The sequence below is a fragment of the Eleutherodactylus coqui genome, chromosome 11 (genome assembly GCF_035609145.1).
Source record: "Eleutherodactylus coqui strain aEleCoq1 chromosome 11, aEleCoq1.hap1, whole genome shotgun sequence".
Classification (NCBI taxonomy): Eukaryota; Metazoa; Chordata; class Amphibia; order Anura; family Eleutherodactylidae; genus Eleutherodactylus; species Eleutherodactylus coqui.
In genome coordinates, this window is record NC_089847.1 from 118,994,599 (window position 1) to 119,246,219 (window position 251,621).

Here is a 251,621-nt window from a genome sequence, read left to right on the forward strand (position 1 = left end):
TCACACCAGAGGAGAATGCAGGATAGCAGAGAGATGTGAGGTGCTTACTGAGAAAGCTGAAGAGATAGGCGTAACGGTCTGCAGGGAGCTGCAGCCTAAGGCCTCCCTCACACAGGGCGTTTTATACAGCGTTTAGCGCTGCCTTTTCAGCCCAGCGCTAAACGCTGTACAACACTCCCATTCATTTCAATGGGGCTGCTCACACAAGGCTGAAAACGCAGTGCCTTCCAACACTGCGCTTTGACAGCGATGCATGTTCTATTTTGGGGCGTTTTCAGCCCTGTGTCGCCCATTGAAATGAATGGGCAGCGGTTTCAGCACTGCTGAAAACGTGGCAACACTTGGTGCTGCGTATTTGGCAGCGTTAACCGCTCACCGATTTTCGGGGGGAGGACTTGCAATAGAAACCCTACCCCGAAAATCAGTCCCAGCTAGCTAGATATAGAAAAAAAGAAAGTAATACTCACCTAGTCGCTGGGGTCCGAATCATGGCCGCTGGTCTCTGCCACTGATCCGGGCTTCCCCTGCACTCCCAAGTCTATTGCCGTAGGCCAGGTTTGAGAACCCCACCTCCAGCAATAGAGTGCTGTGATTGGTTGTCGGCCCTGGCTCGATGCCCAATCACAGCCCTTCATTGACTGTCTCAGCCAATTAGAACTTGCTGGCTGAGACAGTCAATGAAGGGCTGTGATTGGGCTTCGAGCGCGCCGACAACCAATCACAGCACTCTATTGCTGGAGGCGGGGTTCTCAAACCTGGCCTACGGCAATAGACTTGGGAGTGCAGGGGAAGCCCGGATCAGCGGCAGAGACCAGCGGCCGCGACCCGGACTGCAGAGGCTAGGTGAGTATTGCTTTCTTTTTTCCTTTTCAGCATCCTTGGCCGCGTTTACAGCTGAGCTGAAAACGCAGCCAAAACGCTGGCATGAAGTATGCCAGCGCTGCTGAAACCGGGTGGAATCTGCAGTAAACGCTGCGTTTCTGCAAACGCCCTGTGTGAGGGAGGCCTAAGAGTTTAAACAGATGGGCGTGTTTTAGTCCCATAACAGGCCAAAATAAAACATTGCCCTAAGAGAGAGAGAGAGAGGAGCAGCAGGAGCACTGACCCTGGCTGCAAAAGAACTGGGTGGAGAGCACCTGAGATGCTGTGTAAAGGAACCGAAGGCCATTATCTGCAAGGAGCAATAGTGCAAACAAATTAGGAGGATATCTGGACTACAGCATGTACTCCTGGGAAACTGTGGTCGAAAAACATTCCAAACTCCAGATTAGCCAGAGTCAATTGAAGTCAGTGCTCCCACGCAGCATATGTAAGTGAGGCTGACCTCAATTTGACTTTATGGTTCACAAGAATTTTATTTAAAAGAATTTTATTAAACAATTGGACTTTAGAGGTGCACACTGCTAGGAGCTAAATAGTTAGCCAGCAGGTCTGCTGCAACCAGTGATAGGGGAACTTTAGTGAACAGTTGGACTATTCTTAGGCCTCCTTCACACGGGCGACACCGCATCGCTGCGAGAAAATCGTAGAGATATCGCACCGCATTTTCTCGCAGCATTGCCGTGATTTTGTAGCGCTACAGATTCGCATGTGACACTACAAAATTGCGCAACTTTGTAGCATCATGTGCAAGGATTTTTTTTTGGGGGGGGGGGGGGGCTTGAAATATAAGCCCTACCCCGAAAATAAGCTGTAACTAAAGGAGAAAAAAAAAGTATACCTCACCTCTTCGGCGCTGTCCGGGGCACTGCGCAGCTTCTCCCCAGGTCCCGGCACTGATCTTTTTCTTCATCTTTCTGCTGGGGATTGAAAAATCCCCGGCTGCTGGAAGTGCTGGCTGTGATTGGCTGACACTTAGCCAATCCCAGCCAGTGCTCGAAGAATGGCTGTGATTGGCTAATTGTCAGCCAATCACAGCCAGCGCTTTCAGGAGGCGGGGATTTTTCAATCCCCAGCCAAAAGAGAAGAAGAAGATCAGTGCCGGGGACCTGGGGAGAAGCTGCGGCCGGGCTGACAGCTCGTCTAAGATGATGTAGTGTGGGTTTTTTTTCCGGCAGTAAGGGCTTAGATTATAGCTTTGACAGTAGCATTTCCTACTGTCAAAGTTGCATCGCATCGCATGCAAACCGCGTTTTCGTGCGATGCGATGTAACAGACAGGAAGGCTCCATAGGAAAACATGGGCTACAAAACCTCACGAGTCGCGGGCATATCGCCGGACCAGCGAGGTTTGTGTGTCGTTTTGTAGCATGCTACAAAACATCTCATGTGTGAAGGAACCTATAGGAAAGCATGGGCTTCACATACATGCGATTTGTAGCATTGTAGCAATGCTACAAAAGCGCACGACTTTGTCGCCCGTGTGAAGGAGGCCTTATTTGAAATGCAGCTACCAAGTCTGGACTCGAGTATTTGGGAGCGGACTGAAGTAGTGGCACTAAACAGAGCTGAGCCTGAAATCGCAGAGACATTGAGTTTATCTAAGTTGCATTCCAGAATTAGCGAACTGTGAAACGGGAAGTTTTGTTTCCTTAAATACGAACTGTACATTAAGCTACAGCAGTTGGCCATCTGTTCCACAGGATTACTCCTTGTATTGTATTATTAATATTGTTGTGACTGCATAATTCCATTTCGGGCATAGAGTGATATTGATCTTAGGATTTAGATATTGGCAGCTAGCAATAGTTGATTCTCCTGTTACCGTTCCATCTTTTATTTGTTATTACAACAGTACTCATTTTCATTCTTTTGCTCATTAACAAATATTGTGTATTTTTGTAACTCCTTCATCTGCATCCTATATGGAATCTGCATTTCGATACCACCTGCACATGGGCCCTGGAACCTTAAGGAGCACATGGGCCCTGGAACCTTAAGGAGCACATGGGCCCTGGAACCTTAAGGAGCCCATAAGACCTCTCTTCCTCAAGTGAGGAGACCAGTACTATTAATGAAGCATTATAGTTGGGGTAGGGGGGCTGTTACAGATTTTGTATGGGGACCCAGCAGCTTCGAGTTACGCCTCTGTTTGCAAGCTGCAGAATCTAATTCAAACCTTTTTGTTTTTCATCAGCTTCTTCTCGGAACTTTCATGCTTAGAACTTTTATATACATTATCGAGAAAAGGGTTGTAGGATCAGTGAACCCAAGCAAAGCTTGTGAGGGTCCTGTCAACTTGATGCAGGAACATTTGGCTGTCAGATGCATCTCCATATGAAATAACATTCATCCATTCAGTGTTAATTAACTGCAGCTCTCTTCATCTGGTTCTAATTGGGATCGGGGTGGGGGTAGAGACCTTGATCACATAGCATAGATGCCCATATCTAAAAACTGTAAATGCCATTGATGTTGTCCTGATATTGCCAAACCATTAGCATTTTTTGCAGCCATCAAGCTGGCTGAAATTCTCAACTCTGTGTTTCATTGCTACATATTGAACACTAAATCCCCCCTCATGGGATAAGAGAAATACTTGGATATGGAATTGGCTCTAGGAGCCAGAGATCACAAAATAATTACATTAATGCATAATCCAAGCTATCGTATGTAATGAATTATGGGCCTGAATTCAGTACAAATAATCCATTAGGAAGCACCTGCTGCTAGCATTGGTCCTTCAGTCAACAGGGTTGATGCAAATCAAGTAAAATTTGAATTAAAGGGGTTGTCCAGGAATGCTACAAAATGTCTGTACAGCCTGTTTAAACCTAACTGAGGTTTCATTCACATGAGTGTATTTTGGCCACGCTTTTAGGGTGCATTCACATGAACGTATATCGGCTCGGTTTTCACGCCGAGCCGATATACGTCCTCCTCATGTGCAGGGGGGGGAGGATGGAAGAGCCAGGAGCAGGAACTGAGCTCCCGCCCCCTCTCTGCCTCCTCTCCACCCCTCTGCACTATTTGCAATGGGGAGAGGCGGGACGGGGGCGGAGGTAATTCACGGACCTTAGCTCCGCCCATGTCCCGCTTCCTCTCATTGCAAATAGTGCAGAGGGGTGGAGACGAGGCAGAGAGGGGGCGGGAGCTCAGTTCCTGCTTCTGGCTCTTCCAGCCCCCCCTGCAGAGAGAGACAACATATATCGGCTCGGCGTGAAAACCGAGCCGATATATGTTCATGTGAATGCAGCCTTACGGCCGGCCAATCAACGCTGCCCATCTAATATATTGGTTTACAATGCATCAGTTCATATGTGCTTATTCCTGCAGCATAAAAGTGCCTGACCGGCCAAGATAGCGCATACAGTGCACATTTCAGCCGGGGGCTTTTATGCCGGCCAGGAAAGATAGTTCAGGAACTATCTTCCCGGCCGGAATATGGCTGTGACTCCCATAGACTCCTATGGGAGCCTATGGTAGCTGCCAGAGAAGGGAGGGAGTTTAGCAGTGTGACTGCTAAACTCCCACCCCCTCCCCTCCACCCCTTGCTGGCTGTTTTTAATAGGAGAGGGCAGGACAGGGCGGGAGCTAGTTGCTAAGCTGCTAAGCTCCCACCCCCTCCCATTGCTGGCAACCGACAAGGGGCGGAGAGGGGGCGGGAGCTTAGCACACTAGCTCCCACCCCATCCTGCCTCCTCCCCTTGCTGAGAGCTGGCAACGGGAGGGATAGGGGGAGGCAGTTTAGCAGAGCTGAACTGTCTCCCCCCACCCGATGGCATATATGCACCGGACCCAGGCCGTCTGAATAGGTACACAAATGGCAGATTTGTACACCCACTCACGCAATTTTCGGTCGCGCTATGTGAAAGAGCCTTGAGGGCAGGAGAATGTATATGCCAACCAGTATCCTATGAATAGGTGATAAAATAGGTGATAAAATTCTATTTTGATACAACCCCTTAAATAACTCTGCCTCATAGTCTTTTTGCAGTATTTTTATTGTGGTCTTGTTAAAAGACTCTTCGAATTTCATATGTTTTTGCAAGTGCCTCTTTGTGTGGCTTTTTTTTTATAGACACATGTATTTTTTTCCGTGTTTTTTTTTTTTTTTGGACTAAATAGAAACCTATGGAAAAACACCAGAAAAAAAACACCATACATGCTGAGATTTAAAAAAAAAAAAAATATGCCGAAAGTTCTAAAAAGACACCAGAAAAAAAAAAAACTGCACTGTAACAATTTCCATATACTCCTCTGGCAGTAAAAGGGTTAACAGAACCGTCTTGGATTACTGGTTGGACTTCTAAACCTTCATAGCTGCCTTACACAGTAATTAAAATAAAGGCCCAGAACATACACATAGGTTTCCTCAGCTTTCAACACGACTAACCGCGATGTGAAGCTGAAGCCCCACCACCATGTTACGAGACACCCCTTGTGGTATTGCTGGAGTATGTAAAGAGGAAAGACATCAGGGTGTTGTGCTGCATGTTAATGCTGCGGTCGTAATACTCTGTTTTTAATTTTAATGTGTAGATAACTTCAAATAGAGTCCATCGGCTCTCTGCAAATAGCAACGGTGGCCTATAATAAGCAGCTATGCCAGGAATGGAAAGGGTCTACTGCATGGAGAGGGTTACCAGCATCCCACAGTAGGCATACCCTATCTTCACGCCAGCTTTATGGTGTTAGGTATAGGGCCGGCTCCTCTAGGAAAACCACGGCACTCACAGAGCAAGAAACCACAAGCTTGTAATGATCTCCCTGCTAAGCCCTCTCGGAGCGATGCTGGATACCAGCTACCGCTTAGGTTGCTACTTGCTAAGGTGGGTCCTGTGTCAAGATTATTTGCTGCTTCTGTGATACTACATATGGATAACCTCATTTTGCTGTTAAATATAGAGTAATTATGAACACATCCCGTGAGGTTTTATTTCTTGTAGGACCACAGGAGTTGTAATAAAATAGAGACAGATTTAGACTATGTGAGATGGAGGTTCATTTGCCATCCAAGATGACGTCATTACCCGAAGGCCAGAGTAACAATAGGTCAGGGCTGGCTCCAGTTTTACATGGGCCCATGGGCCCCTTTCATTATTTATACGTCCCGCTGTACCCCCTTAGTCATTCATAAGCCTTGCTATGCCCCCTGAGTTATTTATAGGCCCACTGTGCCCCTGAGTCACTTATAGACCCTGCTGTGCCACCTACATTATTTATAAGCACCATTGTCCTTTATAAGCCATTTATAGGCCCCACTGTGCCCCCTGAGTTATTTATAGTCCCCGTTAAGCCATTTATAGGCCCCACTATGCTCACTGAGTCATTTATACGCCCTACTATGCCCCCTAAGTTATTTATATGATCCACTCTGCCCTTGCAATAAAAAAAAACGAATAAAGTCACTCCCTTTCATCACTCTTCCATGCCATGCTCTGCCTTGGCCTCCTCTGGCAAGGATCAATGACATCATCATGCGACCTATGTGACAGGGAAGGCGATAAAGCAGGAATCAGCTTCCTCCTGTGCCACTGTCATAGTCAATTGTATCTGCATCTTTAAAAGACGCACACAATTGATCTCAAAGAACGAGGAGATCACCCCCCCCCCCGACCCCCCCCCCCCACACACACACACACTCCCCCATTCTCAGGCGCAGTAGGCCTCGGCACCTGCCTAAGTTTGCTGGCAATAGATCACCCAGCAACAGATCAACGCCAGTTTTTTGGTGTCCAATTGGGTCGCACAAAGAAAATAAGTTGCCTCATACTTGCCTTTAACAAGTTCTTTATTTTTCTTGCTTTGCACAAAAGCAGTAGTATCAAAATTGCAGTTTAACTGTTCTAACATTCTGAACTGAATGGTGGACATTGAAATCTGACACTGTCAGCACTGACTGTATAGTGTCCAAGTCTGTTGTGACACTACCCTATGGATTAGGGGGATGCTAATATCCACTTGTTAATTACTTTATACATTTCCAGGAGGAATAACAGAGGGACAGTAGAATACAGAACTCGAAGAAAAGATGATCCAATATGGTTATTTTATGGGAAGGGCAAGTATTTAAATGGGTTCTCCATGACTTACTATTGATGACCTATCCTCAGTGTAGGTCACCAATGTCTGCCACTTGGGATCCCCAAAGATCAACTTAGTCAACTCATTTACTATTTAACTATGAGTTATCTGAGCACTGGATTTCCCATAGTGTGAACCATTGATAACCAGTGACTTACATATTTCCACTGATGCTTCTCTCCTGCTGCACTACCTGTTACAGCACTGCCATTACAGTCTTGAACCCAGAAACCAAGGATGAACACTACAATAGATCCTTCCCAGGATACTATGGATCATAGAACTATAGCATGGCTCAGCAATGATCTTGGGAAGGTGCTACTCATTGATAGGCAATGTTACCTCTTTCTATTGACTCTTCAGGAATAGTCCTTTCGGAGGTCACATTTATGTATAAAGAGTAGGGTTGTCACCTTTGTTACAAAAAATACCAGTGATGGTAAAAGGGGTGTGCTTAGGGGCGTGGCTTATCACAACATATGTTTTTACTTTAGCTATTCTAGTGGCTGCAACTAGTAACAGTGCCCCCTATAGTGGAACCAAAAGTAATAGGACCCCCAGTAATAACCCCAATAGTAATAGCGCCCCCAATATTGAAAGTGCTCCCAGCAGTGGTCCCAATTGAATAGTGCCCGAATAGTAATAGTTCCCCCAGTAGTGACCAGAATAGTAATAGAGCCCCAGTGGTGACCCCAATAGTGATAATGCTCCCAGTAGTGGCCTCAATTGTAATAGTGCCCACGATAGTAATAGTGCCCCCTGTAATGGCCCCAATAGGAATAATGCCCCCAGTAGTGGCTTCAACAGTAACAGTGACCCAGTAGGAATAATGCGCCTAGTTGTGGTCCCAATAGTAATAGTGCTATTAGTAGTGGCCCCAATAGTAATATTGCCCCCAGTAGTGGTCACATTATAGTAATAGTGGTCCCAATAGTAATTGTACACCCCTCAGTGGCCTCAATAGTAATAGTGTCTTCAGTAGTAACCCCAATATAGTAATAATGCCCCCAATTGTGACCCCAATAGTAATAGTGCCCCAGGAAGTAATAGGACTCCTTCTGTGCTCTCCACACCGTAAACCTGTATCTAGTGTTTCTCTCATTCTTCCTAATTAGCTCCCATCCGATTGCCTGCGATGCGTGAAGGACATGCAGGAGGAGAGGTCACAGCTCTGATAATGGTGGTCAGGTGGAAGCTAAAGAGAGAGAGAGGGTGAGTGAGACACTAGATGCAGGAAAGTTGCTGCCCGGTTGGGGATGCTCTCAGCTGACAATTATTTTTTACCGGTCATTAATATGGCCGGTAAATAATAAATACCCGGATCACCCTCTGGCCATAATTACCGGTGAGTAAGTGGCAACCCTAATAAAGGGGTGATGGCACTCTTGCTGTCCTGTCTGGGTGCACCTATTAATGCAGCCATAAGGGTATCTACATACACAAGGGTACCTTCACCCACAGTAAATACACTGGAAGTCCACGGTGGCCAGATCTGCACCTAAATAGTGTAGATTTGGTCCTGGATCTTTCTAGCAGATCTGCTGCGGCTTTTAACCATCGTATGTCAAGGGTTCAAATCTGCAGCATAAATCCAGAGCCTAAATAGACAACACATTTAGAATCCACTGCATTATCCAAGAACGTTGTGAACCAGCTGCATATAGTCTCCACACCTTGTGAAGGCAACTTTAGAAACCCCCTCCACGTGGCTTGTACTGCAAATGCTGCGGAATCTCCAGAGCAAAATCGGCTGCAGACATTCCACGCATTTACGGCCTTTGTGAAGGCGCCTTCAGGCTGTATTCACACGATACAAGATCCGACTTTGGTCAGTGAAAAACCGTTTTCCGTGTGATTTTAATGCAATCTTCATTCCTTTTTTAGGCCTTTTTGCGAAAAATCGTATATGCGAATGAACCCATTTAAATTAAGGGTTCTGCTTTTGTTCAAATTCTACCAGGCTTCTTCACACGACCGTGTTGACGTGGGTATTTGGGCTTGCAAAACCTGGGTACACTAACCACAAAGAATAGAGCCCACTGAATTCAATGGGTTCGTTCTCAGAAGCGCGTTTTGTGTGACCGTAAAAAGTCGAACCTGCTCTGTTTTACTGCAGTTTGCACAGCAAACGTCCCATAGAAGTCTATGGGAGGTGCAAAGGGGAAGGGTGAAACACTGTGAAAGCGCAGGGAAAAGAACACATCTGGACCTTATTAGGCTTAAATAGCCATTTAACCCTTTGCAATCCAATTTTGGATTCAGGGTTTCCTAGGGGGCTTTCTCTTTCTGCCATTATACAATGGCGCCATCTGCTGGCTAGAGCAACTACTGTGGTATGGGACGTGCTGGAGAGGCCCCCGGCAACAGAGCGGCCAGTAATCTACAGTAAGAATACCCTGCCGGACGTCCTCCGACATCGGAGCTGTACAGCCTTCAATCAGAATGTCTTTAGACGTCAGACAGTGGATTGGAAAGGGTTTAACTACGGAAAGGGGGTGTCTCGCGTACATGCGCCGAAAAATTACAGTATTATGCACAGACAGCCGTGCAAATCAACTTCTTGCGCAAATTTGCAGCCGTGAGCGTTTTTACGCATAGGCTGGTGGGAAGCGGCCATTAATCTTGCAGTCGGACAGAGCTCATGGGTTAAGAAGGGCTGTGTGAATACAACCTAAGAGAACATATCAGAGTATGCATTCCAATTCCATACAGTCACACACACCACTAAATACGAGACAAGCTAAAATACCTGACATAGCCGAGGGTATATTTCGCCAGAATAAACACTAACGGAGTAAAAAGTAAACATTGCAAGTCAATCAGGCTTATAAATCAAATCTCCACATTAAACTCATACGGCCTGGAGCTCCATATTTTCTTCTTTGATAGACGCTAAATATAATTTCCTGTGCTTCGAATCGGTTTGACGGTAACAGTCATAAAATAATGAAGGTTACTGGGATACTACTATGGTAGTTTTTACATAAACTGAAGTAGAGTCTCCTTTATGAATGGCTGGTATTCTGCAAAAATTAATGCCCAGTCTCTTGGTTCAGCCTAAATACCAATTTAAAACACTTTTCTTAAAGTATAACTAAACTTAAAAAAAAAAAACCTTTGACATGCCATAGTGATAAGTCAAAAGTTTTGCTTGGAGGGGATCCAGTTGCTGAGACCGCTACTGATTGATAAAATAAATGGGCAAAAGCACTCATCTGAGCAGCTTTTATGTTGCTGGCCAATCCTGATGGGTTATTTAAGGTGCCCTCTCCCATTGGAAGTTGCCTAATGCCTAAGCAATTGGTTCTGTTTGGTATGTAAAGATGTTTTCTGATTCTGATTGACTCCTGCGTGTTTCACTCAGCTTTCCCATCTTCTCCATTCCTGACCTCGGCTTGTATCTGAAGCCCGTTATACCTGCCTGCTCTGACCGTTGGCTAGTCTTATCATTATGCATGATTTCCTCCTGTACTGAACTCAGCTTTGTGTGCCAACAACGCCCCTGCCTGCAACTTCAGCACCACGCTACAGTCGCCTTGACCAGTTTCTGTCTGCTGCCACAGGACCAAAACTACTCCCGGAGTAATAGCCTGGAGCAGACACGTAACTTGAAGCTCCTGGGCCCCAATGCAAAACCTGTAACAGGGCCCCCAACTATAATGCTTTATTCATAGTACTGGGCCCCCTATATGGAGGGGAGAGGCCGTATGGGCCCCCTAAGGCTCCTTGGCCTGGGTGCAACCGCATCCCCTGCACCCGCTATAGTTACGCCAGTGGCCTGGAGGGCTCTGCAGCAAAGACCAGATTCTGACTGGTGGTGTTAAAGGGTGAAAATCAGGGTATCTCCGGTGCTAACCTCAGGAATAACCCTAAGCCAAATTGTGGCATGGTGGGTCTACACCCACTTTTCTGACTGTAACAGAACATATCCTAAAACTAGAGGCAGATAAAAAGGGTTACGCCATTGAGGACAGCTCAGTAGCTCCTCCCTCTCTCTGCATCTGACACAGAGCATGCCCACAACACCCTCCCATAGAAGTCAACGCATTTTTAGACTTAAATATGGTAATACTGTCACTTTAAGCTCATGCATCACCACAGCTGCCTGCAACTTCAACTTTTATGTTGGCTGGTAAAGGGTTCCAAGTAAGTTTAAGGTTCCATGTGTTACAATAGGCTTCCAGGCTCATATATATTCATAGACTGGCCGTAAGTGATTCTATTTCTAATATTATACTATTCCAGCTCTTTACACAATAGGTGTACTGGATGAATTGTGTGAATATATTTGTGATTATTATTCCCTTACTGTTGATTTAACGTCTGTTTTAACATGCATGAGTGATTCTGGAGCAATACAAAGCAGTAGAGCAAGCACCAGCGAGGTCAGAACAAACACTGGTTTCAGTGTCTGGCACAAGCCCCACAGGATCTGTCCTGACCATTATTTGTCTTTCTGTCCTTAATTACACGTATTAGCAGCTACAGGAGTCAGAAAGGGGTTGGTTGCTGGTATATTTAGGTTTCTTTTATGCACATCCTTATACTTCACATCCTGTAGAAATAACTTAGAACTATTGGCATAGAATAAGAGAAAGTTAAGTTTCACATTTCCATTAACATCCATATTGCCTTCAATAGAATTTGTAGTGACAGCACTTGGCATCAGAAAGGTGCATACAGGTTATGTATGTAGTTTGAAGATCCAGACCACATCATCATCTACATACTAATTGTATTTGATTATTGGGACACATATAGGCGGACATTGTTGACTTTACTGCAGGTAAGGCATATGTCCCAACTCTTCCCACCAAGCAGATGTCTGGGGAAAGAATCAGGTAGTTAGATTTCAACATGCCCAAGCCTCGGTTCCCACAGGCGATGATCTGCCACGGGTGGTGGTATCACAACGAATTTTCAGAATACGATGCAACAGAAGGAGTACCAAAAATATGCAGTATTTATGTAGAAACAGAGAAATGCAAAAAGATAACGGTATATGAACAAGGAAACAATTACCTTTTACCGTAGATTTACCTGTCAATAGGTAACTAAATCTTACAATTATTAATACCTTATGCACCATATAGAATAGTGTCGGGGTCACGGTATCAATGATGCTGTCTGAAAATGAATCCTGTAAATTAATCTCGCACTATAACGCACAGTTCGTCTTGCAAAGGGTTAACTCTTCACTTCCCATGGTGCGGTAAATTAGGAACGCAAATTGAATAAACTCCAATAACTATGAATATAAAGTTGCAGGCTCAACTTTACTTAATGAATCTGTCACAGTCCAGCGTTGAATGCTACAGCACAGAATCTGTAGTGACTGCACAGTTACCGACAAACGTCTCTGTTCTTGGTTGAAGCAGGCCTGCTGGCTTACTATTTTGTCTCTAGTGGTGTGTACACCTAGTAGTTGGGTCGAGGCCAGCCTCACTTACAATTCCATTGTTTTGGAGTCACCGTTACTACAGATCCAGGCTAGGCCAAGGTCTGGAATTCAAATCTACCTCAGTTCTCTTGAATCTCTGTCACAGTAGCACAGGATGCCTCTTCTCTTGCAGCTCCAAACAGTCCCTGGTATTCAACCCTGCGGCCCCAGTGTCCTCTAAGCAGCTCCTGCTGCTCCTCTCCTCTCTGCAGCCTATTGCACCTGAACTGCACAGCACTCCAACAGCACCTCAGCTCACTTGTCACAGTCCCTGCACTTTCACCTAATGGCACAGAAGAAACTGTCCTTTTAATTTAGGGAGCCTCATTCAATCAATAGGTATCCTTAAGGCATGCTCAGTTCTGCTACACCTGAATTTGGCTCAACCCATAGTCCATTGTCATGGCAACAATTTAACCCTTTTGGGTAGCCCCTTACAGAGCCATGACTAGAGGAGTCTGGCAGTGGCTAATTCCCCTCTCCCTATTGAGAAGAAATGCATGATTGAACGAATGTTTACGTATACGGGGGAGTCGGAAGAAATAGCTGTTGGCTAAGTAAGCATTCAGCCATCGGTTATTTAAGGAGTCTGGTCAGCTGTAACGATGCCAGCTGAACACTTGGCTATACACAAGTCTAGGCTAGGAACAGAATACTAGAAGCATACAAAAATACTGGATTTAAACACACATAGCTTATGCTATAACCAGCGACACAATGCAGAAGCCAGGAATAGTTAAAAGAAAAGAACTCTCCAAACGAAGCTAGGCTGCAGCAATGAGGTCAACTGACCCACTGTAATGGTTCAGATGTGGCAGAGTTGTATAACAATTGCTCCAACAACAAGCTAGCAGACAGGACATGGTGATACAGCAAGTGTATTCCTACTGATCGTAACAGCATCTTTAGTCTGCTGCTACTGGTTTTGTGAGGTTCCGGATTATTTGGCATTTCTGTGCTGGAGACCAGTACCAGGCTATCACTATTCCTAAGCTATTAGATGTCATATTGTACTTCTTTCAGACTCTGTTGATAGAAGTCCTGGAACTAAAATACTTTTCTGTGCATGAACTCTCAGTATTAGTCCCGTCATGGTCACAGCCAGCAATACCTACTGTATATGCCATAGCCTTCCCAATTTACTTTACACAAGAAATTCCAAACACATTGTAACACAGATAACTTTCAACCTGAGTTCTTGAATCACATTAATTATGCTCGTCTCGAGGGAATGTTTTCAGGAAATTCTCACCTTTGCTTGAATGAAATGCATGTTTCTGATAGACAAACATTTAATATACTTATGGACAGGTGAACAAAATTTTGCAATGCTGACTAAAAACTGGAACATGCTGAGACATTACATTCATGCCCTGGAGCTGGATTCTACTCGAGAGAAACCGATGTTTGGTTTTATATTTGTATAGATTCTATTTTATCGTAAAACTGCTATCTGAAGTAATAGCAAGTTAATATAAAAATCAGGAACATCATCTTACGGTAGGTAGTCCCACTCTTTCCCAACCCCCCAAATATTTAATCCAATCAGAAACACTTGGATAGGTAGAAAATAATGTCACATGTTTATTATACTACTAAACAATACTGTCATACGGTGAACAAATAATAACACTATATAGTTATCAAATATTACCATCATTCAGCAACCAAATAATACCGCCTAACAATGACCAAATAATATGACCATACATAGAGCTAGTAATACCACCATACAGCGACTAAATAATACCACCATAAAGAGACTAAATAATACCGCCATACAGCAACCAAATAATGCCGCCTAACACTGACCAAATAATATGACCATACTTAGAGCTGGAAATACCACCATACCACAACCAAATAATGCCACCATACAACGACTAAATAATGCTACCATACAGTGACCAAATAATATGACCCTATGTAGAACAAATAATACCACCATACACCAACCAAATAATACCACCTAACAATGACCAAATAATATGACCATACATAGAGCTAGTAATACCACCATACAGCGACTAAATAATACCACCATAAAGAGACTAAATAATACCGCCATACAGCAACCAAATAATGCTGCCTAACACTGACCAAATAATATGACCATACTTAGAGCTGGAAATACCATCATACCCCAACCAAATAATGCCACCATACAGCGACCAGATTATATCACCATACATAGAATAAATAATACCACTATACAGTGACCAAATAATACCATAATACAGCTGCCAAATAATGCCACCATACAATGACCAAATAATGCTACCGTACGGTGACCAAATAATATGACCATACATAGAACAAATAATATGACCATGCAGCAACTAATTAATACCGCTAACGTTAACCAAATAATACTATCACACAGTAACCAAATAATACTAGTATACACTGACCAAACAATACCACCAGAGATCAAATAATACTATCATATAGCAACCATATAATGCCACCATACTACGACCAATTAATACCACCATACAGTGACCAAATAAAGCTTCTATTTAGTGACTATTTCAGTCCTACTGTACAGTGAACACATGACAGAGCCATAGTCATGCAGATACAGACAGACAAATTTGTATGGTACTGATCAGGCTCACTGAAAGGCACAGTAAGCAACAAAGAAATGTAATCAAACACAGACACTGTTCTTCTCCATCTGGCTCAGACTTCTTCCAGCTGCACAGATTGATGCAAGAACATTTTTGGCTTCTCTTTTTTAGCACATCTTCACTTTCTCTTGTAACGTATACCCCCATTCTCCGCCACTTATGCCCGCAAGGTGCCTCCTAACCAGTGCTTTCAAGGTAAGCAGTATCTCACAGGTATCATCATTGGCTTCATACAAGTGCTTCCAGGTGCCCCTGAAATTAGTGCTTAGCCTGGTATAATTGTATTAGGTGGTGGTGGGTATCCATAGATCAAGTGCATTAGTCCTGGAGGCTCAAGCAATAACAACACCATTTGCCACACTGGAAATAACGAGTTTTTTCTCACAAAGAACTGCATGTATTAGAGCCGTGACCCCGGAGTGCAGCATAAAGTCACGTAACAAGTTTTCCGTGGATCATTTTTCAGTGGGAATCCACATTAGATGGGAAAATACAGCAATTTGAGAGGCTTCCAACGAGGACTGGTCATTGGTGCTAGACTAGCCGGGGCCAGGATTTCACTGCCAACCGCATGGGGTTTTCTTGTGTAACGGTGTGGAGGGTATACAGACAATGGTGTGATCGAGGAAAAAACATCCAGCGAAAGGGGATACTGTAGACATAAACAATTTATTATCTTAAGGAGTCAGACGAGAAAGTCAAGAATTGTTGAGACCAACGGGTGGGGCATAGTCAAGGACACTGCTGCTGCATACAACGCTGGTGCTCCTATAATGTGTCCGAATAGCACGGATGGGTTATAACAACTGGCGACCAGTTCTAACGTCATTACTGTCTAGGAGAAAGAGAAAGGCGAGATTCCAGTGAGCTATAGAGATCAAGCAGTGGAAAACATTCACCTGGTCAGATGGATCCAAATTTCTGTTGCACTGTGTTGATGGGAGGGTCAGAATTTGGTACAAGCAGCATGAATCAATGAGTCCTCCCTGGGTTCTCTGATACCTGTGGATGGACACCACGAAGAATTGCTACAGTTCTGAAAGCCAAGGAGGTCCAATGCACTACTAGATGCAAGTCTCTAATAAAGCAGCCACCCAGTGTAGTTAACAAATGACATAAGCCTTATAATATATAAGATAGGACAGTAGCAGATACTCACTATCTTTACAGGGCTACTATAGGGCTCTCATGTAGCCAACTACAGCAAGTTGGAGTATATCATCAAGATCAAAAATGGATAAATTTAGCTCCCTTCCTCGAAACCTTGATGAAGTTTTTTTTTGTACTTCAGATGTTCAGTTCCAACAGAGAGTAATAATCAGTCTGACTTTTTGAGGTGTTTATTAACTCTTTGCAATCCAATGTGTATCCTGGTTTTCCTAGGGGGCTTACTCTTTTTCTGCTGTTATACAACGGCGCTATATGCTGGCTAAAGCCAGTACTGCATGAGGTGACACGTTAGGCAGGCTCCAACAGTAGAAAGGCTGGCAACATACAGTAAGAGAACCCCGACGGATGTCTTCCAACATCGGAGCTGTACGGCCTTAAATCACAATGTCTTCAGAGGTCAGACAGTGGATTGGAAAAGGTTAAACTTGACCTGTTTATCCATTCGCAATGCAAAGTTGACCAGTGTGGAAGGCATTATCTTGTAGAACCCATTTGGTTTGATTGGTCATTGTAAGAAAATTCCTGAACTCCAAAAGCAACATCATAAATTTAGTTTTGCAGGAGCAACTCTCAAAAAGAACATTATCCTCAAGGCATGTGGATTTAGGATGGTGCTCATAGTAAATGACCCTCAATCAATGACTGATAGACAGGTTGGTACTTGACTCAACATACTTCATGGACATCTGTTACTTCATTCACCTCCTTTCCAGGCAGTTGCAGAAAATTCCTCCAACAGTGAAAGCTTATAGGTTTCCTACAAGAAGAGTGCGTACACATTGGTGGCCCATCAGTCATTCATGGTTTCTACCACTACAGTTTACCATCGATCCACAATTATTAACACATGTGATCTGGGCTTGTAAAAGACTTCTATTGTGGGTCCTGCTCAGAAACTGATCATGTAGAAGTTTCGGTGGAGCGCTAGTAATAATCCAGCCATGTTAGATTGTGCCTCCCTATTCCAGTTGGCTAACTGGGCAATGAGAAGTCAAAACATAACAATGGGCCACAATAAAATCAATGGGGTACAGTAACTATATTTGATTTTCTCGCTAGTCCCTCCTCTTCACCAATTTCTTTTTTCAGGCAGAGAAGACGGCCACTTCAATCTTTAGACTAGTTAATCACCTATAGTTGATAGTGTTAGGACTATTAATGCATTATTCCCGCTCTGTGATTGGCCAAAGCTGGTCATCTAATCAGTGTTGGCCAATCACAAAGTAGTGCACACAGTGTGAGTAGAAAATGATGCTGCCATCTTGGCCACCCAAAAATGGGGCCCAGAACTGGCAGAATGGCTGAGGAGATCAAGTACAGGCAATATAGCCCCTCCACCCTTCAGTCTTGGAGCCACACTTTGTCGAGAAACCGGAGGGTCGTTTTAAACCAAACGTTTCTTATAACATTTTAAATGGGTTGTTAAAAACTTTGGGAACTCTTTTATGATCCCTTTTATAATCCCTCTCGTAATAGTTTACAATCTTGGATACTGGCTCCCAGGTGTTCTGCTACCTTCAAATGTGGAGAAAACATCTGTTTCTGTTAATATAAATCAGATGACCCCAAGATGTTATCAGGAAGATGAGTGCAACACAGATAGACTATTTAACATAATACAGATGAATCACAGGATGCATAGGAGATGCAACCTCACTTCAAAGGACCGATAATTCCAAGAAATACACTAAAACACACCCACATCAGCATCGAGACTGCTTTGTATAGAGTAGAAGATCACATACAATGATGGCAGGTTGAGTATTGAAAATCTTGAAAGGATCTATAGTTTTAACTCAAAAATATAATGTGTCATACAATATTATAGGTTAATAGAAAGGGGTCACAAAGATTCCCTCTCAGTTGTAATAGCAAAAGATAAGAATAGGTCCATTATGAGTCTCATAAGCTCTGGGCGAGTTTGCCCCATTGTGTAGTTAGGTTGCAGTTCCTGAATAGGTTTACGATATCCAAGGGGAAGTGGTGGTGGGCCAACCTCAGCTGGTGCCCCATATCGGGCTAAGTTACCATGGATCACCTTAGACCTTCATGTAACACTTTAAACCATAACCATAGGATTGGACTGGTCGGCTAGAGCATCAGTGGGATCCCTGTTAGGTCAAGTTCTAATACAATAATGAGTCGTAAAAGTGCAACAGAAGACACCCCTGTTGAGAGATTGGGAACCTGAGCAGCAAGTGATCAGCTCTACTATCAGATTCACTCTCACATTATAGACTGTTTTGTAACTGGGCTCCATAATCAAGTGAGAACCTGGGCTCTCTGGAGGAAAGTCCAATCATACTGGCATTCCCCCTTCCATAACTTGCCTCATAGAAGCTACAGGGTATGTATGCCTTTGGCAATACACTGAATCTTGGATCTATTTTACAAATTGAGGCCAAGAGTTGGGTCCATAAGTCCTGATCATCTGGACGTAGAGAAGATGCCTGCCAAATGGTTCCCGAAATGTTTGTCAGCAGATCAATAGCATGCCCAAGTGCAAGCCTCCCAGGGAGTACTGCGCATTTTTGGTGACGATGCAAGAAATGTGCATTTTTATGTATGATCCTAGAATCATAGAATGGTAGAGTTGGAAGGGACCTCCAGGGTGATCTAATCCAACCCCCCTGCTCAGTACAGGATTTAGTAATCATCCCAGAGGGATATTTAGTTATCCCAGAGGGATATTTGTCCAGCGTTTGCTTAAACACTCCTATTGAAGGAGAACTCCCCACCTCCTGTGGCAACCTGTTCCACTCATTGATCACCCTCACTGTCAGAAAGTTTTTTGTAATATCTAATCTGTGTCTCCTCCCTTCCGGTTTCATCCCATTGCTTCTAGCCTTCCTTGTACAGATGAGAATAGGGCTGATCCCTCTGTACTGTGACAGCCCTTCAAATATTTGTAGACCGCTATTAAGTCTCCTCTCAGTCTTCTTTTTTGCAAGCTAAACATTCCCAGATCCTTTAACCGTTCCTCATAGGACATGACTTATAGGTCGGTCACCATTTGGTAACTCTTCTCTGAACTTGCTCCAGTTTGTCTATGTCTTTTTTGAATCCTGAGTCAAAACAGCAGTCAAAAGAATAGAGAGACACAGTGGTTCCCTGTGTCTAAAGAAGTTCAGAGTTCAATGGACATTTAAGATTAGTTCTGAGCGAACTGAAATAGTCAAACCCTGTTTTGGGTTGAGCTTTGCTAAAAAAAAGTGGTTCAGCACAAACCCGAACCTTGAGCATTTAGTCTCGGCCTAACCAACTAAAATGTATCATCTTTCTTCTCCTCCTCCTCTGGAGATAGGAGGAGGAAGAACAAGAAGCATGGAGGCTCAGTTCTTAGCACTATTGCTTTGCAACACTGGGATCCTAAGTTCAAATCTGACCAAGAACAGAGTTTGTATAAATGTTTGTAACCAACACAAACGTTCATGCAGATGTTGTCCTTAGGCAGCCTGTCCACGGACGTTGCGATATCCCGCAGCGGATCTCCGCCTCGGAAGCCGCCGCTGGGGAGCAGTAGCCAGCAGACGGATCTCTGCGGTGAGCCTATCTGACAGATAGGCTCACCCCGGAGAATCACAGCAATTTGCAGCGTGCTGCGATTTGATGGCTCGTGGACAGGGAGGCTGCCGGATTATCGCCGTGGGGAACACTGTAAAAATTCGCCCGTGGACAGCAGCCTTTAGTCAGAGTTGAACTTAGGACACCGGTGCTGCAAGGCAACAGTACTAACCACTTAGGTACTTTTATTATGGATGAGGAGGACTTTTATGGCATTTAGACAGTTTCATACACCAGTTTTAGGGGTATCGGTGAATTTTAGTTTGGTTCGAAGTCATTCAGTTCGAACTGAATTTTTTCAAAAGTTCGCACAACACTATTTCAGATGCTTTATTCAAAGTTTATGGGTCTGATGGAGACAGCCAAGTATAGCACCTGGCTGTTTCCTTCAGCCCCCTAGACTACAATTGTAGGGGAAGATAAACAGGGAGCTTGTGACCCATCTTCTGGTGATCAAAGGGGCTTCTATTTGTACGTCCTCCAGCGATTAGACACTTATCACCTACCCTGCAGATAGGGACATATGCCCATTGTGGGAAAAGACCCCAAAACTTAATTTTTCATTTTACATTACTCCAGCACCAGGGATGTACAGTAGCTGTAAGAGCTGCAGAGTTAACAGTTGCGCCAAGGCTCTGGTGCCTGAGGGAACCAAAGATCTCTCCATGGCATAAAAAGACCCAGGTATTATAAATGGCACATAGTAGGGGTGCCCCATTACAGATTTTTATTGGAGCACAGGAGCTTCATGCTGCACTTCTGTGCAGTAGAGATATTTCACAATGATAAAGATACTTACATCATCCCGTTGTATACCACAAAAGGCAAGAATTAATGTCGAGGCATATATAGTATAAGAGTACCTATTGTAAATGATCCAACACTTTCACGCTGGTGGCACAACACACCATCAATTAACGGTACATTACCCTAATGGACAATTATGTCATCAGATCCCTCAATCCAGGATATAAGGGTCTGTTATCTTTTTTTCCGTTCTCATTCTTTCTAGACTTGGGCGGTGAAACATAACTCTTCGGCGAGTACTCCCCATTGTTCAGTAAAGTTGCAGTTCCTCAATAGGTTTACGATATCCAGTGGTGGGAAGTGGTGGTGGGTCAACCTCAGCTGGTGTCCCATGAATCACCTTAGACCTTCACATAACACTTTATATTCCTAACTACAGGATTGGAATGGTCAACTAGAGTATCAGTGGGATTCCCGGTGGACCCAAGCTCTGATACAATAATGAGTCGTAAAAGTGCAACAGAAGACAACCCCGTTGAGAGATGGGGAGCCTGAGCAGCAAGTGATCAGTTCCACTATCAGATTGATCTTCTTATAAACTGTTTTGTAACTGGGCTCTCAGGAGGAGAGTCAAACCATTCTTTTCCACAATTTGCCTATGTGTGCACACCCTTGGTAATACGCTGCATTTTAGATCTTCCTTATACATTAGATACAGTTTTTTATTGCATTGCATGCGTGAACAATGATAACTAAGTAATTTGTACAAAGCTTTAGTACGAAGGACTGCTGATACCATAAGTCCTTGGCTTTTCAATCTTCATTTGTTGACACATCAATTAAAGTTATATCATTTGAAAGGTCAAGCTTTGTAATATGTGAGCAAATTTTGGCATTATCCCTGTGTCCAAAAAAGTTCAGCGTACAGAAGTAAAGTCTAAAAGCTGCAGAAAATTGACCTAAGGTGTCGTGTTCTTGAATGATCATGCCTCGTCCTACACAGTGGCCATCACCCAGAGCAAACTGGTCAGCCACTGGGCTTCCAGGTTCTAGATCATCCTACTTATTCACCTACCCGGCACCCTTGGACTACCATCTGTTTTGAAGAAACACCTCAAGGTAGCTAAATTTGCCTCAATTTCAGATGCAAGTGCAGCTGTTGACGCCTGGTTTACCACCAAACTAGAAAAACTATTTCCGGATGGGTTGAAGAAGTTGCAACACCGCAATTAGAAGTGCATTGATATTTTAGAGAACTATGTAGAATAACTGTGAAATGTTAATTTTGGTAGTTAAAGCCAAGGACCTATCAGCTCCCTGTCGTACATTATGGAAAGTGTCTGGTTAGTACAAGTACATGACCAGAAATAACATCATAATCCTAAATGAAACGAAACTGGAACTAAAAGCTGGGACCGGTCCATTAATCACAAATGCAATGGCAATTATTTATCAATATTGGCATACATTGCACCAATTCTTTTTAGAACTTGACTGTCCTAAATTGTGCCAAATTTACTAAAGTGGCGCACAAACTTGTAAATTTTGCACACAAAAAATAGGAAAAATGCACCAATTTTCGCATTGCAGTGCTGAGTGCGCCGAAAAGGCGCCATTTTGTATTCTGAAATATGCTTTACACCATAAATTAAATTCTGCTTTATGTACTATTGTGAAAAAAATGTCAGGATTCTAGTTACTGATTTTAGCACATAAAATGAGGCAAAAATGTGAAAAATCCAACCTATGCATGTAGTTTTATTTTGTGCCACAAAATGTGCCAATTTCCGCAAAATGCTACTACATGCGCCAAAATTGCATCGGTTCGATTCTGAAATATGCTTTGCTCCAAAATTCTGCATCATCTACTAATTTTGCATCATTTCTGCATCATATACTAATGATTAGTCAACAGTCAAAATCATGATAATAAAATAAAAAATGGGGACAAAATCAAGAAAAAAAAACTATCCGTGTAGTTGGATTGGCGCCAAAAGCCTCTTCATTTACACCAACATTCATTAGATTTTTATTAGCGCCACTTTTTGCCGACACTTTCTTGTAATAACTAGAGATGAGCGAACGTACTCTTTTCGGGTGTTTGTGCACTCGAGCACCGCTTTTTCCGAGTAACTGACTACTCGGATGAAAAGGTTCGGGGGGCGCCGGGGGTGAGCGGGGGGTTGCAGAGGGGAGTGGGGGGGGGGGAGAGAGAGAGCTCCCCCCTGTTCCCCACTGCTACCCCCCGCTCCACCACGCCGCCCCCCGAATCTTTTCGTCCGAGTAGTCAGTTACTCGGAAAAAGCGGTGCTCGAGTGCAAAAACACCCGAACCGAGTACGCTCGCTCATCTCTAGTAATAGCGCTTGAATAAATGTGTCGGAAACATAGACAGAAACTTTCGACACCCACTTTCAGGAAAGAAAAAAAATTGATGAGCTTGTCGTATCTTTTTCCTCTTTTTGGCGCAAAGTATTTGTAAATTTATCTAAAACTCTTAATTCTGGCCCAGTTTTAGACAGGAATCTGTTGTAAACACTTACATAAATAAGGGCGAATGTTCACAAGTAGTGACATTCAGGGTCAGTACAAATAAACACTAAAAATGTCAACATTTTTATACAACATACATCTGCATCAGATGACTATAGAAGACTCATCCACTGGGGTCATACATTAGGAGTGGCAGGATGCAAAGGCGTTGGTGCAGAATGACAGTAAAGTGAGTGAAACTAACCAGATTGATCAAATAGAACTTTTAACTCAAATTGTTACTTAGAATTGTTAATTAGTTAGTTGAAAACAAGGGATTGGCTTATAAAGGAGGGTCCAGAGCAGAGGATCTCCCTCTATGACACCCATATGTCCTAAAGGTGCCTTTACACAGGGCGATGATCTCCCAGATAATCACTGGACAATCTTCAGCGATAGTCGGCGTGTGTCCATACAGCCACTGACAGGGCACTGAGCGAGAACTGTTCACTTCTCAAAGTCATTCAGTTTTTGGCTCACCTAAAAACCAAGCGACTATTGGCCCGTGTAAACAGGCAGTCTTTCATCTATGGAGATCAATTGGAATGGGCATGCAACCAGCAGTGACGTAGCGACTGTATGTTGTTCGCTTGGCATGCATTTACACTGAACAGTAATTGGGTAGTTTCAATAGTTCTTTGAATCATAAGAGTGTTGTATGTGACTTCCTATTGGCTGCAGAGGTCAGGTGGGAGGTCTGGAAGACTTGAGAGCATAGAGAGCTGCAAGCTGGAGAGCAATTCCAGTGGAACTGAGCCTTAAGAGAGACTGCATTGCCGGGAAAGAGAGCTGCCAAAGGAGTCGGCTTGGAGAGCCGTGTGAGACGTGTCCTGGAAAATCTGCACCAGTGTGAGAGGGATAGTTGCACAAGAAAGGAGGCAGAACTGTCGTCACTGAGAGAACAAAGCTGCAGGGACTACAGCTAGAGGAACTGCTACAAAGGATTTGTATTGTCCTGCTGCTCTGCGAATCGGGGTCACCCCAGCAGACGTTCAAATGCATCACCTATATTACTGTACCGAACATGCTGGAGATATGTAAGTGAGGTCGGCCCTCAGGAAAAGGCCCGTGCACACAGGTAGTAACATGAAAACAGGTTTGCCAGTTAAAATACATGAGTTTGAACCAACACCAGAGAGACACATATTTATCCACCAGTTGCAGACAAGTTATTGGACAACACTTGCATTACTTTCGGACTGTGTGACTGCCATTGCTGGGTTGAAGCGTTAGGTTGTACTAGCACATTTTCTACAGGTAAAGAGTGTTGCTGGTATTTCTGATATATAACAGATTGTTCGTTCATCCCTGTATCTCCAACGGTGATAGCGATGTCCGATGCAGAGTAAGGAGAAGCGGCTGACGGAGGGGCAGAGACTCCACTAAGACGAATGCTGCTCAGCCAATTTAAAAATCCCGCCTACACAACGCGATGGCTGTGATTATTTCTTTGTGCGCTGCTCAGCCAATCACAGCCATCGCATTGTTTCATCAAGCACTGCATTGCTTGGTTGGCATGCTCGAGAACCAATCAGAGTCATCGCTTCCTGAAGGAGGGATTTATGAATCCCGGAACCAGGAAGTAATCCATCTGTCGGCAACTGAGAACTGCAAGCAAGCGCGCCGGAGAGCAGTAGGAGGACACAGACCGCGGCTGCTAGATAATGTATTGTTTTCTTTTTTTTTAATGTAATTCAGCTAGGGCTTATATTTGGGGTAGGGATTATATTTCAAGCCCCCTTCCTGAAAATCCCAAAAAAATCAGGGTAGGGCTTATTTTCAGAGTAAGGCTTATTTTCAGGGAAACAAGGTATTAACAGAAGCTTCATCCCCAAAAATTTTTGTAAGCCTGTTGTCCGCATTGTACCTGGATTCCTGTGTCACCTGCCCTTACCGCAACAGTATGATACCTGTTTATATCACACTATACAATGGCAGACTAATGATGGTTTTCAAGTCCGCATGAAAGATCTAATAATTTAATAATTTTTCGCTGATCGTTTGGTCGCTGCACACATTTACACCTCACAATTATCATGCAACCAACTCGATCTAACGATTATTTGCACAATAATGGCTATGTGTGAAAGGACCGCTGGAGGTTCATGATCCGCCGACCTAAGATTTAATGTTAGGGGGTGGGGATATTTGTATGTCATCTTGTGCCTATCGCCAACTTAGCTTTTCCCCACTATGGCTAACAGGTTTAGCAGCACTAGCTCGATGGATTACAGATCTAGCTTGGCCTTTCTTTTATAACGTGATGAAATGTGATACGGAGAACAGCGTGTTAGCATGAGGTTTTATTTGCTGTAAACTGTCACTTGGACTTTCTCCAGTAGTAAAAGAGGGAGATCAGGTCATTTACTTTTAGCACCCATATGGCTCGTATCTCTCACATCTTGTCAGGCACTTTATGTAAAAAGATGATCATTCCGACACCGTAGCATGTCGTATGTGTGATTGAAGACACTGGCTGCACTGGCAGATCTTCTAGAACTGCTTCATATTTTATGAATCTGCATTGCCTTATACAGACTAGGGCTATTAACAGAGGCATAAGGTCTCTATTAGTAGCCATGCTACTTGGTCTTACTAGTAACTTTAATTGCCCCGTTAATGGGGTTGTCGGGTGAGCGAGCATTGCCCTTAGCGAGTACCTGCCCGCTCGAGACAAAAGGTTCGGGTGCCGGCGGCGGGCAGGGAGCAGCTGGGGGAGAGCGGGGCGGAACGGAGGGGAGATCTCTCTCTCCCTCTCCCCCCCCCCCCCCCCCCGCTCCCTCCTGCTGACTGCCGCTACTCAACGCTTCCCCGCACCGGCACCTGAACCTTTCGTCTCGAGCGGGCAGGTACTCACTAAGTACAATGCTCGCTCGAGCAATTGCCTTTAGCGAGTATACTCGCTCATCTCTAATAATTACCCCTGCTTTTGTTATTTTAACACATTTTAGCCTATACCTAAAAAGTCATTTGGCAACCGGAAAATCCCTTTAAAATAAAGAGATAGCTATTGAGCGTTGTGGACGCACTCTCCCATAGCTCTATAATTAGCAATTAAATCCATGCTGATCCTGCTGCAGAATTACCCCCCTCCCCTCCAAGTGCCATCCGACAGCTCCTGCAGCCTCAGGACTATTTCCCGGTCAGTTTCCTATCTTTTGAAGCCTCCATTGCGCTCCTTGTCTGCCACGGATTCTGAGGCTTAGTTGCGGCCTACGGTCCTTTGACTTGTTTGCGGCACCGCTGGCCGTGAAGGACGTAGTGTCCACCGGACCATTTCACCCGCCAACTGGAAAGTCTCTCCGGTGGTGTTGGCCCACCCTTACCATGCCTATGCCCTGTTGAGGACACTGCTGGATACCAAGGCAGCCTGGCCCTGCTCGGGAGCTGCGCTTGTGTGCCTGCTAGTCCCCCCATCACCATGCTTCCACCAGTGCCGCCTAACCTTACTGGAGAGCACTCGGAAAGAACATAGGATCTGTCCCATCCATTTCGGGGAAGAACAGAGATTAGGGACAGCGCTTTGCAGAGCGTAAGGTGACAGTGATAAAATGAAGAATATGTGTATGTATAGGACTCACCTGGTGTTAGCCGCCAAACCCAAAAGGAATTCAGGGCAGCAGCAACACCTAAGAACGTCCCTGCAGGCGAATGTTGCTCTTAATCCTTATGTATAGCAACACATCCACGGGGTTTGGAGAGCATCTGGAATAACACCAGACAGATATCGCTGAGGAAATCCAGGGAATAAAGTAGATGAGCAAAAAAAAAAATTTCCAGCGCTCATAAGGATAAAAAGTTTAACAAATAAAAAAAATAGACTTTCTTAAAGGGGAAGTCTCATTGTCTTCGAGAATGGCTACCTACTCCTATTAAGGAGTAGGTAACCAGTCAGTATATTCAATGTTCATTAATGAATCCAAAATCATGTGAGTACAGGGTGATGAACATGCAGGTATACCAGGATATTGAAAGTGTATGAAACGCATTTCGGTGTACAGAGGACCTCTTTTTCAAATTTTTTTTACTCACCTTCTGCACTTTGGAAGCCTGAAACCTCAGGGGGGTGCCCCTGCTGTGGAAAACGGTGCTGAACCATCGGAGCCTCATCACAGTGCGCTGTGGCGGTGGGGCCCTGTGATCGGATCAGACATCACTGCCGCTGGAGACTCTAAGGTAAAATGAGAATTCTGAGCGCCCGCAGTGGAGCGAGAGCACTGCAAGTGATTTGTGGACTCGCTATTCCTAATTTCAGGATCACCTGTCTGTAGACTTCAGCTACCTCATACCTGTCCCACTGTTCGTCAAATCTTTGCCTTTCTCTCCACTCCACAGCTATAAGGCAGCTGCCGTTCTCCATGCTGACGCCCCTGGACCACAGGACAATCTTTCAGCCCTAGCAATCTTAAAAATATTTTGAGGCGCTACCTCAATTATTTCTTTGGTTTTCCGGAGAAGAATTATATTGTTATGGCTTTGATTACCCTGATGGATCCCATTTCTACATCCACTCCCACTACCTTTGAGAGAATATGCATACGGTCGCCCCTACAATCAGGAGTGATTTCCCTTTTGCATGGCTGCACGAATCAACCACCACTGGGGGTTAAACTTCCATTTATGCAAAGCTGGTAACTAGAGATGAGCGAGTATACTCGTTTCGAGTAATTACTCGATCGAGCACCGCGATTTTCGAGTACTTCAGTACTCGGGTGAAAAGATTCGGGGGGCGCCGGGGGGGGCGGGGGGAGGCATGGCAGCACGGGGGGTAGCAGCAGGGAACAGGGGGGAGCCCTCTCTCTCTCCCTCTCCCCCCCACTCCCCGCTGCAACCCCCCACTCACCCACGGCGCCCCCCGAATCTTTTCGCCCGAGTACGGAAGTACTCGAAAATCGCGGTGCTCGGGCGAAAAAGGGGCGTGGCCGAGTATGCTAGCTCATCTCTACTGGTAACTAGACCTGAATATCTCTCTTTCTTTACCTCAGTGGCATGATTGCTAAACGATCATATGAAAAGGTAGCCATCAAGTTAATTTACCTTAATCATCATTTAAGATACTACAAAGAACCTATATGGTCTCTACGAGAATCAACGAATTCTCACCAAGTATTTCACCAATTGGTTTTAGAGGCTATGATATATTGGGCTCAATGCTGCATGCTCGGTGGACATGCTCGGTGGACATGCTCGGTGGACATGCTCGTTGGGGAGTTTTTTTCTGGAGGTAAGTAACTAACTTTATTACTAGAGTTCTCGGCAAATCATTTTCTCTTTCCCCATTTACCTGTCTTTTGGTTGACAAACCGCTAAGCTTTAACAATCAATAGCATAAACTGTCACAAGTACATCTGTATGGCAGCTAGGATTGGCTCTCAACCACTCTTCCAATTGTCCCAGATCCTACTCGGGTCTCGAGAATCGTGCTTTATGAGAAATTGTCGGCTATAACAGAGGATAAGACGAAGCTCTGTCTTAAAACTTCGCAGCTCTGGTCTAATTTCTTAGAGAGTTCTAGTCTGCCTCAACTGTTTGAGAGGAACAAGTAAAGAATGGGAGGGGGAAAGGGGGGGGGTGTTATGTTTTTGTTACTCTCACCTATTCTCAATTGTATACAGTAAAAATGCCTACTTTCATTGCTTATATCTTGCACCTTGTGTGGATGTTCTTTGTTCTATTTTTTTTTTTACTTTATATTGGAATATCCCTGCGAGGGGAATCTATTGGCTTCATAGCCTGTTCAGTACCGCATAAATCTCCAATAAAGTTGTTCGAGGCAGTTCTCTCAGGCAGAGAGTTCCATAGTCTCACTGCTCTTACAGTAAAGAACTCCCTTCTATGTCGGAGTAGAAACCTTCTTTCCTCTAAATGTATAGAGTGCCTCCTTTTACAGTCCTGGGTATAACTAGATGATGGGAGAAATCCCTGTATTGTCCCCTGATATATTTATTCATAGTTATTAGGTCGCCCCTCAGATGTCTTTTTTCTAAGCTAAATAACCCTAATGTTCATCACCTCTCTGTATATTGTAGTCCACCCATCCCATTTATTACCTTAGTTGCCCACCTTTGTACCTGCTCAAGTTCTGGTATTTTTTTTCCTGAATATCGATGCCCAAAACTGTCTTCCATAGCCCTACCCTAACTCCATTGATGCAGGAATATCCATTCAGGTTTTCTCCACCAATTTTTCCTGCAATTACTTCTCCATCATGGCATCTGAAACCATTATTCACCAGCGCCATATTGGATAGGGCACAGTTTACTAATACAACCTGAGACACAATATTGGTCACTGGCACATGATATTGTGACATAGGGAATACATGTCAAAAAACATAAGACGTTTTCACTGGAACTCCACCTGTAAGGAAAGACTCATAAAACCCATTATAATTAGAACACCAGTCTTCAGCCCCTGAGGGCTTCACCACTCCTTACAGATGATACTAAGTGGCATCTGTTAAACATATACATCCAACGTTTCCGTTGGCAAATTCTCTCGACAGACGCACACTGGAGAACACAGTATTAAAAGAATCTAATTCATTCTGTATAGGGAGGGCTCTCTGATGGTGATTGACTCCCAAACCCTATTGAAACCTGAGGAGAGAGGAAAAGAGGGATATTCCGCGTGACCGAATGACCGAAAAATAGCCCCCCCCCCCCCCCCCCCCCTCCATGTGATTTAATATGGTTGGGAGTAGAAATGATCAAATATATATGTCCTGTTGCTAAAACTGAGATCAAAAGCTGCCTGGAGCACAAAGGGCTGAGCTTAGAAGAGAAAGACATCACACTGCTCATAAGTATGCAGGCGCACAGGCAAGACTGATTACTGGTCGGAGATATTAATGAAGCTATATCGCAATTAGTTTGCACTCAGTATGTATGTGAAGACTATAAATCATCCACAAGCCGTTCTCTTTGTATCACATCTTCAGATGTCTGCAGAGGCGTAACTTGAAGCTCCGGGGCCCCGATGCAAAACTTGTAACAGGGCCCCCAACTATAATGCTTTACTTATAGTAATCGGCTCCCTATATGGAGAAGAGAGGCCTTATGGGCCCCCTAAGGCTCCTGGGCCTGGGTGCAACCGCATCCCCTGCATCCTCTATAGTTACGCCCCTGGCTGTCTGGATAGTCATGGGGAGAATGTGGGGTTCTGGACATCATTTCTACATATGTAAGAGGGTGCTGTATAATCATAATGACTATTGTTGATCTGTTTTTACTGACTTTGGTTTTGCTATGCCAGTTTCACATCTGCTTCCGAAGCTCCGGTCTGACATTTCACTGCGGATGCGGCTCAAAACATCGGAAGAAAAAGTGGACATGTAGAGCTTTTTCTTCTGTCTAAATGCCAGGCAGCTGAGCGGTAAAGTCAATCGGGTCCATTATAGTCAATGAGGTCCATTCAGCGCTGTTCAGTTCCATCCTGACCTGGAGCCGTTCGGCCATGGGAATTCCCATTTTCTGCCCCCTGAACGAAGCAGGAAAGTGTAACCCCGGGTGTAGGTGTGAAACCACCGTAACACATATTGTTCAAGTCTGTGCCCCCTGAGCACTCATAAGGGTAACCCGTGTCTGGCGCAATGCACCATTTTATCCCCATCACCCATGTAACCACCATGTATTATAAATAGAGAGCAGTGCCCACCATGTGGTAGTGGCTGAGGGATCATGAAAGTGAATGCAGACTGTGAGGAAGTCTGGATCTGAGTTAAGCTACGTTTATACGGAATGATAAGCGCTCAAAAAATCGTTCAAACGAGCGAAAGTGAATGATAATCGTTCAGTCCAACAACTGGATGAGGAATAAGGATTGTTCACGTTTCACTCATCGATCATCGACCACCGTTGGCTCATTCACCTACCTTTCGGTTTAAACTGCGCTTGTTCAGTCCCTCTCATTCACTTAGATAGCGAATGGGAAAGACTAAACTATACTGAACGATCCTCGTCTGAATGAACCAGCGATGTATTTGCCTGTCTAAACAGAGTGCATGAGAACAAACGAGCTAGCGATGGCAAGCTCCGGAGCCAAAGCTGCAGGTAGCCCCAAAGACTACAGCATCCGCATGCCAATCCCGAATTTGGTGAGCTGAACCCTGCCCCACACCAGCAACTTCACATACACTTCTCAGAAAGAGTTAAGGAACATTTAAATAACACATTGGATCTCTAGACTCTTTCACGTCTGTCATATGTGCTCAGTGTGAACCCGCTCTTATCTGTTAAGAGAATGGGGCGCCAATGGCAGACCAGACAATTCTAGTGTTGTCTGGTGTATGCTAATCGAGCTGCAGGGTGTTGGGTTGTGAGCTGCACAGGTCCCACTATAGGACGTTGAGCCTCATGCTACCCTCATGGGGTCTGTGTATGACAATTTGTTATGTAGTCCGCTGGAGGTCATTCTGTAGGACTCTGGCAGGGCTTCTTCAGGTTCTCCAGTCCTGATGTTGGGTTGACGTCCTTCTACACTCCTATCTAGCTCTATTTGCCCATTTCCTGGTATCTGCTCCATGCTCTTCACACTGTGCTGGGAGACCCAGCAAACCTTCTTGTGATAGGACCTATGGATTTGCCATCCAGGAGGAGCAGGACTATCTGTGCAACCTGATGGAGCTTCAGATAGCGCCTCATGTCTTCTAGTAGTGAAAAGGACACCAGCAAAATGCAGAAATGAAGAAATGAAGAATCACTCAAGGGTAGGGAGAGAGGGATTGTTTCCGTTCTCTTTTTGAGGCTGTCTTGCTGTCCCCTCTCTGGTGCTCCTGCTGTCACTTTCAAAGCGCTGCGGAATAAGTTGGCGCTATACAAATAAAGATTATTATTATATTATTATTTGCACCACAGGAAGTGAAATTGATTCTCAATCGCTTCTGCTTCTTAAAGGGGTTGTCCCGCGCCGAAACGGGTTTTTTTTTTTTTCAATAGCCCCCCCCCCCGTTCGGCGCGAGACAAACCCGATGCAGGGGTTAAAAAAAAAAAAACGGATAGTGCTTACCTGAATCGCCGCGCTCCGGTGACTTCTTACTTACCTTGCAAAGATGGCCGCCGGGATCTTCACCCTCGGTGGACCGCAGGTCTTCTGTGCGGTCCATTGCCGATTCCAGCCTCCTGATTGGCTGGAATCGGCACGTGACGGGGCGGAGCTACGAGGAGCCGCTCTCCGGCACGAGCGGCCCCATTCAGAAAAGAAGAAGACCGGACTGCGCAAGCGCGTCTAATCGGGCGATTAGACGCTGAAAATTAGACGGCACCATGGAGACGAGGACGCCAGCAACGGAACAGGTAAGTGAATAACTTCTGTATGGCTCATAATTAATGCACAATGTACATTACAAAGTGCATTAATATGGCCATACAGAAGTGTATAACCCCACTTTGTTTCGCGGGACAACCCCTTTAACTGGGCAGATTGATATCCCTAAAGTGTAAGTGGCTTGGGGGTTGTATTGTGTGAATATTATCAGTAAGAGAAACCAAGTAATCTTGTAGATAGGATAGCTTTTAATGGCTAACAAAAATACATGATGTTATAGCAAGCTTTCGAACCTACTTAGGGTTCTTCCGCAGGCTTAGTAGTAATAAACCGTAATAGTGAACATTAGCCTGCCAACCTCATATATTTGCAAAGCAGAAACTAAGGGGAGGCTTCTGCAGGGACGACCAGCATGGTATATTAAGGGTTAATGAAAAATTGAACCGCGAACATTTAATCGCAGGCTTAATCTGGGGCCCAGATGAAATATGGAAAACATGCGCCTTCTCAGTTGGTGTTTTCCTTGCCTCTGCTTTTAGCTCTAGTCATATGACTACATTGCTCCATGGTCATGGCATTGCTTGCGCTTTCAGTACCGTGTCAGTAATGGTAGTCCATGAACTTTGTACAGTATAGTGTAACAAGTTAAGACACAATGAAATGAGCAGGTTCCTGCTTTTGACATTTCAGCATCAGGTACTGTTTCCCTCTCTCCTCTTGCTTTAGCCCACCTGCCTGACACTGTGCTCTCTCTCTCCATTTCTCCCTCTGTGCCTGTTCGCTGTCTCATTTCATTACGGCTGGCCTGGGCTTGCTTCTCCAGTGCTGGGAGAGGGAATCCCGCAGGGTGAGAAGGAGGGGAAAATAATGTGTGAGCCATGGGCTGACGGCTACTGTGGGAGTCACAGGATGCAATGGAGAGGAATAGAACTTGTTCAGCACTGCACTTCAAATGATTGATAAAGCAAAGCAGACAGACTGCAGTCAGGCCAAGTCCTACAAAGAGATTCACTATTATTTATTAACATCGCTTGTGACTTTGTTTGTTTCATGTCGAATGTGCATCATATTAATTAGAAGGGGATTTTTTTTTTTTGAGGATTCGATCAGGAATTTTAATCTTTTCCGTGCACATTTTGTGATAGAGCGAGGTGGTCCAGTGTTTTTATAGACTGTTAGATAATCCAAAGTCATTTCTATCCCATTAATTAAAGTGGGCAGATGTCTATATATGATCTTCAACTACTTGTTTGAGAAGGAAATGAGTTGAGGCTTTTCTTTGGCAAAGTCTGACTGGCAACCCGAGTATCAGAGGGTCATCAGTAGGCCAGGGATTTGATATAATCAAATGGTCCGAAGGTCAAGGAGAAGATGACCCCATTTGGAGGTGACTTTGCTGTAAGCCGTGCATACCCGGGTCATTCTGATTGTTACAGTGAATTCTTTATGTTGTTGGACTACCTTGAGTATCTGCCTTTGAGGGAGGAAGTTACCTGAAATCTGGAAGGAGCGGAAGTGAGGCTAGCAACTAGGTGGAAAGTGCAGACGCTGGTTTCCAGTGGCGAGTCTTCCCTGTACCAATGAGGTGGATGTTACAGCAACTTGATTCAGTTGGATGTTGAAGGAATAGGGGAAATGACACAGTGGGTACAACAAGGTACTAGAGCCTCCATGCCCGCCTGTATCACATTTTGTATCCAAGCTAGAAGCGGTACAACAGGGTACTAGAGTCTTCATGCTCGCCTGTATCACATCTTATATCCAAGCTAGAGGCGGTACAACAGGGTACTAGAGCCTCCATGCCCGCCTGTATCACATCCTATATCCAAGCTAGAAGCGGTACAACAGGGTACTAGAGCCCCATGCCCACCCGTATCACATCTTGTATCCAAGCTAGAGGCGGTACAACAGGGTACTAGAGCCTTCATGCTCGCCTGCATCACATCTTGTATCCAAGCTAGAGGCGGTACAATGGGGTACTAGAGCCTCCATGCCCACCATATCACATCTTAAATCCACGTTAGAGGCGGTACAACAGGGTACTAGAGCCACCGTGCCCACCTGTATCACATCTTATATCCAAGCTAGAAGCGGTACAACAGGGTACTAGAGCCCTCATGCCCACCCGTATCACATCTTGTATCCAAGCTAGAGGCGGTACAACAGGGTACTAGAGCCTCCATGCCTGCCTGTATCACATCTTATATCCAAGCTAGAGGCGGTACAACAGGGTATTTTAGCCCCCATGCCCGCTCGTATCACCATACATCCAAGCTAGAGGCGGTATAACAGGGTACTAGAGCCCCCATGCCTGCCCGTATCACATCTTAAATCCCAGCTAGAGGCGGTACAACAGTGTACTAGAGCCCCCATGCCCACCCATATCACATCTTATATCCAAGCTAGAGTCGGTACAACAGGGTACTAGAGCCTCAATGCCCTCCGTATTACATCTTGTATCCACGCTAGAGGTAGCCAAAAGGATACTAGAGCCTCTATGTCCACCCGTATCACATCTTGTATCCTAGCTAGAGGTGGTACAGCAGGGTATTAGAGCCTCTCTTTGTAGTGGCCCCCACAACACTTATGTGACTAATCTCCGGTGATATGTATTTGTCTATCTATGTGTATTGGTACATATTGTCATCTGTGTGTACTGGCTTATCCAGGTCATTGACTGGTGTTGGTATTGTCTAACCTATGTCTGTCTGTGTGTCAATCACCGTAACCCACTCGTTGGTCTGTCAGTCACTCCTTAGCTAGCCCTGGGATTCGGTGCGGTGACTTCTGTTAACTCAGGATTGTTGAGGGGGGAAGTTAATAAAAAGTTAGACATCATGGGAGGGGAGAGAGAGGTGGTAGAAGAAGAGGAGAGAACTTTGGGGAAGGCAAACCCCAGAGGCATCCAATTGATCCTGGGCTGAAACTCAGTAGGAGCTCATGACTGGTCCTACTCATCCAAAGCCAGACCTTGTCAAGCTGCGCCTAATTTAAAGCAAGTAGTGGACTCGGCTGCAGGAGGGTCTTTTCCCACCCTACTGGACAGTATCTGTGTAAGGGCAGACCCTGCGCAACCAGAAGGGAAAACGGTCCTTGGCATCATGAGTGATTTGCAACCCTGTTAGCCAGAAGTCCTTGTGCCCTCCGACAAGCCTCACCATTTCCTCCACAAGTAACCACTCAGTGCAAGGACCAGATAACTTAGACTGGCCACTTCAGCTATTTGAGGAGAAAGAGAGAAAGTAGACTGAGAGAGAGAGAGATGGTTAGAACATTAAGGACTATCGTTATATGACTGTATACAATACTGTTGGAATTTCTGCTGTTTGAAAGAACTTGTCATGTCCAACCTGGACGCACTGGATCTGTCACTCGAAGATCTACCAAAAATACAAAATAATAAAGACAAAACAAGAATGGAACCAAAATATGGTAAACACTTTACCTGTACAACAAAACACTGGGAAGGGCCCTGCCTGAAAGCAGGGCAATTGCCCCGATAAGGACGGCCCTGACCACGTGCCTCAGCCCCTAGTTGACCCTATGTGGGGAAAGAAAACAAAAAACAGAAAGCCAAAATCACTATGCAAATAAATGCAGTACTTAGCCTGAGCTGCAGCAAGTAACTAGACGATCGTAGAAAACTTTGGACTGCTAGCCCAGTCAGGGAGAGACTGAAAAATTAACCACAGTTCAGCTTAGTCTCAAGCCAAGCTTAAATATCCCAAGTAATTATCCACAGGTGAGATTAAACACATCACACCAAACACCACACCCACTAAGCTAGAAGATGTAGAAACATCTCCAAAACCAGCATCAGACTATCAGCAAAGCAGCAATCCAAGAACAGCCGCAGCAGAACGGTTTCGTGAATAATATTTTCAATAAACTATAATAAAACTGAGTGCCTCCGGTTTTGAAAAGAAATGATTGGCTTGGACTCTTTATTATCTGCTGACATTATTCTCAGAGGCACTGGCGTCACGTGACAACTGCTCTAACCATCTTTGTCGGGTAATCCGTCTGTTGCATGAGTCACCACTCAAGATAGGGGATCCACCACCATGACACAAGCTTGAGTTCCCACTTGGGCTACTCCTGCCACCTCCAGGCCACTCCACCGTCAGTTTTTCATAATAAATGATCCTTTTGCTCTGATATTGTAATCACTTACTTATAACAATGTTACAATCACACAGAGAAAGTTTTGTTATATTCCAACAACAACTTTTGGGGGATGGATGTTTTTTTCCAATGAGTGTATAATAAAGGCATAAACAATATGGCATCTAAACAAAATACTATTTCTTCTATCCTGTGATAACACATGGTGTCATCCCATATTATAAAGTGTTGTGCAGTAATTAAACTATAAACAATAATTAACAATTGTATAAACGATCAGCACATTTTTTAATCAAAAGATTGCTGGAAAAAGAAGAGCAGAACTTTGCCAGAAGATAGAAGTGAGAGCAAGAAAATGGAAGAAACACAGAAGAGAGGGGAGGGGGGAGGAAAGAAAACTGACGAGAATGTGACGAGACAAAACCGTTCATTTCAGTGGTTTCATTTTGACCAGCGGGATTCTCGTGCGTTAATACTACATGTAAGAAATCATAGGACTTGCTCTATCTTTCTCTCACGTGTTTTTACTACGTGCGAAAAAAAATAGGGCTGGATGTATCTTCTGAATTTTTTTTTTACTGCACGCAAAAGCGCAAAATTTAAATGGTAAACCAAAAAGGATTTTAACTTGTTCATGCGCAAATACGCTCGTATGCTCGGTAGCGGTGAGCGTATTTGTCTCGTCTGAAACTGCCCTTAGAACGCGAATTCTTGCCTGGTTTCCACACAAAACCGTCAATGGCTAGCCACACATGGAATTGCCCCATTGACTGGGGCTAAATCATGCATAGATCCGTATGAAGATCTATGGCAGAACACCAATGTTCATATTGGTGTTATGCCATGGATTAAACCGTCATATCCACGTTGGAATAATCTATTTATTTAACCTGTACTGATCCTGAATTGCATCCTGTATTATTCTCCAGAGCTGCACTCAGTATTCTGCTCGTAGAGTCACTGTGTACATACATTACTTATCCTGTACTGATCCTGAGTTACATGCTGTATTATACTCCAGAGCTGCACTCACTATTCTGCTGGTGGAGTCACTGTATACATACATTACGTATCCTGTACTGATCCTGAGTTACATCCTGTATTATACTCCAGAGCTGCACTCACTATTCTGCTGGTCGAGTCACCGTGTACATACATTATTGATCCTGTACTGATCCTGAGTTACAGCCTGTATTATACTCCAGAGCTGCACTCACTATTCTGCTGGTGGAGTCACTGTGTACATACATTACTTATCCTGTACTGATCCTGAGTTACATCCTGTATTATACTCCAGAGCTGCACTCACTATTCTGCTGGTGGAGTCACTGTATACATACATTACGTATCCTGTACTGATCCTGAGTTACAGCCTGTATTATACTCCAGAGCTGCACTCACTATTCTGCAAGTTGTTATTGAAGAACAAAAATAAAAAGTTTGTTGGCAGATGCACCACTAAGGGCTTGTTCACATTGCCGTTAGGCTCAGTTAAGCTTTTCCGTGTTCATTTTGCATTTAAAGAGCAGAGAAACGGAAAAAATGAATTAAACATTTCCGTTTTGTTCCGCATTAATTTTAATGTGTTTTCATTAATAACGGAAATATTTTCGGTTATTTCTGCTTAATTCTGCTCCATTTCATTTCCGTTTTTCAAATGGAACAAATAGCGCAGTCAGCTGGGTTTTTATTTCTGTTTTTCTGCTCCTTAAACAGATATACTTAAAGAGACGCTGTCACCTAATTTTAACACTATGAGCTAAGCTAATGGGCTCAGAGTAGGAGACCCGCTGAGTCCAGGGATGTAAGGCTTATACTTACCTCCCCCGTCGTTCCTCTGGTGTGCAGCTGCTGAATGCATTGAGCAGTGCAATGAATTGCATTTAACCTGTGGCTATTAGAACCAATGGTTTCCTATGGGAACGTATAGATTCCTTCATCTGAACAGTCCCATAGGAAACCATTGGTTCTAACAGCCGCAGGTTTTTACGCACGTAGCTCCCAGTGTGAATGAGCCCTTATTCTGGCAGTAGATCATTATCAAGGTCTTCAGACAGTTTATGATTAGTAATGAACGGTTATTGGAATAATCATTTTGTGTCGCATCAGGCTGATTTCACAAAAATTATTTTTGCCCCCCAGAAGGTCCCCAATGCAGTAAAAGCCCCCAACGTCCATGGGAATACAGCTGCACATCTGGGGAACACTGTGCTCCTCCCAAAAATTGGTTACAGTAGTGTACAGAAGTGTAGCAGCCAATTGTAGCACAGGGGTGCAGGGGCGTAACTATAGAGGGTGCAGGGGATGCAGTTGCACCCAGGCCCAGGAGCCATAGGGGGCACATAAGGCCTCTCCCCTCCATATAGGGAGCCCAGTACTATGAATAAAGCATTATAGTTGGGGGCCCTGTTACAGGTTTTGTATTGGGGCCCAGGAGCTTCAAGTTATGTCTCTGTGCAGAATGGTTTAGGTATGGGTACGGGTACAGATACAGATAGAGGGCGGGCCCCAGCTCACCTTTTGCATCAGGGCCCCTGAGCCTTTAGTTACGCCCCTGCAGGGGTGTCACTGTCACACGGGGCGGAATTGTCGTGCAGACGTTTTCCTGAGACTAAGGGCGCCCACCCACTGGCGATTTTTTTCCCTGCGAAATTCGCAGCATTTTTTTCTCTGCAGTGGTCTATGGGACTTGTAATGTTAAAATCGCGATCGCGCAAAATCGCAATTTACCGCAAAATCGCGATTTTGCGCGATCGCGATTTTAACATTACAAGTCCCATAGACCCCTGCAGAGAAAAAAATGCTGCGAATTTCGCAGGGAAAAAAATCGCCAGTGGGTGGGCGCCCTAAGGAGCAAAGTTGACGAGATTTGCAAAAATGCCATCCACACGCTGCAGACAGTCCGGTTTCGGCCAAGCAGCGCTCAAACTGACATACCACGTGGAATTCATAGCTGCGGCATGTCAATTCTATTGCCGTTTCTGCTGCCGGCTCTCTCCTCCCTATGGGGAGAGAAGGCCGCAGCAGAACAAGCCACTTTCAAAACCCACGCCAAGGCCCACGGGACGTCAGCTGTGAAAATCTTGCGGAATTTCCGTGCGGTCCTGCTGAAGACATTCCGCTGGATTTACGCCCTGTGTGAACCCAGCTATACCGTCTCCTAGATCAAACATTGTGACACGGAACACAGCAGGTGGGCTGCTTGTGTTTAAAGCAATGTCATAACATTTGCAATAGACACATTCTACCATTCTATGTTCATTTTGGGAATCATAGTTAGTGCATTGAGCTCCCGCCCCTCGCCACTGTTTCCAATGGAAGGGCCAGGACGGGGGCGGAGCTAAGCTCCGTCCCATCCCTCTCATTGCAAACAGTGGCGAGGGGTGGAGAGGGGGCGGGAACTCAATGCACTAGCTCCCGCCTCCTCCCCTTGCAAAGAAGGGCAGCGTATATCGGTCGGGCGTGAAAACCTGACCGATAAATGCTCATCTGGATAAGTCCTAAGGCCCAGAATGTATATTGTATAACAGATTGTAAGCTCTTAGGAGCAGGGCATATATTGTATATTAGATTGTAAGCTCTTATGCTCTCTATGAGATTGTTTAGGCCTCAGGCCCTTTCTTCTCTCCGGTTTCGGCCTGATGCTGGACAGAAGGAATGGCCTTAGGCCTGATGCCGTTGGGCAGGAAGGGCTGCAGGCCTGACACCGGAGGATAGGAAGAGCCTGAGACCTGACATTAAAGGGCAGGAAGGGCCTGAGGCCTGACGCCAGAGGGTGGGAAGAGCCTAAAGTCTGAGGCCAGAGGCCGGGAAGGGTCTGAGGCCGGAGAGCAAGAAGGGCCTGAGGCCGGAGAGCAAGAAGGGCCTGAGGCCTGACACCGGAGGACAAGAAGGGTCTGAGGCCTGACACTGCAGGGCAGTAAGGTCCTGAGACCTGATGCCGGAGGGAGGGAAGGGCCTGATGCCAAAGCCGGAGGGCGGGAAGAGTCTAGGCTTGACGCTCAGAGCATAAGGGTGGGAAAGACTCAAGCTATATATGAATGGGGGAGTTCAGCTCTAAGCTGAATAGGTGCTTGGCCAACAGCTATCTAAAAGTGTCTATATATCTTAATAGTAGAGTATCTATCACTCTATTAGATTGTACGCTTTTATGGGCAGTGTCTATTGTATATTAGATTGTAAGTTCTTAGGAGCAGGCTATATATGTGTGTTTAAATTATCAGCTCTCCTGAGCCTATAATTCCATCTATACAGCAATATGCAGCAGGACAGATTGGATCCAGGGTGATAGCTGATCGCCACATCTGGGGTCAGGAAGGAATTTTTTGCCCCCCTGAGGTAGAACTCTCCGGGGGAGTTTTTTCGCCTTCCTCTGGATCTTTGGGTCCGGCGGCTCTCATCTCAGGACACCTATGGACTGGTCAGAAGGTCTGTGGTCTCCAGCGGTCCTAATCTGAGAGTCACTGTGATCAATGTGTCATTTATTAAAGGGCCGGTAATATTTAATTACAATGCTGCTTATTGCTATTCTAATAAATAATACATATACATGTTTGTATTTTTTCTGATTTCTCCTTACACGGCGACCATGATGGTAGTGATCGCTGCAGCCCATTATTCCAGAAGTATCTAATAAAGACACGGCGGCAGCTGCTGCGGGACAGGGACTATAAGGGCTGCATATAGAGCAGAGAACATATATCTCCACCTATAGTGATGTCCTCTAACATCTTCTCCTGTCTCCAGTTACATTCTAAGTGTTATGGGGTTCAGTCTCTGATGGGGGCGCTAACATTGTCTGTGTCCTTACATCTACACAACATACTACTTGAAAAAGACTGTGACAAGAAGAACAACTGAGTACAGAAGACACGGGGGTCTCATATAAAAATTGGAACACACTAAAGAGGTGTTATTCACAGGGTGCAGCAAGAAGCGTGGCAACCAGATAACAGAACTTGGAAGGGAACGCCACTTAGCAATGACCAGTATTAGCAAACAATGGCGCACATTTACTAAGACAGGTATATCTAATACCAATCTAAGTAAAGGGGATAGTTGGAGTCATTTGCATCAAGTATGATGGATTTGGTCAGCTGTGGATTTTTGGAAGGGTTACGGACATAGTTGATACTGTGCTGGCCACACTGATGGCTATAACTATACACAATTACAATGGGGTCCCATTGTAATTGGGCCAAGGGCGTAACTATAGGGGGTGCAGGGGATGCGGTTGCACCCGGCCCAGGAGCCTTAGAGGGCCCCTAAGGCCTCCACTTTCCATATTGGGAGCCCAGTACTATGAATAAAGCATTATAGTTGGGGGCCCTGTTACAGATTTTGCATCAGGGCCCAGAAGCTTCAAGTTACGCCTCTGAATTGGGCCATATGCCATGTGAGGAACATCATCTATATTCCCGGCTTTTTGTGTCAAAGCGTTTAGCCATTCATCACCATGCCAGCTCTCTTGGCCATTGCCAGGCCAGAGAACATTGTCCCCAAGAACATGTCTTGTGATGGGGAGCCTCTGGGTACATTTGATGTAACTACAAGGAGTTTACCTGGCGCATACAGCAAGTGACTACTGCTGAATGTAGTGTGACAGAAGCATAAAGTAATTGCTGCTAATGATGACTATTAAAATGGAAATCATTGTTACAAAGTTTTGCCGATTTTAAGGAATATATTGAGACATAACCACCCCCAGGTTGTGCCATGTGATCTGGGCGCCACACCCACCATTCTCATATGCCCATTCCTGTATAATGCCAGCTGCCTCCTTACTATTTTTTCATTACCTACATGCGGCTTTACTGCGATTTGATGTGGTTGTCAATTTGGTTGAGATTTGTACTGTAACTGCATTGAAAACCATGGCAAATTTCTGAGATTGCGATGTGATTTAAACTACCCCTTGTGAATGCAACCTAGGGCTTCCTACACACAGGCGAGTGCGATATCGGGCCGTGAAACTCTGAGACTATGTGGACAGTGGGACCAGCTGGAGGACAAGCTTGGGCTTGAGAATGAAAGCCATCACCCTTAGGGACTTTGAGGCATATGAGTGCTTTTATGCTGCAGCGCTTGCAGAAGGACCGTTATATAGCCCACATCAAATCATCAGATCATTACAGGGTGTCCACCCTCCTTGATCCATACTATTAGGCTAAAATGAAAAATCTTATTCCAGCAGCAGTATGGGGACAGTTTGTTAAGCAGCTTGAGTAGAGCATTTCCCCATGCCCGCAGGGATGCATGGATCGCAGCTCTGTGGCTCATAGTGGATGAGCAGGAGGCAGGGGAAGTCTATTGGCCATCCCAATTCACGATGATTTTCATGAAATCGGCCCGATACTGATAGGAACCGGTTACTCCACTAATTGCTTATCACTACTTATGATTAGTTGCATGTGCATTGATGGATGCATGTCTGTCTATATTCTGTTATGTTACCAAACATGGATTGTTCACAGGAGACATATAATCTACAGCAGATTTTCCAGTTATTAAGAGGCCACATGAATTATAAACTGTCTGCATACCAGCTCTAACCGATTCTATTTGATTCATTATCCACCAGTGATTCAACCGCCAGTAAACACAAATATGGGAAACATTGGAAAAGTGCTAACCCATCTTTACTAGGCTCTACTATTACAACCATCACATAGATTTGCTGTCACCCATACTGTAGTTGCAGTATGTACAATATGTTGATTCTGACTGATCCAGTTGTGATATCATAGTCAAGATGAAATCACCCAAGAGTAAAGGCTCAATTACATGCAAAGATGGTCGCTCAAAATTCGTTTAAAAGATAGGGAGATTGACAGTTTTAGCAATCGTTTTGCATAAGCTGCTAATGGACACTAATGCCCATTAGCAGCTTATTACCTTTATTTGCATGTTAATGAGTCTCCGGAAGCTGTATGCAGAGAACAGCAGGTGGTCTGTTCTCTGCATACAGCTCCTTTCTTCTGCCACAGGGCTGCAAGCTGAATACAATCAGTGCTCCCGTGGAGAACACAGCGTGCGATCCCTGCTATCAGCTCTCCAGCCAAACGATGGATTTTATGCTCACCTAAAAATCATTGTTCGGCCAAAAAGTAAATGATGGCAGCATTTACACTCAACGATTATCGCTCAGAAGACATCGTTTGAGCAAATTTTGAGCGCTAATAATTGCGTGTAAAAGGGCCTTTACTTCTGGATCCAAATAATGATCACATTAAGCTACACAAATTGTATGACCTAAGGGAAAACTATTATGTAAGTAACTCACCCCTAAGGCGTTAGGCCCAATGTCCATGGGCATCTTTGACTTGCGGATTCCGTGCTGGGCACCCGCGCAGATGAGCCACAATTCAAGCCGCCCGTAGGCAAGTATGGGCATCCGCAAATTAATTAAAGCATGCAGATTTGTTTTGCGTACCTTTCGTTCCGGAAAACAAATCGCAGCATGCTCCATTTTTCACGGCTTCCATTGAAGTCAATGGAAGCCGTCCGATCCGCGGCACATCCGCAGCTGACACTGCGGACGTGCCGGGGATCTGCTGGAAAGCAGGAGATTTAAAAAAACAAACAAAAGTGGACTGCGCACGCCCCACGGCGAGCGGTGAGGACCGTGCACAGCACAGCGAACCCAAAAGTGGAGAGGTCTGCGCGGACACTGCTGCCGGGAAAATACAGGTACACAGAGTTTACTGGCCGCTGGCAGGGTTGGATTCCATGCAGGATTCCCCGCCCGTGGACATTGGTCCTTAATGTTGCCTCTGAAAGTACTGACGATGTGGCAAGGCCTAGGGTGTACGGAGCTTCACAATGCAGCACCAAAATGATCGCTCCAAACAGAACTGAGCGCTTCCTGGGATAATTTCTAGCCCCGTTTGTGCAAAGATTTTGTGACTTTTTTTCTTTCTGTACCGGCCTCGCCACTTTTCTGAAAAGTTTGCAGAAGTTATTGAGAGTAGGCATTGCCTCCCTAGACCAACAGATTTATGTATAATTTATGCCAGAAACGAACACCAGGTTGGAACATATTTTAAGCACACCGTGCGCTAGGGGAAATTTTAGAGATGAGCGAGTATACTCGCTAAAGGCAATTGCTCGAGCGAGCATTGCCTTTAGCGAGTATCTCCCCCGCTCGAGACAGAAGGTTCGGGTGCCGGCGCGGGGGAGCGGTGAGTAGCGGCAGTCAGCAGGAGGGAGCGGGGGGGGGGGGGGAGAGGGAGAGAGAGATCTCCCCTCCGTTCTGTCCCGCTCTCCCCCGCAGCTCCGTGCCCGCTGCTGTCACCCGAACCTTCCGTCTCGAGCGGGGAGATACTCGCTAAAGTCAATGCTCGCTCGAGCAATTGCCTTTAGCGAGTATACTCGCTCATCTATAGAAATGATACAAAGATTGCCATTGGAAATGCCGGTCTTACTAAATTTCCCACACATTGTACTTGGATATGGGAACCAACATTTCTAAAAGACTGACCACAGAAAGTGAAGTGTTAACTGTTTCATGGACAAACCCTGCACTGCGTTGTGCAATTTATATTTATATTCCACAGGACTGATCCGATTACAGCATTGGGACTCATATAAGGTGCATATTGCTTACGTGTATAATACAGAAACCCCATTGACTTGCATTGGAGTATTTAAACATACGTTTTTAACGCGCGTAAAAAAAAACGCAGCATGTCCTATTTTGGTCTATATTATGGACCAAAATAACCCATTAAAATCAATGGGATTTCGCAAAAACGCAGTGAATACTCATGATACATGCATTGTGTATTTACTGTGTATTTTCCATATGAAAGCAATGGGGTCTTCTTGTGTTTTTATTTGCATGCATAAAAACGCAGTGATCACTGCGCATTTACACACACGAAAAAATGCAGGAAGGTGAAAATATGCACAGTTTGGCCATGTAAATATGCAGCGTATTGACGCTACCAAATACGCTACGGCCCTGTGAGTGAGCCCCCACTGATACTGTTTCGCTGGCGCTGTTATTACTTAGTGCTAAATACAGTATTACTGTTGTATATAAGGTTATTAATCCTATAATTAAGGCTGCTTTCACACCTGCGCTGGGGGAGCAGAAAAAGGGAATCCCTGCGGCAGAACAGTTCTGTTTCTGGGCGGACCCCATTAACTGCCCGGATTTTGAACGGAAGAAAAACGCTGCATGCTCACTTTTCTTCCGCTATTTTCAGCCGCATCAGTGATGGAGCCTACCGGCTGGAGGTTCCGATGCAGATGTGAAGCTGACCTTAGTTAGCGATGGGTGAATCTATGGTAAGGCCAACTTCACACAGGTGGATTCCAATTGCGGAATCTGCAGCAAAACGCGGGTCTTGAAAAGCACATTAAATCGATTTTTCACTCCCACTCACGGATACGAATTGTGTATTCCGCAAGTGGAGGAAAAATCGCGGCATGCTCTATTTTGCTGCGGATTCCGCCCGGATGGCCTTAATTGAAGTCACTGACCCATAGCCCATAGGCAGTTAATATTGCATATGGGCTGCGGATAACCATGTTATCGCTAAGCGACAGCGCAGGAAATACAAACATTTAAAAAAAAAACGTACTGCGCATGACCGCCTGCAAGCCCTCGCGGTCATACGTCATAAAGAAAATTCAGGTACGTGGAGTTGCGTCCTGGGCTGATAGATGGAATCCGCTGCGGCCTCCCACATGTGTAATCCAGTCTGACCATGTGAAGACGGCCTAAAAGTTAGGCCTCGCACAGGCGCTTTTTTCCGTGATTAACGTGGCGTTTTCAGTGCTGCACTAATCGCGGTATAATGCTCCCATTGTTTTCCAGTGCCGCGATTTTTGAGCAGAGTCAGTTCTATTTTTGAGCTGCGGCCGAAAGTGAAATCGCGGCGCTTTGCCGAATGCCTGTGTGAGGGAGGCCTTAACCTGCTTGTTGTTATTATAACATTACCTATTTTCATTGCTTTGTTAACAAATAAATATTGTTTTGTGACTCCTTCTGCTGCATCGTATCCTGAATCTGCATCACATCTACCTGCCACAGTTATACCTAGTGCAGGGTGCAGTTTGACATGGATTCTATGTTTCAATCCATGTCATGCACCCCTCCCTGAGGCTCTAAGCGGGACATGACTCAGCGATCGGTTTTGTCTTCATTGTTCCTTTAATCAGTGTAGAAGAATTGGTTACAAAGATTGCAAAACATCTCCAGCCAAGTAAAGATGTGCGTCTGGAGTCCTCATGGGAATGATGTGCCGTGCTTAGTGCAAGCAAAAGACGGTTAGATCTGTCATGCAAGTTATGTAAAAAGTTTGGTCTAGAAATCCCATTGTCATTGGTCCAATTCTGTATTAAGAAGTAAAATGTGACTACAAAGAGTGTCTCTCTCCCTGGAGGACCCAAGACATCCATGCATTATGCAGATAGCTAGCTAATTTCAATGGACATCATGTAATGCTTAGTTTCCCCTCTGGTGGCGCTGCAGGAGGATCGAACACTTCCCTCACAGATTACAACTGACTGCAGCAGAAATTCTATCTTGGTATTCCTCTAATATAAGTTGGTTGGCCAAAGTGAACAACGGTTGTAACTGCCATCTTACTGAAAGTGGGGGTTATAGTCTGAGCAAGAACCAGGCGATATGGATACTTTAACCACTAGACAGAATGTGCTTCTGTGAGAGCTGGTGTGGGGGAGTGTCCAGCTCTCCAGGATCGGGAGATAGATGATGTCGTCTCTGGGGTGTCAGGGACCTACCTGCAGCCTGAGTCCTGCAAAGGGAACCTTGCGTCCACGTTCTTAGCCAATCAGACACTGCTTTAGCTCCGGCTGTCATCAACCAGTTCCCATTCCCATGATTCGGTCTCACCACTGCGTGAAGGAACAGAGCTCACATCTATTGTTCGATCAACCAGTTTAACTTTACTTTCTCCCTGAGTGCTGGGGATGGTGGACCTCAGTAGCACGTGCTCGCTTCTCTAGCCCTTAGGCTCGGCACTCCACAGTATACTCACTCACTCTTCCAGGGGGCCAGTACCTCCCTCCAAAATATACCACACCCTGGTTTCTGAGGACCATTTGGCGCAGTGCGCCAGGCACGGGTTGCCCCGATTAGCCCTCAGGGGGCACAGTTTTACACCCAATTGTACAACAAAACAATATTTAAAAGAAGAGTACACAGATATACCAAATTCAACATGACACCTTCTTACACTTCAACGGTTCTACTTCATCATAGTGCAATGAAAAATGTGCTCAGAGACAAAATTTCGGTAGGGTCTCAATTATTAACATTTTGCATATTTAAAGCAAACATGTCCTAAGATAAATGTAGAGAACATGGGTAGACAGGAGCGTAACTATAGAGGATGCAGGGGATGCGGTTGCACCCGGGCCCAGGAGCCTTAGGGGGCCCATAAGGCCTCTCTTCTCCATATAGGGAGCCCAGTACTATGAATAAAGCATTATAGTTGGGGGCCCTGTTCCAGGTTTTGCATTGGGGCCCAGGAGCTTCAAGTTATGCCTCTGTGGGTAGAAGAAATGACAATAAAAAAATCAGCTTTAGAGGGTCATTGACAAGAGGTTCTACAGTAATAAATGACACGACTAACGGCCTTCTTAAATACGCCAACAATCAGGCACAAACTTTTGTAGGAACGCTCATTTCCCCAATTTTTGGCCTGTCCGGAGCTGTATCCGATCAGTCAGCAAACAAGCAAACGCATTTTGTGCAGCTGAAAAAGTAATCGTTCTCGGCAGCACATCTCCCCATGTGAACGGGGGATGTGCTGCTGATGACAACACTTAGAAAAGCAGTCTGGACTTTGGGGGGGACGCTTGTATCCTCATTAAAGTCTGAGTAGTGCCATACACTGTCTTACTTGGCACTTTAAGACTAAACCGCCCCGATCCCGGCCACCAATGCATCACATGACCGCTGCATCGAACTCCAATTTCACAGCATCTGCATTCATCCCCCATATTAGTCTCTGTAAAACACAGTTACACCAGCGCTGATTTGATGATTGGCATTTGTTTAACACTGATATCAAGCTGTTTAAAATGGCCCTAAATAGGGTCAATTTAACAAAACTGAGGACAGTGGTGGAGTGGGTGAAGCTAGTGGAAGGAACAGTGAAGCTGCTGAAACTGGTGCAAGGGACAGGGAAGACAGTGGAACTGGTGCAAGGGACAGTGGAGCTGGTGTAGTGTTCCAAAGTAGGGACCCCTCAGCACTTTAATAGCCATCTCCTATGGTGTGTCTATATGTTTGTACCATTAAACGTGGTAGACTGTGTGTTATTATGTCTATTGGCTTTGTCTGGGTCAATATTAGTTCAATGTCTGGTGTCTGTGTAGCCTAACGGTGAGCGAATGTGCAGAACGCACCCTAATCCTGTGTGTTTTGTCAATCCCCTTAATCAGCCCTGGAATTGGGTAGACAGATCACCCCATAGTTTAGGTTTGGCTGTAGGCTAAGCTAGAAAAGAGTTAGAGCATGGGTGGAGAGAGAGAGTCTGCAGTCTGGGAATGGAGCCTAAGCAAGCTGGGTTCCAGTCAGGAGAAGTCGAGCTCATGGATTCTGGTGGAGATCAGTAAAGAAAAGTTAAGCTCTGGAGGGATGGGAGTCTTTTTCATTCCTGCTGTAGAAGAAAGCCCAGACAGGGTAGGCCCCTCGGAACTTGGAGGACAGAGGCCATTATCAATTGTGAGTCTAACTTATCTCGGGAGAGCAAAAGTCAGTGAGTATGGGAGAAACAGCCTTACTCCCTCCATTCTCCCCCAAGTAACCTCTCACTACCAGAGATGCTCACCGAAGTTTAATGATCTCATTCGTCAGAATAGAATCAGATGAGGAAGGGCTGTTATTGAAAGCTATACCTGAGAAGCCTGTGTTATATGCTGCATTGCAAAGTTGGAACTGTTGCGTTGTTGTGAAGATATTTAGTAAAATGCGTGCCTTCAATTTACTGAACCAAATCTGGTTTGGGCTCTTTATTTCATCGCTACTAAAAAAGTACTGGCATCACATAAACATTCGAATTACAGCATTCATTGCTACCGTTATTACTTTTGCCACTGTGTGCAGCCGGACTAGGCCGCCTCTTGGTATTCTGGGGAGGAACGGCAGAGCCACTGTTGACAACCATCCTATTTCCTGCTGTCTCCCCCCCACAAATAATTGCACTTGGTTGCTACACTGGTGGAACTGGTACAAGGGTCAGTGCAGACAGTGGAACTGGTGCAAGGGACAGTGGAGCCGGTGGAATTGGTGCAAGGGACAATAGAGTTGGTAGAACTGATGCAAGGCTCAGTGAAGCCAGTAGATTTAGTGCATGGGGCAATGAAGCCGGTGGAACTGGTGCAAGGGACAGTGGAGCCAGTGCAACTGGTGCAAGGGACAATAGAGTTGGTAGAACTGGTGCAAGGCTCAGTGAAGCCAGTAGATTTAGTGAATGGGGCAATGAAGCCGGTGGAACTGGTGCATGGAACAGTGCAGTTGGTGGAACTGGTGCAAGGGACAGTGGAACTGGTGCAAGGAACAGTGGACACCAATAGCCACCAATCAAATTGCTGACTCAATTTTCCTAATGGCGTCTGAAAAAAATGGGAGCTGGTATATGATCTGCGTGTGAGGAGTTACGTCCCCATTTTTCTTTTGCAGTTTTTGATAAACTTTCCCCAATAATTTGCTTTGAGTAGTTGTGATCCGTCGGTGGGCTGACTGGCTGTTGAATATCTACCGTATGTGCATTTTATGAAAATATGGTTGCAGACTTTGCAATGCAGAAATCAACCTGCGGACCTCTCCACATATTTTTGTGACATTGAATAATTAGATTTCTTGTCTGTGCCTAATATTCCCCTAGGAGGTGAAAGCTGCAAAACTGAAGCTTCTGGAAATTCACTTTCTTACTATATCTTCAGGTTAAATGAGTGAGTTACAGGCCCCCCTGGATTTGCAGGGAAGCCCAGAGATACCATAAAGAGTTCTCCTGGTGTCGATGCAGCATTAGTCTGACTTGGAAGATGTCAGCATACAAGGCCCAACAGATCAGTCACCTCATAGTCATGCCTGGAAGGTCCGCGGGTCTCCAGGTTGCAGTTGAAGTCTTTGTTAGCAATCCTCAGGGCCAAGCAGAGCATATACATAACTTGGGATAAAAGATGACTAAAAGCTTCCACTGCACATGGCACAGACAATGTTCACATGTTTCCAGCTAGAAAAAATTATTTCCACACAAATCCAAGACTTCAAAACTGCATCAAAGGACTGCGTATAAATAAAAAAGGCGTGCAACACCGTGGAGGCCAGATGGGTCAACTCAGTATATTAACAAGGCATGTTGGCATTGTTTGTTGGCATCTTACCAGTTTATGTTACACAAATAGAAAAAAAAATGAGTCTGAGCTGCAATACCAGATGTAGCCTGTAGACAAGAGGGGTGCTGTTTCTGGAAAAAAGCAGATCAAACTTTTTTTTTGCCATCTTGTAAAGTGGATCTACTTACGGTGTAAACTTGGAACATCTCTGCATTTGCATTACTTTATCATGGTCAACTCTTGTTGTGTAAGGCCTGTGTCACATGGGTGTATTTGAATTGCGGAATCTGCGATCGGCACCTGCGCTGATGATCTACGGTAATGCGCGCCCGTAGGAAAACATGGGCTTCATGCACACACGCGGATTTGAATTGCGGTTTCCGCAAGTGGAAATAAAATTGCAGCACGCTCCATTTTAGTGCGGATTCCGTGCAGGCCGGCTCAGTTGATCTCTATGGAAGCCTTTGATCCGCAATGACATTGTGGATTTTTAGGCGGATACTTCTCAGGTTGCTTGGAGACCAAGCAGGGAGGTGGAGAAAGGCAGTGCTTGGGCTCGTGATTTTTCCGCGCAGGCGATCCGCTGTGCAAAACTCTCAAATCCGCTATCATCTGCAAGCATTTTGAATTCATTTCCGTGTTGAATCGCAGGTCTTCCGTGGGGGAAATCCACTTGCGGAATCCACCTCTGCCAGGTGGCCTAAAACACACACACGCTCATAGAAAAACGCGTTGTCCATTGCGCAAGTACGAATGCAAATTCGCATGTAAATGTGCTTATGCCCGTGTGACACCGACCAAAAGCTGGCTTCACGCAGCCGCAGTGCACCCAATATGCAGTAAATAGAAGCCGTTGAATTCAATTGGTTTGTTCAAATGCGAATATTTTGCTGCGCAAAGAAAAATAGAACGTGCTATCCTTCTGCATATTGGCGCAGCAAAGGTCCCTACAGAAGTCAATGGAGGGTGAACAGGTGCACGCACAATACGCAAGGAGATGTGTGGAGCACTGTGCAATTGCAGCGGTAATTCTATGGGGATCTATTGGGTGCAAATTGGCACAAATGTAGAGCAAGCTGCGTTTTTTTTCCGTGCGCGCAAAATGTACACTACCGTTCAAAAGTTTGGGGTCACCCAAACAATTTTGTGTTTTCCATGAAAAGTCACCCTTATTCACCACCATGCGTTGTGAAATGAATAGAAAATAGAGTCAAGACATTGACAAGGTTAGAAATAATGATTTGTATCTGAAATAACATTGTTTTTACATCAAACTTTGCTTTCGTCAAAGAATCCTCCTTTTGCAGCAATTACAGCATTGCACACCTTTGACATTCTAGCTATTAATTTGTTTAGGTAAGCTTGTGAAATTGCACCCCACGCTTCTAGAAGCATCTCCCACAAGTTGGATTGGTTGGATGGGCACTTCTGGCGTACCATACGGTCAAGCTGCTCCCACAACAGCTCAATGGGGTTCAGATCTGGTGACTGCGCTGGCCACTCCATTACCGATAGAATACCAGCTGCCTGCTTCTGCTGTAAATAGTTCTTGCACAATTTGGAGGTGTGTTTAGGGTCATTGTCCTGTTGTAGGATGAAATTGGTTCCAATCAAGCGCTGTCCACTGGGTATGGCATGGCATTGCAAAATGGAGTGATAGCCTTCCTTATTCAGAATCCCTTTTACCCTGTACAAATCTCCCACCTTACCAGCACCAAAGCAACCCCAGACCATCACATTACCTCCACCATGCTTAACAGATGGCGTCAGGCATTCTTCCAGCATCTTTTCATTTGTTCTGCGTCTCACAAACGTTCTTCTTTGTGATCCAAACACCTCAAACTTGGATTCATCCGTCCACAACACTTTTTTCCAGTCTTCCTCTGTCCAATGTCTGTGTTCTTTTGCCCATCTTAATGTTTTTCTTTTATTGGCCAGTCTCAGATATGGCTTTTTCTTTGCCACTCTGCCCTGAAGCCCAAAATCCCGCAGCCGCCTCTTCACTGTAGATGTTGACACTGGTGTTTTGCGGGTACTATTTAATGAAGATGCCAGTTGGGTACCTGTGAGGCATCTGTTTCTCAAACTAGAGACTCTAATGTGCTTATCTTCTTGCTTAGTTGTACAATGCGGCCTCCCACTTCTTTTTCTACTCTGGTTAGAGCCTGTTTGTGCTGTCCTCTGAAGGGAGTAGTACACACCGTTGTAGGAAATCTTCAATTTCTTAGCAATTTCTCGCATGGAATAGCCTTCATTTCTAAGAACAAGAATAGACTGTCGAGTTTCAGATGAAAGTTCTCTTTTTCTGGCCATTTTGAGTGTTTAATTGACCCCACAAATGTGATGCTCCAGAAACTCAATCTGCTCACAGGAAGGTCAGTTTTGTAGCTTCTGTAACGAGCTAGACTGTTTTCAGATGTGTGAACATGATTGCACAAGGGTTTTCTAATCATCAATTAGCCTTCTGAGCCAATGAGCAAACACATTGTACCATTAGAACACTGGAGTGATAGTTGCTGGAAATGGGCCTCTATTCACCTTTGTAGATATTGCACAAAAAACCAGGCATTTGCAGCTAGAATAGTCATTTACCACATTAGCAATGTATAGAGTGCATTTGTTTAAAGTTAGGACTAGTTTAAAGTTATCTTCATTGAAAAGTACAGTGCTTTTCCTTCAAAAATAAGGACATTTCAATGTGACCCCAAACTTTTGAACGGTAGTGTATGTTCAAAATAAGGCTGGATTCAGACGAACATATATCGGCTCGGTTTTCACGCCGAGCCGATATACGGTGTCCTCATCTGCAGGGGGGGAGGATGGAAGAGCCAGGAGCAGGAACTGAGCTCCCGCCCCCTCTCTGCCTCCTCTCCGCCCCTCTGCACTATTTGCAATGAAAGGGGGCGGGGCTAAATTATGAGAATTAGCCCCGCCCCATCCCGCCTCTTCTCATTGCAAATAGTGCAGAGGGGCGGAGAGGAGGCAGAGAGGGGGCGGGAGCTCAGAGCACTGCTCCTGGCTCTTCCAGGCTCCCCCCCTGCAGAGAGAGACGCCGTATATCGGCTGGGCGTGAAACCCCAGCCGATATACGTTCGTCTGAATCCAGCCTAAGGAAGTATGAGCGAACCAATTGAAATTAATGGGTTCTATTTTCTGCGTATTGCGCCCACAAATTTTGCTGGTGTGAATCCACACTTAATGGTAATTTGTGCTGTTATTTACATGGGGCAGATTTTTTCCGCATGTGGACTTGAACCAGGCTTTTTTGCACAGGCATTGGCGTATTTTACTGTACTTTTTGCGCCCACAAGATGTGTCCATTTCCATGCAGCAGACAAAAACGAACCGATTGAAATGGCTAATTAGCCTTAATGAACTCCAGATGTGTCATTTTTCCTGCACAATTACAAAGCGTTTCACACATCTCCTTTGGTACTGCAAGTGCATTCTCACACCCACTATTGACTCTTATGGGGACTTTTAATGTGCAAATACACAGAAAAATAGAGAATAGTGTTTTGGGGTTTTTTTTGCATGACCGAAATGCGTGCGCAAAATATGGAAATGTGAACAAACCCATTGAAATTAATGGGTTCTATTCTCTTCGAATAGCACATTGCAAATTTTTGTGCATGCGAATATACCTATGTGAAGCCAACCACAGAGGAGAGCTACAGAGCTGCATGGCCCTTCCTAAATTTCCTCCCCGATCTCCATATACCTCCTTACACGTACCCTTCTCTCAGAGCAACATGAGGCTCATCACCTCCTCACAGGATCATATCCAGGACTTCTGTTATGTTTCTCCTCGCTGGACCTCTCATTATACGAGGTTTTGGAAGCCTACTTCCCAATGAACAACATGGATTTTATGTAGATTATGTCATTTGGCAAAAAGAGGTCCTACAACAAAGCAAAAAAAGGCAATAAAACTCTCACTTGACAGCCAAATGTTTAGCCATTAAAAACAAATCTGCTCTTTAAGATTTTATCAGATACACCAGTTCATAAAATGTACTGAACCTGCCAAAGAGATGGGCCTGGAGGCTACACATAGATCACTGAGCCGAACACTGATGAGGAATCATGGCCTACAGTCCTAGCAAACCAGCAGGGCACAACTGTATATCACTTTTCGAAAGAGAATTAAAGGGGTTGCCTCAGGAAGACAATCCCTTTTTAAATTTCACCTGACCCAAGTGAAAAATAACTGTGGGTCTGCCTGTGCAATTAGTCATTCAGACACAGTAGCACTGCTTGACTCTACTCCAATCAGTTGGATCTCTGAAGGTCTCTGAAAAACTGGTGGTGCTAGATGATCCCGTGTCCGGAGCGGGTAGTAGCACTGAAGTTGAAAGGTCCAACATCTCATCCAGTGAAAAAGCTAAAACCAAAGCTTTATATAATAGGCTTAAATAATAGTAAAATCAGGACATCTGGGTTAGCCTACTAGTTTCAAACTAGAGTAGGAACCTTGTGTGGTTTGAAACTAGTAGGCTAACCAGGATGTCCTGATGTTACTATTTTTTTAAGCCTATTATATAAAACTTTGGTTTTAGCTTTTTTACTGGGCCGAGTGTTGGGCTTTTCTTATTTCCCAGCGACCAGCTGAGTCTGTATTCCACGACAATGTGAAGATATACCATATAAATATGACAAGAATGTTCTGTTTTGATGTATCATAATAACTCCTAAGGAAGGGGGTTTGAGAGTACCCCCAAAACACAAAGAGGTATCTGAGCTATCTTTGCACCAATGAAGAATCTTGCACCATTACAGTATTGGAAGAACTGAGGTGTTTATAAAGTGGTCTATATAGGGGGAGAAGGGTCGATAGTACCTCCCTTCCCCTCAAAAAATTTAAGTGTTCCCTAAATATGCCTATTTTGGGTGGAGTATTGAGGTGCCTGCTCTATTAATTTCTAGTAGTGGTTATGTCGCGGAAAATGGTTTTGTGACACAGATTCAGAATGCAATGCAGCTGAAGGAGTACCAAAAATATACAATACTTATTTAAAGGGGTTGTCCCGCGGCGAAATGCAAATTTTTTATTTCAACCTACCCCCGCATTCTGCCCCGTTAAAATCAATACCGTTTGTAATTTCAAAAAAAAAAAATCGCTTACCTCCTTCCCAGTTCGCGCAGCATCTTCTTTTCTTCTTTTAAAGTTGGCCGCCGGTCCTTTCCCAATGATGCACCGCGGTTTTCTCCCATGGTGCACCGCGGGTCTTCTCCCATGGTGCACCATGGGCTCTGTGCGGTCCATTGCCGATTCCAGCCTCCTGATTGGCTGGAATCGGCACACGTGATGGGGCGGAGCTACGCGATGACGCGTAGAAGGGGGCGGAGCCAGAACGCTGCTCGTGCCCAGACCGACCAGAAGGGAGAAGACCCTTCTGCGCAAGCGCGTCTAATCGGGCGATTAGACGCTGAAATTAGACGGAGCCATGGAGACGGGGTCGCCAGCAACGGAGTGGGTAAGTGAATAACTTCTGTATATTTAATGCAAGATGTATATTACAAAGTGCATTAATATGGCCATACAGAAGTGTATAACCCCACTTGCTGCCGCGGGACAACCCCTTTAAGAACACAGAAATATAAGTAAATACAAGTAAGGAACTAACCTTCCTTCTTCTGGAAAAACGAGATTCCAGCTACTAATAACTAAATCCTAGAATTGCTAGTATTTTGTGCACAATACAACATAACAGTAACATGGGAAAACAGTATCAATAAGGGCTTATTCACACGAGCGTATATAGGCTGCCGTTTTCACGGCCGGCCGATATTCGCTACCATCTGAGCTGTCTTCCCTCTTCCCTCCCCCTCTCTGCCTCTCTCCTCCCCTCCGGCTGTTTGCAATGGGAGAGGGTGGGGCAGAGACAGAGCTAAGCTCCGCCCCGCACTCACCCCTGTCCATTGCTGACTGTGGATAAGGAGCAGGGAGGGGGCGGGAGCTTAGCTCTGCCCCCTACCATTGCAAACAGCTGGAGGGGAGGAGAGAGGCAGACAGCCGGCCAGGGGGAGGGAAGGGGGAGAAAACTGGTCCCGTGTATCGGACAGCCGTGAAAATGGCGGACGATATATGCTCCTGTGAATAAGCCCTAAGGCAGTAAGAAGGTGAATCCTGTTGAATGGAACTTGGTTTGTCTTTAAAGAATAAGCACTCTATTTTTATTACCACAGTCTATTAGAACCCAGTTTCAACCCCCAGTCTATTATGTATACTCACGACTCTACAACTGACTCAGTTCATCCCTGCGAGCAATAGCAGTTTGTAAAATAGTCGAAGTCCTTTGGCACCTCACTATGCACCAAGTCAGTTGATTAACTATTTGCATCCCTAAGGGTGTGCTCACCTAAGGTTCGTGTTGAGGGCTGGCCTCACTTACAGTTTGTCACAGTTGTAGCTACTACTGGCCCAGGATTATGCAGGGCCAGGAGCACAACTCTACCACAGCTTCCTTGGCTCCTGACATTGCCAATACATAGCACAGTCTCTTTCTCAAGCAGCTTCTGCTAGTGCCAGTTTCTTGGAGCTATGTCTCAGGATCAGCGGATGTAGATCCACTGAGCCAAAGATTGATTTGGATTTGAGCCAAATCTTGAGGTGACACCTGAGATACTCTGGTCTTCGCCCTTTAACCCCAACAGTCAGGATGCGGGCTTCGCTGTGGGGTTCCTGGGCCATTACTCAGATAGTGGTTCCAGTACTGTGGCAACTACTTACAGTCTAGGCATGGTACCCGAGAAGAGGTCTACCAAGGTAGAGATCAAGTCATGAAGGTTCAGTATGGTAAATCAGGCCAGAAGACAATGCAGGCGGCAAACAGAAGCGTAGATAGTAGAACAAGCTGGAATGAGGAAATGGGAACATAGTCAGGGAGAGCCAATGTCAGGGAACCAGAGAACAAACTTGATAGGATCTTGAGCGAGACCAAAATGATGACAATAATTAGGCACCCTCCACTGATATAGCCAAGTGTCATATATGACTGGAGGGGGAACACTTTGTTTGGGTACACTGGCTCTTTAAGAGCGCAGCCAGATGCACATGCAACCTCCGTGCTGCTGGCACAGTCAATGGACACACCACAGCCCGGCGTCTACGAGTAAGGGTAACGGAGTACGCTGTGACCTTCGGGAGGGGTTAGTCAGCCACACACTGCAACACTACCTATCAGAAGAACATAGGTCTGCCTCTTAAAATGATAGCTTAAGTTATTAATCAGCACAGAATTTGGGGTGGATCCAGGGACCTTGTTCCAAGGAATTAGAGATATGGAAATTCTCAACGTCTAAGTAACATTCAGAACAGTTAGTTCATATCATGATGGATTCAGCAAAAGCTTTTGTCTCAAGACCGCTTAGGTGGTCATCTAAAGCAGTGTTTCTCAACTCCAGTCCTCAGGGACTCCCAACAGGTCATGTTTTCAGGATATTCTATAGTAAGAAGACCTGTGGTAATGTCTGAGGCACCGACAATAATTACATCACCTGTGCAGGACATCCTGAAAACATGACCTGTTGGGGTCCCTGAGGACTGGAGTTGAGAAACACTGATCGTTAACCAGTTTAATTAATGTCACAAAAGTAAAGAACGAATGATACACAAAGTCATTCTGAGTCGAAAGACTTCAGAATTGCTCTTTCTGGATAAAACATGGTGCTTATTATCAGTTACCGCTAATGCTTTTCACTGCGTACCACATCAGATAGTAATTTGAGTACACAATCACATGTGTCTGTTGGATTTGTGGCCTAAATGAAATCACTTGTACAAATTGGATGGCAATTTAATCCATGATAGCACAAAATACTTAAAGGGCCAGCCTATAGATTGGATACGGCGTACATTTCTGATGGCTCCCTATCCTGAGAATGGTGGTGCTTCCTCCTCCATTCCTAGTGGAGGGGTGATGTTACATGTTGCTCCAGGGACCTGTAGTTCTATGGATTTTGAGGAGCACACTTCCATAGGTATGGGATGATTGAGCTGGCTGGGTGTGTGGATTCCTCCAAGCGGCCAATCGCCACCGGTCTGTACAGATAAATTCCAGTTTTGCTAGAGGGTGCTGGACGTTTATCCTTTTACATCATTCCCTCTCGATACTTTGTTTTGTGTCATGCATGCTGCTTGGTTGAGTTGTTTCGCTCGCCTTCCCTGAAGATGGTCTGGACACCTGATTTCCCCTGTATGCATGTTCTGTGTGCCCCTGTTCCCTTCCCTCTTATCAGGTGCGGCCTCCAGGCATCTAATATCCTGTATGTTGTCAGGTGGGGGATGTCTGATGCTCTTGTCTTTTCATCAGTGTGTGGACAATTGAATTAGCTCCCATGTTTGCATATACGATGTTCTGAGTGGGGTTTCTTTCTATCTGTGAGGGCAGTAGAGTTCAAGTCTGAACAAGGACTTGTTCAGTGTATGTCTGAAGGTGCGGACTATACTTGGTGTGAACCATGTCTTGTTCTGTGTGGTGTTCGCTTTATGTTGCAGTCACTTGGTATGAACGGGGTCATGTTCTGTGTATGCCTGTACATGTTGACTACACTAGGAGTGGACTGTCCTGTTCAGTGTGTATTTTGTCGTATTTCCCTTGTCTGGTGCTCCTGCATCTGCGACCCCACTCCTTCAGGAAACTTGAACCAGGCTGGCCATTCGTGGGATCATAGGATTAGACCCTCACTGATCAGACATCTAGGCATATGTTAGAAGTACTAGTGATGGAAAACTGTTTTAAAGCAGTTCTATAATTTGGTTTTCTCTCTAAGCTGTTTCCGTATCTCTCGTAGACATTAAGAGACAATGCCACCTCTAACTTTCTAGAATAGAATAATCTAGCTTCTGTCCGCCATCCTAATTACAGAAATTGCAGTTTGCATGCCGTGGCCTGTTAACTGCATGTCCCATGATGCCCGGTCATCATAGGTGTGGTGAGCTCTCACCTACTGCATGAGAAACTGCAGTATAGTAATTGTAGATCAGTACCCCTTTCCAATCCACTGTCTGACCTCTGAAGACATTATGATTTAAGGCCGTACAGCTCCGATTTTGGATGACATCCTCTTAGTTCTCTTACTGTATATTGCCAGCCTCTCTGCTGTCGGAGCCTATGCAACGTGTCACCTCGTGCAGCACTGGCTTTAGCCAGCAGATAGCGCCGTTGTATAACGGCAGAAAAAGAGTAAGCCCCCTAGGAAAACCAGGATACAAATTGGATTGGAAAGGGTTAATAATTGTGAGCAGGATGCTGGAGAGTCACAGATGCATGTTGGAGAGACACAGGTGAGGCTGCACATGTTGGCACTGCAGCAGCATGCATGTCAAAAGCAGTGTGCCAATTTCAGCCGTCTGCAGAGATTGCAAAAGCCTAGATATGGCTTGTTGGTGTCACAGCGCTGTGACATCTGGTTTGTACGGACTGGTCCATGGTAATGTCAGCATGGCAGCCCCGAACCTTGTGATGCACTGGGCGGCGCATGAGCAGCATCATTCTGCGTTGGTTACTGAAGGAGTAACATCTCCCTCTGCTGCCAGCGCTGATAGGCTCGTTGGGTTGTCTTAAAGCCCAGTCAGCCTATCAGTTTATATATTAAGGCATTTAAGCCAGTCCCTTAGTACAAGGGTTGCTGGTTATACATCTTGTGTACTGGCCATCCTGCTGCGCTAGTGCGTCCTGTGAATTGGAAATCAGAGATTCTATGTTCAGTACCATAGTTACTAATAGCTCAGTATTTTGGGTTCTTAGGTCTCTATAGTCAGTATTTAATGTCAGGCATCACCAACACACTGTGTTCTGCTTCTCGGGCTCTCCCACAGTGGGGTTACCCTTTTCAGGGTGGGTGCTCTGCTTGAGGGACCAATCTGGTTTGAGTGTTTCTGGCAATGGAGCTTGCATAGTCTTTGTACAACACTGTGCTGTGCTATAGTCATCTTTTGTAGTTCAGAAAGGCTTGGATTACCTGCCCATCATTTAGATTCTGTTTTGGACCCAGAACTAGTCGCCTCCGGTCATGCTAACTAGTGATACCAGACATGACAGTTTGGTAATAGCCTTAAAGGGGTTGAACCAAGTTATAAATTTATCCCCTATCCACCAGATAGGGGATAACTTTAGATTGCTGGGGGTGCCATGACTGGGACTGCCTCTGATCCTGAGAATGGGGGTCCTGAAGGTCAAAGCATGAATGGAGTGGAAGACACACATGCATTTTGCCACTTCATTTCAATGGGAGTGCTCACTCTAGATGAATTAGGGTTGGTGCAAGATGGAGCACTTCTAGAGACCCTGCTTTCCTGCTGGCTCAGGGGGCCCAGGAAGCAGCTACAGGCTGGCTTCAGTGAGGGTCTTTTCATTACAGAAGACAGTATGGATGTTTATGGTGGAGGGGGTCATTATGAGGTGGCTGGGGTGTCATTTTTTTCTAATTTAAACATCCCCTCTGCATCTCAAAGCACAGATCCACCATCAGGCAATACTTGCGCTGGACCCACCTAGAACATGGGACTTTTAGATTTTTTTCCAGGGCCATTTTAAGTTCCCAATCCACCCCTGTGGTCCCAACACCTGGACCTCCACCTATCAAAACTTCTGACATGTCACTATGACATGTCAGAAGTTTAAAAAAAGTTTAGTTATACTTTAAAGGATCCTATGAGGCCCTGAGATGGTATCAAGGGTTACATACGAAGCCCCTATATTGTGGTGGGCCGACCAACACTCTTTTGAAGTTAGACAAAAACTTTATTTGCTGGCGGAAAAAAAATGTACATTTCCTTGCTGGGAATAATTTGCAGTCTCTGCTCCATTGCCAGTCCCAGTAATACAGAAGTATGTGTAATAAATTATAACAATAGTAGAGGAGGTGAAATATTTCTATACCAGGGCAGGGGATTTGCACAGTATATGGGACAAGTTCAGGATCGTGTTACTTTGTCTCCCCTTATCCTTCCTGTCTGGCGCGTTCCTTTCTCTCCTCTGCCTTCTATTCCTTCGCTGTAGAGATATTAAGATTACCTTTTATTTTTCCTTCGGGTTATTACTTGTCTTTTTCACTCTTTTCCAAATCAATTTTCCTAACAGCTCCTCTTCTCGCTCTCTCACTATCAGTCTTGATGAAGAAGAAACAACATATCCGTTGCGATCATTGTTAGGTCAATCAGTCACTGGCAGCCTGGGGAGCAGTGTAATTCAACTCAGATCTTAGCACACAGCTGCCAAGAAAATATAAAGAAACAGAGAAGAAAAAGAAAGAAAAAATGATCCCTCCACACTTTGCTCACACATCTGGAGGAAAGATTGTAGGGAGGTGGAGGAGGAGGAGGAGAGAGAGTGAAGCAACAGAGAGATTGGGGCTAGAAGCAGATAGGGGGAAGCAAGGGACAACCAAGTGTATGCAAGGGACAAGGAGCCAAAACTGTTGCATGCAGTCAATACAAATCGATGGCCAATGGTTGGTCTGAGGATGTTGAGTCCATAGGATTGCAAGGACCTGGCATATATAGCCTATGCTGGCGACAGCTCTGCATATTTTACAGGCTTTCCTCCTGTCCTGGCAACGCAGCCCAGCTCCCTCCACATGCCGCTGCAGAGCGCAACCACAGAAAATAAGTTGGTTGCTACAATGGACGATGCCAAGAGCGAAAGAATAATATATGGTTACTGTACAGTTGTTAAAAATGTCAAGAAATGGCTATAAATTTGCAACAGATAAAGGAAAATACGGTTTAAAAATAGATGTGGAAGGATTGTATTTTTCAGAGAAGTCACATAGGACTAATACGTAAATGGGCACTAGCTTTTCACGCATCTAACAGCTTAATTGTGTCTCATCAATATAGGCTTGTAGTAAAATAAATTTCTGTTTTACCACTGAAAATCAAGTTTGAAGTGGCTGCCACTAGAGGTCTCCCTTCCAGCATCTTTACAATCCACTGCCTCTGGTTAGGCATGTGGCTTCTCTAGTAACAGGGATGTTGCTAGTTACAGCATGCAACAAAGGGGTGGGTATTTAGATGCTATCTTGCAGCTGATTGGAGCAGGGCCATGCAAAGTAGCATGGGAAGTCCCAGCACTACAGTACTGGCAGAATGGCTGTTTGGGATATGCCGCAGCCTGAGAGTGACATATAATGTGTGCTGTACCGCTGTGCAATATCAGTTGCCTCCGAGAAACTCGGGGCCATAACTTACTCACAGCCATGTAAATATGGCGTGAGGGCGAAGTCAGACAAGCAGTTTTTTTTTTTGCGCGCACCTATGTGTGCAAAAAAGCGCGTCTGATAGAACCATTGGTTTTCTATGCAGTGTTCACATGTCCGTTTTTTACAGGCGCAAAATCTTTGCACCTGCAAAAGATAGGACATGTGTGCATCGACAAGGTCAGTGCTGCACGTATTGAATCCCTGCGGGGAGTCCCCTCATCAATGAACACTGTGACAGCACTGTCATATAGTTCAGTCATGATGGGACTCCCCGCAAAGGACGAAGAAAATCTCCTGTCACAGCTGTGGCAGAGGATCATGTGATGTTCTCCCATTGCTTTCAATAGGGCCGGCGTTGCAGCTGCCCCCTTGAAAACAATGGGATGCAGGCAATCCCGGCAGTGATTTTAGGGGAAGGGATTGAAATATAAGCCCTTCCATGAAAATCATCCCTAGGTGTAGAAAAAAAACCAAAAAACATTAATCACCTACCGTAGCAGCGCTGTCCGGGCTATAGCGCGTCTTCTCTCTTGCATGCCAGCACTGATCTAAAGCACTTTCTTCTGGCCGGGGATTTAAAAAACCCCGCCTCTTGAAAGTGCTGGTCTGTTTGGCTGAGCGCTCAACCAATCACATGCAGCGCTCAGCCATTCATTGAATGACAGCTGAGTGCTGCCTGTGATTGATCACAGCACTCAGCCAATCAGAGGCAGCACTCAGCCATTCATTAAATTCACCCGGACAGCGCTGCTAGGTGAGTAATGAGTTTTGTTTTTTTTTCTACACCTAGGGATGATTTTCTGGGAAGGGCTTATATTTCAAGCTCTTCCCACAAAATCATTGCGGGGGGTGCCTGCATCCCATTGCCTTCAATGGGCCCGGCAGCAGCAGCGCTGGCCCCATTGTAAAAAATGGGCACGGAGTTACGGTCACGCAAAAAAAAAAACACTCGCCTGATTGAGCCCTGATGGAGCAGGACAATTGAATCCCCAACACAGAGGTGAACATACCCTGAGGCTATATGCACACATCACAGAGCAAATCTGCTTGAAGATCCACACTAAAATCCATCTGCAGATTTCGATCTCGGAATTTACTCACCGTATTGCAAAGAACGAATTCCATCGTGGAAACCCGCGCCATTTCTGCAACAAAAAGAGCATGCTTTGGATGTCAAAATATACGCATGCACTGCACAGAGAATAGAATCCATGTCAATGGTTATTGTTCTCATGAGCGTGTTTTGCTCACACATTTCTTGCAATGGGCGTTTAATTTTTGTGTGCGTTTCGGCCAATTTTACTGTACTTTTTGCGTGTGGAAGTCGTGTGCAACCGCACATGCAAAACACGTAATGATGCCCTCAGCCATTGAGATGGCCAGTTAGTTTAAAGAGTGCAAAATGTTCTCTCTCCCTGCAAAATAGAGCCCGCTGCATATTTGGTTGCTGTTTTTGTGTTTTTTGTGTGTTGCGAATTTAATATTAGAAAGTTCCATTGACATCTTGAAAAAAAAAATGCAGCGAATTCGCATCAAAAAGAAAACACTAGTGGGTAGGCACCCTAACATAGGAGGGGAGGGTCCGGGAATATGGTTATCAGACGGTCATCCTTGTGTAGGGTATGGTGGAGTTTCTTTGCAGTTTTCCTTAGTACCTCTAGTTGCGGATTGTAGGTCACTACTAGAGGTACACGACCGTTTTCTTCCTTCTCTGTGTATCGGAGTGGTTGATTTCTGGGTATCCTGGTGGCTCTGCTGATTTGGTCATCAGTTGAGGTGGGATGGTAGCCCTGATTTATAAATGTCCTTTTAAGATGGTATAGATGTTCCTCTTTGTCTGTTGGGTTGGAGCAGATCCGGTTGTATCTGATGGCCTGGCTGTAGACAATGGGCTTTTTGATGTGTTTAGGATGGAAAGTGTTCCATCTCAGGTACGTGGTCTGACCAGGTGGCACCTATCTTCTGCACTCTGGCAGGTTCAGACAAGCGTAGGTGCGACTACATTCGCCGGCACGGAGTGTAGTTGCACCTGAATGGGGTAAATTTCTTCCCCTTCACCGACTTTTCAAACTCCGCAGCCGAGGGCAAAAGTTTGGAAAAATCCACAGGGAGATAGGTGCTGCCTGATCTTTCCTGCACATAGTATTGACTACATGTAGAGAAGATAGGGCAAGTCCTATCTTTTTTCGGCCGCACAATTAACAGACAAGAATCCTGCTAGTGAAATCGAAACCAATGAAATCCTATTGAAATCAGTGGTTTGGTTTTCTCCCACTATGTGGCCAGATGTGTTCTCCTGTTCACGGCATTGCGTCCATATGAAGCCGCCCTAAGCCCTTACATTTTGCTATTTCTGCTGAAACATATTTTATATATATATATATACAGGCGACAGGGTGTGAATACACAGAGCATCCATCACATTCTGACATTGTATTGTAGTTTTAGGTAAAAGCAGTCTTCGGCGTCGCTGACACATCCGGGTGCTCCACCCACATGACTGACTGCCTGCAATGACTGCAGATACCTAGTAAGTAAATACACTTGTTGATACTAAGTAATAGGAAAAGGGCACGAAGAACAAAGAGCAGGATGTGCAAAGTTTGGCTCCATTTACATTTATGTCAAATACATTTAAAGGTGCTAGAGCTTCAGACGTTCTTCGGTCACCTTTCACGCGGGACGGAATAGGCCGCAAGCCGCGGTAAATTCTGCATGATAATCCGCCGGCTACTGTGGATTTTGATTCAGAATTGAAAATGGCTTTAGGGCGGCATCACATGACCGTATTTGCACACAATATGTAGAGAATAGAACCCATTGATTTCTCTCATGCGCCAAAAAATAGGACCAGGTCTATTTTGTGCGAATTTGCGCACAAAAGATCCCCATAGAGGTCTATGGGGGGGTGTAAATGCGCACGTATATACGCGTGCGTATGCACAATATGCTGCGCAAGCTCGTTCGCACTGGCACCCTCCTTTGGCTTAATAGCCATTTAAATCAGGGCGGGGGTGTTTCCCCTGCTAATGTGAGCTAGTAATGTCTGCGCAAAAACTCACAGTATTGCGTGCAGGCACGCACGAAAAACACTCTTATTCACTGCGCAAAAAAGTTGAGCATGAGCGAGTGCATTTTGCAATATGATCATCTGAATCCGCCCTAAAACCTGCCTGCAATTCCGCATCAAAATCCATAGTTGGACCTGTGGATAATGTGTCACTCATGTCATGTGTTACTCATTAGAACCAGATATTTAAAGTGACCCTCCAGGTTCGGCACAGAATTCTGCCCTGGGACCCAAGGGGCAGCGGGTATACTATCTGCAGTTGTTCTCATCTGCCGTCCCTTCAATATGCTGGTCCCGGTTCCTGTTTTTGGCTGTTCCAAGATGGCCAATCTAATCCTCAAACTACCTAATCTCCACAGTGCATTGTCTACTAATGCACTATACCTGCTCTCTGATTGGCCAGAGCTCATGTGATCAGCACTGTCCAATTGGAGAGCAGTGCACAGTGTGCATTAGGTAGATAGAAAAGCCATCAAGATGGCTTTAAAAAGGGCTCAAAACCAGCAGATCGGAGGCACGGCAGAGAATAACAACTGCAAGCATCATACAACCACCCCCTCCTGTCCGGGGAGAGACTTTCATCCTCAAACCGGAGGTTCACTTTAAACATATTATTTTCTTGAATTGATTGGCGCAATCAGAAAGCAAGGGTATCCTCCAAAGTCTTATTCCTCCACCCCTCACAGGGAGGCCGGAGCTGCCCCTGTATAAAAAATGATTATTATGCAGCATTGCCCGACCAACTAAAAAACTGGTGGATAGATGACCCATCCAAACATTGGATCCAATATTCCTGGGTATTCTAAACTCTTGAACCTGTTATGGGTTTCCAGACTGACAAAGAAGTTCCCCACGTCTATCTCCCCCACAGTATCCGCCACAATGTATATCTTGGAGAAAAATATCCTGCCTTCCTGGCTTTCTCCCCCTTGGAAAACTCAAAATACCCATTGAGGGCATCCAACTCTTAATACCAGATATACATCTAGATGTATGGCGAGCCAAAGGCATCACCAAGGTTGAGGATTTATATGAAGGACCAATCACAGCCATTCAATGAATTGGTGCATCGAGCGTCAGCTCTGATTGGCAGAACCAGCTGACACTCAGTGGCCAATCAGAGCAATCTCTTGCTGTAGTAGGGGGATTTCAATCCCCGTCACTAGCAATAGATGCTTTATCGGCCATGACAAGTGGTCGGCAGCCTGCACGGAGCTCCGGAGAGTAGCGGCAGGGTTCCAGATAGCACCGGCTAGGTGAGTATTGATTTTTTTTTCTTTTTCAGCATCCTTGGCTGCAACAAAAATATTGTTCCCCAGTGAATTGATGGGACCAACACAACCTAATATACGCATACCGAGTGAAGGTATACTCTCCCACCCACTTGGACATGTGCAGGTTCGGATTCAAACAAGTTCGCCAGCCCCCACATACCCAAGACCCATTATATATTGGAATGTGAACCATATGTTGACTTACTTGATTGTCTATAGTAAAGGCTATAAGTTGTGTATTGTACCCCCTATGCACTGGGTGAGTTTTGCAATATGTAATTTACATGTTCTCTTATTTCATGTTAAAATTAAATAATATTATTTTTTTCTTCTAATCCATTTTTATTTACTGATTTCTGATTTTTTTATTCTATTCTCTATCTCATAATTATTGAGGTAGCCATCTTGCCGAAGCAGCTGTTCTGCGCTATAAACAGAAGTTCAGAGATTTGCTTTATGACAGTCACATGGATCAAAGGAACCAGTAGTCTGGAGATGACTCAATTATTTCTATGGTAGAGTGTTGTGGCATTCTGCGTGATCTATGCAGGCTGGAGGAGGAGGTAAGCTGTTGCCGTCATCTATTGTAAACGGCGGATTCTGTGTTATCTTTATTTAGGTGTCGTCTTTCACTGTAATTCTGCCTATGTTGGTAATGAGATGACTACTGAAAGGTGATATATTTAGGACCCATCCACCAGGACGTCCTATCGTGAACTGCTCTGCAAGAATTAGGGCACAAGGCAGTCAAGGGTTGGTGATGAAAATACTGTAGGAACTATGGAGGACAGGTTGGGTGGCTATGGCACAGCGCAGCAGAGGGCTAAATAATGGGGATAGGAGGGGGGAGAGGGAAAGGCTAGAAGAGGTGAATTGGGTGGAGAAGTTGTAAGACAGGGTAAGGGCATAAGCCATCCCACTACGGGAGTTGGCTGTGACTGATAGCCGGCCTCCCACTATAACAGCAGAGATCGATGAGAACATCGATCCCCAGTCATATCTCCTTACATGCCACGATCAATGTATATCATGACATGGGAAAGGTTCAAAGTGGGAGCGTGTTCCCTTTATGACATCATTGGCATTCTGTGCCATGCACTGAATCCGGGTCCTCGTAACCGGATGACATATACTGGTGTCAGGGCCTGCCATGGCCTACGATCGCTATCGTAAGTAGAGATGAGCAAGTATACTTGCTAAGGCACATTACTCGAGCGAGTAGTGCCTTAGCCGAGTATCTCCCCGCTCGTCTCTAAAGATTCGGGGGCCGGCGCGGGTGACAGGTGAGTTGCGGCGGGGAGCGGGGGGGGAGAGGGAGAGAGAGATCTCCCCTCCGTTTCTCCCCGCTCTCCCCCGCTGCTCCCCGCCCCCCGCCGGCCCCCGAATCTTTAGAGACGAGCGGGGAGATACTCGGCTAAGGCATTACTCGCTCGAGTAATGTGCCTTAGCGAGTATACTCGCTCATCTCTAATCGTGAGCGATAATTCATTGCAGTACAGAAATACCGTAATGTTTTATCATAGCAATCATTGCTTTTATGGTTCAAGTCCCCTACAGGGACCTAAAAAGAAATAGTGTAAAAAAAAAAACAATACAAAAAACTTTTTTTTGCAAACTTTCCTGCAAAATTTAAATGTTTAAAAACCCACAGATTTTGTATCATCACATCCATAACGACCTGTACAACAAATTCAACAGATTATTTATCCTGCATGGCAAAAAACGTAAAGGAAAACAAGACAGAACAAGAAAATGGAGGCAAAATGAACAAAGTAAGCAAAAAAAGCAACAAAAATGATCAAAAAAGCCAAGTCTACCCCAAAATGGTATCAATATAAACTACGGCTTGTCATGCAAAAAATAAGCCCTCACATAGCTCTGTCCATGGAAAAATAAAAACGTTATGGGACTTTGAACGCAGCATTGTAAAAAAAATTATTATTTTCAAAAAAAGTTTTCATTGTGCAAAAGTGGAAAAACCGAAAAAAAAAAAATTTATATTTTTGGTATCACTATAATCGTTGCAGCCGCATAAACAAATGATCATGTCAATCATACTGCATGATGAACGCTGTAAGAGAAAAATTATGGCAGAATTGATGTGTTTTCTCTCTCTGCCCTCCAAAAAAAATGTCTAAAAGTTTTACAACTTTTATGTACCCAAAAATAGTACCAATAAAAACTACAATTCAGCCCGCAAAAAACAAGCCCTCATACGGCCGCATCGACAGGAAAATAAAAAGTGCATGGCTTTTGAAAAGCGAGGATGAAGACCCACAAAAAATTGTTATATCCTTTGGGCCAAAATAGGTCGTGTCATTAAGGGGTTAAGGCAAAAAAACGGGCTCCTCACTAAGGGAATAAAAGAGGTTAAACTAAAGGGTGGTGGAAGGGTGAGCGATCAGAGTGGATCGAAATGGGTGCATTCTGGATTTAGGAGGTTGGGGCACACCTCTCCACCTTGCCTGACCCTAGTCAACCATACATAAGACCAAGATGAATTTCTGGATGGAAGCCTTCCGATAAGATGATGACTCTGCTGTTTTCTAGGAATTTTACATTAATTGAAGTGGAAATGCCCTCTAACCGCTACACAGATCCAAACCATAGTCACAGATAGGAGGCCGCCAGATCTGCCCGGTCTTGTTCGGTAGAGCTAGAGGCAGTCACTCTCATGGAGGATTACAAAGCCTGATGAAGAGCAGCAGAGTAAGGAGCATTGATCATCTGAGCCTCTTGTCTTCACCTCCAGCGTCATTGTTTATTCTACTGCAATATTGCTTATCAGCTGTCTGAGAATTTTCACCTTTAGTGCCCGGAGCCCTGGCTATATTTATTGCACCTCTTACCTATGGCTGCAGGGGACCGGCTGCACTTTGTGTTATAACAAGTCAGGCATGTACAAGGATGCTTCTCCTCAACACCTTATAAAAAATACATCCCGAGTACAAGAAAAAGACCTTTCACAGCAACATCAGCTGAAAAATCAAAAAATTATAGCTCTTAGATTGGGCTGAGGCACAAAAACTGCAGTGCTTCCTGAAGTCCACAATAATATGGTACTTAATCCCTTAAGGACGTGGGTTAATTTGGCCATAAGGGCGCAACAATTTTTGGGGGATCTCTAATTTTCAAGCTTGTTGAGTACCATGTGCCCAGGAAGTAACCGTATGTGCATTAAGGGGTTAAATACAAATATATCTTCCATTCACTTATTACACTATTCTATATTACCATCAGCACGGAAAGATATAAACAGAGATGGAAAGGCTTTATTTCTCACCAACCATAATACTGGGGAGGGGGTCATTTATACAGCATTTGCCCTTTAAAGTGAAAAAAGCTGTAAATACAAGTGCACAAATTATCCTCCTCTGTAAAGGAATAAAGGGGCTGTTTAAAAGGGGTCTCCTGACATTGCTGGCCTTGAGTTAGATGGGACCGTGTGTATTTTTTGGCACCCTCTGTCATAAGAATAAACAACATATATTACACTGATAGGCAGTCTACTTGTATTTTGCTTGTTTAGAAAATAGCAAGATAGCAGCATAACCCCACCAGAGCAGCTCAGTGAATAAATACATTACCAGAACCAAGCTAATAACATACATACAGCACCAGAACCAAGCTAATAACATAAATACAGCATTAGAACAGCTCAGTGAATAAATACAGCACCAGAACCAAGCTCCAAGCTAATAACATAAATACAGCACCAGAACCAAGCTAATAACATACATACAGCACCAGAACCAAGCTAATAACATAAATACAGCATTAGAACAGCTCAGTGAATAAATACAGCACCAGAACCAAGCTAATAACATAAATACAGCATTAGAACAGCTCAGTGAATAAATACAGCACCAGAACCAAGCTAATAACATAAATACAGCACCAGAACCAAGCTAATAACATACATACAGCACCAGAACCAAGCTAATAACATAAATACAGCATCAGAACAGCTCAGTGAATAAATACAGTGCCAGAACCAAGCTAATAACATACATACATCACCAGAACCAAGCTAATAACATAAATACAACACCAGAACCAAGCTCAGTGCATAAATACAGCACCAGAACAGCTCAGTAAATAAATACTGTACCAGAACCACCAGCCAACTCTGACTGGCTGGTGCTCGATCCAATCACAGCTTTCGCTTTGTTGGAGGCGGGGTATTCAAAGCCCCATCACCAGAAAGAAGAGGATTTCTCAGCGCAGTGGACACGGCAGCTTGCCGCAGCGCTGGGGACCATTGCGAAGGACTCAGATACTGCGGGCAAGGTGAGTATTGATGGTATGTTTTTTTCATGCAATTTAGTTAGGGCTTATTTTCAGGGGAGGGCTTATATATCAAGCCTCCCCCAAAAACCAGGGCAGGGCTTAATTTTGGGGGAAAACGGTCTTTGTGGGACAAAGATAAATAATAAAAAAATTGTTTAACAAATAATCAGTTATAAATCCATGGGAAAAAATAAACACAATTGATTAAAAAAAAACAAAAAAAACAAGTGTCATAAATCATGGAAAACAGTGAAAGGCAAAAAATGGATTTCATCTTTTTTAATTAAAAATTTCCATAAATTAAACATCGTTTTATATATTGAAAAATGATATAAAAAATACATCCCGAATACAATAAAAAGACCTTTCACAACAACATCAGCTAAAAAGTTATAGCTCCCAGGATGCACTGAGGCAAAAAAAACTGCAGTGCTTCCTGAAGTCCAAAATAAGTTGGTACTTAACCCCTTAAGGACATGAGCTAATTTTGCCATAAGGGCGCAATTTTGGGGGGATTTTCATCTCCGATTTTCCGTCTGTTAGGCCGCCTGCAGACGGGCGGAAATCCCGCCGTGGGATTTCCGCCACTAAAAGCCTGCATAGGAGCGCATTACAATACACACTCCTATGTAGACGGCCGTGGTTTGGCCGCGCGAAATGTCGCGCGGCAAACACACCGCGGCATGTCCTATTACTGTGCGGGGCTCGCAGAGCCTCGCACAGAAACGTCACTCACCTGGCCGGCGGCTCCGGTCTGCGCATACGCCGGCTGCCTGGCAGCCGGCACATGAAAGAGCTGAGGCCGCCGGGCGCGGGTGAGTATGCACTCCTCCCTGCAGGCACTCGGGTCTGGTCCCGCGGTGAGAATTCTCGCCACCGGATCCGACCCGCCCGTCTGCAGGCGGCCTTAGTCAGGTAAGTTTATGTCCTGCTTCGTTAAGTACCATATGCCCAGGATATAAACTTATGTCCGGTGGCATTAAGGGGTAAAATGGAGTTTTCCAAGGAAATACTATTGATGACCTATCCTTAAAATAGGTCATTAGTAGTTGATTGGCTGGGGTCTGTCGGTCAGGCTATACAAGGGTACAGAGCGGAAGCTGTAGCCTCAACCCCTGTGTAGTGGCTGGCGCTTGTAACTGTAGGTGTAGTCCCCATTGAATATACTGAGAGAAATTACAATTGATGGCCATTATGGAGGGGTCAGAACAGCAGCTTCCACCCTATACTCCTTTGTACTATGGCACTGATAGTGGGCGCTAAATCAGCTGATCAGAGGTGCAAGTCAGAGGCAGACTGCAGCCAATCAACTATTTATGGCCTATCCTGATGATAAATCTTCAATAGAATTTCCTTGGAAATCTCCTTTAAGGGGTTATTAGTACATGGTTGTACTAACATGAAATAGTAAAATTCTAATGTGTTAATAGCAGCATCTCCTCTGGAGGACCCAACATGCCCTTGCGTTACATGGACAATCCATTGACTTTAATCCAACCTATGTAATTCTTCTGTAATTCTATGTAATTCTAATTCAGGCCTTAGTCAGACGGGCGTTTTTAGCCGCGATTTGCGCATGCGTCCGGCGATTTTTTTAAAACCATTGCTTTGCAATGGTATCGGACACATGAGCGCTTTTTATGCGCTCGTCCGATAAATTATAGAACAAAAAATCGCAGATCGCACCTATCTGCGATCTGCGATTCCTGTTCTCTTCTCTATATGCTTAATGGGGCCGGCGGCAGCAGCGCCCATTGAGAACATATAGAAGACAAATCATTCTTCTCTGCCACAGCTGTAACAGCTGTGACAGAGAAGAACGATGTTTGCCCATTGATTTCAATGGAGCGGCAATACAGCCGCTCCATTGAAAGCAATGGGCTGCCGGCGTGCGCGGGGTGAATTGTCGGGAAGGGGTTAAATATATAAGCCCTTCCCTGCAATTCATCCTAAAATGTGTTAAAATAAAAAAAAAATTGTATACTCACCTTTCCGCTGCACCCGGAGTCCAGCCGTGGCCGCTGTCAGTTCTCCTGAACTGCTTCTTGGCACTATTCAGCCGGCGGGGCTTTAAAATCCCCGCCTGCTGAATGATCTGCCTCTGATTGGTCACAGCCCTGACCAATCAGAGGCTGAAAACACTCACACACCCATTCATGAATTCATGAATGGGTGAGTGACTGCTGCCTCTTAGCGCTGAGCCAATCAGGGGGCAGGTCTGACTCACACCCCCTTCACACCCACTGCAGGAAGGCCGCGCGGAACTCCGGCTGCCGGGAGAAGGTGAGTATACAATTTTTTTTTATTTTTACACATTTTAGGATGGATTGCAGGGAAGGGCTTATATATTTAAGCCCTTACCGACAATTCATCCCGGGCTCGCCCGCAGCGCATTGCTTTCAATGGAGACGGCTGTATTGCCATCTCCATTGAATGCAATGCGCTGGACAGCTCCGGCCCGTTTCTAATGAAACGCGGCTAGGAGCAGATTTTCGGGCGATTTGCGGGCGACTTGCGCGCACCGGTCACGCGATTTGCGGATGCGCATCCGTCATGCGATCAGCAAATCGCGCGAAAAATCGCCCGTCTGACTAAGGCCTCAGCCTGTGGTGGTGCTGTAGGGAAATTAAACACTTGCTGCCAGATTGCTTCCATGGAATTCAGATGATCGCTGGGATTCTAAGCAGTGGTCCTGCCTGTCATCAGCTTAACTTTGTGGACCCTTCTAAACGAAACAAATTAGGTACTGCAGTTGCAAAATTGCAACAATAACAGCCCAGGTGGATGCAGCTTGCCAGTCCGGCACCAGGATGCCCCTTGCAGTCTCCACATTGATCCAATAAATGTTATTGCTCCACACTCTGTGACCACAAACTAAGGAATACAATTATCCCGTGCTCAGACTGTTCGCTGCATGTGCTTATAATTTTTATATATGCTCTGGAGCTGAGTCAGAGAGTCGGAGGATCCAACTGGCGCACAGTTTAATCCGGCCAGGATTTACGTAGCGCTCGGCTCAGAGAAAACCTTCCGTGTTGTTATTTCTGTCATTTCCATTGAAAGCCAAGTGATAGACTATATTCACATCTGAAACGAAGAATTCATTCAGCTATTGTTAGTTTAAGGCACCTTGGAGGGCACTAAAAAGACAAGGTGTGAAAACTTATGCAACTCTATTACACTGACTCATTAAAGCTGGTGCAAAGGAAAAGGGACCAATCAGATCTGTTCTCTGAAAACGAATCTGTAGAAGTCCTGAGATGGTGCACACTATAATAGTAGGCGCAACCGAGTAGTGGATGCAAATGAATGCAAGTGCTGATAATAACTAACAGACCCAGAAATTCAATAGGATCATGATGTAATAACAAGTGTTCTGCACTGGAACCGGCCTCCATAGGAAGAAAGTCATGAAGGATGAAGAAAACGGGAACAGGGGAGAGTTTCAAACTTTCCATGCTATAATAAACGATCCTGACAGTATAATAGGCCATTGTCTGAACATCATCTGGCATGTGGGACGCTGCGGAGAACGTACAAGCCCAAAAAATAAAACATGATTGTCTATAAAATGTACAAATTCCAGTATAAAGTGAATGGAAGTTGTAGAATTGGGTAGCTGTGTAAGAGCTGAGCCTTCTCTGGTTCATATTACACATCCATGGGCACACCATGTACTGCCATACGGTGTCTATGTGAAGCACGGTGCATAGTCTTCATACAATATGAATCCATAATACACTGTCCTACCATGGGTAATTGGCCACCTGAGAAGGAACCAAAAGTAGTATTTATTTAGAGATGTTAATACTTAGTGGGGCTCCTGTGGCCCTAAAGACATCTGATACGTTCCGCGGTATACTATCTACTAATGTCGGGTACACTTCAGCTGGTATTTCCCTCCATTCATCCTGTAAATGTCTGGCGAGTTCTCTTTAAAAAATGCTTTGGCCCATCTGCAATGGTGCAAGGAGTGTCATCATTGGACATATGGAGTGATGAATCACACTACTCCATCTTCATATCAGATGGATGTACCTGGGGAACACCTCCTACCTGAGTGTGTTGTGCCAACAGTTAAGTACAGTAAAGGTTCTGTTATGGTCTGGGGATGGTTTACGTGACCTGGACTTGGTCCGTTGGTTGTAGTGACAAGAACCATGAACACAGAGGTAACCCTGACCTTCTAGACAATAATGTGCTGCCAACAATGTGGTAATGCTCTGAGAATGGTCGGCCATACTTCCAACAAGACAACGCATCTTGTCAGACATCCAATGCAGTTTTATGTTTCTTTGAGGACGTGGGTGTTCCGCAATTGGACTGGCCTGCACAGAGTCCCGACCCAAGCCCTACTGAACATCTTTGAGACGAATAGCATCCATCTTCTTTGAGAGAACTTTTCAGACATTTGCAGGATGAATGCCGGGAAATACCAGCTGAAGTGTATGAGACGTTAGTAGAAAGTATGCCACGAGTCAATCGACTTTGTAGAAATCGGAAACGCACAACTGTTTATGTATCACAAAAATATATCTGTAGGCACAAATACCAGGGTAACGAGCAAAGGAGCTGCTATGGAGCTCAGCATTTAAGGGGTGAGTCTTCTAGACTCCAGTGCACAATCTCTTACATGACCCCACCTCATCTACCATGTGACACTTGTAATACTGGTATACTGGTGTCTTCACACCAGGAACAAGGGCCCCCATCAGGCACCAAGACCCCTATTGTTAGTTTCCCTGGTGATAATAATAATAATCTTTATTTGTATAGCGCCAACATATTCCGCAGCGCTTACATAGACAGGGGGATACAGAAAGACAAAAGTACAAACATTACAGAACCACGGTTACATAGTAATCAGTTGATGGAAACAATAGGGGTGAGGGTCCTGCTCCAACGAGCTTACATACTACAAGTAATGGGGGGATACAGAAGGTAAAGGGGCTGGCGGTGTGCACAGTATGGCGAGGTGGAGGGTGAGGGATGTTATACACAGACAATGGTCAGACATTTAGCCGTGTGAGGGCAAAATCAGGGGCGGTTTATGATGGCTAGCAGGGATTGCAGTTAGAGATGAGCGAGCATACTCGTTAAGGGACAATACTCGAGCGAGTATCGTCCTTTTCGAGAACCTGCCTGCTCGTCAGAAAATATTCGGGTGCCGGCGGGGGGCAGGGGGCGGTGGGGGAGAGCGGGGGGAACGGGGGGAGATCTCTCTCCCCCCCCCTCCTTGCTCCCGCCTGCTCACCAACCCACCGCTCAACCCCGCCGGCACCAGAATCTTTTCTGACGAGCAGGCAGGTGCTCGAAAAGGACGATACTCGCTCGAGTATTGTCCCTTAACGAGTATGCTCGCTCGTCTCTGATTGGAGTCAATAAGTCAGGGAGGTGATCACTGTGGATTATATAAATGGCCATAGGGGACAGAGTTCTGAACTTACTGCTGATGGTGATCATGATGGATTGAGGCCACATTCCAACTTTTACTGCTTACTTGTAAACTGTTTACTGAGAAGCTGGTCTGGGGACTCCTTTCTCTATTATTGTGCTGCTTTAACTAATAGGCCCCATTCACACGGGCATACCCGAGATTCTTGGGCGCATCTACCATTAGACAGCACATCGACACACGTTTGTGTACTGTCTAATACCTGCAGACAGTGGGCATTGCTCGTCCAATTCTGGTCTGTAGGACATGCTAAGAACCTTTTTCGGTCTGCCTAAAAATACACCTGTGTGAATAGTCTGATTAGCTATCGGTCTGTACGCTGACTGCGAAATACACGGACAGCGCATGGACCGTAAATGCAACCATCTGAATGGGCCCCTAGGCATGAACCCGGGACAGATATGCCTATTGCCCCCGTGTATGTTTTATTCTGGAACACTGCAGAATTTTAGAATAAATGTACGTTGAAGTTTTGCTTGGATCCGAGCTACAGAAGCGGGCTGTGCCAACATCTCTTCGCCCGCGGCATACAGAGCGACAGCTCTTTCACTATACGCAAAAGGTTAGATAGCTGTCACTCTGCATGTGATGTCATAGAACAGGAATACTAAATTAAACAGTGATGTCACAGTACAGGCATATTAAACAGTGATGTCACAGTATAGGAATAATAAACAGTGATGTCACAGTACAGAAATAATAAACAGAGATGTCAAAGTATAGGATGAACACAGTGATGTCACAGTATAGGATGAACACAGTGATGTCACAGTATAGGAATAATAAACAGTGATGTAACAGTACAGGAATAATAAACAGTGATGTCACAGTATAGGATGAACACAGTGATGTCACAGTACAGGAATAATAAACAGTGATGTCACAGTATAGGAATACCCCACACAGTGATGTCACAGTACAGGCATAATAAACAGTGATGTCACAATATAGGAATAATAAACAGTGATGTCACAATATAGGAATAATAAACAGTGATGTCACAGTAAAAGAATAATAAACAGTGATGTCACAGTACAGGAATAAGAATCAGTGATGTCATAGTATAGGAATACTGAACATAGTGATGTCACAGTACAGGAATAATAAACAGTGATGTCATAGTATAATAATAATAATAATAATAATAATAAACAACGTGATGTTACAGTACAGGAATACTAAAGACAGTGGATCAAAATACAGGAATAACAATTGAAATGATGTCACATGCAATGGAGAAGGATATCTCTAACTTCTGAAACACACTGACATCAAGATAACTGTATTCACTAATCATGGAGGGCACAACTTTCTATTCTGAAGTCATATCACTGTGAACGGACGATAACAAACACTCATTTAAATACTATTTATAAACTTGCTCCATTTTTTTATTTGAGATGTTTCAGAGCAACAAAATGACTAATTACAAAGGTGTACATACCCTTTAGTAGAAATCCACCATAACGAGGGACATAATTACAATGTGCAAAGTGAATGCTGCCTTATTCTGAGCAGATTGATATAAAGTTTTATGGGGAAAGATTCGGTATAAGTTGTATTTTATTCATGTACATCTCTGCACATTCTGACCTGAACAGTCCAATGGGCGGAGCTATCAGTGATTGACAGCCATCAGTGTATGACTGGACATAAAGGGGCAGCTGTCAATCACTGATAGCTCCGCCCATCGGACTGCTCAGCCAGAATGTGCAGAGATATAAATGAATAAAACACAAGTTATATTGAATCTTTCCCCATTGGACTATATATCAGTCTATTCAGCACCTCCTTCTCTATAACATCATGCTTGTGACTTGGATAACATGTTTAATAGACTCCCTTTAAAGAGAACCTGTCTTGTCCAATAAACACCATAAACTAAATAACGTTGTTCATAGGACAGGATATGTGGAGTCCGGGGGTGTACTTCTTATACTTACCTGCCTCCTTGGAAGTCGCTGCGCGGCCTGTCAGTGTGACTCTTCTCCTCGGCCAACACATGCGCACACTGTTCTCTATGTGAATGTACATCCAATTGGCTGGGGTCTGCTGCTTGGGATACACAGTGGTACAGAGTGGAAGCTGATGCTTCAACCCCTCTGTAGTGGCTGGTGCTTGCAACTGCAGGTGTAGCTCCGATTAATTTTATTAAGATCTGTGCCTGCAGCTACAAGTGCCGGACATTATGGAGGGGTCAGAGTAGTAGCTTCCACTCCGTACCCCTGTGTATTATGGCATTGACAGTGGTCGCTCAATCAGCTGAGGTCCTGAGAGACAGACTCCAGCCAATCAACTATTTATGGCCTATCCTGAGGCTAAATCAATAGTATTTCCTTGGAAAACCCCTTTAAGGAGTTAATAGTACAAAGCTGTATGAAAATGAAATAAGGTGTGAATAGCAGCCTCATGCATCTGCTCTGGAGGACCCAACATGCCCTTGTGTTACATGAACAATCCATTGATTTCAATCGAACCTATGTAATTCTTCATTTTGCCTGTGGTGGCGCTGTAGGGAAATTAAACACTTGCTGCTAGATTCCCCCATGGAATTCAGATGATCGCTGGGATTCTAAGCAGCGATGCTGCCTTATGGGACGTGACAGGTTCCCATTAACACACAGACAAATAAAACAATTGAGAAAGGTACATGGAGTATAGAGGTTTTAGGATCTACTAATTAATAGAATATATCATTTTTAACTTATTTTTAACTTGCCCATGTAGCCATGAGATAGACAAACAGAAATGTGGAGTTAAAGCAAGGACTGAGTCTGCCCCTGTCTTACTTCTTCTCATCGTTAATGTCTTAAAGGGGTATTCCAATCCCGTAACCTATCATATTAAAGGAGATGTCCCGAGGCAGCAAGTGGGTCTATACACTTCTGTATGGCCATATTAATGCACTTTGTAATGTACATTGTGCATTAATTATGAGCCATACAGAAGTTATAAAAAGTTTTATACTTACCTGCTCCGTTGCTGGCGTCCTCGTCTCCATGGTGCCGACTAATTTTCGCCCTCCGATGGCCAAATTAGCCGCGCTTGCGCAGTCCGGGTCTTCTCCTCTTCTCTATGGGGCTCCGTGTAGCTCCGTGTAGCTCCGCCCCGTCACGTGCCGATTCCAGCCAATCAGGAGGCTGGAATCGGCAATGGACCGCACAGAAGCCCTGCGGTCCATGAAGACAGAGGATCCCGGCGGCCATCTTCAGCAGGTGAGTATGAAGACGCCGGACCGCCGGGATTCAGGTAAGCGCTGTGCGGGTGGTTTTTTTAACCCCTGCATCGGGGTTGTCTCGCGCCGAACGGGGGGGGGGTTTAAAAAAAAAAAAACCCGTTTCGGCGCGGGACATCTCCTTTAATATCCTATCCTCAGAATAGGTCATCAATATCACATCTGCAGGGGTCCGCCATCCAGGCCACCACTGATCAGCTCATGTGAATGGCTGTGGCCGGACAGAAGACTCAACACTCCACCCGTTTCGCAGAGGCCTAGGATGGTACTGAAGCTACCTACCATTCACTTTAATGAAGTGAATGGTGTGATTTCACGGACTATGACACAGGTTAGTCTACTGCTCCACTATCTTGAAAGCCACAACTGAGTCATTTGAAATGAAGCTAACACTATGAGTCTTACAGATAGTTGGAAGTTTTGTGACTTTTGACTCACTGTGTATTTTACAGTAATAGCTATTTGTGCTTTTTTTGGTTTATTCAGTCAGTTTTTATGTACTTTACTTATTTCCACTATCTTTCACATTTAAAGTATATGCTGCCCCCTGCTGGTAATACTGAAGAATAAGCTATATTGGAACATTACGAGAACATTCACAAGCACCTATAAATAAAAAATATAGCGCTAGCAATGCTTTTGTGATGGGGGGGGGTTCAGTTTTCCTGCTCCATTCCCCTGGCTGAACAGATCCGTCTTATGACAAAACCGAACAGCACCGAACGGACGCCATTGAATATAACAGGGTCGGTTCGGTTTCCTCTCAGCCTCCCGGAATTTTACTTGAAGAAAAGGCACTGCGCCATTTCTTCCGGTATTTAGTGCCGGATCTGCAACGGAGGTTCCAACGCAGATGTGATCCCGGCCTTAAACTACTATGTTGGTGTCATGTCTGATCCGTCATACTCAAGGACAACGGACCTACTGGCTCCAAAGACTGAGTGGACAGACAGACTGGGAGATGTACAGTACACCGGAGAATAATGGTGACCAGACCAAGCAATCCTGGCAGTACAGGTGTAAGAGGGGCTGGAAGGGGACAAAGATCTCGCCCTACACTGACCCTAACTGATTCTGCCTAAAAGTAGGGCCACTACTCTGAAAAGGGTAACCCCACGTCTGGAACCTTACTGGATTCCCCAGATGTCCTTAGGTGAAAATAGGACAAAGAAAAGATGGAAGACAAGGTAGACAAGACAAGACTAACTCAGGAATGAGGTATGGAAGAGGAAAAGGAGGAGAAAGAATGAACCACAAAAGGGTAGTGAAAAATGTAGGAGGATTAGGCAAAATAGACAAGACAATATCAGAAGCAGAGATGCCACAAAGAAGGATCCTGAAAGGGTCCGCAAGAAGTGGCCTTAGCTAGGCAAGGCAAAAGCTCTCCAAACTGTAACCAGGATACCAGAAGCGTTACTGGCGTCTTCAGTGACCCGGAGCCGGATTAAAAACTCTACAAGAGAATCTGATAGGCTGGCTAAGATGATACATAGCTCAACCAGCCTATCAGGACCACTGCAGATGGGGAGATGTTTCTCTTACAATGTCAGGAGCAAAATGCCACTGTGCAGGCACTGGCAGGCGCGTCATGTGGTCCAGTGGTGGCTTAGTGACATCCATCGGACCTGCGCCTAGACTGAGTTGGCACCTGTAGCGCCATGACAGTTGGATTTCAACATTCCTGATTTCTTTGTTCCTGCAGGAGATAGGATGCTGCAAAAGTTGTCAGGAGGCTTATTTTTCTCTGCCCAATGTAATAAATATGTATGCCCAGCTTAGCCGGGAGTTGGCCAAGTGAATTGACAGCAGTCAAGTTAATGCCACCTTAAAAAGACTCTGTCACTTACTTTTAGCCTAATAAACTAAGCTTATGGGCTGAAATTATGTGACCCGCTAAGTCTGGGGATGTAAGTTTTGTACTTACCTCACCCGTCGTTTACCCAGTGTGAGCATTGAAAACCACCGCTGAATGCATTGAACGGTTTTATTAAGTAGTCCGCCCGCTATAAAATGAGAACGGGCAAACTGCTTAGCAGCGACGCTCAGTGCACTATATGGCGGCTTTCAGCGCTCACACCAGGGGAACGATGGGGAAGGTGAGCCCATAAGCTTAGCTTACAGGGTTAAAAGTAGCTGACAGAGTCTCTTTAAGGGTGAACATATACTTCAACTAGCTGAGCTTATCTGTGTAAGCCATAACAGCATAATTATGTTATCACTAGTACATAAAGTGCTGCCAATCTTAGGCACTAAATAAGCCTGGGAATGTTAAACACTGACTGTCTAATTTAGAAAACCCATTTAAACATGTCCTATTAAAGAATTCGGAGTCAAATAAGTTATTCCAATATCCCATGTTTGCAGGTATCGAAAAATGCATATTAACTGTGCATTCACCCACCTCCTACATGTTTTACATTCCCAAATCAGCTCCCAGGGCAGCTTCCAAGTTTAAATGGACCGTTGGGCGACAGTCATAGTGGGCCCCTTTTAGTAATTTATAGGCCCCTCTGTGTCCCTTTAGTAATTCATACATCCCATTCTGCTATCTTAGTAATGTATAAGCCCCTCTGTACCCCCTTAGATATTTGTAGGCCCCACTGCACTTCCTGAGTCATTTATAAGCTGCACTATGCCCCCTGAGTCATTTATAGGGCACACTGTGTCATTTATAGGCTCTCTTGTTTCCCTGAGCCATTTATAGGCCCCACTATGTCCCCTGAGTCATTTATAGGCCCCTCTGTGCCAGAGTCATTTATAGACCCCACCCACTGTGCTGCTAACCAATTAATAAGGCCCCACTGTGCCCCGACAATAAAATAATAAGCTCTCTCACCTTCATCAGGCTTCCACAGCATCATCAATTCTCTGCCTTGGCCGCTTCTGTCCTGGATCAAGCAGAATGACACAGGTGGCATGACGACATGGCAGAAAGTAGCGGAACAAGGAGTGCTCAGCTTTCTGCCGTACCGCTGTCATAGCCATTTTTAGTAAAGATGCAGATACAATTGATCTAAAAAAATGAAGACAGTATTGATCCCACCTCTAGTGGACCCCACTAGGCTCAATGGGTCGCGCCCAGCCAGCACCCTCACTGCTCTGTGGCACTTGAAAATGAATAGTGGCAGAATGGGCGGTCTAGCAATTCCCTCTTGCATATTACATTTGCCAGCTGCCTACTGTAAGAAGAGGAGCTCAAGAGTTTGGGGAAGGGCGCCACCACACATGCTTGCCCTGTGTAGTAAGACTGGCGAAACCAAGAACATGCCAACTCAAGGCACTGGTGAGAAGAAAGAGGTCCACTATAGAAATATAGTAGATCTTATTGTGCATGCTCAACCGGAAAAAAAATCATAGGGAACTCCCACAAATCCCAATATTTCATCCCCAGCGTGTCCCAAAGTGCTGGCAATGGAGGCCACATATTTGGACCTCTGCTCCATTTACTTTAATGGGATCACTAGAGATAGTCGAGCAATTGGATTCAAATATCTCTGGCCGTCCCACTGAAGTGAATGGACTGGAGGCACAGATGCAAGGCCTCAGCAGCCAGAACTTTGGGAACGCACTGGGGCTGACATTTTTGGATTGATGGGGCTCCCAGCAAATGGACCCCTCGGATCAGCACGTTATTTCGTATCCTGTGGATAGGAGATAACTTGATGTGATGGAAATATCCTTTTCATACTGAGAGCAAGACACCCTCCAAAGTGGAGAACAGCCCATCAAGGGTTCCATCATCTAGTCCAACCTGCGGGCAGCCTGTTATGGAGTGCGAGGAGCTGAGAAGATTGAGATGCGAATGATTTGGCCCGACCCTTCTGAAATGTTTGCTATATCTGTCCTTGTTGTCTGGTCTTCTCTTTTATAGGCTTACCTGCCAGTTTTCAGGATATTAGCACTAATTCTTTTCAGATCATTACCGACGCTGAAGTGAGTCGGTGCTGAGTCCAGGAAAGTGTATGTCATCGCTCTTACCTCTGAAGAATGGTTGAGCGGCTTCACATGGGGAAGCGGGGAGCTGCCTAATATAAGCCTATGTAAGAAGCTACTTTGTAGCATTAAAGGACACCTCAGGGCAGGGGCGTAACTATAGAGGATGCAGGGGATGCGGTTGCACCCGGGCCCAGGAGCCTTAGGGGGCCCATAACGCCTCTCTTCTCCATATAGGGAGCCCAGTACTATGAATAAAGCATTATACTTGGGGGCCTCGTTCCAGGTTTTGCATTAGGGCCCAGGAGCTTCAAGTTACACCTCTGCCTCAGGGTGCTGTTCAGGGGGCAATATTCTGCTTTCTGATTCCGCATTATTGGAGCATCTGTAAGATGTTCATATAAAAAGGAATCGATCCACATGAAACGTTTCTTTAGACGTTTTCGGAGATATATGTAGACCCTTCAGCATCGGAGTTTGTATGGAGCAAGATTGGGGGGGGGTGATCCCTCTAAATACAGGGCGGGTGCTGGCTGTTCATGACTGCTGATACCCGCCAGTAACAGACGCGATCAGGGCTCATACTGATAGCAGCTGTTAAACTTTTAAATGCCCCAACGGGAACCGGGGAGGGGGGGTCCCAGACCCCCCGCACTACCACCACCACAATGAGATTGCGAGGTACTGTATGTTTGTCATGACAGCCGGGGACCTTTTGAAGACTCCCATGACTGCCAAGAATGAAAGCATATCAACTGCCAATAGACAGCCTGTCAAGATGAGGTATAATGTTAAACTATGTTATTACACTATACTGTATGAGTGATCAAACAAACGTAAGTTCAAGTCCCCTATGGGGACTAAAAAAAAAGTTAAAATAAATGTAAGAAAAAGTCTGAATTATTAGAAAAAATAAAAAGTTGCAAAAGTAAAAAAAAAAAAAACAGCAAAAAAACATCTTTCATGATTATAATAACGAAAATCATAATAATAATTTAAAAAAAAACATATTTGGTATTGCCGCACCTGTAAACTGCGATCTATCAAAGCAACACATTTTGTTTCTGGCAGGGTGAACGTCATTAAACAAAAACACAATGTCAGAAATGCACTTTTTTTGATCAGCCTGTCTCCAAGTAAAAAAAGGTGATAAAAAGCAAACAAAAAGTTGTATGTGCTTCATAACGATACCAAAAGACATCATGGGTCGCCCCGCAAAAAGACAGGACCTCACACAACCCTATCGACAGAGAGATAAAGGAGTTATGGTTGTCAGTATATATATATGATATTTAATCTTTCAGATTAAACAGAACAGAAAAAAACCTTCATAACTTTGGCATTGTCGTAGTCATAATGACCCACAAAATAAAGTTATCATTTTTGTCGCAGTCTGTACGCCGTAAAAACAAGACCCCTGCAAAGATAGCGAAATTGCTTTTTTTTCCCCCATTTCACTATACTTAGAAATTTTTAGAAAGTTTTTCCGCACATTATATGGTACATTAAATAGTAGTAGTACCATTAAAAAATACATCTCGGCCTGTAAAAAAAAACAAGCTCTAGGACAGCTGCATCAATGGCCGAAAAAAAGAGTTACTATGACTTGAAAGTGGGGGCAGAAACCAGAAATTAAGAAAAAAAAAAAGGGCTGTGACTTTAAAGGGTTAAAGTTACAATTTGCAGTACAACTGATCCACAAACTGATGGCAGGCTTACCATACAATGGCCACTGGAGGGCGCCAAATCTCCATACCGTAAACTGCAAATGTAATGAAGACCTGTGTAGTTTTAAGCTCCTGCAAGTCATAAACTAAATATCAGTGAATTTAATGAAATCCACAGTTTCCTATCGCGGGGTAGGGGGGTGTCTGTAGCAGCTGCTAAGGGGAACCTGCTCAGTGGATGAACTTTGTTCCTGTTTACGGACAGTTTTCAGCTATCTTACACCACTACGCGGATTCTCCATAGAATAGATGAGTTCGGTACTGCGTTAAGCATACGCTATACACCCTTGCGCTAACTCGCAGGCAATCAATTACATTGCCTTATGCACTTCCAATCCCATTAGCGTGTCAGAATTGCGCAATACGCAAGCGCAAGAAAAGAACACAGCATGTTGTTGATACATGAGATAGAGCTCATTGTTCTGTATGGTCGCATACATTCGCGCATCCATATGCAATTACCTACAGGAAATACAAACAGGAGATAAAACAGGTGTACTGCGCATGACGGCGTGCGTGAGATTCGCTGTCATACGCAGTACAATGTCGCCGCCATACACAGCAGTACGCCGGAACGACACCGGCTCCACAGCTGTAAAATGCGGTGTGACCCCTGCAGCGTTTTACGCTTACAGCCCCGTGAGCTTGGCTTAAAGCTACATGCACGAGGGCTAGCGCGATATTGCGTTTCACGTGCATCAGAGGATCGCAAATGTTTCCCATTGATGTCAATGGGAAACAACACATCGGACTCGGATGCACATCGTACGGCATGCGAGAAACATGCGATGTCTGCTGTAACTGAATGGTGTCTGTTAAAGTCCAATTCACGTACATTGCTGCGGAGTGTAGGCCCGCATTTCGCAGCCGAAACCTCTCAGCAGCTCCGCTGCATGTGAACTCCCCCATATAGGGTTGTTGGCTGGAGAAGCTGCAGCGCTGCAGACAGACCTGCGAAAGGAACAGAGAGGATGGAGGAACCAAGAAACAAGTAGGTGTTTGGTGAGCAGAGGCGTAACTTACAAGTTCTTAGGCCTAAATTACAGAGATAATCGCCGACACGTTCCGCAGCAATTAATATTTCTTATCGTAGACGTACAAACAACATCACACATTAAAGAGTAACTAATTACTAGCGCAAACAAGAGGAATGATGGGCATAGTGATGTTACCTTAACGGGAGAACACACCGTCTTGTTACACTACAGACTTAAAGGGGTTTTGTCATTAAAGCAAATGTCGTCCCCTAGCTAGGCCCTGCCTAAAATAAGAAATGAGCATGTTCTCACCTCTCCTAAAGACCCAGGATGTAGCGGAGAGCTGCTGCCAGTATCAGCAGTGACTTCCAGGTAGGCGGCCGGGTGGCAACATGTGACCAATGTGACTAATCTGAGGCAGTTGCAGCACTGTCAGCACTCCGGGCATCAGCACTCAGATCCTGATGCCAGGAATTTGTGCACATGATGCTATCAATGCCTCAGGGGGCACATAAATGCCTCAAGGGGCTCAACGGGGCCTATAAATGCCTCAGGGGCACAGCAGGGCCTATAAATGACTGAGGGGGCACAGCAGGGCCTATAAATGACTTAGAGGGCATAGTGAGGCCTATAAATGACACAGGGTCACAGAGGGGCATATAAATCACTCAGGGAGCATAATGGGGCTTATAAATAACTCAGGAGGCACAGTAGGGCCTACAAATAACTAAGGCAGTACAGGGGGTAGCTTATACTAAGAGGGCAGAATGGAGACTATGAATTACTAAAAGAACCACAGTGGAGCCTATGCATTTACTAAAGAGGCCCACTGTGACTGTTGCCCAAAGGTCCATGTAAACTTGGAACCTGCCCTGAGTGCTGAACAAACAATGCTTTACTGAATGTACAATAAAGAATAATATGGCATTAACTTACAATAGTGTTATTTGGATACAATGCAAACAGTTAATTAATGCTATAAATTGTTCCGTATCCTATGATAAATGGTTTAACCTGGGCAAAGGTAAATAGCGCCACAGATATGCAGCATCCGGGAACCAGACCTTCAGCCGGGAAGACAGTACAAGTTGGCAGCGGTTCACAGTGGCTCTACCATCATCTTTCCCAAAAGCGGAAGTATAGCCCAGTGTAGTGGCCCAGTACATGCTTTCCTGGCCCCCTCCATAATGTCATACATGTATGTCTTATGTTGATGTGCTGTGCAAAACCGTCTTGCCATTCTGTTATGTGTATTGCACAGCTGCAGCAATTGGGAGGTTAATGTCTGCAAAGTCTGAGCTGACTGTCTGTAAATGTATCAATTTATGTCCTGTCACAAGGTATGAGAAAGGCTATAAATGTGAGTGATTGAGAGCGGGAAAGAGATCCATCTAATGAAGCTGAGAGAAAGCAAAGTACAGAGACATATGAGGGCACCTTCAGCACTCATGTGTTGTAGATGGAAGAAGAGGAGAGATTCCACCAAGTGTGTTTTCCTGGAATGAGGAGAGAGTGAGGCCCCAAAGAGAGAGCGAGAGTGAGCAGCAAGTGAGTGCATCCTCCCAAGGCCTAGTGCAGAGGTACTCATCTATAATTCTTTTCACACCCGAGCATCCTGTAAGTCTGGGACTGCCGGGTGGAGGTACTCTATTCTCATTGTTCACACTCAAGCATCCTGAAGTCTAAGTTCTGTTGAGTGGAGGTGCGCGTCTTTAATTGATCACACACAGGCGTCCTGAAGTCTGGGTCTGCTGAGTGGAGGTAATCTAGCTTATCTATTGCCTGCACTTCCTCAGTCTGTAATTTGTGCCTTTTGTGTTGCAGACGTTTCCTTCAAGTAAAGTTATTCCAGGCCCTGATGTACTTTATCACTGTCTGTGGCTCATTTATTTTCCCGCCGACGTTCATGCTGGTGGGTACCGGGACGGTGGCGTCATCCGTGACAACTACAATCCCTGTTCGACCATCTATTGGGCATCCCTATCCTAGGGGTGTCTGGAATAGGCCCAGCGCTGCCCTGGCTTTGGCTGCGTGCGTCCCTCCAGGAAGGAGCATGGTGAGTGCCGCCGTGACAAGCCAACATCTTGCCCTCCCAGCTCCTCAGCGTATGCCATGTGTCCAGTGTCACCCTACGGGACACTGCACCAGCTCACTCACTTGCAAGGGAGGTAAGATTTTAGCGGACCTAATTACCACAGATCAGTCCTAGATTATTGTCATGACGCCAGTGTCCCTAGATAAGCAATAAATTACTCACGATGAATAAATGAATCCATGGCCTTTTAAATCACTCTTACTTTTAGCTGTTAGCTGTAGTGGGTTTTTGCGCTTCCCCTCTGGATGCAGTTCAGCGGGGGCGCGTGTGGCACTTGCACTCTCACTCCAACTCTTAGGCAGCATCTCCTGTGCTTCCATCCCCGGTGGAGACAAGCCTTCCAACAGCAGAGACATAACTGCGGCTTAGCCCCAGCAGGAGCATCGGGCCGTCTCTCCTGCGCGCACCTACTTCTCCGACCACCAACTACTCTCACTTCTTCTATCTCTCTCTCTCACCTCTTCCCCCAATCACATCACATTAATAGGATAGGGAGACAAACAGACTTACACAAGATTGACATGCCTTACTTAAAGACAAAAAGGCTTACAAATGATGGAGGGACCCTAACTCTCGGTCACTACAGATGCTGTTTAAAATAGGAGTCTCCTCTGAAGCAACTTAGTCTTCCAGGAACTTCGGTTAACCAAATAACTAAATCCGATAATTGAAATATGCAGTCACTCCCCTGAGCAGATTATTATGTAGCACCAGATGAAATCCACACACAGAGCAAAAAAAGCACGTAGTGTAAAAGTAAAATACTTTATTCCAAAACGCAAAGAGTTAAAACTACATACAAAAAGTTGGGATATATATCATAACTAATGGATAGAAAGGTAAATAACATATAAATCCAGTACAAATAAGCGGTGTCACCGCATTCAGCCAACGCAGAAACCATACCAAAGCCCTGACGTACATTTCGCTTGTTGCTTCTTCCATGTGTTTGACCCTGAACGTGGTGACAGGGCTTATTTGCACTGGATTTATATGTTATTTACCTTTCTATTCATTGATTAAGATATATAACTGGAATATATGTTTTGGTAGCCAGCCTTCAGACACACCTACATTGTGGACCTTGCATTCTTTATTCCAAATTTTTGTATATAGTTTTAACTCTTTGTGTTATTGAATCAAGTATTTTGCGTTTGCACTACATGTGTGGATTCTGTTTGGTGCTATACATGTATGTATACAGGCAAGTTATAACCATATACTGGCCGGTTTTTGTTGGTGATATGAACAGATTATTAGCACAGTGCCTTCGGAGAGGCTGTACAGTGAGGAAGTCAAAACAATCTGTTTTACCATGAAGGCTCTGCACTTATGGTCAGTAATTATAGCTGACATTTCCTTAGACAATCGGCAAATCTCCTTCTGGCTCGCAATGCAACACCTGGGCAGCACAGCTCCAGGAATTGAAATTGCGCTCTGCCTCAGGAACAGGAAAACCTAGCTGTCCTGTAGCACTGGGACAGCTCACTCCTCACAAGACTCTCTGCAAGAAGACTGTTCCACCCTGGCTGCAGAATTTCATAAGCCCAGCTGCACCTCAGCTCTGCTGCAGCTCTCTCTAGCAGAGTCTCTCTTCTCTGTATTCTCTGGAAAAGTGTTGAGTCACATCAGAGCCTACCCTTTATATCTAGTCCATCAGCCAATCAGCACGCAGCTCAGGTCCTGTTAGTCCACAGCAGAGAAGCTATAGGACAAAAACATAGTCAAGTGACTTTTCTCTGATGGTCCTGGCAGGAGCATAAATAAAGTACAGCAGTAATATTTATAGATATGTACATGAGCATTTTATTCCAGGCATGGCATTAGCACCTGGAAAACCTGAGTAGATGCTGGGTGTAGTGAGCCAGGGGGCCCACTCCACTTGGTGAGCAAATATTGTCACATGGTGGCCCGGGCTGCTGGGTCTGGCACAGTAGTGGGTTCCCATTATGTTAATATGAAGCAATTTTTAAAAAGGCCATACTAACCTCTCCTCTCATTCCCTGGAAGCTGGATTGGACGCCACTGCCCAGTGCTGACTTTCATGTTGTACAATCATGTCACAATCACATGATCACTATAGTCAGTTTCTGGACTGAGTGTTAGTGAGGCTGGAAATGTCCATAGCGATCATCTGTTTGTCGCATGATCATACAACGCAGAAGTAGCGGTGGACAACGCCGTCTATTACAGCTGCTGGGGAGCAACAGGGAAGGTGAGTATGGACTTTTTTTTTAATTACATACATGGGAAAGTTTGGGGGCATTAATAGCGAAAGAGGGCATTATTTCTGAAAAGGGGAAATAACTAAAAGGGGTCATTATGACTTAAAAAAGGGGCACTATTACTAAAAAGAGGCATTATTACTTGAATAGGGAACATTGTTACTCAAATGGGGCATTATTTTTGAAAAGGGGGCATTAGTTCTAAAAGGGGGCAAAATGAGATATTATTTCTGAAAGTGAGCAAACAGGAATATTGTTTTTGAAAGGGGGCAAATGTCATTATTTCTAATTAGGGCCTTATTAGTGAATGGGACAAAAGTGGAAGTTTTACTGAGGGAGGCCATTAGTTGTTGTTGCTACATGGGGGTACTTTTACTCTGTGAGGGTCAGTATACAACCTAAACTCTGGGTCCAACCCAGGTCCTAGGCTGAAGCACACATCAACCAGTAGTTTGAGCGCTAGAATTATGCCAAGTTTTCAATAACCTGCAGTCTGCAGCCTCTAGGAACCCACACCAGAGGAAGCACCAACTAGATCTCACCAACACCAGAGTCCATACCACCCAACCAGAGCCCCACAGACAACTTCGGTCACCTTTACACTCATCAGTTCGTCACGAGGGTCTGCCTATCCTCCAGAAGGGACAACACCAGCACCATTGATCTGCTAGCCCCTTTAACAGCACCGCAGCCTCCACACAGACTCCTCAGAGATTAACTTCTACTGAGGCCGGACACCAGGATAAGAGCTCTCAAAGGCTGCTCCCCTGCTCCACTTCATTCCATTTGCATCATCACCCGAAATGGCTGCATTTGCTCACCCTACCGCACTTCCCTCTTCATCTGCAAAGACTGCATCCATACTCCACTGCTTGTAGCCTATGCTCATGCTTGCTCTATTTTACTCATGCTTGCTCATCATATATAAGGACTGCATCTTCACTCCACCACTCATGCTCATGTTTATACCTGTGCTCCATTTTCTGTATTGACCGCTCCCTTACTACCTTTGCTTATGCCTCATAGCAAGTTTCTAGATATTGCAGCTCGGTGGGGCAGGTTAGACTACATTAACACTCACACAATGCACATCAAAAACCTCATCTATGCTATGGCCTCTATTACCTTCCTTACTGCTAGCCTTAACACTTGCTCCCTACACCCACCCCCAACACACTCCATTCACATCAGCCCCTCTGCTCTCCTATGCACAGCCCACACGCGCTACTCACCTTCCTCAAATCCCTCCATCCGCCTCACACTGCTAAGAAACACCATAGCCACCCTTATAAATCGCCTAAACATCTGCTCACCCTTGCTACCCTAGTACTCCTAGCTGCCGGGGACATATCCCCCAACCCTGGCCCACCCCGTACAGCTCCCTACCAAAACCTCCCACCAACCATACAAAGCCATCACCCAAGCACAACCGCTAGCCCACACGTGCCCCCTCCTTCTTTGCTTCAATTGGCCCTTTGGAACTCCTAGTACACTTGCAACAAACTCCCAACCATCTGCAACCTCTTCACCACCAAACACCTCAACCTGCTTGCCCTCACCGAAACATGGATACAGCAGTCCGGCTCCACCTCCCTCACTACATTGTCCTTTGATGGCCTGTAGTTCTCCAACACACCCCAGATCGGATAACAGATGCGGCGGTGGAGTAGGCGTTCTCCTCTCACTAAACTGTACCTTCCAGGTCATTCCCTCAGTCCCCTCAATCACCGTTCTGTCCTTCAAAGTCCACACCCTACGACTCTTCCATCCACTGTACTTGCAGTTATTTACCAGTCTCCAGGTCCCACCTGCCTGTTCCTTGATCACTTTGACACCTGGCTCCCCCACTTTCTATCCTGTTAAATCCCAACCCTCATCCTTGGAGATTTCAAAATCCCCACTAATGAACCCATCTGCCTCCCAGCTTTTAACGCTTACCTCCTCTCTCGGCCTGTTTCAACTCTCAGATTCCTCCACTCACAGAGATGGTAACAATCCCAATCTAATTTTCCTCCGCCTTTTGCTCCAACTCCCACTTTACTAACTCTCCCTTTCCACTCTTGGACCATAACCTTTTCTTCTTCCCCATTAGACACCCTAGCATCTCCTCAGACTCTCCTGTCTATCACCCCTCCAGGAACCTTCAGACGGTCCACACCCAACAGTTCACCGAGACCCTACAGTCTTCCCTGTCTCCTATCTCTCTTCTCTTATGCGTGAATTTGGCCGCTGAACACTACCACACCGCCCTCAGACGCACTCTGGATGAAGCGGCACCTCCTGTGACCTGAGCCGTCCACCACAGGCCATGGAAACCCTGGCACATGTCTCAAACGCGCTTCATCCAGGGGTGTTCTAGGTATGCTGAACGACTGTGGAGAAAATCTAAGCAGCGCCAAAAGAACAGGCCCCCATGATGGATCTCAGTGCTGGAGAGCTAGTCTCTCATTTCAAAGGTAAAATTGAAAACATCTAAAAACAAAACTGCACGGCTAGCCGCCATGTTCTCGGTCTCTTCAGCACTGCATCCATCACCCAATCACTCTCTATACTAGAACCAACAATAGAGGAAGAAGTCTCCAGACTGCTCTCCACTGCTCACCCCACCACCTACACCAGCGACCCTCTCCCCACACCTCCTCCAGTCCCTCTCTCCAGCTGTCATCATCCATCTCACCACCATCTTCAATATCTCCCTAACCTCTGGTATTCCCCCCCCCCATTCAAACATTCCATCATATCCCCTATGCTAAGAAAAAAAAAATGACCCTTGACCCGACCAATGCTGTAAATACCGACCCATCTCAAACCTCCCCTTCATCTCCAAACTTTTAGAATGCCTGGTCTACTCTTGCCTCACATGCTATCTCTCTGAAAACTCCCTCCTCAACCCCCTCCAGATTGGCTTCCGCCCTCTACACTCAACCAATACTGTCCTCACAAAAGTGTCAAATGACCTGATGATGGCGAAGTCCCTACTAGTCCTCCTACACTTCTCTGCTATGTTTAATACTGTTGGCCATGGCCTCCTCCTCACTATGCTTCTCTCCATCAAGCCTAAAGGACACTACTCTTTCCTGGTTATACTCCTATCTCTCTGACCACTCATTCAGCTTTGCTGGCTCTATCTCTCCTCCACTTCCTCTCACTGTTGGGTTCCCCCAGGGCTTGGTCCCTTTCTCTTCTCTATCTACACAGCCCCAATAGGACAAACAATCTAAAAATTTGGCCTCCAACATCTCTACGTTGATGACACCCAGCTATACACCTCTTCCCATGACATCTCAGTTCTTCCTCTAAAACATGACCAATTGTCTGTCTGCTGTCTCTAACACCATGATGTCTTCCCTTTTTCTCAAAGTTAACCTCTCAAAAACTGACCTACACATTTTCCCGACCTCCCCCCAATATCTCCATATCAGTATCTGGCACCATCATAACCCCCAGACAGCATGCCCGCTGCCTTGGTGTCAGACTGGACTCTGACCTCTCCTTCACCCCCCACATCCAATCTGTGGCTTGAATATGCCACATGCACCTCAGAAATATTGCCAAAATCTGGCCATTTCTCACCACACTAAAGACACTCGTCACCTCATCCACCCCCGACTCGACTATGGCAACTCCCTGCTCATCGGCCTTCCCTGCACCAGACTCTCCCCTCTCCGTTTCATACTAAATGTAGCAGCCAGGCTTAACTTCCTATCCAGCCGTTTCTCAGATGCCTCTGCACTATGCCAGTCACTGCACTGGCTGCCCATCCACTGCAAAACCAAATTGAAACTCATCATCCTCACCCATAAAGTTCTCCATGACGCTGTGCCACCGTACACCGCTTCTCTCCTGTCCATACATCACCCAGCCCACATCCTCTGTTCCGCTAACACACTCAGACTAAATGCCCCTCTAATAGACTGCCATATGGAGTCGGCAAAAAAAATTTTTCCTCCAAATGAGCAAAATTGGCTCGTTGGGTATTTTTTTGCCTTCCTCTGGACCAACAAGGAAGGGGGAGTTATAAACAGGCTGAACTAGATGGACATTGTCTTCATTCAGCCTAAGATACTATGTTACTATGTCACATGCTCGCCTCCAGAACCTCTCTAGAGCAGCACCGCTCCTCTGGAACACACTACCACAAAACATCCAGACAATCCCTGATACAGGAAGCTTCAGATGCGCCTTAAAAACGCACCTCTTCAGGGAGGCATACCAACTCTCCTGATCCAATCCCCTACCCCCTAATATGCCCCTATGGGTCCCCACACCTTCCACTTTGCCTAACGTATACATCCCTTGCCCCCGTACCTCTTTATCACCCCCACCCTGCTTGTTCCCTAATTACCATATACCACTTGTAATTATCTACTGTCTGTACCCCCTCATGCCTCATATCCTGCCCCTACACCTCCCACAGTACCCCCAATCAACTGTATACCATATGTAATTGTTCGCATTGTTTGTGCTGCTCTGAGCTTGAAAGTGCTGCGGAATATGTTAGTGCTATACAAATAAAAATTTATTATTATATTATATTATATTAGCAGCACTTACCATGTGGGGCCTATGGGGGCACAAAAATGTGGACAGTACTATGGTGTGGGGTTATAGCATTATAACTATCTAAAGTCTTTTAGAAGGGGGTATTGTGTAACCCTTTCCAATCCACTGTCTGACGTCTGAAGACATTATGATTTAAGGTTGTACAGATCTGATGTAGGAAGATGTCCATCGGGGTTCTCTTACTGTATATTGCCAGCCTCTCTGCCTGTCAGAGCCTATCCAATGAATCACCTCATGCAGTACTGGCTTTAGCCAACATATAGCGCCGTTGTATAACGGCAGAAAAAGAGTAAGCCCCCTAGGAAAACCAGGATACAAATTGGATTGGAAAGGGTTAAAGGTGTAGATAACATAGGGAGAGTGATGGAAAAGCAAGACACCATAGATGTCTGTGTGTCAAATTCCACAGAGACAAGTTGTGGCTGGGAGAAGTTGTCATGATGGCCTGAGCCAGATACAAAAAAAAGGGAAGTTGAGCAACTCTAGTCAGGGAAGATATCACCTGTGATCACTGGATATAGCAATATTGTAATCACTTATATGGTCTGCAAAACACCTGTGTAGAGCTGATACGTAGTGTTGTATCTTGATGCCACCGGAAGTGGTGGGTGTAGCCAAGTGATAGGCTGCTTGACAGGCAGGTGACGCCCCCAGTACCTGGTTGGCTACACTCACCACTCCGGGGCTGATTGGCTGCACTCACCCTTCCGCCGCAGTGTTTTGTGCTGGTCTCCTGAGAATGCTGTTGGCCAGCTGCGGTGAGTGATCCCAGGGCAGTGGCTTCTTGTCGCCTCCTTCTCTCTCTTCTCTGACGCGTGGAGTGCTGCCGTGAGTAACGCTGCGGCGTGTGGGCTCCCGAGTCGGCATCTGCAGCACTGTGGCTTGTCATAGTAACGCTGCGACGTGTGGGCTCCAGGGTCACATCTGCAGGGGCCGCAGCAGCGGCGGGTTCACGCTGCAGGGCAGAGTAGACACGGGAGGCAAAGACCTAGCGGCGGCATGTGGGCTCCTGGGTCGGCATGTGCCAGTTAGGCATACGTTATTAGCTGTAAATGCTTCCTACATTAACATGGAAGCATTTACCGATAAGTAATGTAGGCCTAACTGTTAAACTACCCCTAACCCTAATCCTCCATCCCAGCACAAACTCCTTCCACCCTCAGGCAATAAGGAGCTTTTCAGCCAATCAATCACGGGGGGCTTCACTTGGCTGTGAAACAGCCTAACACTTGACTACACCCACCACTTCCGGTGGCGTCAAGATACACCAGTACCGAGCTGATATCTTCCGCTATATGGTCACTATACACATTGCTGCAGATTTACTGCTGCCTGCATAGTAACACACTACAAAGGAGCCCACTGAGACTCTGACGCCCAAGGGCCCTCATAAACCTGGATCCGATCCCGTTTAATCCCTTGCAATAGCATTTGAGGCATACTCTTAAATCTGTGTGAGGAGGTTTTAGCAAATCCAAAACTTTTTGGCAAACTCAAGATTTGACAAAAACAAACAACTTTTTCTCAAACCTATGGGTTATACTCTTTGGTTAGTAGTATTTAGGAGGGTACTGTGTGGCTGGCTGGCACTGTGTTCTTGAACATTCAGAAGGTCATTAGCCAGTGAATGTTGCCCTACTGTCTACTGCCAGCGTTATCAGAAAGCCCAAAAGGGTCTGAATAAAAAATATAAGATGTTTTGCTACTACAAAATTTGGACAAACATTAGCCTGACATGTAGTGTCACTTTAAGAGATAATATATGATAGTCTCATTAAAGGCGATCTCCAGTAATTTGTTCTAAGTGTTTTATAAAGATGTGCCTTGGGGTGCACTATTAAAACACTATATTTTTTATTGAAAAATTACATGTCTTACAATATTTATATAATAATTATAGCCAATTTAATTCATTTTCTTTCAGGCTGTGTCTAAGAAGTCTAATGATATAGATATCCTAAAAGGAGGCACTTGCAGCGCTAGATCCCAGAATGCATAGGACCATGTAGGATAGATGTAAAAAGGAGGTAACTATGGGAATAACATACCTGAGCTGTTTTGGGGTGATTGCCCCTCATCAGTGTACAGTAGGTTTCTGGCTTGGCTGCCTTCCAATAGGTGGCGCTGCAGAGGTACTGTTCCATCTTCCCATTTACATCTTTTCCAGGGGAGCATGGATGGCCTTATAATTTTTTCACATTCCTTCTAAGTGCTCTCCTTAAGAAGAAATGACATCCTTCCTGGCCTATATCTATAGGACTCGCACTAGCCAAGCCAGAAACTTACAAATTGTAAGCCAAAGCTAAAACAACCATACACAGACTGCTGTGAGGGGCAATACCCCAACAGAGTTGTCTGTGTATGGCTGTTCTAGCTTTGGCTTACAATGCCCAGTCATTGTTACAGGACTTGCTTAAAAAGTCTAATATAGACTTGCAGGAATGCTGCCTCCAATAGGTGGCGCTGCAGAGGTATTGTTCCATCTTCCCATTTGCATATTTCCCAGAGGAGCTTGCATGGCCTTATAATTCTCCTCACACACCTTAAGGTATTCTCAATACGCTTGTGTGAGTCTGGCTAAAAGCGGGGCAGCTAAGCGGATAGGGAATGGATACCATTATAATCTGTTTGGTTCCGTTCTAAGACAGAGCCATTTGGCCACAGGGATTCCCCTTTCTTGCTCCACGAATGGAGCAGGAAAGCGGAACCCCCAATGCAGGTGTGAAACCACCCTAATAAAACTCTACATGTGCCCCACTAGCAGCACAAATAATATTTAGTCTGTTGTCTGTTGCCTCATTCTCTCCAACATGTCCACTTTTAGGGCGCCCACCCACTGGCGATTTTTTTCCCTGCGAAATTCGCAGCATTTTTTTCTCTGCAGGGGTCTATGGGACTTGTAATGTTAAAATCGCGATCGCGCAAAATCGCGATTTCGCGGTAAATTGCGATTTTGCGCGATCGCGATTTTAACATTACAAGTCCCATAGACCCCTGCAGAGAAAAAAATGCTGCGAATTTCGCAGGGAAAAAAATCGCCAGTGGGTGGGCGCCCTTACAATGACAATCGTATCGTGGATGTGGACTCACAAATCTGGGAGATCATTCAGTGTAGTCATGAGTACAGAGTTCTTCATACAGTATAACCCCAGGGGAAGAAATCCAGCGGACTAAGATCTGGTGAGCAGGGTGACCACCAAATTGGTCTGCCACGTCCAATTCAGCGATCTGGAAAGGTGTTATTGAGGGAACTCTGAACATCTATGCTTCCATGTTGAGGAGGCCTATCTTGTTGGAAGATGATGTTTAGTTGCAGATTGGCTACCTGGGGAGGCAGGAACTGCTCCAACATGTCAAGGTATATGGGACCAGTCAACGTCCGTTTACCAAAATAAAACAGGCTGAATATTCTGTCCTTCATTACACGCCACCAAACATTCAATCTCAGGCATGTTCTCTGTAGACATGTGGATTCTCAGTTCTCATATCTACACATTATGCCAATTGCCATATCCTGACGGATGAAATGTGGCCTCTTCTGAGAAGAAGATGTTTCTAAGAAGGGGGAAGAGACTTGTTATTTGTATAGCGCCAACTTATTCCGCAGCGCTTTCAGGTAATTTATTTACTACCCCCCACCAAGCTGGGTACTCATTTTACTGACCTCGAAGGGATGGAAGGTTGACTCAACCTTGAGCCGGCTACCTGAACCAAGCGGGGATTGAACTCACAACCTTCAGGTCATGCTGCCTTAACACTCTGTGCCATGCAATGCCTAGAAAGCAACGTTTGGTGTTGACACCATCTGCATTTTGGTAGAAAAATTCCTATCTACACGGCTAGTTGTATGGCTTCAGCTGTTGGACAATTTGCAGTATGCAATGCGCTGTCGTTGGTCCTACGTTGCATTGTCTTCATGCTTGGTGAATTGATTTCCACGGACTTCTCTGAAACCCCACTCAAAGTTCTTCCACTTTAGCATTGGAAACGCTTCAATGAGCTCCCCCAGACTCTTTTAGAACACTTCCAGTTGCGAGAAACTTCTGGAACCAGGCTGTTTTTCATTTCTTGGCACTAAAATTACTCCTCTTGATTCGGCTTACCACGCTACTGTTTGCGCACTCTGCTGCGGAGTCACCGTTTTGCTTGATGCAACCGTGACGATGCGTAGCGAGCGAGAGCTTCACAATGCGACACAATTAATGAGACAAAAGGTCTCCTTTATCAAAATGATCTAACAGTAAAATTGATTTGGTTTCCCATAACAACCAATCACAGCACAGCTTCTCTTTTCTTATATTGCTCTGGCAAAGCCCTGTAACTGCGCCATCGTTTTGTGTTCTGTTTTAAATAGCTTCCTGCCAACATATTCTAAGATCCATAACTTTTTTCTTTTCTGTCTATGTCGCAGTGAGTAATAATACGGTTTTGGGTTGGAGTCCCTTTGTCGTGACCGGTAGCGACGTCAGGGAAAGCCAGAAGTCAGTACACGGGTAGTATCAGTTGCGGTATACAAGGAGCAAACAGGTAGCGTAGTCCGGGAGAAGCCAGAGGTCGGTACACAGAAGCAGCAATTGTAGTGAGAGGAGCAGTTTGGAGAAGAGCTTGACTAAGGGCTGAGAGCACAATAATCTCGCAATGAAGAAGTGGAAGGGCCAGGCTTTTATAGAGCGTCCAATCAGAAACAGGGAGCTGGACCAGGAGCAAGGAAACATGGCCATGGTCGTGCAAGGGAACTATCCAACTCTCTGAATAGCTCAGCAGGAAGAGCTGCTGCCTAGAGCACAGGCGCTACGAGGTTCTACTCCTGATACAGTGTTTTAAGTCGGGCAAGGTGCAGTTTTTTTATCAGTACCATATTGGGGGTACGTATGTTTTTTTGAGGTGTTGATATTTTTTAATTTTTATATTTTCAAATTTTTTATTAAACTTTACTTTTCTTAGTCCTGATATGGAATTTGAACTTGCAATTGCTTCTAAAATCTACTGTAATACTTCTGTCTTGCAGTATATTATATTTTATAACATTAGCTATGGCGGGAATTCCAGGGATCAATTTAAAATTTAAAAAAAGCATCTCTTACCTGCCAGTCTATGTTTTCTGATGCTGCAGTGATGACTTCACTAACTACCCATGTGACCACAGAAGCAAGTGATTGGCTGCAGAGATCACGTGGTTAGTTGGTGATGCCTCCACTGCAAGCCAAAAAACAAACATTGGAGAGGAGCATTGACACTGCAGTGCTGGTATAGAGGCAAAATGAATAGACCAGTTAGGCTTCCTTCATTATTTTAAAACGATCCCTGGCTTTAATTACATTAGTGGGGGTCTCAAAAAAAATAACTTTAATCTTACAGGCTATTTTAGGCCTTCAGGACCACCCAAAATGTTGATTTTTTTTCATTTTGCAATTCCAAAACAAATAATTTTTTTTTTGCATCAAAGTAGAAATGTGGGGTCTTATTTTTTGTGGGACAAGTGATAGATCTCATACGCACCATTTTTACATATATATATATATATATATATATATATATGTAAACAGTTAAAAAGAAAGAACATCACCATGAGCTTTGTGTGGCGCAGAGTGTAAGCTCTCACTCACAACCTGAAGGCCTCATGTCCACGGGGAAAATCAGGCCCGCTACGGATTCTCCATGGAGAATCCGTAGCGGGTCCCTCCTGCCCCGCGGACATGAGGTATTAAAATAAGAATAAACTCACCTGCTGCAGACCGTGCAGGTCTTCCCTTCTTCGCGGCTGGATCTTCTTTCTTCGGCCCGGTGGATGTGCCCGGCACGTCGGCTGCGCGCCGGGCACACCCGCGGAGCCGAAGACAGAAAATCCTACCGCGAAGGAAGATCTGCATCGCCCGGAGCAGGTGAGTTTAATTCAGGTGCGGGTCTCCTGCGGATCCAGATGGCTTCCATAGGCTTCAATAGAAGCCTGCGGGAGCCGTCCCCACGGGAGACCCGCACCTAAATGGAGCATGTCCATTTTTTTTCATGCTCCAGAATTTTTTTAATTCACTTTTATTGACCATCTGCGGGTATTTATCTACCCACGGGTGGTCAATGCACCCCTATGGGGCGTGGATCCGCGTGCGGGTGATCCGCTGCGGATTTTAATTCTTCTTTTCCCCGTGGACATGAGGCCGAAGGTTGCAAGTTCAATCCCTGCATGGTTCAGGTAGCCGGCTCAAGGTCAACTCAGTCTTCCATCCTTCTGAGGTTGGTAAAATGAATATCCAGCTTGGTGGGGGGTAATAAATAAAAATTACCTGAAAGCGCTGTGGAATAAGTTGGTGCTATACAAATACCAAGATTTTTTATTTTTTTTTGTTTCAACATTCTGCATTGCTAACTTACAATAGATCTATATATTTATAGGAAATACTGGTGATGGTTGTGAAAATATAAAAAAACATTATTACTGTATTTGTGTTTTTTTAAAATAATTGTATTTTTATTAACAGACTTTTTCCATACATAAAAGCAAATTAATATTAAAACGAACAAAAAAACAGAAGGAGGTACATTTCCATATCCATTGCCGGGTATACAACTATTTTGAACAAATTACTTGCAGGGCGTACATCAGAAAAGAGAGGAGAGTTATGACAAGACATTCTAGTATCGGGGGAGGGGGAGGGGGGGGGGCTATGTGTACATCTCTACATCCTTGGCGAGGGTTATTTGGCGTTAAGAGCATTTCCATTCCCTCCCATATGCATCCTCTCCATCGCACATTCCCAGCCTCCACAGACCTCAGTCACAGAGGGTTGGCCACCGTGTAGTCCAGCCATGTTGCCCAAAAGGACATCTGTGGGGACTTGGTGACAAATCTGCGTGAATAGGCTTCCTCTAGGTAAAAAGTTTGATTCACCGAGTTTCTCATCTCAAGAATAGGGGGGATCTCTTGTGATCTCCAATGTCTAGCGATTGTCGTATTTGTGTGTTTTTAAACGGAACCTATCACCAGGTTCATGTTGCCCGGTTCCCCCGCAATGACATCACAGGGTACCGTTTGGGTGTCATGGCAGCCTCAGAGCTTGTGAAAGCCTCCAGGGCTGCCATTTATTTCTGCTTAGCAAGGGTTCATGCCCACTACCGTGTTTCCACTGCATATCATGTGTGCGTTGCACGGACGTACGATACACGGTGAATGGAGTCAATGAAAGTCAATGGACTTTCATTGATCCATGCATACTGGCATGTGGATACCGCGTATCCATACACAAGAGAAATAAATCGTAGTATGCTCTATTTCTCTGCGTAGCCCTATACACTTGTATGGGCAGCATATGTTACGCTGTCCATATGCAATACATTGCATATGGACAATGCTTCCATACGCATCCCTGCATACAGCATTTTATGCATACAGCCATGGAAATTAGCCCTTAGACATGTCTGAATCACATCTTAATAGAATGCCTGCGGAAATACATTTATACTGCAATACCGAAGTATTGCAGTATATCGTATAAAAGAATAGACAATTGCCTCAGGGGTCTAAAAAAAAGTAAAAATAAGTATTTTTAATTATTAGAGAAAAATCTAAACTATTAAAAGTTTAAAAACCCCTTTCTACATGTTTATAATAAAAAATCAGAGCAAAAAAAATAAACATATGTTGTATTACCGCATTCGTAAAAGTCTGATCCACCGATCTATTAAAATAAAATATTTTTTATCCTGCACAGTAAACGCAGTGAGAAAAGAGTACACATTGTCAGAATTGCACATTTTCGGCCACCTTGTCTCCAAGAAAATATTTAATTAAAAGAGATCAAAAAGTCGTATATGTACCCAAAATGGTACCAATAGAAACCATAAAGCCTCCTGCAATAAACCTTCACACAGCTCCATCAATGGAAAAATGTAAAAAGTGGCGGTCAGAAAATGGCGAAAGAAAATAGCCGAATAGCCGAATGCAGTGCTCAGCTATGTGTCTGCACCACTAAGAGGAATGGAACCGTTGCTACACATGTGCGACCAGCAGCTCCATTCAAACTAAACACACTACCGAATCTCCTGAGCCTCCCTACAAAGTCCTGGTAGGGCTGGCAAATCTGTCAGAAGTTTGTCATTGACCTCTCTAACTGAAGAATAAGTGACCCGTGAGTCTCCACTTGTTGTTTGCTCCTCACGTATCACATCCTGGCAGCCTGCAGACATTCAGGAACCATAAAAAAGTGTTTTAGTAGTAACTTAAACACAATAGCTGCGACTTGTACTGGGTAGAAAGGATTGAATTATATTTTATGCAGTAGTGTCGTGTGCATAATATTTATGCCATGTGCATAGCAAGAAGTACATGTGCAAAAGACACACATTGTAGGTGAAGTTCTACTAACGGGGTCTTAGACGCTAAGCATGCAGCTTTGTCATAATTAACCTTTGTAATGTTTTACTAAGAGAGAAGTATCACACATACTGTAGATTTTGAATTGTTGACTTTTTGGGAAACGCCACACTATATAACCACTTGCAACGCAACAGTAAAGCAGAAGAGCTTGAAAACATCACTGAGGGTTTCTCATTACTTTCTTACTCTGATGAATCGAATAATAATTAGATTTAATTCATTTAAATTCTATAATTAGTTTATAGAAATTAAAAACCAGGCAGATCAAAATGGCTTTCTTAAAGAAAACATACAACACTTTCTGAACTGCGTCATCCTCCTTCAATGTATTATGTACCAAAATTCATTTTAGGCATCTGGTTAGAGATGAGCGAATCTACTCGTTTCGAGTAATTACTCGATCGAGCACCGCGATTTTCGAGTACTTCCGTACTCGGGTGAAAAGATTTGGGGGGTGCCGGGGGGTGGGGGGAGGCGTGGCGGAGCGGGGGGTAGCAGTGAGGAACAGGGGGGAGCCCTCTCTCTCTCCCTTTCCCCCCCCCCCCCCACTCCCCGCTGCAACCCCCCACTCACCCACGGCGCCCCCTGAATCTTTTCGCCCGAGTACGGAAGTACTCGAAAATCGCGGTGCTCGGGCTAAAAAGGGGCGTGGCCAAGTAGGTTCGCTCATCTCTACATCTGATACATCACAAACAAAGTAATCAATCGAGGATTTTGAAAAGATTTTGGCATAAATGTAATTTTCTCATGTATATTTCTTGAGAAATCACAAACTTGGCACAGTGCAATATCATTACTAAATGTTATACAACGTTAACATTTCAGCTCAGACATACTCCTATTCCTGCTATTTCCCGTATACTTAGGAGATGATAAGCAAAAGACAAAATGCTCCTACTTCCAAGAATATCCCCCAGCTTTAGTCACATAGCACTTAACCACAAACTAGAGGAAAGGTCACCATGACCTGAGTTCATGGCATCTTAAAAAGTCCTCAGTATTCTTAAATGCTACCTAATTTTTCTATCATTAGTCAAACCCGATTGAAAGGGCTACTATACCCCTTGAGTATTACCTTAATTAAGTGATAACTTCAATAGGGGCCACTCTGACACCATTTCTGAGGGCACTGTTGGCTGACTGCGGCACTCTCTGCCTGCTTTGTTTATAGGGCATGCACTTAGGATGGCACTATTATGGGGCTGACTAGTACTGGTCAGGAAGCACGCTATTTGTTGGCACTATTATTGATCTTTCTCTGAATAGTACTGCAGGGTTATTACAAATGATCTTTCCGATGTGAACTCCTCATAACTCACGTTTAGTTACACTCAGATACATGCATTTGATATCAATGGAAACAGAAACTCAACAAGTTTTCTTGCACAAGATCAAAAATGATTTCCTCATTAGAGGTGATTAGTGCGGCCCCCTTTGTGACTTAACACACATGGAGCAAGGTCCTACCATACACATTGTAGCGGATCATGGTTGACTAATGCAATGACTTCTGGGATGCCGTTGATCATGGTTAACTGATGCAATGACTTCCGGGATGCCGTTGATCATGGTTGGGTGAAAAGGGGGACATGTAGACTTTAACACTGTTGGAAGATGAAACCTGGGATTTCCTGTTCTGGCGGCGACAGAAGTAATATCTGTAGCGTCCATGCCTGAAATCCCAGGGACTGTTTCCTAGTGGAATAGGAAGGGGCCGTAAAGTTTCCTACAGGTTATAGCGCAGAACACCTTCACTTTGGGGGAGTTGCGCATACGCTCCACATAGACAGGTGGGTTTCCATCCCCAGATTCTGACATTACGTTCCATTACAGTTTGCAGACTCCCGCAGGAAGAACGTTGCCGCGCTTCGTCGTCCAGTTTCAGGGCCGGTAACAATTGTGATCAGTCAGGAGAACACCACAAACATTTGCGCAGAATCTTCCACACAGTCGGCGGCGGAACGCCCAATCCCCTGCTCGCTCTAACAGTGGATTTCTGAGGACTTCGTGTGACACTTGCACGGACGCGCTCCGTTGCTTTCAAGCTTACGGGTGGAGGGCCGGGGGGGATTTTCACTTACAGATGCAACCTTTTTCCTTAAAATTGGAGCACCACTTACGAATTGTGCGCCCGCTCTGCGGAGGTTCATCCAACTTTGTTCGAAAATGACGTTGCACACTAATAACAGGCTGGTAGACGTGAAAATCGAGAACACAAGATGCTTTCTTGTCTACGTCGGCCGCCATTTTTTCTCATACCCTCCAGCGACGACAACTGCAGAATAAAACTTTTCGGGCCTCATTTAGCAAAACTGTCCAATAGTGAGACTGTCCTTGTAGCAACCAATCACAGCGCAGCTTTTATTTTATCTCAGCAGCTTGAGAAAGGGGGGAGGAGGTCAGGGGTCACATTCTGATTACAGCACCAGCCGCTGCAGACACCAGACAGCGCAAGTGAGTTAAATGCTTGTCGGGCTGCTACCCGCCGGCTCACAGGTGGCAAGTATTTTTCTTTACCGGCTATTAATATGGCCAGTAAAAAATCAATACCTGCTGCCCATCTGAGGTCCTGCAGGCTGCCTGGGGTGGCAGCCTCAGCTTACCTCATGGTACGGATATCCCTGATATGACAATCAAACACATTGAGGCTGGGGCGATATTGCCGCGGAGTTTCCGCACGGGAATTCCACCTGCATTTTTAAACCCAAGACTAAGCAGAAAAGTGGACGAGATTTACAAAAATTTCATCCACATGCTGCCGACAGTCCGCTGTGGACAAGCTGCGTGGAAACATGCGGAGCGGAATTCAAATCCGTGACCTGTCAATTGTATCGCCGTTTCCGCTGCGGGCTCTCTTCTCTCTATGGGGAGAGATTTCCGCAACGGAATGCAGGCTGAAAAGCCACTACAAACCTGCGCCAAATGGCGTGGCTTTTGACGCACCCTTTCCGAAGCGGATATCTCGCAGAATTTCTGTGTGGTCCTGCTGCGGACATTCCGTAGCCTTATTCCGGATTCTGGGAAATCTGGGTGACAAACTCCATAGCAGCTGCCTTTAGTGGCCATATTGGGTTTCATCCAAGTTCCCAGAAAAGGAATAAAATGAAAAAGCGGCTAAATATGTTTATTGATTTTCTCACATTTACATGTATAATAATTCCAATTATTAATTTATTTTCAGCTCTCTATTAAATTTGTGTCTTCAGAATAAGGAGCAAATTCCCCTGTAAGCCCCCGGAGCAGCGCTCATAACCCCTTGATTTTCTGTCCTGCATCTTATTTCACATTTCGGTATTTTTATATCATGTACTATTTGTATTCTCGCTCGGCTAATCTTCCTTCCTCCATCTTCCCCCCTTCTCCATTGTTTGCCTCCCCTTTTCTCTTCTCTGTACACTTCTCCCTCTTTACTTTACTTTTTCCTCACTTTACATCCGGGTTTTTTTCCCTAGGCAATGGGAGCCGCATCACACCCCGTTCCTTAGGCAAAGTGAAATAAATTCGCTGCACCGACAACGTCAAATAGTCCGTTCTTTTAGTCGCTCCTCTTTCTTTTCCCTCAACTCTGAGTCCGCACGTTCCGGCACCGATTGGGGGTTTTCCATCCCGGTGAACCTTACGGTCAACTTATTGAACGTATTTAAGGTGAAAAAAAAATCGCCTCGTCCAATCACACCCCCTTCTCTCTCCCTCCGCTCGCCGGCCGCTTTTCCTTCCTACGTCACAGGGGCCTGTGTGCTAGTGATGGGTCGTTCACGAACGAGCCGGCTCCTTCTGGTGAACAATGGGAGTCAGCTCTCATCTGAGAGCCGGAAACGGCTCCTGTAAGCTACAGGCTGTAACACTTTCACTGCTGGAAAGGTGACATGTGCTCCTGGCAGAGAGGTGAAGCAGTGAGGACAATCAGGAGTTTAAGGGGGGGCTTCATGCAAATAAGGGAGATGGAATAAATCCTCCACAGTGAGGTGCCACCTATTGAAAGGCAGCATTCCTTCAAGTCAAAGTCAGACTTTTTATACAAGCCTTGTTACAATACAGGGGGGCTTCACAAACGGCATTTTTTGGAAAATGCGCTTGCATTTCTTGATGCAGGTTTTTGAGCGAAGCCGGCTTCGGCCTCAAAAACTGCAAGTGCCGTTTTCCCCAAAAATGCTGTAATGTGAAGCCGCCCTATGGGTCAATGTAAACATTCCACTGAGTCCTGGAGCAGGTATAGCACATATAGCGGGGCCCTCTGAGGGGCATTACACATGGAGCCCACTAAGGGGGTCTCCAACAGACAACTGCTCAGGGGCCTTCTGCAGTGACAGGAAGAAGGCAGCACGTTGTCTGTCATTTGTAGGTCCGTCCGGGTCCTACATACAGAGAAGTGCAGTCTGTGGAAAGCTGATATGTCATTGTTTATTACATTCACTCCAAGTTGCAAAAGAGGATACAAAACGTGCGATATGTCTGGAGCGAGCGCAGAAATTCTAGGGAAAAAATATTAAAGGCAGAGGAGTAACTTGAAGCTTCTGGGCCCCGATGCAAAATCTGTAACAGGGCCCCCAACTAGGGCTTTCTTCATAATATCGGGCTGCCTATATGGAGAAGAAAGGCCTTATGGGCCCCCTAAGGCTCCTGGACCGGGGAGCAACCGCATCCCCTGCAACCCCTATAGTTACGCCCCTGATTAAAGGGGCTTCCAATTAGTAGATGCAGTTGGAGGGTGAAATGTATATTAGAAAAAAAAATACTACGGCTGACTTTCTCTGCAGATGTAACGTGGTTTTTTTAACCTCCATGACCGATGCAGCCAATAGGAAGTCACAACATCGAACGTCATCAGTAACGTCCCGTAAACCCACCAGGGACATCATCTGCATGGAGTTTGTATGTTCCCCTTGTGTCTACAGATAGATGACTGTAGATTGTGAGCCCTAATGGGGACAGAACCCAATATCACATGATGTAAAGTGCTGCGTAATATGCATGTGCTATATAAGTAGAGGTGATGATTATTATAAACAGGTTAAGGGTTATACATTAGAAGCCCATGTGACCTGTTAATAGGACGTCACCAAGCTAGAAGACATCATCGGTCAGATCCCATAGCTCTAGAGTGCTAAAACAGCTCTCCAGCATCAACTATATTGGTAAAATACAGTTTTGACTGAGAGGGGCTTATAGCTAAAAAAAAAAAAAGTTGGACATCCCCTTTAAGGGAGTTATTATGAGCATTTTAAAGGGGTTTTCTAAGAATCCTAAGCAATGGTGGTCCTGGGGGGGTCAGAGTATCTAATAAAATGAAAAATTAACATACTCACCTCCCCCACCGCCGCTGCTGTAGTCTACTATTTACATTTGCTGCAGCAGTGATGTGGGTTGTTTATCCACATGACCGCTGCAGCCAATGGGAGACGGGTAGTCCTGTAAACCTGCCTCGGGGCGTCTACATTAGAATTATTTGTATATACTGTAGTTTTGGGCACGGGGTGTTCAAAACGATATAAAAATCATAACTTGGAAAACCCTTTAATTCAATACAAAGTCTAGTTTATAGCAGAACCATCCTATGTAAGCTGGCACTATTCTGCTTGCTGACGTCACCAGATACAGAATAACGTGTTGCCATTAGTGACATCACAGTCTATATCTCAGTGATGGGAATTCTGACTCTATTTGGTGACCTCACTGAATACAGTCGTCTCTTTTGGTTCCCAAACTCATTTAATACTGATGTTGTTCTGCCCTCCTCTCTGCTGCCTGTCCCCCTCTGCTGATGGCCAAAAGCGACCCTCCAGGTAGGAATCCTTACCTTGTACACTCTATCGTTACTGCATGTTGTACAGTGATATAATCATAGGACCTACATCTATATATCTCTGTATAATCTAGCTGGAGCCGCAGACTGAGATGTCACCGATGAGAACATGTTATTCTGCATCTGGTGACAGCAGAGAGAGCGAGCAGAATAGCGTAATATAGGATGGTTCTGCTGTGAAGTAGATTTTGTAAGGAAGTAAGACGCTTACCGACAACTCCCTTAAAGGGGTTGTGCTGCTGTTTTTTTAGGTTCTCAGTCCCCCCCCTACTCAAAACTGTACTCTGACTGCTAGGACCCAAAGGTCTGCCCACATAGTAACTGTGCCGTCCCATATAAGCAGGACACGTTATCTCTCTTTGTGTGGATAAGAGCCAGCCACAGCTTTATTTTAACCATTTACTTAACTTTTTAACTTCCTCTTTAAAAACTCATAACTTCATAACTTTTTCACCTGGGCTGAAGTCGTATGTCCGCCAAGAAACACGAAAATGGCAATTATTCCCTACACTGGGCTCTGACCCGCACCCATTAGAAAGATGGCCTGCTCAACGCCATCCTTCAACATCAATAGGAATATGTTGAGGCCTATGTCCCCATCTTGTCTCATGAGCTGCTTATTGTCCTCTTCTTGTTGCTGATGTTTCACCACTACCCCAAACCGGGAGCAAACAAAATGGTGAGAATTTACCATGCGCCAGCCCATTCCACTACACTCGTGTACCCGGGCACCCTGCAATACCACTCTGGGAATTATCTCTGACCACACAATAATGAGTACAGTAAAAGAAGCCAGCAAACTTCCAAGATCAGAGTTAACAACTCTACCACCTTAAGAAAGCAAAGTTCATTTTCCTCGCGTGGATCACAAGAATGGTGGGACCCTGGACATTGTGGCTGATCCTCACAGCTTCTGAAAGAACCTTAGACCATAGAAGACCTCTAATGCCCCTCCCAAAAATCTCCATGCAACGGAAACCAAGGTTTCTTTCCCCAGGGTGGCCCAAAAATATACAAATGACCTAGCATCCAAACTGCTGGATGAGCCAAACCTGAAACAGAATCGGGTCTAACATAGATGACGAAGCAAGCTGATCACCAATGTCCAATGTGCTGCACCTAAGATTCTGGGAGCCCACTCCTTGCCGCGTCAGTCACTGTACCAATGCAAAGAGAGCAAGTCCCAAATTCCTTCGGATCAACCCCCAACAAAGTCAGAGCCTGGGAAACAGTGACAAGAACTAAAGTTTAGTTAAAAGTGCTCCATCACTGTGGGCCAAAAACACTGCCCATCACGCTTGACTGAAGAAAAATCAGCAACCAACTTGACCGGTCAAACCGGGCCCTGAATTGCATACAATCCAAGAACCCACCCTTGCCCAACTCATCTGTTTTGGACCTGCAGATACTCAGTTGGACCGAACGCTCCAGTAAACCACACATCAGTTTCCCATAGCACACCCTACTTGTACTTCGACAAGGTGACCAACTCATTAATACAGAAGGCACCAAAAAAATATAAATCAAACTCAGTATAAAGCAAGCTAGCCTCATACAATTACAAGCAAATCCAAGGGGGAACCTCTATCAGTTGGCATAATAGTGAATAAGAAATGGGCCATCTAGGAGCAAAGTACACCTGCTCCTACTTCCACTCCTTCAGGGCCTGCCAAACAATACACTCCTGCAAAACATCCACCCAACCCATTAACTTTAAACAAATGGAAACACCCGCCAACCACCGCTGCACAACAACGCCTTAAACCCTACTCCTTTTCATCTGAAGCAAGTACTGCACTGTGACCTCCAACCTCCCAACCATCACACCACACCTTATCATGTAAATGCCATGTAGATGGGGCCACCAATAACCGGACCACCTCCATCAGCTGACCTCCACCAGCTCCCATAAATAAGGAGGTCATATGTACCCTTCCGCCTCTTCTGATGGGAGATGTGCCGCAACTACTGCCCATTGAAACAAGAGTGGTTATTGCTAATGACATTGTCAACCCTCAGAACATGGCGAATGTTGAACCGGATATTATATCCTAAGCATTGCAAGAGCAGATTATGGAACAGGTTGAGAACCAGAAGAGAAGAAGACGACAACAACCTATTAATGCAGTTGTCGAAACTGAAGTTGCCTACCCAAAAACATACTCACCTATTGGAAATCCCACCTACTATTCTGCAGTATAGCCCCAAACCCAGCTGAATCAGAAAATTTAGTAAACAATGCTAGCTCCTGGTTAGACACCCCTAGTGTCCTGGCAACACGTGTAGCCATTATACGACAACTAGAAATCCTTTCACGCTCCCAAATCCAAACATAATGCCCCAGAGATCCTGTTCCGATATTCAGGGCATTTTTCACCCCTTGTCGAAAGTGACAAGCGATGAGAAAAAATTCTGCCCATGGCCTTCACCCTGCACGTTATGTTCAACAGACCCAGAAGAGACTACATCTATTTCAAAGTCACCTTGCGAATTGAGTGAAACCCATCGATCAGCTCCTGCAACTGCCTCATCTTGTCCTGGGGTAGAGCATAGATACGGTATTAATGTTGACCCCCAAAAATGAAAGGGTGGTAACAACAACGGGATTCCAAAATGATTTTTCAGGAATTTAAATGTATCAAACATGAAATTACATCTATCAGAATCTCCAGGGACCACCAAAAGGAAGTCATCCAGATTATGTATGTACTCCAAAAATGTGGGAACATCTGGAAGCAGCGATATGATACGGAACAACCCATAGGGAAGCAGTCCTCATATTAGTAACTGCCCTCAACATAGCAACCCAGCAGATGGTAACCATCTGGGTGCTCCGGCAAAAATCTGAAAACAGAGTCAATGTCTAACTTCACCACCAATGCCCCAGGGTCTGCCTCCCGAACCAGTCCTACCACCCTATCGAAGGAAACGTAAAACACTGAGGAGTCCTTCTCTGTAATCCTATAACAGAAATATTTTCCCTTGGGGTGAGACAGATGATGGATCAAGCAAAACTAATCAGGTTTTTTCCTAGAAAAGACCCTAAGGGAGGATGCATGCAGGTTGGGAAATGGAGAAGAAGCAAAATGGTCAACCATCCTTCTCAACTCAACCTCCTTCTGAATCTTCTCTCAGAGTTGGCCAGTAGCTTACTTATTGTGGTAACTGTCTAGCCACGGGCGCATTGCAGCTACGCTTACCGGGGTTCTTTTGTTTGGCTTGGATGCCATGCTTGCTCAGCAACTTTGCAGGGGTTCAGGAGCATCTAGCTGCTAAATGGGAGGTTGCCGTCTGTGGAACATTCATGTTTAAACTGCCCATAAACATGACATGGGCTTCTATGGGCTATTTACGGGACATTACTGATGACATCCATTGTCAAGGCCTTCTATTGAATAGCGCCAGGTTATGGTACATTTACACAGGACGAGTATCACTCCTGTGCTTTACACGAGGGAGCGATTTCTCGCTCAGTGCCCGGTCGGTGGCCGCATGTACATGGGACAATTATCGCCTGAATTCACTGTGTCCAGTGAGAATTTGGGCCATAATCGCCCTACGTAAAGATACCTTACCATAGATAATTCTGCTGTAAACTAGATTTTGTATTAAGATGCTTACCGACAACTTCCGTAAAGGGGTTGTCCAGTTTTTTTTTAAACCTTTAATCCACCTTAGGCCTCATGTCCAGGAGCAGGTAGGATTCCAAATGGAGAAGCCCAAAGCGGCATCCGACCCAGTCTGGGTCATCTTTTCTCTGTACTATGGATGTGTGCGGAAGTGTTTTTTTTTTTTTTCAAACTCCTGCTTTCCCCCGGAATCCGCAGACCATCCGCAGTGTCAAAGGAAGTCGACCGAGCGGGAACTACACTGAAATGAAGCATGCTGCGATTTGATTCCTGCATCCAAAGATCCACAAATCAAATCCGCTCGCTTTAATTCAGGTGCATACGCCCATGTTTCCCTATGGGTGGCTTGAAATGTGGATCATCTGTGCGGGTTCCCAGCGCAGATTCCGCAATTCAAATCCGCCCGGGCCTTACTCAAAACTGTATTTTACTAATATACTTACCAGGGCGCAGGAGGATCTTCTGGCTTGGTGACGTCCTATAAACAGGTCACATGGGCTTCTAGGGTAGAAGCCCCGGCCTGTTTACGGGACATTACTGATGACATGCAGTGTTGGGACTTCATATTGTCTGCAGCAGTCAGTTGGGTAAAGAATCACGTAATCGATGCAGAGAAAGTAGACAGATTGACCAAAGCGGAAGCAGGGTAGTAGCGCGTCAGCGAAGAGGTGTATTTTTTTTTAATACACGTTTCATCCTCCTCCCACTGTTACAAAAGTATCTACTTAGACTATGTTCACATCGGCGGAATGTCGGGCAGCTGAACAGAGACCTAACAGGCACCATTATAGTCAATAAGGTCCGTTTGGCGCCATTCGGTACCGTCATGAGACGGATCCATTCGGCCAGGGGATTCCCCTTTTCCGCTTCCATAACTGAGCAGGAAAATGGAACGACCGCCACAGATGTGAAAAAAACCTTTAATATTTCTTACCCTCTAATTTCTGCGCTCGCTCTAGATAGATCGCAGATTTTTTTTTGCAACTTATGACTTAGAGTGAATGTAATAAAGAATGACATCTAAGCTTTCCATAGACTGCACCTCCCTGTGTGGAAGACCCACAAGGTGCTGCTCTCTACCTGTCACTGCAGAAGACCCCTGAGAGGTCGTCTGTTATAAATCCCTTAGTGGGCTCCGTGTGTAATGCCCCTCAGAGGGCCCCGCTATATGTGCTATACCTGCTACAGGACTCTGGAATGTCCGCATTTGTACAGTATTAGGGCCCTTTTACACGAAACGATTAACGTTCAAAAAATCGTTTAAAGCAGTGACAATGATAATAATCGTTTCGTGTAAACCCAGCAGCGATCAAACGCTGAATGATAAATTCTTCGCTTTTCGTTCATCCTTAATTTTATGCAGGCAAAAAACCCCACCGTTGGCTCGTTCGCTATTCGTTCGGCTTAAATATCGATCGTTCAGTCGTTCTCATTCACTTGAACTGCGAACTCTGACATCATTCGCTTGTTCAAATGATATATTGTTTGGCGTAAACAGATCCTTACAAGCGCAAAATTTAGAACCTATCGACTTCAATGTGGTTATTAAGACAAGTGTATTTTTTCACGCCATGTGGGATTTGCGCAGCGTAAGAGCTCATTGAAATCTATGGGCTTGTTTAAGGGTGCCTGTCCACGGGCGTGATTTCGCTGGCGGTAAACCACCGACGAATCACGCCGGCCGGCGCCTTCCAAAGCATTGCTATGGAAAGCGCTGGCAGCTGTCCACGAGTGGGGAATGATTGCGATGCTCCGCTCGCGGCGGGCAATTTGCAGCATGCTGCGAATTCCCCCGATTCTCCGCGGCCAGCCTATCTATCAGATAGGGCTGACCGGCGGAAAATTCGGTGGCGGCACCTGCTTCCGGGCGGTGGCTCCCGCGGCGGGGATCTGCCGCGGGACTTTGCATCGCCCGTGGACAGCCAGCCTAAGGCGGATCAGATTCTGCATGTGGGAGCTCGCAGCGGAATCCGACCCTGCCCGCAGCTGGACACTGCTTACCCTTCAGGGGCTTCTGCAGACCTGTTTGGGTCTTCTATTTTCTTCACTGCGGATGTGTGCGAAAGCGCTGGCCGCCGCGCCGCCGCCCGTGCGCAGTGGTTTTTTTTTTTGTAAACTCTTGCTTTCCCGTAGCTTCAACTGCGGATGGGCCACGGATCGGACGGCTTCCATTGACTTCAGTGGAAGCCGTCCGTGCGGGAACCGCACTGAAATGAAGCATGCTGCGATTCGTTTTCCAGACCAAAGGGTCCACGAAACAAATCCGCGCGCTTTAATTCATTTGTGGACGCCCATGTTTCCCTATGAGTGGCTTGATTTGCGGATCTTCCCTGTGGGTGACTCACGCAGATTCCGCAAATCAGATCTGCCCATGGACATTGGCACTAAATTTGCATGACATACATAGAAAACCCGCGTATTCGCTGCGCATAAACACGATTTTGTGCATATGTATTCACGCACAAAAAAATGCACACCGGAGCGGACAAAATCCGCAGGCATAAGCACATATTGGCTGCGCAAACATGCCACATACAAACCAGTGCAGATAAAACATGGCGGCGTAAATGCATCTCAGCCATGGCGTATTTACGCAGCCTAAATGCGCTTACGACCGCGTGAATCCAGACTAAGGGCGGCTTCGCACGAGCGTATCTTACAGTCTGTCACAGAACTCCCACCGGAGGTAGGTGGGCCTCACACGACCATATGGTAAAACACTGCGTTACAAACGCGTTTCACAGGCATGCGGAGCTGCGTATCACCGCATTTGTGATCGCGTATACCAACATATTCCACGCACATATCGCCTCTTAAGGATCTTTTACACAGGACGACGGTCGCGTAAACGACTCCACGAGCGCCGACGTCACCGCTAAGGCCTTTAGCGCTCATGCGGAGTGTTTACACCAACAGACTTCCCCGCTGGATCGCGGGCTTCTCGCTCGACACTTCACCTTCTACGTAAAGTGCTGAGCGGGGAGCGTTTACACGGCGCGAGAAGCTCGCAATATTTTTCATGCCGACCATCGGTGATAACGACCTGCGAACAGTCAGCGTTTTTTTTGCATTTACACTGCGCAATTTTCGCTCATGAATTTGGAGCAATAATCGTCACGTGTAAACAGGCCACTGCGTAAATACGCGGCACATGCGTAACGTAACTGTGTGTGTAGTGTTTTCGCACTCTCCCGTAGAGAACAATAGGGCTCTATCGCACGGTAAAGCAGAACGTGCTGCGCTCTCTTTTACGCGTGTCATTATACGACAGTGTGAACGGGTCGACGTCCTTTCACGGCCGCCATTCACGGCGTATTATGTGGTCCTGTGATTGTAGTGGCAGTGTGTACATGACAAGGGGCGGCAGTCCTGCCTTGGAGGGTCGGCTTCGGCCCAGTGAGGAGGACAGAACTGCCTCATAAAAAGCCCGCTCATTTCTCTGAGGTAAACCAACAGATTTACCTCACGAAAAAGAGCCAGAAATCCCCTCACTACTGCGTGCGTGCGTGCGCGCCCCCGACACCCCTCCCTGCCTCAGCTGATAGGACCCTCACAGGAGCGCGCTTTGGTAGTGGAGAGGAGGGAGGGGGGGGGGTGAAAAAGAAGAAGAGTGCGGCGGAGGGATCCAGCTCCGGGTGCACTGCGGTTCGGGGAGGGAGAGAGTTCTTCTTCTTTGGCCATCACTTTCTCTTTATTTATTTATTTGCCCTAACGGGGGCAATTAATTCTTCCCGTTCCCCCGGTGCCGCCAGCTTTTACCCCCTTTCCTTTCTTTTTTTGGCTTTTCTACTTCATTTCTATTGACTCCCCCTTTTCTCCCTATTTACTGGGGGGTGTCCCCCCCCATGTTATTTACCCCCAGCCTGTGGTGGGCCGGGGGGGGCGTCGTGAGGAAAGATGTGGCGGTGACAGTCGGGGCTTCCCTCCCATGAAAGAAGAGGAGAAGAAAGAAAGAAGAAGAGAAGGAGGAGGAGGAGGAGGAGAGGGGAGCATCCTCGGCGGTCCCCCCCTCAGGAGAGGGGTCCTCCTGCAGCAGGTGTGGGCCGGTGGAGGGTGGCGGGGGCTCCGGGGGTCGCACGGGGGGGGGAGATGAGGGGGGTTGGGAGAAGTGCGGCGAGCAGGCCCGGAGCCGGGGAGTGTGGTGCTGAGGGGACAGCTGAGACTGCCTGCAACTCCTGCCAAAGTGTGCGCGGAGGAGGGGGGCACTCGGGAGGCAAAATGGGAGCCGGTCGGGAGCCCCCCTGCCGGGTGTGAGGGGCGCAGATTTACAGGCCAACTTCACTGCTTGGCAACATTGTATCCGCAGCGAGGAGCAACTTTACTGCTACTTTTCTTTAGTTACATTGTATCCACTTATTTTTAGGTTCTCTTTTTTTTTTCTTCTTTCTTTCTATGTTTACATTTTTTTTTAAAATCTATATAATTCTGGTCGCCCTTGGAAACAGAGGTTTTTAGCTCCGCCCCACCGGCAGACATGTGACCCAATAGTTCTCTTAAGGCCTTATGTACAAATGCGACCGACCGGCGAGTGTTAGTTTTTTCGGGGTGTTCGGAAATCGCTTGGCAAAAAAAAAAAAAAATGTATGAAGGTATCGCGCGTTTTCCGCGCGGGCATTGCGTCGACAATCGCCCTATGTGGGAGTGCATGCGTGTCGAGTAATGCGCCAAGGTGGCGCGTTGGGATTTTTTTTATTTCTTTGCACACCTTTTAAAGTTATGTGAAGTTTGTTAAACGCTGATTAGACGCTCAGATGCGCAATTCTGATGGTACGCGTTGAAAAAAAAAATCACAGCGCGTTCTTTTAGGGCACCTTTTCACACACCGAAATTGTAGAGTCAATGGGCACGTGGAAAAAAAAAAACGGAATGCGCTTTGGCGTCGCACGGGGGTGAGCCGCTGTTTTCACGCACCCATCGACTTCAGCGGGAGTTTAAAAATCACGTTTACGGTTTATTTACACGTCAGTGTGAGCCAAAACCAGGAGCGGGTCCAACATACGGAAGAGATGCGAATCTTATACTTTTCGCTGTTCGTTCCGCTCCTGGTTTTGGCTTATAAAATGCTGATTGGCGCGTGAATAAAGTGCTAAATTGGTTTTAAAGTCCCGTAGAAGTCAATGGATGCGTGAAAATAGCAGCCCACGCCTGCGATGCGAAAGTGCCTTTTTTTTAAATTTGACTCTAATTTTGGTGTGAAAATGCAGCATAATAGAACATGTGATTTTTTTTTTTCCATCAGTCCGTGAAAAAAAATCGCTTTAAAACAGCCCTCCAGTTTCAGGACGAAATATCATCCTGGGACTGGAGGGGGAGGGGTATATTACCTGCATGTGTCGTTCTCTGCTGGCCCTCGGATCCGTCCGTTCCTGGTCCGTTATAGCCGATGCGATCTTCAAACTACCTGATCCTCGCAGTGTTAGACTACTATGCACTATACCTGCTCTCTGATTGGTCAGGGCTGCTCATGTGGTCAGTGCTTGCCAATCAGAAAACAGTATGCATTAGGCATCCTGGTCATCTTAGACAACTGAAAAAAGGGCCGACGGATCGGAGGAGCAGGTAAGATATCTCCCTTCTTTAGTCCCGGGAATGGTTTTGGGACAAAATTCTGAGTTTTAGTGGGTCCAAGTTGTGTCCATCTTCAGTCATTTGTGAACTCCGATGCTAAACGTACTTTATGAATAGCTGCTAACTAGGGAATGGTCATGGCGCCGTTGAGCGCAGCGTAGGTCGCACGGCTGTAGATTGTAATGTAGCGCTGGGACATCACAAGTGATGGAAGTTAATGCGGTCATATTGCTGGTCGCAAGAAATCCGAGAACACTCGACTTTTCGCGATCATTGGATTGTGGCGACGGCAACGTGCGATCTGCCGTGGAGCGCATTGACTTCCATTACTTTGCGGTCTTGCATGGCTTTGCTGTGAACTTTTTGCCAGTGTTGTGGCCAAGGCCGCAGTGTAGCCCTTCTTTACTCCTGGTGACCCCACAGGCCTTCTAATACTTGGGAACCCATAGTGTACGCTGCGGGTTATACTTGGTGCGCTTCTAGTCAGTTGCTGTAGAGATGGGCAACCTAAAAAATATTATTTATGTTAGAGGGAATCTGTCCCCTCTAAACGCTACCAATAAACTAAGTTCTGGTCCTGTTTGGGGAGATGATGGGGAGCCGGGGATGTAATATTTTCTATATTTACCTGCTGCCTCATTTCCGTGGCCTTCACTGGTGAAGTCTATGAGCGGTCTGAATATCGGACTTCATTCATGCTTCTGTGTCCGCATAGACTTCCTCAGTAGTGCGAGCACATGGTGGTCTGAAAAGAGTCTGATTTTCAGGCCGCACTCGGACTTCTCTGGGGTCGCTGCGGGAACGGGGCAGCAGTTGAGTATAAGAAATGTATCCCTCAGCTTCCTGAAAAGCATCAGAACTTTAGTCATAGCACTTTTCGGAGGTGGCCGGTTCCTTTCAAAGGCGTTGTACCAAAAACAGCCTTCCACAGGAGAGGTGATAAAAGTTTGATCAGTGGGGGTCTCACTGATGAGAACCCTACCACTCATGAGAATGAGGGTCCCTGGTCCCACTTTTGTCATCACTGCAACCCCAACAGAGTTTAGTCTCCTCTTCGCTGCGGGGGTGTAGTGCGCCTGGACTGAGGAGGGGACGGATGTGCCCCCCCCCACGATCAGACTTCAATCACCATCCAATTAATAGGTGATTGATACAATCTGTTTAATACATAATAAGCCTGATGTTACCAATGTACTACAGTAAATGCTTTGCTAATTAGAATATATGAGCCGTTTATCTTGGAGTCGGAGTGTTGAAAAATAGGAAGTTGGAAGTTTGGCTTATCGGCTTCACAGCCCCAATGAAGTCCCCATCATGGACTGAGTTCTCTAGAAGCGAGCGGATGTCCAGTGTTGCTTCAAGTGTATTAGGGCCGCCATTTTAACACATAGTGAAGGCTGAAAAATGTGTTCATTGAGCTGTGGTTGAAACTCAGGACTGTCCCTTTAAATTTCGGAATGGATAATTCAATCTTGGGTGGGATTAGAGCGTCATAAACTATTTGGAAAGTTTTTTTTAACTATATCGAAGTTAAAAAAAAAAAATTAAAGAGGCTTTCCGGGACGTAAAAAAATGTCAGTGTCCCAGAAATGTATAAAATAAAGAAAAACACAAACTTACCTGCTCCATTGGCACCCCGTCCAGTGCTAGAGCCCCGATGCCCGCCACTCGAAAAAAAAGCCAGCAGGTAGTCATGTGCCGTTCATTGTACATGTGACCATGTAACCAATCACAGGCTCAATTGAAGATTTTTATATAGCCGCTTAAGCCTGTGATTGGCTGAGCAGTCATGTGCGCAGTGTCACCATCCACCAGCTTCTTCGGGGGCTGGTTGGGGCGCCGCTGGAGTCGGTAAGTAAGTGGTTTATCTCGAAGCTATTGAAACTTTTTTTGAGTCCCGGAAGACTTCTTTAAAACACCGATCATTGGAATGAAAAACCCTCTCCTCACATCATGGCTCCCCCCGTGATCCAGCGTTCATATCGTCCTCTTGGCCTTTTTTTTTTATCCAAGCAAGCTAGCATGTGACCACTGCAGCCAATCAGTGCCTGCAGCAGTCACATGCCATACTAGTGGCATCGCCACTCAGCGATGGGGGCAAAGATGCCAGGAGTACAGCACCCGCCAACCGCAGTCACTGATTGGCTGTAAAAGTTATATGGGAAATAAAGACCGCCGGAGCTTCAGCACTTTTTATAACAAAGGCAGACGTTTTTATTGAACTTTTTAAGTCGGAAGACCCCTTTAAGTTGTCCATACATAATGGTGGGCTGTCTCATTGCCTATGGCTAAACCTGCTGACCGTCTACAAATGCCGACAGACCCCATTGACCTGGGTGAAAAGTGAATTGACTGCTAGATATTTTTTGTTGACCCGTCCACTGTCCCCCCATTAGCTGTCTATAAGTATTAACCCCCCTTCATGTTAATGGGGGGATCTGATTTGGTAACTCGCAACTGATCGACGGTTTGACTAGCCGTTGTGAAACTGTTCCGCATGTGGAGTCTTGTCACATAATGCTACTTGTGTATCCTTAGTAGATTAGTAAGAACCATAGGGATTCGTTGACTTCGATGGGCCTAGGAAATCAAAAACTGTCTTGGAAGGAGGCGGCACCCGGGGTCTCTACGTCTCGATGCTGCAGAGCCGTGGGCGTTGTGTGCCGTGTAGCAGAGAGTTCTAGCCCGCGGTTCAGTTCTCCAGTCGCAGCTTTGACACGCTTCGCTCAGAGTTTTTTAATGATGCAACAGGTACAAAATGCAAAAAATTTGCATCTGAACGCTGCATGAGCCTGTATGCCGGCACTCAAGGCCCTGCGTGTCTGAGACAGTCCTGTAGGACCTCTGTGTGCTCCATGAGGCATGGGGACTCTCATCCATAGCGGGTAGTAACGCTGTAATACGCCCATGCAATGAAAGTTGTCATGGATGAATCTGTAAAGAAACTTCTGTGTGCCTCAATGTAAAACTGTAGGCATACACAAGTACAGTATTGCGGTGTAGCATGGACCGGTAATATCAGAGCGAGCTTGTGGCCTCAGGCGGCGGTAGCATTCTCTTGAAGGCAATTGCTTTTAGTAGGGCATGACAATTATGTTGATCTTGAAGTTATTGTGTACCTTATGGCATGTAGGTAGCGTGTGACTCGCAGAACTGCAGGCAGACATAGTATGTGAACCCTTACTATCTGTGTACTGCTTCGGGCTGCTTGTGTTTTGGGGACTCATCTGTTCTTAAGGTGCTTCTATACGGTGTATTAGGCCCGACGGCCGTATCAGCAACTATGCTTTTACACATGGTCGTTCTATGAATGGAGATGGAGCGCGCCGGGGATCGTTCCGACCGCTCGCCTCCGTTCACAGTGAACAGGAGTCGCCCAAAGACTGAGTGTCTCCAGTTCACACGGCCCGACAGTCGCTTGGTTATTAGTTGTGCTACAAATTAAGCGACTGCAAGAAGTGAGCGATTTTTTGCACGGTCCTCCGCCGCTTGTACACTATCGCCCAAATTAGTTGTCCCCAGCGATGATTTGGGCAATAATCGCCCCGTGTAAAGGTAACTTTATTTATTGTATCCCACAATGCCAGTCAGCGGGTTATGACCGCTCCTGTTATGAATCGCAGAAACTTCCCTACCGCTGTATGTACACGGGCGTGTGCGCTGTCAAAAACTGACCGTTCCGCCCGCGGTTTACCTGTGTGTACAAAGCATTTTTGAGATTACAACACATGATTTGCATCAGATTTGCGCACATGACAAAAAATTACGTGTGGTTACAATAATAAAATGCTGCTATGCGAGGGAAATACGGTTTTTCCCCAGGCTCCCATAAAAAACAATGGTCTATTTTTGAACCAGAATTGCCCAAAAAATAGGACATGCTGTGATTTTTCAAACTAGGGACTATCGGTACGCAGGTTTTGGTTTTTTTCCCCGTGCGAGTCCCGTCCATCTCGCAGTCAGACAGAACCCGCTCAGGAAGATTACCCGTGTGAATGCAGCCGAAGAAACGTGTAAAATGATGATTGACCGACGTAAATGCGCAAAATGATGAATGTTTAGTGCTGATGGAGACGGGATTTCATCGGCGTTTTGTTTTCCGTTTTTCTGTTCCTTTCTGAGAGCAAAAAATGGGCGTCTAAGCCCGGCCTTACACTAATCTGACCCTATGTCCAGCCGGTGACCTTCGCTTACCTGTCCGCAGTCTTCTTTATCCGTACTGCGGATGTGCCGGCCGGCGCACGGTGTGCAGTACAGACAACGCTGTGCCGCCGCCAGGCGAGGACGTGGAACCCGCGACCTTTTCTGCAATGATGATTGCGGAGGTGCCGTGGGCTGGACTGCTTCTATTGACTACAATGGAAGCCGTCTGCACGGAATCCGCCTCAAAATAGATCATGCTGCGTTTTCGAAAAATGCCTGTCCATGCGGGCCGCCCTATATTATGACTCCGCTCCGTATTACCGTCCCCTCAGCGTGGACCGAACACGAACGAAAAATACTCCAGTCTGAAAGCGGCCTTGCTCAGGAGTCTTGTGATGTATGACCGGGATAACATTACAGGTAGGTCCGGGGGGTGGGTGTGCGACCGGACCGCTGCCGTCTCATCCAGGGGTCACACAACAACTTAAAAAAAAACCATACAATTCCCCCAAATTAGTAAAAGTTCATTCTATATGCAGAAGCGTGTCCTTCGTCACCTCTAGTTCCGTGTTCTCTATTCCAGCTGCCCAAGCAGATCTCCAACGTGTTGTAGCCACCTACAAGAAATGCTGCTCCTCTGCAGTTTTTCTCATTAGAGGCAATATAAAAAAATGGGATTTCTATTATGTGCTTTGAAAGGAAAAAAAACACAAATTGTGATTATTACAGAGATTTCCAGCACTTTCGATTTTTTTTTTCTTTAGCGATTTTGCATCTAAAGGGGTTTTCTGAGTCCCCCTGACATTGGTGGTAGCCGGGGGATGCATAGTATACTAAATCCTCCCCTCGTATATGAGTCTGCTACCGTTACCTCGGTTAGTTCTGTCTGAATATTCTGGCCTCTTCTTCCTCAGATGGTCATGTGATCCCCGTTCTGACCATCTCAGATCAATTTGGGGTTATGGATTCATTTTCTAGTCAGATTCTCAGTGATGCTGTTACATGGGCCTACCACAGAAACAGCTTGTAGCTGGACCCAGACACTCCTGTCACAGTTACTGATGATGATCACACAGGTATAACAGAGGAGATCACAGCTCATCCTCCTGCCTGTATACTTATGGCCTGTAGCTTATATAGAAGGTAATGGTTATTAAACCGTCCTCTCAGCAGGCATAAATGGTATATCCTCAGCTAATGCTCTGCTGATGCATCATGGGATAGATGTAAAACTGGAAGGGAAAAAAATCTCAGTCTCAGGGTGCGTTCACACGAACGTATATCGGCTCGGTTTTCACGCCGAGCCTATATACGTTGTCCTCATGTGCAGGGGGGGGGAGGCTGGAAGAGCCCAGGAGCAGAAACTCAGCTCCTGCCCCCTCTCTGCCTCCTCTCCACCCCTCTGCACTATTTGCAATGGGGAGAGGCGGAACGGGGGCAGGGCTAATTCCCGTAACTTAGCCCCGCCCCCGTTCCGCCTCCTCTCATTGCAAATAGTGCAGAGGGGCGGAGAGGAGGCAGAGAGGGGGCGGGAGCTCAGTTCCTGCTCCTGGGCTCTTCCAGCCTCCCCCCCCCCCTGCACATGAGGACAACGTATATCGGCTCGGCGTGAAAACCGAGCCGATATACGTTCGTGTGAATGCACCCTCAAGATGGTGCCTGATAAGCATCAGACAGGGAGCTGCGCTTCATATAATACACAGAGGAGACCTCCAGAGTGTGATAGGCAATCAGGTGAGGGGGCAGAAATGTAAAAATGTGGTTTCACGGCCCTTTAACATAAGAGCTATACTGCAACAGTAGCGTGACCTTATACATGATGATCAAATACACGTCTCAGTGACAGTGAATACCCACGGCAGATCCGTGGAACTTGTGCAGCGGCGTATGGCGTCCCTGCATTGTGGTCCCATAGGCACTCCATGTATTGCTGCCTCCATGAGGCCCCGTATTGTCTTCTAGAGGAGAATAATGTCTCTGTAATAGATTATCCAATGGAACGTGAAATCTGGAAGAAATATGCCGTGTGCCGATGCAGACACTTCGAGAGATATCGGACTACAATATGGGCTCATGGCAGCGTATATGAAGGGTGCACACAGCACAGATCCGTAATAACTTCTCTATCAGGGTGCTCGGTTACCTGCTAGGTGGCGGGGGCTACGCAACTGGTTCGGCTTGATCTGAGTTAAGCTCCCTTCACATTGTTTCTGAGACCTATGTGTGGCGTGTATGCCGGGAACTACTAGGATAGTTTGTGCAATATATACGAAAAAATCTATGGCTGAGCTAAAGCGAACCGCCGATCCTGGACAAACAAAGATGGCCGCACAACTTCTCTGACTACCTGACATACACCGTGTATTAGTATGCATTATTAGTATAAGACACTACACCTGCTTTGATTGGCCAGTGCCGCCCGCATGAGCAGTGCCGCCCGCATGAGCAGTGCAGACCGCATGAGCAGTGCAGTCCACATGACCAGGGCCGGCTAGTCAGAGCAGCATATAGCGCAATGTGCATCAGGTAGTCAGAGAAGCGGTGTGGCCATCTTTGTTTGTCCCGGACTGAAGGGTCGCTTTAAGGCCGCCTTCACACGGTGGAAATGCTGCGGAGTTTCCACATCTGTAATCACAGTGGAAGTTCTGCCGCTTTTAAAGTACAAGCCATGCGGAGGAGATTTCTAAAATTGTCGGAAAATTTGCGCAACGAATCTGTAACGTTTTTGAAAAATGTTCAGATCCTAAATCCACGGTGTGTCTATGCTGCGGAATACAGCTCTGGGAATACAAGGGTTAAAGGGGTATCCCGGGCACAAATACTATTGAGGATCTGTCCTCAGGATAGGTCATCACTAGTTGATCGGCGGAACAGCTGAGCGGCTGTATGCTGTCAGCGTCACAATATACAGAGGTCGGAGCGGAAGCAGCTGCTCCGACCTGTGTGTAGTGGCTGGCACTGGTAATTACAAGTGCGGCTCCCATTGATTTCAATTCCGTCCCGTATGAAAGGCTCTTAATAATGTGCACAACTTTTTCTTCACTCTGCTCCTTTATGAAGTTGCGGTGATGCACAGACTTTTGCAACTGTTTCTATTTCACTGACCTCATGATCTGCGCCAAACATCCGTGTTGGAATCTCAGTGTTCACAAGGTCACCCCCCCCCCTCCGCCATAGAGATACGGTACATTGAATGCACGAAAGTGACAATTCAGCAATTTTACCGCAACTCATCGGTAACATAGCCCTCGTCTTGCAGCAGGACGCTCCATATGTGGTACTCCATGTGTTCCTCCCGACGGCCCTGTTCTTAATAGGCCTTTGCTCAGATGAGACGAGAAGCCTCGTGTCTGCACCTCCTAACGTAGACTCAGGCGCGATTCACACGAACGTATTTGAGCACGCACAATACGCAAAAAATAGAGCCCATTGGATTTTCAAACCATGCTGTTGCGGAGGGTATATTCAGACACGGACGGATTTACACGACAGTATTTGCGCGTGCAATACGCAGAAAATAGAGCCTACGGATTTCAGTGAGCTCGTTCGCACACGTGTACTTGGCGCGCGCAGTTTGGTTATGCGAAAAAAATACGCAGCATGTTGTACGGAAAGAGAATGTTTTAAACTCGTAAAGCTATTGGCCGCTTCAGTAGCGGAGAGCGTCAATGTGCTTTCTCTTTGTGCACGACTTGTGCGCAAAAAGAACAGTAAAACCCCCTTTCCGAAAAACGCACGCAAATACGCTTACACTCGGGTAAATCTGGCCTGCCGGTTGTGCCGCGGTCCTAGCAGCGCAGTCGAAAACTACACCGCAAAAAAGTACACGGTTTTGGGCGCGTCACACGGCAAAAATGTTTGCCGCAGCTTATTCGCGCATGAACGTGATTTGAAGAACAGAATCAGCGTATCGCGTGCGTATTCTCCTGCGCGGTGTCACACCCTTCCCCTTGTGTATTTTCGCATCTGCTATAAATAGCACTTTTGCTGAAACGCAGGAAAATCGGGCAGGACCTGCGGTAAAACCATGCGCAATTTCTTCGCTCGCTTTTTGGCCACGCCGCAGGAACTCCGTCCCAACCGCCACGGCCGTAAATCCCCCCCTATATCCTGAAGAGCTCTATGGAGATAAATGCACAACAGAACTGATTGCACGCTAGTAAATATAATTCCATTTTCTTGCCACCTTCTACAAATCAGGTATCGATTAGCAACTCGCTCGCCGCCGCCGCGCCATAATTGATTGATGCAATTGACGCGTACCGAAGTGGCTACGAGGGCCTGTTCTTTTTTTTTTTTTTCCATCAATTTCATGCTTGCACAAAATATTGCAAATCGTCTTCCAGGCTTCTCTCCGGACCTCGTCCCGACAATCAGAAAGCTGCTCGTTTCCCCCGTAGACCGCGTCCGCGCGGACTGCTTTGTGCGCTCGCTCCCTCGTCCCGCACGCCTCGGCTCTGTATTCAGAGGCTCGGATTGTGTTTTCTCTCCTGCAATCACAGCTGCCATTCTGACACGGAGGAATGTGCTCGCCGCTCCCGCCGCCCCCTTTGCACTTTACAGGGGTCTGCCGAGGACACGTGTGCGGCGCCGAATAACGGCTGCTGTTTTCAGGGGGCTTTGTTTAACGGGATCCTATTTCTATGCAATAAAATAGGAAGCGCGCCGTTCCGCGGATACTCGTTAGATACAAGTTGCTCGGTATTCGTGAGTCGTACCGGATTTTATATTTGCTCTTGATTGGTTAGGCTTCGCTCAACTCACAAACTACTGAGGAAGCCGCGCAACGGCGGCGGCGGCGAGGCTCACGCACTAAAATCCATCCGGCACGGACAGACAGGTGATAGAGAGGTCCGAGCTTCTCACGTACAAATACATGTGGTGGCCGCGGGGTTTTCGTCCAAGGCCGCTTTCGTACGAGCGTATTTTAGATCCGTATTCCAGCCATGTTTTGCCGACTGCAACACGGAGCGAATGTAACGCTATTCGTCGATTCGCACGGCCGTATTTTTCATGCAGCATGACTTATTTTTGACGTATTTGACTTCTTCTGTTTTGCATTGCGCAATTACTGATCATTATTTGCACGGTATAAAAAATACGGAGCCGAATACATGATCGTATGACGGATGCGTTTCCTTTCGGTGGTCCGACACCGGCTGTCGGTTACATTCTCACGTGCGAGCGCGATGTCGAGGTGAGATAACGCACTTGTCAACATGTGTTTTACCCACGGATGGGAGGCGTTTTTGCATGAAACACGCTTTTGATCACTTCAGTAAAATTGCGATATTCCGGCGCTTGTTTCACGCGCTTCAGAGGATCAACAAGCGTTTTCCGTTGATTTGAGAGGGAAGCGCCGCATCGCACTCGTGTGCGCATCGTACGGCGTGCGATGTGTTTGACTGTCCTGTTGAAAACAATGGCCGATGTGTTCCGCGGCACGCCAAAAAAATAAGTCACGCATATGCACAAAACTCGCACAAGATTCGCGCTCGTGTGTATTTACACTCACTCCACAGAGAATACACATTTCCGTATTTGGCGTGCACATTTCAGTCGCGCAAAAAAAGTAGCATGCTCTACTTTTCTGTGCATTTGCGCCCCAAAGGTCCCCATAGAAGTCAGGGGGGTGCAAAGGCGCGTTTAATACGGCGGGAGATGCGTGAAATGCTGCGTAATTCAGCTGGAAAAAGATCACATCTGGAACTCATTAGACTAATTAGCCATTTCAATCTGTTTGCCAATGAACCTGCATTCCGGGCGCAAAAAGTACAGTAAAATACGCCGATGTGCACGCAGAAAAGACGTGTTCGCTTCGTGATGACGCTACACTCATGCACACGCAAATACGCATCCGCTCGTGTGAAGGGCGCTTTAGGATGCATTTATACAAGACGCACAGAGCTCACGTGGAAGTAGAACCCGTGATTTACACGGGCGACCTTTCTCTCTGCGACACAGAAAACTCGCAGCAGGTCTTATTTTCGGGGGATATCGCCCATTATTTCCTAAGGGTAGCAAAAGTCGCATTGCCCTCATCTGCCACGTGTGATGGGATTTGTACCGTTATAGGTACTGAAGCTACATGCGCCCCCCCCCCCATGCATGTAAAGTGATGTGATGCGTGTTTCTCGCATGTTCAAATGCAACATATTGATAGCGCTGTCACCTGCTGGCATACAGCCTTGGGCCGGCTGCACACCGCTGAGCCCGCAGCGGACCCTGTGCCCACCCTGTCATTTCTGTATCTTCTCTGCACTACGGATGGTCCGCATAGCGAGCCGTCGGACGTACGCAGTACAGATTTTTTTTTTTTAAACCTCTGTTTTTCCCGCGTCGTTGCAGCAGGGCCGCGGATCGGACGGCTTCTGTTGACTTTACTGTACAAAGAATACAATGACACAGGCGTTTTCTCGGCCCGTTATCGCGCTCGCCTGCAGGACTTCGCCCTTACTATTGAAAAACATGCTAGGTTTACGAGCAGGAAAATCGCGAGTGATGCAATGTTTATTTCTTGCAAAACATATCTGACTTCCAGGCAAAACTTCCAGGTTTGCCCGTGTGATAGCGGTCCAACTCTCTGAGCGGTGACACGCTCGCCCGTGTGATGGCGGTCCAACCTTCTGAGCGGTAACATGTTCGCCCGTGTGATGGCGGTCCAACTGTCTGAGCAGTATCGCATACGCACGTGTGATAGGGGCCCAACTCTCAGAGCAGTATCACGTTCGCCCGTGCGATTGCAGTCCAACTCTCTGAGCAGTACCGCTCTCGCCCATGTGATAGAGGTCCGACTCTCTGAGTGGTATTGCGTTTTCCCGTGTGATAGCGGTCCAACTCTTTTGAGCAGTATCGCGTTCGCCCGTGTGATAGCAGCCCAACTCTCTGAGTGGTATCACGCTCTTCCGTGTGATAGCGGTTCAACTCTCTCTGAGCGGGATTGCTCTCGCTCGTGTGTCAGCGGTCCAACTCTCTGAGCAGAATCGCGCTTGTTTGTGTGATAGCGGTCCAACTCTCTAAGCGGTATCACGCTTGCCCGTGTGATGGCGGTCCAACTCTCGGTATCACGCTTGCCCGTGTGATGGCGGTCCAACTCTCGGTACTACGCTTGCCCGTGTGATGGCGGTCCAACTTTCTGAGCGGTATAACGCTCGCCCATGAGATAACGGTCCAACTTTCTGAGCGGTATCACGCTTGCCCATGTGATAGCGGTCCAACTTTCTGAGCGGTATCACGCTCGCCCATGTGATAGCGGTCCAACCCTCTGACGGTATCATGCTCGCCCGTATTATAGCGGTCCAACCCTCTGACGGTATCACGCTCGCCCGCATTATAGCGGTCCAACTCTCTGAGCGTAATGCGCTCGCCTGTGTGATAGCGGTCCAACCCTCGGTATCACGCTCGCCCATGAGAGCACCATGTTTGCTCCGTGCGGCGTTAGTACATATGCTGCAGCACGTGTAGAGCGCTGCGAGCGCACGCCAGGCTGCTGTACAGGACGTTCTCTGATCTTCGCAGACTCAGAGACTGTTTTGCTGTAAAGCTATTTTTCCCTCCTTCAGATGAGCGATTAATCATTTGTGGTTCATCCTCTGATCATGGAGCTGCAGCCCCCCTAATTCACATTTAACTCCTTCACACCAATGGAGTTTTAATGCAAACTACAGCATTGTGCCTGGAGTTTTGCTTTCCTTCATGGCTCTTGTATGCTCGTGTAGAGCTGACCGTATGACGGGACCACGCCGGGCGCCATTCTGGGGGTTTTACTTGTTAGAAAAAAGTTAGTACTTCATCTGTGAGTGAAGGGAATTCACCAATTTTTGCTTACACTCCATTGAATTGGATGCAGCAATTTTGAGTGCAGGAAGTTTTTTTTATTTTTACACACTATGTTGACACAAGTATTGCAGATATGGAACAATACCTCTGCAGCGCCACCTGCTGGAAGGCAGCATTCCTGCAAGTCAATGTTAGATTATTTATACAAGCCTTGTAACAAGGACTTGGAATTGAAAGTCAAGCCAGAATCCATACACAGACAGCTGTTTCGGGGGTGTTTGCCCCTCATTAGTGTGCAGCAGGTTTTTGACTTTGCTAGCGAGAGGCCTGTGACAAAAGTATTGGCGTCCCACGGATCCTGTGCTGTCAGGTGAAGGGGATAGGCAAGTCAGATGTAAGAGCATAAGGGATCGTGTCCACAGGCGTTTTTTCACCGCATATTACATGTTCGATGCACGGATGCGTGATACACGGTGAATGGAGTCAATGAAAGTCAATGGACATCTGCGTGTAGATATGCATTAGAAATAGATCGCAGCATGCTCTATTTCTCTGCATGCCACGCAGCGTGAGCCCCATGCTTTTGCGTATGGGTGGCGTCTAATACGCAACTCCGTTACGAAATAGCGGAGAATTTGAAAAAAAAAGCCACATGTCCGTGAGTGTGTGATACGCGGGCCTGCGCCGTATACTCGCACCCATATGCGGCCTCTGCTGGTATTTACAAGCAATGGTCACTCCACAGCGTTTTACCAAAACGGACGTGGACATGCGGCCTTCAGGTGGATTCTCACAGGCGTATGGTCGCCACATATTACACGTAATCTCCCATAGGCGGCCATATAGCCGCTCACAGGCATTGCGCGAAATATGCGAGCAAGAAAAATCACAGTATGTTCTATATTGTATGCACACATACACGCCAGGTAAGTACATGGTGATTGGCAGAACACGGCAAGTACGCGGTGTCATTGCATACCTGCTGCGTGTCTCTCACGAGAGGCACGTAGCGAGATACACTCATGTGAGCCCGGGCCTTTGGTAAAAGGCCTCTTTCACACGGGCGACAGCGATATCGCAGCTTTTTCTTGTGGAAAACCGCGCATCGCATCTGTCCACGATTAAATCGCGAGAAGGTTAAGCCCTAACCCGAAACTAAGTCCTAGCTGCACTCCAAAAAAAAACTAGCAGTCTCGGTCCGGGTTCCTTTGCCCACAGAAGATCACTTCTTGGTTGCGGGATTCATAAATCCGGCCTTTAGGAAGTGATGGCTCTGATTGGTTCATCCAGCGCTGCATTGATTGGCTGAGCAGTGCTGGATGAACCAATCAGTGCCATTGCTTCCTGGAGGCGGGATTTATGAATCCTGCAATCAGGAAGTGATCTTATGTGGATGAACGAGGGCTGCAGGACGCCCGGAGGACACAGCTGGAGGACTAGGACCGAGCCTTCTCCAACCCCAGCCAGTATGACCCCCCCCAACAGGTCATGTGCTCAGGATATCCTGTAGTAAGAGCCCCTTTGTGATACTGAGCATATCCTGAAAACCTGACCTGTCGGAGAGCCATGAGGACTGGAGTCAGGAAACGCTGCCTTCTCTTATCTTCTCTTGGCTTCGTCTCAAGAAGCTTCACCACAAAGTGTCACATCATACAATGCGGTCAGGTCGGGGTTTAATTTACACAAAATTATGGAAAAACGCAGAGATTTTACAAGAAATGTGTATTTTCTTGCCTTATTATAGTAATAGTTACAAAAGCTGAGGGATTGTCTGCACCATGTGCACGACGTGTGTGACCCCCGCCTGAGGAGGGCGCACTCCACGTCACAGACAGGCAGAAAGCTATACGCTGAAGCAGTACATACACGTACGAGGAGAGGAGGCCGGAATGACTGATCGTTGGGGGCGGCACGCTGCCGGTAAAGTTGGTAGAAACTACCCTTGTAACCGTAGCTCCGCTGAATGCAGACGGTGATTGACCAAGCCAAGTCTGTTAAACCCCACACGGGCCGAAACCGCAGCGGAAAACACGCCTCAAATATGTCGCAAAGCCGAATTGCCAAAATCCCAACCAAAATGGTGCCGATTTTGCCGTGGTTTTTATAGCGGATCTGCCGCGGATTTTTACTTTTGCACTTCAAGGGCTGAAATCGCCGGTAGTTCTTGCGAGACGCACAAAATCCGCACGGAAATACGACCCGCAGATTGCATCACGGTGTCCGTGTTTTACGGGTCGTCCATGAAACATCACAGAGTAGGGCTGTTGCAGTCTGAGGACGCCCTATTATAGATCCGTAATATGGCCAGGTTTGATCGAAACGTCCAGCCGTTTATCAGCTATCAAGCAGACCGTCTTAAAGCGGGTGTCAGTGCCGGGATACATCAGGGTCGGAGCAGAATCCACTACTCCGACCCCTGTGTAGTGGCCGGCGCCTGTAACTGTAGGCTGGGGTCCCATTGATTTCAATGATTTTGCCTCTGATATTCCGGGCACCCGGTGGCCTCTAGTGAGCGCAGCGCCGATGATCAGGTGATGCAGAAGTGGCTGCGCTCACTAGAGGCCGCCGGGTGCCGGGAATATTGGAGGTAAAATCATACATTGTGATAAGCCACGCCCCCTGGCCACACCCCCTTTCGCTAGGAGCACCTTCGAGAAATAGTTTTTTTTCCAAGGCTGAAAAGGTTGGGAAACACTGGACTAAAGTGACTTACTGCTTGTCAACCTGTTGGCGGCCATGTTTATACTGAATAGCCCTTTTGGGCGATTATTTGGCCTATAGCAATTCTCCGCTCGCCGGATTCAAATCGCGGCCGCGATTCTCCGCAGTCAGATGGGCTCACAGCGGAGGACTGACCGTTCTCTCCCCTGCTCCCGGGCAGCGGAATATCGCTAGCCATATTCCGCAACGCCTGCGGACAGGCAGCCATACGCTGCCTACACCCATGTACAGGGCTCACGCGGTGTGGCACGCAGGGAAATAGAGCGGGCTGCGGTCACGCATTGTCCACACACACATGCATGGATCAATGAAAGTCCGTTGACTCCATTCCCCACGCGTCACGCGGTGTTTTTGTAAGCACAATACAGCGTTCGATAGCGCTTTGTAACGTACCCTATCATTGATGAGGTGCGTTAAAAAACCCTGCAAAAACGCAAAAAAGAAAATAGACCGCGCTTGAAAATTGCGGCGTTAGAATGCATCTGTGTGAGGACCCATTGAAATCAATGCGAGCGTTGTACCGCGATTAGTGCGTCGCTTGGGACACCGCGCTAATCGTGGTAAAAAGTGTCCGTTGTGAGAGCGGCCTTAGGGGCCGTACACACGGGGGGATTCACTGCAGGGTTTTATGCTTCGAGTTCCGTCCAAAAAACACATCAAATTCCAGCGCGGAAAATTGTTTCAATGTCAAAAAGTGACATTTTTCACAGTTTTCGCGCCTGCAGTTTGCCCATTAACGGGAAAAATTCAGTATGCAGATCTGCGCCAAAAAACAGCGGATTTTGATTGCGGATTCCGCCTTTATTTCACACATTGCAGATTTTGGCGCGGATCCGCAGTACATTTTATCCCTTCAATTGAAGAGACAAAGCCTGTAGCAGATCCGCGCCAAAATTGGCATCAATGGCGGATTTTGGCATGAATTTGCCCTGGAATTTGTATGACATTTCCATACCATTTCCGCTACGTATGAAAGTACCCTACAACCGCCCTTACAAAACATCGCGTTCGAAATCGCGGAATTTTACAGCAATTTCAACCCACGTTTTTGAAGCACTGTACAACATTTGACGGTGATTTTTTACGCACCCCATCACTGCGATGGTCGAGGAAGTGCATTAAAAAGCACTAAACGTGCGAAAATCGAGCAGACGGCGATTAAAATTCGGAGGCGATAGAAACGCCGCGTCCGAGCGCAGTCCCATTGAAAGCAACGTAGGCGTTGTACCGCGATTAGCGCAGTGGTTAAAACGGCGCAGTAAAAAGGCTCCATTTACGCAGCCGAATGCGAGTTGCGCTCAAGATCATCGGACGCAACTCGCATTGCGCACGTCCGTGCGATATTCGAGACTCCGGACATTACAGATCCCGTTCTTACATAAAGTTAGGACCTTCTTCAGTTTTTCCGTCTCGTTCTATCCGTGCGAAAGCAAAACCGCCTGTGTAAATTAACCCCTTATAAAACGCAGTGTGTGCGTCGCGCAATTGCGCAGAACTCGTTCGTTTTTCTCATTCGTGCAACTAAGCCCTAATCCTACGCCGCACGGATCCGATCACAGCGCACGTCACTCTATGCGAATGATTTTTAACTCGTGGTCCCGGGAGTAACAACCCCCCAGCAGCTCGTGACGCCGGCGTCCCGCAACCCTGCGCCGTCAAGGACGTACCCGGGAAGCTGCAGGAAACCCAAACCTGTTGAATGGGGGTCACAGCTGTTCGGTGACATGGGAGGCATTGTCTTGGGGCTCTCCGTGTGACAAGTGCCACCTGCCGTCATTGGTTTTTTTTTTAACCCCGTCTTATAATAAACCTTCTCGGCTTAAAAAAAAATCGCCGTTCTTCCGGCCAGAAGTTTTGAGTTCGGAAATGGCAGCGCAGAATCCGGATGAGCGGAGCCGCAGCTGAAGCCCTGTGAATAAACCATTTGCTTGCGAGAGTTGAAAGGGTGTCGATGGCTTGTCTGGAGCGGATAGGTTGCCTCTCCACCAACCTTTCGCCAGCATTTCTGTGCACAGACAAACTTGATGGCTGTGCTCTAAGTGTGGAGTGAAACGTCAGGAGTTTTCTGCCTGTGTAAACATTCTCTTCTCCCAGGGTTTACTGATGGAAGCGAGGGGCTTCTGATGGAGCTTCTGCCTCGGCAGGGCTCACATTGTGCTTGCCGGCTCTTGTAGGATGACGCCGACAGCCTAATAGATCAGCACCGACTTGGAAGGGAAATGAGAGAAAAGATGGGCCTGATATCATGTGCTGCTCTCCAATCTCTTCTTGGGACTCAGGCTGTGGCCTGCAGGAACATCACCCAGACCCACAGATAATGCTGGAGGTGCTGCGCCTCTAATGGATCGGAGTCTTCGTACTGCTACTCTCAGGAACAAAGGTCTGTCGCTAGTTTGTTCTCTGCCAGGCCAACAATAGCGCCGCCGCTTTCATTTCTTGCTAAACTAACAGAAATCTACTTTTTACATTCGAGGCCTGGCAGGGAAAGCGTGCTTTTTGTTTTTTTCATGTTGTCTTTTTTGGGGGGGGGTTCCGAATATGGAGGGTGGGGGGTGCTGAATTACTTTTTAGTATTTGGCAACAGATGGCTGCTTGGGTCACGGGGATTAGTAGTTCCGCTCCTTCTAACTACCTTGGGACTGTGCAATAGTTTGGCTCATGGAAGGTGTTTTTTTTTTTTTTTTTAAAGTTGGTCTGCTATTGTTTTTAGGTTTTATGGGAAGTTTAAAATTTTTTTTTTTTTTAATTTTTGTATTTTTTGCTCTTGTTGACCGGAGGGTCCACCGTTCTTGATTCCTAATGCCGCTGACGGTGCGGATGGCAGTGATCGTAGTGCCGCGGCCCGGTGAGGGTAATGCAGGTGCGGCTCTGGAGGACAGGTCATCTGTAGAAATAATCCAAAAAGTCCCAAAATACAGACCCGTTAACCCTTGCCTTCCACTATTATTTCAGTTAGTTCTGGTGCTCCTACGGCAGTTCTGTGGAGTCCGGGGAGGTATGGCTAAGAGGGGCCTTCACGCTTGTGATGGCGATATCGCTGCGTTGTTTTAGCGCGAATGTCAATAAGACTTTTTTGTATTAAAAACACATCACACAAAAATTGTTTTTTTTTTGTTTTGTTTTTTTGCGATGCGTTTTTAACCTTAGAAAGTCCTACTGACATTAAGAAAACGGAACGATATCACGATCGCAAGTGTGAAGGCACCTTTATACTTACCCAACTCCCCGATCCAGCGCTGTCACTCCCGAAAGTCACCACGGGCCAGACCGCTATCTGCACTTCCACAGCAACCAGCAGGAGTGCGCGGCCGAGCGGTCCGGCTACACGGTCTATGCTGACTTTCATGAGTGATAGCGCTGGATCAGGGAGCCGGGTAAATATCGGACATATCTCACCGGACTCCAGGGAACCTGCCGGACCAGCACCGTAACTTAGTTTAACCCTTTAAGGGCTCCTTCACACGAATGTATAGTTACAGCTTGCATAATACGCTCGACCACTGCCATAGGCTGCCATGTTGCCGCTCAGACCAATAGCGCAAAAATACACATCCACCAAAATTAGCAGCATGCTTGATTTTTGGCGCATATAAACGCTAAGATGCGATTGGAAGCCCGCAGCAAGTGCGCAATGTCATTGTATATTGTGTCACATGCGGGCAACCGGCCGTGAATTACACAAGCCGCCCTAACTCCTCACACGTAGCAGGAAATGGTGTGGATTTTCCGAAAAATCGATACGAAAATCGGATTTTGATGCAGATCCACAGCAGAATTCACCCCGAGGCCGGCTTCACACGGCGTAAGCGTGTTTACGAGCACATGAGCGTTTTTGCGTCTGTGTGTGCGTATTTTACTGTATTTTTTGCTCGCACAGGCAGCATGCTTCCATTGATTTCAACGGGCAATTAAGTTTATTATGTGGTATTTTTGTGCGCAAGATGCATGAAAATAGGGAATACTGCGAATTTGGGGTTTTTTTTGTAGCTGATAAGCCAAAAAGTACAAATGTGAAATCAGTGGGTTCTATTCACGGCGTATTGCAGGCGCAAATGTTGCACTTCTAATTCGTCCATGTGAATAAGCCCGAAGGCGAGAAATTTGCGGACCTGCGTCAAATCTGCGTCAAAATCCATACCAGCGATGTGGATTTTGAAACCCTTTTGCCGCAGTTTTGCTGCAGATTTTCCGCTGTAGAAGAATCCGCAGTGTTTACGGTATTTTTGTTCCCAGCAGGTTGAAGCAGAACGACTCTTCCATCTCCTGGTCAGGCGCTTGTCCTCCATCTTTACGATTTTTACACCGACAATCCGGACTGTCCTGTCGTTTTATGCCGGACTTAGTTGGCCATAATTCGCTGCGTGCCGCGTGCAACGCCATTGTGTATTTGCTGCATGCCACCAATCGCCGCGCACTATCTTGGCGTATATGCCCGTGTAATACGCGCCAAGATTGAACATGCTGCTGATTTTTCTTGCGCGCTTATTTTGCGCAGCTCGTGTGAACAGCAATATGGGAGATCGGTACAGCGTATTTCGTGTGTGGACGCGGCCGGGGGCTACCTACACACAGGCAAGCGTGATACCGAGCGATAGAGGATCTGAACGCCTTGCGATGCGTTAAAGCTCCCATCTAAATCAACGGGCAATGCTTTCCGAAGAACGCGAAAAGTTACAACATGTATACGACGCCATTGAAAATAATGGGATTCACATTTGCGCATCTCCCAATGCAGAAACCTCCCGCCGGTTTCTGGGCCGTGTGAAAGCGTCCTAAGTCAGACTATCGGGCCGAGAGAAAAATCGCTTGCGTGAATTATCCCGTTCAAACAAATGGATTCTTTTCCCGTCTGAGTTCCGTCCATCTCCGAATCAGGCAGAACTCGTGTGGAAGAACCGCCCGTGTGATTGCCGCCGCCATAGCCATTTTTCCACGGCGCTTACATGCATTTTTGCAGACTACTACCCCGCACCACCGGAAAAAAGGCCAGATATTACGTTAAGCTTTGCGACAAATTATGTTCTGGAATCGGAGGACGGAGGGAGTTCATCACCTGCAATTAATTGCGTTGTCCGTCCGTCCGTTCAACCGCTTCCCGATGCCGTTTTCCAGCAGTCAAGATGGCCTCCATCTATTGACTGCCTAATGGTCTATGTTGCCTTGGTAGTGTTAAGACTATCAATGCGCCATACCTGCTCTGTGATTGGGCAGCGCCGATCACATGATCAGCCACGGCCAATCACAAAGCGTAATTCAAAAAGTCAGCTGCCAGTTTAGGCTGCCCACAAACAGCAGCGGGAATCGGCGAAACGAAGGAATGGCGAACGCAATCCACTGTACGTAAAGGCACCGAAAAAGTGCGACAAATGTATTACATGCATTATAAAGTGAGGAGGCCTAATGGCTTCACATGAGCGTAACTGCGCAATGGCATTGCGTAGTTGCTGCACGCCACCAATCGCCATGCACTATCTTGTCTGTGTGCGTAGTATGCGCCAAATGCTGCAAACCTTTTTGTGTGGGTATTTTCTGCAATATGCAGCAACATGGGAGCATGGTACACCCTATTAAGCACGCAAAACCTGCAAGCGTAATACACTGCGACCATACGTTCGTGTGACGGCGTCTTGCCCTGTCTTTTGACGGAAAACGTCGACAGCTCCCATAGGCTTCTATGGGAGCTGAAAAAAGGGAGGGGGAGGGAGGGGGAGGGAGCTCACCTGCGTCCGGCGCTTGGAATAGAAGACGGCTGCCGCTATGTAAGCATTAGAAGTCATTCCGAGGATTTCTGCCGACCAACGGAATTCTGCGCTGTAGCGAATTTTTCGCATTTGGACGGAGAAAACCCTAATTGATCCCTGGACTCGATTGCGGCTGTTTTTCACGGATGCAATTTTCGCCCGCGATGCGCCCATCGTACGAGCGCATCGCCCGTGTGAATGAGGCCTAAACTTGCCAGTCTTAGATAAATGTTGTTGCGAGCAAGAAGCGCCAAATGTCGTAAGAGATGCAAGCCTCCCGTTACATTTGTCGCACCTCGCGCCAGCCGTGCGCCAACGGCTGAAAATCAGGTAAAACCTGATGGAGATTTCTGCCATAATTTACACCAGTTTCCGGTCTTAATTATGGTTAACTTGCTAGGCCCCGCCCCTCCCGCTAAGCCACTCCCACTTGTAAAAGTTGCGGGAACAGCTGAAAATGCAGAAAAGTTTTTGTAGAAGTGGGACTTGAGCAGATTTGTGCTAATTCTCGGTACGAGATCTCTGGCGAGAACCGTTTTATGAATTCGCCCCTCCGTGTCGCGCCGGTATGTCTATGGGGAGTTCATGGCCATCTGATAACCTGAGACCTGCGAGGCGCCGCGCCGATTTTTATAAATGGGATTGAGAGAATTTGTGAAGCTAAAAAACATAGAAATAAAAGTATCATGTTGTGAACGTCGCGACGACTCGGAACAGATGTCACACTAATTTGATGTGCAGAACCAAAAATGATAGCGTCTCCGATTTGCTCATTTTATGACACCTGCTCGGAGCAGACAGGTTTTTTTTGGGCTGTTCATTTTTGCTCAGCTTGAATTGGAATGTACTTTATTTTAGGGTTTTATATCCGGATTTGCATTTTGCATATTTAGTTGTAGCCTCAACAATGTGCGCCGCCGCTAATAGGAACCTATGGGAATCTTACAGTGCCTCCTAGGAATACATGGGGGGCGGATGGGGCAGATCCCCCATCACTTGTCTACATTAGGCCTTGGAACCTCCGACCCGGCTCAAAATACTGGAAGAAACAGCGGTGCATGCAGGCCGGGCAGCTGAGTGGAAACCGAATGGACCCCATTATAGTCAGTGGGGTCGTTCGGTGAGTCCATCCTGAGACAGAGCCATTTGGCCACCGAGATTCCCGTGAAACCACCCTTAATCTTGACAACGGCGCGTGACGTCAGCCCGGCTGGGAGAGCGCCACAGCCTCCTTGTTTAGTGCGGTGCCGGTGGAACACATGACAACTCTAGCGGGCAGAGCACGGAATGGGCGTGTTTTTTTTCAATAGTGGGCAGAGAGGTGGACCGCCCATCGGACTACCCGACGCTAATTTGCATAGATCGCACAGCACACTTCAGGCCTCCTTCACACAGGCGTGTGGTGACGGCAAATTACACAAGTGAGTCTTGCGCGTGTACCAATCTGCCATAGGCTCCCACGCTGCCGACCACACGTATTGCACGAAAGGCGCACAGAATATAGATTGGAGCATGTTCTTTCTTGGGCGCGAATTACATGCGCATACACGCCAAGATAGAGCATGCAGCAGCATTTCGTATCTGCTGTGTGATGGCCGACTGTCCCAATGGGAGGTTGAATTTCGCTCACGTGCCTGGCGGCCTTAGTCTTGTAATATGTTGTTGATGACATAAGGCACATGCGTGGGACAGCAGTCCAGCTGGGAAAGAGTCGCAGCGCATGCACCTCTTCGCTCAATGCGGCGCAAGCGCGGTGATGGTGGAGCGCTGGACACCAGTGGGCAGAGCTGGAGACGTCACTAGGCATGGATCGGTCGTGTTTTTTTTTTTTAACGGGCAGGGAGGGGGCCGGACCACAGACGGAGGTGGACCGCCCATCGGACTATCCACCGCTAATTTGCATATAGCGCACAACATGCTTAACCAGCGATATCTGGAGACCGGAGACGCACTGAAACAAAGTAAAGGTGACAATACATTCCGCACATCGTATATTCTGCCGGTAGCCCAACAAGTACATGAGGGACTTCCTGTAATTTATTACACTCTTTGATATTGTAGCTTGCTTTTTTGTGTTTTTTTGATATCGGACATCAGTGTCTTTTAGGCTTTTGTGCACAAGTGCTTTGTAGGCTTCATCTGCCAGATTGGATGGCAAGAACACCAATACGTGTACAGCTGTATTCTTGCCATCAAAGCAATGGAAACCACAACAGAAGCCGATCCAGCATCGCAGTCCGGCCTCCATTGTGAGCACCAGCCATGTCTTTTAGGCACAGAGGCTCCTCCTCATGTAACAATCCCCAGTGATTTCCTATTCTGAGATCCGTGGGAATGAAAATCTTAATGTAGTGCCTTCATGTTTATATAAGTTCTGGCTAGAGATGAGCGAGTATACTCGCTAAGGCACATTACTGGAGCGAGTAGTGCCTTAGCCGAGTATCTGCCCGTTCGTCTCTAAAGATTCGGGGGCCGGCGCGGGTGACAGGTGAGTTGCGGGGGGGAGAGAGGGAGAGAGAGATTTCCCCTCCGTTCCTCCCCGCCGCTCCCCGGCCCCCGCCGGCCTCCGAATCTTTAGAGACGAGCGGGGAGATACTCGGCTAAGGCACTACTCGCTCGAGTAATGTGCCTTAGTGAGTATACTCGCTCATCTCTAGTTCTGGCCCTTTTACACAATGGCGAGAATTCCACCATTCTCACTTGCCTGACGGAACGAGCTGATGACATCATCACCAACTCATTCGCAATCAGGCAGCCCAGCTAGATTCGCTGAGAATGGCGCAGTCCTCGTTCACTAATCGTTCAATCCTATGTAAACGATCGCACCCAAACCTCATGATTCCGTCGTTTACCCGTCTTTAAACTGAGCGATCATCATTCCGTCTGACCGGTAAATTAGAGTCCCTCCTATTCAGCAATCGAATGGTCATTCATTCTCAAACAACTTGTGCTTATGTGATAGCCAACGTGATAACCAGCAAAAGTGCAAATCACTTTCTTTACCTAAAATGACTTTTTTGTGCTGAAAAAAAATCTCTCCAAAGTACTGGCCACCCGGGCGTCACCCCTCCTAACTACCTGTCGTCAAGTGAAATCCATCTCTAGTAAAAGGATTAACAAGTCGGTTACAGGAAGTGGAAGATGGGTGATGTATTATGCTGCCCATAGACATCCAAGGAGAGCGCAGGAGGGAGAGAGAAGTGGAGACTTAGAGAGAGGCTGTTGCTGCTAATAGTGAGTGTTTTACCCACAGTTACTGCAGTCACCTCTACACTGCTCATTACCGCTGTATAATGTTCTCCATGATGCTGTTACTTATGTGTGTACGTTACGGTGAGCAGAATACATAGTTTTCTCTGTGTGTAATATATGGAGCCACCAGCTCAGAAAGAACCGAAAATTAGAATTACAGCCAGAGGGGAAAATTGATCATAAATACAAGATGCAAATGCTATATAGTGTTATACCTCATATGTAAACATGGCAGCTGAAAAGGCACTTGAAAAGTTAGGTACGCTTTAAAGGCTATGCATACCATTTTGGGGGAAAACATTTTGTTTTTGTCATAAATTATCTGATAAGAAGGTGCAGCAGAGGAGAAAGCAGAGGGCTAATACTCTTCAGTCCAGCTTCACTATCAGCTCTCCTGCTGAGACTCATTCTGCAGTCTCTATATACAGTGATATGTAGAAGCTGCAGAAGACCAACGCTACACAATTTTTAATCAAACCCAATTGCATAAATGATTGTCAGCCCACAAGACATACATTGGAGTGAAAATAACTTTCCCCAGGGGCAGCTTTAAAGTATCTAGTCCAGATTTAAGTATTTTATTACTGACTGCCTCCTGGAAGCTTCAGAATATTAATCACTCTCACACTGACGACTTCTGTTGGATATTCTCTGTGTGACCCGGGGAATCACGAATGGATGTCGTTCCTGAACCCGTCCTCAAACCCAGCGGGGCTTATTTACTATTCCACATACGCCAGAAGAGTTGTCTTGCTCGCTTGCACCACAATTATCATGTGTTTTTTAAACTCTTTCAAACAGGTTTGTCCAAAAAAAAGAGGTGTGGCCTAAATCGCACCACAATTTTTGGGCGCAATTTTTGGCATAAACTAAGCCAACTAACAAGTGGTCCAAACTTAGACTAGACAGACTCAAAATGTGATAGATTTATGATTTCAGTGATAAACTAACGCATTTCAGTCCGCACTGTGTTAGTGAATAAGCCCCGGAGCTTCAGTTCAGGCCGCCGGTTCGAGCCGTTCTCAGTTTTTCCCTGAATCTATAATAACTCTTCCCGCTTCCATTACAGCGGCGGCACGTGTCATCTTTCGCTATTAAGCACTCCGTCCACGGGGGGCCGTGCGAAGACTCTTCATAGAAGCGGCGCTCCGTGCGGCGTTAGAAGTAACTCCTCTAGGCAAACGCAGAAATTGTTTGTGTTTTTTTTCATTTTTTCCCTTGTATTCGGGCAGTGACGGTACGATAATTATTGCTTTTGCTCGGCAAACTGTAATTATACATTAAAATGATACTTCTAATAGCGGCGGCGCTTCACGTTCGCGTCTTGTGTGTTTTTCTACGATTATCTTGTTGGGTTTGTGTGATGCCCTCGTCTCGCCTCCTCGGATAAACGGATGAAGGAAAGCGAAGTTCCAACTCGTGTCATCGCTGCCGCTGATCTCCTACCTGCCCTTCTCCACTTGTACTACAACTCCCAGCATGCCCTGACACCGGTAGACTTGGGAGTTCCAGAACACTGGGAGAGCCGCAGGTCAATTTAGGAGTGAGGCAATAGTTACGCAGAAGTCTATGCGTACACAGATGCAAAGTGTGCTGCGCGGTACCGTTCATTGCGGGGGGTGTTCGTCTTCTGCGCCTAAAACAATATGCCCAGCGTGCGCACAGAATACAGTAAAACTGCCGATACGTGTGCAAAAAAGTCTCATTCATACCGCCCATACGGAGCGCTGAGGCATGTGCAAAAACGCGTACGCTCGTGTGAAGGAGCCCTTACACGGTCCAGCGCCGTATCAGCCCAAACTCATAAAGATAGGATTTTGCGCAGAGCTGCGATGTATTTTGCATCGGGTTAACTTCCCACGGGCGAGTGTGAATTCCGTCCCTCCATATTGCGCTCCCCACCCTGTGAAATTTATCGCGCCCGTGTGACGTAAAAGAATATATATATTTTTTTAGCATTGCTGCGCTTCAAATCCCATCACTTTTTAAAATTTTCCACCGACTGAGCGCTGCGAGGGCCTGTTTTTTTTTTTGCGGGACGAGCTGTCGTTTTATCGGTACTGTTCTGGGGTACAGACGGCTTTCTTAATTAGTTTTATTGAGTTTTTTTAAGAGGCAAAATAAGCATTTTGGCTTTTTTCTTTAATGGATTTTGTTAAAACAAATAAATAGTGTGTTTCATTTATTGTAGCCGTCGTTACAGACGCAGCGATGCCAAATGTGCGCTTTTTTTTTTGTAATAGGCCAAAATGTTTTTTTTTCTTTTTACACTTTTTTGCAATTTTTTCATTTTACACATTTTCTGTCTCTATAGGGGACTTGAACCCACGATTGCATGATTGCTCTGATAACCTTGTAGTACATCTGTAAGGCATTGTACAATTGTTATTGCTTGTCATCCCGCGTCACGGCTGCCAGGCCATGGCCTCCAATTGCCATGGCAAACCATCAGTCCTCCGTGATGACATTTCGGCGTGCTGGTGACGTCGCAGAGCGCCAATATTGATTGCAGCATGTAAGGGGTTAACAGCTCAGGCCGCTCTCTCACAGCGTCCGCTAATCGGGGTACAACGCTCACATTAATTTCAATGGGACCTCGCAGACCTGCGCTCGATTGTGGTATTTCTAACGCCCCGATTTCCGAGTGCTGTCGATACTATTTTTGCACGTTTTATTGTTTTTTTAACGCACCTCCTCCCCCGTCACAATGGCGGGGTGGGTTAAGAAGCGCCGCCAAACGCTGCGACGTGTTCAAAAACGCCATTTGAAATCACGTTAAAAATTCAGCAATTTCGAGCGGCGTTTTCTGAGCGCACATGTGAGCGGCCTTAGCGTTAATAAACGTATTGTTTAGCATGCGTGCAGCAGAGCTGTGTGTGCTGTGCGCACGTACAGTGTGCAGGGCCGTCTGTGTATAACGTATGTCCTGGCGCCATTGTTTGAACGGACACACTAGGTTTAATAGGAGCCGACAGTTCGCTATACTAGAACACTGCAGTTACTGCCGGTAGCCCCCCACTTTGTTAGACCCCCAGAGACTTTTTAAATACTTTTTCCAGTTGCCTAAAACCCGGCGCCTCTTATGGTCCGCAGATCCGGTCATAATCTGTTACTTTGTAGCAACCGCTACTTCTTACTTACTAGCAGTTTGTAGGACTCCAAGGTGCTTGCAGAGAAGGTCTGCGGTGCGTAGAGGTGGGGGGCGGATTAGCCCCTTCCCCTCGTGTCCTTCTCATGTCGGAGGGCTTTCCTACGACTTGTTTCCATGGAGACGTTGTACATTCCATGCCATTTTGTTTAGAGGAAATCCTATATAGTGAGTGACATTCTCTCCGTCGGTGCGTTCTGCATCCTCTGCCACCGGAGCGAGTCTTATATATATATAGGACGAGTGTCTAGGAATAGTATATAGGTCTCCCGAATAAATAAGGGCAGCGGGAAACTCCTTCGTAAGGCCGGATGTACGCGGGGGCGTTACACACGCCGGTCCTGTGCATTGCGGGACGGACTTCGCACGTTTATAGAACCCATTGTATTCAATTAATTCTGCATGAACGATTTTTTTTTTCTCCACTCTGATATCACACTGATATTTTTTTTTTTTGTTTTTAATCTTTCACTATTTTTGGGCTGTTCTGCTGCAAGAATCGCCCATCAATTCCCATGGGAGCCAAAAAAAAACAGTATCAGACTTGTAAGACCTCATGTCAACGGGAAAAATATGTCCCGCGCCGATTTCTGCTGCAGATTTCCGCAGCGGACGCACTTCGAATTGTCTTTTTTTTGCATGCGGGAGATCCATTGAGATCCGCGTTAAAATGGAGCGTTTTTTTTTCCCGCGCATGAAATTCGAAAATCCCTTAAAATACCATCCGCAGCTATTTAAATAACAGCGGATGGTCACTGCTTTCCTATGGTATGCGGGTTTCATGCGCGGATTTGGTAAATATAATTTCCCTCAACTGGACTTGAAGATGCGATCGTTTGATCACTGGCATAGTACGCTGCATTATGTACTGCAGTGTACTATAATACTCAGGCCTCCGACTGTCATGGGAACCCATCAGAGGCACGAATGGGGGACAGGTGGAGCTCCCCCTGCCTGTCAACCACTCACATGCCGCGATCACTATTGACCCCAGCATGTAAGGGATTAAATGGCCGGGATCGGCCTGCAGCGCCATTGAAAAGGCCTATGTGAAGGTTTAAAGTCTTTTAGTGACTGCCGTAAAAAGGTGTATTGGTGGTCACAAAGGGGTTAAGGCCTTGTTGATACAGAGGGATAACAGGGAGTATTTAGACTCAAACCTGTGCCGCAGTCTGTACCGCGCCAATCTGTATTTCTCAGTTCAGGATTGATATATCTGCTCTTCACGCAGAAACGGCGCCTCAGGGAGGACCCAGCGTTACCTGTCCGGGTCTTCCGTGTCCTGTCTGAGTCTTTTCTTTTTTGGTGTGCGGATGCATGCGGGCATTCTGGCCAGCACGCATGCGCAGTACAATTTTTTTTCTTCCAACTACTGCTTTCCTGCGGAATCCACAGCCCATCTACAATTCAATTGCAGACGGGCCGCGATCAGATGGCTTCCATTGACTTCCAGTTCCAGTGGGAACCGCACTGAAATGGTGCATGCTGCGATTTGTTTTCCGGTCTGCAAATCGAATCTGCATGCCTTAATTCTAGTGCGGACGCCCATGTATCCCTATGGGCAGCTTGAACTGTGGCTCGTCCGCGTGAATCCCGCAATTCACTTCTGCCCGTGGACAATGGGCGTAGGGAGCCGTGTATCCCTGTGTATTGTGAGGTTTTTGCACGCGTATGCCTGTACGCATGAACAGCGTATTTTACGCACACTACCCTGCACCGGCTTCCCGAATTCCAATGCCATAGATACGCAATATAATTGTGTGTCTGCTGCATTCCGCATACACCTATAGAAAACTATAGGGCCGTACCCGCACAATACACGGTTAAAATAGAACACGCCGCGTTCTTTCTTGCATGCGTAAAATGAGCAGTTAATATATGCAAGTGTGAATGGAATAAAGAAAATCAATGTGCTTTCATGGACGCCATTCACCGCATATTAGGTGCGCGTAATGCGCAATTCACATACGTTGGTGCGAGCCCGGCCTCAGGCTAGATAGCTCCAGCTCTGTTATAATCCTCGGCGCCCGTGATGATAGAGGAGCCTCTTTTGTTTCTTTTATTTGTGTTTTTATTACGGACGGCGAACGGCGAGATGCGATTGGAGGACGGAGTTTTGCTATTTGAAGTGATTCAAATTACTGTGATGTGTCTGGAGAGAAAGCAATCTCAGCTAGGAGTCAAGGAAGTAAGGAGAATTGAAGTATATGATGTGATGCGGCTGCGGCGCCGTGTCACGGGAGTCACCCGCGGAGAATAAACTATTTTCGGAGAAAGTAAATTAGTCTCCTATTTAAGATGTATTGAATATTTATTAGAATTGTATCTGTACTTGGAATAAGCAAAGCAAAAACGTAGAAAGTATTACGAATCACAAGGGAGTCAATGACTGAAGACTGTGGGGACGCTTTTTTAACTTATATGCATACATTTTGGGCTGAAAATATTTGTTTCAGTAGGGCTTAATTAAAGGGCCACTCCGGTGAAAACACTTTTGACCATGCCTGCTCTCCTCACCTGATAGCCTATCACGCTCTGGAGGTCTCCTCTGTGTATTCTATGAAGTGCAGCCCCCTGTCTGATGCTTATCAGGCACCATCTTGAGGCTGAGATTTTTTTACTTCCAGTTTCACATCTATCCCATGATGCATCAGCACAACATTAGCTAGAGGCCATACTATTTTCGCCTGCTGGGAGGACAGTTTAGTTACCATTACCGTCTATATTCATAGGTATACAGTTAGGAAGATGAGCTGTGATCTCCTCTAATATATCTGTGTAACTGTGAAAGGAGTGCCTGTGTCCCGCTAATACCAGTTTCCTCGAAAATAAGACCTGCTCTGATAATAAGCCCTGCTGTGATTATTAGGGGTCTTGAAATATTAGCCCTACCCTGAAAATAAGCCCTAGCTACCCCAAAAAGCAGCAATGTTAACCTAACAGGGACTGGGTCCCTCCTTCTGGTCTCTGACGCTTCGGCAGGCTTCCGTATAGTCCTCAGCACTGACAAAGCATCACTTGCTGGTAACGGGGTTTGAAAACACCGCCTCCAAAAAGCGATTGCTCTGATTGGCTGAGCCGTGGCGCTCGAGAACCAATCAGAGCCGACACTTGCTGAACCAGTCACGGCATCGCTTTAGAATTTAGCCTTTGAAAGATATACTTTGTTGTGGTCTTAAAGGGGTTGTCCCGCGAAACAAAGTGGGGTTATACACTTCTGTATGGCCATATTAATGCACTTTGTAATGTACATTGTGCATTAATTATGAGCCATACAGAAGTTATTTACTTACCTGTTCCGTTGCTGGCGTCCTCGTCTCCATGGTGCCGTCTAATTTCAGCGTCTAATCGCCCGATTAGACGCGCTTGCGCAGTCCGGTCTTCTCCCTTCTGAATGGGGCCGCTCGTGGCAGAGAGCTGCTCCTCGTAGCTCCGCCCCATCACGTGTGCCGATTCCAGCCAATCAGGAGGCTGGAATCGGCAATGGACCGCACAGAAGACCTGCGGTCCACCGAGGGTGAAGATCCCGGCGGCCATCTTCGCAAGGTAAGTAAGAAGTCACCGGAGCGCGGGGATTCGGGTAAGTACTATCAGTTTTTTTTTTTTAAACCCCTGCATCGGGTTTGTCTCGCGCCGAACGGGGGGGCTATTGAAAAAAAAAAAAACCCGTTTCGGCGCGGGACAACCCCTTTAAATCAGTCAGTAAGAACATTCAGGAGAAGAGAAACTAAACCCTGTGTTGTATTTCCTCTTGCATCTGGTTTTTATCTGATTCATTTTTACCCGTTTCTATTAACCGCATCTAAATCCTTCTTTGTCTCCACAACCTTGTTATTCTTGACCCTTTTTGCCGCCCTCAGCGACTCAATGTCTTACCATACATCACATTGTTTATTTTTGCTAATTAATATTATGCATGATCTTTCCCACTGAACCCTTTTTTTTTTTGCTGATACTCTTATGCCATATTTGCCTGCACTTTCATGCCGCTTCTTCTTTTTCCTCATGTACTTGATGACTCACATAACAAACTTTGGAGAGCCGGGGCGTCCTTGTCAGCCGTTGTTCATTTGCGCAAACTGTTTTAAAGTGGGGTTTTTTGCAGTTTTTTGTAGTGATTCTTTCCCTTACACGCCCTCATGTCGGCTCTCCGCGGCGTCGCGTACGTGCAGGATGCCTTTTTTTTGAGAGACTGCGGCCGGAGTTCTAGCGATCTTGTGTCGAGTTCTACTAAAAGTAAAATATAGCGCTCCGCTGTTGCTTCTGGCCTTTCCAATGTTTATAAAAGCGAGGTGGTAATTGAATGTTGAAGTTTTCCAATCTGCTACTTTGGTGCGACCGGTGAGCGCACCAATTACTGTAACTTGATGCTATATTGACTCATACATTAAATGGCGCGCACACATAATAAATACTCGGAACGACTCAGGATTGCTCGCAACAAGGTGGGCTTTTTCTTAAGAATAAAAATGTTTTAGTGGTCGCGCACGAATGGATTTCAAGTGCGGAATCGGTGATCGCCATCCGCAATAAGACGCAGTCATTGAAAGGCATGCATTCGCGGGTATGAATGGCGTATTCCACATACGGAAGAAAAATCGCAGCGTGCTGTATTTTAACATGGATTCTACGCAGACTGCTTAAATAGAAGTCAATGGATGCGAGCGACCCGCAGTCCACGCACAATTGGCATTGCGTATGAAAGTCTCACCACTCCATAGAAAATCAGATAGAAAAGCCAGAATGCCGGCTGGAGAGGAGATAGAGCTCTTTCTTCCACATGGGCAATACGCTGTGCATACACCCGCATCCGCACAGAAGAGCGTTCGCATCCGCAAGCTTCCGTTACCATTCTCAATTACGTTCCGCAAATGATCGCAGGTCTTCCTTTGTGGAAAACCGCATGCGGAATCCAAACTGGTTGATCAGCAGGCTTTTAAGCCAGCTGAAGGGGCAAGGTGCGCAAGTGAGCGCTGCAACCCCTTCATTTAGCAATCATTGGGGGTCACGGCACCTGGACCCCCCCTGACCAAAACCTTTAATGTGGGCATGTCAAAAGTTTTTGAAAAATGCAGTTACTCTTTAAAGGCTCGTCCAGTTGTAAACTGTTGATGTCTATCCTTAGGAATATCCCTCAATAGTAGACGGGAGGGAGTCTGTCGCTTGGGACCCCTGCCGAGCAGTAGCTCACCATCCAGGATCCCTATCGGATCAGTTGTTTGGTGTGCTGATTTCTGCAGGAAGCAGACAACTCTGTTCCCACTGTAATGGCCAGGCCTGGTATTACAGGCATGATTACCATTGAAGTGAATGGGAACTCTACCTGTAATACCAATTCTGGCCATCACAGTGGGAACGGAGCTGTCTGCTTCCTGCAAAAATCAGTGCACACTTGTACCAGCCCAACAAACAGCAGACCAGAGGAGGCCCCGGCAGTATGATTTATAAATTATTTTTAATTGGTAACCTATTGACAATATATGCTCCTTTATGTCTGTAAAGCGGTATACATCCTTCTGCTAGAGCTATAAATCAGGTCATGGGTGGCTTTACACAGAACAACTGTTGTCTGAATGAATGATCGCTCAATCGAGCGAATGTAAGCGATAGTTGTTCCATGTAAACGCAGCCACCAGCCGGGCGAGGAGCGATAATTACACTAATTCACTAGTCGTTTATTTACAGATCAATTAAAAGCACAGTAGTTGCTGGCTGACTAATTAGCATCTGATATAAACGGGTAATTGTTTGTCTTTCAACAAGTAGCCAATAAACTTTGGAGGGAGGAGTGCGCTTCAGCGACCGCCAACACCAACAATCGCTCTACGTAAAAGCACCTGAATAACAGTCGTGCACGTGCTATCAGCTCGCCGTAGTGACTGTCAGCTCGCCGTAGTGACGCTCAGCTCGCCGTAGTGACGGTCAGCTCGCCGCAGTGACGATCAGCTCGCCGTAGTGACTGTCAGCTCGCCGTAGTGACGGTCAGCTCGCCGCAGTGACGATCAGCTCACCATAGTGACTGTCAGCTCGCCGTAGTGACTGTCAGCTCGCCATAGTGACTGTCAGCTCGCCATAGTGACTGTCAACTCGCCGTAGTGACTGTCAGCTCGCTGTAGTGACGCTCAGCTCGCCGTAGTGACTGTCAGCTCGGCGTAGTGACGATCAGCTCGCCGTAGTGACGGTCAGCTCGCCGCAGTGACGATCAGCTCGCCGTAGTGACTGTCAGCCCGCCGTAGTGACGGTCAGCTCGCCGTAGTGACGGTCAGCTCGCCGTAGTGACTATCAGCTCGCCGTAGTGACTGTCAGCTCGGCGTAGTGACGATCAGCTCACCGTAGTGACGGTCAGCTTGCCGCAGTGACGATCAGCTCGCCGTAGTGACTGTCAGCCCGCCGTAGTGACGGTCAGCTCGCTGTAGTGACGGTCAGCTCGCCGTAGTGACGGGTCAGCTCGCCGTAGTGACTATCAGCTCACCGTAGTGACTGTCAGCTCGCCGTAGTGACGCTCAGCTCGCTGTAGTGACGCTCAGCTCGCCGTAGTAACGATCAGCTCGCCGTAGTGACTGTCCGCTCGCCGTAGTGACTGTCCGCTCGCCATAGTGATGCTCAGCTCGCCGTAGTGACAGTCAGCTCGCCGTAGTGACTGTCAACTCGCCATAGTGACGCTCAGCTCACCATAGTGACTGTCAGCTCGCCATAGTGACTGTCAGCTCGCCGTAGTGACTGTCAGCTCGCCGTAGTGACGATCAGCTCGCCGTAGTGACTGTCAGCTCGCCGCAGTGACGATCAGCTCACCATAGTGACTGTCAGCTCGCCGTAGTGACTGTCAGCTCGCCGTAGTGACTATCAGCTCGCCGTAGTGACTGTCAGCTCGCCATAGTGAGGATCAGCTCGCCATAGTGACTGTCAGCTCGCCGTAGTGACTGTCAGCTCACCGTAGTGACTGTCAGCTCGCCGCAGTGACGATCAGCTCACCATAGTGACTGTCAGCTCGCGTAGTGACTGTCAGCTCGCCGTAGTGACTGTCAGCTCGCCGTAGTGACTGTCAGCTCGCCGCAGTGACGATCAGCTCACCATAGTGACTGTCAGCTCACCATAGTGACTGTCAGCTCGCCGCAGTGACGATCAGCTCACCATAGTGACTGTCAGCTCACCATAGTGACTGTCAGCTCGCCGCAGTGACGATCAGCTCCCATAGTGACTGTCAGCTCGCCGTAGTGACTGTCAGCTCGCCATAGTGACTGTCAGCTCGCCGTAGGGACGATCAGCTCGCCGTAGGGACGATCAGCTCGCGTAGTGACTGTCAGCTCGCCTTAGTAACTGTCAGCTCGCGTAGTGACTGTCAGCTCACCGTAGTGACTGTCAGCTCGCGTAGTGACTGTCAGCTTGCCGTAGTGACTGTCAGCTCGCCGTAGTGACTGTCAGCTCGCCGTAGTGACTGTCAGCTCACCATAGTGACGATCAGCTCGCCATAGTGACTGTCAGCTCGCCGTAGTGACGATCAGCTCGCCGTAGTGACTGTCAGCTCGCCGTAGTGACTGTCAGCTCGCCGTAGTGACGCTCAGCTCGCCGTAGTGACGCTCAGCGTAGTGACTGTCAGCTCGCCGTAGTGACTGTCAGCTCGCCGTAGTGACTGTCAGCTTGCCTTAGTAACTGTCAGCTCGCGTAGTGACTGTCAGCTCACCGTAGTGACTGTCAGCTCGCCGTAGTGACTGTCAGCTTGCCTTAGTAACTGTCAGCTCGCGTAGTGACTGTCAGCTTGCCGTAGTGACTGTCAGCTCGCCGTAGTGACTGTCAGCTCGCCGTAGTGACTGTCAGCTCACCATAGTGACGGTCAGCTCGCCATAGTGACTGTCAGCTCGCCGTAGTGACGGTCAGCTCGCCGTAGTGACTGTCAGCTCGCCGTAGTGACGATCAGCTCGCCGTAGTGACTGTCAGCTCGCCGTAGTGACTGTCAGCTCGCCATAGTGACTGTCAGCTCGCCGTAGTGACTGTCAGCTCACCGTAGTGACTGTCAGCTCGCCGCAGTGACGATCAGCTCACCATAGTGACTGTCAGCTCGCGTAGTGACTGTCAGCTCGCCGTAGTGACTGTCAGCTCGCCGCAGTGACGATCAGCTCACCACAGTGACTGTCAGCTCGCCGTAGTGACTGTCAGCTCGCCGTAGTGACTGTCAGCTCGCCGCAGTGACGATCAGCTCACCATAGTGACTGTCAGCTCACCATAGTGACTGTCAGCTCGCCGCAGTGACGATCAGCTCACCATAGTGACTGTCAGCTCACCATAGTGACTGTCAGCTCGCCGCAGTGACGATCAGCTCCCATAGTGACTGTCAGCTCGCCGTAGTGACTGTCAGCTCGCCATAGTGACTGTCAGCTCGCCGTAGGGACGATCAGCTCGCCGTAGGGACGATCAGCTCGCCGTAGGGACGATCAGCTCGCCGTAGTGACTGTCAGCTTGCCATAGTGACGATCTCCAACAATTTGTCCTGTGTAAACCCACCTTAACGGCACAACGGGGGGCTGAGCCTCACGAAATTACAAGGTACTGGAAATTCTCTTTGGATGATATTGATGTCTTCTAATTGCTGCCTTCAGTCGCAGAATCTTCTCCCGTCGTCTCAGAGGGCTTCTATTCCAGCCACGTAACGCCATTGTAATAATATATATATATATTTTTTTTGCATCCTAAAGCCACCCTCCAGCCCCGGACAAACAAAGATGGACGACCCGCTTCTCTGACTACCTGCTGCACACTGCCCATTAGTATGCATTTGTTAGGACGGCTTCACGGATGAATTTGCGCACGCACAATACACAGAGAATAGAACCCATTGATGTCAGTGGGTTCGCTCACATTTCCGTATTTTGGCTCGCAAATTTCGGTCGCGCAGAAAAAGCTACAACATGTTCTTTCTGCATATGGGGTGTGCGCAAATACGTGTGCCTTACCAAAGGAGATGCGGAATCGCGCTGCAAAAAGAGCACATCTGGAGCTCAGAGGAATTGGCCATTTCAATCGGTGTGTGTTAGTGTGCAAAAAATGCCCCGCGGGCAGGAAAGGTGGGCTGGGATGCGCCAGTGCGTGCAAAGAAGCCTTGTTCGTAGCGTAAAAAAGTTGCACTAAGGCGTGCGCAATTGTGCTTGCGCTCGTGTGAAGCCGGCCTTGATCTAACTATTCCATGCTGCTCATGGGGGTGTAGGAGGGTATCCCTTTTTTTCCCCCTCTCATTGTTTTTGCTGTTGTAGTGTAACTTTTTTTCGGATGTGGCCGTTGTGCATTTAACAGGGGAGCGTGTGGTGGCGCTGGGGGCGGGCTCCTCTAAGCGGGCTCAGAACCCGCTCACGTAGGAACGCTAATTGTCTGGCCGGGTGCTCTACCGCTTCGAGCCCCAAACTATTTTCTGACCTAACAAGTGGCGAGAGACTGTTCACATTAAAAGTTTTGAGCAAGGCAAGATGTGGTTGCATCCTGCTGGCCCAATTACAGCACCGCTCAATGTTCCCTATCTGGGCAGCTCTTAGCAGGGACCTACTTCCCAAATATGCCCATGTCCAGATGGTTGCTGCCACCACTTCCACCCCTACCCGCCCGGCTCATTAGACTCTTCATGGGCAGTGCTGGTCAGGTATATAGTTTTAGACTGATCAGGTAGTCAGAGGAGCCGCCCCACCTTCTCTACCTGTCCAGGACCCCCGGAGGGTCGCTTTAAGGACAGGTGACCCTAATGTACACAAAGCTATTCTCCCCTTCTGTAATGGTGCTTATAACCGTTCTCCAGCTTGTTGTCTTTGCGTCTTGAAATAATAATCTTTTTTTGTGTTTCCACAGGTTTTTACTTTGTGTAGAACAAATTGTGAAAGAGCTGCGGGATTTGGGAATTCAGGTGAGGAAACTGGAGCAAGGAGAATGGAGCTTCAGACTCTACAGGAGGCCCTAAAAGTGGAAATTCAAGTTCACCAGGTAAGAAGTCACCATTTGTCTCCCTAGCATAGTCTGCAGCACTATTCTTGCATCGTAAGGCTATGTTCACACACAGCAGATTTGTTGCAGAAATGTCGACCACTGGACAATCCGTTCCACGCAGGTGAGTCGGGTTCTTTCTGCAGCGTGCACAAAGATCTCTACAAGCCCTTTTGAAGTGAGTGGGACAGTTTGCAACAAAGTTCTGCAACAAATCTGCCGTGTGTGAATATATCCTTTATAAGATAATGGGAACAATTTTAAAACGATTTGTCAAAACTGTCCTGGCTTCGTTAGGAACGGCCGACATGACCGCAATGTTAACAGAGCTTAAAGAGTTAATGCACTTTTTTTTTTTTAAATGTACAGAATTGACATTTATAAGCATTTTTGCAATAGGTTTTACAGCCTAGTTGTTACATTTTTCATACACCCCTCTTCAGCTATGTAGCGAAGTGAAGGCAGTGCTGAGTCTTCAGCTAGCTACTGTAACTTCATACTGAAGATGGCGCTGTTCTCCCTAACTGTTCTCCTTAGTGCAGGCACAGTTGTACCATATAACAGTGTGTTTATAATTGTCTGCTTTATTGCTTTAGATTTATTTTCACACCTACTTGGTCCAGCGGTGTCCTCAAGATGTGTTCCCCTAGCTCTGTTGGTGTTAGTGTCTGGCCTCCGCTGCTCTGTCCCTGGGCACTGTATAAGGAGAAGTCATTCTGTGCTGCTAACGGCTTCTCCCCTTCACAGCACCCGTTTCCTGCCAGACCCGAAGCACTGTCAGGGTCTCAATGTACCAAGTATACAGTACAGTATGCCACAACCTGATGCATTGAGACCCTTTCAGTGTACCGGGTCCGGTGGGGCATGGGAACGACGAAGAACAGCCAGTGAGACCAGAGAGCAATAACACCAGCACTGTGGGACACATCTTGGTGGCACTGCTGGACCAAGTAGGTTTGAAAAACATAAAATGTACAGCAGACATTTATTAATACACTTTTATATGGTACAGCTGTGCCTGCACTAGGGAGAATAGTGCAGGCACAGCTGGAATGCTATCTTCAGCTATGCAGTTAAAGTAGCTAGCTGAAGACGGATTTCTTAGCACCACCTTCACCTATCTGCATAGCTGAAGAGGGCTTCCCAACGAACAATATACAGAATAGGCTCATAAAACCTATTGCAAAAATGTTTAAAGTTGCCTATTCTGTACCTTTATGAAAAAGGAAAAAAAAAAAGAAGTGCATTTACTCTTTAACCCCTTCCCACCATAGGACGAAAGTTTACATCCTGGCGGGGAAGGTAATCCCGCAAATGGATGTAAACTTACGCCCTAGGGATGGTACGAGCTTGTAAGCTGAATGTGTGCCATCCACAGTGAATGCTGGCTGTGACTGACAGACAGCTTCCAGCTGCAACAGCGGGGAATCCGTGAGAACAGAGACCCTCGCTGTTAACCCCTTTCATGCCACGATCAATGTTGATCGTAGCGTGTAAAGTGCTCACAGAGGAAGGGTACTGCTTCTGTGATGTCATTGGCCCACAGCATTACAATTTCAGAAGGCCGATGGGTTGCCAATAGAGATGAGCGAGCATACTCGCTAAGGGCAATTACTCGATCAAGCATTGTCCTTAGCGAGTACCTGCCCGCTCGGCAGAGAAGGTTCGGCTGCCGGCGGCGGCGGGGGAGAGCGGGGAGGAACGGAGGGGAGATCTCTCTCTCTCCCTCTCTCCCCCCCTGCTCACTGCCGCAACTCACCTCTCACCCGTGCCGGCAGCCGAACCTTTTCTTCCGAGCAGGGAGAGACTCGCTAAGGACAATGCTCGATCGAGTAATTGTCCTTAGCTAGTATGCTCGCTCATCTCTAGTTGGCAAGTCTGCCATGGTCTGTGATCGCTAATAGTAGCGATAATACACTGCAGTACAGAAGTATTGCACTGTATTATAGCGATCATAACTTCACGGTTTCAAATCCCCTAACATTAAAAAAAGTAAACAAAATAAAAATGATATAAAAAAATTGTAATAAAAAAACCTTTTTGTGTACTTTCCCCTCTTTGTTTATTAAAAAACAAATAAATAAAAATTCATGTTTGGTATTGTCGCATCTGTAATGACCTCTACAATAAATGTAACACACTACTTATCCTACATGGAAAACCTGTGTATAAAAAATCAACTAAAAAAAATAAAGCCAAAATGCTTATTTTTTTTATGTTTGCCTACCAAATAATGCAATAAAGTGATCAAAAACCTGTATGTACACCTAAACGGCACCAATAAAAGGATCCGCTCGCCACACAAAAAACAGTCCTCACAGAACTCGATTGATGGAAAAGTAAAAAGGTTATGAGACCGAATGCAGCAAGGCAAGAAGAAAAAAGCTCCAAAAAGGGGTTTTATTATGCAAAAGTGGAAAAACCTAAAATGTGATTTTGGTATTATAATTGTTTCTCAGCCTGTAAAAGTTATACAATGCGATATATGTACCCATACAAAGTACGGCGCCCCACGTTTATGGCTTTTGAGAGTGGAGATAAAAATCCCCCCCCCCCCTAAAAATGGTCCTTGGGTCCAAAATAGGCCGTGTCACTAAGGGGTTAAGAACAGCCGCCATGACAGCAATGCTAACAGAGCTCAAACAAAGCAGAGGGATGCAAGCTGAAATTAAATGGCGGCACGCTGCCTGTGAAGCCGTCCTTGTGTTGTCTGTAGGGTCACGTAAAGCCAATATTTGACATTAATTTGTACCAAATACTGAGCAGGTTTATAGACGGCGTATTCACACTACGTACGCAGCACAGCTGGAAGGGGAGCATGATGCTGGACGCCGCTGATATGTGGCACTGTATCGGCATACGGTATTATATGAGAAGCCTCTTATGTATAAGAAGGAAAGGAAGTAAACCGCACGGGTTTTTTACTAGATCCTCTATGTAGAAAAATGTATTGGACTGCGCTAATTTAATACGGCAGAGACCGAAAGGATGTGTGGATACATTTGATATATGTGCCGGCAGCTTTCCTGCCATGTGCCTAATGTACACTGCCAACACATTATGAATGCACCCTAAGATCAACATCCAGTATATCATAAAGCTGTTCGGGCCTAAGGGTAAATGTATAGATGTATGAACACTGTAATCCACATGTCAATATGAGGAAGTTTAAAGGGCCACTCTGGCAAAAAAGTCATTTTTCCATCCCTGCCTCTGGAGGTCTCCACTGTATTGTAGTTCCTTCCATACAGTGGAGCCCCCTGTCTGATGCTTATCAGGCAACATATTAAGTGTGCCTGTCCACTGGCGTGATTACCGCCGGCGAATCGCGCCGGAACCTGTCCACGGAGAATGATTGTGATTCTCTGCTCACGGCGGGCAATTCGCAGCATGCTGCGAATTGCCCCGATTCTCCGCGGCCAGCCTATCTATCAGATAGGGCTGACCGGCGTAGAATCGGCGGCGACTCCTGCTCCCGGGCGGCAGTTTAGATAAGCTTGATAAAGACCAGATCGCTGGTCGAAACGCCGCTGCAATATTTTTCTGCTATGGGAAAATAAATACTTTTGATTCTCTATGCACCATCTGATGCTGCCGTCTTATTTCTAATGCATCAGCACAGCATTACCTGAGGCTGTACCATTTCTGCCTGCTGGGGTTACGGTTTAATTATCGTTACCTTCTATAGTTTTCTAAATAAGCTACAGACCATAAGCATATATTCGGGAGGATGAGCTGTCTTGCCAATCTTAGATCAAAAAGTGTTGGTGCTCCGCATTTTGCTTAAACCAGGTTCAGCAGTGGATCGTAGTTTACCTGAACCGGGATCAACATCATGATTGCTGCAAGCCGCCTTAAGGGGTTTTATCAGAATAACAACTTATTCCCTATTGTGTGTCCCCTTCTCCTGTCACTGCGGGGGTCTCTTCTTCTACAGCAGTGATGTCTCTCTGAATGTGCAGTAAGCGCTCCATTCACTTTCAATGGGACTGCGGCACCTGCTCAGGTATTTCATTGAAAAGAACTGTACTGATGGTCGGCCAGCGCTACATTTAGTGTGACGTCACTGCTGGGGAAGAAGGCCAGAAGTCTTAGAAAGAATTAACTAACTGAGGTAACACTAGCTCACTTGTATATACTGGGTGATAGCTACATAGTGAATGAATAGAAAAAAGTCGCCGGAGTGCCCCTTTACCTCATATTACATGAGCTCTAGAAGTTCATTTGGTAAACTCCTCACCACAAAATGAATAGCAGCTGCTTGGTTTTATGTTTGGGTAAGGAATATTATGGAGGAGGCTAAAGGGGTTGTACCAGAATCACTAGGAATCCCCACCCATAGGATAGGGGATAACTTGCTGATTGGTGTGAGTTTCACCGCTGAGACCCCCTATGGATTAGCAAGCAATCCCCTATACTGTGGATGGGAATAACTTGTGGTTCTTGCACAACCCCTTAAGGACCAAGCGCTGTAAATTTACGGCGCTTAGTCCTGGGCTTTAATCCCGCCAGTCGCAGAAATACGGTACAAGATTAAAACCCCTGCTTCTGCAGTCAAGCAGGAGCAGGTCGGGTTGTCAGCTCAATGAGCGTTATGTACTAAAAAGTGAAAGTGGAAGTGTTTCTTCCATTATGCGACCCGGTGATCACATGACCATCGGGTCCTCTTGTTACAGCATCCCTGCAGGGTCCTAGCAGACCCAGATCAGCTCTGCCAGTGACTAATGTCACTACAGGGGATGTTTTCCCTGTAACTGGGGCTCCTATGGATGCGGCTCCTATGGCTGCCCCAGCTACAGTGGGAAAGTGTGTACTAAAAAAAACAAAAAACATGTAAATGACCCCAGAGGTCTTGTATGACGTCATGGAGGACACAGATGGTACAAAAAAGTAGTTACAAAAAGAAGTAATAAAAAATTACAGAATAAAATAAAATATATACATAAAAAAGAAAATTGCCCAAAGCCGATGCCAACTAAAACCGTCGCCATATGCACCATGTAATCCAAAACCATACATACTATATATCAAAACGTCCGAAACAAATAGAGGAACCCGTTCCCAGACTTTACTTTAGCGTAAATAAAATAATTTAAAAAGCCACTATAAATGTAAAAAAAAAAATTCTAGGTTTTTAGCCCCAATAAAACTAAAAAACTGAAGAAAAAAAAAGTCAGTGAAAAAGATATAAAAAAAAATAGCTCGATTTGTCACGGAAAAAAAAACGTATCAAAAATAATTTTGATAGCTAAAGGAAAAAAACAATAGGGCAGTTAAACCACCACAGGGGTAAAATCCCTAAAAAGTGTCTGGTCCTTAAGGTACAAAACAGCCTGGTCCTTAAGGGGTTAAGAAAGGAGAAAAAAGAATAATAGTTACATTAAGGCAACTGTAGCATGCAGCAGCCATCTAACACCGTGCTGACTTCTACATTGCTGAGGTCTTTCATCAGCCACATTATTTCTATTGACAGTACGTGCAACAGTGACCTCTGCAGGATAAAATGCGGAACTGCACCCTATCAAACTTGCAAATCTGGAATATTTCTACAAACTCTATGACAGTGTTTTGATTTGACGGCAGAAAGTTGGCACATAATAGCCTTTTATTTATGTCGGATTTCTACAAACCGCACATCATTGTCCATGAATTTAGCTCAACAGTGGGATTTCGACAGCAGTCAGAGTTGCGCCAGACGCTCTTTACCGGGAATTATTGCCGCTGGAGGTACAGTTTATTACAGAAATACATTCTGCGGTTCTTCAGGGATTTTTCAAGCAGTCAATCTATAAGATGGGGTTTTGTATCTCCCTTTATTGACCTCAGTCAGCCCTTCCTTCTCACATAAGGAACAACCGGATTGGATAGTGAGGCGGTCAATCACCGAACTGCGCAAAACAGCACGTTGGCAGTGAGTGCGGCACCTTACCTTCACATTCGAGAAAATCAATGTTGCAGGAAAGGAAAGACACCCTTCTAGAGTTCTCGGCGGTAATAGGCCGAAAAAATTGCTAGAAATCAGGAAATGTGTATAAATATGGTGTCCGTGTGCCGACCTGATAGGAAAACCAAAGTCTGGATCTGTCACTAATTGTATCAATTTGTATGTCATTGTTTTGGAAATGTTGCACTAACGCAGTTTAGCCCGTGAACGGTGTTAGAACCTCGGACCAATGTGCAATCCTTCAATTGTGGCGGATCAGGTTCGTTAGTCGAAGTTCAAATGACGAAATCCAAGATGGCGGGCTCCGCTGATAGGCTTTCTGTGGGTGGTGGAATTACACCCACATTTGCGGCTGGTAGCAGCCATGTTTTTTTCTATTGCTCTGAATGCTGTCGCCAATCACCGTGCGTGATACATTTATTCTAGGTTGAACCATTAATCCCTTGAACTTCGTTTTGCCAATCGCTTATCAAAAAGTGTTGGTGCTCCGCATTTTGCTTAAACCAGGTTCAGCAGCGGATCGTAGTTTACCTGAACCGGGATCAACATCATGATTGCTGCAAGCCGCCTTAAGGGGTTTTATCAGAATAACAACTTATTCCCTATTTTGTGTCCCCTTCTCCTGTCACTGCGGGGGGCTCTTCTTCTACACCCTGAATGTGCAGTAAGCGCTTCATTCACTTTCAATGGGACTGCGGCACCCGCTGAGTCATTTCATCGAAGTGAACGGAGTACTGATCGCACATGGTCGGCCAGCGCTACATTTAGGCTGGGTTCACAGAGGGCGGATTTACCGCGGAAATTCCGTCTGGAATTTCGTCGCCGCATGTCCGCCTGCGGCCGCTAATCCCGGGATTAACCAGCCATGTGGACGAGATTTCTCAGAAATCTCGTTCACACGGGATGGCGATTCTGTCACTGTTGCGCGGACTCGCCGTCCGCAGCATGTCCATTCTTTTTTTTCTTCCATTGCTGACGTGCTCTCCTCTATGGGAGGGCCAGCTTTAACAGAAAATTGTGCAGCCAAGACGCTCCAAAACCTGGGTTTAGAAGAAGCGCTTTCATGGCGAAAATCTTGCGTTTTTTTGCTGCAGCCAAACCGCAAGATTTCCGCTGTGAATACGCCGTGTGGGAACCCAGCCTCAGAGTGACGTCGCCTTCTGCGGAAGAGGTAACTCCATCCCCAGTGACAGGATAACGGGACACGGGAGTCCCAATCGTGAGATCGGCGATGGTGTTGGCAGGGAGATGCCCGCAATCAGTAAGTTATCCCCGATCCTGTGGATTTTGCGAATTTGCCTGATCTGCGCAGTAATAATACACTTGTTCTGCCATTGAGTCCAACTGTCGCTGTACCGGGCACTAGTTTGTGCGCTTTAAATCCTTTCTTTACACTTGTCTATCTTGTCTGTGTTTAGCATCAGTAAGCCAAAACTGAGGTTGTCCAGTCTTAAACTATTGATGGCCTATCCTTAGGATGGGCCATCAATAGTAGATCATTAGGGGGTTCTGCCTCCCGGAATCTCTTACTGATCAGCTGTTCACTACTCTGGTGCTTTCTTGTACAGAGCTGATTTATGCAGGAAGCAGATATCTCTGTTCTCACTGCAGTGGCCAGGCTTGGAATTACACATAAAGATTCCATTCACTTCAGTGGGTGCCTGTAATACCAAATCTGTCCACAGCAGTGAGAACAGCGCTATCTGCTTCCTGAAGAAATATAGGAACGTGTTGGCCTGGCAAACAGAAGACCCCCATCAATCTACTATTGATGGCCCATCCTATGCGTAGGCCATTAAAAGGTTTACAACTGGTCAACCCCTTTAAGGACACAGACATTTTTTGTTTTTTCACTTTAGTTTTTTTTTTCTCTCTGCTTTAAAAAATAAAAATCAGGGCTTCTTTATTTTTCCATCAACATAGCCATCTAACGCCTCATGTCCACGGGCGGGTCGGATTACTCATGTGGGAGCCCGCAGCTAAATCCAACCCTGCCTGCGGCCAAAGACCCTACGTACCTGTCCGGGTGTTCTTTTTTCTGTACTCCGGATGCTCCGGTCGGCCGCCAGCACAGTACAGTTTATCTTTTTTTTTCCTTTTCAAATCCTGCTTTGCCGCGGAATCCGGGGCCCGTCCGCGATGCCAATTACGGACGGGCCGTGGATCGGATGGCTTCCATTGACTTCAGTGGAAGCCGTCCGCACAGAATCCGCACTAAAAATGGAGCAGGCTGCGATTTATTTTCCACATGCGAAATACGGAAAACAAATCCACATGTGTATATTCAAGTGTCGACGCCTATGGTTCCCTGTGGGTGACTTGAACTGCGGATCTTCCCGTACGGATTCAGCAATTCAAATCTGCCCGTGGGCATGAGGCCTATTAAGGCTAATGCCCACGGACGGATTTATGCCGCATTCCTCGCGGTGGAATAACGCAGCTAATAGGTTCTATTGAACCTAATGGCTCAGTCCTCACATGCTGGATTCTGCCGTGGATTTACGTAAATCCGCAGGGAAAAAAATCGCTGCATGTTCTATTTTACCGCGTTTTTTTGGCGTATCCCGCTCCGTCCGTGGGCATGAGGGTTAGGCTGACTTTTTTTGTGGGATGAGCTGTATTTTTCAATTGTATCATATGTTGTAATGAAAAGCCTTTTAAAATTTCTGAGCTGGATGAGTTGGAAGAATCTTACCACTTTGAAGGGTGTCTTGTTTATAGGGCACACACTGATGGACGTTGAGCTGATCGCTCAGTGTAAATAGCAGCCGTTCAGTATAGAACGGCCACTGTTAGGTGAATGGAGAGGGGCGGGGGAGAGCGAGGAGAGAAATCTCCAGCAGCCGCCCCGCTGTGAGCCAACCATACCCGCTCCTGTGTAGCAGCATGGGAGCGAGTATGTGCGGGGATGAGTGTTGGGCATCGTTTGCCCGACATTCGTCCCGTCTACATGGGCCATAAGATGGCTTGTTAACTGTCCTATAGGTCAGTGTTAAAATTTATATAGCGTTTTTGTTGAACTTTGTAAAAAAAAAAATAATACATTTTTTTATTTTTTGCATACACAATACAACATATCTCTATTGCAGTATATTGTATTTCTGCACTCATGCTATTAAGATGTGCCACAGGCACGTCTTAATAGGTGAAAATACAGCCCTGGAGGCATTCACATGGGGGCTTGCCATCATGACATCCAAACGGCAGCCTGCAATCTCCTTTTTTGTATAAGGGAAGGAGGAGGGGTGGCGGTTGTTCAAGAAACAGGTTGTACATATATGTCCTGGGGCACTGAGGGGTTAAATCTCAAGTGTTTGTAACCGCAGTAGCCCTATAGGGGCACATTTATTTAATATTGCCCCTTTATACACCGGCCTTAGAGAAGTGCTGCTAAAGTAAGAGGCACCAAGCGTATTAAGCTTTGGCACACCTTGGGCCGTTCTTGCGCCTCCTTTTGAAATCTGTGCCAGGTAGGATCTGGCATAGATTTCTGCTATAATTTATGCCAACTTCTGCCATAAACTATAGTGAATTCGATGGCTCCGTACCGTCTTACTAACCTGCGCCAACTTTATATAATAGTAGTGAGGGTGGCAGAAAATTGCCTAAAAGTCACTTTTTTCCCAGCCTTTTTGGACAAGTAGGCCTTTTCTTTCTATGCCAGGACTCTGCCATAGACTTTCATGTGACTTTGGGTGAATTAGGTATGAATTTGCAACCCCAAAAAGGTAATCCAATGTCAATATTGCTGTTTCTATGACACTTAGTTCATTTATGTCTCACTGTTGACACTTGACCTTCATTCATCCTTGGTGCTGTATGTATAGGCTTCACTGTTGGTACATTAGAAGCGCACATATAACAAGTCAGACAGATGCAGCTCTGGTAATTGGGTTTCTCTTACTGGGTTCATTGTGGCCAAAGAGAATTTAATCTTAAAAGTTAAAAAAAAAAAAAAAAAATTAAATGAACATCAAAAAATCAGGAAGTCACGGGTGAACCTTCTTAAGATGCAGAATAAAATATTTTAAATGTAGGTTAATCTGGGCTTAGTATCATTCAGGAAAGCCGCACATTTGCTTCAGCCGGCCTGGCTTTTGTTTTGCTCTGGTTTGGCTTTGGTGTTAAGTGTCCTTCCTTATTTCCTAGTGCGTGCTGCAACCAGCAATTGTTAAATGGGGAATTACTCATGCATATAGGCAGCCGTTACTTCATATACAGTGGATTTGGAAAGTCTTCAGACCCTTTCACTTTTTTATTTTACATTCCGTTATGTTGTGGCCTTCTGTAGAGTAAAAAAAAAACAGTTTTCCCCCCATCCTTCTGCACTCAATGCCTCATCATGACAGCGTGAAGATACTATGTTCTAGATCATTGTAAATAAAAATAGATAAAAAAATAAAAAATTCATTGATATAAGTATTCACACAGCTCACAATGCATATCAGAGCCAAAACCAGGCCGTGAGGAGGAAATAACTGCATATAGAGCTCAGAGACTGGATTGTGTGGAGGCGCAGATCTGGAGAAGCTACCCAAAAATTCTGCTGCACTGAAAGTTCCCGAGAGCCCAGCGGCCTCCATGATTCTTACATGGTAAAAGTTTGGAACAACCAGGACTCTTCCTAGAGCTGCCGACCCACCAAACTAAGTAATCAGGGGAGAAGGACCTCGGTAAGAGAAGTGACCAAGAACCCAATGGTCACTCTGGCTAAGCTCCAAGTGTGCAGATGGGAATAACCTCCAGATGGTCAACCATCACTGCAGCCTCCACCATTCTGGGCTTCAGGCATCTTTCACACGGGTGATAATGATATCACCACCAGAAAATCGCAGCTGTGTTCTGTGCGATATTGCTGCGTTTTCCTGCAGTGATATCTTGATTTTGTGGCGCTACGAAGTCTCTTTTGCCGAAATTTTCAGGGGAGCTTGAAAGATAAGCCCTACCCCGAAAATAAGCCACTCCGCCGCACTTGTTTGTAGTCTTCAACCAGTGCTTCCTGGTCAGGGGGTTCAAAAATCCCGCCTCCAGGAAGCGTTGGCTCTGATTGGCTGAGCCACGGTGCTCGAGAACCAATCACTGCAGCGCTCGATGAACCAATCACAGCCATCGCATTTTCAATATGATCATAATTGATTTAGGTAATGTATTGTTTTTTGTTCTTTTAATGCAACTAGCGCTTATTTTAGGGACAAACAGTAGGACTTCCTACTGTAAGCGTTGCATTGCACCGCAAGAAAACCACAATTTCGTGTGATGCAACACAAAGGAAGGCTCCATAGGGAAACATGGGCTACAAAACATCGCAAATCGCAGCTGTATAGAGCATGCCGTGATATTTTCTTGCAATGTCACAGGCTACAAAACATCGCTTGTGTGAAGGACCCCGTTGGAAAGCATGGGCTTCATATACGTGCGATTTGTAGCGCTGCCGCATCGTGGGAAAATTGTGCGATTTTTGTCGTTCGTGTGAAAGCGGCCTTATGGCAGAGGGGCCAGAAAGAAGCTTCTCCTCAGTAAAAGACACAAGAAAGTTGCCTGGAATTTAACAAAAAGCATCTAAAGGACCTCAGAGTGCAAGAAACAAGATTCTCTGGTCTAATGACACCAAGATGGAACTTTTTGGCCTCAATTCTAAGTGTTCTGTCTGGAGGAAACCAGGCGCCGCTCATCACCTGCCCAGTACCATCCCCACAGTGATGCCTGGTGGTGGAGCATCATGCTGAGGGAACAGGGAAACCGGTCAGGGGGGATGGAAAGCTGAATGCAGCAAAGTACAGAGATCTTAATGAAACCCTGATCCGGAGCATAAGGGTCCTCAGACCGGGCAGAAGGGTCATCTTCTAACAAGACAATGACCCTAAGACCCCAGCCAAGACCACATAGGAGGGACTTAAGGACAACCCTGTGAATGTCCCTGAGTGATCCCAGCCAGAGCCCTGACTTGTACCCAATCGAATATCTCTGGAGAGACCTAATAGTGGCCGTCCACAGACGGCCCCCATCCAAACTGACAGAGCTTGGGAGGATCTGCAGAGAAGAATGGCAGAAAATCCCCAAATCCAGGTGTGCAAACCTTGTGGCATCATACCAAGAAGACTGGAGGCTATAATCACTGCCAGAGGTGCTTCGCCTACTGAGTACAGGGTGTGAATACTTATGGCAATGCAAAATAAGTTTTTTATTTTAAAAAAGTTCACAAAGATGTCAAACATTCAGTTTTTACTTCATCATTTTTTGTGGTGCAGAATGATGGGGTGAAACTTACATTTTTTTTTTAATTTGCACAAGGCCATAACAAAACAAAATGTAAAAAATTATATATATATATACAGTGTATATATATATATACATATATATATATATGCTTACCCGTCACTCTTTGCTGCAACCAATCACAGCGCAGCTTTCATGTTACCTCAGTAGTATAAGATATAACAACCAATCACAGCGCAGCTTTCATGTTACCTCAGTAGTATAAGATATAACAACCAATCACAGCGCAGCTTTCATGTTAACTTAGCAGTATAAGAAATAGCAACCAATCAAAGCACAGTTTTCATGTAACCTCATTAGTATAAGAAGTAGCAAACAATCACCGTGTAGCTTTCATGTTACCTCAGCAGTATAAAAAAATAGCAACCAATCACAGTGCAGCTTTCATGTTACCTCAGCCGTATAAGAAATAACAACCAATCACAGCGCAGCTTTCATTATACCTCAGCCGTATAAGGAATAACAATCAATCACAGCCCAGCTTTCATGTTACCTCAGCACTGTAAGGAATAGCAACCAATCACAGCGCAGGTTTCATAATACCTCAGCACTATAAGGAATAGCAACCAATCACAGCGCAGCTTTCATGTTACCTCAGCACTATAAGGAATAGCAACCAATCACAGCGCAGCTTTCATCTTACCTCAGCACTATAAGGAATAGCAACCAATCACAGCGCAGCTTTCATGTTACCTCAGCACTATAAGGAATAGCAACCAATCACAGCGCAGCTTTCATGTTACCTCAGTGGTATAAGGAATAGCAACCGCAATTGTCTTGCGATACGTTCGGCGGATGCATCATCTTGTAGTTGAACACGCATCCCGTTGTTCATCTGTTTCTGAAGCTTGTAATGCCTTTTTCTTTTGTGCTTGAGATGGAAATGGATTGGTTAATCTACATCTGGGGGGCATAACTGTCTACGATGCTCGCACGTGCCCCACCTATCGTAGCATAGATGGACTATGCCAGAAACCTTCCCAGGAGTGTACTCAACAACTTCCCAAAGACTCATGGCGATTGGATGAATGGTGCAGTAATGCATAAAGGACAGACAGACATATATATATAGATATAGATTATAATCAGCATATCCATTGTTATATCTTGGTAAACTCTCTAAAGTCTATCTGTTCTTTCCAAAGTCTTTTTTGACTTCTCTGTAGGTACTTGTTAAAAGTTTTTATCACTAAGGTCCGGGTGCTGCGACCCCCACCGATCGCTAGATTGAAGCCGCTGAAGCGATCACAACTTTTGATGTATCCCTATGACCTGTCAAAAGTTTTTGGAAAGCGCAGTTACACTCTGAGTTTCCACATTCCGATCCTCCTAGAACCAGAGGTGGACTTCTATGCGGCTGTCACTGATCCCTTCCAAGTCAACAATAGAACAAGCCTTTTTAGAACCACTTACAGAGCAGGAAACTAAAGAATGCTGAAATGCATTCAGTACAAATAATTGCTGCATAAATGTCTTTTATCTGAATTGTTAAGAAATGACTTTATTTTTTTTTTAATTTCTTTTCAACAGAAATTGGTTGCTCAAATGAAGCAAGATCCACAGGTAAGATGTCACTATTTTCTACATTTCTTGGGATATGCAAAATTGCTAATTGATGATAAACATTAAACGTGCAAATTACTGTACATAAAATGGAGTGCTAGATGTTCTCTAGTAAATATACTCTTTGTCAAAAACAATCCCGCCCCTAGAAGAGGTTGTCGTTTTGCTGCAAAACCCAGCATGCAGTTCCATCTCAGGCAGAGCTGTACATGCTGAGAGTTGTGGTGATTAGATGGACGGTCACCAGAGGCCCTAAAAGCGGTTTCCCCCTTGGCCTATAAGAGGCTCTCGGAGGCTCCTTCTGTGTAGTGACCTCTTCTTCCGCTTGTGTAGAGCTTGTTGGCCACTAGACGCCTCTACGACGCAGAGAAGAGATTTCACCTCGTTATCAGAGTCTGAGAGGGGCCCATTATTGGGATGTGAGAAGCTGGATGGTTGTATCCATGAATTGTCCCCCACCGGCCGCTCTGACCAGACTATTAGGAGGTGTTGGGATCAGTGGATGGGGGGCACACAAGGTGACCAGGCTCAGGACGCCCCCTACAGACCACCAGTAGGGAGGAGCGTCTGACCAGACTGTTAGGAGGTGTTGGGACCAGTGGATGTGTGAGGGCACAGAAGGTGACCGGGCTCAGGACGCCCCCTACAGACTACCAGTGGAGAAGACCGTCTGACCAGACTGTTTGGAGTTGTTGGGACCAGGGAATGGGGGCACACAAGGTGATTGGACTCAGGACGCCCCCGACAGACCACCAGTAGAGAGGAGCATCAGACCAGCCTGTTGTGTGAGGGCACAAAAGGTGACCGGGCTCAGAACGCCCCCTACAGACCACTAGTAGAGAGAAGCATCTGACCAGACTGTTAGGGAGTGTTTGGGCCAGTGAATGTGTAAGAGCACACAAGGTGACCAGGCTCAGGACCCCCGACAGACCACCAGTAGAGAGGAGCGTCTGACCAGACTGTTAGGGAGTGTTGGGACCAGTGGGTGTGTGAGGGTACACAAGGTGACTGGGCTCAGGACGCCCCCTACAGACCACCAGTAGAGAGGAGCGTCTGACCATATTGTTAGGGGGTGTTGGGATCAGTGGATATGTGAGGGCACACAAGGTGACCGGGCTCGGGACCCCCTACAGACCACCAGTAGAGAGGAGCGTCTGAACAGACTATTAGGAATTGTTGGGACCTGTGGGTGTGTGAAGCACAGAAGATAACCGGGCTCAGAACCCCCGACAGACCACCAGTAGAGAGGACCGTCTGACCAGACTGTTAGGGGTTTTGGACCAGTGGATATGTGAGGGCACACAAGGTGACCGGGCTCAGGACGCCCCCTACAGACCACCAGTAGAGAGGAGCGTCTGACCAGACTGTTAGGAGGTGTTGGGACCAGTGGATATGTGAGGGCACACAAGGTGACCGGGCTCAGGACCTCCTGACAGACCACCAGTAGAGAGGAGCGTCTGATCAGACTGTTAGGGGGTGTTGGGACCAGTGGGTGTGTGAGGGCACACAAGGTGACCGGGCTCAGGACCTTCTGACAGACCACCATTAGAGAGGAGCATCTGACCAGACTGTTAGGGGGTGTTGGGACCAGTGGATGTGTGAGGGCACACAAGGTGACCGGGCTCAGGACGCCCCCTACAGACCACCAGTAGAGAGGAGCATCTGACCAGACTGTTAGGTGTGACCAGTCTGACCAGTGGATGTGTGAGGGTCCGACAAACCACCATTAGAGAGGAGATTTTGATGGGTTTTCATTAAAAACAGAAATATTTCTGTTTTGAATGAAAACCCATTGAAGTGAATAGGAAACAAAATGGAACCTTTTAATCTCATTTATATTTCCGTTTCTCTCCTCCTTTTATTGGAATAGAGAAACGGAAATGATTACGGGATTCGAACTCCAGTGTAAACGAGCTCTTATGAAGGGCTCTTTTACACGGGACGATAGTCGGCTAAACGGCTGCACAAGGGCTGGCGTCTCGCGCAGAGCGTTTAGACAAACTTTGCCGCAGGATCACAGGGTTTCTCGCTCAACGCTTCACCTTTTAAGTGAAGCGCTGATTGAGGGAGCGTTCACAGGGACCAATGAAATGCTTTTATGCTCAAGAAACTGCCCGGTCTTTGTTCCAGTTCCCGTGTCGATGACGGTTTCCGTTTCTGAAGGAGCCGTTACGCACATGTGTTAAATAAACAAAATGTAAGCATAACACTCCTAATAGATCCCATTAACTATAATGGGATCTATCAGGTTTCAGTCCTTTCACCATAGAGAACAGACAGTAATCGCGTCGGTTATGCCAGTCATTAAAGAGTGGGGAAAACACATTTTCCACCCCTGCCTCTCTCACCTGAATGCCTGTCACACATTGGAATTCCCCTCGGTATACTACAGTCACGTCCATCAATGCAGTCCCCTGTATGATGCTTATCAGGCACCATCTTGATTTTTTTTCATTTCTTTCACCCCTATCCCTTGATGCATCAGCATAGCATTAGCTAGAGGCTGTACAATTTCTGCCTGCTGGGAGGACAGTTTAAGTATCATTACTATTTATATGCATCTAAATAAGCTGCAGACCAAAGTATACAGTCAGGAGGATGAACTTTGATCTCCTCTATTACAACTGTAATGATCATCATAAGGAACTGTGATAGGAGTGTCTGTGCCCCCTCTATGCAGGTCCCTGCAGCAGCATAACAGAGTGAGCGAATGTCTAGTTTCAGACAACATAACCCCAAGTTAAATGTGGGCCGGTCCATCACATGACCATCTGAGGAAAAAGAGGTCAGGAGTTTCAAACAGACAGAAATAACTAACCAAAGTAACACTAGCTAACTTATATCACTTATATATACTGGGGACGGCTACATGTTGAATGGAAAAAAATTCACTGGAGTGGCCCTTTAAATGTGAACCTCTGTGCTGTACTCTCAGCAGTAGAGTAGACCCCGCCTAAGATTGGGGCTGCACAGCGACCCGTCGCATAACTAAAAGACCTGTGCGATTTGCCGCGGCACGACTGTTTCAGGGCTGTGATTTGACTATTCAAAATCAGGCAAGTTGCAGACAGGTCGCAGGTAAGTCGCTGTCGCAGGCAACTTACCTTGATGTCAATGGTGGAACAGTCCCTCGCAATCTGCAGGCGCAATCCAGCGGAGTTGGATTTTTTGCGACTGCGGTGTTGTAGTTAACAGGTCAGAACGTGAAACCGCTGACGGTGCGACACAAGTTGTAGAGGAGTCCCAGCCTAGTGCCAACAGCTGCGGATTCATTGCATTATCCTCTTCAAGTAGAGTTTGAAATATGGCTTACCGACCCGCCCTTGTGACATTTCCACCATTGAGTTAAGGCGTTTCATCATTGCCAACAAAACTTTTCTAGCAGCTGGGCCCACTGTGAAATAAAAAAATAGAGCATGGTCCTGGATTCCAGCGTACGGCCCGGCGGAAGTCGGGTGACTGCTGTGGCAAAACAAAAGCCACAGCGCCACCATTTGATCTCCTGGCATCGCCACTCACATCCTGGGCACCATGGGACCGTAGACCGGACACCAGGACCGTGGGAGCCCCCCAGCTGTGTCCCTGGGGAGGGAGGAGAGGCGAGGATATCTTTATTTATTTTATATATATATATATATTTTCTAGTCTGTGTACATCTATATTGTGGCTTCCGTTTATAATAGAGGCCACACACCATTGCGCTGGATCTGCGACCACCGGTGGACGGTGTTGTCCCATGACGGGGGTCCGTAGGTCTCCGCCACGGTGGGCAGAAGCAGTGCTATTTTTCCTCTCTAATATGCAGGCCTCCGGGGCAGATGTGGGCGCAGCTTGTACCCGTTTACTTGGGCCCGGTTTGTTTATAGCACACTCTGCGCATTCAGAAAATGACTCCTGTACAGCAGCAAAATAAACAGTTGGGGGCAGCAGTCTAGTCTGGAGACGTGTAGTGGCTGCTCCGCTCGCAGCATTTAGTGCTTCCAGCAGGTGATCCCGCATGCTGACCTACAGGATGTGTTCGGACATCTGTTCCTGCAGACTCTGTATGTTGTTGTTGTGTTAGTCGCTCCTGCCATTACATCCAATTATATTTGCTTTCTTCAGAATGCAGACTTGAAGAAACAACTCCATGAACTCCAAGCCAAAATCACATCCCTGAGTGAGAAGCAGGTAGGTCCAGAAACGTTCTCTTTACTTCTCTTTGTTTATATAGTGGTGCTTATACCGGGTGCAGTCAAAGAGCCGGATCCGACGCTGTATCTCAGTACTGGCGTCCTATAGTGACATAACAATAGCATACAGTAATAGGAAGGCATGGATGTACTACATGATACTATGACGCACGTCTGGAATGGGGATTTTAGCCTCGTCTTGTGGCCCCTGCAAGTGACAGAGAGTAAAACCAAATTGCAAAGTTAGAGTAGCAAGTAAGAAGCAGGAATCCGCTTTCCGTGTCTCGCCAAACCCTGTGGGACCGTGGCTAGGACTGAAGTAAGGAAAGCGTCCTGGAAGTGGCCTCCTTCTGCTCCGATAGGGGCCGATCATCCAGAAAGTCGTCCGCCGGCGTCTGCAGGAGATTCAGGTACCGGTCCGTGTTAAGAGTTGCTAGAATGAACACCGGTCCAACGAGGCGATTGCGCCAAGTTTAAACCCAGAGTTTTACACTAAAATTTGCATTGTCTTCTGATTGGGTCTTACTAGTAATTTGCATTGTTCTGCACTGAATCAACGCCTCGCCATTCGCTAACACCGTCCCGCAATGATGGCGTCAGCCCTGGACTGCGCTGTCCAACGGCTCATGTATCATAGCAGATGGAGGCCACTTCCCGTATGCTTTCCTTCCCTACCATCGCTCCACAAACTCCAACAAACTATATCGTCTCTGGAACAAGAAGCAGCAATGATTTGTTTCCGGATTACCTGTGCAAAGACCCAGATTATGCGAGTTGGATACGCCGCACCCAAGAAAACGCCTCAAGCACGGTCAAACAGCACATCGGTTGCAGGAGTTTGATCAGTTTGTCTACAATCACCAATGACGGGGATGCGGAAAATGTGTCGTATCGGGAAGGCGTGGGCGACTTTTAAGCGTCTACGTCCCATATGGGCACCATCTGACTCCCATTACAAAGGATGGTACGACTTCTGAACACTATTGTCATCCTGAGTGCACTATATGCATCTGAAACGCGTAAAGCGACCGCATGTATCAATCAGCGACTTGTTTTCCAACAGCGATGCTTTTGTCCCTTACCATGATCTGTTACCAATGAAGAAAGGTACCGCCGCTCCAGTACGAGGCCGCTCCATTCCCGAATCACCCAAATCCAACTCCGGTTTGCTGGACACATACTACGCCTCCCGGAGACAAGACGCCAAGAATCCGAAAAATGGGAAGCACCGGCAGTAGAGGCAAAAAATCGACTAGCGACGTACATTTGTAGAGGACTTCCCTCCTGTCGAGCTTTCATGGGATGACGCAAAAATGCTGCCTTTAATCGCCAGCGATGCCATTATTGTCACCCAATGGCCCGAAAGGTGTGCGAGGACCTAAATCTAAGTAACGGGGGACTTCATTGAGACTCGTAGAGCCGTGGTCTCCAATCTTGGTCCTTCCAGCAGCATCATGTGACATTGCAGATTGTCAGGGCATACTGGGAGCTGTAGTTCCACAACAGTTGGAGAACCACAGCTTGGAAAGCATTATCTTCTTCCTTTCAGGCTCATTAACAAGCCCCCCGCAGCCCACTGAATACATCGGTGACATGTAAAGCTTTCAATCAATATATTATACTTGTCAGCATAGAGGGGGGAAAAAAGGCTTTTGTTTTTTTCCTTCCAGATGGAACATAGCGATTAATACTTCACAAGTACAACATATCAAAGTTCTGTTCCTGTCATTGTTTGCATGTTTTCTTGTTTGAGGGTTTAGTAGAACAGATTGCTACAAAGTACTACTTTGCAATGATTAATGTAGTGAGCCATGTTTACTGAGGAAGGGTAACCGCGCCGGGTGTATGAATGGATGTACGCACGTGTCTGAAGAAAGCATCTTGCCGGAGTTGATTACTTTTAATTTACGAGACAGATTTCTGCGTCGTAGAGTTTTCGCAGTTGTTGTCAGAAAGTTGACATTCATACTAATAGGCGATTTAAAGAGGTTGTACCACAATTACAATTATCCCTTATCCACAGGGATAACTTGCTGATCGCTCAGCTCGAGAACAGAGATCCCGTGTCCCCCGTCCAGGAGGCTGGTTGTGCATGCTCTCATACGATCCATTCACTTTCAGTAGAACTGCCGAGATAGCCAAGCGGTACCCGCTCAGGTATCTCCGTCAGCCCCCTTGCAATGAATGGAGCGCTGACCGCGCATGTTTGGCCAGCGTTCCATTCCTGGTAAGAAGCGAGCCCACAGTGACAGGCAGAGCGGGCGACGGGAGTCCCGTTCTCTAAACCCCCACCAATCAGCAAGTTATCACCTATACTTTGGATTTTGGATAACTTGGAATTGGGATACAACCCTTTTAAGTAACAGTTTGCTTTCTTAAAAACTAAAACTAAATATTGATAATTATGGCTAATTCTTTGTCGGAACTTAAACCCTTCACGACCGACGACTGCAAATTTACACCGCTGCTGCATGGGTTCTGTGCAGCGGCAATGTAAATTAATGTCAGCAATCCCCCGAGGGGGTTAAACACCAGCAGGAGCAGCCTAACAACCTGTGGTTCGGGTGCTGTTATTGGGACCTCATTGGCTCAGGTCCCAGTGATGGCATGAGAATAACAGCCATTCCTAGTAGCAGCCAGGAAAGTTTGTTATAGTAACAAACCTTCCTGGCGTATCAGCGCTGTGAAAACACACATGATTGCTCATGCCTGGGATTGCCTGCAGGGGAGGTGAGCATGTATTGTGTTTTTATTTTATCATATATTTATAAGTGGTCAGTGCTTGGTCAGTGCGGATCGCACATGCGGGAAGAAATCGCAGCATGCTCCATTTTTCTGCGGATTTAAGTCAGTGGAAGCCGTCCAATCCGCCGCACACCCGCAGCTGTCACTTTGGACATGCCGCAGATCTGCAGAAAAGCAGATTTAAAAGAATAAAAGTGCACTGCAGATGTGTCTGGTACTACGGCCGGCACATCTGGACGCATCCGCCGTGCTGAAGAAAGAAGATCCATCCGGCTCGGAGGAGACCTGCGCTGGATCTGGACAGGTAAGAAAATTTCTTTTCCTGTCCATGTCTGCGGGCACGGCTGGATTCTGCTGCGGGATTCAGCAGATTGAATCTGTGCATGCCTTAGGCCTCATGTCCATAAGCACTTACGGTTTACCAGCGCAGAATCCCGCAGCGGATTCCACCCGTGTCCACAGACACGAGGCCTAAAAATACATTTACTCACCTGTCCGGATGCAGCGCGGGTCTCCTCCGAGCCGGATGGATCTTCTTTCTTCAGCACGGCGGATGCGTCCAGATGCAACGGCCGTAGTACCAGACGCAGTGCAATTTTATTCTTTTTTTTTTAAATAAATCTGCTTTCCTGCGGATCTGCGGCATGGACGCAGTGTCAGCTGTGTCTGTGCCGTGGAGCGGACGGCTTCCATTAACTTCAAACCGTCTGTTGGGAAAACCACAGAGAATGGAACATGCTGCGATTTTCTTTATCCACGCGCCGGAATAAAATGACATCCGCAGGTATTTAATTACCTCCGGATGCCCAATGCATGTCTATGGGGCGTATTGAACTGCGGATCACCACCGTGCGGATTCACTTTTGCCCGTGGACGTGAGGCCTTGGAGATATTTTCAGTTTTACATCCCCTTTTACATTTAATTGTGCCTCCTATTACGGAGCGTGAATCTGGGCTGTTTGTATTAGTCCTCGTTAGCGTTGTGCCGCGCAGCCGCCTATTCAGAGCGCTTTCCCCTCAAACAACGACCTCTGATTGTTTCAGAACCTGCGAGTCACAATGGCTGCTTTTAAAGTAATGAAAATGAAAGCACTTAAAACCGGTATTTTCAGGCCTTTGGGGGCTTCTAAGTGGGCAGCAGTAATGTTACCCAGCTGTGAATTTATTCTAATGGCTCCGGAATGTAGAGTCCTATTTTATTCAGGAGCGGCTCCGCAGGATGCCAGCTTACACTTACAAATACAGAGAAATGGACTTAAAATATTTATAACTTAAGTCATCCGGGGTTCGGCCGCGGACTGATTTTCTTTGTTTCCTTTGATAGCCCTTTTCTTTCTTTTAACTTTCAGTAAGACGAGTAAACCGTTCCACTATTAGGCACCTATAGTCCCCGAAAAGACCCCCCGCGCCCGCCGCTTATTGTTAGCGTAATTCTGTTTTGTCTAGCGCTCATGAATATCTCCGCAGGTCTAACAAGAAAAGATTCCGGAAAGTGGAAATATGATTGATAAGATGTGAAATATGTCAGCGGCTACATGAAGTGTTTTTTTACTGCGGGTCAGACTATACAGCGGGATTGTGTGTAGTGCCATATAGACGCAAAGCGGTAGGAGATTTGTCATCAAGCCAATTTGTTAATTCACTTTTTTAGATGCGCCGGAACTATAAAAAAAAATGAAAAGGCGAATAAACCACATTATACCCGTGGATAGTGTGTAAGAATAACACGGGGTAGCCGTATAACAGTAAAGCCAGTATATAGTAGGAATGCCAAACAAATCAGTGTAGCGTATCGCGCCACCGTATATTAAATGGCAGCGCAAAGAATGGAGTGAGACCTACATACTGTATACAAAACGCACCGTACATTAAAAATATAAAAAAATCACTCGTAGCCGGGATCACAATATTCATATAAAATATAAAGAAGAGTAAAGCGAGGCTACTTGCAATATATTTTTTAACCCCCTAGTGACAGCTCTATAGTGTTTTTACGTCCTGTTACTGCAGGACGTGTATGGAGGGACATCGCAGGGAACCGTGCGGGTGTCATGGCAGCCGGAGGCCTTCTAAAAGGCTCCAGGGCTGTCATGGCAGAACGCCTTGCAAGCCATCCCTGTGGCGTGGCTTGATAGACCGCCTGCCTGATAGCAGCATGATGTAATGCTATGGCATTACATCATACTGCAGGAGTGATCAAAGCACCGCAGGTTGTGGTCCCCTCTGGGGACTAAAAAAAAAAAGTAGTAATAGGATCAATAATGTTAATTGTTATTATTTTTTAAAAAAAGAAGACGGCGGCAGAAAAAAATTTTAAAAAATGTATTATATGTTTGAAAAAAAAATACAAGTAGTACAGCAAAAAACCCCAAAATATATGTTTGGTATCGTAGTAATCGTACTGACCCATAGAATAAAGTTATCAGGTCATTTTTGTTGCAGTTTGTGTGCCGTAGAAACAAGACGCACCGAAAGATTGCGGAATGTCATTTTTCCCCCATTTCTCTCCACTTAGAATTTTGTAAATGTTTTTCAGTACATTATATGGTACATTAAATAGGACCATTGAAAAACACAACTCGTCCCGCAAAAAACAACAAGCCCTCATACAGCCATGACGATGGATAAATAAGGGAGTTATGATTTTTTAAAAGTGGGTGGAAAAAACGAAAATAGAAAAAAACAAAAAAAGCTCAGTTACTAAGGGGTTAACAAAGTATAGATGTATAAAAATACAAATAGCAAAAAATGCTACAAAATGTAGCAATGAACCTCTCTATATAGACTCCTGAAAAACTTGTGATAACATGGTTGCTACCAGCAATGGGTATATCAGAGGCATAAAGGATATAGAAACAGCTGTCATTCATGGGTGGGATCACACTCATCATATGAGGTATAGGGTGAATAAATAGAAGGGGTCACCGCTGTATACAGTGCAGAGGTATACAAATGATGGAAAAGCAAACCTCTCTCTCAAAAAACTCCTAAGGCCTCATGTACACGGGCGGATTTTTGTTGCGGGTTCCGCAGCGGGCGTCTGGCTGCGGGTTCAGCAGCAATATCCGTCCGTAGCATGCAATGTAAAAGGATTCTTACACGCACACGAGCGGAAATCACTTGCGATTGGAAGGATCGCAGCATGCTCTATTTTCGTGTGGGACTCGTACTGACGGCTTCCATTGTAGTCAATAGAAGCAGTCCGCCCCGTGGCGATTCCGAAACTTTCTGAATCACCGCAGATCTGCGTCTGCACTGCGCACGTGCGCCATCTGGCACATCCGCAGCACACAGAAGACCAATCCGGTCAAGTACATGGGGGGGGGGGGGGGGGGGGTCACCAGCCAGCATAGGGTTGATTCCGCTGCGCGATCCCACATGTGAAATCCGACCCAGTCATGTGCATTTGGCCTAAAAAGTGTAATAATATGATTAAGGCCTCCTTCATACGGGCGACAAAGACGCGCGATTTTGTAGCATTGCTACACTGCTACAAATCACATGTATGTGAAGCCTATGGTTTCCTATGGGTTCCTTCACACATGAGATGTTTGTAGCATGTTACAAAACGACACACAGACCTCGCAGGTCCGGCGATATGCCCGCGACACGCGAGGTTTTGTAGCCCATGTTTCCCTATGGAGCATTCCTTGAAAATGCGGTTTGCATGCGATGCGATGCAACTTTGACAGTAGCAAATGCTGACACTTAGCGAATCACAGCCAGTGCTCGAAGAATGGCTGTGATTGGCCATTCACTGCCCCGATCAGCGCAGAAGAGGTAATGTATACTTTTTTATTTTTTCTCCTTTAATTACAGCTTATTTTTGGGGTAGGGCTTATATTTCAAGCCCCCGCAAAAATCCTCGCACGTGATGCTACAAAGTCACACGATTTTGTAGCGTCACATGCGACTTTGCAGCGCTACAAAATCGCAGTATCGCAGCGATATCGCACAGTGCAGCGATGCGGTGTCGCCCGTGTGAAGGAGGCCTTAGTGTCAACCATGAAGCCTACTGGGAGCCCACCTATGATGGAGAAACACCCCGCCGCACATTACAACCTCTTTGTCGGTTCCTACCATGTGATTACAATGGCGGCTTCACACCCCGCTGATTCGCTGTAGATTTTTGCACCCTAAGACTATCTACAAATATTAATATGCATTGACAGCTGGGTGTTATTAGTGTCCCTACACTGTCAGCTCTGATTGGACAGTATCAGAGTATTTAGGGACACACCCTTTACTGGTAACATCCAGTTGTCAATTTACTAATACATTTCCAAGAGGAATAACAGAGGAACAGTCCAACACAGGTCTTTCAAAATGATTTCATGGGGAATGCGAGCACTAAAACGGACAAGCGAGTGCACACCATCTTTATAGTTTCCATCACAGTCTTATTTGCTAGTCCCACGTGAAGCCGTAGGGTCCGTGGGATCTACCGCTTCCTTTCGGTCTGCACCACCTCTCTTTTAGGACCGTCCCAGGGAAAAGGCCTTCACACCGTTAACACAGGGGTGTCTGCAGTAGGACAAGCGTGTTTCGGCTGTCGCAAGGATCTTTTGTGACGCTGCTGTTTCCCTCGCTCATAATCGAAAGTTATTACTGAGCAGCTGCAGTCCGCTCGCTGCGCCGTCTATCATTTTGGGCGCTCGCACGTGGATGGCATTGTGCCCGCATTACGCACCACAAGAGTTGCTAAATTCTGCCCCATAGGGGGCAGGGGGCTAATCTTGACTTCACGATTCTGACGAAAGTTAGAATTGCGCCACAGCAAAACGATGATTCGTTGAATTAACTTAGAAAAAACCCTTTACATTATTATACACTTCCCTAGAAATCAGTCTGCTCATCACCTCCTGCTCTATAGCTGGTTGGCTGCAGAATGAACTGTGCATGTTAATGGTGACAGATTCCTTTTTAAAGGGGTTGTCCATTTGTAAACTGTTGAGGCCATCAATAGTAGATGGTCGGGTGTCTGTCGCTTAGGACCCCTGCTGGGCAGTACTTCACCTGGCCAGTATGCTTTTGGACTGAGCTGATTTCTGCAGGTAGCAGACAGCTCTGTTCTTAATGTAGTGGCCAGGCTTGGTATTACAGGCAAAGTTTCCATTCATTTCAATGAGAACCTGACCTGCAATATCAAGCCTGGCCACTACAGTAAGAACAGAGCTGTCTGCTACCTGCAGAAATCCCAAACGACGACCCCCACAATCTAGTATTCGCGGTCTATCCTGAGACTAGGCATCAATGGTTTACAACTGGACACCCCCTTTAAGATCAGGTTCACACATTGCTATTGCACCTAAATTATTTGTACTTGGGTTACATGAGATCCGCGTGGCGTTTTTGGCGGCCTCTTAATTTCTAATGAAAACCTAAGCCTGGTGGAAATGGTTTAAGGTCGGCGCCCAAGATGCTCCGAAAACCCCTTTTACGCCATGATGCTTCCAGCAGGATGCATCAGTGAAGTGGCTGGTGTGAGCGGTGTGACAGGCCGTACCGCGTGCGCTGATTTGTGGGTCCCCGGAGAAGGATGTGCGGCCCATTCTGCTGATATTACTGGTTAGAGGATACTTATCCTGACATCACAATTTAGAGCAACATAGTACATTACTGCGCTCTCTGCGCTTTTATGTGGCATGTTTACAGCTTCGCTTCCTTTCAAATTGGCAATTGTTGTATTTCTTCATTCTCTGAAGCTGAAGAGGCTGCTGAATGTACGGCCATTAGCGTTCGGCTCCGGCTCTTTCACAGTGTAAACAAAATCTTCTATTGAGTATCCACGGGAAAGAATAGTTAAAGCCGACCCGCCGTTCCAGATGGGGGGGGCAGGGTGGGGGGGCGCGGATGATCCATGTGAACCGGCTTCCTCTTACTGGTAGAAGAATTATCTTCCCAGAACATAATGGGGTTATAGAGGTACACAATACTCCTATCTCACGGAGCTCCATGTGTAATCAAACCGAAATCTGGCCATAATGAGCTCCATTACATTAACCCCTGAAGAACCAGGCACTTTTTGGGGATTTTACCCATTCGGTGGTTTTACTGACCTATTTTTTTTTTCAGCTACCAACAGTATTTTACTGTTTCCCCCCCCCCCCTTCCCTCCCCCGTGACACAAAGAGGGCTATTTATTTATAGGTTTTTTTTCACTGCCTTTTTTTTTTTCCGTTTTATTGGGGATAAAAAGCTTTTTTTAACATTTAGGGCTTATTCAGACGACCGTATATCGGCTGGGTTTTTTACGCCGAGCTGATATGCAGTGTCCTCGTCTGCAGAGGGGGAGGATGGAAGAGCCAGGAGCAGGAACTGAGCACCCGCCCCCTCTCCACCTCCTCTCCGCCCCTCTGCACTATTTGCAATGGGAGGGGTGGGACAGGGCGGAGCTAAGCCCCAGAGCTTAGCTCCGCCTCATCCCGCCCCTCCCATAGCAAATAGTGGCGAGAGGCGGGGAAGGGGCGGGAGTTTCTGCTCCTGGCTCTTCCATCTTCCATGGAGATCATGTGCAATACAGTTTAATCAATTCCGCAGGGTCACTGGCCGGTCTCACAGCCAGAATCTGCTGCGGGCCTCCCTCATGCGGAATCCGACCCGTCCGTGTGAGCCCGGCCTAACAGCTGAGGAAAGCGTATATCCTAGAAAAGCCCCGGCGCATGCAACAAAATAAGCCATAGGCCCCTATATACCTATCGGAGGCCAATTACACGGAGTTTGACATGGAGTTTCCGCATTATTTCCACTACACGTACGCATACCATTACACGTCATTCCCTGTCGGTATGACAATACTATCTTCCATTATGGTTTTGGTGTTTTTTCCCCCATTATCTGCTCATTTCTAATTCAAGCTAGTTAATGCAACCAGAACCCGGTCTGCGAGGAGCTCCAGAGACGCACATTGTCCGTTTTCTGCGACGTAAGTTAGCGCAAGGCCCTGTAGACAATGCTGATGAATGCTCCGCTGCGGGGATACTCTTATGCTTCGTACGAGCGCGCGTCTTATTGTTTTATTGGAAGAGCGCAAGCGGGAAAGCAAACAAAAAAAATGCTTTGAGCTCCTCCCAAGCTTTAAATGAAAGTGTAATCCCCGTTGCAGCCTCGTACGTGTTTACATAAAATCATTTTCCGCCCGCTCTCCCCTTCTGCTTACACGCTGTGTCAATCCAGAGCTTCCTCCATGTAAAGTTTACCGCAGAATTCTCCTCTGCCCGGGAATGAAGGGAAATTATTTGCTAAATTGTAGCAGTAAAATACCAGGGGGTAGAGCCGGAGCACCGCCGCTTGCTTGTTATTCTTCCTAGGCTCCGAGTGCTAATATAGGAGTTTGCAGTATATTTTGGTGTAATGAGGTCCCATCAGATCTGCAACTTAATTGTATTTTGTCTCCCATGATAGGCCCTCAATCAGGAGGTTATTTTCTTGCCAGCCGTAATAGTATTGTGCTACTTACAACTATTTTCCGCTCGAGTGCTTTTTCTTTATCGCCATATACAAAGGCCTAAACCTGGATGCTCTAGGCTCCACGTTACGTCCCTCCACATTACGTCCCTCGACGCAACATCCTTCTACGTTGCATCCTTTTACATTGCATCGTTTTACGTTACATCCCTTCACATTAGGTCCCTCCACGTTGCGTCCCTCCACATTGCACCCCTCCACGTTGCACCCCTCCACGTTGCATCCCTCCACGTTGCACCCCTCCACGTTGCACCCCTCCACGTTGCACCCCTCCACGTTGCATCCCTCCACGTTGCACCCCTCCACGTTGCACCCCTCCACGTTGCACCCCTCCACGTTGCACCCCTTCACGTTGCATCCCTCCACGTTGCTTCCTTTTACGTTGCATCCCTCCGCATTGCGTCCCTCCACATTGCGTCCCCCCGTGCTATGTCCCTCCACACTACATCCATCCACGCTACATCCCACATCACAGTGAAGTCCTTCAAACCTGGAGTGACAGTGCTTTAAATGCCAGCACATTACAGGAAGGCGATTGCAAAGAATGACGAGCGCCCGATGACTTGCAGCCGGGGACAATTCGGTTCCGTCATTGTGTGATCATTTTACTTTTGCAGTCAGTGGGCCGACTTCTTGACCGGATGTCAGTCAGCGACACGCTCTTATGTAGCGGAGATAAGGTTCTCCATCATTGTGTAAATGTAAGGCATAAATCTGTGCGTCATCGGAAGAAGAGCGTGAAGCATAATTATGGTTTTAATGTTTTTTTTGTTTGAAGGTCAAGCATATCTATTGCTCTTCATTGAAAATAATCATGATTCATGTGCAAATTAACGTCACGCCTCTCACCTCGTCAAAAAGTGTCTTCTATTTTAAACTTATATAGTCTACAAACGACAGGAGAAATGCGTATGAAGCTATGAGGCACCAGCAAAACCGCGTACGGTAGCTCTACACGATACGACTGTCGGACGCATGAGCCGCCCAACAGCTGTACTAGAGACTATCTGTGCTTTACACGGGAGCGATAGTCATTCCAGTGAGTGGAAGCAGAGTGGGACGGGATCACTCCAGCCGGCCCTCCAGTCACTGTGAAAAGGAGGCGTCCGTAGATTAGAGCAACTCCTGTTTATAAGGCCCGATCGTCGCTCGATTTTAATAAGTGACTCGGACAAGTGAGCGATTTGCTAGTGACGAAGCATCAGCAGCAACTGTTCAGGCCTCATTTATTAGTAAAGCCCCACTTAGACACACCGATTATCGCTCAAAAGATGTCCCTCAAGCGACTTTTGAGCGACAATCGTGTTATTTACAGCGCAAGATGATCACTCAAGATGAGCGATCACCTTGCGCTGCCAGTGGAGGATGCAGAAGATAAGTGGGGTGTCCCACTTGCCTTCTGCATTCAGTTGTTTACCACTCCGAGCACCCAGGTGTTATACAGCTGAGCGCTCGGAGCGGAGGATGCAGAAGACAAGGGGGGTGTCCCCACTTGTCTTCTGCATCCAGCTGTTTTCTGCATGGAGCGCCCAGCTGTTATACAGCCGAGCGCTCGGAGTGAAGGATGCAGAAGACAAGGTGTCCCCGCTTGTCTTCTGCATCCAGCTGTTTTCTGCACGGAGCGCCTGGCTGTTATACAGCGGAGCGTTCCGTGCTGGGTATGGAGCACAGAGCTGGACCGCTCTGTTCTTCATACCCAGCCTGTTATCAGGGAGCGGGATACAGGTGAAACAATAGTATCAGCTGTATCCCGCTGTGAATCCCTGATAAGGCTCATAGTTGTCTTTCAGCACGCTGAAAGACAACGATGAGCGACGGCTTAACAAAAACTGCACGATGTCACTGCAGTTACACGCAACGATTATCGCTCAAAAGATGGCTTTTGAGCGATGATCCTTGTGTCTAAATGTGCCCATCTTTTAATTTTCTGTCGAAAGATGGTTATTTAGTTCTGCTTGAAAACCATCATTCAGTGGAACAGCTGATAAGCAGGACCACAGGCTGTATTCTGCCAGGTCAGCTCTGATAACATTGTTACAGCTGTTCTCAGTTCTCACCCTTGCTGGCAGAACAGCTGATAAGCAGGACTGCAGCTGTGACTGCTGTCCAAGGTGCTGAATTCTGCATAGGGAGCCCATGGCTGAACAATGGAGTTAATTACAGAGCTCAGACCTCCTGCTGAGTTCGGTAACAGCTCCCAGAAGCTCATTTGCATACAAATGAAGCTGATAACTACTAATAACAATTATGCAAAACGATCGCTGATCTTTCAAACTTTTGAAAGATATCTGTGTGTGTAAATGGGCCTTAACTGTTTTTTGTTTATCAGTGACAGAACCCGTTTCTTACAATCTGGAAAGAGGTTTTTCCACTGCACTCTGGGTAATGGGATATCTGGTGGGGTGGCATTGATGGAAATCTGTGGCGATGACACCGGACAGAAGGATGATCTCAACACGCTCTGCTTGAGATAACACCATCATTCACAATGTCCGTAATGAAGAAACATCTGTGTTAACAAGAGAACGAATAAAGTTTTGTTAAAATGAATCCCGCCATTGCTTTTCTCGTGACATTCTCCACAAGTTTGGAGTATCACACACCGGCCTTCCCATTGGAAAAATTACAGTCGGGTCCAAGATGGCTTTTACGTAGGAATGCAGGCGGAGCGAGACGGGGATCGTTACGGACCACCCGCCTCCATTCACATTACACAGGCAGTAGTTCATAGATGAGCTGCCTGTTCACACGGCCGATCCATCGTTCAGTTACATGCATGCAGAAAAATTAGTGGAGTCGTTTCATAGCGCTAATTGCTGTAAAAAGCGGGCTGTGTGAAAGCGACCATAGGCCATCTTCATACGGGCGGAATCTGCAATCGGCGTCTGCACGCAGGATCCGCAGCAAATCGCAGGCATTGAAAGGCATGTACTTTTATTTTTCCGCTCGCAGTCGCGGGCACTGAATTTCGTATTCCGCGAACAGAGGAAAAACGCTCTATTTTGCTGCAGCCTCCACGCGGACGGCATCCATTGAAGTCGGTCATTGGCTGCGTTTACACTGAACGATTATAGTTCACTTTCGCTCTTTTGAAGGATTTTCGGAACGATAACTGTTCCCTGTAAAGGGCCTTTAGTCTCGCAGGTGTAGAGCCGGGTGGTTGTGACGGCCGCAGCGCACGTTGTATCATCCCTAGTGATACTATCATTAAGTACATAGAGGACTCCATTCATCCCGCTCCAGCAGCTGTCTTTTTGATTCATAGCCCGGCTTGTATGCAGACAGTTTGCAGTAAACATCAACTCGCCACAAGTGTTTTGCACCCATTTTTCGGTGCATTAAGTGCTGCTTTTAACTTTTTCGAACACTGCATGCTGTAATTTTCATGTACTAATTACCATAGCAACGGGCGGCAGCGGAATGAATAAATGAAACCACTCGCTTCCTTCAAGCAGGCGGCCGTGTTGTGTGAATGCTTGCGTCTGGTTACTTAGCAAAGTTGTAGCGAATGAGCATGAAGGAGTAAGGCTGGGTTCACACAGGGAGGATTTGCCGTGGAAATTCCGTCCGGAATTTCGCCGTGGCAAATCCGCCTGCGGCTGCTAATCCCGGGATAAGCTAGCTATGTGGACGAGATTTCTGAGAAATCTCGTCCACACGGGACGGCGAATCCGTCGCGGCAAAGCCGGCAGAAGCATGTCCATTTTTTCTTTATTCCGCTGCGGCTGCACTGTCCTCTATGGGAGCATCAGCCGCAGCGGAAAAGCGAGCGTCCAGGCCGCTTCAAAACCTGCGACTAAGTGCCGCGGGTTTTGAAGCGGCGCTTTTCCCAGCGGAAATCTTGCGGTTTTTCACTGCGGCCAAACCGCAAGATTTCCGCCGGGAATCCAGCATGTGAGAACCCAGCCTAATAAAGCCAGTGACTTTTATGGAATTGAAAACACTACTTCTTTTCCTAAAGAAAATTTACAGCCCATTCACATCCGCAGAAGAGGGTTTTTTGACCACTCAGCATCCAAAGTGTGGAAATTAGCAGTTTTAAGGACTTTGATAGAGATACAGACCAGAAAAGAAATTAGGAATTCTATTATACTTGTAGTCAAAATTCTATCTGGTTTATCATGTCTAGCCCCCATTAGGCCAGTGCTTATCTCACTACAAACAGGCATTTAGGCAACATGGTCATGTGACAGTTCCTATATATAGAATTTTTTTTTTTTTAAAGGGGGTGTCAGGTTGTAAATTATTGAAGACCATCAATAGAACATCGGCTACAGTCTGTCGCCTGGGCCCCCTTTGATGAGCTGTTTGCGTTCGTGCACTGAGGCGATTTCTTCAGGAAGCAGACAGCTCCGTTCCCACTGCAGTGGTGAGTCTTGGTATTGCAAGCAAAATTATCATTGCAGTGAATGGGAACTTTGCATGTAATACCAACCCTGGCCACTACAGTGGAAACTGAGCTGCAGAAATCGGCTCAGTGCACGAATGCAAATAGCTCATGAAAAGAGGTCCTGGGTTGCTGTCACCCAACTGATCCAATGTTGATGGCCCATCCTGAGAATAGATTATAGTATACAACTGGACAACCCCTTTAATTCTGGGTAGTTCAGCAAAAGAAAAAAGACACCCAAAACGTGGATTGCAAAACCAATAGAGTAATATCTTTGCATAGCTCAGAGTGCTGATGTGAATACATTAGCAGCATTTAGTATAAAGTCTAAAATAATTGAAAACACCATAATCTGTACAAATTCTGCAGCTCATAGAAATAAATACCATATTTTTGTATGGGCTGTTGATAAGACTGAACCGGCATAGCAGGATGTACTTTTTTAATTTTTTTTACTTTAAAGTTAAAGTATAACTGCTGTCAACAAAAGTTTATAAAGAGCCTTGTGTAGACTCGAAAGCTTGCGCTACTAACATCATTTCTTTTTCTTGGGCATTAAAATGTATAATCTACAAGATTTGTTTCTCTTACTGAGAACAATAATGTTTCAAAAAACTCTTACCTGTCATAGACCTTCTATTGAGCCTTTAGTCACCTAGTGATCGGTGGGGGTCTTGGCACCCGGACCACTCGGACTCAAAACTTCTGATCTCCATGATCTGTCCAAAGTTTTTTGCAAGCACAGTTACACTTTAATGCCAGGACTGACCTGTTTCATGGTTTGGTCCGTGTTTCTATCTGTATTTGTAGAATTTTTCCTTTAGCATGTTTCCACAGTTCAAGTGGGTCAGGAGGGGTACAGTGGAAACCGCCTCGTAGGTGTGAGGAGACCATGCAATGCCCCTCTGGGAAATCTGCATTAGAAGGTCATTATCTGGTCTATTAGCAGGCCTTGTACCATGACTGGGAAGCCTCTGGCTTTGGCTTATATTCCCAGTCATGTTACAAGGTCTCTAATGGCGCTTTCACTCGAGACGGAACATTCTGCAGAACGCTGCGGGATATTCTGCTGTTCGGAAAAATCCCCACCAAGGATGTGTTCACACCACGGGATTTTCTGTGCAAAGTCTGGCTGAAAAAGTGTTTTTTGGCGTGGATCCATATGCGGAATTTGCCCTATCAACAGGCAGACCCCGTATGTGGAAAATCACATTTCTGCGAGTTTCCTTGTCTAGAAGTGACCGGTCGCTACTTAAAGCAGAAACGCTGGTTTTCGCATCGGAATTTTACGTGCGGATTTTACCTATTGACGGGGTAAATTCCGTGCTGAAAAATGGCAGATTTTGATGTGGTTTAACCCCTTTAGTGGCAGCTTTATTATTACCATATTATGGCAGGGAAATCTCTGGGGCTTGTTCGCTGAGTATACAGTAAAAACCCTGGAAGATTTCAGATGACAGCTCAGTGCTCTGCACATTTCAGCACTAGAGCTGTCCACGGAAATCTTCCAGGTTTTAACTGCATGGTAAGTGCAGCAAGCCCCAGAGATTTTCCGGGCGTGCCACTAAAGGGGTTAAGGTGGAATTCACCGCATAAAATTCTACAGTGACTTCCGCCGTATGAACGTACCCTAACATACAGATTCTGATGCAGAATTGAAAATGATAGAACCGTGCCGGCATTTCCATGGTAGAATCCACATGTAGACCTGCAGATTTTGACAGCAGAATATTCCACAGCGTCCCATGTGAAGGTACCATAAAAGTCAGCCCACAGACTTGTAGGAAAGCTTTCCTCCAATAGGCGGCGCTGCCAAAGCATTGTAACATTTTCCATTTGTCTTCCGCAGTTGAAACGTAACAGTTTTTTACTATTTTTGTTGTCTGGAGCTGCTAGGTTTTGCTTTAACGCCATTTTTTCGCTACCGTGTAATAATCCTTTTGTGCTCCTCATCTGCAGCATATATTTAGGCGCTTTCTCAAAATCAAGCTCCGCATCTGGAGGTATAAATTACTGGCTTAAAGATTTGTAGGGCTTTCAGTGCCTTTATTATTCTGCGCTCTGACAGCCCAGCGGTGACTATTTTGTCAGGTGCACTTTATACGGTTTTATGTGCAATTTTGACAAGATTTTTTTTTTCCCCTTTACCAGAAACCAAATCATTTCAGAGTGATCACGTAAGTGCATTGGGTAAGGAGACGTTTGTCATAGACCTGGCAAAAGTGACAGTCTGAGAGCAAAAAGACAAGAAGCTCCTCTAATTTATGTAGCAAGCGCTGCGCTGCGCTCTTCAGCTAGCTTACTGCAACCATCCCTACCGGAGGGAGCCGGTACCAGAGGAGCCACACAGATAGATAGGAACCAACGAAGTCTTATAGAGGCCATACCTCTGTTGGCTAAGCATGAACATTAGATTTGCAAGCTTTCAAGGCTTCTCAGGCCATCAGGCTGGGGTAACAAATTAGCGCTAGCCTGATGATGAGGCATAAGCAGCCTTGAAAGCTTGCAAATATCTTTACTAACCAGGAACATTTTATCACCTCTGTGTTTGTCTTTTTTATACAAGACTGTTTAACATCACATAGATTTTTCTGTCTTTGGCTGCTTTTACGCCTGCAGTGGGGATTTCGCTTTCCTGTTCTGTTCGCAGAGCAGGAAAGGGGAATCCCTGCGGCCAAACAGTTCCATATCTGGACAGAACTGAACAGCGCCGGTCGGGCCCTGTTGACTATAATGGGGTTCGCCCAGATGCCCGGTTTCTGCCCAGCGCTTTTTCTTCCTGGTTTTGCAGCTGGATCTGCGAAGGAGCCTCCGGCTGGAGGTAGCGACGCTGTTGTTAAACCAGCCTACACTATTCTTATACAAGTGCACAGAGTCACCACAGCTCTTTAGGTGAATCCAATGAATGGCTGAGCGCTGCCTCTGATTGGCTAAGAAATGTGACCAATCACAGGCAGCGCTCAGCTGTCATTCAATGAATGGCTGAGCGCTGCCTGTGATTGGCTGAGCGTTCAGCCAATGAGACCCAACACTTTCTGGATGCAGGGATTTTTTTTACAGCATCTAGGGATGATTTTCAGGGAAGGGCTTATATTTCAAGCCATTCCCCAAAAATCACTGCAGGGGCTGCCTGCATCCCATTGCTTTCAATGGAGCTGCTGCAGTGCTGGCCCTATTGAAAGCAATGGGAGAACATTGTGGTCCTCTGCCACAGCTGTGGCAGGGGATGAAGGAATACCCTGTCACAGCTGTGGCAGAGGTTGACGATCTTCTCCATATGTTTTCAATGGGCACGGAGGTACGTTCAGGCGCATTTCGCACATCCGTGCAGCACTTTTTTTTTTTTTGCGCGCATACATACGCAAAACCAGTAGCTCGCCTGATTGGGCCCTAAAGGGTTATTCCTGGCATTCTTCACCTCTGGATAAGTCATCAGTAGTTGATCAATAGAGACCCACCGCTTGGGATCCCCGTCCATTAGCTGATTTTCTCAGTGGGCAGGATGTTGTCGTCAGCGGTCAGGGCAGGAAGTGAAATCAATGGGAGCGCTGCCTCCTATTACACTTCCTGCTCCTCATTATGGCTAGGACCGGATGTCCTGTCTGTAATGGGGAGCAGGAAGTGTAATAGCAGCGTGGCGCTCCCACTGATTTCAATGGGAATGAAGCCGCGGTGCTGCCACTTCCTACCCTGACAATGACGTCCACACCGCTGCACTGACAGACAGCCGGACGGTCACCTGATGGACGGGGATCCTGATCAACCACTGCCAGAAATAACCCTTTAAATATTCACGTGCAGGGTTTTTATTTTATTTTTTTGGCCAGTCATTCGGGTTGCGGTTATTTACCGGCTCGCCATACATGCGGAGGCTTCATACCACCAACTATTTGCATAGACTTGCTCCACAGCATTGATAAACTTGCTTTATTACTGCAGAGGCATTGAAATTCTTGGCGCCGGTGATATCAGCCAACTGATGTGTAAACAGCGGTAGTCTTCACCTTTCTTTATATTCATATGACTATGGGTGGAGTTGGGCATCGAGAGATGAAAACCGGCTTTTTAATTTGCGGCGATCTTCTTCTTTCACAGCCGCCCTCTCAGTATGCGCCGGCACGTGTTCGCCTACTGTTCCAGTGTACATAAGGAAATTGATCATCGGTCTTGGGATGCTTTACCATTGATAAGTGTCTTTGTAAAATGACCCATCTGTGTTTCCATAGAAACAAGTGGCTGACATACAGTTCCCTCTTGTACTTCGCTGGCAGAAGTGCTGAAGAAGGGCGGTGAGAAGCCGTCATGAAGCCTGACTGACAGACAGCTGGAGTGTTCTGCTTCACCGTCTCTTCTAAGCTCCGCTTTAATGTCCTCCCCGCCTAGGTTGTAAAACAATGTATCCCTGTGCCATGGGCATCTTTATACTGTCAGGGTTTAATATGTCTCCACTGTTCATATATGGATGGGATTCTGTACAAAGCTGTGTGTGCATACATATTGCAGGCTTTCTTTTTAGTTACCCATCTTTTGCAATCCCTTCATATATACTTTTAATGTAAATTGTAGTTCGTTAAGGGATTCTGTCAGCAGTTGTAATTGTGCAAAACTGCTAATAGTGCTATGTAAGGTAGGGGGGATTAACCCTTTGCAATCCAATTTTGGATTCAGGGTTTCCTAGGGGGCTTTTTTCTTTCTGCCATTATACAATGGTGCCATCTGCTGGCTAGAGCCAGTACTGAGGTATGGGACATGCTGGAGAGGCCCCCAACAACAGAGCGGCCAGTAATATACAGTACGAATACCCTGCCGGACGTCTTCCGACATCGGAGCTGTGTAGCCTTCTATCAGAATGTCTTTAGACGTCAGACAGTGGATTGGAAAGGGTTAAAGAGGCACTAACTTTTCAGACAACTTATGCTCAACTATTAGCTTGTGGTGTTAGTCTCATCGTTTCTGTAATATACTTGCCGTAAAGATTCTCACCACTGTAAATCACGTTGCAAGTGGCTGCTTCCAGCTGCTCTACAATCCACTGTCTGTCGTTGGGTACAGAGCTTCTGTAGTAACAAAGACACAGGAATGTTTTCCTAGCAATGGAGGGAGAGGCTGTCTTCACAGGGGCACGCCCGTACACTCAGAGGCTGCAAGCTAAAAGCCTATTTAGACCCAACCATTCTCGCTGAAAAATCGTTCAAGGCGTCTTTTGAGAGAGAATCGTTGGGTCTAACTTCACAGACATCGTGCAGTTTTCGTTAATGAGTCATTCATTGTTCTCTTACAGCTAGCTGAAAGAGAATGATGAGCTTTATCAGTGCCGCACGCTGAGTTCTCAGCGGGATACCGCTGATACTATTGTTTCAGCTGGTATCCCGCTCAGAGAACACATGCAGAGTATGAAGAAGACAGCGCTCCAGCTGTGTTCTGCATACCCCGCTCAGAGCGCTTAGCTGTAAACTAGCTGTGTGCTCCGAGAACACAGCAGCTGTATACAGAAGAAAAGAGGTCTTGCTTGTCTCCTGCATACCCCGCTCGATGCGCTCAGCTGTATACCAGCTGTGCGCTCCAAGAAGACAACCGCTATATGCAGAAGATAGCAGTCCCGCTTGTCTTCTGCATACTGGGTGAGCCTTCATTTACACACTTATGCAAAGTGAACGCTCGAAACTGTCACTCACACTGCCCTTTGAGTGAATTGTGAGCAATCATCTTGCCGTGTAAATGCACACAACGATTATCGCACAAAAGATGTCTTTTGAGCGAGAATCGTTGTGTCTAAATGGGCCTTTACAGATCTGCAGACAGTGTGATAATGATCTTCACAATCTTTCCATCTTCTGGGTGTGTGTCTGCCTATGTGTACACATATTATATTGCGTTTTACTCACCATTTGGTCAAAATCCCCGAATAGTCATAGGAGAACAAGGGGGCAGGCATTCATATTCTGCCTCTCTGGACCAGAGACATTACAATGCAGCATGGGAAGTCAGGGCAAGGGAGTGCAGTACAGTGAACTACTGGCAGAATGTTAGACTTGCTACACGCCCCCTGCATGAACACAGATTCCAAACAGCAGGGCAGCAGAAAATGGGGAGATCACCTGCAAATCAGAACTTACAGGCATGAAACAGGGTGCAAACCACAGCAGATTACAGGGTAAGAAGAACGTGGGGTATTGTAGAAAACTTGTTGAAAACTCAGGTATGCTTTAAACATACTCGTGATGTCGGTTTTATTAGCAGCAGGCCTCAGAAAATTAAGTTTTATTTACTCGCTCGCCACTCTGGCAAGTTCCCCTTTAAAAAAATCGTAACTCCTTTATTTATCCGTCGACTTCGCTGTATAAGGGCTTGTTTTTTGCGGGACGAGTTGTAGTTTACAATGCTATTTAATGTACCATATAATGGTACTCGAGCGAGTAGTGCCTTAGCCGAGTATCTCCCCGCTCGTCTCTAAAGATTCAGGGGCCGGAAGCAGCCGAGGAGTAGGGAGGAACGGAGGGGAGATCTCTCTCTCCCTCTCTCCCCCCCCACTCCCCACCGCAACTCACCTGTCACCTGCGCCAGCCCCCGACTTTTTAGAGACAAGCGGGGAGATACTCGGCTAAGGCACTACTCGCTCATCTCTATTTACTAGCTGATTTCAAGAAGGAGCAAAACTATTTTCATCTTTTTTTTCTTAAATTTCAAGTCAATCTTTGAACGCGCGACTCTGGAGGAACCACATAATGTAGTGTGAAGGACTGGATCAGATTCCGATGGGGTGAACTTGCTCTGGGAATCTCACAAGATAGGATCCAAGCCGGTCTTCATGCTGTAATACGATCATGTATACGAGCCGTGTGTCCAGTGAGTTATGCAGAAGGGCTTTGTGTAAATCTTGGTATCGTGGTTTTCGGACCATAAGATGCACCCAAGTTTTACTGAAAAGAAAGCGAGAAAAAAATATTTCAAACCAAACGGTGTGCAAAAATGTTTAATAGAGTAGACCCTGTTATGGGGATGTCTGCGTCCGACACTCCTGGTATATAGGCACATGGTGGTCTTCACTGCACAATATATGTAGATATTAAGGAGTGAGCTATCTGTACATTGGATATTACACCGGTTCTCTCTTCTATAACTCGCTTGTCTACTAAGTACATGGAGCAGCAGTGTAACGTCAGGAGGACTTGTATTATAATGGCTCCTATTGTTATATACACCGGCCAATCAGGGGATGTTGTGGGGCAAAATAGAGAAAAATGTGGGACTGATTGCAGATTGACAGACCGCAGAGCCCGTTCACTGCCGCTCTGTGTATTACATTCCAAGATGATGGAAGTGGGATTAAAAGATGACATAAGTGGCTGGAAGACAGGACAGAGAAATGAAGCGGAGGATTTTCAGTGCAGAGAGACCCCTCCTAATCCAGCAAGGCAACAAAACTCCAATTACTGAGAGGGATCCGTCCTGACTCGCATCCCCTCTCCCCGCAGCCTCCACATTGTTGTCCGGACTACAGCGGACCCAACAGGACACACTGAGAGATACGAGCCCATCTCAGAAGGTGATCCGCTATACAAGATCTCCTGCTCTCCCTGAAAGAAGAGAAATAAACAACTTTTAGATACATTCACAACATAAGAGGCACAGAGACTTAACATTTCTGTGCATCTTATAGTCAGAGAGGTGCAGCACATACTCTACAGCAGTGGCCCTCAACCATTGGCTCGGGAGCCACATGTAGCTCACAACCCTTTGCTATGCGCCTTGCCATGGGAGTCCTGAATTATGTACTGGCAATGGACGTTAATGCAGACATATCCCAGACACCAAACAGTACCGCTAGCAATTTGGGGCACAACAGATGTCACACATGGTCAAAGATGGCACTACGGGCTCGCTACATGGCATCCTCATGTAAGTGAATGCGGTCGCAATGCAGGGTATCGCAACCCAACGACCGCAAGAAATCCAAACCGGATGAATGTCTTGCCACTGTTGGATCACCATCTCTGTATACAAGACCTTCCGGCTGGGGGTAAGCCGGTCTTCTCGGGAAATGCTCTTGCTTTGAGGATGATTAACCATTCGGTCGTTGCCGACTCCGCCATTTTCCATCCAGTTTATGACTCTCAGGAGGAAGCAGACGAGGGACCCCAAGCTTTTAGGCATTAACCCTTTCCAATCCAATTTGTATCCTGATTTTCCTAGGGGGCTCACTCTTTTTCTGTCATTAACAATGCCGGTATCTGCTGGCTAAAGCCAGTACTGCATGAGCTGACACGTTGGATAGGCTCCGACAGCAGAGAGGCTGGCAATATACAGTAAGAGAACCCCGACGGACGTCTTCCAACAATCAGAGCTGCACAGCCTTAAATCATAAAGTCTTTAGATGTCAGACAGTGGATTGGAAAGGGTTAACTCTGGAGCCGATATCCCAAGTCTTTAGGACTTTTTGCTTTGAAATGTAAATGGATGTAAATAAGCACTTTAATTTCTTAACGCTACAGTCCCGGTGTGACAGACGGGCGAGTCCCGGTTAGGGAGTCATGGAAGAAAACTGCAGGCGTGATTATTTGTATCGGATCGCTAAACAGGCCACTCAGGTACGGCATAACAAGTGGCGGAGCCGTTCACCTCCCCTTATAATTATACCCCATTAGCCCAGCACACGAGCGCCCCTGCCCCTCCGCCGCGGCAGCGCCAACTGGGTGGGTTTGATAAGGCCTTTTGGAGACGGCAGATCCTACATACATGACAAAAAAAGGAACATTTTAATACTGCAGACTTAAGCGGAAAACCCTAATCGAGCTCTGTTACTCCAGTCAGACGCACTCAGCTCAATTATACATGAACACATGAAAGAAGAAGCCGAAGACGCGAAGTGCACAATCAGCGGGATAAATGGCGCGGACATTACTCCGGCAGCCGCTCAGTCACTGCATTACACATCAGGTTTAATGTGCTTTTGCCTCTTCATTACATCGATGCTTTTCAGTGAATGGCGTTTTTTTTTTTTATCAGGAACCAACAACATTGGGAAAAGAAAGAAACAATTAAATGATAGGACTTGAGGCGCGGGGCGGCCGCTCCTTGGAAGTCTGTTTATCTGACAGCGTTCATTTTCTACCTAATGAAAAGCGAAAAAGTCGTCAAAGCTACAATCCATAAACATGTCCAGTAAATAAGTGTATAGCATCTCCCCGAGGCTTCATAATAATAGAAAATATTAATATCCCCTGAGTAGTATGAATAAATTAAAGGGCAGCCAAAAAAATATTACATTAATATATATATTTATTATATATACTAGTACTTATTAGGAAATTATAGTACCAGTGCTTCTGGTGGTGCAATGCGCCACACAGCTCTGCTACATGCACGTCACACACACAGCTGTAGTACATGCCATGCGCTTGACAGACACTGCTCTGCTACATGACATGCCGGTCACAGGCGCAGCTCTGCTACATGACATGCGCCTGACAGACATGACATGTGCATGGTACAAACACAGGTCTGCTACATTATATGCTCGTAACAGACACAGCTGTGCCGCAGTACATGCGCATGTTACAAACTCAGCTCTGCTACATGACCTGGGCATCACAGAAACAGCTTTGGTGAATGACGTGCATGGTACAAACACAGCTCTGCTACATTACATGCGTGCGACAGACACAGCTGTGCCATAGTACACGCGCATGTTACAAACTCAACCCTGCTACATGACATGCGCATTGCAAACACAGCTGTGCTACATGACATACATCCATGTTGACTATACACATTACACGTAAAGCACATTAGAAAAAACAGCCACTCGCAGCTCTACTACATTTAGGGCTCATGTCCACCGGCGGGTTTGAATTCTGGGATCCGCGTACGGCACCCACACAGATGATCTGGAGTTTTCCAGCACTTGGATAAGGATGAACTTTTCTTAGAATAGGTCATCAATACCCAATCAGTAGCGGTCTGCTGCTCAAGATTCCCCGTCAATCAGTTGTTTGTAGTGGCCGCGGTGCTCCAGTGAGCGTCACAGCCACTTCACCACTTCACAGGCACAGTGCCGTACATTTCATAGTGGCTGTGCCTGGTATAGCAGCTCAATCCTATTCACATGAATGGGACTGAGCTGCTCTTAGGCCATATGACTGCCAGGCAGGGAACCTCCTCCGATTAAATCGTTGATCTATCCTGACGATATGTCATCAATAGTTTAGCTTCGGAAAACCCCTTTAATGGCTCAGAGTACTGCGCTCGAGCCTATTCTATACTTTCAAAAGAGTTTCCAACTTAGTTTTCTGGGCTCATTGACTTTGTTGTAGAAAAAAAAAGTATACCGTGCGATTTCCTTTTTTGGGGGGGGGGAGGTGGGGAGGGGGTGTTGGCGGTAGTTCACTATATAGGAAAATACAGTCTACTGCACTTTTCGGAGCAGTAGAAAAAGTGGTGCGCTAACAGAGGCCAATAGAACATTGTTTTGGCATCCGTCACATGAACAGAGCCCTCTGGATGCCTGGAGATTGTGCCCCGCATTCGTGCAGAAGCCATTTACCGGAGGATACCAGATGCACAGTCTTCTCTTCAAAAACTGTTAAATGTCAGCGGAGGAGATGGCGGTATTGATGCAAAGCAGCTGAGCCGCAGCGTAAATATCACCGAGTGACTCTGAAACACACTGATTGGTGTTCGTCTTCTGCGGCTGTGTTTTCTCTCCATTGTAAAGAATAGATGCCCGTCTATCGATGGCACTGGGGGCTCTCGGTGCGGGACGCATCGCCCAGTGGATCAAACGAGCGAAAGTGAACGATAATCATTCCATCTAAACGCAGCCGACGACCGAAAAGCCATCATAGCGTTCGGTTTAAGCAGCGCTCGTTCAGTCGTTCTCAGTCGCTTATACCGCGATGACGTCACTCGTTCGCTCAATCGTGTTTTCATCGGAGTTGCGCTTTAGTTATTCCGCCATCTGGTCTTATCATCCTTTATATTAGCCTACATGAAGACTTGTCCTGTTGGCTCTGGCTATCTGTCGGTTCCTAGTCGTACCAATTTTTGTGTTTGTTGTATTAATAAAGTTGTGCAAAAGTTTTTCGTTTTTTTCCCCCCTAAGTTATGGTGGTGTTAGAGAAGATGACATATATTTTTTTCTTTACACTCACCTACCCCATGCCCGCCCCTGAAAATGGCACACGGCACTCTTTTCACAATGCTGTCCCTGCCCTCCCATAGACTCATATGGGGGTATAAAAAAATACATCACCTGGCCCACTGTCACCCTCCCTAACAACACCATAACTTAGGGGGGAAAAAAACAAAAAACTTTTACACAGCTTTATTAATACAACAAACACAATAATTGGCATCGCCTAGAACCCTCTCACCTTCCTTAATGGCACCATAACTTAGTTTATGGTGCTGTAGTGAGGTGATAGGTTCCCTTTAAAGGGGTCGTCCAGTTGTAAATTATTGATAGTCTACCCACAGGATAGTTCGTCAATAGTAGATCAGTTGTGGTCCATCGGCTGGGACCCTCATGGATCTGCTGTTTGTGCAGTAAACTGATTTCTGCAGGGAGCAGACAGCATCGTTCATACTGTAGTGGCCAGGCTTGGTATTGCAGGGCAAGTGCCATTTCATTTCAACAGACCCCCGCCGATCTATTATTGATGATCTATGCCAAGGACAGGCTATCAATACTTAAGAACTGGACAATCCCCTTTAACCCCTATAAACCGGTCATCTGATTACACGGTGCAATGGGATCCCCATCTATAATACCTGCTCTCCCTTTTTTGCTGCCATTCCTCCTATATGGGATTGTGAAGGCTCGATCAGATGTTTCCAGAAATGTAACTTTTATTTCTGATCCCTTTTTCACTTTGCTTTGTTCTGAACATTCTATGATGATGGCTACATGTAAGTAAAGAGGTCCTATACAAAGGACTTGACCTCGCTCCCAGTGAATGCCGCACGTGTGGTGGGTTTTAAAAGAAGGCTGGTATATAATGGGCACACGTAATGCAAGGAGGTTATACAGACGGGGTTGCAGTTCATCTGTTTGTGTTTTTCTCTTTTTCTCTATTGCCTTTATTCTCCGGATTGCCTTTGTTCTGCATGATGCAACCAGGCAATTACTTTACAGTGTTCCTATTATGGCTTTAATATCAAGGACTCTCAGTAGCTTCTCTCTGCATAGCCTGCCTGACGGCGTGTCTACAGATGACATCTCAGCAATAAAGCTTGCTAATATTTGAATACATCGTGTCGGAATACGTTTTGACTCACGCAAACTTTTTTTTGCTTTGACTTTCAGAAACTTGTAGTGGAACAACTTAGGAAGAATCTCATCATTAAACAGGAACTCCCGGACAACAAACTTCTTATCCAGCCTCTTCTTCAGCTAGAAAGCAAACCGCCAACACCACAAGTGCAGCAGCAGCCACATCAGATACAACTACAGCAACTCCAACCACAGTCAGTGTCACAGGCATCTACATCACCTCTTCCAGGCCTGAGTGGCACACAGGTGAGTGCGTATACCTGCCAGGTTAAAGGGCATGTCTCATCACACCACGCCTTAAATCGGCAAGCCACCCTCTCCCACAAAGCTGTATGAGTGGCGTATATACGCGCCTTTGCGAAGCGACAGCGCTGGAAATTTCCCGTAAATGGATGTAAACTTATGTCCTATGGATGAGCCCGTGCCATTCGCGGCAGGCCCCCCCCCCCCCCAGGTCCCCAGCTGCAACAGTGAGGATCGGTGAGAGAACCAATCCCAGCTTTTAACCACTTATATGCCGTGATCAAGATGTTAATCCCCACATGTAAAGAGTTCTCAGAGGGAGGGCACATCCTCTGTGAAATCATCAGTCCTCTGCCATGTAATCACGAAGGGTTGCCATGGTACTACAATGGTGTCCAGGTTTGCCATGGCCTATGATCGGTATGAGTAGCAATAATGCAGTGCAGTACAGAAGTACTGCCCTGTATTATTAGTGCAATCATGGCATTGCAGGTTCAAGTTCCTTACAGGTACATAAAAAAATGGTAAAAAGAATTGAAGAAAACTATTCTGTTTAACTCTTTTTATTAGGTTTTATAAATAATACAAAGTACAAAATACAATAAGCAAAAACACTTCACAGCATATTGAAGTCATACAAATCTCTATCGCTGTATCGCCCTGGTATAAGTTGTTGTTTTTTTGGGTTTTTTTGTGAAGAAAATCCCCTTTTTGTACACTTACCCCTCTTTGTTTAAAAAATGTAAAAAAATAAAATACCCACATGTTTGGTATGGTCTAGAGATGAGCGAGCGTACTCGCTAAGGGTGGATTCAGACGACCGTATATCGGCTCGGTTTTCACGCCGAGCCGATATACGTCGTCCTCATCTGCAGGAGGGGGGGAGGATGGAAGAGCCAGGAGCAGGAACTGAGCTCCCACCCCCTCTCTGCCTCCTCTCAGCCCCTCTGCACTATTTGCAATGAAAGGAGGCGGGACGGGGGCAAGGCTAAGTGGCGAGAATTACCCCCGCCCCCGTCCCGCCTCTTCTCATTGCAAATAGTGGAGAGGAGGCAGAGAGGGGGCGGGAGCTCAGAGCACTGCTCCCGACTCTTCCAACCCCCCCCCCCCCCTGCAGAGAGAGACGCAGTATATCGGCTGGGCGTGAAAACCGAGCCGATATACGGTCATCTGAATCCACCCTAAGGCAAATTATTCGAGCGAGTATTGCCATTTTCGAGTACATGCCCGCTCGTGCGAGTACGCTCACTCATCTGTAGTATGGTCGCATCCATAACGACCCGTATAATAAATTAAACACACTTTTTATCCTGCACATCAAACACTATACAAGAAGAGCACAAAAATTGAGCCAAAATGTTTTTTTGCTCACATTGCCCTCCCAAAAAGATGCAATAAAAGTGATGAATAAAGCCATATGTATCCCAAAATGGTACCAATATAAACTGCACCTGGTCATGCAAAACACAAGCTCCCGCAGAGGTCTGTCGTTGGGAAAAATAAAAAGTCACTGCAATGTAGTGATGCAAAAAATATATATTTTCCAGAAAAAAAGATTTTTTTAACTATGGAAAAAACTAAAAAACACTATACATTTTTTGTAGTATCGTAATTATACAAACCCGTATAAAAAATGATCATGTCATTTATGCTGCATGATTCAGGGCTTATTCAGACGACCATATATCGGCGGGTATTCACGCCCGGCCGATATACAGCGCCCCTCTCTGCAGGGGGAGGAGGCTGGAAGAGTCAGGAGCAGTGCACTGAGCTCCCATCCACTCTCCGCCCCTCGGCACTCTTTGCAAATGGAGGGGCGGAGCCAAGTCCCGGAAATTAGCTCCGCCCCACCCCCTCTCATTGCAAATAGTGCCAAGGGGCGGGAAAAAGTTCAATAGAAGCAAAAACGTTTTGTCTTTTGAATAATGTGGATGAAAATCCCTCAAAAATCATTGCGTACTTAGTACTAAAATGGGCCATGTCATTAAGGGGTTAATCCCCTTTTGAAATGAGTGGGGAGTCCCCAGTAATACTGAAATGTTACCTCGCTCCAGTGTTTACGGTATTGTTAAAATAATCTTACAGCAGCCATAAAGCAAGCAACTTTTCTTCATTAACGTAACTTTTTTTTGTCTTTCTCCTCTCACACCTGACCCCCTCGCCTCCACAAGACTGTGGCCACAGCCTCTATGATCACGGCAAAGACTCTACCTCTCGTGTTGAAAGCCGCAGCGGCATCCATGCCCACTTCTGTTATTGGGCAAAGACCAACCATTGCCATGGTGACTGCCATCAACAGCCAGAAAGCAGTCCTAGGCTCGGATGCACAGGGCGGCGCGGTAAACCTGCAGACCTCTAATAAGGTCACCGGTCAGGGAACAGAGACCTTTCAGATACTGGCAAAAAATGCTGTTACTCTGGTGAGCAATCATTCTGCCTCTTTGTGCATATGATATATGTGTATATATTATACGGTCTACTCGCCCGATGGTGGCGCTGTTCGGGAATCTCTAATGTCGCAGGATTTCAATTTTCTATAGCAGGTCCAAGCAACGACGTCTCAGCCTATCAAAGTCCCCCAGTTCATCCCGCCCCCACGGCTCACGCCTCGTCCAACATTTCTTCCACAAGTGAGTAAATTCACCACCTGCTGTTTTTGGCATTTAAATGTCATTAGAATTCTGAGTGCATCTAAAATAAAAGATGAAGCAACTCTAAGAAAAGAGAAAATGCATTCTCTACTGAATGTACATGTCACCGAGATCAGACTTTACAGACATAGGAGCCGGAATAACAAGACGGTGGGATATTTTTAATCCAAACTATTTTTGCAGAATCGTTTCATCTCCTGTTTTAGACTTTCTTTTTAGGAATACAAGTTCAAAAGCTTTGGTCGCAAATACATAAAAATCCTTTTAGACTGTATATTTCAATTTAAAGGGGATGTCCAGTTTTAAGGACAGGCCATCATTAGTAGATCGACAGGGATCCACCGCCTACGATCTCTGCCGAGCAGCTGTTTGCCAAACTGTCGAGCTCATGCACTGTGCTGATTTCTGCAGGAAGTAAGACACCTCCATTCTCACTGCAGTGGCCAGGCCTAGTATTACAGGAAAAGTTCCCATTCACTTTAATGAAAACTTAATCTGTAATACCAAGACTGGCCACTGCAGTGAGAATGGAGCTGTCTGTTTCCTGCTACGTTTACAATCACACTGGCCCAGCGAATAGCTGATTGTGGGGGTTCCAGGTAGCAGACAACCGCTGATCATCTATTGATGACTTTTCCTGCGGATAGGCCCTCAATAGTTTACAACTGGACAACTCTTTTAAATATACTTAGGTTATTAAAAACCTACTCAGAAAACTGCCTTCAGGCTATATTTACTTGGGCGGATTTTCTACGGATTTTGGGCCAAATTTACAGCTACTGTTGCAGATTCACTGCAGATTTCAGCCTTTACATTGAAGTATGTTGGCCGAAATCTGCAGTGCGTCTAGTCGTAAAGTTGATGTGCTGCAGACATAAAATGCGGTCAATTTCTGCACGGATTTTGGGTGGATTTTTTTTCGCAGTGTGTGGATAAGATTTTTTTGTGCAAAGGTTCCGCATGGAAAATCTGCGGCAAATCCACCCTGTGTGAGCACGGCCCCAGGCTGTATATGCACTGGTGAGTGTGATATTAGTCTGAGAAATTTGGACCCACGTCGTACTTGCAAACCTGCCAATTTCTAGGCAAGTGCGATGCGTTTTGTAAGATTTGCACACACAAAATTTTCTTCACAACTTTCCTGTTGTCAGAAGTCCTTCTAACTTTACTCATTTCCTCATTATGTCTGATTGTTACTAATTTAATTTATTTTTGTCATTTTTAATATTAGGTGCGGCCAAAGCCAGCTGCGCAAAACAACATACCGATCGCCCCCGCCCCACCTCCGATGCTGGCAGCTCCACAGCTCATCCAGCGGCCAGTTATGCTTACCACAAAACTGACGTCGACATCTCAGAACTCTATCCATCCTGTGCGCATTGTGAATGGACAACCCACAGCCATTTCCAAAGCCTTCCCTACAGCACAGCTCACCAGTATCGTGATAGCTGCACCGGGCACCAGACTCGCAGCTCCACAAACTCTGCAGCTTCCAAAACCAAACCTGGAGAAGCAGGTAACAGCCCTCATTCTTTTGGTCCAAAAAGTAGCATGTGAATAAGGGTGCATACAGACGGTTCCTTGTTTGGCAGAGCTGTGTGTATCGCACCTGTATGACACAGTATTCTCCCCTGGAAGCAGTAAGTAGAATAGCTCCACAATATTGCATGCTATGAAACATGTCACATTTGAGATCGGATGTACAAAGAGGTGCAGTATGAACCCTAAAGTCTGCAAGGACTCCAAGGTGGAGGTCGGGCACACTGGCTGGTTTGGAGCTGGAGAGTTGATGACCACAAAGGAGTCCGGGTTCAAACCCACCTGCAAGTACCTCTAGTGATGGGCCATACCTGCTATAATAGGTCCTATCACAGGAGTGCATCAAGATAGACAGTGGCTTTAATAAACTGTGAAACAAGCCATTGAAACAGTGTCTGAATCTGCTTTATACGATAATTCGGAAGGTGCGCTCTTGTGGTAAACAAACAGTCTGTTGCAAATATAACTGAAGGCGGACCTCCGATTCACGAAGGGTTACTTGGCATCAATCAACAGGTTGATCGACAGTAACAGTTCTTTGTAAGACAAGCAAACAGTCCACAATGTACGAGACTTACAGTAACTAGAGTCCATGTTAGTGACACATTTTACAACACCTCTTAACCAAACACCCTTTTTTAGAAACTTTTTACACCTAGCTAGTTGAAAAGTATTTAAAGGAGCTAAATTGGCGCACAACAGCTGCACTTTCTTTTGGGAGTAGAAGACTTGGAATGCTTTTAGGGCCCGTCCTCACTGCTTCTTTCATGTATGTTTCACGCATGCAAGAAATGTACATGGAAAAAAATTGTGTAAAACGCATGAATTTACTTTTTTAAACTCTTACACGTGGTATATATTTTAATGTGATATTTTTAACGTAAAAGTGTATAATTTAAAGTTTTGTAGTTCAACATTTCTTTGTTCACAAAAACACTTATACGTTAAATGTATGGAAACGTACAGCCATACGTTTCCCATTGGTTACAATGTTAAAAAAAAAATCCTCATACACAATTTTTGCTTGTAGGATCAAAAAGCAAAGTAGACTACTTTTTTCGATCCCACAAAAAAATGGACTGAACCATGTTTTGGGCTAAATGTAGTCACACATGTATATAATTTGACTACATTTACTCCATTATAGGCTATGGATCAGTGAAACGCAAAGTTTTCATCCAATTAGTTATAATAAAAAGTGCAGGTTTCACAGATCACCATATGATGGTGCAGGCGGGCCCTTAAACGGGATGATAGTCGGGCCAGGAATTATCGCTTTTGCGCTTTTACACAGGAGGGATTCATTGTTCACTGAATGGAAGTAGAGCTTATCCGCGATCTCTTCCGGCCGCCCGCCTCCATTCAGCGTAAATAGGCAGTCATTCATAGGTGAATTGCCTGTTTATACACAGTTTAATTATCCTCACCTTCTATGCTCACCTATATAAGATACAGCCCATAAATATACAGTCAGCAGGATAAGCTTTGATCTTCTCTTCTTCTCTATTATAACTGTGTGACAGTAACTGTGATAGGAGTGCCTGTCTTCCCCTCAACACAACTGCTATGGTAGATTCATGTAACAGCATCACACAGACTGAGGCTGGATTCAGACGAACGTATAACGGCTGGGTTTTCACGCCGAGCCGATATACATCGTCTCTCTCTGCAGGGGGGGAGCCTGGAAGAGCCCGCAGCAGTGCTCTGAGCTCCCGCCCCTCTCTGCACTATTTGCAATGGGGAGAGGTGGGGTGGGGGCGGGGCTAATTCTCTGCACTTAGCCCCGCCTCATTTTATTGCAAATAGTGCAGAGGGGGTGGAGAGGAGGCAGAGAGGGGGCGGGAGCTCAGTTCCTGCTCCTGGCTCTTCCATCCCCCCTCCCTGCAGATGAGGACACCGTATATCGGCTCAGCATGAAAACCGAGCCGATATACGTTCGTCTGAATCCACCCTGAGAATTGGACTAGAAAATGAATCCATCACCCTAAGAAGATCTGACCTATCAGAATGAGATCTCATGATCATCTGAGGAAAGAGGCAAAGAAATAACTAACCCAAGTAACACCAGCTCACTCGTATATACTGGGGGATAGCTACATAATCAAAAAATCACTCAGTGGTCCTTTTAATATGTGATGTCTGTTGTTTTGCCCCTAGATAGTTAAAACTCAGGTGGAAACGGAGAAGCCTACTGAAAGCAGTACGACCGTGCAGCCAGCCCCCAAGCCAAAACGAGAGGAAAACCCACAGGTACAAAGTCGTCAAACATTACCATACAACCGGATAACGGGTTTCCTTTCCTTTGCACTGCGCTATGAAATTTAATATTATTTTCTGTTTATTTTAGAAACTTGCCTTCATGGTGTCGCTAGGTCTTGTAACGCACGACCATTTAGAAGGTGAGTATCTGTTTTTCTGCTGCTCGTGTTCATGGATGTTTTGATAACGTCTTCCTGGATCTTCACTGTTCTTTAAATATATTTGTAAATGTATTGAAAGACGTTCTGGTGAACGGCCATGAAAATAATAGTTACATTGGCTCTGTACCATACTCTGCAAAATACGGACCAAATACGCAATAAACCTACCCTTGTCTTAGAGCGGCCTAAAGCCCCATTTACACTGATAGATGATCGCTCAAAAGGCGCTCAAACGATAGTTTGAGTGACACTTTTGAGCGATCATCTTTGCATACTTTATAGTAGCTAAATAGCTACTATAGAATATGCAAGCGGAACGGGACACAGACTCAGGCCACTAATAGAACACTACAGCTGATTTGCATATGCAAAGAGCTGTAGTGTTCTCCACTCTGTCTGCCAGTGTCCCCACTGTGAATTCACAGCAGGACACAGGCAGAGAGAATCTTATCAGTGCTGTCGGCTGATAACAGCCTGCTCCACCGATAAAAGCCCATTTACACTGGACGATTATCACTAAAGATTCGCTAATCGGTAATCGTTTTAGCGATAATCTGTGCGTGTAAATGGACGCGGGACACCCGCATTTCGGGCACTTTTAGGTGATCCTTAAAATCAAGCTCACCTAAAAATCATCGCTCACTTTTATCATTAGTTCTCCACGGGGGAGTGCTGATAGCATTGTTTCCCCTTGGAGAACAAAGGATCTGAGCGCAGATAATAGCCTTGGGCTATTAGGTGCGTTCAGGGAAGGCTTCATTTGCATACATAATTGGTATTTAGGTAGCCGAGTAGCTACTTAAATACCAATTATTTTTTATGCAAAATAATCGTTCAAAGCTATCACTCAAAGTGTTGTTGAGCGATTATCTGTTGGTGTAAATGGGCCTTAACAGCTGATCACTCAATTCTAGCAAGCTAGAATTCAGTGATCAGCGACTCGTTCACGAAAACTGCACAATGTCCCTGCAGTTAGCCGGGACAAGAATCGCTCAAAAGACGGCTTTGAGCGATTTTTGAGCGATTCTCGATGCGTCTAAGGGGGCCTTAACACTGACTATTAGTTAATGCGTCGTATTGTTTTGTCTGACCACAATATTTTTTTGTTTTCTCCAATGCAGAAATTCAAAGTAAACGGCAAGAAAGGAAAAGAAGAACAACAGCAAATCCTGTGTACAGCGGGGCAGTGTTTGAACCAGAGGTGGGCAACTTCTGTGCATCAGTCTGCAGAACTGCATCATTTATGGATTAGCATTTAGATAGCACAGCTGATTCTTGCTAATTTGCATGCAGCCCATCATGGAAGCTTCGTATCCTGGATCTTTCTTTAAAGCAACACTTTAGGCCTGGACAAACAAAGATGGCCGCACCAGCTTCTCTGACTACCTGATGCACATTGTGTATTAGTAGGCATCATTAGTATAAGACACTACACCTGCTTTGATTGATCATTGTTGCCCACATGATCAGTGCTGGCCGGTCAGAGCAGCATGCAGTATCTTAGGGTCCTTTTACACGGGCCAATAAATCGTTCAGATTTGCGCATCCAGTGGGAATCTGAAGGATTATTATCAAGCAGCGTAAATGCAGGCCCCCGACAGAAAGATGAACGAGAGTTTATTCATCTATGAACGACTGTCTGTTTACTATGAATGGAGGCGGGCTAGCTGGCATGATCATCGACCCACTCCGCCTCCATTCATTAGCGACGTTTGTTCCTTCGATGGGACGACCTGTAAGGCATCTGCAGCCAGCAGGTCGTTCTGTGTAAAAGGGCCCTTAGACTAATGATGCATACTATGAACAGTGTGCATCAGGTAGTCAGAGAAGCAGTGCGGCCATCTTTGTTTGTCCAAGATCGGAGGGTTGCTTTAATGTGTGTCACAGACAGAAAATACTACATTTAGGCTCTAACACAAAACACTAATAATAATGGAGGTTAGCTTGGTTTTTTGGATTTTTTTCGCATTGCCAACATGTATTCAGGGTCATCTTTCTGTTTTTTTTTCATATAGTTGGCATGTATTATTGTAATGATGAAACTTTTAGGCTCCTCTCACACATGCATTTAGAAACCATTGCGCAAAACCACAGCATTCGGGTGGATTCAGACGACCGTATACCGGCTCGGTTTTCACGCCGAGCCGATATACGGTGTCCTCATCTGTAGGGGGGGGAGGATGGAAGAGCCAGGAGCAGGATCTGAGCTCCTGCCCCCTCTCTGCCTCCTCTCCGCCCCTCTGCACTATTTGCAATGAAAGGAGGTGGGCTGGGGTAGGGCTAAGTTCTGAGAATTAGCCCCGTCCCGCCTCTCCCCATTGCAAATAGTGCAGAGGGGCGGAGAGGAAGTAGAGAGGGGGCGGGAGCTCAGAGCACTGCTCCTGGCTCTTCCAGCCTCCTCCCCCTGCAGAGAGAGATGACGTATATCGGCTGGGCGTGAAAACCCAGCCGGTATACGGTCGTCCGAATCCAGCATTCTGATGTGATTTTTGCACACATTACAGCATTTGTCAGCATTTTTTAATGCACCCAATCACTGTGATGGGTGATGAGGTGCATTAAAAAGCGCGAAAATAGAGAAGGCAGTGTTCGAAAATCACAGAATTAGAAACACCGCGTTCGAGCGCTTCTCTGTGAGGCCCCATTGAAATCAACGGCAGCTCTGTACCACGGTTAGCGCGGCGTTCGGGGCACTGCTGTAAAAAGCAGTGAGAGTGGCTGTGGCTAATCTCTTAAAGGGGTCTCCAGTTCTGGGTAAATAAAGTTTAATTCCTATATAACAGAATGTTACACGACTTTCTAATGTACTTTGTATCTCAGTTGCTCACCATTATTCGGCATCCAGAGGCTGAACTGCTGCACATACCGTATACTTTTTCACAGTGTAGCGGTAGATACAGATATAGCTAGTCTAGGCAGCCTGGATTGCAGACTATTTGGCCACTTTCAGACAAGAGTATTTTAACTCCGTATTTGGTCTGTATTTTGCGGACTGTAATACAGAGCTAATGTACATCTATGTATCTATTCACTTAGCCGTATTGTTCATGGCTATGTTTTAAAAAGGCAGCATGTCCTATTATTGTCCATTTTCACCTCTGTGTTTGTATTCATTGGTGTTTTCTATTGCGCAGATACAGATCCATAGTTGTCCTGTAGAAGATAAAACCAATGACAGCAAATACGGGGGATGATCAAACAACCATGAAATACTGCTGACCTATGGCCACAATGTCACATGTATCACTTATTATGGAGGTGTGACAATACACTCCTCTGATTGCCTAGTTGTAGTAAACACTCGGCTTTGCAAAGTTTTTGTTTTCAGCCTCTGAATGTAAACGGAAATGTTTCCATTCACTGACAGCAAATGGAGACATCGGAAATTACGGGGAATTAAACACAAAGTATTTCCGGAAGTTGCTCAACCTTTCTTTTATACAATGATTCCGCTTTACTTAATATCAAATATTATCCATAATAAGTTATACATAGCCCTCCAGAAAAAATATCTTTTTTAAGCAGAGAAAGTAGTTTGTAAAAACAAAAGACCGGGCTTTTATTGTATTTAATGATATTAAAAGGTTATACACTAATGATAGCCTATCCTCAGGGTAGGTCAACCATAGTAGATCAGCGTGGATCAGTCGCCTGATACTCTAAAGGATCAGTTGTTTGCTGGGACTGTGCGCTCGTGCACTGAGCCAAATTCTGCAGGAAGCAGACAGCTCCATTCTGACAGCAGTGGCCAGGCTTGGTATTACAGGCAAAGTTCCCATTAAAGTGAATGGGAACTTTACCTGTAATACCAGAGCTGTCTGCTTCCTGCAGAAACCGGCTCAGTGCACAAGCACACTGGCACAGCAAACAGTAGATCGACAGGGATCCTGAACAACAGACCCCAGCAGATCTACTATGACTGACCTATCCTGAGAATAGGCCATTAATAGTTTATAACTGGACAACCCCTTCAAGTGCTGCCGGATATGTAACCTTTACTAATCCAGTAGGTTTGTATTATCAAGTGGGTTTTCCTTGTTTAATATAAGTACACTTTTTTTTCGTTTGCAGCGTAAGAAGACTGCAGTGACCTACCTGAATAGCACAATGCATCCAGGAACGAGGAAGAGAGGTATCCTCACACCTGTGCTTCTAACTTCATTTTCCTCTTGCTCTGTCTCTGCGCTCCTCTCCCCTTAGTCTTGCAGGCTTTCACGTTGGTTGGCTGGTCTTGAAGTGTGATTCAACTTGGTTGATGGTGTTGATGGTGCGCTGCTAACACTCTCACCCAGAAAGTCAACTTTCCATATTAAATGTGAAATTACCGGAGACGTATACCGTCTTATGGAATGTTCCAGTGTGTGACGGCACCCTTGTAGGGCACATGCTGCTTTAGGCCGACTTCACACAGGCCGTAAATGTTGTGGAATTTTCACAGTGGAATACGCTGTGGAAATTCTTCAGCATTAACTGTACAAGCCATATGAAGAAGATTTCAAAAGTCTCCTTAACATAGAGCAGAACATTCTCCAAATCCACAGCATGCCTGTTTAGGCTGCGGATTTCAGTCCTTAAAAAACAAGGGTTAAAACCTGCCGGCAGATCCACAAGAAATCCGCTGCAAAATCTGCAGCATTGAAGTGTGGATTTGGCCACTGCGGATTTGCTGTGGGTTGTCTGCTGTGGAACGCCCGCAACAGATACGCCATATATGGAGGTACCATGACAGTACTATCATATACTAATCATTGCATACAGTAGTTTTTTGCAAGATCCAAAATAAAAAAAATCAGGTCATGCTCCATAGTGCGCCATATTATCGAAATGCCTCTACATGACCACCATACAGCTCATGGAGGCAATATAGACCTGCATGGTCTCTATGCATGACAGAAAAGCTTCATACCTGTGTATATGAGCCGTCGAGGTGAGGATATCAATTAGGAGAGTTCCCTATTTAAGGGTATCATTGTGGTTTTTCATTGCAGAGTTCACACGTTGCATTACAGCGAATGAAGTCTGCGGTGAAAATCCACTGTATTCCCAACAATACAGTGTGCTGCAAATTTGAGTGTCTGCAGCATGATTATCTGCCGCTGCAGATTATTCCACCCTAAGGGCTTATTCAGACGTCCGTATATCGGCTGGGTATTCATGCCGGCCGATATACGGTGTCCCTCTCTGCAGGGGGAGGCGGCTGGAAGCGCCGGGAACAGTGCTCTGAGCCCCGCCTCCTCTCCGCCTCCTCTCCGCCCCTAGGCACTATTTGCAATGGGAGGGGACGGAGCGGAGCTAAGTTCTGGGAGTTAGCTCCACCCCTCCCATTGCTAATAATGCAGAGGAGCGGAGAGGGAGCAGGAGCTCAGGGCACTGCTCCCGGCGCTTCCAGCCTCCTCCCCCTACAGAGAGGGATGCCGTATATTGGCCGGCGTGAATGCGCCGCCTATATACGGTCATCTGAATAAGCCCTAAGTGATTGGGGTTTGTTACAACCTCATCCGCTTATATTTTATACTTTACATTGTTGCGGAATTTCGGCTTGCATTTAACAGTCGAAATTCCGCAGCGATGTTGTGCGGGAAGTCGCCCAGATTCTTGACTTTTCCAAATAGTGATGGTGTAAAGTGAGAAGCAATAAAGTCCAATGATACAAACAGGTCTGCAAAATATGAAGCGAAAATATTGTGATTCTTGAATCACTTGAAACCTTATCAAATCTCCGGAGCGTCAAGCAAAAAGCTAAAGAAAACAAGCATGGCCTCCTTAAAGGCACAGTACAGTTTTTCTCTGTGCTTCGGAGAGATCCCTGAGTTTAGTGGGTGAGCAAGTTTTCCTTTTTTGAAGTTCTGCTCTGCCAATAAAGAAGAAGAGTTGAGTCCTGATTGCTGGATTTCCCCACCAATGTCCATTACAATACAAGTGAATGGAGTTTTATTACAAATCTACCTATATTTTTGGGCGTACTGTGGATTTGCACATCTGCCGTACGCTCCAAATGCATCTGGTTTGTGCCGCAGAGATCACCATTTGCATTGTAAAAGCCACATGTAATACTTGTACTTCACTTGGACCTTATTCACCCTTGCGGTAAAGCCCTTGCTTTCTGCTATCCACATGTGGGCGATGCCAGACGCCCAGCAGTATTCGTGTTGCTAATAAGTATCTGAAGGGGTTTGAAGGTTACAATGTTATATTCCTTGCACTGCTGGTGTTAAAAAGTGCAATATTTTTCTTATTTTTTTGGAGGAGGTTGCATCCCTAAGATATTACTCGGGGATACAAATGTACTGCAAACCGCAGCAAATAGATGACAGCTTCTACTAGGAACACATTAAACAACAAAAAGCAAATATTTGGTCGTTGGATTTTAATTAAGGGCTGGAGATGACATTTGCATTAAAACCTGATTGCGAACACTACAGTTAATTAGAGTAGCAGTATAGCCCTAGCCTTAAAGGGAACTCGCCACCTCCATACAGCACCGTAAACTAACGGTGCTTTCATACAAGATGCCCCACAGGTCGTCCCAGCGATCATCGTTCCTATGTAGAAGCTGGTGAATGGAGGCGGAGCGGGCTGGGGATCATTCACAATAAGCCGGCAGTCGGTCATAAGTGAGGGACGGCCTGTTGACATGGGCTGATTCATCTTACGGCTTCTGCATGCAGAGACTGAACAGCGAACAGGAAGCGAACGACTTCTCGTTGGTCAATCAGTCACTGCATGCATTTACGCTGATCAATAACCGTTGAGATCGGGGGGATCCGAACGATTATAGGCCGGTGTAAGAGCACTTTAAGTTATGTTGCTGTTAGGAGAGGCGACGGGAAGGTGCTGCTCCCCAGTTCCTGCGGTGTCACCCGCTGAAGATCGCGCGGCGCACGAGAATCTGACTCTTCGGATTACCATATGCATGCTCTCCTATAGACTTTATGGCAGTCGGAAAAAAGTCAAATTTCTGTGCTTTACACAATCGTCGGCAGATGACATTGCAGGAACCGGGGAGCAAATGAATATAAAAAATACCTCACCCCCATCCCATCTCATAACAGCACAATAACTTAGTTCATGGTGATATAGGGAAGTGAGAAGTTTCCTTTTTTAAAACATTTCCCACAATCGGCATTTATCACCTGTCCACAAAATACATTTCTAAATGCTGGGATCCACACGGTCACTAGAATGGGGGGGGGGGGGCTGAGCCCTTCTTCCTCCTCACTGCAGGGCTGCAACAGAACGTTGCAAAGGGGTCTCTTTATGGGAGCACAGAGGGGGCACTATTACTTTGTGGAGCACAGAGGGAGGTATTATTACATTTCCAGTCCCCAAAGTGTGTATTACTACCTTCCAAGGGGGTACAAAGGGGACTTATTACACTCTTACTTTATAGGGCACAAAAGAGGGGCACTATTACTGTGTACTGCTGGTACCCGATCATTACATGATGACTGCATTATTTAGAAAAGAGTTGACTATAGTTATGGTGGGAATGGTCTACTTAAGCTGTCATGGCAGATCGGCGGAGGTTTACTGACCGGGACTCCAGATGATCAGCTATTTCCCCTGGGCTGATGTATTTGCGTATAGAGCTATTTTGCTGCTTGATGCAGATAGCTCCATACATTGTGCAGTGGCCAGATTGATATTGCAGGCCGTTTTCCATTCTCTTCAATGGCCTGAGGGAACGGCTGTATGTTGGAGCTGCAGGGTGGCCGACTCCTGCCAATCTGCATTTGAGAATAGTTCATCAGTACCTACAAGTGGGAACAACCCCTTGGAGAAAGAACAACAAAGCAGGATTGTGTGCCGAGGACTGGGTTGTGCTCATTTTCCTATGATATATACCATATATATTGCATACTCTATCCCTTTAGCTATAGAGAGATCATTCTCGACAGCTATTTCTGTTTTTAACTGTTATGTTACAAAGGTGTATTTTACGGCTGCCTTGACCCGGTAAGTATATAGCAGGCCACCGCACCGTGCTTGGTCCTTTCTGGTAAAATCTAAATTACTTTGAAAAGGGTGAGATCTGCAGCAAAAGGACATTTGTTGCCATTTCTACAGCAGATGTGAACGTGACCTTAAAGTGTACCTCCAATTATATAGAGAAACTGGCAGAATTACCCGGCATTTCATGGAGCTGTTTGTTGTTTGTGTGGTTGGTAAAAAACGTTGTTTGCTACTAACCTATCAACCATCCCAGCATATCCAATAAAGTAAAGCGTGGTTGTTCCCAGCTCACACCAGCAATTCTCTGGGACCGGCCTTGTGCCAATCGTCATTGCAAAAGAAACTCCGATAAGAAACCAGAGTCTCTTAAAGTGCAACGGTGATTTATTGTCATCGTGGATTAGAGAGATCCGAAGAGTAAAGACATCGTCCTCCTGAGAACGGCCCGTCAGTATTGTAGCCGCAATCACATCAGTTATGCATCGTTTGACACAGAGTCCGGTTCCATTGCGAAGTCGCGGTGCATCCAAATTTCTTCACAGGATTATCAGAGGGCTAACTTTCAGTTGTAAGCAACATGGCGGCATTGCTGGTGGCCGCGAGAACTTGGAAGAACTCATCAGGGTATTGTACGTCATCCTCAATACGAGAGCGGTGTCAACAGAAGCGCGGGTGAAAATTTGTCCTGCTATCTCTCTCAAAAATTAAACATTTCGCAAAGCCAAGGATCGTTAAAGTACCGCCATCTATCTGCAAATATCTGAACAATACCAGGAAGGGTTATTTTGCGCAGAACTTTGACGTCTTGTCAGTGGCATTTCCGATTTTTTTTTGGGGGGGCAAATATGTTGTGAATGGTATGTCCGAAAGAGGGGAAATGCATTTTAAAACCTTCTAAAGCATCTGATTTACCTATGTGGCAAATTTGTTGCAGATTGGTACAGCCAAGGGCCATTTCCCATTTTTTTAGTCGTGTGACATGGTCCTAGAAAGCTGGAACCCCCGTCTAAGACTTTCCGGGATGCTGGATATACTTTCGTGGCAAATTTGATGCAATTTGGTCCAGTCGTTTGGCTGGAAGAGATAACAGAAATCCATTTTTACATCAATAAAGAGGATTATAGCACAGGAGAGCGCACCGCAATGGGTGGTATACATAACTTGCCTCTCAGATTCTGTCTTTTGGCCTGTGCTACGAGATGCTCCTATCTGTGCACCATGAGACACCCAGCGCTGGTCTGTCTCCTAGGCTCCGAGTAGGACGCTCCGACTGCTAATGCCCAGTTATGAGCGCACCACTGCCAGTCTGTGCTGGTATTTAGAGAGAATCTACAATGCAAGACACTTGGTTACATTCTCGCTGTCCATGCTCCTGCCCTGTTATAGTTTATATAATTGGAGGTGCATTTTAAGAGCAGTAGTCATTCAGAGAATGGAGGCGGAGCGGAAGGAGATGTGTTCCAGTCGCCCGCCTTCATTCACTGCAACCAGGTATAGATGAACAGAGGAAGAAAACGGGTGGAGCAAACCCAATAATGCCAGAGGCTCGAGTCACAGATAAGTATCCAGGATTCAGAAACTTTAAAGATGGTTTCAAAAAATAAATAGATAACAGAGGTGTTGACAACCAGATGGACCCACCAACGGTGAGCGAGCTAGATATGTGAAGACCAAAAAACTGGTATCTCGGCGCCACTATCCAATAAAGGTCATAAGACTGTACGATATAATATCCAACCTCTCTTCTATTAAATATATTAAAAACCAGCATAAGATAAGCGTTTCGGAGTGAACCCCTTCATCAGTCAAGCTGGGTAGGACATCACTCTTGGGTCCATACCCCTCCAATCCCAAAAGTGCTGGTGGTACCAGGAGCTGAGAGCATCGGGCTGGGAGCACCAGAAGTGGAAGCACTTCCATATCTCCTGGTGATGTCCTATTCAGCTTGACTGATGCAGGGGTTCACCAGAAGTGGAAGCACTTCCACATCTCCTGGTAATGTCCTACCTAGCTTGACTGATGAAGGGGTTCACCAGAAGTGGAAGCACTTCCATATCTCCTGGTGATGTCCTACCCAGCTTGACTGATGAAGGGGTTCACTAGGAGTGGAAGCACTTCCACATCTCCTGGGGATGTCCTACCCAGCTTGACTGATGAAGGGGTTCACCAGAAGTGGAAGCACTTTCACAACTCCTGGTGATGTCCTACTCAGCTTGACTGATGAAGGGGTTCACCCCGAAACATGTATCTTTTATGCTGTTTTTTAATTTATTCAATAAAAGAGAAGTTGGATATTATATCCTACTGTCTTACGACCTTTATTGGCGAATGGTACCGAGATACCAGTTTTTTTGTTTCCACGTTCATAGATGAATGACTGCCTGTTTAAACGGCAGTAGTCGCATGGTTTTTATGTCAGCTAAAAACCAAGCGACTTCGACAAGTGCGTGATTTGTCGCTCAGTGCCCTGTCGGTGGCTGAATGTGCATGGGACTGTTTCCAGCAATTATTCGGGTGGTAATAGCCCCATGTAAAGGTTCCTTGACCTCATATACAGGAACAAGACGGCAGGTGAAGAGTATTATTGTCCTATTTGCTTTTCACTACTCGCTCTTCTCTTAGGCCGCCTTCACAAATGGTGGAAATTCTGCGGAATTTAACCCTTGAAGGGTTAAATTCCACAGGAGATCCGCAACAAAAACTGAGGCCTGAATCCGCCCCACTTAGGTGAGGATTTGGCGACGGCATTTTTCCCGTGTAATTGCTGTGGGTGTTCTGTCGCAGAATGCCCACAGCGAGTACGCTGTGTGTGTGTGAAGATGCCCGTAGTCTGGAAATGATGGTTCTGCCCCGACACACTTTTTTTTTCTTCTGCTTTTTATCTTGCTTTTACATTCATTAAATGATCCTGGTCGTCTTTATTTCTGGGTGTCACGAATTTTGGGCTGATTTCAGACGAGCATATTGTACTACTCATCTGTACTTCCCTCCATATTTTTTCTTTTCTACTGGACAAGCACTGATCCGTATTTGCCCAATAGAAATACAAATACGGAGGTAAATATGGAAAAAAAATCGGTCATGTTGCAAATATGAAAAAAAAAAAACAGCCGTGAAAAATACTACCTTGTGCTTAGATACATAGACTCACATTTAGGCCTCGGTCAGACGGGCGATTTTTGGTGCGATATGCGCACGCGCTCGCCGTTTTTATAGAACCATTGCTTTGCAATGGTATCGGACACATGAGCGCTTTTTATGCGCTTGTCCGATTTATTATAGAACAGAAATCGCAGATCGCGCCTATCTGCGATTCCTGGTCTTCTCTATATCCGCTCAATGGGGCCGGCGGCAGCAGCGCCGACCCCATTGAGAACATATACTAGACAAATCATTCTCCTTTGCCACAGCTGTAACAGCTGTGGCAGAGAAGAATGATGTTTGCCCATTGAATTCAATAGAGCTGGCAATACAGCCGGCTCCATTGAAAGCAATGGGCTGCCGGCGATCGCAGGATGAATTTTCGGGAAGGGCTTAAAAATATAAGCCCTTCCCTGAAAATCATCCAGAAATGTGTAAAAAGTAAAAAAAAATATATACTCACCTGGTCCCGGCAGACGAAGTTCATGAATGGGTGAGTGAGTGCTGCCTCTGATTGGCTCAGCGCAGGGACCAATCAGGGGCAGCTCTCAGCTGAATGACATAATGAACGACTGCCTGTTTACACGGACTGAGAGTTGTGTGGTTTTTAGGCGAGCTAAAAAACCCAGCGACTATGACAAATGAGTGATTCACGCTCCCTTAACCTGTCGGGTTCTGTGTTTACACATGACGACAGTTAGCAGTAATTATTCTTTTCAGTGATCACTCTGGCGACTACTGGCCCCTATAAAAGTACCCTTAGGGCCCTTGCACACGGCACAATTGTCAGGCGCAGAAGTGTCCGACTGTCATCCCAGCGATGATCAGTCCTGTGCTTTCACATAGTGATCATTGCTCATGGAATGGAGGCGGACTGCGCCGGAGATCGCTCCGACTGCCCGCCTTCATTCACAGTAAACAGGCAGTCGTTCGTAGATGATTGACTGCCTGTTTACACCGGCCGATCTTCATCCAGTTTTTATGTCTGCAGAAACTGAACAACAAACGATAAGCGAACAAACGACAGTCGCGGCAAGCATTTACACTGCAAGATAACCATCCCATGTAAATCTGCCCAATCGTATGTTGAGTCTGGTTTCAAGTACAGCGACCTGAAAAGACCATTCTATGTTGAATATGTTGTATCCTATAGCCGTTGGAATGTTAGAGATCATCATATGTTGTTTTTATACCCGTGCTGCTTTCCTTTACTCCTTTCTCTCCATTGTAATTACACAATGAAAAATTCATGCCAAATCGCTATGAACTTTTCATTCCCTTACCGCCACTTTTTCCCGCGACCCACACATTTATATTCCTAATTATTGCTACTGATCAGTCACTCCTCACATTGTTTGCATTTAGTGTTAAAGGGTAGCTAAACTTTTTAAAACTTCTGCTGTGCCACAGTGACAAGTCAGAAGTTCTTTAAAAGTTTAGTTACCCTTTAATGTATCCACATCATTAAACCGTGTTGTGTGCGATTTCTACCTTTTATTCCTCATAGCACACATACTGTAGAAACTGTTTTTTTTTTTTTGCCTCCGTTACTTCCAGATTAAAGGGGTAGTCCAGTTATCGGACAGCATTGAACTGTGTAAAAATAACAAAAAGAGCTGTACTGTAACCCGCCTCTGTCATGGGGATCCTGCGCTGTAGCCCTGCCATGGCCCCGGTGTTTGTCGGTGCTGATGATGTCATCAGAAGTCACCGCTGCAGCGTCACCGTTCCAAACCCCTGGCATCATGTCACCCAAGATGTCAGCGCTGATGACAAGAGAACGGGCGGAGACGCTGCAGCCTCTAACTGACTGCAGCGGCCTGTTGACTTCCATTGACGACATCATCATCATCAGCAACAACAGACAGTAGGACCATGGCAGGGCTACCATGGCAGAGGACAGGTAGACTCAGCTCTTTTTGCTATTTTTACACAGTCGGAGCTAGAGGGGTAATGTTATCCTGTAACCAGACAACCCCTTTATATAGGGCACTCTTGACCAATTCCCAATGGGAAGTTTGACTCTTTTATGTTCAGTACATTAGGTTTTCCATAGCACTAAGATATTATGTATACTATTAAAAGTTGTTACTGTTGGGCTGTTTGGTGCTCGACTCACCATACTGTCTTATTACCAGTATCACACGGTTTTCTAGTTTTGGTAATTTTCTGGTTTTTTTCTTGTGCCTTTTGCTTTCAGACAGCTTTTCTCGCTTTCCTATAACTACTGTCCTTTTTGCCTTTGTAATACTGTACTTTATTTCCTTCATCTCCTGCATCATTCCTTTTTCATGCTAGCCAATGAGGAACACTGGCCAAAGGTATGTAAACCCCCCAATTTTGTTTCTGTTCTTTTTTTCTTTGTGTTTATTAACGTATAGGTCGTCCTCCCAAATACAACACGGTCCTGGGTTTGAGCGCTCTGCCACCCACCTCCCCTCCATCCAGTCATCCTGATTCCCCAGAAAGTGAAAAGACACAGATCACATGTAGTTTCCCTGCAAGTGTCCTGCCTGTGCCCCTGCCTAATCCTTATTCCACAGACGTAAGTAACTTCTTATGAAAGGTGCCCTGCTATCACATGTTAAGGTCCAGCACCGTATTGTGTCTGAAGAGCAGGGCAGAATTTCCTATGGAGGCACTCATTGGAAGTTTCCTGAAACACGAGACTGCCCGACCATTGAATAGACCGGGATGCCATACGTGTAAGGTTGGATCACGGCTGTGGTAGTATGGTTCATTGTTCGGGTAAGATGATCAAGAGCTACACTTATATCTTGTTTTACAGCCGTTCCAGTGGGTTTGAGAAGTAAAGCATGATCTGCAACCAGCAATAAAACTTTTATGCTAAAGGAACACTAAAGGTGCTTATAGATGGAGCAAATATCGTTCAAACGAGTGAAAGTGATCGATAATCGTTCGGTCTAAACACGAGCCAACAACGAACGAGAATAACGGTGGTTAATCTTCTGCTGATCTTTTGCATTTTCCACAGGAAAAATGTTGGGGGCTGGGCTTAAACATGGAGGCGGGATTTAACAATCTTTGTGTCCTACTGCAGAAGGGGAGGCTCCTGCTGCAGCTAGACACTGGGCATCGAGGAGGAGGTGGGATATAGCTGATGGCTTGGGACACAGAGAAGATTTATTTAAGTGTTTCTCAGATTTAATTGTAATTTGAGACAAAATAGGACCGAAGGAAAGGTCGAGACTAAGGAAGGAGGAAAGAAAAAGAGGAGACTAAGGGAGGAGTAAAGGAAAGGAGGAGACTAAGGGAGGAGAAAAAGAGAGGAAGAGAAAAAGAAAGGAGGGGATTAAGGGAGGAGAAAAAGAAAAGCGGAGACTAAGGGAGGAGAAAAAGAAAAGAGGAGACTATGGGAGGAGAAAAAGAAAGGAGGAGACTAAGGGAGGAGAATAAGAAAAAAGGAGACTAAGAGAGGAGAAAAGGAAAGGTTGAGACTAAGGGAGGAGGAAAGGAAAAGAGAAGACTAAGGGAGGAGAAAAAGAAAAGAGGAGACTAAGGGAGGAGAAAAGGAAAGGAGGAGACTAAGGGAGGAGAAAAGGAAAGGAGGAGACTAAGGGAGGAGAAAGGGAAAAGAGGAGACTAAGGGAAGAGAAATCAAAGGAGGAGACTAAGGGAGGAGAAAAGGAAAGGAGGAGACTAAGGGAAGAGAACTCAAAGGAGGCGACTAAAGGAGAAGAAAAGGAGGAGACTAAGGAAGGAGAAGAGGAAAGGACGAGACTAATGGAGGAGAAGAGGAAAGGACGAGACCAATGGAGGAGAAGAGGAAAGGACGAGACTAATGGAGGAGAAGAGGAAAGGATGAGACTAAGGGAGGAGAAGAGGAAAGGATGAGACTAAGGGAGGAGAAAAGGAAAGGAGGAGAATAAGGGAAGAGAAAAGGAAAGGACGAGACTAAGGGAGGAGAAAATAAAAGGAGGAGACTAAGGGAGGAGAAAAGGAAAGGTTGATACTAAGGGAGGAGAAAGGAAAGGACGAGACTAAGGGAAGAGAAAAGGAAAGAGGAGAGTCTTTTGCTCATTTTGTTCCTTTAGTGTTCCTATAACATTTGCTGAGCTTTCCAAACCTGTTACTGACTGCTGTCAAAACTATATCATGTTAAAGCTTGAAGAACAACTCCGGTCACAATTTCTATTAATATTAATAGCGCCGGAGAGAATGGTGGGAGAGTTAAAGTGAATGTACCCTTTTTAGGTAATTTACTCGGGTCTGAACTGCAAAACCAGAACTGTGGAGTCAGGAAACCAAACTTCTGACTCCTCCCTCTTTCCACACTCCCACTACTTTCTTAGGAATGGTTCATGTATAATATTTCAAGAGGTTATCCAGGAGAGAACAATAACTGGAAAGCTACACAAAAGAAGTCATACTCGATCCCTCGTAGCCTCTAATCCAACGGTGCCTGGTTCCCCGCTGCTCTCCACTTCCTGCTGCACTCATGACGTCACCAACACCAGGGATGTGTGACTGTTGTAGCCAATCACCGGCTCACTTTGGCAGGTGAAGGCATGTCCATGTGTCAGGACATCGTAGCTGCTGCAGAGGAGAGGGGAGCATTGGACCAGGCACTGTCGGGGCAGGATCGGCTGGGGATCATATGAGGTGTAGGACTTCTGGTAAGCAGCTTTCCAATAATTGTTTTGCACTGGATAACCCTATTTAATTTTATTTTGAATCTGGAGTTCATCGTTATATTATTTCCGAATCCCAACTCCACAGCCCTGGGTAAAACTACGTAGGGTCTACAGTCCTTTCATTCTCATGATCAGCAAGGGGCTCTGCAGTCAGAACCATTATACATCTGTTCTTCAATAGAGACTTTCAAAAATTTGTCCTGATCATGGAATGGGCACACCAGTGCATGGCCCTTAAAGGCATTGTCCAGCTTTGAACACATTGATGACCTATCCTCAAGATAGGTAATCAATAGTTGATTAGAGGGAGTTCATTGCCAAGGACCCCTGACGATCAACTGTTCTTTGGGCCACTGTCACAGTGTATGACTCCCGCACACAAAGCTCTGTACACTTTACAGTGGGCTGGGTTAGCATTGCAGGAAATAGTGCCTGCAATACCAGCCCTGGCCACTGTAGAGTGTAAGGAGCTTCTGCTATGTGCCTGCAATACCAGCCCTGGCCACTGTAGAGTATAAGGAGCTTCTGCTATGTGCCTGCCATACCAGCCCTGACCACTGTAGAGTTTAAGGAGCTTCTGCTATGAGATTTGTACACTGTGACGGTGGCACAGTGAGCTGCCGATTGGCATGAGTCCCACACAGTGGACCCCCTATCTCAAGGATAGGTCATCAATACATCCAAGCTGGACAACCCCGTTTACCAGCTTTCACATTACGTTTTGTGAAAGCAGCGCTGCTTCTCTGCTATGTTTTATCTTCCATGCAGAAAACTTCACAGAAACAGAAACCAGGACGGCACCAGAGGGGAGATTACGTGAGACGGAGTCCCTGTCCAGTGTAAAAGACTGGCAGAGACGGGAACCATGTGAGAAAGAGAGCAAAGAGACCCGGTCTTGTATATTTTCCCTATGGTGCCTTCCAGGTTCCATCGTGGCTTCCATCCTTATGCAGTTTTCTGCATTGAAGACAGAACACAGGACGGAACCAGCGCTGGTTTACCAAAACATAGTGTGAAACCGGCCTAATAATACACCACTCCCGAGTGTAACTAACGAGCCATTCTCCTATGTGTCACATCACATGGCCAGGACACAAGTTACTTTTTAGCCATTGAAAACTATGAGTGATTGATGGGAAAAGTTCAAGGTGTGTCAAAACTTTGGAAATACTTATATAGATGATGTAATTTTGGATACAAGCTGTTAGGATATGTCACCAACATGACGGCCATTTTGAATGCCGCCATCTTTGAATCAACTCTAATTTTTTCAATGGGAAGGCAGATGTGTGATATATCAAACTAGTAGAGAATTTCACCAGAAAAACAAAGTTGTGCTTCATTGTAACATAACTTTATTCAATCTCATGTTAACACAGAGATTTATAGTCATTAAGGGCAATGTGAATGATGGCGTTGTCTCAAGCAGAACGTGTTGAGATCGTCCTTCTATCCGGTGAATGAAGCACACGTGTCGTCGCCGCAGATTTCATCCAACGCCACCCAATCAGACCTCCCATTACCCACAACGCAGCGGCCAAACTACTTTCCAAATTCCGAGAAACAAGTTCTGTCGCTGATAAACCAAAATCTGGACGATCGGAAAATGTTACTGATGAAGCATCGGCAATCGCTGTTCTGGTGTCATTCATAAGTTACGTTTTTTGATCATCCAGGTTTTGGTTCATCAACAGCAGAACCCGTTTCCTGGAATTAAGAAAGAAGTTTTTCCACTGCAGTGTGGGTAGTGGGAGGTCTGGTTGGCTGGCGTTGAATGCAATCTATGGCGATGACGTGTGTGCTTCATTCACCTGATAGGGTGATCTCAATGCATTCTGCTTGACACAACGCCATCATTCACATTGTATGCAATAAAGGAAAATCTCTGTGTTAACATGAGAACAAATAAAGTTATGTTAGAATGAAGCGCACCGTTGGTTTTCTGGTGAAATTCTCTGCCAGTTTGATATATCACACCCCTGCCTTCCCACTTGAAAAATTAGAGTTGAATCCAAGATGGCGGCATGTTTAATGCCCATCACATTGGTGACATGATCTAACAGGTTTGCCTTTGTATGCAGTATTACATCACCGTCTGCCAACCCATTTTCACTCTGTATGGGTGTTTCCACACTTTTGAGACCCCCACATGAAATCTGTGAGTTGTGTTATCCAGGTTTGCACACTGCAGTACTGCAGCTATGTATTACACTTGTATACTGCGGTTTATTGCCCTTCCTCTGAACTGTGTATATTATGTTGTATAGTCCAGGCCTGTTTTCTGCTATGTGACCTAGCTGACTCTCTTCCTCCTATGTGCTTTCCTTTACATGACTGTCAGCTGCCTTTTTCTGCATTTTCCTCTATGTACTTCGGCAGATGCTGTCACGGAGCTCACCACCTCTTGTGTTCTAACACTTGTGCCTCTTGTATGACGCTCGGTTTAATACTTCTACTTACTTTGGCTTTTTAATCTAAAACTCTGTATTCCGCTGGTACTTCACGTCTTGGCTGTTCTATGTCATCTAACCAGGCATCTATCGTTGTGCGGACTCTGCTTTTCACTTCAGTCTAATCTGTTTTCCAACTATTTTCAGTGTGTGGAAAAGGTGGACATATACAGAGTGAGGCGAACGTCTGGGCACCCTTTTACTGGCGTAATAATGAGAAATTGAGTTCCAATGTGTGGCAGTATTAATTGGGGGGCAGGCTGCATTTTTTGGTGGAGGAGATGTTTTCAGCGGCCATTTTGAACTACACCATTTTGAATTTGGCTCAGGTTTGTCAAATGGGAAGGAGTCATGTGATATATCAGTCTTGGCTAAAATTTACCCAGAAACACGCTGGAAGGGTCAGTTTTGCCCTCTCTTTATTTGTTTAGGAGTTAAGTGGGGCAAAGTTTCACAAGGTGCATTGCATGATATGTTCGATGTGTTTACCGTTCTGTCGGATGCACATGGTTATACATTTAATCCAGTCTTCGTGAAGACGCTGAAGAACTGCAGGTGATATTTCTTCACCGCACTGTAGGATTCACCATTTCTGGTGACCGTTTTGCATATTTATCCTTAAATTGGCCACAGAGACAAAAGTCCAAAAGCGTTAAGTCCGGTGACTGTGGTTACCATTCTACCAGACCTTTACGCCCAATCCATTGTTAACCCCTTCCCGCTGCAGGGCGTAAGTTTACGTCCTGGCAGCCTGGTACTTCCCGCAACAGGACGTAAACTTACGTCCTGGAGATAGCGCGGGATCACATATGATCGCGCGCTATCCCGCAGCGGGAGCCGGCTGTCAGTCATAGCCAGCGTCCCGCTGCAACAGCGGGGGGACATCGGAGATGCGCCCCCCGCTGTTAACCCCTTCGCTGCCGCGATCTAAGTAGATTGCGGCAGGGAAAGAGTTCACAGAGGGAGCGCGGCTCCCTCTGTGTCTCCGGCCGGAACTCGCGATGTCATCGCGAGAGCCCGGCCTGTCACCATGCTTTTGACTGTGCACGCAAAAAAAACCCCTAAAAAAAACGCTAAAAAACTGAGGCAAAATGCTAATTTTTAGCATTTTGCCTCACTAAAAACGCAATAAAATCAAAAAAGCCGTATGTACCCCAAAATGGTATCAGTAAAAACTACAGCTCGTCTCGCAAAAAATAAGCCCTCATAGAGCTCCATACATTGAAAAATAAAAAAGTTATAGGACTTTGAATGCAGCAATTTAGAATAGAAAAAAAGATTTCCAAAAAAAGGGTTTTTATTGCAGAAAAGTGGGAAAACCTAAAAAAAATGTAAGAATTTTGGTATCGTTGTAACCGTACCGACCCGCAGAAAAAATGGAAAGTCTCATTTATGCTGCATGATTAACGCTGTAAAAAAAAAAAAAAAAAAATCTATGGCAGAATTGATGCGTTTTCTCTTCCTGCTATCATAAAAAAAAATAAAAGTTTTACAATATAGTCTATGTACCCAAAAGTGGCACCGATAAAAACTACAGTTCGCCACGCAAAAAACAAGCCCTCATACGGCCGCGTCGACGGAAAAATAAAAAAGTTATGGCTTTTGATAAATGGAGAAGAAAATCTGCTAAAAATTGTTGCGTCCTTAAGCCCAAAATAGGCCATGTCATTAAGGGGTTAAGGGCATTGCACATCCAGCCATCTGCGTTCAGCCACTGCAAAGTGCAGAGTTGCGCCATCCTGTTGAAAGTAACGTGGAAACTCGCTGTTCTCATTGAGCAGAGATGGGAATATGGAGTCCTGTAATATCTGGAGGGAATCCTCACCTTTAAGTGATCCTCATTGAAAAAGGCCCTGCAGTTCTGACACAATTTACCAACTTTGCCCTCCTTTAACTCCTAAATAAGTAAAGATAGGGCAAAACTGACCCTTTCCAGTGTGTTTCTGAGTAAATTATAGGCAAGATGGATATATCACATGACTCCTTCCCATCTGAAAACCTGAGCTGAATTCAATATGGCGGAGTTCAAAATGTCTACTGAAAAAGTCTCCTCCACCAAAAATCAATACTGTCACACATTGGAAGTGAATGTTCCTATTATTACACCAGTTAAACAGATTCGTCCACAATTTCACCTCGTCCTGTATATATATATATACATGACAGCTGAGGGTCTAAGTAAGACCCTTGGAGTCCAATCTTTCAGCTCCCGGTGACAATGTGCGCACGGTCTACTGTTTCGTGGAGTGGGAAAAAATGTTGCACAAGAGTTTCTATTAAACGGGGTCCACATGTGGCGTAACGTTCTGCCTAAATCCACAGTGAATTTGCAGCAGAATCTTCATGTAACATGTCGTGATTTTGCTGCGGATTCCATGGGAATTTATTATACCCACAGGCTATAATGGCGTGTAATACACACAGGCGACCAATACGTATGTGTGAAAAGCACAGAGCTAAATGACCCAATGTAAATCAATGGGTTAATAGCATTGCCTATTATGTGAAGACTATGCAGACAACATACACCCTTCTGAGTGACCCCTATATGCACAATATGCAGTTAAAGTCTCCGGCACTTCCACTCCGTGTGGGCCACCCTTAGAGGGTGCGATTCTGTTAGGTAGGCCATGTCTCATAGAAACAATCCTACTTTGGCCCTCTTACACACAGCCGTAATTGGCATCCATGTCACCCGGATCCTGAATGCAGCGCCCAGAGTTCTTCTTCTTGTCCCGAATTCTCTAGAAAAAACATAGTAGCATGCTGCAATCCACCAGACATTAATATCAAGAGCATCGCAGTTCACCGCACCCTGGTGTGCGGTACGGATTACGGCGGGGCTACTATACAGCTCTGGTTTCTGCCATGGAAGGACTGGGCATATGTTAACAGCATAGAGTGCAGTCAAAGAGCCGGGTCCGGCGCTATATCCCAGTACTGGGGTCCTATAGTGATATAACAATAGCACACTTGGATAGGAAGGCGTGGATACGCTACATGATGGTATGGCGCCCGGAATATGGACTTTAATTTTGTGTTGTGGCCCCTGTGAGGAAGAGTAAAACCCAATTGCAAAGTTGAAGAGCAGCATGTGAGAAGAAGAAATCTGCTTTTCGTGTCTCTTTAAGTCCCGTGGGACCGCAGCTAGGACTACAGTAAGGAAAGCAAACTGGAAGTGGCCTCCTTCTGCTATAATACATGCATGGAGCCGTCTTTGGACCTGTGTTCATTCCAGGGAGTCTCAACATGGATCGGTACCCGAATCTCCTGCAGATGGTGGATGACTTTATGCATGTATCATAGCAGGAGGCCACTTATAGTTCACTTTCCTTAGGACCCTTTTATACGGGACGAGCTGTCAGACATAGATGCCTGATAGGCCGTCCTAGCGATCATCGCTCCTGTATCTTTACACATCAACGATCATCGCTGAGTGAATGGGTGTGGAGTGGGCTTGGGATCATTTCGGTCTGCCCACTTTCATTCACAGCAAGGCCTCGTTCACACGGGCGACAAAGTCGCCTTGCTAAAATGCTACAAATCCTATGGCTTTCCTATGGGTTACTTCACACATGCGATGTTTTGTAGCATGCGACATCCCGACACACAAACCTCGCAGGTCTGGCGATATGCACGCAACATCTGAGGTTTTGTAGCCCATGTTTCCCTATGGAGCCTTCCTCTCTGTTGCATCGTATCGCACGAAAACACGATTTTCGTGCGGTGCGATGCAACTATTGACAGTAGGAAATCCTTCTGTCAAAGCCATAACCTAAGCCCTAGCTGCAGGAAAAAATAAAAAACAGTATACCTCACCTTAGAAGCGCTGTCAGCCCGGCCGCATCTTCCTCCAGGTCCCCGGCACGATTCTTCTTCATCTTTTGTGGCCAGGGATTGAAAAATCCCTGCCTCCTGGAAGTGCTACTTCTGATTGGCTGACGCTTAGCCAATCACAGCCATTGATGGAGCACTGGCTCTGATTGGCTAAGCATCAGCCAATCGCAGCTAGTGCTTCCAGGAGGCGGAGATATTTCAATTCCCAACCAGAAGCGATGAAAACCAGGGCCTGGAATCGGGAAGAGGCTGCAGCACCAGTACTGAGACATAGTGCCGGATCCGCCTTTTTGACTGTACTAGAGCAATGCCAGATTTTGTTACGTGCCCCTCCCAGCCACCTACGAGTGTAAGGGCTACGTATGTTTACCAATGAACAGAGCGACATGTTTATGATCTGACTGAGTTAGGGCTGCTGCGGTTCTGCAGGGGCGCTCGTTGCACTGGTCGGATAACTGTGTTCTACTCATCATTAACCTGTCTTCCGATTCTGTTTCCTCCCATCTAATTAGAACACTTTCTTCTGTGTCCTTCACTGTGAAGTACAATACGGTGTAGGTAGTCGCGGTCTAACACTTTCTCTGCCGTCTGTGTATGATGCGCTGCGGTGCTCGCTGGGTATTGCGGGATACTTGTAAAGTTACTCCATCCTAGAACTTCTCTCTAAGTCCCTACAGTAGACTAACTCTCTGGTATTTCTCTTCTGTCTCATCAGACTGGCATCTCTTGTGGCATTTAGTCTGTGGTGTCTGGCATATCTAACCTTCCCTCGTTCTTGTCTACTCTTTAATCTACCATTCGCTTTGGTGTGGTTTCTTTGTCAGATTACACAAGACTGACTCCGTCACTTCATTTAAGGTCATTAAGGCTTCTTCAGAAACGCTATGTTTTTAGGGATTCTTAACCCTTGCAATAAATGCCATCAATTTGTGGTGTTTTTGGCAACATTTTTTTATTGTGCAACATGTGTTTTTCTGGCATTTTCAAGCCCTAAAAACACCCAAAACCAAAAGGCTATAGACTTTTCAGTATTTTTGGCCATAGACTAGAAATTTGAATCTGGCCTGCGAACAACGCAGCGAAACACTGTGAATCTGTCCCCAGATAGACGCACTTATAACTAGGAGCATCTGAAGAACCTTCTAACACTTTAGAAGTTTAATGAGGACAGATTACTTCAGATTGCTTCAAAGGCAAAAGAAAAAATGTTCAAAAGCTGATGGCAATGCTGTCCCAACATAGAAGAAGCCATACTCCTTTCCCCCGCCGCTCCCACGGTCTTCACTTCTGGCTGCAGAGCAATGATGTCCCGACAACAGGACACGTGACCCCTTGCAACCAATTACCTTAATACCTTGTCAGCAGAAAAACCACATGCTGCAATACTGAAGCGTTGCAGTATATGGTATAAGCAATCAAATTAATACAAGAATGAAGAAATGAAAAAAAGTTAAAAAAAAGTTTTTATTATTGTAAAAAATATCAAGGATATTAAAAGTTTTTTTTTAAAAAAGCTTTTTTTTTTACTGTATTTATATTAAAAAAAAACATATTTGGTAATGCTGCGTCCATAAAAGTCAGATCTATCAAAATAGACCTCTATGTGTCCGTCTCCGGTTGCCAGGAGGGGCCAAAAAGCAGCTAAGACATGGGAGCTCAGGTGAGCGCCGCAGCCCCCTCGTTCTAGCAATTGGCAGTGGGACCCCCACTAATCAAAACTTTTGATATGTCTCTCATAAGTTAGGGAAAAGTGCAGCAACTCTTGAAGTAAAATTCATCAACCCACTAACCTGCAATTTGGGGGTGAGCTTAACGGCAGTACATAGCTGCAAAAGGCGACCGTCCCCCAGATGCCCATAGTGAAGGGTGCGCCTGACTGGTGGCAGATTCTCTTTATAATGGCAGTAGAGTCCTTCTAATCCCTGGAAACCTGGTGCAGGCTGCACACTTTACAGATGTGGCTCCAGGTCTCTTATGCTGCCTTTCTATGACAAGGAAGACAGGACTATCAAATATGGGATAGAAGTAGTCCCGTAGCAATCTCCGTACAATACCGTACGACTAGCCGCTAGAACGCGTCACGGCTTTAATATAGTTCCACATTTTATACATGGGCTATGATGGAGAGACGGGACCATCTGTGGTACAGACCACTTTCCTTCCTTCTTCCGTGGTTCTGTTGGTGGAAGCCTGTCACTACTGACCCTCTCCTGCTGCTCTTCTTTTTCCACACTTTTCCTTGTCTCTTCTACTTTTCTGCTACAGGGTTTTTTCCTGCATTGCTTTGCTGTTCATAGCAGTGCATCGCTCCCTTCTTCTTCTTCTTCTCCTCCTCGTGTCCTTTCTCTAAAGAGATTAGTGTCTTTTTTTTAGAAAAATGAGGAAGGGCGTTTGTCAGATTTTTAGGCTGACCCCTTTTTTTTCCGCCTCCTCCCTCCTGTGACCCCCCTCCCTACAGGCTGATATCCATGAGGATTTTTGCAGCGTCTGCAGAAAGAGCGGACAGTTACTGATGTGCGACACATGTTCACGTGTATACCACCTGGACTGTTTGGAACCTCCTCTGAAATCCATTCCCAAGGGCATGTGGATATGTCCCAAATGCCAAGACCAGGTACCGTGTGCTAGATACAGGAAAAGCGAAAAAAGTTTGGTACCGTGTTAGCCAGTAGAGCAAAATGTGATTGTTCCCAGCAAGACAAAACCAAGTCATCTTGTAGATATGATAGCTTTTTAATGGCTAACAAAAAGACATGATGTTAATGCAAGCTTTTATATACCTATAAAAAAAAAGGCTCAGACACGGTGTGATTAATTTGCACTTAAACCAATACCAGAACAGGATGAGCAGAGGAGTAAATACTTAATTGGTCCACTGATAAGGGATGTGAAAGTTTTATGGTCTCTAAATTGGTGTTCGGGGGTCACCAGGCCAGCGTGTTATCTCTGCTATAGATTTCTCATATTCTCCACTGATGCAAGAAGCCCCCTCCGAGGTTCATTCCGTTCTTGAGAGTATCCAGGATGGTTATAAACTTATACTCCCAAATTCTTCTGTGACGTTGAGATTTGAAATGGCCTTTTAGTATAGTAGGTTTCATATGTTGTATGTTTTGTCCGTGACTAGAGAAGCGCTCGGCCATAGGTAATTCTGTCTTTCTCTGTTTAATCGTGTGGCGGTGAGATCTCATCCTCGCTTTCAGTTTTTTCCTGTTTCTCCAACACAAAGGCCCCCAACAGGACATTTACTACACAGGATCAGGTACATAACATTGGATGTGCATTATAGTCCTGCTGTGTGTTGTGGATTTGTATCCTGTGAGCAGGTCTTACATTACAGAGATACAAATCCCCAACACACAGCAGAACTATAAGACCCTATTATATCACAAATACAGGGAACCCTATGAAGTCTCATGCAGGCCGTGCCCCACTCCCTCCTAGTTTCTTAGCACCACACAATACACTACTGAATTGATGCAATATGGCTGCCTGGGATATCTTTCCGTAAAGGAAGACCGTTATATAGCCAAGCGGTTTACATTATATTGTGTGCTGCGTTGTAACGTCTTGCTTTTCCCCATATTATGATGATTATTGGTCAGCTGAGAAGTATATGGTTTACTTTGACATTGACGTAGATCGTTCCGGCCGGACCCCCTCCATTCACAGTAAACAGGCAGTCGTTCATAAGTGAATGTCTGCCTGTTTACACGGGCCGATCCGTCATTCAGTTTTCTTCATGCAGAAACTGAACAAGAAGCAAATTCTTGTTCGTCGTTCAGTCTGTGCACGCTCTTACACTAAACGATAATAGTTCAGCTTCTCGCTGGATCGCGAACCCAAACGATTATCGGCCCCTGTAAAAGGCCCTTTACACTAGCACAATGTCTGCAGGCCGTGATGTCATATACATGATGTCATCATGAGAGTTGTGGGTATGTTCCCAAACGTATTCACTTCTGGAATTTGGGATTTTGCTTCTGACTTGGGGCTCATTCACACGGGTGTATGCAAATTTAGATTTGTGAAAAACATTTTTTACATCCGTGTTTCATTCGTATTCACTGCGTTTTGTGCGCACGCAGAAAAAAAAAAGGGCTCCATTGATGTCACTTTTTTTCCACGGTCTCCTGGCAACCTGTGCAAAAAATGTAACGAATACGAATGCTACATCCATTTTCACTGCATTCTTTTTACACTTCCATAGACTTTCACGGGCGATAAAATACGCACATACGAAACACGCGTCTCAATACAACAACTTTATTGAGTCAGTAAAAAATGCAGGATGACTGCAGAGATAAAGATACGCCTATGTGAATGGGCCCTACTCGGGCGTATGCACTTGCGCGTTTTTCACGCACACACAAAAAAAAAAAAAAAATGGAAGACGACCCAATTGATGTCACCTTTTTGTCACACAGTCTCCTGGCAATTCACCATGTTCTTTATAACGCTCCCATAGACTTTCATGGCTATTTTGGTCCGTGAATATGAACCAAAATAAGACCTGCTGCGATTTATTTTACGTGCTTAAAATGGGCATGTCTGACTAAAACAATGTCCCTGAAAATAAGACCCTGCTTGGCAGGCTTCTGTGTAGTCCTCAATGCCGACGGAGCATCTCTTGTTGGTAACGGGGCTTGAATACCCCACCTCCAGCAAGCGATTGCTCTGATTGGTTCAGGAAAACCGCCTCAGCCAATCAGAGCCAGCGCTCGATGAACCAATCAGAGCAATCGCTTGCTGGAGGCGGGCAATTCAAGCCCATATGCCAACAAGAGATGTTCCGTCGGCATTGAGGACTACACGGAAGCCTGCTGGAGCACCGCAGCACAGCGGGAAGGGACACGAACGGTGCCTGCTAGGTGAGTATTGGTTTTTTTCATGCAGTAGGACTTATTTGTGGGGTAAGGATTATATTTCAGAAACTCCACCCAGCCATGGTAGCCAATGACTGCAAGACTGTGCGATTATTGGCAGCTGATCGGCATTTCAGCTAGTGTTCTCTGCTGTGTGGGAACGCAACTTAACTGGATAGCTGGATACCCCTGAAGTGTTAGTGACTTGGGGCTATACTGTGATGCCTAAAGGGACTATCCGAGGATTTAAATTTTTACAGGTTCCCGCTGTGTTGAACCAGCCATTTCCGCTTGCGTTTTGGTAAGCAGTCACGTGGTACTGCAGGCGATCATTGTCGGTGATGTTATAGGTGAGGGGTGGGCTAGCATCTCATTATAATAATTAAGCAAGCCCCTCTTTATATCACCGGTAATGCGGGTCCCGATAAGAAATTTAAATCCCTGTCTAGCCCCTTTCAGCGTTCTCTTCATTAGTAGTTGTGTAGTCTATGGAAGCGGTTTGCCTGTAAGTAGACTATGTGATGCCAGGCAGGGAGGCTTCTCGTTAGTTCTGGACGGTAAAGCCTTCAGCTATTGGAGCAGATCTGATCTTAAGATTCTGCTGGATGTCTAACGTTAATGTCCCCTGCAGTCCCAGAAGGATTGTACAGTCTGCTCTATGGTATAGCACTGGTTGTGGAATAATAGAATATCCTTCTAGAACTATGGGACATATGTACATAAGCTGGGTAACAATGGAGGGATGATTACAATACGTAATTGAGGTAACTGGAATTTACAGGCAAAGATTAATGTAGCGGGTGAAGCCGCCTGTCACTGCCAATCTTTATCAGGTTATAATCACCGACTATTCTTATGTAAATGACGGAATCTGTAACATGTACATCAGAGGTGTAACCGAAGCTCTGTACCACCTACCATGTGCTATTTATAATACTGGGGCCTTCTTATATAGCAGAGGAACTGTTCGGCCCCCTCAAGCTCTAGGGCCAGGGTGGAAATCTACTTCTTAACCCCTCTAGTTATGCATCTGAATGGCAAAGATGTTGCCAAGGAAAACCTGCTATACAATACTCATATTTTCAGACATGTCCCCAGGTACAAGCAGAGCTCCAAAGGGGTTATTGTCTTCAATAGTTGAGCGGCTGGGATCCACCACTCAGAATCCTGCCCGATCATCTGTCACCAGCAAAATTTACAGGGTACGGAACGGAAGCAGATCACTCCGACCCCTGCGTAGTGGCCGGCGCTTTTAATTACAGGCACACTTTCATTGATTTTAATGGGAGCTGCGCCTGCATTTACCAGTCCGGCCACTACAAAGGAGTCGAAGCATCAGCTTCTGCTCCGTAACCTATGTATTTTGTTACTGACAGTGGGCACTGGAAAAGCTGATTGGCCAGGATGCCGAGCGGTGGACCCCAGCCAATTTACTATTGATGAGCAACACTGAGGATAGATCATCGGTATTATTTGCCTGTAAAACCCCTTGAAGTTGAAACACTGTGGGCCCCTTTTGTGCATGAAAAATAAATACATACGTGTTTGTTTTTTTACATTGAGTTTTCTTTACCATGCATTTATAAAGCCTCATACTTGGTTTTCAGGCTCTCCTGCACACAAGTTTCTGTCTGGGGGGGCGTTCCCAACACTGATCAACTGCTATCACTCAGGAATGTGCACAAGTTCAGCTCCCTCTCCCCTTCCAGAGGCTGTGTAGCATAACCACACCCACTCAATACTACACAGCTATCTCTTCTCTCTCTAAGTAGCTGCTGGTCCGTTCCCCCTTCACTGCTGATAAGGGAAGAAGATTCACTCGGAGTGAATTCCAGCCCTCTATAATAGTAGCTGGGATCTGCACCTACCTGCCGCATCCAGTTAGGAAATGAATGGAGAAGTTGCTGCGCATGTGTACGGCTCTCCCCATTCACTGCTATGGGAGTTATGGAAACCGTTGTGCATGCTTTGCAATGGCTGCCAGTCGTAAGCATCACAGAGGACTCAGTTTGTGTCCGTTCTCTGGTGCAGGATAAGCTCTATACATAAATTTGCGTTTCCTTTTCCAGGCGCTTCATAAGTTATTTTTCCAATTTCAAGCAGTTCTGAACCGTTACAGCAAAATTCTTTGCATCCATTGTACTGACTAGGAAGAGAAAATGTGTTTGGACGTTTTTGATTTGTGGAGTGAGGCAATATATTGTATATTGTACCCAGTAATACGTTACGTTTACAGTCGTACTACAATATTCGGACTCCTTATGCTGCTTGTTTAATGTCTAGTTTGATTTCTATTTTTTTTTCCAGATGCTGAAAAAAGAGGAAGCAATCCCGTGGCCGGGAACGTTAGCCATCGTTCACTCATACATAGCGTATAAAGCAGGTGAGTTATATGTATCCTGACCACATCACTACCGTGCTACCAGCCACCAGTGGGCCTGAGGCTGTGAGCGTCACCCACATAGAAAAGTCTAAAAACAATATTAAAGAGGTTTTCTACCAAAGTAAATACGACGAATACCAACGATCCTTCGGGCACTTTCATATGGGAAAGAATATTCTGCAGGACACAGTGGAATATTCCACCATGTGGAAAACTCCACACCAATTTCCGTATGCCTAACGTGGATTTTGATGTGGAAGTGAAAATGGCAGAATTCTGACGGCAATTCTGCCTCAAGATCAGGGAAAGCTGAAACAAAAGACACAATAACATGGATTGAGATTTTAAAGAAAGTCTGTGTTGCCCAAAGCAACCAATCACAGCATAGCTTTCATTTAACCTCAGCAGTAAAACAAATGAAAGCTGGGCTGTACAGCACAGACAGATTTTGCCTTACAACTTGAACGAAAGACACAATAACATGGATTGAGATTGCCCTCTAAAAATAGCATTTGCGATGATGATCAATAAGGCTCACGGGCAAACACTAAAGGCAGCAGGTGTACACTTTGAAAAACATGGTTTTGTCATGGGCAACTAGCAATTAACTATTGATGACCTATCATGAAGATGGGTCATCAATAGATTTGGGCTGGAAAAACCCTTTAATCAGACATTTCTAAATACTCAGGACAATGTAGAGCTTAGCAACCCCAATAGGGCGAGACCTTCACAGTGGCTTTTGGATGCACAACAGTTATGGTAAAATCATGGGTTGGCGTGACTCTCCATGTTTCCTTGATTTAAATGGGTTTTCCTAGGCTTAGAAAATGATGATCTATTCTTAGAGTAGGTCGTCAATATCAGAACGGTGGGGATCTGACTCCCAGCATCCTTGCCTATTATCAGTTTGAAGGTGCCGCAGCGCTGGTTGAGCATGGTGGCCTCCACATTGTGTACCAAGCACTATGCCATATGTTGTGTAGTGGCTGTATGTGGTATTGCAGCTCATTCCCATTGAAATGAATGTGGTTGAGCTTCTTAAAGGTCATGTGACCAATAAACGTGAGGTCGCAGCTGATCAGAGGGGGTGCCGGGAATAGACCATCAAGTCTCGGAAAAACCTTTTTAAGACCCGAAACACTGCTTATTTAACATGGAAATTTTCCCTAATGAAGAAATATTGAAGTTACAGTGACTGCAATTTCACTGTCTGATACACAAGCAGCGCCGCCGTACAGGCCTAACATATAGTGAATCACTTGTGAGTATACCGAAAAGGGGGAAAAAACATTAAGCTCTGTCCCTCTCCATGATATGTTTGTCCCATCCTCGCCCAACACTCCGGGAGAACTAGCAGGAGAACACAGGAGAACTAGTAGGAGAACACAGAAGAACTAGTAGGAGAACACAGGAGAACTAGTAGGAGAACACAGGAGAACTAGTAGGAGAACACAGGAGAACTAGTAGGAGAACACAGGAGAACTAGTAGGAGAACACAGGAGAGCTAGTAGGAGAACACAGGAGAACTAGGCCAGTTTATCATGTCTGTTTATTTCAGGAGCTTGCAGAAAAGATTGTGTCACCCAACAGTTGGAAAGTCGTTCCGCCTTTTTGCACTAGGCCATTATTTGTTATTCTGTGGGCATCTAATTCTGAATAAAGATCTTAACCCCTGAGTGACGGCCAATATACCTTTTTCCTGACCATACTAACTCAGCCTATTAGACCCTTCCCCCCAGCAAAGTCTTCTCCCCAAAAATGTAATAAAAGTTAAACCAAAATCTTTACACCAACAAATAGATCTTCCGCTAAGGGGTTAAATGCAGGATAGCGGATGTGTGCTGTACTGCTGGTCCGGTGTGCAGATCTCACCGCCAACCATTCTGTATTGTTCTAAAGCAAAAGAAGAAGAGAAGCAGAAATTACTGAAGTGGAGCACAGACCTGAAGCAGGAGCGGGAGCAGCTGGAGCAGAAAGTAAAGCAACTCAGCAACTCCATAACGGTGAGTCTGTAGGACCATGTAGGGGGACCGTATACTGGATCCGGCCCGTGTGCTGTAATTGTGGTAAGGGGCTCTTCATGGCGTATAAAATAGCGTCACGTCCGAGCTGATCGGAATTAGCATTTTGTTAACCTCATTAATGACTTACTAATGACACTTATTTCATATCCACAGGGTGGAGGATTAATGTCTGATTGCTGGTGGTCCGACCTCTGGTACCCACACCAATACCTATATCTAAACATCCAGAGTTCCGCATATTAACAGAGCGGCGGTGCGCATGCATGACCGCCACTAACATTCACTTCTATGAGACGGATGAAAATTGCCTCAATTTCCCTCCATCGCATAGAGCGGTGACCACACATGTGCACCAACACTCCATTTACATGGGGAACTCGTGGCACACAGATGTCAGGATCGCTTGGGATCCCAGTGGTTGGACCCCCAGTGATCAGATATTAATCCCATATACAGTCATTAGTGGGATACCCCTTTAACCCCTTGAGTCGCGGGTTTCCTACCACCCTGTCAGACCCACCAGGGCAGGTTTTTTAAAATGGTCTAATCCATTGAATTTCAACTAATTTTGCAGTTGCGTCTCAAGAGCCATAACTTCTTCATTTTTCCATTGACATGGCCATATGAGGGCTTGTTTTTTGCGGGACAAGTTGTGATTTTTTAAACGGGGGAGGAAAAAAAAAAAGGGGAAAAAAGAAAAAAAGGAGCCATGTCACTAAGGGGTTAAATAATGCATTAACTTCCTTCTCTGGGTCATTACGACGCACACGGATACCACATGTGTGATTGTATTTTTGATTTTTTACAAAGTAAAGGGAGACAAGTGTTTTTATTATTTTTATTATTTTTTTACTTTTGTTTTTTTTTTGTCCCTTTAGGGGACTTCCACAGGGACCCATCAGGACCCCCTGATCACATTCCGGGGGTCCAATGGTGACAGCCCTTTACATGCTGCAGTCACATAGACTGCAGCATGTAAAGGGTTAACACAGCAGAGATTGGAGGTTTTCTCTGATCTCTGCTGTAAGAGCTGGTACCTAGCTGTCCTCTCACAGCCAAGCACCAGCTCTCCCTGCCACACAGAACAACTGCTTGCTTCTGACAAGCCGATGGTCTCTATGGCAACCTGTAAACAAAGCAGGAGACTTAGAAGCAGGAGATTGCCGGCAGATCGGCAATATCTTCTGCTGGTTTTTCAAAGCTCTTGCTTTGTTCTCTGTGGGACTGTGCAGGCAGAGCACACTGCCACAGCTTGTGGCATTGTGCTCTGCAGCTCCCATAGTGATACATAGCCCGGAAATCTTCCGGGCTATGTCGCTATGGGCAGTGGAGCTCGTCCGGGAAAATTTCCGGGCGTGCCACTCAAGCGGTTTAAATGGTTCTGCAGTGTTTTGGTCATTGGTCCTCACCATGTTCCTTGTGGCAGCTGCTGCATCTCCTGCCAGTTACCTGTCCACACCCAGTCCACCTCTTCAAGGAGCAGTGCGCTCACCCAACTTTCCAGTCCCCAACCAATCCTGGCAGGTTATTTAGGGCTACTCTGCTCATCAGCATGTGCCTTAGTAATCAGTTTCTTCTAGTAATAGACCCATCCTGAACCACCCAACTTTCCTGATTTCCTCCATTCCTAATCCCAGCTTGCTTCCCAACTACGCATTTCTCTGCCTACTTTGACCTTCGGCTCGTTCCGTGACCATGCAAATTATCCGCCTCAGCTTGTTCCTCCACTACGTCTTTGTCTACATCTTCTGCTACTGCATTACTGTTTTTCTGACCATGTCATGTCAGCCATCTCCATACCAAGACCATTTCTGGGGAAGCAGTCTGCGGCACCCCACAGCGAAGACCAGATCTCAACTGGTGGGGTTAAAGGGTGAAAACCAGAGGGCCAAGGTGCAGCCTCCAGACGTAGCTTAAAGTTAAATTGGTTAGAGACCCAGCAGATTGACGTCTGCAGTAAAGGGATTTACAAACCATTGTGGGTATATAGACTAGATATAACAGGAATATCTAATTGGGGGTCTGAGGATTGGGGACTCTAAGTGGGCTGCATGAGCGCTAATGACGTCACCAGCTCCTTCGCTCGGGCAAACGAGAATCGAGCATGGGTCTAAAAGGGGCAGGAAAAGCACTTTATCGACATGACTACGGATTGTTAGTAACATGCTCTCCTGTGTTTTCCAGAAATGCATGGAAATGAAGAACAGCATCTTGTCGCGGCAAAAAGACATGCACAGCTCTCTGGACAAAGTGAAACGTCTTATCCGGCTCATTCAGGATATAGACCTCACCAAACCTATTAACTCAGAGGTGACCCCTAACCACAGCCAGGACTGCACCGCTACTGCCAACAGCCCCCTTCCCGACCCCAATCCAGTCACAGCCTCGTTCCCATCACCCAACTGTGTCCAGAACTGCAACCCGGCAGAAGAGACTAAGTGACCCATTTATTGTGAGTAGGGGTACTCGGAAAAAGATAAGTGGCGTCTGAACAGGTCCTGGGAAGAGACTGGACCATAAACCACGGTGACATCCCAGGACGTAAGAGACGTAAGCACTGGAGTTTTGCCAATCAACCTTTTATTCTGTGTGTTCCACGTGTGAGCTGGCGAGTCCTGCCAGCACCATGCCAAGTGACAAATAGAAACAAATCTTTAACTTTACTCTCTATCTTACACCAGTGTGTGCCTGCAGCAGCCTCCGCAGCAACCATAGATATCAATCTTTATTTTTTTCTTTCTTTGCTATTTTCTTAAAAGGTGGATGTGTGGACACGGTGGGCGTCGGAGAACTCCTCCTCCTCTATACTTTTTACGTTGAGCTGAAGGGGACCGGGTGGGAGGGGGGGGGGGGGGTGATACATACCAGTCCAAAGACTAGGAAAGTTTTCCCTCGTCTACTAAACTCAGTGTGATGTACCAAAAAAAGGAAAAACAAGATATATTGACGGCTTGGCAGCAGAAACTGGTGGGGTGAAAATGTTTTAGTCAGTATTTAAGGTTCTATTGTTATTCCTTTATGATAGTTCCTGGCGGGGAAAGGGGGGGGGGGGCGGCAGTCGTCTCGCCGCCGAACGACATGCCTATAAATGCTGCGTTCCATAGTAGAGTATGGAAGGGAATGCCCATCTCTGCATCATGGTGTAGAAGTAGCGGTTTTTGGTTTCCTTTGTTTTTTTTTTAATATGTGCCAGCATCTCCATAAGAAATGGAAATTTGGTAATTTTACCACCGAGATAATTATTATTATTATTATTCATTGCGTTCATTAAGAAAAGGTAAAAAAAAAACCATAAAAAAAAAAAACAATGCAGAAGTATTAAGCAAAGCAGACGAGGCTTTGTGGGTTTTGGATACACCTCACTGGAACTCGTGTGTCGTCTTCTGGCTGCAGGACCCCTTTTTTTTTTTTTTTAACACTACAGACGGTTGCGACGGCGCTCGCGCAGCTGACGTGTTCCGTAGTTCTAGCGGGCAGCCAACGGAATGCAGGTGGGATACAAAGATGTCTGTGGATACCGGAGGGTAGCTTTATTTTTTATTTTTTTGTTTGTGTGTAATATGGAGGCCCAGGTACAAAATATTACAAACATGTCTTCCTAGTGTCAAGTAGAATGGTGAAATAAGACATTTCTGTGCTCTTGTGTGAACTTCTACACGTCCTCACGTTTCTCATGGAGCAGTACTTACGTTTTTTGTTTATTCCATAGGAATCGCTAACGAGCCCACGTACCGCGCTGGTTCATTGCAATATTCACATGGATACGGCCGCCTCGTATTTATGTGCAGCACATCCTAGAATCAAGTGTATGGGTTACGGATTGGTCATGTATCCAGCAGACCCCACCTGAAGGGTATGTCCACATGGGGGAAGGATTTGCTGTGGCTTCCTGCACGGAAAAATCCACAAAGCGGATGAGATTTTCAAAATCTCATTCACACGTCGTGGAGAAAATCCACGCCGAATCTTAGATGTGATGCGGAGTTTACATCCACGGCATGGCAATTAGCCGCAGTGGATTTGTGGTTCGGGTTGCACCTCTTCAAATGAGGGGGTGAATTCCGCACCAAGATCCACTTTAAAAACCACACCAAACTATGCGGATTTGGCTCTGTGGATCGTTCACAGCAAATCGGCCCCGTCTGGACTTACCCATGGGAGTCTATCCCGCTGAGGAGCCCCATATTTAGATATCTGTACGATTTCCTCTCATTAGGGTGTTAGCTACCCCTATTTATTCCTTCCCCCAAATGTCAGACTGGAAGAGCCGTTCTCCTCCTGCTTCGTAGGCGCCAGAGCTGTGGGGTGCGTCAGCTTCCAGGTGGTTAGAAGGGCTGAACGTATGGATCAAGCAGTGGTTTTGCCCAAGTATGAACGCTGGTTAGTGGACGCAGTTAATTGTAATTAGGGTACCTGGAAGAAAAGTGTGAGTGGTCCCATCCTAGTGTCCGGTAAAGAAAGCGAGCGAGTATTTATATCTATGTACGAATCCTGCATTAAATGGAATGTGTCATCTGAAAAAGACAGATTTGTTTTTATGTTCATCATATTTTTTTATATATTTTTTTTTTACTTTTTACGTATTTGTCATTATCTGTATTTAAGAAAAAAAATCTTGAAATCCTGCAGTTCTCACACTGACCACTAAGCCTAATAATAGTCTGATACTTCCTGTTCTGTAGAGGTGATTTGTCAGCTGTCATCTCATTATCAACACAGGCGGGATTACATAGATCACACAAGATCCATCATTCACTATAGATGATAGTCACGGCTCACCTCCTCTCCCTCCCAACACTTCCCCATAGAAGTCTATGAGTCCTCTCCAGGGTACACGTTCCTATGGCCTATGAGGTTGCTGTAAAGCAAATCTCTGAAAGCTGTTAACAGCAGATCGGGCAGAATTTTATATATTTTTTTCTTTACAAATGGAATCCGGCACTTGGAGTTCTACTTTCTAGAAATGCAGCACCGATCCCTAGAAATACATATATATTTAAGAGGTTTTCCAGGCAAATACTATTGATTACATATACCCAGGATAGGTCATCAATAGTTGATCGGTTGGGGTCCACCACTTGGGAATCTAGCTGATCATGCGCCCACTGCCAGCGCCACAGCATACAGAGGTCAGAGCAGGCATTGTTAGCTCCGACCCCTGTGTAGTGGCTGATGCTAGTAATTGCAGGCACAACTCTTGTTAAAATCAATGACAACTGTGCCTGTAATTACCAGCACCGACCACTACACAGGAGTCGGAGCTAACAACCTCTGCTCTGACTCCCAGGGAGTTGTGGCGCTGACAGCGGGTGCCTGATCAGCCAGGGTCCCAAGCAGTAGATCCCTGCCAATCAACTATTGATGACCAAACCTGAGGATGTGTAACAATACAATAACTCTAATAAATAAAAAATAGTAAATTGGTTGGGGGCCGTTAATGAGGAATTTGGCCCATTCATAGTTTTACTGTCCGAAAATATATTCTAAGTCTATTTCCCTTCCGGTCCAATCATCCAGGCTCCCAAAGATGAAGTAAAGAAACCTTGGATAGGATGTTACAAAGATCCATTGCTTTGGCTAATCCCACTGATTGATTCTGATGGCGCCCCCAAAGCTCCTCCCATTCCCCCGCTGTGTAGCTTGTTGCCAACACCCTGTTTTAATGTTGATTTCTAGCCTTACATTTAGTACCGCAAGGTAATGCTGTAGAACTTTCTACTTGGTGTTGAGAGAACTTTTGGAAAGTTCAGTCCAGTCTTTTCTCCGAACTTTTTCAAAAAGTTCTGTTCACCCCGAGTTAGTTTGAACTGAAAGTTCACTAAAACCCCTAAAACTATGTAAGACCCATAAATACTGTATATAACATTCTGAGAGTATTATACGGGGCTTTTATGGCTCTTCGACAGGGTTATACACCGTGTTCAGGACTAGTGTCCAGAGAACTAAACTAGTTAGAACTGTTTTGAGTAGAACTTTCCTAAAAACTCGAACCAAGGTTCTAGCAAAGTTTGACCCAAAACAAGGGTCTACTGGTTCGGTTTGCTCAACACTACTTCTATTTATCATCACGCCCATCAGAGGAGAGGAGTTGTTGTGGTTTACTTTATAAAATCTCATCCAAATGCCTTGTATCGTAAATGTTGTGGATTTTCTGCAGTATTTACGTCCCTTATGAAGGCACCCGTAGAGTAGATAGGAGGTCATTAGTTCCCCGACCATTCCAGGGACTATAGAAGTAATTAGGTGGGATTCCCTTTACAGATTCCTATACGTTGCATTACTTTACAGGTTATTTTATTGTATTCCTCCTGCATGTAGCTATCAGACACGACACTACTGCGCGGACCGATGAGGGACCTTCACTCTTTCCGCTCATTATCTATCGATCCATCAGTGCGCTCCTATTCAGAGCTCTGTAGGTTAGTTGCAGCTGCAGGTGCACCCTACATCTGCTTCCCCATCATCCCAGATCCAGAGAAGTCCTGTAAGGCAGTTATGTCCCCATCTGAGAACTCCCCACAGGAATAGATGCAGTGAGCACGGTCCAAAGTGCCTTATTGCATTACTCTGTCATTGCAGGTTTCTCTGTGCATGCATAGACAATAAGGGGGATCATTGTGCATTGTCCGCACCATTCAGTGAAGGACATGCCCGTTGCGTCTAGCAAATACCGGAGGAGCTACTTGAACACGGCTTATGTTTTTTTTATTTTTATATAATTATTTTTAATTACGGGTGGTCGATGTCACATGTACAGGATGTAAATGTGCGCACACAAGTGTTACATAAAAGACAAAAAAAAAACTAAAAAAAATTGCATGAGGGCCTCCTTGTCTGGGCTAAGCTTCTTAAAGGGACACTAAATGCAGGAATCGATGCAAACAAAAATCCAAGTTTTTCCAAGAGTTTAAGCAGGGGCGGGGCTTACGGTCTCCATTGCAGACCGAGCAGGAGAACTAGTTTATGGTTTTAGGCTGGCATGATGGATCCGTCTGTCAGAATTCCAGCGTTCTAGCAGAACACCAAAACATCAACATGTTGGCTTTTTTTTTTTCATCTTTAGCGTCCCTTTAAGGTGACACAGTAGACCCAACCTGATACATCATGGCTGCCTCCATTGAGTTACAGACATTGAATATTGCCTCATTTACTATAAGGAAACGCTTTGTTTACTACATAAACGTCTTACGTACGACATCCTTCGAACCATATCAGATTTCTATGGGCTGGTCTTCCCCCGACACAAGTTGAGGGACCCTTGATGATTTCCGGTGGCAGCTCTACCTTATTACGGCATCTCAGTTGTGAACGCTCTACAGAACCCGTCGGCTCTTAGTCTTAGCTTCTCTTAACGCAGTGTTAAAGGGGCAGTTCTCCCTCTGTCCTTTCAAAGTCTCCTTCCCAATAATAACTGTAAGGGCTCTTTATGGATCATTTTCACATTTCGTTCTTCTTCTTTCCTAGTCGTCACCGACCGTGAGGCGTTTTCCCTGTGCGTTAAGTACATAGAACCAAGCAGTGCCCAAGGGTATACATGTGCCCCTTTCTTTACTCTACATGTGAGCAGTATCTCTAACCTCAGTATCCCACCCCCTTCCCAAATGTTTCACTTTTTGGATCTCCTTGTTTACATTGCAGTAGCCCCTCCCCCCCCCCCCCCTACCTTTTTTTTTGTTCCCAGCCTAGGAGCAATAGTTATTAATAATACAGAAAACTTCCAGATAGTGTCTGGTATACGTATACTCACACACTCTGCTCTGTGAGGAAACGCTCACATTTCTTGTGCTGCATTTTAGGGTTAAAAAAAAAAAAAAAAAAGAAAAATTAATTTAAAAAAATGCGTCAAATGTCAATATCATAATTAAGAAAATATTGTAACATACCTTTTTTCTATAGAAAAAATGTATAAGTTTTCGTATGAAATTGAGAGGCGTTCCTTATCTATTGTAATGGGGAACTTTTTTTGTTTGTTTTTTGTTTTTTTTTTAAATATACATTATATTTTTTTTCCAGGCCCGATGGTAGTGAACTGCAAATACTCTGCCTTCTCTGTAAGATTGGAAGTCTGTGTTTTCAGTTTTGGTAAAACTGTGCTTAGAATTTAGGGATCTGGTGGGGTGGGGGGCGGGGGGTGAACACAGAGCGTCTGATCAATTTGTATCTATTTATTTTAACATTTTTATTAAATAAAACTGAATGAAAACTGTTGGTGTAATCATTTATGGATTCTGGGCCGCCACAAACCATGCGGACACTGCGAGACTTTGAGATCTGCTGTTAGGGATTGCAGCTCGCCGCCCTGTTTGGCCTCAATTTGCTACAGTTTTAACATTCCAGTGCATTCACAGAGGAAAATAAAACGTCAGGCGAAATGCAAAGTTATAAAGTAAACTCTCCATTAAATGTCACCCAGGACGAAGTTTGGAGCTGTATTACAAAGACTTTAATAGACAAATTACCAGGTCCTGATGGCATACACCCCCAGGTGCTAAGGGAAGTAACAGTGATAGACCATTGTTTCTTAGATTGAAGGACACTGTAGCGATGGGGTCTGTTCCAAGGGATTGGTGCACAGGAAATGTGCCAATATTAAAAAAAAGGGGTCTAAGAGTGAACCTGAAAACTACAGGCTGGTAAGTCTGACTTCTATTGTTGGTAAAATGTTTGCAGGGTTTTTTAAGAGAGGTTATTCTGTTGCACCTCAAAATAGCTGCATAAGGGTGCAATAACATAACAGGGGTGTGAAAATCATGCATTTTTGTGCATTGCAAGATGCATAAAAATATAACCTATTATTTGCAATGGCTGTATTTACATGGGCGATGCTGCAAGACAGAAAAATCACAGCATGTTCTATGTTCATGTGAGTCTCGCACAAGCATAATGTACTTATATTGCACAGAACACGGACGCTGTGTACGTATTCTGTGTGATGCGAAGATGTTGGGCATGATTCGCTATCAGCCATGTGAATGCACCCTAACTGCATATCCGCATGGGTTTATGAGAGATCGCTTCTGGCAAACCAACCTGATCAGCTTCTACGAGGAGGTAAGTTCTAGATTGGATCGGGGAGAGTCACTGGGTTTTGTATGTCTTGATTTTTCCAAAGCGTTTGATACTGTGCCGCATAAAAGGTTGGTATATAATATGAGGATGCTTGGTCTGGGGGAGGATGTGTGTAAGGGGGTAAGTAACTGGCTTAGTGATAGAAAGCAGAGGGTGGCTATAAATGGGGTTGCTCTGTTACTGAAAAACATGCCCCCTTTAGTGCTCCTGTACTAAAATAAGAAGAACAGCGGTACTTACCTGTTCCCCGCCACCGCAATCCAGCACTGCAGCCTGACTGTGCTCTCGGCGGTTGTTGTGGCTGATGAGGTCCCGGAAGTCAGGTAACTGCTGCAGCATCATGTTCCCAAACTCCTGGCATCATGGCACTCTTGAAGTGAGCACTGATGCCAGGAGAAAGAGCGGTGATGCTGCAGCGATCACCTGACTTCCGGTGACATCATCTCACCACAGTCAGGCTGCAGCGGTGGAGGGGAAGAGGGAAGTACTGCTCTTCTTATTTTAGCATAGGACATACTAAAGGGGGCATGTTCAGTAACCGGACAACCTCTCTAATTGTACATACTTGGTCACTGATACACAGGGGGAAGTTTTGGAGGAGTTACTAGTGGGGTATTCGTTTTAATATATTTATTAATGACCTGCCAGACGTAAAATATCAATATTTGCAGATGATACAAAACTATATAAAGTAATTAACACAAGAGGACAGAAGGGGGTTAGATATAGATCTGTATACGGGTGTAAATGGATCTGGTTAAGTTGGGGGGTAGTGAAGTGGCAAATGAGGTGTAACACTGATAAATGTAAGGTTCTGCACATGGGCAGAGGAAATACATGTCACCATTACACTAAATGGGAAACCAATGGGGAACACTGACATGGAGGAGGACTTGGGGATGTGGGTTATCCGGGCTTCCAGCATTTTATAGGAGGAGACCGCTACTCCTGATTAATGGAGTTCAGCTATGGAGGCTCCGAACAGAAGCTTTGAGACTGATGTGAACAAGCCCTTAGTAGTTGAAGTAGGGTCAATTACTTTTTGCTGTGGGTTATACTACAAACAGCATTTCTCCCATGCAAAATGCAAGTGGAGAAACTGCAGTTGAGGCCGGCACCTTGACTCACCCATTCAAACGATATGAAGCGTCCAGGTGCCGGCCGCAATGAGCGCTTCTTTGCGGTCACAACCTCTGGATGATGCAGTCGGTGCTCATGCGATTCGTAGCTTAAGATGGCTGCAGAGCTAAAACGATGAAGAATACTAGAAGAATTTGTTCTAGTTCCATCTAAATTCCAAGCCCCTCTCAGACGGCATATCCTCATGACTACCAGCAGAGGGCGCTTCTCTACCAGTAAATAGATTTTCCCAGGATTAAGTGCAGATTCAGCTGCAGCATCAGAACGGTGAGGTTATCAGGTGAAAATAATCTGCATTTATAAACGCGCGCAGAACTATTTTAGCAATCGGAATCTGTTGTGTCTTGAAAGGTTGAGCGACTTAAAGGGGTACTCCGAAAGATTTTTTTTTTTTTATCCGTGAATTAGCAAGAAGCAGCTTAATTATAGATAATGATACCTGATTTCCAGTTGAAGTGTCTGTATTTACTTACAACCAGGGGACTTGCACCGACATCATGCCCGTGGTGCTGCCTTCTAGTACTGATGCAGCGTACATGGCCAGAATCTGCAGCTCAGATTGGGAATTGAAAACCAAAAGCCAGGAAACCACAAACAGACAGCTGTTTCGGGGTTTTATGTCTCCTCATTCACCTCCTAGGTGTCTCCTTACATATTGTAGGTGCTGTCCTTAAGGAAAGTGGATACCCTTCTCGACTCACATCACAGGCCTCTCACTAGACAAGCCAGAAACCTACTGCATGCTGATGAGGGGCAACACCCCATAAACAGCTGTCTGTGTATGGATGGATTCTGGCTTTTGTTTTTAAATTCCCAGTCATTGTGCTAAAGACTCGTATAAAAGGGTCTGGCATTGATGTGCAGGAATGCTGCCTTCCAATAGGTGGCATTACTCCATCTACCTCATGAATGCCAGTTAGGCCTCCTGCACACGGGCGGATTTGCATTGCGAAATCCGGAGCGGGATTCCGCCTCTGGATTCTGCAGCAAATCCAGCCCATAGCATGCTGTGAGAAAACGCAATACCCTGCCCACGAGTGGAAACAGATTGCGATTTTTTTGCGGGCCACACACGGCCGGCTTCCATTGAAGTTAATGGAAGCCGTCTGTCCCGCTGCTATTCTGCAATCATCATTACAGAAAGGCCGCAGGAGCCATGTAATCGCCATAGTGACGGTGCGGTGTACTTTCAACTGCGCATGTGCCAGCCGGGGCGCAGCAGAGGAGGCCGCGTCATCGCCAAAGCAATGGCACAGTGTCCTTTGTACTTTGCATGTGCTGGACAGCGTTCCTGCCAGCCCATTCACCGCAGAGGAAAAGACCGGCGGAGCGGTAAGCTGGGGTCAACGGCCGGACACCGGGTCCAACTCCACTGAGGGAATCCCGCATGCAGGGTCCAACCTGCCCGTGTCCAGGCGGCTTTAACAGCTCAGAAGGCTTCATCTGATTTCACACTGGAAGTTTGTCATCTCTGTATAGAAATGGGCTGCAGCCGCCATCACTATCATAGCCTACAGTGGAATCGGAGCGGGCTGATCAGGAGTGTAAGCAATGGGTTGAGCAGTCATGAGGTGTAAGAAGAGAATACTATATTGCCTGTGATACAGCCAAGGGGATTATGGGAAATGTAGTAGATGCAGCTCACAGGAAGTCTGAACAGCATGGAAACTGCACAGAACAAAGAGCAGAATATCACAAGGAAAGCTAATGGATGCCGTGTACTATTATATTATATTATACATCACTGCAGCATCGTCAGGGGATTTGGGACTAGTTCGAAATCTGATTTTGGTCTCTGAAACCCCCTCCAATAGATTCCATATGTTCTTCCTGTGATGCAGAATATTCCATGTTATAGTAGTTTGCACCTACATATTCTTTCCTCTTCAAGGGCATCTTCAGACAGACGAATTCGCACGCGCAAAATATACGCGCAATACGCAGAGCATAGAGCCCACTGCTGGCAATGGGTTTTTGCACATTCAATTTTTTTGTGTGCATTTTGGTCACGCGCAAAAAGTAGGACCGGCTCTATTTCCTTGTGTATTTGCACGCCAAATGGCCCCATACGAATCTTAAGTTGTAGACATGTGCGTGCAAAACACAAGGCCGTGCGTAATACACTGTGCAAAATCGCGGTTTAAAAAAAAAAAAGAACACACATCTGGACCTCATTAGGCCTCATCGCCTTTAAGATCAGAAGGGTTGCATATAAACAGGACCTGCGTGTGCAAAAAACTACAGTACCAAGCACAGACACGCCTAAATCAACCTTGTTGACTCTTCAAATATGTTGCGCTGAAATGTGCGCATTCGCTCGTCTGAAGGAGCCCTAAACCAGCGTTTCTTAACTCGAACCCCAACAGGTCATGTTTTCAGGATATCCTATAGTAAGAACACCTGTGGCAATGTCTGAGGCACCGACCATAATTACATCACCTGTGCAATACGGAGGAAATCCTGAAAACATGACCTGTTGGCGGTCCCCGAGGACTGGAG

General features: G+C 45.9%; 1 protein-coding gene across 5 annotated transcripts; it reads left to right on the forward strand.

Annotated features, from left to right (window-relative positions):
• Positions 1-117,233: 117,233 nt before the first annotated feature.
• PHF21A (PHD finger protein 21A) lies at positions 117,234-241,742 on the forward strand. Of its 5 annotated transcripts, none has more exons than XM_066583407.1 (17): positions 117,235-117,645; positions 155,790-155,921; positions 169,672-169,704; positions 173,809-173,874; positions 200,783-200,995; positions 203,164-203,412; positions 203,533-203,622; positions 204,875-205,159; positions 207,340-207,432; positions 207,530-207,581; positions 208,724-208,803; positions 211,674-211,734; positions 221,078-221,241; positions 232,097-232,252; positions 236,811-236,886; positions 238,789-238,892; positions 241,098-241,742. In XM_066583407.1, the coding sequence occupies exons 1-17, from the start codon at positions 117,538-117,540 to the stop codon at positions 241,353-241,355; spliced, it is 2,220 nt and encodes a 739-aa protein (XP_066439504.1). In that variant the 5' UTR covers positions 117,235-117,537; the 3' UTR covers positions 241,356-241,742. The 5 variants fall into 5 exon arrangements, with proteins under 5 accessions (XP_066439508.1, XP_066439504.1, XP_066439505.1 ...); XM_066583408.1 differs by having other exon boundaries at positions 203,536-203,622; XM_066583410.1 differs by lacking the exon at positions 117,235-117,645 and adding an exon at positions 135,875-136,200.
• Positions 241,743-251,621: the final 9,879 nt, after the last annotated feature.

What these genes read in the sequence shown, in the direction of transcription:
- PHF21A (XM_066583407.1), top strand. Translation starts at nt 117,538, where the DNA reads ATGAAAGAAGAGGAGAAGAAAGAAAGAAGAAGAGAAGGAGGAGGAGGA. An exon ending in CAAAAAATGCTGTTACTCTG is followed by an intron (nt 203,413 to 203,532) that starts GTGAGCAATCAT and finishes AATTTTCTATAG; the next exon opens with CAGGTCCAAGCAACGACGTC. An exon ending in AACCAAACCTGGAGAAGCAG is followed by an intron (nt 205,160 to 207,339) that starts GTAACAGCCCTC and finishes TTTTGCCCCTAG; the next exon opens with ATAGTTAAAACTCAGGTGGA.